The sequence below is a fragment of the Macaca fascicularis genome, chromosome 7 (genome assembly GCF_037993035.2).
Source record: "Macaca fascicularis isolate 582-1 chromosome 7, T2T-MFA8v1.1".
Classification (NCBI taxonomy): Eukaryota; Metazoa; Chordata; class Mammalia; order Primates; family Cercopithecidae; genus Macaca; species Macaca fascicularis.
In genome coordinates this window covers 49,414,609-49,700,203 of record NC_088381.1, presented here as the reverse complement: position 1 = coordinate 49,700,203, position 285,595 = coordinate 49,414,609, and the positions used below count along the sequence as shown (strand labels likewise).

The 285,595-nt window shown below is 45.7% G+C and overlaps 6 protein-coding genes, 2 long non-coding RNA genes and 3 pseudogenes across 92 annotated transcripts; 5 read left to right on the top strand and 6 right to left on the bottom strand.

The window, feature by feature from the left end:
• Positions 1–13,934: 13,934 nt before the first annotated feature.
• On the top strand, positions 13,935–50,402 carry ADPGK (ADP dependent glucokinase). 21 transcript variants are annotated; one of them, XM_073996260.1, is made up of 8 exons: positions 13,935–14,231; positions 23,194–23,419; positions 26,432–26,494; positions 42,191–42,311; positions 46,047–46,243; positions 46,898–46,996; positions 47,412–47,487; positions 48,836–50,402. In XM_073996260.1, the coding sequence occupies exons 1-7, from the start codon at positions 13,999–14,001 to the stop codon at positions 47,448–47,450; spliced, it is 978 nt and encodes a 325-aa protein (XP_073852361.1). In that variant the 5' UTR covers positions 13,935–13,998; the 3' UTR covers positions 47,451–47,487; positions 48,836–50,402. The 21 variants fall into 21 exon arrangements, with proteins under 21 accessions (XP_073852361.1, XP_073852359.1, XP_073852355.1 ...); XM_073996258.1 differs by lacking the exon at positions 47,412–47,487 and adding an exon at positions 15,175–15,296; XM_073996254.1 differs by lacking the exon at positions 47,412–47,487 and adding an exon at positions 15,175–15,296 and having other exon boundaries at positions 48,833–50,402.
• Positions 50,403–66,871: 16,469 nt separating this feature from the next.
• Positions 66,872–127,019, bottom strand: BBS4 (Bardet-Biedl syndrome 4). 4 transcript variants are annotated; one of them, XM_065548131.1, is made up of 16 exons: positions 126,666–127,019; positions 118,110–118,161; positions 102,602–102,681; positions 97,668–97,731; positions 94,605–94,716; positions 93,154–93,226; positions 81,674–81,727; positions 79,893–80,020; positions 76,448–76,502; positions 74,761–74,829; positions 73,315–73,467; positions 73,047–73,218; positions 70,139–70,208; positions 69,361–69,502; positions 68,362–68,563; positions 66,872–67,848 (listed from the first exon to the last, which is right to left on the bottom strand). In XM_065548131.1, exons 1-16 carry the CDS (start codon positions 126,789–126,791, stop codon positions 67,739–67,741), a joined length of 1,662 nt encoding a protein of 553 aa, XP_065404203.1. In that variant the 5' UTR covers positions 126,792–127,019; the 3' UTR covers positions 66,872–67,738. The 4 variants fall into 4 exon arrangements, with proteins under 4 accessions (XP_065404203.1, XP_065404204.1, XP_065404205.1 ...); XM_065548132.1 differs by lacking the exon at positions 126,666–127,019 and adding an exon at positions 125,872–126,227; XM_065548133.1 differs by lacking the exon at positions 126,666–127,019 and adding an exon at positions 126,183–126,227.
• Positions 98,105–99,521, top strand: LOC102126427 (histone-binding protein RBBP4 pseudogene; annotated as a pseudogene).
• A 9,459-nt stretch (positions 127,020–136,478) lies between the features above and the next one.
• On the top strand, positions 136,479–136,884 carry LOC135971839 (putative HIG1 domain family member 2B; annotated as a pseudogene).
• Positions 136,885–139,741: 2,857 nt separating this feature from the next.
• Positions 139,742–164,654, bottom strand: LOC102141881 (golgin subfamily A member 6C-like). 11 transcript variants are annotated; one of them, XM_073996181.1, is made up of 23 exons: positions 163,145–164,113; positions 162,139–162,384; positions 159,172–159,374; positions 158,239–158,339; positions 157,007–157,183; positions 154,009–154,145; positions 149,915–150,034; positions 147,929–148,009; positions 146,725–146,763; positions 146,409–146,459; positions 146,227–146,308; positions 146,024–146,130; positions 144,875–144,961; positions 144,660–144,767; positions 144,380–144,467; positions 143,439–143,971; positions 143,084–143,164; positions 141,724–141,799; positions 141,202–141,293; positions 140,861–140,963; positions 140,678–140,778; positions 140,433–140,586; positions 139,742–140,346 (listed from the first exon to the last, which is right to left on the bottom strand). In XM_073996181.1, exons 6-23 carry the CDS (start codon positions 154,012–154,014, stop codon positions 140,132–140,134), a joined length of 2,124 nt encoding a protein of 707 aa, XP_073852282.1. In that variant the 5' UTR covers positions 154,015–154,145; positions 157,007–157,183; positions 158,239–158,339; positions 159,172–159,374; positions 162,139–162,384; positions 163,145–164,113; the 3' UTR covers positions 139,742–140,131. The 11 variants fall into 11 exon arrangements, 9 of the variants coding, with proteins under 9 accessions (XP_073852282.1, XP_065403431.1, XP_065403430.1 ...); XM_065547359.2 differs by lacking the exons at positions 154,009–154,145; positions 163,145–164,113 and having other exon boundaries at positions 143,096–143,164; positions 162,139–162,824; XM_065547358.2 differs by lacking the exons at positions 154,009–154,145; positions 163,145–164,113 and having other exon boundaries at positions 157,013–157,183; positions 162,139–162,824.
• On the bottom strand, positions 160,762–207,965 carry LOC135971594 (uncharacterized). 27 transcript variants are annotated; one of them, XR_012415137.1, is made up of 9 exons: positions 207,612–207,965; positions 196,001–196,117; positions 194,404–194,466; positions 193,228–193,311; positions 191,327–191,418; positions 173,881–174,894; positions 170,797–170,965; positions 168,034–168,258; positions 167,466–167,721 (listed from the first exon to the last, which is right to left on the bottom strand). XR_012415137.1 is itself a non-coding variant. In XM_065547418.2 (6 exons), exons 1-6 carry the CDS (start codon positions 207,735–207,737, stop codon positions 164,603–164,605), a joined length of 534 nt encoding a protein of 177 aa, XP_065403490.1. In that variant the 5' UTR covers positions 207,738–207,965; the 3' UTR covers positions 160,762–164,602. The 27 variants fall into 27 exon arrangements, 22 of the variants coding, with proteins under 22 accessions (XP_065403490.1, XP_065403491.1, XP_065403474.1 ...); XR_012415138.1 differs by having other exon boundaries at positions 193,240–193,311; XR_012415139.1 differs by lacking the exon at positions 207,612–207,965 and adding an exon at positions 207,129–207,173.
• On the top strand, positions 207,221–207,833 carry LOC135971597 (uncharacterized). Its single transcript, XR_010587822.2, has 2 exons — positions 207,221–207,561; positions 207,643–207,833. It is a non-coding gene; the product is annotated as an uncharacterized lncRNA (long non-coding RNA).
• Positions 207,966–216,277: 8,312 nt separating the features above from the next.
• Positions 216,278–216,720, top strand: LOC135971596 (HIG1 domain family member 2A pseudogene; annotated as a pseudogene).
• A 2,745-nt stretch (positions 216,721–219,465) lies between these two features.
• Positions 219,466–231,657, bottom strand: LOC107128922 (golgin subfamily A member 6C). The gene is made up of 18 exons (XM_065547382.2): positions 231,438–231,657; positions 229,637–229,756; positions 227,652–227,732; positions 226,450–226,488; positions 226,134–226,184; positions 225,952–226,033; positions 225,749–225,855; positions 224,631–224,717; positions 224,416–224,523; positions 224,136–224,223; positions 223,192–223,724; positions 222,849–222,917; positions 221,449–221,524; positions 220,927–221,018; positions 220,584–220,686; positions 220,401–220,501; positions 220,156–220,309; positions 219,466–220,069 (listed from the first exon to the last, which is right to left on the bottom strand). The coding sequence occupies exons 1-18, from the start codon at positions 231,519–231,521 to the stop codon at positions 219,855–219,857; spliced, it is 2,190 nt and encodes a 729-aa protein (XP_065403454.1). The 5' UTR covers positions 231,522–231,657; the 3' UTR covers positions 219,466–219,854.
• Positions 231,658–233,134: 1,477 nt separating this feature from the next.
• Positions 233,135–248,683, bottom strand: LOC141407214 (uncharacterized). Of its 26 annotated transcripts, none has more exons than XM_073996244.1 (9): positions 247,904–248,683; positions 246,732–246,803; positions 246,176–246,290; positions 245,756–245,884; positions 245,358–245,653; positions 238,109–238,279; positions 237,494–237,594; positions 236,311–236,481; positions 233,135–234,928 (listed from the first exon to the last, which is right to left on the bottom strand). In XM_073996244.1, exons 6-9 carry the CDS (start codon positions 238,155–238,157, stop codon positions 234,908–234,910), a joined length of 342 nt encoding a protein of 113 aa, XP_073852345.1. In that variant the 5' UTR covers positions 238,158–238,279; positions 245,358–245,653; positions 245,756–245,884; positions 246,176–246,290; positions 246,732–246,803; positions 247,904–248,683; the 3' UTR covers positions 233,135–234,907. The 26 variants fall into 26 exon arrangements, with proteins under 26 accessions (XP_073852345.1, XP_073852346.1, XP_073852348.1 ...); XM_073996245.1 differs by having other exon boundaries at positions 245,358–245,597; XM_073996247.1 differs by having other exon boundaries at positions 245,756–245,823; positions 246,176–246,220.
• Positions 248,684–249,633: 950 nt separating this feature from the next.
• On the bottom strand, positions 249,634–252,360 carry LOC141407215 (uncharacterized). Its single transcript, XR_012415144.1, has 2 exons — positions 252,188–252,360; positions 249,634–249,942 (listed from the first exon to the last, which is right to left on the bottom strand). It is a non-coding gene; the product is annotated as an uncharacterized lncRNA (long non-coding RNA).
• Positions 252,361–285,595: the final 33,235 nt, after the last annotated feature.

The window sequence follows — 285,595 nt, the reverse complement described above, 5'->3', positions numbered from 1 at the left end:
ACTTACACATGCACAAACACAAACACCTGCGGCCATCCACAGGCCCCCCCCGCTGACACGCTGCACAAACTCCCACGCAGATCCAGAGCTCCCCTCCCCGCCACTGGGACAGCCGCCCTCCCTGCGCCAAGCCTGCTCTTGGTTCCTTCATCTCAGCGGAGCTTAAGATTGGGGATGAAGCAAGGTCCCTTCCTGCGGACCCTCGCCTGTGCCACGCAGGGAGAAGAGGTGGCTCCCTCACTTCTAATATTGGCCAGGGGTCAGAGTGGCTCTGGGGTGCGACGTTGAGGGATTCAAGGGGATGGAGGCCAAGCCCCATCCTCAAAGACTGCCCATCGTGGAAGAGGCCCGCACACGGGCGGAACCAAGCCAGCCGGGGAGCCACGCCCCCGAGTCCTGGGGTAGTCCGGGAAGGCTGCCCGGAGGCGGTCACCTCAGCGCTGAGGTTTGAAAGCGTGGGGGAAAGACTGGGAGCCTGGGAGCCTCACAGCCGCGGCTGGGCCGAGGTGTTTGGGTGGAAGCACTGAGCCAGGGCTCCTAGCACGGATCTGTTAAGTGGATGGCGTTTTTGATTTTGCGGAAAAAGAAATCCCGCGGAATCCAAAGACCTCCCGGGCGCCAGACTTCACTCTCCGGTCGAGAGTAGAGCGGCTCGCACCCCGCTCCGGGGTAGCCCATGAGGCCCCGCCCCGCGCCGCGGCCGCTCTCGCGGTGGGCTCGCTGCGCCCCCTGCAGGCTCCGACCCACTCTCCCCGCACTGCTACCACGGGGAGGCGCCCGCGGGAAGAGGCGGGCCGGCTGCGGCTGCGCCCAGCCTGCGGACCAGGAGGTCCCGTCTTCCGTCCCCACCAGCCCCCGAGTTCGCTCCTGCAGGCCGGCCTTGGTTCTGTGCACCCCCGAGGGCGCCGCGTCCACACATCCCCATTACCGTGAGATCCCATCCCCATTGCGCAGATGGGGAAACCGAGGTTCAGAGTCGGAGCCTGATGCATCCACGGCACGAAGAGGAGTCTCTGGGATTCCGAGGCCCACCCTCACCCGTGCTTGTCTCTCTCCGCCTAGGTGTGGCCACAGACTCAATGGCTTGCGGTGCACCCCACGCACCCTCTCCTCTGGTTCTCTCTGGGCCACAGCATCGCCTGGTTTGGCCTTTCAAGAGCTGTGTGGACAGGAGTGCGTGTGGGGTGGGGTTACTCATCCACTTTACAGGAGGGAAATCTGACAACCACAGGGGAGCGCCTTGGGACCTGATAGTTTCACTTGCGTGGTCTATACTAAGGAGACAATTCAGAAACTCAGCAAATTTTGCTGTGTGAGTGCTTCTCCCTAGTTGTTCATAATAGCAAAATTTGTGAATAGTCTAACTCTCTACTGCTTGGTTAAATAAATGGTATTCTACGCAGCTATGAAAAATCATTCTGGGTAAAAAGTTTGCATATATTAAAGATGCCATTCTATTGTTAAGCAAATAAGCAGGTTACAATGCAGAATATATAATAACAAAGTTCCATTTCTGTGAAGATGCATGCGTGGGCACACATTTTTTTAAAACTCTGCAAAGGTATACACCAACAACTTGAATATGAAGATTAAAGGTGATTCTAAAATAAGTATTTGTACCTTTCTGTATTTTCTAAATAATATTATACAGTGAATATGTATGTTTTGTATTTGTTTCGTTTTGTTTTGACAAGGCCTCACTCTTGTCACCCAGGCTGATGAAGTGCAGTGGTGTGATCAAGCTCACTGCAGCCTTGACCTCCCTCACTCAAATGATCCTCCCACCTCAGCCTCCTAAGTAGCTGGGACAGCTAATTTTTGTATTTTTGTAGAAATGAGGTTTTGCCATGTTGCCCAGTTTGGTCTCGAACTCCTGAGTTTAAGCAATCCTCCCATTTTGGGATTAGAAAGGTGGAAGGGATTAAAAGTGCTGGGATTACAGGCGTGAGCCACAATGCCCAGCCAGTTTTTTGGTTTTGTTTTCATTTTTTCCTTACACAGAAAAGCTCCAATATTCACTTACATACTGCAGAAGGAAAAGAGAGGCTGAAATGATTGGATCAAGGAAGTAGGAAAGGGAATTTCTGGGGCATTTCCTTTCCCCCAATCCCAGAATAGCCAGAGAAATCATGGTCATCAAGAGCTGCTGCTTCTGAATAACATGACAGTGACGGTAAATTTTCCAAAAGGTTGATTGTAACAGAGTTTGCAACATGACCAAACTGGTGGATCACAGAGTGGACAGACATCAGGAGCTCTGGAAGAAAAATTGCTACTCGGTATCTACTCAAGTTGTAATGGAGAGAGAAATGGACTGATATGCCGGGATTTTTGTTGCAGAGAGCTGGCAAATTTGCAGTAACTAGCTCCATTCAAACTGACGGAAGCACATAGATGGAGCCCTGAAATCCATAGCTCCATTGAAGAGGCAGCAGAATTTATCTACTCTGACTCAGGTTTGCGGAATTTATCTACTTCGATCCAGGTGCTAGGCCGCTTGTGGTAGGGAGTGAAGCCATCATGCTGATGGATTCGGTGGTGGCAAAGCAGGCTGTCAAGAAGGAGTAGGTCCCCCAGATTCTCCCAGGCAAGGGGACAACACTGGAAACTACATGTTAGGCTTTTCCTTCTGAAACTTGGCAAAGTAGAATTTGCTGAAAAGTAAGTAGTACCGCTTGTTTTTAATTTCGTTTCTCAAGAAAACCCAGCTCTCATCATGACTGTTTACTCTTGTTTCTTTTGGGAAATTAAGTTCTTAATATAACTTTGACTAAAGATATGTAGATTTGTGGTATGAAAAGAAAATCTATTTGTTGGATGATGTTCCCAGTGAAGTACTATCCGTTTGTTATTTTAAAAGTTATTCTCTATTGTTCTAAACAGTAAATAGTGCCAAAACTAAGAAAAACATGTATTATAGTTTCAATGTCAGGCTGACTTGCTTGCAGATCTGTTCACAATAAACTGTAATGCCTCTTTAAAGAAAGATTTAGAAATACATTATTAAAAGTATTAATTCATTTAAAAAAATGTTAAGCATGAATGGGGACAAGGTGGGGAGAATGATTTGTCTGCTCTTTCTGGGAGGCCGGGGAGAAACATCCACGAGAAACCTGCAGGCCCTGCCACTGCTGCTGAGAGCCAGTGACCCCAAGGGCTGACCACTTGGGATGTTAGCTGCCCCTAGCCCAGGCACTGTGGTCTGGGTCTGTGGTATAAAGAAGGGCTATTGCCATAAAAGGAGATAGACACAACCAGCTTCAGTCTATCCTGCTTCCTGTCTCAGAATTATTATTATTATTATTATTATTATTATTATTATTATTATTTTGAGATGGAGTTTTGCTCATTGCCTAGGCTGGAGTGCAATGGCGCGATTTCGGCTCACTGCAACCTCCACCTCCCAGGTTCAAGCAATTCTCCTGCCTCAACCTCCCAAGTAGCTGGGATTACAGGCACCTGCCACCACGCCTGGCTAATTTTTCTATTTTTAGTAGAGACGGGGTTTCACCATGTTGGCCAGGCTGGTCTCAAACTCCTGACCTCGTGATCCGCCCACCTTGGCCTCCCAACAAAATTTTTTTAAAAAGAAAGTATGGTATGTCTTTGGAAATCTGAGATTCAAATCTTAGCACCCTATATCCCCACCACCACTACCATTAACAGTGCAGTTTGGAGCAAGTCACTTAATCTTTTCCAGTCCAGTTCCCATTTGTAGAATGGAAAGAATGACATCCATATAATGTGGTTGCTGAAAGATTCATTATTTTATTATTCAACAATTATTTATTGAGTGCCAGGCATTAATCTAGTCACTAAGACAGACAAGGTCCATGTTCTCATGGAATTCATATTCTAACAGGGTAAGGTCACAACAAATAAATAATAAATGAAAAATATCAGATATTGATAAGTTTTAGACAGAAAATAAAATAGGGAGCTGGGAATGGTGGCTCACACCTGTAATCCCAGCTACCCAGGAGGCTGAGGTAGGAGATTGCTTGAGGCCAGGGGTTCAAGACTAGTGTGGACAACATAGTGAAACCCCCTTCTCTAAAAACAAATTAAAAAAAAAATTAGCCAGTGAAGGTGGCATGCACCTGTAGTCTCAACTACTCAGGAGTCTGAGGAGGGAGGATTGCTTGAGCCCAAGTGTTTGGAGTTTGAGGCTGCAGTGAGCTATGATCATGCCACTGCACTCCAGCCTGGAGTTTATTTTTAGAGATGAGTGAGACCTCATCTCTAAAAATAAACAAATAAATAGGAAGAAGCAATAGAGACCTACAGGCTTATTATATTGATTGGTCAGTATAGCCCTTTTTGAGGAAATTGTATTTGAGCAGAGATATGAATGACATAAAGCGGCCAGGCATGCACAGATCAAGTCACAGAGTATTCCAGATGAAAGTAAGAGCCAGAGCAAAGACTCTTAGGAAGGGTAGGCCGGGCACGGTGGCTTACGCCTGTAATCCCAACACTTTGGGAGGCTGAGGCAGGCAGATCACGAGGTCAGGAGTTCAAGACCAGTCTAGTCAACATAGTGAAACCCCGTCTCTACTGAAAATACAAAAAATTAGCCAGTGTGGTGGTACGCATCTGTAATCTCAGCTACTCAGGAGGCTGAGGCAGGAGAATCGCGTGAACCCAGGAGGCGGAGGGTGCAGTGAGGCAAGATCACGCCATTGCACTCCAGCCTGGGCAACAGTGCGAGACTCCATCTCAAAAAAAAAAAAAAGATGTCAGGTAGCTTTTATTCAATAATAAACCACTTCAAAATTCAGTGACATAAAAATAATAACCATTTATTTATTATTTTGTGGGTCAGTAATTTGGGCTGAGCTCAGCTGGGCTGTCTTCTGGTCTCAGATGATCTTACTTTTGTGTCAGTGGTCAGCTACTAATCAGCTAGGTGACTTTGCTTCTTAGAGTTGGCTGGCTATCAGCTGGAGTGATGGGAGCAAGCGGGCCATATATCTTTCATCTAGTAGGCTATCCCAGGCTTGTTGATAAGTCTTGTTGATATGTGGCAGTGCAGGGTTGCGAGAGAGAGTGGAAACATGCAAGGCCTCCTCAGGCTTTGACTCAGAACCGGAACAATGTCACTTCTGCCATATTCTATTGGCAAGGCCAGCCCACATTCAAATGGAGAAAGAGACATCACTCCTTGATGGGAGACTGAGAGACATGGTCACAGAGAAAAGAATTATGATATTTGTAACACACCCTGAGCAAGAATGAAAAATTCCAGCATGTCCAGAGCAATTGTTGGGGAGTGTTATGGGCTGAAGTCCTAATCCCTAGTACCTTGAATGTTACTGTATAGTATTTGAAGATAGGGTCTTTAAAAAGGTAACTAAGGTTAAATGAGGTCAGTAGGGTGGCCTCTAATCCAATATGACAGGTAAGGGAATGGAAAGACAGACAAGAAAATATTTCCAAATCACATGTCTAATAAAGGACTTGCATCTAGAGTACTTTTTTAATTCGGTAATAAGAAAAAATCAATCTAATAAAAATAGGCAAAAGATATGAACAGATACTTGACCAATGAAGATATGAAAAGATGCTCAACATCATTAATCATTAGGAAAATAAAAATTAAGACAATAGATATATCTACATATTTATTATAATGACTAAATTTAAAAGACTTACCATACCAAGTCTTGGCAAGCACATAGAAGAACTAGAACTCTAATAGAATGCTGGTAGGTATATAAAATGGTACAACCACTTTGGAAAACAATTTGGTAGTTTGATAAAAAGTGAAACATACATCTATTACATGATTTGGGTATTCCATTCCTAGATATTTCCCAAGAGAAATTAAAGCCTACAAAAAGACCTGTACACAAATGCTCATAGCAACTTTATTTGTAATAGTCAAAAACTAGACAGAACCCAATGTCTATCAACAAATGATTAGATAAATAACGCTATATCCATACAGTGGAATACTATTCAGCAACAAAAAGCAATAAACTAGCACAATCTATAGAAGAAAAAATAACACATTTAAAAACTTTTATTCTGTGAAAGACTCCATTAAGAGGATGAAAAGACTGGAAGAAAATATTTGCATACCATGTATCTGGCAAAGGACTTTTATCTAGAATATATGATATATATTCTCAAAATTCAATAACAAAAAACAAACCATTCAATTAGAAAATGAGCAAAAGGCTCAAAGAGACGGCCAGCAGTAGTAGCTCATGCCTATAATCCCAGCACTTTGGGAGGCTGAGGCAGGCGGATCACTTGAGGTCAGAAGTTTGAGACCAGACTGGCCAACATGATGAAACCCCATTTCTACTTAAAAATATAAAAATTAGCTGGGTGTGGTGGTGCGCACAGGTAGTCCCAGCTACTTGGAAGGCTGAGGCTGGGGAATCACTTGAACCCAGGAGGCAGAGGTTGCAGTGAGCCAAGATCGTGCCACCACACTCCAGCCTGGGCAACAGGGCAAGACTTTGTCTCAAAAAAGAAAAAAAAAACCTGAAAAGACATTTCACTGAGGAAGATGTATGGATAACAAATAAATACATGAAGAGATGCTCAACACTACTGGCCATTAGGGCAATGCAAACTAAGACCACAAACAGATGTCACTATCCACCCATTAGAACAAAACCTAAATTAGTGACAATATCAAGTGCTGGTGAGGATGTGAAGAAACTGGATCTCTCATATGCTGCCTATGGGGATGCAAAAAAAAAAAAAAAAACTAAAAAACTAAACATACGACCCAGCAATTGTATTCCTGGGTGTTTATCTCAGAGATATGAAATATGTGCACCCAATACTCTGTACACGATTGTTTATTGCAGCTTTATTTGCAACTGCCCAAAACTGGAAACAACCAAAATGTCCTTCAATGAGTGAATGACTGAGCTAACTGTGACACTTCCATACTACAGAATATTACTCAGTCAAAAAATAAAAATAAATAACAAAAATGAACTATTGACACAGGCAGCAGCGTGGATGCATCTCAAGGGTATTATGCTGTCAAAAGATCACATACTGTATGCTTCCATTTATAACATTCTCAGAATGACAAAATTAGAGTGATGCAAAGCAGATTGGTGGATGCCAGGGTCTAGAAATGGTAGAGGATGGGGATTGGGTGTGACTCTAAAGGGATAGCATGAGGGAGATCTTCGTGGTGATGGAACAGTTCTTGCACCTTGATTGAGTGGTGATTACCCAAATCTCCATATATAATAAAACGGCACAAAACTATACACATACCTTGCAGCAATGCCTGTTTACTGGTTTTGATGCTGCACTATAATTATGTAAGATATATCCATTGAGAGAAACTGGGTGAAGGGTACACAGACCCTACCATTTTGGCAACTTCCTGTGAGTATATAACTGTTTTGAAATTAAAAGTTTTTTAAAGAGCAATTAACAATTGATATTCGCGCCGGGCGCGGTGGCTCAAGCCTGTAATCCCAGCACTTTGGGAGGCCGAGGCGGGTGGATCACGAGGTCAGGAGATCGAGACTATCCTGGCTAACACGGTGAAACCCCGTCTCTACTAAAAATACAAAAAAAAAAAAAAAAAATTAGCCGGGCGTGGTAGCGGGCGCCTGTAGTCCCAGCTACTTGGGAGGCTGAGTCGGGAGAATGGCGTGAACCCAGGGGGCGGAGCTTGCAGTGAGCCGAGATCGCGCCACTGCACTCCAGCCTGGGAGACACAGCGAGACTCCGTCTCAAAAAAAAAAAAAAAAAATTGATATTCGCTACAACCTAGATAAATCTCAAAATAATTATGCTGTATGAAAAAAGCCACATCAAAAAGATTATGTACTGTATGATCCCAGTTATATAAAATTCTGCAAAGTATAAACTGAACTATAGTGACAGAAAGCAGATTGCCTAGGTACAGGGAGTGGGGGGATGTACGGGCAGGAAGGAGTAAGAGGGAAGGGTTACAAAGGGCCATGAGGAAACATTTGGGGTGATGGATATGCTTACTATATTACTATATTACCTTGATTGTAGTGATGGTTTTGTCAGAGGCATTCGAACCAGAGAGACTCCATTTTGAGTGAGGGCTAGGAAAATGAGGCTGAGAGTTGCTGGACTGAATTCCCAGAAAGTTAGGCATTCCTAGCCTCTAGATGTTTACTGTTAAGGGAACAAATTATTAATGTTTACTAAAACGGACCCAGACTTGGGAGTGTCCAGATATCTCAATATCTGGGGAACAAAGGCATTCCTAATTTTGCTTTAAAGATAATAATATTGATTCTTGCCAAATATCATAATTAAGAAAATTAATAGTTTATCACAAACCCTTGTAGCAGAGCGCATCTCTCCATATATACAAGCATTGTACCTAGGGTGGATGCGTTCCTCCTCTTAGTTTCGGGAACGTCCTGCTCTGTCTATGGAGTAGCCGTCCTTTCACCACTTTGCTTTCTTAATAAACTAGCTTTCGCTTTGCACTACAGACTCGCTCTGAATCCTTTTTTGCACGAGATCCAAGAACCCTCTCTTGGGGTCTGGATCGGGATCCCTTTCCTGTAACAGTTTCAGGGTGTATACATATGTTAAACTTATTAATTTGTATACTTTAAATATTATGCACTTAATGCATATCAATTTCACTTCAATAAGCATACCAAAGATATTAAGTGCCTAGTAATAAAACTTACTAAAGACGTACAAATCCTCCACAAAAAGTCTAATATGCCATTGGGAGATATTTAGGGTAGATCTAAATAAATGAAGGGATCTACCATAGTCCTAGAATGATAAAAATCCTAATTGGGTTTTTTTGGGAGGGAGGGCAACAAGTTGATTCAAAAATGTATATGGGAATTTTATTTTAGTTTAGTTTAGTTTAGTTTAGTTTAGTATATGGGAATTTTAAAAGGCCAAAGATAGCCAAGACAGAAGAGTAAGGCAAAAGAATTTACATTAACAGATATCAAGACAGTGAGATGCTGATAAACAAATAGACCAATGGAACAGATTGAAGAGCCCCAAAACAGATCCACAGATACATAGACACGCGGTATTGGACAGAGGTGGGAATGCAGAGTCATTGAGAAATGACCAGTAAAAGGCACTGGGTAAACTGGGTATCTATAAGCATTCTTCTCACAACACACAAAAATCAATTCCAAGGTAGATTAAATACCTAAACATGAAATGTGAAAGCTTATAGCTCTTAGAAGGTTGTACAGGAAAATACCAGCATGATCCTGAGTACAGGAAGATTTTTTAAATAAGTAACAAAAAGCACCAATGATAAGGGGAAAATAGTAATAAAAAAAGAACAAAATGTTAACTATATAAAAAACTAAGAACTTTAAGGCTGCGCATGGTAGCTCACAATCATAATCCCAGCACTTTGGGAGGCCAAGGCAGGAGGATCTCTCGAGGCCAGGAGTTCAAAACCACCCTGGGCAACATAGAGAGATCCTATCTCTACAAAAATACATAAATAAGAATAATTTTTCATAGAACTCTACTCACTAAAGACATTATAAAGAGAATGAATGGTGACTGGGAGGGAGGCAATATACTTGCAACTAACCAACAAATAGAAACGTCAAAACCACAGTAAGATACCACTACACACCCTACAAAATGACAAAGCTTTAAGAATCTGTTGGAGTGTATGTAGCTGGAGCAACAGAAATTCTCATATGCTGCCAGTGAGAAGATAAACTGGCATACTGCTTTGGAAAGATGTCAAACATTATATAGTAAAGTTGAAGACAGGCATATCATTGACCCAGAAATGTTATTTGGTTTCTACCCTGAAGAAATGGCTATACACATGTAACACAGCATGTACACAGCAACACTGTAATAGTAAAAAACTGGGAAAACTCCAAATGGTCTATTCATAGTACAATAGATAAATTTTAGTATTTTCATTCAGTGGGATATTATATAGATGCTGAGCAGCCAAAAAATAGAAAAGGCTACCACATAGTGACCTATGCAGAAATGGCTGTCTTCCTTATAGTAAGAGAGTGACAGACCAGCAAGAAAGACTAAGAAGAAAATTAAATATAGCTCTCAGAACCAACCATAGCAACAGCAGGGAGTGTTTTGAATTCCAACATGTAGCAGACACTGTGCTAGACTGTCTTAAGATAACTCTACCTCCCACAACCATTCTGCAAAGTAGGAATTATTTTGCAGATAAGGAAACTGAAGAACAGAAAAGTTAAGTGACTCACCTGAGGACACACAGATAGCAGGTGACAGAGTGAAGATTTGCGACAAGGAATCAAATCCCACCTTCTTTCCATTGAAGTATGAACTGTTGATTGCTTGCAACAACCATTCACCACCTCTCCCTTCTTCCAGAACCCGATTTTGTTAAGATGTACTGCCTCTTCTGTGCTGTCCTAGGGATGGCAGAGCAAAAGACAGAACAAGCCTGGGTCCCTGAGGACTCTCTGGCAATGCTGCCAGGCCATACCAGTTAGGTGTTTTTGCTACCTTTTATTTATTTTTCCTTTATTTTAGCTTTAGGCCCAGTGGTTGTAGAACTGCTAGAGTTCTTGAATCAAAAAGAAAATGTAGTTAGAAGGCAAACTTCCCATTTCCTTCCAAACCATTGCAAGTAATACCAAAACCCAAACCAGATCACTGTAGCAGATGCTACAAGGTCTACAACAGGACTGGTTTATGCAGCCTGCAGAAGAGAACGCAAGCAGGAAGGCCTGTGAGTGTAAAGGGCTCCAGCAAGCAGCCTGGTAGCAGTGTTCCGGGAAGCCTGAGATGGCTAAGAGAGCACTGTAAGGGTGGAGGCCTATGCTTTATCCTGCCCCCTGATTCATTTCCCTATGAAGCTCATAGGTCCTGGCCAGACAGAAGCCCACACAGTCCTGTGCCTCCTGCCTTTCTAGGCTCAGCGCTTCTTCCTGGTCCAAAGCAGTTAATTCCAAAGTGAAAATTCCAGGCCACTACGTTGTCACATCCTCTCAAGCTACAACCCAGTTCCCAGTCTGTGTAGGAAGTTCTATTACTGTCAAGAAACTCTCATGTTCTTCTTACTGCTTTGCTGTTGACGTTCCTCTCATCTGGCTCCTGTGCCTCAACACCCCGCCTCTCCCCTGCACTGGCCAGAGGCAGTCCATCCTCTGAGCACTTCTAGTCCCCTCCTGACCTCACATGAGTGAGGAGGATGTCTGATTGCCAAGGGCTATGATTACAGACACAAAGCTTTCTCTTTTCGGGTGCTGGGATCCTTTATTCCATCTCTTTAATTTCTTTGGAGTTTTCTGTAACCTTCAAAATTGTGCTCTGACTCTGGCCTTTGGGTATGGCCTGTGGTGGGCTGTGTCCCTGGCATCAACAAAGGCTTTGACACAGCGTGGCCTTCAAAGAGCAGCCTGGATGAAACCGCAGGGGCCTGGAGCTGCAAGGAAAGTGGGTTAGCCCAGCTTTCACAGGGACTGTTTGGGCCCACTTTAGTTTTTGCTACATGTGGGAACAAATGTGCCCCTTCAGGCCTTTCAGATCATGGGGGTGGGTATTTTTGTTAAAGCCAAAACCTTCAGCTAATTTGGAAGCTGACAGGATTCTGCTAAGTCTTTGTGTTAACACAGTATCTGCTCCCTGGCCTTCCAGGTCAGGATCTTGGGTGGGACACCTGGAGCCTCCATTTGCCTCTGAATTTTCTAGAACAAAATTGCTTTTCGTCTCTCATTTCAAGGTCCTAGGAGAGAGAACCAATAGCAAAGGCCATGTCTGGAAGCCATTTGGGTGGGGGCAGGGGGTGTCTTGAGGTCTGCCCAGCCCAGCCCTTTCCTCTTTGTTCAGCCTAGGCAATGAAGCCACAGCTGCCACTCAGAGCTGTTTTAATTGTCCCCAGAAACCTAACTTCTAGAAAAACAATTGGCTTGCAAAGGATTCCAGACTCTCTGAACAGACAGATGATCAGAATCTTTTCTGATTTTCATTAAGGAATATTTCAAGAGGGACTGTGGCACCAAGACAGTCAATGCCTGCCCCTGAGCCCCTGATGAGAAGGAATTAAGGGCCCTGTGACTATGTATGTGACCAGAAGCCACATCAGGCTCCACCAGGCCTGGCAACTGTCCCTGATGGTCTGTTCTTCACCTCCTGTGGCTCCTGACTCTTCAGTTCTCAGTTGGAATTGAGGTCAGCCCTCTCGTTTCCTTGTCTGGCCCCTTCACCACCCACAATGCAAACCCATACTGAGGGACCAACCAGCAAGAGGCCCAGAGCAGCCCCCATAGCAACCAGAGGGGGCCAAGCTTGCTGCCACAGCCCACAACATGCCAACACCCCATTTAGACTTTTACATGAGAAATAAACATCCACTTGGTTCAACTGCTATTGTTTCGTCTCTGTGACTAAATCAAAAGTCCTCCTAGAGGACTAGAACTAGATCTACTGTCTGTTCTATGGCCTTCCCACAGTTCAGCTTCCTGTGCTCCCCAAAACTTCACCTTGGAAACATATTTAACTGGTTCTGACCTTCAGCCTTGTGTGACTATGGGTCCACAGCCAATATCAAATAACTGCAGACACCAGACACTTGGTTAAAATTCTCAATAGAGGAAAATGGTCGCTGGACAGTCAGCAGACTTGCTGTTTTCAGGTCAGCTGCTGGCTCAGTCCCCTCTGGGTGCCAGGGAAACCTGACAGCTGAGGGTTGTGATAAGGAGCAGTTTCTCTAGGAACTGACTGACATGTCTCCCTGAGGAGAGAGAAGTGACAGGCAACTCTAGGGAAGATGGCTTTCATGGCTTCATAAATATCTCACTGGCTCTTTGGCTTCTTCTCCAAGGTAGCCCAGATCTCCTCCTGTGTGAATATCTTTGTCGAAAGGGATGCATTGGTCAGGTAGGCCAGGTAGGATCAACTGAGGGAAGGTAGATGACCAGGATGGAGAAAAGCTGATGAGGCGGGGCTGAGGAGAATGAAGACTAATGCCCACTATCAAAGTTAGGGAAATAAAGTGTCGCTGCCAAGTCCAAACGTCAGGGTCACACTGGAAAACTGGACACAAAGCCAACGTCAGGAGCCAACAGAGCTGGAAAAGTGGAAACAGGCCAGGGAACAAGACTAGGCCGGGCATGATGGCTGCTGAGAATGAGCTGGTACCAAGCCTAGCTTCATTGTCTCTCAACCTAGCCTCATGCACAGAAAAGTCGTATCAACGAAGAGAGAGCTGGGTTTAATGATGTCACCAAGGGGGGAACAAAAGAAAACAACGTTCCTTAACCCAGGTCCGTAACTCTCGTGTTGTGCACAAGATTGTGTACATTTTCCAAAGTTTGTCAAAGGGAACAGCGCCCCCAAAAGGGTTATTTTAAGGTTTGATTGTGGACTCTGGTTATCCAGAAGAGGACGATCTCTGCCGATCTCTGCGGGCTCTCCTGTCTCGACGAAGTCCTTTAGTGCCTGAGGGTCTGGGCCACCTTCCAAAGGGGCGGAATCCCCCTGCCTCGCGTACCCCAGGGGTCTCTGTAGCGCTGCTGTTCTGTGAGCCTACTCCTCTCAGAAGCGCCGAGCACCAGGCCTGGAAGAGGACGAGTGTAGTAAATGAAGGGACACGGGGCGGACGGAGGGATTAAAAGATGGGGGTGTGATCTGTGCCAATGGGGACACTGACTGGTTCGAATATTAACGCGAGGTTTGTCCGCTTCTTCACAATCTGTCCGTTTCGTTTTACTGGGAAAGCAAATGTGTTCCCATCCCTCTATCTGGGGATACGGTTAGAGTTCCGGGAATGGGGTGCAGCGCCCGGACTGGCACAACCGCCGTTGTCCCACCTCCTCCAGAGCCGCAACACCGCAGTGCCGGGACTCGGACTGAGGCGAGGGCTCCCCACCCGCTACGTCGTGGCACCGCCCGTCGCCCCGCCCCTTGGGGAGCCCGTGGCGCGCCCTTTTGACGTAGTGCTTGTGTCAACATCAGCGCGCGCCGAGCCCGGAAGAGGCGCGGACTAGGAAAGGATTCGGTTCGCGCAGCTGCGGCGCCTCGGTCCCCATGGCGCTGTGGCGCGGCTCCGCGTACGCGGGCTTCCTGGCGCTGGCCGTGGGCTGCGTCTTCCTGCTGGAGCCAGAGCTGCCAGGCTCGGCGCTGCGCTCTCTGTGGAGCTCGCTGTGTCTGGGGCCCGCGCCTGCGCCCCCAGGACCTGTCTCCCCTGAGGGCCGGTTGGCGGCAGCCTGGGACGCGCTTATCGTGCGGCCAGTCCGGCGCTGGCGCCGCGTGGCAGTGGGGTGAGTGCCAGCGGGGCCTGGGTCTCTGAACCTCCGAGGTCCGCCTTGGAGGTCGGGCGGAGCCGGCCAGAAACAGGGCTTCCCAGAGGTCCCCGGGAGGCGCTGCTGTCCGCGCTGGCCCCTTGGCGAGAAGCGTCGGACGTCTGAGTGGAACCCGGTTCGTCACCGCTGCTCTTTCCACTCGGCTGGCCTCTGCACCTTTCTCTGATCCCGGTAGGACCAGCCCTAACAGCTTCTTGCTAATCCCTCTTTGTCTGACACCTTTCTCCGAGCCTTGTTCCTCGTTCCAACTTTTAGCCCCTTCTCTTCTGGCGACTGTTGTTTTGCAGTCAAAGATACTTGACCTTACCCACTTTGACAACACTCGTCTTCCTCTTTCTTCTGAACTTCTTGAAGACGAGTGATTTCTGCCTTTACCCACTTGCTTTCGTAACGCCGTGTAGTCTAGAAACCACACGACTGTACTGCAGCTCCTCTCTGATTTGCCTTTTTGAGTCTTCATTATCTGCTCTCTGCAGCCTTTCATGCATTGAACACGTCCTTCTTCGTGAAACTCTTTTCTTCCCCTGACTTCAGTGACATTGCATATTTAAGGTTCTTCCAAATCACAGTGCCTCCTTTCTTTGTACTTTTCCTTGGGAATGTAATTATTCCCTTTATAGTGTTGATATTGTAAACACTTAACTTTAGTCTCTGTCTCAGTTCAATTTGACTTTCTTGCCATGACCTCAGAGTTATGTATAACCACCACATAAAAGCAGGCCCTCTACCATGTAGACTACTACTTTCTGTGGAGTGTTGGGACTGGGAGGGGTAAAGTAGAGCAAACTTGTCCTGAAGATTAAATGACATAATTCATGTAATCTCTCTAGCATGGTGCTTGCTTTAAAAAGCATTCGATATTAGCTATAATTTTTTTTTGTTTTTTTGTTTTTGGACACAGGGTCTCTCTCTCTCTGTCGCCTAGGCTGGAGTGCAGTGGGGCAATCACTGCTCACTGCAGCCTCGACCTCCCAAGCTCAAGAGATCCTTCTGCCTCAGCCTCTGGAGTAGCTGGGACAACAGGCAAGCACCACCACGCCCAACCAATTTTTTATTTATTTATTTTTTTTAGTAGAGTCGAGGTCTTGCTATATTGCCTAGGCTGGTCTCGAACTCCTGAGCTCAAGCGAACCTCCCACCTTGGCCTCCCAAAGTGCTGGGATTAAATTGTCCTTCCTTGCTTTATGTGTGTTCATTCAGCAGATATTCACCAGCTACATGGTTAGTGTCAGGTCTGTTCTAGGTTCTTAAGATACAGAGATGGGTGAAGCAAGGTCCCCGCCTCACTTATTGGAAAAACACATATTATTGTATCAGTCTACTTGGACTGCTAGAACAGAATACCACAAATTAGATGGATTAAACAACAGAAATCTGTTTTATCACGGATCTGGAGGCTGATAGTCCGAGATCAAGGTACTGGCAGGATTGGTTTTTGATGTTGCCTCCCTTCCTAGCTTGCAGCCAGCTGACTTTTCACTGTTAGCCTGCGCATGCACGCTCCTGGTGCCTCTCACTCCTCTTATATGGACACTAGGTCCTTTTGGAACAGGGCTCACCCTTGTGACCTTATTTAACCTTAATTACTTCCTTAAAGGCCCCATGTCCAAATATAGTCACATTGGGAATTAGGGTTTCAGCATATGAATTGGTGGGGGGTGGACAGTTCAGTCTATAACAATTATGGTTAGAAGAGGAACATCCCACGAGGACCAGGCAGACGCCTTAATGCCTTTTACGACCTAATCTTAGAAGCACATAGGAACTCTTCTACCAGAGTCACAGGTCCACCTGGTTTTAAGGGAGGGGACATAGAACAAACCTTGATGGAAGGAGCATCCGTGTCACGTTGTGAAAAGAACATGTGGAATGGGACATCTTATTGCGACCATCTTGGAAAATATATTTTACTACGGTGACTTTCATAGGACAGACACTAAAGAAGAAATGAGATTTCTCCAAGCCAAAGTGGGAACAGTTCCACCTAGGCAAGAGAACCAAATGTGAAAAAGTACATGGTTGGTTTGGGAACAGGTCAACCTTGTTTTCGAGCAAGAATCTTACGGTAGAGGGTTGTAAAGAGATGATGCTGAGAACGAAGGGTTGGACCAGATTGTGAAGGGCTTTTTATGGGGAAGCCATAAAGGCTTATAAGCAGTTAACTGATGACAAGTTCTTTGTTGAGAATTGGTGGGAATGTGAAGGGTGGATTTTGAGCAGTGGTTCTAACCTGTTTCACTGCTTCTCATCATTTATTTCCCAAAGAGGATTTTTTTTTTTTTTTTTTTGAGATGGAGTCTGGCTGTGTCGCCCAGGCTGGAGTGCAGTGGCGCGATCTCGGCTCACTACAAGCTCTGCCTCCCGGGTTCACGCCATTCTCCTGCCTCAGCCTCCCGAGTAGCTGGGACTGCAGGTGCCCGCCACCATGCCCAGCTGATTTTTTGTATTTTTAGTAGAGACGGGGTTTCACCGTGTTAGCCAGGATGGTCTCGATCTCCTGACCTCGTGATCTGCCCGCCTCGGCCTCCCAAAGTGCTGGGATTACAGGTGTGAGCCACTGCGGCCGGCCCCAAAGAGGATTTTTAGCCCAAAGTTAGGGGGATTTAGGAGGGACGAGGGGAAGCAGGTGCAGTACTTGTATTCTTGTATCAGAATCGCATTTTGAGGTTGTAGTTTGACTTCTCTAGAGACGTATTCACACTCTCACACAGACGCACTCAAAATGCAATTTAATGTGATTCATAAGGAGGAATATCTTGAGACTCTGACACTGGTATAAGAGGCCGTTGTAGGGTTTGTGTAAAGGGAGAAAGGAGCCTGAACCAGACTTGGCAATGATGTAGAAGAGGTGAGATTTGAGAGATAACCTGAATAATAGGTTGGATGTGGTGGAGTAAAGAAAGGCAGTCAAAAACGACAGGTTTTTAGTATTGGATATCTTGTTTAGTTTTTGTTTTCTGTTTGAGACAGCATCTCGCTCTGTCACCCAGGCTGGAGTGTGCAGTTTCATGATCCAGCTCACTATGGCCTTGACCTGTCATGCTCAGTGTACCAAGTAGCTGGAACTACAGGCATGTACCACCACGCGCGGCTAATTTTTATATTTTTGGTAGGGACAGGATTTGCCAAGTTGCTCAGGCTGGTCTTGAACTACTGAGTTCAGGCCTTGCCTCCCATCTTGGCCTCTGAAAGTGCTGGAATTACAGCTGTAAACCACCTCACCCAGCCCAGTATTAAATATAACAACTAATATGATTAGGCTTTGTGTCCCCACCCAAATCTCATCTTGAATTGTAATCCCCATAAGCTAATCAAAGGAGAGACCAGGTGGAGGTAATTGAATCACGGGGGCGGTTCCCCCGTTCTGTTCTGATACTGAGTGAGTTCTCGTGAGATCCTTTGGTTTTATAAGGGGTTCTTCCCTGCTATTCGCTCGGCACGTCTCCTTCCTGACACCTGAAGAATAGGGTGCCTTGTTTCCCCTTCCCCTTCTACCATGAGTAAGCTTCCTGAGGCCTCCCCAGCCATGCTGAACTGTGAGTCAATTAAACCTCTGGCCTTTATACATTACTCAGTCCCGGGCAATCATTATACCATTATGAAAATTGACCAGTGCAACAACTTTATGAGGCAGGCAGATAACAGACATTATCACCAAGTCTTCACACATTGATTTATTTGCCCAAGATCTTGCAGCTATCAAGTGCCAGAGGAGCAATTGAAGCCTGGTCTTTCCCATTTCTGGTTCCTGGTTGATGCCATGTTATTGCCATTAAGAGAGGATTTAAGAAAAACAAGTTTAAAAAGATAAATTGGATTTCAGAGGAGAAATATACATACATTGTTATGGGATTTCAGATGAAGCTTCTCTGTCAGCTACTGAAAATGAGAAGCTGGTTTTTAGGAATATATTGAGAAACAGGATTGCAAATTTTGGAGACACTGGTACTTAGGTTGAAGCCAGAGACTGTATAGGATCACCCAGGAAGAGAAGAGAAGGTAAAAATGGTAAAGGTGGAATTCTGGGAGGCACTTAAGGGGCTGGTGGAAAGGGGTCAAAGAAGTAAAGGATAGGAGTTTTAAGGTGTTTAAGGTGTTTCTAGGAAACTTCCCCTGCTTCTAAATCAGACTCTGGTACCTGTTGTTCATTGGTTTAAAAATGATGAAACCCAGCGGGCATGGTGGCTCACGCCTGTAATCCCAGCACTTTGGGAGGCTGAGGTGGGCGGATCACCTGAGGTCAGGAGTTCGAGACCAGCCTGACCAACATGGAGAAACCCCCATCTCTACTAAAAATACAAAATTAGCCGGGCGTGATGGTGCATGCCTGTGATCCCAGCTACTCGGGAGGCTGAGGCAGGACAATCGCTTGAACCTGGGAGATGGAGGCTGTGGTGAGCCGAGATCGTGTCATTGTACTCCATCCAGCCTGGGCAACAAGAGTGAAACTCCGTCTCAAACAACAAAACACCCTTATGCTAATATTTATTGCCTCTGGAACTGGCTTCACCCCTACCCTTGAAACATATCTTGGTCTTCTCCCCTGTATGAATTCTCCATTGTAGCTAGATCATTCTTTATTGTATCCAAACACAAGGTTAATCCCTTCGTGTACAATTTTGCTTGTGTGTAATTCCTACGTGGGCTTCAGTATCAGATAAATCTGGGTTTGAATTTCAGATCCGCCTGTCTGTGGCTTTTGAAATGTTAGTTAATCCACAGCTTCACTTTTCTTAGCTAAAAGCAGTGATGACTACTTAGCAGTCTTACAGCATTTTGCAAATAGGTTTAATCTATCTGAAAATGCCTGCCTAGCATGGAGTGCTTCTTAAAGATCAGCCGCCTTTCTCTGTCTAGATGCAGGAGCTAGGGTTCAGCCCAGGGACCACTGCCTTTTTTTCCCGTCTCTTTACAGTTCTGTGTCTTAACGATTATGATTAGCTCTTATAACAGCTGATGCACGTAATGTAAAACTAGCGAAAACCTTAGAAAAGTCTCCGGACACGGTGGCTCACGCCTGTAATCCCAGCACTTTGGGAGGCCAAGGCAGGTGAATCACGAGGTCAGGAGATCGAGATCATCCTGGCTAACATGGTGAAACCCTGTCTCTACAAAAAATACAAAAAATTAGCCGGGTGTGGTGGCGGGCGTCTGTAGTTCCAGCTACTTGGGAGGCTGAGGCAGGAGAAAGGTGTGAACTCAGGAGGCAGAGCTTGCAGTGAGCCGAGATCGCGCCACTGCACTTCAGCCTGGGCGATAGAGCGAGACTCCGTCTCAAAAAAAAGAAAACCTTAGAAAACATTTTACAGGTGATGAAACAGAAGGGAGGAGATAGGAAACATCATCTTTACCTTAAAGGCACTTAAGGTCTAGATGGGAGAACTGTGCCCTCTTTCCCAGCCCCCCCAGCCCATTTTGACATTCAGCATCTATTGTCTTGACCTATTTTCCAGTTGTTTCGTCTGTGTTTTCTCCAAAATCACACTGTCATCTAATACACATTTTTTACTGATGTGTGAGATTCTGCTTGCATGTCAGATGAGCATAATTTTGTTTTCTGATTCTTTAACTGTGTCTCCCTTTATTTCCCCTTGATAATACAACATCTTAGGTAATAATGCTTTTTACATTTTGGGATGCTATTGAGTTGAGAAAGTGCAGAGAAAGATTCTTATTCTGGTTAAAGTATTATAAAACAGAACAAGAAAGTACATGTAAAGTACTCGTTTGGCATCTAGCGTGTAGTAGATGTTCAGTGTTTTTTTGAGAAAGGGTCCTGCTCTCTCGCCCAGGCTGAAGAGCAGTGGTGCCATCTTGGTTCACTGCAACCTCTGCCTCCCAGGCTCAGGTGATCCTCCTGCCTCAGCTTCCTGAGTAGCTGGGGCTGCAGGTGTGCACCACCACACCTGGGTAATTTTTGTATTTTTTGTAGAGATGGGGTCTTGCTATATTGCTCAGGCTGGTCTGGAACTCCTAGGCTCAGGTGATCTACCCGCCTTGGCCTCCCAAAGTGCTGGGGTTACAAGTGTGAGCCACTGTGCTCAGCCTGGTTTTTTTAATTATAAAAAGTTATCAAGTAAACCATTAACCAGTCTGAGAAACTGGTTATTTTCCCTCAGTATTCCTGATGTGATTAGGTGCGGGATGGAAAATGTTCCATGATAGTGATATTTTGTAACTCAAAATTAGTTCTGTTGGGTTTTGCCTTGTGTCACAAAATATACTGAACAGCTTTCCCCATTCTCATCTTTGAGGAGTCAGACTGTTTAAAATCTCAGCAGTACTAGATATGGAGAGTGGGGTGTTTATAGTTTTTGTTTGTTTGTTTGTTTTTTGAGACAGAGTCTCACTCTGTCACCCAGGCTGGAGTACCGTGGCACAGTCTCAGCCCACTGCAACCTCCACCTTCCGGGTTCAAGCGATTCTCCTGCATCAGCCTCCCAAGTAGCTGGGATTACAGATGCCCACCACCATGCCCAGCTAATTTTTGTATTTTCAGTAGAGACGGGGTTTCACCATCTTGGCCGGGCTGGTCTCGAACTCCTGACCTCATGATCCACCCACCTCAGCCTCCCAAAGTGCTGGGATTACAGGCTTGAGGGTGTTTATAGTTTTTGAAGTAGTTATTTTCAAAGGCAGATTTCCCTCCGTTTCTGAACCTTCACTCTTCAGACTCGGGACCCAAATCCATTTGGATACAATTTTTAGACTGGGCTGTCTGGAGGAAATGGTATCCCTCCTTACTCAAGCCCTCATTGTCTGAAACTTAGGAACCTACTGGCATCTGAAAGCCAGAGATACTTGTATTCCTATTGATTCTACCTACCAATCTAATGCTGCATTCATTAGAAATAAAGGGCACCATGTCTGAGGTAAAATTGAGACAGTTTGCAAGGTGTGTTTGGTTTCTTTACATTGAAGGCTGTGAAAGGAAAGATTTTAAACATATTTTTAAGCAACTGCCACGTGCGTGTCCAGAATAGCCCCTTCTGTATGTGTCATGGAGAAGGTCTGTCTTATATTTTCAGTGTTTCTTTGCTATAAATCATCCCTCTTTTAAAGAGAAGAGCCAAATAATTAGAGTAGCTAGATGTTTTATGCACTGAAAGGCGTAGTAACTCTTAGGTTATGCTTCTTCAGTTGACCAGTCATTATGTATGTCGAACAAGAAACTGTGAGTATTTAAATGCTATTTGATAGGCAAAACTCCTTTCAAAACATGAATCCCTAGGGGAAGAATTAATAAAAAGGACCCTTATAATGAAGATGCAGTCTGGTTGTGTCTTGGGGGAGGATTTCTCTTCCTTGCCCTTGTAAATCTTCCTTAAGTGATGTAAATAATATCTAGTCTGCATACAAACCTTTTTAAAATTATATCATTTTAAAAATTATAAAAGGAACACATGCATGTTAAAAGTAGGAATATACCTGGTAAAATTCCTCTTCATCCCAGTCTCATTCCTCTTCATTTTTGAAAGAGACTAAAAGGGAAATGTAACTATGCATTTTACACCAAAATTTCATCCATTGGGACATTTTTATTAATGAGTTTACCTTGTGGTTTCAGAGCTGGTCAGAATTAACTCTGAAGCCCAGTCACCCGTATCATTAGGGGCCGTCTCAGTTGGCCGGCTGGAAGCTGTCTGTATGGTAATCCAACCTCACTGGCCAGAATGACATCCCAATAGGCAGAGGCAGGAATAAAGATTACCATGATAGGGGTGGGGCAGGAAGACCTCATCTAACTACCTTAATTATTTAAACGTTCTCTTTAAAAGAGGGATGACTTAGCAAAGAAACCCTGAAAATATAAGACAGACCTTCTCCATACACACATAGGAGAGGCCATGCCAGACAACCTTAGTACAAGTTGAGCATCCAAAATGCTCTGAAATCCAAAACTTTGGGGCACTGACATGATGCTGCTGATGTATATTAAATATTTATATGTGAAAATTCCACCCACACATAAGGAATACAAACTTTATTTCATGGACAAAAGTATTTAAAACACTGTATAAAGTTACCTTCAGGCTGTATGTATGAAGTATATGTGAAATGGATTTGTGTTTGGACGTGAGTCGCATTCCCAGGATATCTCATGTATATGTAAATATTCCAAAATCAGAAACACTTCTGATCTCAAGCTCTTCAGATAAGGGATTCAACCTGTACTTTATAATTTCCACCGAGACAACCAAGAGTGGCAGGTCTTTAACGTTCATGGGTCAGTCCTGTGAACACTGGCCAAAGGGTGAGTTCTTACAATGCCGCAGGTGTGCCTAAGTCTGTAAACCACCACTAAAGTCTAAGAGGCAGGGTTTCAGCTGGGAGTACTCGGCATTTAGTAATTTATTGTATCTTGTCACCATCCTCATTTGTCTTTGGAGGGAAGATGCCTGATACTTAGCCTTTGACTGAAACACGTATTTTGCTTACTCTGCCAATTGCTGTTCCTAAGTATACATTCACATATTTAATCTTAACCATAGTTCTATGAGTTAAATGCTCATATTATTGCCATTTTGTGGATGAGGAAACCAAGGCACAGAGAAATTAGTGACTTGCCCAAGTCACACAGCCAGCATGAATCCAGTTTGGCTCTGCCAGCGTTTTCTCAGAAATGTTACATTTTTGTTACAGTAGCTTTGTTCTGAAATGCTAAGCACCTGTCTTCTCACTGTGTAACTAGTGTAAATGTTTGCCAAACTATTGAGGAGTCCTGTGTTCTGATCCTAATACATACATCCAGTTAATGTAATTTTTCTCCTGCCATGTGCTATTTCCTCTCCCAGGTTTCAGATCTACTTCCCCTGTTTTTCTGTTGAATAAGGTTCTGAGAAACATTTTCCTTTTGTTAAATGCAAAACGGTTACTTGGTGCTTCTGCTGCTTTCACACAGTTTTTTTCCTCCTTCCAGAGTCAATGCATGTGTTGATGTGGTGCTCTCAGGGGTGAAGCTCTTGCAGGCACTTGGCCTTAGTCCTGGGAATGGGAAAGATCACAGCGTTCTGCATTCAAGGAATGATCTGGAAGAAGCCTTCATTCACTTCATGGGGAAGGGAGCAGCTGCTGAGCGCTTCTTCAGTGATAAGGAAACTTTTCACGACATTGCCCAGGTTGCATCAGAGTTCCCAGGAGCCCAGGTCTGTTTGGTTCAGCAGTAGTAAATTAAGGGTGGGAAAAGATGCCTTCTTCATATGGTTCCTAGAAGCAAGCAAGCAACTTTTCATTCCAGTTTGAAGAGGAGGGGAGCAAAATCACCCCTGGTTGAAAACTGTGGGTCTAGGTTGATGGTTCTCAGACTTGAGCCTGTGTCAGAATCATTTGGAGAGGCTGTTGAAACACAGATTTCTGGACCTACTACCAGAGTTCTGATTCAGTAGATGTGGGATGAGACCCAATAATTTACCTTTCCAATGAGTTTCGTGGTTGATCATGTAGGTCTGAGAATCTCATTTTGAGAACCACTGGTCTGCAGGGTAGAACCTGTCAGAGTTACAACCTTAGTGGTTTCCAAGCTCACCTGGTGAATATATACAAAGCCCTGCATGGTCCAGGCACTTCCTGGAGGTTCACGTGGAATAAGAGGCAGTGCTGAGGCTGGAGACCGAACCATGGCTCTTCCTACCTCACCCCAGTATGCCTGCTCCTACATGTACCCTCATGCCTCTTGAGGCTAAGTTTTGGTTGTTTGGTTATCTCCCGTGTCTTGCCCTCAACCCATTCTTCCTCCTCATTTAAACCTTCTTTTGGCTGGGCACCCAGTCTAGGTTGGTAGTTCTAGCCAGGGACGCTCTTAATGCCATTTTCAATTGGCACCTTTCACAGACAAACCTTTGTGACTGCTTTTTTTGATGACTTAAGATTTTAGGCCGGGCATAGTGGCTCATGCCTGTAATCCCAGCACTTGGGAGGCTGAGGCAGGTGGATTGCTTGAGCCCAGGAGTTTGAGACCAGCCTGGGCAACATGGTGAAACCCTGTCTCTACAAAAAATAGAAAAACTTAGCTGGGCATGGTGACATGTGCCTGTGGGAGGATCATCTGAGCCCAGGAGGTCAAGGCTGCAGTGAACCATGATCATGCCACTGCACTCCAGTCTGGGCAAGAGGGTGCAACCCTATCTCAAAAAGTTTTAGAAAATAATAAGTTTTTTGTCTTTGAAGCTGCCTGTTTGAACATTAGAAATGGACATAGGCATTACCCAGCTGAGTTTCTAAAGGAGACAGCAAGTTAAGATTTCAGTTATTATCATTTTGACAGCTGAGATCAGTAGTGAGATTCTTATCTCTTATGAGAGAATCTTGATAGTTCTAACATGAGGAGTCCACTGCTCAAAAGTCTTTATGATTATGGAATTTAAACCACCAGTTTGATTTCTCTTCTCTCTTGATTCTGCCTTTATTTCTTGATGAAAAATTTTTTTACAGCAACTTTATCTAGCTTTGTGATGGTCCAAGTTATTTCATAACATTATAAAACCCCCTTTCACTAGGGGAGTGCCTTTTTAAGGCAGGTTGATAAACATTATATGAAAATTCTGAAATCTACTTTGTAGATATCTTACTATTTTCCCAAGATTTTTTTTTAGTAAATTCTAGCCATCGTGGTTAAATAAAACATTAAGGCTGACATGTTAAAGGGCCAAATTTCAGCCTACATATCACAGAAAGTTTCAAATTTATCTCTAAAAAGCTATTACTGTCCCATCTGAATTCAGAGGTTAGTCAGCACAAAATTGGCGTAAGAGTGATGTCTACCATCTAGAATTGTTTACTCCAAACTTGTCCAGTCTGCAGCCCAGGACGGCTTCGAATGTGGCCTAACACAAATCATAAACTTTCTTAAAATATTATGAGATTTAACCCCCTGCCCCCTCTTCTTTTTAACAGCTCATCAGCTGCTGTTATTGTTAGTGTATTTTATATGTGACCCAAGACAGTTCTTCCAGTGTGACCCAGGGCAGCCAAAAGATTGGACACCCCTGGTTTAGTCTATGCCTCTGTGTGGGCTGAGGACTAGAAAGCTGGGATTGTAGCATTCCACCCAGGTAACACTATTAGGCTTTTCACCTTTTATAATAGAACAGCAACCTTAGCTGTTATGTGTCAGATTTCCAAGGCGCATGGATCCATCCTTAGCATCATGCAACACCAACCTTGAATTATTTGTTCTCTGGGTCCTCAGCTGAGAGGTGTGGTGTTTAAGGGAAAGTACTGTCCTATATTAGGGGCCTATTATCTTTAGAATTTACTCCCAGGAAAACCTTTATATTTCCCAACACATCAGTGTGTTTCTTCATTTCTCAAAATTTAGCAACAAACATTTACTGAACACTTATAAGAAGAAGACAGTCCCTGCCCCGAAGGACCTAGTTGTGTACCCAGATGATAGCAGCCCAAGTGGACAAGAGCCGCATTAGAGGTTTGTTCAGGTTATAGGGGTAGGAAGAGATCTGTAATCCTATCTGGTGAGGGTGGTTGTGAAGGCTGAAATGTCATTGAGGTAAGGGGAACAGAGAAGGCATTACAGAAAAGGTGACACTGCAGCTGATTCTTAGAAAGTGATCAGGGTTTTGCCTAGTATATGAGAAGGGGAGGGTGTCCTAATGGAAGGAAACAGCATGTGCCAAAGGCACAGAGACAGAGGAAGGCTGACTTGGAGAGCTGTAAGCAGGGTGTGGAAGGGAAGGGCAGGAGATGAAGGTGGTAAGGAAAGCATGGGTTAAATAAAGGTCATATGTGCCTCACTCAAGAGTTAGATTTTAGTTCATTATAGTATCTACTCAATGATTTTCCACAGGATAGTGAAGTTTTTCATTTTAGAAGGACTACAGTGTAGAAGATAAGCCCTGTCCACACTTTTTCTCTTTCCTGTTGTCTCTTCTGGCTGGCTGTAAGCTCAGAGCTGAATTTGATCAACAGTTAAAAGCAATCAGACTCATTTTCATGGTTGTCCTATTTATTTTCTTCACCTTATTACTCACTTTCTGTTTCTCTGTTGCATTAACTTCATCTGTGTGTCCTTTGATGTAAAATCACCTCAAAATGTCTTTGGGAAAATGGACTATAAATTAATTTTTAAAATAAAAAATGATTAAACTTGGGTGATACAGTTGTATTAAAATACAGTCTAAAAGCCTTGAACTCTCTTACAGCACTATGTAGGAGGAAATGCAGCTTTAATTGGACAGAAATTTGCAGCCAACTCAGATTTAAAGGTAGGTCAAAATTTTAGATTAAAACCTGTGCCTTTCACTAGTGTTTCAATAATTTTAGGAGCAAGAATGAGTATCTATTCCTTGATTCAACTTATGGATCACCTAGTATGTAGCAGACCCTGGGTCTTTTGTTATGAAGCAGTAATAGTAGGAGATCAGTAGTAACTAATACTTTCTGAGTGTTTATTCTGTGCCTGACATTGTCTTTAGTGCTTTGCATAGATTATCTAATCCTTGCAATGACCCTGTAAGGCTAGTCAGTACTGCCATTGTTCTTCCTTTCTACATGAGGAAACTTGAGGCAGACAGAGGTTCACAACTGATAGGTAATGGAATGAGGAATTTAACCCAGGCAGTCTGACCCAATAACCCATGTTCTTAGGCACCATATCATGTAATAGGAGCATGTGGGCCTTGAGACTGAGGATTATACAAGTAATGAGAGAAAACACAGGTGGCCATGTTGGTGAGCCTGGATCCAGAGTGCCAAAAAAATAAAAGCCACTAGACGAGAGTCAGTAGGGGAGTGTCTTCAAGACTTAAATTGTTTGGTTTAAGTAGAATTAAAAATTGTTGCCATGTTCACAATAACACCTGAGTAAGAAGTTTCTGTTGCTATGAGTAGAATAGGCGTGAAGGGGGAGGCCAGCAAGAAAGTTATCACTGTTGTCCTGTAAACTGATTAAGGTTTGGATTAGGGCAGCCAGAGAGGAGAAACATATATCTAAAACCTACTACAATACATGGGGAACAAAGAAGAGATTTAACAAAGATGATTCTGGAGTAAATAACCTTGATCAGTGCAGAATGGTTGTGGCTGCTAACACTAGAGAACAGATAGTGAACAGTCTTCTAGTTTTGGGGGACCAGCCTAAAAATAGAAATATGGGTCAGAGTGGTGAAACCAGAAGCCAGAGATGAACTCAGAAATACGGATAGGTCATCAGCAGTTTCAGGGAAAAATTCATATGGAGCCACATTGTACACCGGGAGGTAGGGGTAGATGTGCTTTCAATTTAGAGAGGATATTAAAATGTGAACATTCATATTTTAATAGGAATCAAAGTTCTCATGAAATATTAGGGTAGAAAATACTTTTCAGAAAGAAAATAAAAAGAAAATATAGACTTTTGCAGTCATTATGTTTATAAATTGTAATTAACTCCCAAATAGAGAAGATTAGAAATTCCAGGGCTGACCTTTGGAAATATTACCAGCTAATGGGTAGAAGAAAAGGAGATTGATCATAAGCCCTTTAGAGAGATCCCAGGCCATTCCCATCAGACCTTTGGAAATATTACCAGCTAATGGGTAGAAGAAAAGGAGATTGATCATAAGCCCTTTAGAGAGATCCCAGGCCATTCCCATCAGAATCCCAGGAGTTTTCATGGATTCCTAAGAGGCCACCCTCCTGATACTGACAAATAATTCTGGCCTCTGGGAAGACAATACCCTGGATGGTCATGGGCTGAGTACAAGATTGACCTTTCAGTATTGACCTCCCCTGGGACCAGCATTTGCTCCTGGTCTCTGGAGTAGCTGGTCCTGGGACCAGTCTGATTGGAAGGCATTCTAGTAAAACAAGTCTGGTTTTGGTAGGAGATTGAGGAAAGAAAAGCAATCTGTTACTCAATCCTAACAACAATCTTAGGATTTCAAAGATAGAGGTCTAGAGAGGCTAAGTAAGGTGCCCAGGGCCACTTGGCTAGTAAATGATGCAGCCAGGATTCAAGTGTCAGGCTCTGCCTTTACTTCACCCTGTATGTACTCTCAAAGAGATTCAGTTTAACTTGCCGAAATGCTTCTCAACGTGGACTGAGAGATCATCTGAGAACTACAGAGATTAAGAACTAGGTATTTTCCAGAGGTGGTAATCATAGCTAGCATTTCCTTCTATAGTTTTTTACCATACACCAGGCACTGTTTTAAGTTAGGTGCTTTAAATGTGTATGAACCTATTTAAATCTTATAGGGCCACCACACCTAGCTTCTCTTCAATTTTTTTTTCTTTTTTTTTTTTTTTTTAAGATGGGGTCGGCCGGGCGCGGTGGCTCAAGCCTGTAATCCCAGCACTTTGGGAGGCCGAGACGGGCGGATCACGAGGTCAGGAGATCGAGACCATCCTGGCTAACACGGTGAAACCCCGTCTCTACTAAAAAGTACAAAAAACTAGCCGGGCGAGGTGGCGAGCGCCTGTAGTCCCAGCTACTCGGGAGGCTGAGCCAGGAGAATGGCGTAAACCCGGGAGGCGGAGCTTGCAGTGAGCAGAGATCCGGCCACCGCACTCCAGCCTGGGTGACAGAGCGAGACTCCGTCTCAAAAAAAAAAAAAAAAAAAAGATGGGGTCTCACTCTGCCCAGACTGGAGTGCAGTGGTGCGATCTCAGCTCACTGCAATGTCCGTCTCTCAGGTTCAAGTGATACTTGTGCCTCAGCCTCCCAAGTAGCTGAGACTACAGGTGTGTGCCACCATGCCCAGCTAATTTTTGTATTTTTTAGTAGAGAGGGAGTTTTACTGTGCTGGCCAGGCTGGTCTCCAACTTCTGATCTCAAGTAATCCACCCGCCTCAGCCTTCCATAGTGCTGGGATTCATCCACCACACCTGGCCCTTTCTTCAATTTTTAAAACAGAGTTTGTGTCGAATTGGTATTGTACCTTCCTTAAATGTTTATAGAATTTAAGCCTTCTAGTGAAGCCTTCTAGGCCCAGGGTTTTCTACGTAGGAAGGTTTTAAATAACTGATTTCTTTAATAGATATAGGGAAATCTAGATTTTCCTTTTTTTTTTTTTTTAATGAACTTTAGTAGTTTGTATCTTTCAAGGAATTTGTCTGTTTGATCTGAGTTGTTGGATTTATTTGCATAAAGTTAATTATGGTATTCTATTATTCCTTTAAGATCTCTACAATTTGTAATGATGTTTTCCTTCTCATTCCTGATATTGGTCATTTGTATCTTCTTTTTTTTTTTTTAATTATACTTTAAGTTCTAGGGTACATGTGCACAACATGCAAGTTTGTTACATATGTATACATGTGCCATGTTGGTGTGCTGCACCCATTAACTCATCATTTACATTAGGTATATCTCCTAATGCTATCCTTCCCCCCTCCCCCCTCCCCACAGTAGGCCCCGGTGTGTGATGTTCCACTTCCTGTGTCCAAGTGATCTCATTGTTCAGTTCCCACCTATGAGTGAGAACATGCGGTGTTTGGTTTTCTGTTCTTGTGATAGTTTGCTGAGAATGATGGTTTCCAGCTGCATCCATGTCCCTACAAAGGACACGAACTCATCGTTTTTTATGGCTGCATAGTATTCCATGGTGTGTATGTGCCACATTTTCTTAATCCAGTCTGTCACTGATGGACATTTGGGTTGATTCCAAATCTTTGCTATTGTGGATAGTGCTGCAATAAACATACGTGTGCATGTGTCTTTATACCAGCATGATTTATAATCCTTTGGGTATATCCCCAGTAATGGGATGGCTGGGTCAAATGGTATTTCTAGTTCTGGATCCATGAGGAATCACCACACTGTTTTCCACAATGGTTGAACTAGTTTATAGTCCCACTAACAGTGTAAAAGTGTTCCTCTTTCTCCACATCCTCTCCGGCACCTGTTGTTTCCTGATTTTTTAATGATTGCCATTCTAACTGGTGTGAGATGGTATCTCATTGTGGTTTTGATTTGCATTTCTCTGATGGCGAGTGATGATGAGCATTTTTTCATGTATCTGTTGGGTGTATGAATGTCTTCTTTCGAGAAGTGTCTGTTCATATCCTTTGCCCACTTTTTGATGGGGTGGTTTTTTTCTTGTAAATTTGATTGAGTTCTTTATAGGTTCTGGATATTAGCCCTTTGTCAGATGAGTAGATTGCAAAAATTTTCTCCCATTCTGTAGGTTGCCTGTTCACTCTGATGTAGTTTCTTTTGCTGTGCAGAAGCTCTTTAGTTTAATTAGATCCCATTTGTCAATTTTGGCTTTTGTTGCCATTGCTTTTGGTGTTTTAGACATGAAGTCCTTGCCCATTCCTATGTCCTGAATGGTATTACCTAGGTTTTCTTCTAGGGTTTTTATGGTTTTAGGTCTAACATTTAAGTCTCTAATCCATCTTGAATTAATTTTCATATAAGGAGTAAGGAAAGGATCCAGTTTCAGCTTTCTACTCATGGCTAGCCAATTTTCCCAGCACCATTTATTAAATAGGGAATCCTTTCCCCATTTCTTGTTTTTGTCAGGTTTGTCAAAGTTCAGATGGCTGTAGATGTGTGGTATTATTTCTGAGGGCTCTGTTCTGTTCCATTGGTCTGTATCTCTGTTTTGGTACCAGTACCATGCTGTTTTGGTTACTGTAGCCTTGTAGTATAGTTTGAAGTCAGGTAGCGTGATGCCTCCAGCTTTGTTCTTTTGGCTTAGGATTGTCTTGGCAATGCAGGGTCTTTTTGGTTCCATATGAACTTTAAATCAGTTTTTTCCAATTCTGTGAAGAAAGTCATTGGTAGCTTAATGGGGATGGCATTGAATCTATAAATTACCTTGGGCAGTATGGCCATTTTCACAATATTGATTCTTTCTATCCATGAGCATGGCATGTTCTTCCATTTGTTTGTGTCCTCTTTTATTTCACTGAGCAGTGGTTTGTAGTTCTCCTTGAAGAGGTCCTTTACACCCCTTGTAAGTTGGATTCCTAGGTATTTTATTCTCTTTGAAGCTATTGTGAATGGGAGTTCATTTATGATTTGGCTCTCTGTTTGTCTGTTACTGGTGTATAAGAATGCTTGTGATTTTTGCACATTGATTTTGTATCCTGAGACTTTGCTGAAGTTGCTTATCAGCTTAAGGAGATTTTCGGCTGAGACGATTGGGTTTTCTAAATATATAATCATGTCATCTGCAAACAGGGACAATTTGACTTCTTCTTTTCCTAACTGAATACCCTTTATTTCTTTCTCTTGCCTGATTGCCCCAGCCAGAACTTCCAACACTATGTTGAATAGGAGTGGTGAGAGAGGGCATTCCTGTCTTGTGCCAGTTTTCAAAGGGAATGCTTCCAGTTTTTGCCCATTCAGTATGATATTGGCTGTGGGTTTGTCATAAATAGCTCTTACTATTTTGAGATACGTTCCATCAATACTGAATTTATTGAGAGTTTTTAGCATGAAGGGCTGTTGAATTTTGTCAAAGGCCTTTTCTGCATCTATTGAGATAATCATGTGGTTTTTGTCTTTGGTTCTGTTTATATGTTGGTGATTGATTTGCCTATGTTGAACCAGCCTTGCATCCCAGGGATGAAGCCCACTTGATCAGGGTGGATAAGCTTTTTGATGTGCTGCTGGATTGGGTTTGCCAGTATTTTATTGCGGATTTTTGCATTGATGTTCATCAGGGATATTGGTCTAAAATTCTCTTTTTTTGTTGTGTCTCTGTCAGGCTTTGCTATCAGGATGATGTTGGCCTCATAAAATGACTTAGGGAGGATTCCCTCTTTTTCTATTGATTGGAATGGTTTCAGAAGGAATGGTACCAGCTCCTCCTTGTACCTCTGGTAGAATTTGGCTGTGAATTTGTCTGGTCCTGGACTTTTTTTGGTTGGTAGACTATTAATTATTGCCTCAATTTCAGAGCCTGCTATTGGTCTATTCAGGGATTCAACTTCTTGGTTTAGTCTTGGGAGAGTGTAAGTGTCCAGAAAAGTATCCATTTCTTCTAGGTTTTCTAGTTTATTTGTGTAGAGGTGTTTATAGTATTCTCTGATGATAGTTTGTATTTTTGTGGGGTCGGTGGTGTGATATCCCCTTTATCGTTTTTTATTGCGTCTATTTGATTCTTCTCTCTTTTCTTATTTATTAGTCTTGCTAGCGGTCTATCAATTTTGTTGATCTTTTCAAAAAACGAGCTCCTGGATTCATTGATTTTTTTTGGAGGGTTTTTTGTGTCTCTATCTCCTTCAATTCTGCTCTGATCTTAGTTATTTCTTGCCTTCTGCTAGCTTTTGAATGTGTTTGCTCTTGCTTCTCTAGTTCTTTTCATTGTGATGTTAGGGTGTCAATTTTAGATCTTTCCAGCTTTCTCTTGTGGGCATTTAGTGCTATAAGTTTCCCTCTACACACTGCTTTAAATGTGTCCCAGAGATTCTGGTATGTTGTATCTTTGTTCTCATTGGTTTCAAAGAACATCTTTATTTCTGCCTTCATTTCGTTATGTACCCAGCAGTCATTCAGGAGCAGGTTGTTCAGTTTCCATGTAGTTGAGCAATTTTGACTGAGTTTCTTAGTCCTGAGTTCTAGTTTGATTGCACTGTGGTCTGAGAGACAGTTTGTTATAATTTCTGTTCTTTTACATTTGCTGAGGAGTGCTTTACTTCCAACTATGTGGTCAGTTTTGGAATAAGTGTGATGTGGTGCTGAGAAGAACGTATATTCTGTTGATTTGAGGTGGAGAGTTCTGTAGATGTCTATTAGGTCCGCTTGGTGCAGAGTTGAGTTCAATTCCTGGATATCCTTGTTAACTTTTTGTCTCGTTGATCTGTCTAATGTTGACAGTGGGGTGTTAAAGTCTCCCATTATTATTATATGGGAGTCTAAGTCTCTTTGTAAGTCTCTAAGGACTTGCTTTATGAATCTGGGTGCTCCTGTATTGGGTGCATATATATTTAGGATAGTTAGTTGTTCCTGATGAATTGATCCCTTTACCATTATGTAATGGCCTTCTTTGTCTCTTTTGATCTTTGATGGTTTAAAGTCTGTTTTATCAGAGACTAGGATTGCAACTCCTGCTTTTTTTTGTTTTCCATTTGCTTGGTAGATCTTCCTCCATCCCTTTATTTTGAGCCTGTGTGTGTCTCTGCATGTGAGATGGGTCTCCTGAATACAGCAAACTGATGGGTCATGACTCTGTATCCAATTTGCCAGTCTGTGTCTTTTAATTGGACCATTTAGTCCATTTACATTTAAGGTTAATATTGTTAATGTGTGAACTTGATCTTGTCATTATGATATTAGCTGGTTGTTTTGCTCGTTAGTTGATGCATTTTCTTCCTAAAGTCCGATGGACTTTACATTTTGGCATGTTTTTGCAATGGCTGGTACCACTTGTTCCTTTCCATGTTTAGTGCTTCCTTCAGGATATCTTGTAGGGCAGGTCCGGTGGTGACAAAATCTCTGAGCATTTGCTTGTCTGTAAAGGATTTTATTTCTCTTTCACTTATGAAACTTAGTTTGACTGGATGTGAAATTCCAGGTTGAAAATTCTTTTCTTTTATAATGTTGAATGTTGTCTCCCACTCTCTTCTGGCTTGTAGAGTTTCTGCCGAGAGATCTGCTGTTAGTCTGAAGGGCTTCCCTTTGTGGGTAACCCGACCTTTCTCTCTGGCTGCCTTTAACATTTCTTCCTTCATTTCAACTTTGGTGAATCTGACAATTATGTATCTTGGAGTTGCTCCTCTCGAGGAGTATCTTTGTGGCGTTCTCTGTATATCCTGAATTTGAATGTTGGCCTGCCTTACTGGGTTGGGGAAGTTCTCCTGGATGATATCCTGTAGAGTGTTTTCCAAGTTGGTTCCATTTTCCCTGTCACTTTCAGGCACACAATCAGACATAGATTTGGTCTTTTCACATAATCCCATATTTCTTGGAGGCTTTGTTCATTTCTTTTTACTCTTTTTTCTCTACACTTCTCTTCTCGCTTCATTTCATTCATTTGATCTTCAATCACTGATAGTCTTTCTTCTAGTTGATCGAGTCGGTTACTGAAGCTTGTGCATTTGTCACGTAGTTCTCATGTTATGATTTTCATCTCTATCAGTTCTTTTATGGTCTTCTCTGCACTGATTATTCTAGTTATCCATTCATCCATTCTTTTTTCAAGGTTTTTAGTTTCTTTGCACTGGGTACGTAGTTCCTCCTTTAGCTCTGAGAAGTTCGATCGACTGAAGCCTTCTTCTCTCAACTCGTCAAAGTCATTTTCCATCCAGCTTTGTTCCGTTGCTGGCGATGAGCTGCGTTCCTTTGGAGCGGGAGATGTTCTCTGATATTTTGAATTTCCAGCTTTTCTGCACTGCTTTTTCCCCATCTTTGTGGATTTATCTGCCTTTGGTCTTTGATGATGGTGACGTACTGATGTGGTTTTGGTGTGGGTGTCCTTTCTGTTAGTTAGTTTTCCTTCTGACAGTCAGGACCCTCAGCTGCAGGTCTGTTGGAGTTTGCTTGAGGTCCACTCCAGGCCCTGTTTGCCTGGGTATCAGCAGCGGAGGCTGCAGAAGATAGAATATTGCTGAACATCGAGTGTTGCTGTCTGATTCTTGCTCTGGAAGCTTCGTGTCAGAGGTGTGCCCAGCTGTGTGAGGTGTGAGGTTCTGCACCTAGTGGGAGATGTCTCCCAGTTAGGCTACTCAGGGGTCAGGGACCCACTTGAGCAGGCAGTCTGTCCGTTCTCAGATCTCAACCTCCGTGCTGGGAGAACCACTGCTCTCTTCAAAGCTGTCCGACCTGTATCTTCTTTTTTTTCTGATCAGTTTGGCTAGAGGTTTATAAATTTTATTGCTCTTATTAATAAGTAATTAGCTTTTGGTTAATTGATTTTTCTCTATTTTTCTATTTCCCTTGGATTTTGCTTGCTTCAGATTTAACTTGCTCTTCTTTTTCTAGTTTCCTAATGTGAGAAGCTACAGTCATTGATTTGAGACCTTTCCTGTTTTCTCATATAGGGGTTTAGTGATATAAATATCCCCTAAGTACTGCTTTAGCTGCATCCCAAAGATTGGGATATGTTATTTTTATTTTCATTCAATTCAAAATACTAATAACCCTTTGATTTATTGAGATGTGCCATTTAATAGCCCATTCATGGACTACTTAGAGGTATGTTATTTAGTTTCTAAATATTTGGGAATTTTCCAGATGTCTTTCTGTTATTGATTTCTATTTCAATTTCAGTATGGTCAGAAAATATGCTTTCTATGACCTGAATCCTACTAAGTTTTAGATACATTTTTATGGCACAGAATATGGTCTATCTTGGTGAGGTTCTGTGTGTACTTGAAAGTTTCAAGAATGTACATAAGCCTTTCTGTTGTTGGGTCGAGTGTTCTGTAAATGTCAATTAGGTGAGGTTGATTGATAGTGTTCAAGTCTTTTATATTCTTACCTTTTTTTTTTTTTTTTGGTCTATTTGATCTATCAATTATTAAGAGGGATGTTGACATCTCCAACTGTAATTTTGGATACTTGTCTATTTCCTTTATAGTTCTGTGACATTTTACTTTATGTATTTTGAAACTCTTATTAGGTATATAAATGTTTAGGATTGTTACATCCCTTTCATGAATTAATTCCTTTATTATTACTAGGGATAAATAAAATCATTTCATAATTTTCTTTGCTCTGAAATCTATTTTGATTGAAATAGCCATTCCAGCTTTCATTTGATTAGTATTGGCATGGTATATCTTTTTCCGTCCTTGTGCTTTTAATCTAGTTGCATCTTTTTACTTTAAAGTGTATTTTTTAATAGACAGCATAGTTGGGACTTGCTTTTTAACCCGCTTTGACAGTCTCTGCCTTTTAATCGGAGTGTTTAGACTGTTTACATCTAATGTGATTATTGATATATCAGGTTAGGTTTAAATCTGGCATCTTGCTATTTGTTTGCTGTTTGTCCCATCTCTATCTTTTTCCCTCTTTTTCTGTACTCTTTTGGATTATTTTCTATGATTTCATTTTATCTTCTTTACTAGGTATAATTCTTTTTTTCTTAGTGGTTGCATTAGAGTTTATACTGTACATTTTTAGCCTATCACAGTCTACTTTCAAGTGATAACAGGCATACCTCAGGATACTGCATGTTTGATTCTAGACCACTGCAATAAAACAAATACTGCAATAGAATGAATCGCATGAATTTTGTTTCACAGTGCATTAAAAGTTATGTTTATACTGTACTGTAGTCAAGTAAGTGTGCAGTACCATTATGTCTAAAAAAAAAAGTGTACACAATTTTAGAGTACTTTGTTACCCATAAATGTTAACAATTATCTGAGCTTTCAGACAGTCATAATCTTTTTGCTGGCAGCACTTTGCCTTGATATTGATGGCTGCTTGCTGATCAGGGTGGTGGCTGCAGGTTGGGGTGGCTGTGGCAATTTCTTAAAATAAAACAATGACATTTGCCACATCAGTTAACTCTTCCTTTCGCAAAAGATTTCTCTGTAGCATGTGATGCTGTTTGATAGCACTTTACCCACAGTGGAACTTCATTCAAAATTGGAATCAGGCGAGGTACAATGGCTCACACCTGTAATCCCAGCACTTTGGGAGAATAAGGCGGGAGGATCACTTGAGCCTGGGCAACATAGCGAGACCCCATCTCTTAAAAAAAAGTTTTTTAATTAGCTGGGCATGGTGGCACGTGCTTATCATCTCAGCTACTTGGGAAGCTGAGGCAGGAAGATCTCGTAAGCCTAGGAGTTTGAGGCTACTGTGAGCTATGATTGTGCCACTGCACTCTAGGTTGGGTGATAGAGCAAATTCCTGTCTCTAAAAATGAAAAATTAAAAAACTTTTAAAAATTGGAGGCAGTCCTCTCAAACCTTCCTGCTATTTGCCATTATCAACTAAGTGTATGTAATACTCTAAATCTTTTGTTGTCATTTCAACAATATTCACAGCATCTTTACTAGGAGTAGATTCCATCTCAAAAAACCACTGTCTTTGCTCATCCATAAGAAGCAACTCTATCTGTTCAAGTTTTATCATGAAGAATACAGTAATTCAGTCACATCTTCAGGCCCCACTGCTCATTCTAGTTCTCTTGCTATTTTCACCTCATCTGCAGTTACTTCCTTTACTGAAGTCTTGAATCTCAAAGGTGTCCAAGAGGGTTAGAATCAACTTCTTTGAAACTCCTGTTAATGTCGATATGCTGCCTTCCTCCTATAAATCATAAATGTTCTTAATGGTATTTAGAATGGTAAATTCTTTCCAGAGGTTTTCAGTTTATTTGCCCAGATCCATCAGAGGAGTTATTATCCATGGCAGCTATAGCCTTATGAAATGTATTTCTTAAATAATAGACTTGAAAGTCAAAATTCTAGCCAGGTGCAGTGGCTCATGCCTGTAATCCTAGCACTTTGAGAGGCTAAGGTGGGCAGATCACTTGAGGCCGGGAGTTTGAGACCAGTCTGGCCAACATGGTGAAACCCCATCTCTACTAAAAATACAAAAACTAGCCAGGTGTGGTAGTGCACGCCTGCAGTCCCAGCTACTCGGAGGCTCAGGCACAAGAATCACTTGAAGGAGATTGCAGTGGACTGAGATCAGGCTACTATACTCCAGCCTGGGTGACAGATCCAGACTCTGTCTCAAGAAAAAAAGTCAAAATAACTTCTTAATTTATGGGTTGCAGAATGGATGTTGCGTTAGTGGGCATGAAAACATCATCCTTCTCCCTATACATTTCCAGCAGAGCTCTTGGGTGACTAGGTATACTGTCAATGAGTGATACTTTAAACAAATTTTTTTTTTTTTTTTTTTTTGTGAGCAGTAGTTCTGAACAGTGGGCTTAAAATGCCTATTAAACTGTAAACAGGTATGCTGTCATTCAGGCTTTATTGTTCCATTTATAGAACACAGGCAGAGTAGATTTAGCATCATACTTAGGGATCCTAGAATTTTTCAGAATGGTCAGTGAGCATTGGCTTCAATTTAGTCACCAGCTGTGTTAGCCGCAACAAGAGAGTCAGTTTGTTCTTTGAAGCTTTGAAGGTAGGCACTGACTTCTGCTCTCCAGCTCTGAAAGTCCTAGATGGCACCTTCTTAAAATTATCTTATGTACTTATCCAGCATTACCCTACAACAGAAGGCTGTTTTGTGTACATCAAACCTGTTGTTTAGTGCAGCCATGTTCATCAGTGATCTTAGCTAGATCTTTTGGATAAGTTGCTGCAGCTTCTACATCAGCACTTGCTGCTTCACCTTGCATTTTTATGTTGTGGAGACAGCTTCTTTCCTTAAACCTCATGAACCAACCTCTGCTAGCTTCCAACTTTTCTTTTGCAGCTTCCTCACCTCTCTCAGCCTTCATAGAATTGGAGAGAGTAGGGCATTGCTCTGGATTAGGCTTTGGCTTAAGGGAATGTTGTAGCTTGTTTGATCTGCTATCCAGACCATTCAAACTTTCTCATATCAGCAATAGGGCTGTTTTGCTTTCTTTTTGTTGTTGTTTTTTGTTTTTGTTTTGTTTTGTTTTCTTATATTCGTATGTTCACTAGAGTAGCACTTTTAATTTCCTTCAAGGACTTTTTGCATTCACAACTTGGCTAACAGCATAAAAGGCTTTTCTCAGCTTTCTACATGCCTTCTTTGCTAAGTTTAATCATTTCTAGCTTTTGATTTAAAGTTAGAGATGTGCAATTCTTCCATTCACTTGAACACACAGAGGCCATTGTAGGGTTATTAACTGGCCTAATTTCAATATTGTTATGTCTCAGGAAATTTTAGTGAGGCCCAAGGAGAGGGCGAGAGATGGGAACAGCCGGTCCATGGAGTGGTCAGAACACATAAATTATTTATCGATTAAGTTCACTGTCTTATGTGGGAATGATCTGTGGTGTCCCAAAACAGTTATAATAGTAGCATCCATCAAAGATCACTGATCACCATAACAGACATAATAATGAAAACCTTCGAAATGTGAGAACAACCAGAATGTGACAGAGACACGAAGTGATTACATGCTGTTGGAAAAGTGGTGCCCAGAGGGGACCACAGGGTTGCCACAAACTGTCAATTTGTAAAAACTGCAGTATCTGCAGAGCACAGTAAAGTGAAGCACAATAAAATGAGGTATGCCTGTACTTCTCTCCCTCCAATGTTTATACGATCATTGTGAAACACTTGACTTCTGCATGTTACAAACCTCACACTACATTTGTTAGTACTTTTCTTCAGTTATCTCTTAAAGAGATTTAAATAATAAGAAAAATAATCTTATGTACTTATCTAGCATTACCATTTCTGTTGTTCTTCATTTCTTTGTTTAGATCCGTATTTCTGGCTGGGCACGGTGGCTCATGCCTGTAATTGCAGCACTTTGGAAGGCCAAGATGGGCAGATCACTTGAGGTCAGGAGTTCAAGACCAGCCTGACACGGTCAGGTTGTTTCACCCAACATGGTGAAACCCCATCTCTACTAAAAATACAAAAAAAAAAAAAAATTAGCCAAGCGTGGTGGTGCGTGTCCATAATCCCAGTTACTTGGGAGGCTGAGGCAGGAGAATCACTTAAACGCAAGAGGTGGAGGTTACAGTGAGCCGAGATCACACCACTATACTCCAGCCTGAGCGACTCCGTCTCAAAAAAATACAAAAACATATTTCCATCTCGTGTCATTCTCCCTTCTGCCAGAAGGACTTCTTTTAACATTGCTTGTAGTGGGAGTCTGCTAGTGATAAATTCTTTCAGGTTCCGTATACCTGGAAATTCTTTTACAGTAATATGCTGAGATGTTTGTAGGGCTTACTAAATTTATTCCTGTTTCTTTTTTTTTTTTTTTTTTTTTTGGAGACAAGAGTGTTGCTTTGTCGCCCATGCTAAAGTGCAGTGGCATGATCTTGGCTCTCTACCTCCCAGGTTCAAGTGATTCTTCTGCCTCAGCCTCCTGAGTAGCTGGGATTACAGGTGTACGCCACCACGCCTAGCTAAATTTTTTGTATTTTTGGTAGAGATAGGGTTTCACCATGTTGGCCAGGCTGGTCTTGAACTCCTGACCTCAAGTGATCTGCCTGTCTCAGCCTCCCAAAGTGCTGGGCTTACAGGCATGAGCCACCGTGCCTGGCCAGTTTATTCCTGTTTTTTAGGGATCGTCCTTTATTGTCTGATGTTCACACAATGTTTTGAAAACCATTGTTTCATACATTTTGTCTTTTTTGTTGTTTCAGGCAGGAGGGTAAATATGGCCTGTGGCCCTCGTTGTCTCATCTTGGAAGTGGAGCACTAGCCAAGAATTAGAGAAAGGAAGTAAAGTGGTTGGGGCAAAACTTTCAGAATTGGCAAGTAAAGGGCATGTGTCAAGGCAGAAAAGGGAGAGGAGTATATTTTTATCCAGAAGCCGGGATTTCTTAGATAACACAAAAGTACCTCTGTACAAAGCAGTCTATATAAGCAGTTAATTAGCAAGTTAATGCCTTTTGAAGCTTCTGGGTGGGACATATTAAATCTGAAATGGGCCGAGTATGTTGGCTTATGCCTGTAATCCTAGCAATTTGGGAGGCTGAGATCTCTTGAGCTCAGGAGTTCGAGACTAGCCTGGGCAACATAGTGAGGCCTTGTCTCTATTAAAAATAAAAATAAAAAATTAGCCAGGCCCGGTGACTCATGCCTATAGTCCCAGCTACTCTGGAGGCTGAGGCAGGAGGATCGCTTGAGCCTGGGAGGTCAAGGCTGTGGTGAGCTATGGTTGTACCACTGCACTCCAGCCCGGGCAACAGAGCAAAACTCTTGTCTCAAAAAAAAAAAAGAAAAAAAAAATGTGAAGCAGTGTTGACAGTCTCTGGGGACTTTCCTTTAAATCTCAGTGCAGTCTTCATTGTTCAGTGGTTTTGAGTCTGCTAGCCTGGCCTTGAATGGTGTGGCAAAAACAATGGCTTATTGGAGTTGAGGAACAAGAACAGATAAGAAATGGCTTCTAGAAAGAATAGCCAGAGGGAGGCCCTGGTTGGAGTTGAAGAAAAAGGTTTTGGAAAAGCTGCAGAGCCCCTTCCCCTGAAGTCTCTCAGTTGGGATGCTCTTTAATTCTCATATTGAAAAGGCTGTCCTATTCACGTAACAGTTCAGTAATGGGAGAGAATTTTATTCCACAAATGAGGTCACCCGGTTGAGGATATGGTGATCCAGAAACTGTTTTTATACCGTGTAAAAACTCAAACAGTTTTCATTGGCAGCTTTGTTGCAGACAACATCCCATGTCTCTTTGCGTGCACAAGGTGTGAGTGCGTAAAGAAAGTGGGGGTAGGGTCTTCTTTGGCTGTCATAGTAGCAAAATACCATAAACTTAGGGTCTCAAGCAACAGAAGTTTATTTTCTCACAGTGGAGACTGGAAAGCCCCAGATCAAGGTTCCAGCAAGGTGTGGCTTCTGGTGAGAAGTCTCTTCTTGGCTTGCAGGTGGCCACCTTCTCAGTGTGTTCCCACATGTCCTGTCCTTGGTGCACGCGGTCGCGGGAGAGAGATTGATCTCTCTCTCTTTTCTTATCAGGCCACCAGTTCTATCTGATTAGGACCTCAACTCACCATTATGACCTCATTTCATATTAATTACCTTCCAAAAGCCCTATCTCCAAATAAGCCACATGGGGGTTTGGGCTTCACCATCTAAATTTGGGGAGGTGACACAAACATGCAGTCCTCAGCAGAGGGAATGAGATGCAGCAGCTGCATAGGTGCCTGATGGCTGTGACACAGTTCTTTTGTCAGCCTCTCAGTTCTGGGCACATTATGGTCATACCCTCCAGAGGCCTTAGCCCTGGTGACATGCCTTCTGCTGCACACCTCCAAACCAACAGCTTTCAAAATTAGATTTGGATTCCAATATTTTGTTGAAATGATTAGAATCAGCCTGAATGTACTGTCCTGGGGTACTGTTGAGGTTCTGTGGGGCAAGGAACGGGGCTCCTGATGGACTTCGTGTTGCTTGTCTCCAGGTTCTTCTTTGCGGTCCAGTTGGTCCAAAGCTACATGAGCTTCTTGATGACAATGTCTTTGTTCCACCAGAGTCATTGCAGGAAGTGGATGAGTTCCACCTCATTTTAGAGTATCAAGCAGGTAAGGAAATGAGTAAGTAATGGTGGCAAGACCAGTCAGGGGACTGTGTATTGTCAGATGGGGGTGTGACTGTGCCAGAAATTTATCTTGGTAAATCAGCAGGATCCTGTTTTTGCCATACTGAACGTTTCCTGACCTATTGGTTCTACTGAGCTGATACTGGCCATTGTCTCAAGGGAGACTGATAGAGTATTACAACATGGAAGAAAATTTCCAGGTCTACAAACAGAATTGCTCTGAAGCCAAGATAAATCAGACTGTAGGAAAGCAGGCATCTCAAATAAAAATGAAAATGTGTTAAACACACATATATAAAGTTTTCCTTTATGACTAAGAGAAGAGAAAGGCAGGTAGCATCCATTCAGCTCTGTGCTGGATTCTGCCCTAGGCCTGTCTGACTGACTCTTCCTAGCTGCTTGGGGTTGATTCCAAGCTACTGGCAAGTTTCTCTGGAGCATTTTATTTTTCCTTGGGTGTGTGAGTGGAAGTGTTTTGTATTTAACATCACTATATTGTTTCCCATCAGATGTTCTAATGTTAATAAATCCACATCCACTGCATCCCATCCCCTCTTCCCTGCAGATTTTATGTGTTACATAGATTAGGCATCTGGTTTCTGAGAAAATCTTAAATACTTGGACATACTTTGATCCTGTGTATTTCCTGCTGTATTTTTCCCTCTGCTCAGAACTCAGACTCTTGAGTTTCTGATTCAACACATTGTTAATTCATATTTAAGACTCAAGCATCTAAACAGACTAATTGGTACCTTGAAACAGCACTTAATACTCTTTAGTGAACTACTTCCAAGTCAATTAAGAGAATCTTCTCTACTAGAGTAATTAACTTTAACACAAGATATGAACTATGTTGTTTCTTGAAAATTATGCCTTTCTCCAGGTAGAAAAAGAGTTGTAACATGTTCTGGTTCTCTTTCGGGTCTTTACTAGAATCAGCTGGGAAGTAAGGAAGGATAGGGTCTGAAAATTAGGGAAACACTGTTGACGTAGGCAGTTCATACTTAATGCTACACGAGTTTTTGAGTTTCTCAGCTTTAGTTTTCCCAAGTGGGAAGTAAGAGTGATAGTTTTTGCTGCCTGATCATTGTGGTAAGGATTAAGAGATTGGTTGGTGTGTGGAAACACTGTGAGCAGCCTGGATGAAAAGATGACCTGGCTGCGCACCGTGGCTCACACCTGTAATGCCAGCACTTTGTGAGGCTGCAGCAGGTAGATCACAAGGTCAGGAGTTCAAGATCAGCTTGGCCAAGATGGTGAAACCCCTTCTCTACTAAAAATACAAAAATTAGCCAGGTGTGGTAGCGGGCATCTGTAATCCCAGCTACTCGGTAGGCTGAGGCAGAGAATTGCTTGAGCCTGGGAGGTGGAGGTTGCAGTGAACCGAGATTGCACCACTGCACTCCAGCTTGGGCGACAGAGCAAGACTCCGTCTCAAAAAAAAAAAAAAGAAAAGAAAAAAAAGAATGCCCTGACTGTGGACTGGAAGGGTCTGGAATTGCTAAAGATGAGCCTCTGAGGTATTGCTGCCATGAGTTCCAGATTCATGTCACTTTTTTTTTTGGCACCCACAGCATGAACTGGGGAGCTTTGTGATTCCTGGTTTGTCATTTTCCCTGGTGACTACAGAGTGGAGAGTCTTATGTCTTCAGCAAGACTTTGATGATGTATTGGACAGCTGTGCCTTGTATGTAGTTAAGGAGACAGCACAGCTCACCTCACAAAGAGTGTCTCCATCCTTGGGTTTATAAGCGTCACACTTCAGTTTTTCTTTCCTATGCCTTTTCTGCGTACAAAGCAGTGGACTTCCATTAAACTTTGTGAGGTGACATTTTCCTAGGTCCAAGGAGGGAGCCTAGACTGGTGGCAGCAGTCCTGGGCTCAGCTCTCTCAACAGAAATCCATCCCCAGTTTCTCTCTGACATCAATAGGGATATTCCAAGGGATGTGTCCACTTTTTTTCACATTCTTTCTTACCAAACCTCCCCAGAGAAGCCATCGTCAGGCTTGGGCTGGGAATCCAGTGAGTCACTATGTAGAGGTTTTGCTGACTTACTAGCTGAGGGCAGGATGATACATTGAGAAGAGATTGCTTGCAGAAATGAATACAACACTTTGTGAAGAAAGAGAGGCGCTAACTACCATTACAGGCAGAATTCGATCCATTTGCTTCTCGGGCCACCCCTCTGCCCTGTGTCCTGTGGAAACAGCAGGCAGCTCTGCATGGTTCTTCTCGTCCTTGCCTTGCAGAAGCCTGTTTGTTTTTGCCTCTGTCACTTCCTGAAGCAGTGTATTTTGAATACAGTGTGGCTCCTTTTTCCTAGATTCAATCAGGTCGTGTTTCCTGGCAGTGTCACTATTCAAGGGTTGAGTTCATGTCTTGCTCTCTGGAGAATATCAATGTAATGTATTTTTCTCATTGTACAGAGTCTTTGTTGATTTGCAATATGTTGGATTTGGAGTTCATAACCATATTTTTTGTTGTCATGGGCATTTAGGTCATCAATCTGTTCTCTTATTTGCTTGTTCTTTTAATTCATTCCCATGGCTATATGCCAGACACAGCGTGACGCAGAAGGAATATGATAGAGGATGACACAGGCCCTGCCCTCAGCTCACAGTTTACAGCCAGAGATAGACACTTGGAAAAAGTAATTACAGGCTGGGTGTGGTGGCTCAGACGCCTGTAATCCCAGCACTTTGGAAGGCCGAGGCAGGCAGATCACCTGAGGTCAGGAGTTTTAAGACCAGTCTGGCCAACATGGTGAAATTCCATCTCTACTAAAAATACAGAAATTAGCCGGGTGTGGTGGTGGGTACCTGTAATCCCAGCTACTTGGGAGGCTGAGGCAGGAGAATCACTTGAACCTGGGAGGCAGTGGTTGCAGTGAGCCGAGATCGCACCATTGCACTTCAACCTCGGCAACAGAGCAAAACTCCATCTCAAAAAAAAAGAAAGAAAAAAAGAAAAAGTAATTGCAAAATCATGTGCCTCAGTCCTGTATTAGGGTACAGTGGTGGCTCCGGAATGGAGGTAATCAAGTCTGCTTAGGGGTGGTAGAGTTAGGAAAGGCTTCATATTAAGGGAGGAACTAGCACTTAAACTTTGTCTTAAACAGTCATTCCTCCAAGCAACTCACATAGAAGCAACTGGAGCAGCCAGATAGTCTGACCCTTTGGATCAGGTGCCCAGAAACCACTGATGGGCAGCAGGGACGAGGAGATGCAGTGAGCTTGGCTGTTGGGAAGGAATTCAGCCTGCTTAAGTTCCAACTGAATGAAAGATGCTCAGGGCAATGCTGTGAGGAAGAATGTGCTTTAAACAATGACAGCCGGTACTGTCTGCAGGGCGTGCGTTCTGCGCACTGTATGCTGGTATTTGGAAGTCATGCTGCTGTTCTGTACTGTCTCTCCTGTGTTTGAGAGCTCAGTGGACGGTAGGGCTCTCCTGGGACTCGGGGAGCTAATTACCCTGAAAAAGGCATATAGCACCCATACTATGTTTCTGTTTCTTGGTTGGGTTTGGGTTTAGGTGTTTGGTTTGTTTCTTGCAGTGCCATGCTGACCTCAGACCATTGTTGCCAGGGTCTCCTCAGCCAGAAACCAGCCTGCTTGGAGCCAAGGCTCCAAGCCTGTGAGGTGGCTGAAAGTGCCCCCACAGCTAGGAGACCTAAAGCCTCTTCCTTTTCTTCCCATTGTGTTGACTGGGTTTTTCCAGGGGAGGAGTGGGGCCAGTTAAAAGCTCCCCATGCCAACCGATTCATCTTCTCTCACGACCTCTCCAACGGGGCCATGAATATGCTGGAGGTGTTTGTGTCTAGCCTGGAGGAGTTTCAGCCAGACCTGGTGGTCCTCTCTGGATTGCACATGATGGAGGGACAAAGCAAGGAGCTCCAGAGGAAGAGACTCTTGGAGGTAATGGCACTGTTACAGAATTTCACAGATCTCAGCTGGTGGTTTTCTTCAGGTTCCAGCCTCTCTTGGCATCTGCTGCCTTGTCTTAGGTCCTGGCCTCGCAGGGACATAATCTTGGCAGCTGGCTGTAGAGCTTGCCTCCTGCTGCAGTGAGGCACCTCACTGTATCCCTACAGACGTGGGCAGCAGCTTGAGTAGGACAGGTCAGAACATCTTCTTGCCTGAGCCTCTGCATCCTGTGCTAAACTGACCGTGGTTGCAAGCTTCAGGGTTTGTAGTTTGTGTCCTTTGTGTTATTTGTATCATCTCACTTCACATCAGCTATGCTGCAACTCCTACAGATTCGTACAGCAGTCGAAGTGAACTGCTCCATTTAGGTCCCAGGAATAGGCTGGCCACGTGAATATACAGGGACACTTCTTTGTCATCTCTGATTCTGTATCCCTGATGGCTCTGCACAGCCTAGTCTTCCCTGGTGGGAAAAGTGTCCCTTGTCCACAGAGGCGGTGGGGGACCCACATTGCTTGTAGCTCTCGTGAGCATGCAAAGAAGGCCATTACCAGGAGGAACCGCCTCTCAGGATCTGATCTATTTTCCCCCTTTCTTTACTTCCTTCTATTTCTAATGGCAGTGCTTATCTTCTTCTCTTTGCAGGTTGTAACCTCCATTTCTGACATCCCCACTGGTATTCCAGTTCACCTAGAGCTGGCCAGTATGACCAACAGGGAGCTCATGAGCAGCATTGTGCATCAGGTAACCACATGGGACCATTGTTTGGCCCTGATCCTCATAGAGCCTTGCAGAGAAGCTTTTTTGTGCAGTGGGACCATCTGTTTGGGCTCAGGGACTGGCTCACTGACATGTAGGTTTGTGTCACTCAGAATCAAGTCCATGGAGATCCAAATAAGGATCCAGGACTGTTCTGAAACAGTAGTGTCTCCTACTAGGTTAAAGTTACGTAACTGACAGATTTGTCGATATTTCTCCTCTGGAATGGGAAAGTTGAAAGTGAGTGGAGAAAACTGAAAGCCCAGCTCAGCTGTTTTCAGTTGAATTTCAAGAAGCTCAAAGCAAAGAAACTTTGGGGGAACCTCCCTCCTTCCTCAGGCATCTGGGTGTTTGGCGCCTGCCTCTGGGCAGCAGCAGTGATTAGTATAAATCCAAGCAGGTGAGGCTTCAGAACACAAGCTTTGGAGACCTGGGTTAGCATGCCAGCCTTGCACTCCCCGGCTTTATGAACTCAGGCAAGTATCTCACTGGCAATCTATTGTTACCTAATCTTCTTAATTGGTTATATATTCATTTGGTTAAAAAATACTCCAAAACTATGAAAAGATATGCAGTGAAGTCTCCCTCCTACTTCCTCCCCTTCCCTACTTGTAACCTTCATCAGTTTATTTCCAGAGTTCTTTTGTACAAGTATAAGAAAATACGGAAATATATCCTGATTTTCCTTTTCCATCCGCTTTTCCCCAAAAAGATAGCATAGCCTACTGAATACACTGTTCTTCACTTTGCTCTTTTTTTCACTAAATATATCTTGGAGATCTTCCTGCATCACTAACATGGAGAGTATCCTCTGTCTTTTCACAGCCACATGGTTAAAATGAATGTGTAGATGTACCTCTGTTTACTTAACCTGAACCTTCTTGATGGACATACTGGTTATTTACTGCCCTTTGCTGTTACACACAGTGCTGCAGTGAACGACTTTATACATGATTTTATTTTGCGTGTGAGCAAGTCCATATGTATGAGAAATTTTCAGAAGAAGAACAGCTGGATTGGAGCATAAGAAAGCATTTGTAATTTTGAGATTGCCAGCTTGCCCTCCATGAGAATTATACCAGTTTACTTCCCACTGGCATTCTTTACAAATGCTTGTTCCCTCATATCCTTGCTACCAGAATGTTAAAATTTGCATTTATATCAGTCTGACAGATGAAAAAATGGTATTTCAGTATACAGTCATCCCTCGTCATCAGCAGTGTGTGGGCCGGGGGTGGGGAGTGTATTCCAGAACCCTTCCCAGATACCAGAATCTGCAGATGTTTACATCCTGCAGTTGGCCCCATGGAATCTGTGGATTAGACAAGTTGGCCCTCCCTATCTGCAGGTTCCACATCCTCGAATACTCTGTTTTCCATTTGAAGTTGGTTGAACCCACGGATATGGAGGGCTGACTGGTGTTCTTTTTTTTTTTTTTTTTTTTTAATAGACTTCATTTTTTTTTTACGGTAATAATTAGGTGCACAGCAAAATACAGCAGAATCCAAGAGAGTTCCCATATATTCCCAGTCCCCTCACACACACAGCCTCCCGCACTACCAGCAGCCTGCACCAGAGTGGCACATTTATCGTAACTAGGGAGCCTACACAGGCACATCATCAGCACCCAAAGTCCATAGTTTACAGTTGGGCTCACTCTTGGTGTTTCTCAGTATAGCTTTTGTTTGGGTTTTTCTTCTCACCTTTAAAAAAAAATGAGCCATTTCTATTTCATTTTCATTTAGTAACTGGCTATGTCATGGGACATCTTAGGAGCCAGGTTATCTCCATCAGAAAGAGACCTGTCATTGTTTTTGTTAGCAGGTCTTTCCTGCGGTGACTTCTCTTGGGCTGAATGAACAGGAGCTGTTATTTCTCACCCAGTCAGCATCTGGACCTCACTCTTCTCTCTCTTCGTGGAACGGTGTTCCTGATGTGGGCATGGTCAGTGACATCCTCTTCTGGATCTTGAAAGAACACGGGAGGAGTAAAAGCAGAGCCTCGGATCTCACCAGGATCCATTTCCACACACTGGTCTACCACATCCTGGCAACTGTGGATGGACACTGGGCCAACCAGCTGGCAGCCGTGGCTGCAGGAGCTCGTGTGGCTGGGACACAGGCCTGCGCCACAGAAACCATAGACACTAGCCGAGTGTCTCTGAGGGCACCCCAAGAGTTCATGACTTCCCATTCGGAGGCAGGCTCCAGGATTGTATTAAACCCAAACAAGCCAGTAGTAGAATGGCACAGGGAGGGAATATCCTTCCACTTCACACCAGTGTTGGTGTGTAAAGACCCCATTCGAACTGTAGGCCTTGGAGATGCCATTTCAGCCGAAGGACTCTTCTATTCAGAAGTACACCCTCACTATTAGGAAGATTGTTAGGGGTAATTTTTCTGAGGAAGGAGAACTAGCCAACTTAAGAATTACAGGAAGAAAGTGGTTTGGAAAATAGGATTGAGAGGGTCAGAACTGTTCATAAATCTAGTTGGAAGACAGCCAAAGAAATAAAAGCAGATTAAACTGTATCAGATACATTCCAGCCTGTTGGCAACTCCATAAAAACATTTCAGGTTTTAATCAGAATTTAGCTAATGAGACTGGATTTTTGTTTTTTATGTTGTGTGTCACAGAGCTAAAAACTCAGTTCCTAAATCCTCAGTTTATGCGGCGCCATCTAGTATTTTAAGCCAAACTTCTTCACCCCTGAGAGCATGTCAGCTGGAGAAAAGCACTCCTTCCTTGCCCACTTGAGAAGTGCACGCCCACTCACCCAACATCCTGGTCTCTAGGAAAGCCTCATGTGAGGTTCCTCTCTCTCTCAGCTCAGTGCCCATGGGCAAGGATCATCATTTCCATTCAGTGTTACAATGACAATATTTAATGAGCATAACCTTCTCAGTCTCCTGCTCTCAAATTTAGGACAGAGCCGCTAAGGACAAAACAATCCCTCCTGTGCTTTATGATGGCAGCAGGGGCTGGGGAGCCTCTGAGGGACTCGTTCATTCTGCAGTTGTCTAGAAGCCTGGGTGGCGTCGTGAGCTGAAGGATCGTGCTTTCCTGTCCTGGCTCCATAGGTTATAGGCTGGCTGGTGAAAGGTTCACGTGGCCCGAGCTGAACTTCATTGCCTAGCTTTGGATGTGCTTTCTGCCATGAAGACTGATTTTTGTTCGTTCTGAGCCTTCAAGGAATTTGCTTTTTACAACTGGAATATGCTCCTGTGTGTATAACAGATCATGTATGTTTTATGTTTTCATTGATCATTAAAGAGTTTGACCTCAGAGCTCCAGGATCATCAATAAATTTGTCATGTTATATATTTATTTTTTTATAAATCAAGACTTCTGTGTGCTCTTAAATATATTAAAAACAATTTACATTTCAGGATTTCTGTCTGTAATTGATTTTTGTTTCCATCACCACTCTGAAACCAGATAAGATAAAAATTATTCTGGTGTTCATTTATGATGTACGTGTTACTTTGCTCTTGAGGTACTTGCAGTCCCTCATGCTGAGCCTGAGCTATAGGCCTGTCCTGTGGGGTTGAAACTGACACAAAGTACTAGTATGAAGTAGCCCAGTTAAAGCTGAATTAGAGCATAGCAGTTTGAGAGCATGGTGAGCCTTTTCAGCTTGTTCGGAGGGCAGTATGAACATGGCAGTTGGTGGTGGGCCTGCCTAGTTCATCGGGTTTTCATTTCCCCCGGGCCCACAACAGCTTCTAGAATCTCAAAGCTACCTCAAGCTCTTCATTTGTGACCTCCCTTTCCCTGCTTTGGGTAAGAAAGCTTGATTACTCCTTCAAAGAAAATTTAAGCCTAGAATGCAGCTTGTAACTCAAAGCTGCATAGGCTTAAATTAACGAAATATCTGGCTGCTGTCTCATCCTTCTGTTTCCCAGATAAGTTAAAAATAACCAACCTTCTAGCCTATTTTTATTAGAAAGGCTTACATGAGATTTTTATTTTCTCAAGAATTGAAATATTTATATTCTAAACCTAAGAAGACTTTATTAGGAGTTGTGAAGTGTTCTCCACATGATCTTTTCTAAGTTGACTGAGCCCCCGGTCCTGAGTGTATATTCTTAACAGGTTCTCCATTTTTTGATTGGTGCTGCCAATAAAGACTAGTTCAGGGAGTATAGACTGCACGTACCCTATAGCAGTGTTTTTCAAATAATGGATCTTGAACTAATAGCCACTAAATCCATTTGGTTATCACAAAAAGTATAAAAACACATCATACATTATAAGGGTAAGTATAAGTAAGCATTGTTTTGTAAAGTGTCAGTGACTGTCTGAATGTATATAGATTTGAACATACATTGCCCTGCAGAATGTCCCATCTTTTTTGTGAAGTAGCTAAGCAATAGAAGTGATGGGTATTTATCACACAGGACAGATTATGCAGAGGTGAGCTGGAAGGGTAGGATAAGCTGAACAGGTAGGGGCTTCAAGTTTCTCAACCCTTTGCTTTGGTGTTTTACAAAGGTATTTTACATATGATTTTATATGAAGAAATGTTTGAAAATCCATTGGCCTAAAAAGGATGCCCAATGAAGAGTGAGTCTTCCTGAAAACTGTTGGTACACTCTGGCTTTCATCTGAAACTGATTTAAAATGCAGGGAAAAGAAAAGCTGCAGCATACAAAGCACTACGAAGAAGTAAGAGTACAGCCAAGAATCTGTCATCCTTATCATGCAGGTACAGTTTGCATTGTATTGTCTCCTAACAAGTTTGAGAAGAAATCCACATTCTACACAAGGTTTTGAGATGGTGAGTACTGAATGATGTTGGACAAGTTACCCTTACTGAGCCTTACTTTGCTCATCTGTAAAATGGGGTTAATGATGGTACCTACCTTCATAGGGCTGTTGATTAAAGGAGACTGCCATGTGGAATATTTAGCACAGTATGGGGCACATATTTAAGAGTTAAATAATTGTCAGTTATAACTAAGCTGAACAGACAATTTCCTGGGTCTCTTTAGAACTATTTTAAATCACTGAAAAGCTACTTGTAATAATTTAACATTTTGTTTTCTGGTCTTTTAAGGTAAAAATGTTTATATAGTGAAACTGCACAAATTTTAAGTGTGCCATTTGGTAAGTTTGTTTTTTTTTGTTTTTGTTTTTGTTTTTGAGACAGTCTTACTCTATCACCCAGGCTGGAGTGCAGTGGTGCAATCCCAGCTCATTGCAACCTCCGCGTCCTGGATTCAAGTGATTCTGCTGCCTCAGCTTCCCAATTAGCAGGGATTACAGGCACCCACCACCACGCCCAGCTAAGTTTTTTGTATTTTTAATAGAGACGGGTTACCCAGGCTGGTCTCGAACTCCTGACCTCAGGTGATCCACCCACCTCGGCCTCCCGAAGTGCTGGGATTACAGGCATGAGCCACCATGCCTGGCCTTTGTTTTTGTTTTTGAGACAGTGTCGCTCTGTCGCCCAGGCTGGAGTGCAGTGGCTCAGTCTCAGCTCACTGTAACTTCCACCTCCCGGGTTCAAGCGATTCTCCTGCTTCAGCTGCCCAAGTAGCTGGGATTACGGTGCCTGCCACCACACTAGGCTTTTTTTTGTATTTTTAGTAGAGATAGGGCTTCACCATGTTGGCCAGGCTGGTCTTGAACTCCTGACCTCAGGTGATCTGACCACCTTGACCTCCCCAAGTGTTGGGATTACAGGTGTGAGCCACCACACCCAGCCAGGTAAGTTTTGACAAATGCATATACTCACCTAACCCAAGTGGCTATCAAGATTCAGAATGGGCCAGGTGCGGTCTCTACTAAAAATACAAAAATTAGCAGGGTGTGGTGGTGGGCGCCTGTAATCCCAGCTACTGGGGAGGCTGAGACAACAGAACTGCTTGAGCCCTTGGGGCGGAGGTTGGAGTGAGCCAAGATCATGCCGCTGCACTCCTGCCTGGGCAACACGGCAAACTCTGTCTCAAAAAAAGATTCAGATGGACAGCCCCAAGCACATTGCCTGAGTTAGTCTTGATTTACAAGGAGCAGCAAAAATAAAAAGTCCCCATCACCCTAGATAGTTCCTTCACGCCACTTCCAAGTCATCCCCACCCCATATCTCAAGCCCCAGAACAACCAGTTACTTTTTTTCCCCATAAATTAGTTTTGCCTGTTTTCAGAATGCAACTTAAAAATGGAGTCATTCAGTATTTAGTCCTTTGTATAAAGCTGCTTGCATTTAGCATAGTATTTTTTAGAATAATCCATGTTGCATGTAGTTGGTTGCTTTTTATAGCTAGATAGTATTCCACTGTGAGTACACAGCATTGTGTATAATGGCCTTCTGTTTCACACAAGTGCTTTTGCCGTTTTCAGAGTAGAGGTCTTAACGTTTAGTCAGTTAAATTCCTAAGTATTTCATATCAATAGCATTTGACACTTTTGTGATTTTTTTAAAATTTTATTTTCAAAATTGTTCCTTGCTTGTATATAAAAATACAATTGATTTTTGTACATTGACATTGTATCTTGTGACCTTGCCAAATCCACTTAGGTGTAGTCACTGTATTTTCATAATTTATTTTTAGGATTCCTTAGGATCTTCTACATAATCATGTCATCTCTAAAGAGTTTTATTTCTTCCTTTCTAATCTTTATGCCTTTTTATTTCTTGCCTTATTGCACTGGCCAGAACTCTAGTCCAGTATAATGCTGAATAGAAGTGGTAAGAGTAAACATCTTTGCCTTGGTCCTAATCTTAGGGACAAAGTAGTCAATATTTCACTAAATATGATGATATCCATTGCATTTTTTTTCTCATGGATGCCCTTCATCAGGTTGAAGATGTTCCCATCTATTCTCGATTTGCTGAGAATTTTTATGATTTTGTTTTGTTTTGTTTTTTACTTTCTCGGGGGCTGAAAAGGGTATTGAAGTTTTAGGTTCATAGCAAACGAGAGAAAATACAGACACTTGCCATATATCAGCTGCCCCAACACATGCATAGCCTCCTCCCTCCCTGTCAACATCTCCCATGAGAGTGGTACATTGGTTACAACTGATGAATGTATACGGACACATCTTTATCACCCAAAGTCCATAATTTACTTTAGGCTTCAGTCTTGTACATTCTGTGGCTTTGGATAGAGTCTCACTCACTTTGTCACCCAGACTGCAGCGCGGTGTTGCGATCTTGACTCACTGCAACCTCCACCTCCCGGGTTCAAGCCATTCTCCTGCCTCAGCCCCTTGAGTAACTGGGATTACAGGCATGCGCCACTATGCCTGGCTAATTTTTGTACTTTTAGTAGAAATAGGGTTTTGCCATATTGGCCAGGCTGGTCTCAAACTCCTGACCTCAGGTGATCTGCCCACCTCAGCCTCCCAAAGTGTTGGGATTACAGGAGTGAGACACCACACCTGGCCTGGACAAATATATTAATATAACAACATGCATCCACCACTATGGTATACAGGGTATTTTCACTGCCCTAACAGCCCTCTGTGCTCTGTTAATCCTTCCCTCCCCACTAACCTCTGGCAACCACTGATCTGTTTGCTGTCTCTCTAGTTTTGCCTTTTCCAGAAGGCTGTATTGTTGGAATCATGTGGGATGCAGCCATTTCAAATTGATTCCTTTCTATAGTAAGATACGCTTCAGTTTCTTATATGTCTTTTCATGGCTCATTTCTTTTTTTTTTTTTTTAATTATACTTTACGTTCTAGGGTACATGTGCACAACATGCAGGTTTGTTACATATGTATACATGTGGCATGTTGGTGTGCTGCACCCATTAACTTGTCATTTACATTAGGTATATCTCCTAATGCTATCCTTCCCCCCTCCCCCCTCCCCACAATAGGCCCTGGTGTGTGATATTCCCCTTCCTGTGTCCAAGTGATCTCATTGTTCAGTTCCCACCTATGAGTGAGAACATGCGGTGTTTGGTTTTCTATTCTTGTGATAGTTTGCTGAGAATGATGGTTTCCAGCTGCATCCGTGTCCCTACAAAGGACATGAATTCTTCCTTTTTTATGGCTGCATAGTATTCCATGGTATATATGTGCCACATTTTCATAATCTAGTCTGTCACTGATGGACATTTGGGTTGATTCCAAGTCTTTGCTATTGTGGATAGTGCTGCAATAAACATATGTGTGCATGTGTCTTTATAGCAGCATTATTTATAATCCTTTGGGTATATCCCCCGTAATGGGATGGCTGGGTCAAATGGTATTTCTAGTTATAGATCCTTGAGGAATCGCCACACTGTTTTCCACAATGGTTGAACTAGTTTACAGTCCCACCAACAGTGTAAAAGTGTTCCTATTTCTCCACATCCTCTCCAGCACCTGTTGTTTCCTGATTTTTTAATGATTGCCATTCTAACTGGTGTGAGATGGTATCTCATTGTGGTTTTGATTTGCATTTCTCTGATGGTGAGTGATGATGAGCATTTTTTCATGTGTCTGTTGGCTGTATGAATGTCTTCTTTTGAGAAGTGTCTGTTCATATCCTTTGCCCACTTTTTGATGGGGTGGTTTTTTTCTTGTAAATTTGATTGAGTTATTTATAGGTTCTGGATATTAGCCCTTTGTCAGATGAGTAGATTGCAAAAATTTTCTCCCATTCTGTAGGTTGCCTGTTCACTCTGATGGTAGTTTCTTTTGCTGTGCAGAAGCTCTTTAGTTTAATTAGATCCCGTTTGTCAATTTTGGCTTTTGTTGCCATTACTTTTGGTGTTTTAGACATGAAGTCCTTGCCCATGCCTATGTCCTGAATGGTATTGCCTAGGTTTTCTTCTAGAGTTTTTATGGTTGTAGGTCTAACATTTAAGTCTCTAATCCATCTTGAATTAATTTTCATATAAGGGAGTAAGGAAAGGATCCAGTTTCAGCTTTCTACTTATGGCTAGCCAATTTTCCCAGCACCATTTATTAAATAGGGAATCCTTTCCCCATTTCTTGTTTTTGTCAGGTTTGTCAAAGATCAGATGGCTGTAGATGTGTGGTATTATTTCTGAGGACTCTGTTCTGTTCCATTGGTCTATATCACTGTTTTGGTACCAGTACCATGCTGTTTTGGTTACTGTAGCCTTGTAGTATAGTTTGAAGTCAGGTAGCGTGATGCCTCCAGCTTTGTTCTTTTGGCTTAGGATTGTCTTGGCAATGTGGGGTCTTTTTTGGTTCCATATGAACTTTAAAGCAGTTTTTTCCAATTCTGTGAAGAAAGTCATTGGTAGCTTAATGGGGATGGCATTGAATCTATAAATTACCTTGGGCAGTATAGCCATTTTCACAATATTGATTCTTCCTATCCATGAGCATGGTATGTTCTTCCATTTGTTTGTGTCCTCTTTTATTTCACTGAGCAGTGGTTTGTAGTTCTCCTTTCTCCTTGAAGAGGTCCTTTACACCCCTTGTAAGTTGGAGTCCTAGGTATTTTATTCTCTTTGAAGCTATTTTGAATGGGAGTTCATTCATGATTTGGCTCTCTGTCTGTTACTGGTGTATAAGAATGCTTGTGATTTTTGCACATTGATTTTGTATCCTGAGACTTTGCTGAAGTTGCTTATCAGCTTAAGGAGATTTTGGGCAGAGACAATGGGGTTTTCTAAATAGACAATCATGTCATCTGCAAACAGGAACATTTGACTTCTTCTTTTCCTAACTGAATACCCTTTATTTCTTTCTCTTGCCTGATTGCCCCAGCCAGAACTTCCAACACTATGTTGAATAGGAGTGGTGAGAGAGGGCATTCCTGTCTTGTGCCACATTTCAAAGGGAATACTTCCAGGTTTTGCCCATTCAGTTTGATATTGGCTGTGGGTTTGTCATAAATAGCTCTTATTATTTTGAGGTACCATCAATTCGGTATTCCATCAATACCGAATTTATTGAGAGTTTCCTGGATATCCTTGTTAACTTTCTGTCTCATTGATCTGTCTAATGTTGACAGTGGGGTGTTAAAGTCTCCCATTATTATTATATGGGAGTCTAAGTCTCTTTGTAAGTCTCTAAGGACTTGCTTTATGAATCTGGGTGCTCCTGTATTGGGTGCATATATATTTAGGATAGTTAGCTCTTCCTGATGAATTGATCCCTTTACCATTATGTAATGGCCTTCTTTGTCTCTTTTGATCTTTGATGGTTTAAAGTCTGTTTTATCAGAGACTAGGATTGCAACTCCTGCTTTTTTTTGTTTTCCATTTGCTTGGTAGATCTTCCTCCATCCCTTTATTTTGAGCCTGTGTGTGTCTCTGCATGTGAGATGGGTCTCCTGAATACAGCAAACTGATGGGTCATGACTCTGTATCCAATTTGCCAGTCTGTGTCTTTTAATTGGACCATTTAGTCCATTTACATTTAAGGTTAATATTGTTAATGTGTGAACTTGATCTTGTCATTATGATATTAGCTGGTTGTTTTGCTCGTTAGTTGATGCATTTTCTTCCTAAAGTCCGATGGACTTTACATTTTGGCATGTTTTTGCAATGGCTGGTACCACTTGTTCCTTTCCATGTTTAGTGCTTCCTTCAGGATATCTTGTAGGGCAGGCCTGGTGGTGACAAAATCTCTCAGCATTTGCTTGTCTGTAAAGGATTTTATTTCTCTTTCACTTATGAAACTTAGTTTGACTGGATGTGAAATTCCAGGTTGAAAATTCTTTTCTTTAATAATGTTGAATGTTGTCTCCCACTCTCTTCTGGCTTGTAGAGTTTCTGCCGAGAGATCTGCTGTTAGTCTGAAGGGCTTCCCTTTGTGGGTAACCCGACCTTTCTCTCTGGCTGCCTTTAACATTTCTTCCTTCATTTCAACTTTGGTGAATCTGACAATTATGTGTCTTGGAGTTGCTCCTCTCGAGGAGTATCTTTGTGGTGTTCTCTGTATTTCCTGAATTTGAATGTTGGCCTGCCTTACTAGGTTAGGGAAGTTCTCCTGGATGATATCCTGCAAAGTGTTTTCCAAGTTGGTTCCATTTTCCTTGTCACTTTCAGGCACACCAATCAGACATAGATTTGGTCTTTTCACATAATCCCATATTTCTTGGAGGCTTTGTTCATTTCTTTTTACTCTTTTTTCTCTAACTTCTCTTCTCAATTCATTTCATTCATTTGATCTTCAATCGCTGATACTCTTTCTTCCAGTTGATCGAGTTGGTTACTGAAGCTTGTGCATTTGTCACGTAGTTCTCATGTTATGGTTTTCATCTCTATCAGTTATTTTAAGGACTTCTCTACATTGGTTATTCTAGTTAGCCATTCTTCCATTCTTTTTTCAAGGTGTTTAGTTTCTTTGCGCTGGGTACATAGTTCCTCCTTTAGCTCTGAGAAGTTTGATCGACTGAAGCCTTCTTCTCTCAGCTCGTCAAAGTCATTCTCCGTCCAGCTTTGTTCTGTTGCTGGCGATGAGCTGTGTTCCTTTGGAGGGGCAGATGTTCTCTGATGTTTTGAATTTCCAGCTTTTCTGCACTGCTTTTTCCCCATCTTTGTGGATTTATCTGCCTTTGGTCTTTGATGATGGTGACATACTGATGTGGTTTTGGTGTGGGTGTCCTTTCTGTTTGTTAGTTTTCCTTCTAACAGTCAGGACCCTCAGCTGTAGGTCTGTTGGAGTTTGCTTGAGGTCCACTCCAGGCCCTGTTTGCCTGGGTATCAGCAGCGGAGGCTGCAGAAGATAGAATATTGCTGAACATCGAGTGTTGCTGTCTGAATCTTGCTCTGGATGCTTCGTCTCAGAGGTGTGCCCAGCCGTGTGAGGTGTGAGGTGTCAGTCTGCACCTAGTGGGGGATGTCTCCCAGTTAGGCTACTCAGGGGTCAGGGACCCACTTGAGCAGGCAGTCTGTCCGTTCTCAGATCTCAACCTCCGTACTGGGTGAACCACTGCTCTCTTCAAAGCTGTCGGGAAGCAACATTTACATCTGCAGAGGTTTCTGCTGCTTTTTGTTTAGCTATGCCCTGTCCCCAGAGGTGGAGTCTACAGAGGCAGGCAGGCCTCCTTGAGCTGCAGTGGGGTCCACCCAGTTCAAGCTTCCTGGTGGCTTTGTTTACCTACTTAAGCCTCAGCAATGGCAGGTGCCCCTCCCCCAGCTTTGCTGCCTCCTTGCAGTTAGATCTCAGACTGCTGTGCTAGCAATGAGGGAGGCTCTGTGGGTGTGGGACCCTTCAGGCCAGGTGTGGGATATAATCTCCTGGTGTGCTGTTTGCTAAGACCCTTGGTAGAGCACAGTATTAGGGTGGGAGTTACCTGATTTTCCAGGTGTTGTGTGTCTCAGTTTCCCTTGGCTAGGAAAAGGAATTGCCTTCACCCTCGCGCTTCCCAGGTGAGGCGATGCCTCACCCTGCTTCAGCTCTTGCTGGTCGGGCTGCACCCGCTGACCAGCACCAACTGTCCGACATGCCCCAGTAAGATGAACCTGGTACCTCAGTTGAAAATGCAGAAATCACCCATCTTCTGTGTCACTCATGCTGGGAGCTGGATGCTGGAGCTGTTCCTATTCGGCCATCTTGGGTGCCCCCCCATCTTGTTTCTTTTTAGAATTGAGTAGTAGTCTTTTGTCTGGATGTACCACAGTTTATTCATTTATTCACCTTGAAGGACATTTTGGTTGCCTCCAGGTTTTGGCAACTGTAAATAAAGCTGCTGTCAACATCCATGTGCAGGTTTTTGTGTGTACATACATTTCTAACTCCTTTGGGTAAATAGGAGTGTGACTGCTGAGTTCTAACATTAAAAGTATGTTTAGTTTTGTAAGAAGCTGCCAAACTGTCTTCCAAAGTGGTTTTACTATTTTGCATTCGCAACATCAATGAATAACAGTTCATTGCTCAGTATCCTCACCAGCATCTGGTGGTGTCAGTGTTCTGGATTTGGACATTCTAATAGGTATGTAGTGGTATCTCTTTTTAATTTGCATTTCTCTGATGACATATGGAGCACTTTAAAATATGTTTATTTGCCATCTGTGTGTATTTTTGGTGAGGTGAGGGGTTTTGGCCCATTTTCTAATCAGGTGGTTGTTTTGCTTTTGAGTCAGTTTTGCTGTTGCCCAGACTAGAGTGTAGTGGTGCGATCTCCGCTCACTGCAACCTCTGCCTCCCAGGTTCCAGCGATTCTTCTGCCTCAGCCTCCCAAGTAGCTGGGATTACAGGCACACACCACCATGCCTGGCTAGTTTTTGTATTTTTAGTAGAGATGTGGTTTCACCATGTTGGCCAGGCTGGTCTCCAACTCCTGACCTCAAGTGATCCGCCCGCCTCAGCCTCCCAAAGTGCTGGACTGCAGATGTGAGCCATTGCATCCAGCCTCAGGTTGTATTCTTAATGTAGAGTTTTTGAAGTTATTTGTATATTTTATGTAACAGTCCTTTATCAGTTAAGTCACATGATGGGTTTTGTATGTGTGTGTTTTAAGACAGGCTCTTGTTCCATCATCCAGGCTAGAGTGCAGTGACATGATCACAGATCATGACTCAGTGCAGCCTCAAATTCTTAGGCTCAAGTGATCATCCTGCCTTAGCCTCTCAAGTAACTAGGACCACAGGATGCACCACCACACCCAGCTAATTTTTCTTTTAAAGTTTTTTTGTAGGGATGGGGTCTCACCATGTTGCCTGGGCTGGTTTTGAACTCCTGGCTTCAAGTGATTCTTCTGCCTCCACCCCTCAAAGTGCTGGGAATACAGGTGTGAGCCACCAGGCCTGGCTATGCTGGCTTTTTAAAAATTTATTTTTTCCTAGCTTGAGCAACAAAGTGAGACCCTCATCTCTTAAACAGAATTAGCTGGGTATGGTGGCACATGCCTGTGGTCCCAGCTACTTGGGAGTCTGAGGCAGGAGGAACACTTGAGCCCAGGAGTTCGAGGGTGCAGTGAGCTGTTTGAACCACTGCACTCCAGCCTGGGCAATAGTGAGACCTTATCTAAAAAAAGAAAAATAAAAAAAAATGCTTATCAGCTGTGGTGGCTCATGCCTGTAATCCCAGCACTTTGGGAGGCCAAGGTGGGTGGATCACTTGAAGCCAGGAATTCGAGACCAGCCTAGCAAACATGGCAAACATGGCAACCACCCCCCCACCCCCGCCTCCCCAGAAAAAATACAGAAATTAGCTAGGCCTGGTGGCTCACACCTGTAGTCCCAGCTACTCAGGACGCTGAGGTGGGAGACTCACTTGAACCCAGAAGGCAAAACAAAGGTTGCAGTGAGCTGAGGTTGTGCCACTGCACCCTGGCCTGGGCAACAGAGCAAGATTCTATCTCAAAAAAAAATTTTGCTTTTTTTCTGTATCTACTAAAATCATATGACTTTTTCTCTTTTGTTAATGCATGTGAGTACTTTGGTTTTCAATAGTGAACCAAGCTTAGGGTCCTGGGATAACTCCAACTTGGTCATGATTTACATATTCGCCTTTTTATGTATTGCTGGATTGCTTTCCTAATATTTTGTTGAGGATTTTTGTACCTATGTTCATACAGGGTAATAGTCTATAGTTTTGTTGTTCTGTAATGTCTTTGGTCCAGTTTTGACATCATACAAACAAGTTCTTGCTCCTATTTTCTGAAAATTTTTGTAAGATTGAATTTATTTTGCCCCATAAATGTTTGACAGAATTTACCAGTATAATCATCTGAGCCAGGAGTTTGCTTTCAAGGATAACTTTTGAGTTACAAAATCGGTTTCTTTAGTAGGACTTAAGATTTTACATTGCATCTTGTTTCATGTCTGCAGAATCTGTAATGTTATACCCGCTTTCATTCCTGATACTGGTAATTTGTCTTTTTCTTGATCAATTTAGCTGGGGATTTTTTTTTCTTTTTTTTTTTTTTTTTTCAAGTGAGAGGGTCTCGCTCCATCACCCAGGCTGGAGTGCAATGGCACAATCGTGGCTCATTGCAGCCTCAATCTCCAGGGCTCAAGCAATCCTCCCACCTCAGTCTCCCAACTAGCTGGGACCACAGGTATGTGACACTGTGCCCTGCTAATTTATTCTTTATTTTTTAAATTATTTTGTAGAGATGTAGGTCTCACTATGTTACCCAGGCTGGTCTCAAACTCTTGGGCTCAAGCAGTACTCCCCTTCTCAAAGTGCTGGGATTACAGGCATGAGCTACCCACTGCACTCAGCCCTTGGTGGGTATTTATCATACATTTTTTTCCCATAGAATTTGGGGCTTCTCAAATTTTTAATACTTGTTTGTTTGTTCCTTCTACTTACTTTGGGTTTTTCTCTGCTTTTTCTAGCTTAAGGTGGAAACTGATTTTCTCCTGTCTTCTGATAGAAGCATTTACAATTCTAAGTTTTCCTCTAAGCATTGCTTTTAGCTGAATCCTACACATTTTGTTTTCATTATCATTTAGTTCAAAGTATTTTTTCTTTTTTTCCCTTGATTTATGAGCTGCTGTGTGTATGTGTGTTATGTGTGTAAGAGACAAGGCCTCCCTCTGTTGTTCAGGTTGGAGTGCAGTGGTACCATCATAGCTCACTGCAGCCTCAAACTCCTGGGCTCAAGCAATCCTGTTGCCTCAGCCTCCTGACTTGCTGGGGCTACAGGCATGTGTCTGGCTAATTTTTGTATTTTTAGTAGAGATAGGGTTTCACCATGTTTGCCAGGGTGGTCTCAAACTCCTGGCCTCAAGTGATCTGCCTGTCTTGGCCTCCCAAAGTGCTGGGACTGCAGGAATGAGCCACAATTTCTTTTACCCACTCGTCAATTGATGGGCACTTGGGATGGTTCCATATTTTTGCAATTGCAAATTGTGCTGCTATAAACAAGTATGTGCAAGTATCTTTTTCGTATAATGACTTCTTTTCCTCTGGGTAAGATATCCAGGAGTGGTATCGCTGAATCAAGTGATAGAACTACTTTTAGTTCTTTAAGGAATCTCCACACTGTTTTCCATAGTGGTTATACTAGTTTACTTTCCCACCAACAGTATAAAAGTGTTTTTTTTTTTCACCACATCCATGCCAACATCTATATTTTGATTTTTTGACTATGGCCACTCTTGTGGCAGTAAGGTAGTATCACACTGTGGTTATGATTTGCATTTCCCTGATCTTTAAGCAATGTTGAACATTTTTTCACATTTGCTGGCCATTTGTATATCTTGTTTTGAGAACTGTCTGTTCATGTCCTTAGCCCGCTTTCTGATGGGATTTTTTTTTTCTTGCTGATTTGAGTTCCTTGTAGATTCTGGATATTAGTCCTTCATCAGATGTATGGATTGCAGAAATTTTCTCCTACTCTGTGGGTTGTCTGTTTACTCTGCTGATTATTTCTTTTGTTGTACAGAAGCTTTTAAGTCCCACCTATTTGTTTCATTTCCTTTTGGGTTGTTTAGTCATGAAGTCTTTTCCTAAGCCAATGTCGAGAAGTATTTTTTTCAATGTTCTAGAATTTTATGGCTTCAGGTCTTAGATTTAAGTCTTTGATCCATCTTGAGTTGATTTTTGTATAAGATGAGAGATGAGGATCCAGTTTCATTCTTCTACTTGTGGCTTGCCAATTATCCCAGCACCACTTGTTGAATAGGGTGTCTTTTCCCCACTTTTTTGTTTGCTTGCCGAAGATCAGTTGACTGTAAGTATTGGTTTTATTTATGGGTTCTCTCTTCTGTTCCATTGGTCTGTATGCCTGATTTTATACCAGCACCACACTGTTTTGGTGACTATGGCCTTGTAGTATAGTTCGAAGTCAGATAATGTGATGCCTCCAGATTTGTTCTTTTTACTTAGTCTTGCTTTGGCTATGTGAGTCCTTTTTTGGTTTCATATGAATTTTAAGATTGTTTTTTCTAATTCTGTGAAGAATGATTTTGGTATTTTGATGGGAACTGCACTGAATCTGTAGATTGCTTTTGGCAGTATGGTCATTTTCACAATATTGATTTTACCCATATGTGAGCATGGGATGTATTTTCCATTTGTTTGTGTCATCTACGATTTCTTTAGGCAATGTTTTGTAGTTTTCCTTGTAGAGCTCTTTTACCTCCTTGGTTCAGTATATTCCTAAGTTTTTGTTTTTGTTTTGTTTTTTTGCAGCTATTGTAAAAGGGGTTAGGTTCTTGATTTCTCAGCTTGGTTGCTGTTGGTGTATAGCAGGGCTACTGATTTATGTACTTTAATTTTGTATCCTGAAACTTTGCTGAATTGATTTACCATTCTAGGAGCTTTTTGGATGAGTCTTTAAGGTTTTCTAGGTATACGATCATGTCATCAGCAAACAATGACAGTTTGACTTCCTTTTTACCGATCTGGATGCCCTTTATTTCTCTCTCTTGTCTGACTGCTCTGGCAAGGACCATGTTCAACTTTTCACAAACTATTTAGGATTCATTTTGTGTCCCACTACATAAAATATTAAAACCTTGCAACCATATATGCTTTATAGTTGTCATGTTATTTATGTATGTGCAGCCTCAGAATACACTGTAATATTTTTTCTTTGAACAGTCATATGTATTTTTTAAAAGTTAAACCAAGAGAATATATTTACCCACTTGTTTACATTTGTTGTTTGTGGAAGGACTGGTCCAACATGAGGTACTCAGCCATTATAATAATGATTTTTCCTTGAAAACAAAATAATCATTGTAGTGACACACTCCAAAGTTGTTTGCTGTCTTTGGAATGCACAGTTTTGCCCAATATTATTCAGTAAGAAGGGTACTTTTTTCTCATTGCTAGTTCATACTTCTGCTTTCTTGCCTCTCTTTTTCAGTTATCTAAAACCACATCCGTAGCTGTGATTATGTTCTTGGTTTCATTTTCCTAATTCTGTTAAAAATTCTGATGACATGAGCACCCAACCCCCATACTAGAAGTTAGAATAGTTCCTATCTCACCAGTGAATGAAAAATTGCACATTCACATGCCCAAAAGACTGACCCTGCACACCCTAGTAGAGTTTATTTTTAAAAGAAAATCTAAGCCAAATTAATGTGGAAAGCATTGCTTCTTAACTGCTATCCCTGGAAGCAAAGCACCATCTTGCCTCCAAAGAATATGGAAAAACTCAAAAGCCCTGCTCTTGCATTCTGTTTCCACCATGCTATACTTTACTTTAAAAAGACCACCTTTTTACCCTTCTCTCCCCAAATATTAAAAGTTTCTCAGATCAGAGTAATGAATACAGTTCTGTCCTCTGAAAACCTCTTCCCTCTACATCAAAGCTTTCTGAAATAAAAGTAGTCCAATATCTACTCATTCAGTCTTCGAGTCCTTAAGTTTCTATTGCCACTACTGCTTCATCAAAGATACATCACTGCTTGATTACTGATGATTAAGAGCAAGAGCTCTGCATCGAGTCCTGGATTTAAATCCTGGTCCTGCCACTTAGCTTGGAAAATTTGGTTTGTCTCTCCCAACCTCAGCTTTCTCTTCTGTAAAATGGGGATAACAGTACCTCTCTGTTGGAAGGGTTCAATGAGGCTGACCATTCCCTTCCCAAACCTTTCTTTGTTGGCTTCCCATAATACCACTACTCTCCTGGGTTTTCTCTTGTATCATATGCTGCTTTTTTGTGGGCTCTTCTGCTTTGCCCTTTAAATACTTATTTTCCTTCTTTGGTTGCCTGTCATCTTATTCCTAGCTTTCCGTGGATGACTCCTTTCAAATCTATGGTTTTGATGATCCCCCAAATCTAAATTACTCCTGAATCTTAAAGAAATATTTTTCTTTTTTTGAGATGGGGTCTTACTTTGTTTCTCAGGCTAGAGGGCAGTGGCATGATCATAGCTTACTGCCACCTCAAATTCCTAGGCTCAAGTGATCCTCTTGCCTCAGTCTCCCAAATAGCTGAAACTACAGGTGCGCACCACCACGCCTGGCTAACTTTTTAATTTTTTGTAGATATGAGATCTGAGCCATCTTGCCCAGGCTGTTCTCCAACTCCTGGGTTCAAGTGATCCTCTGGCTTTGGACTCCCAAAGTGCTAGGATTACATGTATGTGCCACCATACCTGGCCTACTCCTGAATCTTTATCTTCAAACCAGGTTTCATTCCTGAAATCCAGCTATTCAGGTGTCTGATGGATATCATCATTTGGATATCTTAAACATCTAAAACTAGGCCGGGCACGGTGGCTCACGCCTGTAATCCCAGCACTTTGGGAGGCTGAGGTGGATGGATCACGAGGTCAGGAGATCGAGACCATCCTGGCTAACACAGTGAAACCCTGTCTCCACTGAAAATACAAAAAAGCTGAGATCGCGCCACTGCACTCCAACCTGGGCGACAGAGCGAGACTCAGTCTCAAAACAAACAAAAAATCTAAAACTAGATTCCACAACCAACCCTTGACCCTAGTCCAGTATTCCTTTAGTCTCCCTGGTTATCTAAGCCCCGAAATGGGTACCCAATTCTTAACCTGCCACATCCAATCAATCCCTAATTTCTGTTGATATTAGCTCCTAAATCTCTCATATTTCTCTCCTCCTCTCCATCTCATTTTTCACTAAGACCTTTCCAGTTTCAGAAAGTAACTAGACCATTTCATTCTAATATACTAGACTCCATGCTGATGTAGAAGTGTTCTCAATTGTTCAGGGTACAAATTCAGCTTTGCCACATACTACCAGCTGAATGACAAGGGCATCACTTCTGATACTTTTTGAGATACAAGAAATGAAGGGGCTCTGGCTCAGTTAGCTGTTGCTTCAATGTTAAAACAGACCCTGTAATAAAATAACTCCAGACAGTTTGGTTTGGTAGTAGGTAAGTTTTCTATCTTTAAATTATGGTGATTAAAGGGCACTTTCAGTGCAAAATGGGGACTGGCCCTCAGTAAGCAAATTGCTGGCTTACCATGCCCGTACCAAGCAGGAACTTGGCCTTGAGGTTCCTCCTCCAATTTCAAAATAGGTTTAGACACAGATAAGGGAAGACTGTGATCACAGGTTCAAGTTTTTATTGTGATCTCGTTTTTATACCTGAATAACAATTTTCTCCAAAGGAATGATGATACATAATATTTATTCTAAAAAGGACACATAGTGTATTGATAGCATGTGGTCAGTGGTTATCACTGACTGTCTTCAGTAACAATTACTCATCTAAGAAACTCTTCCTTTTTAAAAAAAAATCCTTGGTGCTGAGCCAGACAACCCTGGGCTGCTGCTGCTCATACTGATAGGATCTGGCTTCTAGACTGACCCCTCTCAAGAACAAAATACAGGGAGGGACTTGTTCTGGATTCCCTTTGGGCAAATGCAGCTGCAGTACTCACCAGGCTGGGCCTCAACTTACAGGACTTTTATTTTTTTTCTTTTAAATGTATACTATTAAAGTTGGATTATTCATCTAATATTTATGTTTGCCTTGAGGACTAATAAACCTCACAACCTGAGGATCACCCCAGTTAAACCAAGGCTTTGTCATCACAGGGCTACTCAACAGATGTCTTAGTTTCTTGTAAGGAAGAGGTCAGTCAGCTAGGAGAGAAAAGTCCTTTTGAAAGACAGCATCATGTACCTTGCTGACTCTGCTGCATACATACAGCCTCCAGCCTTGTTGCCGGTTCTTAAAGGAACTGTGCTGTCTTTTCACTTTTCCTGGTTTGTGGGGCAGTAGAGGGTTTCCTACCTCAAATGCCAATACCAGGTAGGTAGAAGGATCTTAGGCCCAACTGCTGGCTCCTCGTAATCATAACACACACTCTGTTCTGTGGTGGGTGCCACTCTGCCTGTGCCATGTCACCTTTCCTAATCCAGCACATCCTCACCCAAGAAAACCCTACTTTGGGGTCATTCATTCTATTCTTATTTCTCTCTTATTTGTTCTGATGTTTCAGTTGGACTTGATTCCATGGCAGGCTCTGGCTCCAGAGGAAGAGATGGGGGCTTTGTGAACTGGGATGTTCCTCCAGCACCTAGTAACAAAATAAAAACTTGAATCCTTATGTTCCACAATTTCAGAAGAAATCATTCTTTTTTGCTATTAGAGTTCAAGAGGAAACCCCATATTTTCTGGAACCAGTGGGACTGACCCATTAGCTATGAGGGAAGACTATAACTGAGAAAGCAACAGTCAAGTTTGCCTTCAATGAGTCACTGAAAAATATTTAATTACATGTCAACTTCTGATAAAGCAGTAAAACTTAAACATTGCATAACAGGATATACTTAATAACGTATTGCTAAAATTGGAAAGACCAGTGTATTGACCATCCAACTAACGCTGAGTAGCTGTTACCTACTACATGGCTTGCCTTAGGGAAACAAGTGCCAATTTAGCCACCCTGTGGTTTTTTTCTCCCCTTGTGGCCAATACTACATTGGACATGTTACGAGTCTGAAGAGAACCTCACTGAAAGCTATAATCTCTTTGCTGACACATGTGGCTTGTACCTGCTAGGTCTTCGTAGAGCTCTGTATGGTCCTACCTGAGGGGAGTGTCCTGTATGCAGCTGCTGAAGACATTGCCTGTCCTAGAGCTTGATTAGAGCCCAGAGGCTGCTGGAAACTGGCAGGTTTGCTGGTTGAAGTGGTCCGGTGCTTTGATTTGGGATCTTTAACTGGTTTAGTCCAGACCAGTGCCTCCCCAACCTGGAGAGCAGCTCCCAACTTCTGAGCCATCTCCACCATCTTGTGTCCACAAAGGAAGTAAAAGAACGAAAAGCATGACTGTCAGAGACAACCCAACCCACTTCTTTGGTCTTCCAGCTGGGGTTTTAGCTGAAATAGTGTCTAGTTGTACTAGCACCTGAGGCAGGAAGTACTTACAAAACAGCAAAGAATACAGATTGCCTTTAATGGATGGCACAGTGGTTCACACAGGATCTCAAAACCCAAAAATTCAAGCCTAGTGCATTACTGGGCTAAACTGTGCATTTCCTACAAGAAGCGAAATAGGGCTGGGCACATGGATCACAAGGTCAAGAGATTGAGACCATCCTGGCCAACATGGTAAAACCCCGTCTCTACTAAAAATAGAAAAATTAGCTGGGCCTGGTGGCACACGCCTGTAGTCCCAGCTACATGGGAGGCTGAGGCAGAAGAATTGCTTGAACCCGGGAGACGGAGGTTGTAGTGAACAGAGATTGCGCCACTGCACTCCAGCCTGGGCAACAGAGCAAGATTCGATCTCAAAAAAAAAAAAAAAAAAAAAAGGTGAAATAGAAGGAAGCTACAGACAGACACAGACCTCAACTTTGATGAGCTGAATTAGCAATAACAACTCAGTAAGCCTGAATTTCCTTTTATTATTATTCTAGGAAAGTTCTTCTCAGGCTGTTATTAATTGATGAACTCATGCTGCTGGGAACATCAAAGCCAGAAGAGCCATGAATGCGTAATACCTTGGATTTGGATTATTTGGGCTTGATTTTTGAAAGTCTCCTGAGAGCTTACTTATGACTCTTGGGAGCTAATAAAAGACATACCTCAGAGTCAAATTCCACAGAGCTATTGTCCTTGAGTAGGTTGACTTTCTTCTCCATCTCCTGATATTGGGCCAGGGCGTTCTTCTTCTCGCCCTGGTTGTACAGCAGCACAGCATAGTTCAGGTTTACTAAAGGGTTACACCTATGGCAGACAGACAGGGATTCGATGGAGCTGGGGGCTCTGCAACCAATGGTCATTTAGAGATCCTTCTCATTACACAAAAACAAAACAAAACTGGTTAAGTAGAGATTTCTCCATTATGCAGCAAGGTAGGAACATATATGCTAAGCAGACCTGTTGAGAAGAATCAAGAAATCAATCAATGGCCTAACGAGCAAAGCTGGTATTGGGACCAAGTCTGGCATGTCAGCCCTCAACAGCGACTACCTAGGCCAGGGTTGAAAAAGGGATCTCTACCCTGCTGTCTGGAAGATGCCAGTGGAGTAAATCCTGGAAGAGTCAAGTTTATCTTCAATTAAACAGCCCAGAGTCCCATCTGATATTCCAGCTAGCCCAAAGCTATCAGCAACCCAAGCCCACGGCTGGTTCGGACTTTCTCTAGCCTCCTGATTACTCAGTTTGGGGCTGGAAACAATTTCTCAATTCCTGCTGAGCCAATACATACTTAGGAGACACATCCCTCCACACTAAGGTCTGCTGTGTACTAATGCCATAGAGGAACAGCTGGGCTGACTCAGGCAGCACCGATGCTATGGTACCACCTCATGGCTTTGGAGAGTCCGACACCCCCAGTACCATTCTCAACAAAGCGCATACTTATCCAGGTGGACTGCTTCTGCGTAGGCTCTCTTGGCATTCTCTATATCTTCCAGATTGGTCAGAGCCACTGCAACAAAGAAAGCATTGCAGCTGGAGAGCTCAGCTTAGAAGACAAAAGGAATATTAAAGACTGCCCCCAAATTAAACTTCACCCACTCAGCTCACGGCACCGGAGTTTACTAAGTCAGCTTCGATACCTGGTGCTATCTTCAACAATCCCTTCTACAGTCAATCGGTTGCCAGGTTCTGTGCATCCTTTTTTGCAGTTTCTTTTCTGACACTGCCCTTATTCAGGCCCAAGTAGTTTCAGGCTTTCCATTTATCCCCCAGTGTCAATGTCCCCACCTGCCTCCAGTCCACTTTCCACAGTTCTGCCAGGTATCTCACTGACTTATAAATCTGACCACATTACCATCCTACTTAGGAATCCTCACTGGCTCCCTACATCTACAACTATGATCTTTACCCTTTCATTTAGCAATAAAACACTCCTCCGACTTTTTAAAATCAGTATTTCCTTGACACCTCATATGTAAAACAAAAACAGCTGCTCTGGAAGCCCTGCCCATTCCACCTCCCCACCAGCTATGCATTCACTCCTACCAAGCACCTAAAAGGAGATCTAGGAATACAGCTGGACAAACATGGCCTCTAAGATAAAGTCCTTGCACTGTATGCATGACTTCCATAATCTGACCCCAGAATATCTTTCCTGACTCATCTCCTATCATATTCTCTAACACGACCACCCACTAACAGCAAGGGACACTGCCATGGCTGCATGCCTTTGTTCACGTGGCTCCTCAGCCATTCTGTGCTATTCCATTCTAGCTTGTTGTTCAGGATCCAGTTTGAATGCCATCTCTACTTTGTAAAGTTAGCATTGCTGCTGTGCCTTACATCATGGCTGTTTACATTTCTATGTCCCATTAGAACCCAGCTATCTAAAAGAAACTATCAACACAGTAAACAGACAACCTACAAAGTGGGAGAAAATATTTGCAAACCATGCAGGCCTGATATCCAGGATCTATAAGGAACTTAAGCAAATTTACAAGAAAAACACAATCCCATTAAAGTGGGCAAAGGACATAAACAGACACTGTTCAAAAGAAGACATACATGCAGCCAACAAGCATATGAAAAAAAGCTCAGTATCACTGATTAGAGAAATGCAAATCAAAACCACAATGAGATAACCATTTCACACCAGTCAGAATGGCTATTATTAAAAACTCAAAAGGTAACATCCTGGTGAGGCTGCAGAGAAAAGGGAATGCTTATACACTGTTGATGGGAGTGTAATTAGTTCAACCATTGTGGAAAGCAGTGTGGCAATTCCCCCAAGAGCTAAAAACAGATCTACCATTCAACCCAGCAATCCCATTACTGGGTATATGCCCAAAGAAATATAAATCATTCTGCTGTAAAGACACATGCATTTGTGTGTTCAATGCAGCACTATTCACAATAGCAAAGATGTAAAATCAACCTAAATGCCCATTCTGGATAAACAAAATGTAAATGTACACCATGGAATACTACACAGTCATACAAAAGAACAAGATCATGTCCTTTGCAGCAACATAGATGGAGCTGGAGGCCATCATCCTTAGCTTAACTAATGCAGGACAGAAAACCAAATCCTGTTCTCACTGTAAGAGCTAAATGATGAGAACACATGGAAACAGAGAGGGAAACAGACACCGGAGCTTATTGGAGGAGCAGGGAGGGCCAGAAAAAAAATAACTATTGGGTATGGGGATTTCTACCCATGAAAACTATAATAAAGAATCGTGCCCACATTTACCCCTTGCTCCCTCCACCTTCTGATTGACCTGGTGCTTCCCCATGTGGCCCTGCATGGTGTGGCATGCCCTCCTTCTCAGGAATTGTAACAGACTATCTTTCCAGTGGCAGATGTCTTCTGATCTGTTGCCCATACCATATCTGAATAATAATAATAATAAAACCTATGTTGTTGTTTTTTTAAAGCAGTTATCTTTGTATTCAGGCAACCCTCAAATAACCATGACTCAATTGCTTTTGCAAGCTTTCTGAGTAAGAACCCCACAATAATAAACAAAAAGCCACTGGAAGACCACTGCCAAATGAGGACATAGAAATCTGCTTTGGGTCTTATATTTAGTAAGTAAATGTATATGGAGAAAAAATTTCCTAGGAAGACTATTTAGTCAGTACTTTAAAATTAAAATGGTTGTGCATAATTTTTAGTGTTTGATTAATTTTAACTTATTTTTATGATAATTTTAGTATTTGCATGGCATAAAATGAGTTTCAGGAAGAGAACAGCATTCTATATAACATGCTTAGAAGAGATAAGGGTTTAAACATAAGGTAGCTTGACTTAGAAGTACCACCTAGGGGCCAATTATAGTAACAACAATATTGATAATAATAGACCAATTATATAACCACAGTAAAACCAAGTTTTCAAAAATCAGTATTTCAACAAAACCAGTATTATTAATTGAGTGCTTAATCATGCAATCCTCACATCAGCCCTAGGTACATATAATAAGTAGTAGAGGCAGGACCCCACCTAGACCCCAAGCTCTTAACACTTCCTATCTGGAACTTAGTTGGACTCAATATATATAAAAATGAATTGTCAAGGCAAGAGGAAAAAATTGGTAAAAGGTGAACTAGGGATGATCTTTATTTAACCTGTTGGTCTCTGAGTGAAACTCCCCCAAGTGAGAAACAACCAAGTTCTTTTGTCATCTTTTATCTATTTCTTCAAGCTCCAGGACAGTAATCCAGATTCCTATAGGATCTCTAAGGGAATGGCTCCTATGAGACAGCCACTGATCTTCCATGATTCTAATCCATTTTTCCCTCATTACAGATGGCAGAGAGAGTTTTCCACATAAATGTTTCTTACCTGCCAAGAGCATGTAGAGCTCCCCCATCTTTGGCTGGAAGTTGATGGCTGCACTGAGAAAATGAAAAGCTGATGCATACTGCTGCATAGTCAGATGGACAAGGCCCAAATTATACAGAATCTTCCAATCAAAGGGTGCCAAGTAGTTGGCTCGTTTCAGGCAGCTGATGGCCTATGAGAGAGAAGGGGCACTCAATGAGTGGGGCAAGCTAAACAGACCAATAACCACATATATGAATGCGAACAAAGAACATGAGGGGACACTCACCGCCACATATTTCTTCTTGCCAAAGAAACACATTCCAATGTTATTCCAGAGTGGAGGACTTTCTGGAACAGCACAAGCCACAACTCTGTATTTGGTGAGGGCAACATCAAAGTCCCCGTGGGTCTGCATCATGCTGCCTGCTGCCAAGATGGCCTGAAAACATGGCACATAGAAAGTAATTCAGTCATTCCCAAAAGGCTGTAGCAGTGAGGCAGCCTTCCTGAGTCTATACTCAGCAGGCCCATCAGCACAGATGGGACTGAAAAATTTCTTCCAGGGACATAAATAATATATCCAAGCTATTGGGACAAATGTTCCTGAGGAATGCCCTTGCACCCTACACTGTGGCTCTCTCTGGCACAGCACAAAAAAAAAAAAAGAAAAAAAAAAGATAAAATTTTACTTGCTTTACCCATCTGTTTCCTACTTCTAGCCAGGAAAGTCAGTATTTCAGAATGAATACCAGAACCCTTTGATTAATTTTAACTTCCTTTAATCTGTTCTCTGCAGCCCGGTACACCAAGTGTTCTAGACACCTGAAATACACCTGTACGTGGCTACTTAAGGTATATTTCTTTCTACCATAGAACAGAGGGTGAGTCAGCTTTAGGCTTCGTCGGCCCAGCCCTTTCATTTCTCTAAGGAAAGGTATCAAGGTGGGAGCTGAGAGGCTAATATTACTTCCTAAATCAGAACTCTGTTTGTATCCTTCTATAAACAGCTTGTCTTGCTGCATCTCCTCAATGATACTCATCCATTTGATGCTATTCCTTCTCATTCCCCAAGTCACATCTAGACAAAAGTTGTAATATCAAATCATTAAGATTCTAGAAGTCATTTCAACATGATTATTGTTGCCTTTTAGAGACAGGGTCTCACTCTGTCACGCAGGCTGGAGTACAGTGATGCCATCATAGCCTACTGTAGCCTCAAACTCCTGGGCTCAAGTGATCTTCCCTCTTCCAACTTCTGAGTATCTAGGACTACAGGTGTGTGCCACCATGCCTGAATAATAATTTTTTTTTGTAGAGATGGGGGTCTCACTACGTTGCCCAGTCTGGTCTTGAACTCCTGGCCTCAAGCGATCCTCCTGCCTCAGCATTCCAAAGTGCTGGGATTACAGGCATAAGCCACCATGCCCAGCAGATTTATTTTTGACAATAGTTGTGGAGGCATTGCTAATTTCCTAACACACAAGCTTTACTAGCACTATGATTCTGCTTTCTGCAGGGGTTACACGTCTATTGTAACAAATGTGCACTTTTAGAAGATAAGTGCATACTTGACAATACTTTCAAATAAGAAGAACCACCTTATATTTATATTTTTTCTGTTTCTCAGGTATCCAAATTTAAGAAGCTATTCCTTTGCTTTCCAGGGTCAGATCACCTCTAGGAGCAGTGGGACCATCTATCTGAAGGCCAGAGCCTTCACAGTCTGTAGTACCTTGTAGTTGGTAGGGTCATAAGTCAGTGCATTGCCAAGATGTTCAAATGCCTTCTGGTAAATGCCGAGCTTGGAAAAAAAAGCAAACAAGACAATTTACATCAGCAAGGAGATGGCAGTTAAGAGTCTGGCCAGACCAGGCGTGGTGGCTCAAGCCTATAATCCCAGCACTTTGGGAGGCTGAGGTGGGTGGATCACTTGAGGTCAGGAGTTCGAGACCAGCCTGACCAACGTGGAGAAACCCCATCTCTATTAAAAATACAAAATTACCCGGGCATGGTGACACATGCCTGTAATCCCAGCTACTCAGGAGGCTGAGGCAGGAGAATCGCTTGAACCCAGGAGGCAGAGGTTGCAGTGAGCTGAAATCATGCCATTGTACTCCAGCCTAGGCAAAAAGAGTGAAACTCCATCTCAAACAAAACAAAACAAAACAAAAAAAACAAAAAAAAACAAAACCCGGTGGCCAACCTCACCCAGAACAGAAATGCTCTGGCTTCTTTTTTGAGTTCTCCTGACAAAAAAGAAAAAAAAAAAAAAAGCAGCTACAGTTACCAGATAATAAAGAAAGAAAACTAAAATCCCCACAGTCTTGGTTTTCCTTCTATTTGTGTTCATCTGTCTCCTGATAAGGTCAAAGTATCTACTTGATAAGAACCATTTCTGCCACACTAGTACTGTTCCACATTAATGCCTCTTGGTAGGAAATGAGCTGGGTATCCTCATCTCCTGTGAAGCCTACCTCCCAAGCCAAAGCCCAGGAAGACCCAGGGTTAAGCTCCTGATTCCTTTTAGAGAAAAATGAAATAGACATAAAGGCCACCATAGAGGCAGGGCTGGAGGTAGAATCAGCTGAACAAAGAACTTGGCAAATGTGTGTATTGGGGAAGGGGGAAAAGCCCTTTGGATACCTGGGCCCTGGGTCCTCAGTCAGAGAATCAATGGAGCTAAAAGAATCCCATTCACATTCAGGAATGTGGAGGGGACAGAAAACTTCTTATTCTAGATAAAGTATACTTTGCCTTCTCTCTTTCCAGTAAGACCCTGGCTGGGAAGAAAGATCAAAAGAAATGGCTTTGCCCCAAAGCCCTAAGAAGTGCTCACTTGTATCCGTTTCTCTCCTCACAACAAAATAACAGCCTCCAAGACCAGAGTTATTTCTCATATATGCTCTTTCCTGGATGGCATAAGAATTTGAGACAGGATCTGGCTCTGTCACCCAGGCTGGAGTGCAGTGGCTCAATCTCAGCTCACTGCAACCTCTGCCTTCTGAGTTCAAGCAATCTTTCCATCGCAGCCTCCCAAGTAGCTGGGACTAGAGACGCATGCCACCATGCCTGGCTAATTTTTGTATTTTTTGTAGAGACAGGGTCTCACTGGCTGGTCTCCAACTCCTGGGCTCAATTGATCCACCAGCCTCAGCCTCCCAAAGTGCTGGTATTACAGGCATGAGACCACACCCAGCCTATATAAGAATTGTAATTGAACTAGGCTAAAATAGAATTGCTTCCAATTTAAATGCAGAAAATTAATTCCTTTAGCAAAGAGTACCAAATAGAGAGTGTGGTTCATGAACTTTATATGACCTTTAGTAAAATAAATATCAGAATGCAGGAAAACCACCATACAAACAAACCCAAAAGCATTTCTAATATCAATGCATGAATGAGTAAAGAGTTTTCATTACCTGTAAGTAGAGTAATCCTAAAGTTGTAAGAAGCTCTGTATTTTCTGGTGAGAACCTGCAACATAGAGATGCTCAGAGGGAAACAAGATGTAGATGAGAAACATGGAGACACATGCATGGTAATATGCCCTCGTGCAATACTTAACAGACCCCACTGAGCTTCTTCCTCCCCAAGGAAATACCTGAAGGCAGTTTGGGAACTGCCATCAAAAGTAGGTCATCTCAACCCTGGTGATAGGGAGAACTGCTCAGCAAGAAAAATGGGGCTTAGAATTCAGATTCCTTTCTTAGGGTAAAAGTCCTAAGAAAGAACCTATGGAATGTTCTGCATGACTGTCTCGGTCACACTGATAAAATTAAAGAACAATGCTTTATAAACCAAGTCAGTCTAGAACACACATAGTTTCACCAGTCCTTTCTTGTGGGATTTTTTTTTTTCTATTCTCATTGTGCTCACAATGCCAGGCAGCATACTTTTCTATGTAATTTAGGATCCCAAGGCCCCTAATGCTGTTCTCTCCACTTAAACAAAGAGATATACCAAGTAGCCAAACTAAACCAAAGAAGGACGATACATACCAATCCTAGGAAAGAAGGTGCTACTGACCTTTGGGAGTAAACACTGATGTACGTAAAGTATTATCTGTCTGCTCAATCCCTCACTAATATTTGTCTCTGTCACAAAACCAAGGCAACACTGAGTTGAGATGATCTGACTAAAGGATCATCAGACAGTTTCAAGAGTAAAACACCAAAGGGCTATGAACAATGTCTTCTGCTTCTAAGGAATGACATAGGGCACTGGTTACCTATAGGAAGACCTGAACCAGAAGATGCAAAGCCCCAGCCAGGGGAGGCCTGAGCTGACCAAACAGAGCTTTCTCAATTCAACTGGGAATCTGCCTTTCACTTTCTGCCATAATAAACATTCGTTTTGATCACTTCCCTCCCCAAAGCCAGGTAGCTTCTGTAATTTTAGCAATATCGGCTTTCCCACTACAACATGACTACTCTCTCTTCAAAGCTGTAGGTCATGAACTATGGTCTCTATCTTCTCAGTAAGGCTTCAAATTTTAGCTGTCCATATTTCTCCCTTGGGAAATTTAGTGACTGAAGTCCTTGATCGGTTACTGGAAGAACGTTCCCCTTGGGATTTATGTATGCTAATCTCAAAGAGCCAACCCCTAGAAGGCAGGAGTCAGGGATCAGTGCTACTACCTAGCACCACAGAGGCACTTAACATGTTACATGGCTCCTTACTATTTGCCCATATATATAACCTCTTGATGACAAAAGTCTCTTCTGTAGCTTAACAAACCAAGTGATTTTTCTGTTTTAGACACAAAATATGGTCAAAGAAAATTCAGAAAGCAGTGTTGTGACTCACATAATCAGGAAATTTACTACCATGGTAGAAGATAAAGATGATTAATAAATTAACAGAAATCTAAGTTTAGTTCAGAATCTAATTATTAGGAATAATAAGCCTTGAACCACAGACCAGACATTCTATTAAGTGACCAAACAAATGAGACAAAGCATTTTGCTACAGCTATTCCATTTAAAGAAACAACACAAGGCCGGGCACAGTGGCTCATGCCTGCAATCCCAGCACTATGGGAGGCCAAGGTAGGCAGATCACTTGAGGCCAGGAGTTCAAGACCAGCCCAACCAACATGGTGAAACCCTGTCTCTGCTAAAAATGCAAAAATTAGCTGGGCGTGGTGATGCGCTCCTGTAGTCCCAGCTACTCAGGAGGCTGAGGCATGAGAATCGCTTGAACCCAGGAGGCAGAGGTTGCAGTGAGCCAAGATCGCACCATTGCACTCAAGCCTGGGTGACAGAGTGAAACTGTGTTGAAATAGAGAGGAGGGCAGGGGAGGAGAGAGGAGGGGAGGGGAGGGGAGGGGAGGAGAGAGGAGGGGAGGGGAGGAGAGAGGAGAGAGGAGGGGAGGGGAGGAGAGAGGAGAGAGGAGGGGAGGGGAGGGGAGGGGAGGAGAGGAGAGAGGAGGGGAGGGGAGGAGAGAGGAGGGGAGGGGAAGAGAGAGGAGGGGAGGGGAGGAGAGAGGAGGGGAGGGGAGGGGAGGGAAGGGGGAAAGAAAAAGAAAAAAGAAAGAAACAAAGAAAGAAGAGGAAAGGGAAGGAGGGAAAGGAAGAAAAGAAAAAAGAAAAGAAAAGAGAAAAGTAGGGAGGGAGGGAGAAAAAGGGGGAAGGGAAAAGGGAGAAGAGAAAAAAGGGGGAAGGGAAAAAAGGGGGAAGGGAAAAAAGGGAGAAGGGGAAGGGAAAAGGGGGAAGGGAAAAGGGGGAAGGGGAAGAGAAAAGGGGGAAGGGGAAGGGAAAAGGGCGAAGGGGAAGGGAAAAGGGCGAAGGGGAAGGGAAAAGGGCGAAGGGGAAGGGAAAAGGGGAAAGGGGGAAGGGGAAAGGGAAAAGGGGGAAGGGAACAGGGGGAAGGGAACAGGGGGAAGGGGGGAAAAGATACCGGTCTCATGCTAATAAGGCTAAATGTTTCTTTTCTTCTTCTTTTTTTAAATCAATCAGGAGATTTCTGTCCCTAATAATATCTCTGAAAACAGAAGACCTGTTGTTAACATATGATACCAAAATGGCAGACTGTCAGCCAACTCCTAAATCTGTTATTTCCTTCTTCTTGAGTGCATGTCTGCCCACTTCCCTTGCAAATATCTCCTAGTTTTGAACCATGGAATGTAAGCAGGAACGATGTGTGCAATTTCTGGGTCATTTAAAACTTATTACCAAGGACAGGTGCAGTGGCTCACACCTGTAATCCCAGCACTTTGGAAAAGGCTGAGGCAAGAGGAGCGCTCGATCCCAGAAGTTTAAGACCAGCCTGGGCAACTTAGCGAGACCTTGTCAACACAAAAAAAGTTTTTTAAAAATTAGCTGGGCATGGTGGCACATGCCTGTAGTCCCAACTACTTGGGAGGCTGAGGTAGGAAGATCACTTGAGCCCAAGAGGTTGAGGCTGCAGTGAGCTGTATTCTCCACTGCACTCCAGCCTGAGTGACGGAGTAAGATCCTGTCTCAAAATATATATATATTGCCAGATGCTTATTCCATACTTAGCTTCCCATACCATCTCCTTCCACCACGGCCTGGATGTGGATGTTACATTCAGCAACAACCATGCAGGTAAAGACAACAATCTAAGGAATGGTGAGTTAATAAGGAAGAAACCTGGATCCCTGGCTGACCTTATAGAACAGAGCTGCCCAGCTAACCTAAAGCAGCAGCCATCCTTAAAGGTAAGAAAGAAACAGTCTACCTTATTGAAGCCATTGGGAGCTCTTAAACTTCAGCTTAACCTTTAACTCATACAGTAAGTAATTAATCAAACACATTCACTCTTTTAGGCTTGGGAGTTCACATATCCACTCAATTTTTTTTTTTTTAGCTTCTCATTTCTAAAGGAAACAGATACACTTACTCCACTGCTTTCTTGTAGATTTCAATGGCCTTGTCCAAGTCTCCCTCCAGCAAGTGGATCTTCCCCAGCATTATATAAGTCAGATCATGCCTATTAAGATTCAGGGCATTGTGCAACTGGTCTTGTGCCTGACAAGTTTGACAAAGTAAAGAAACCAAATCACTACCACTGAATGAACTCTACCTTTATATGGTTAATGTAAAGATAGTTTCTGCTGCATTGACATAGGAACATCACATTTCAGCAAACAGCCCCCACTACCCAAAGACCAAAACATACCGAAACTGTCCTTATTGAAAAGACAGCTGGCAACATGGGATATCTGCTTCTGGAGCCACTTGGAAGAATTTATACAAGATGATTAACCTTTCTGAATGTTTTCTGCCTGATATTCACACCTATGACTCATACTTCATAAGTCAAAAGGGCCATCATAGTACAGTGTAGAGTACTACACTAAACTAAATCCCAGCTGTAACACTGACCAAGTGCACAACCTTCCCTATGGTGGGCCCCGATTTCCCCACTAATGTGATGATAAGTGAATAAATAGATTGTTCTCATTTATTCACCCAACTGCTTGCTGTTCTAGATACTAGATATATTTGAGTTAATAAAACCAACTCCTTGCTCTGGAGGAGCTTACCTTCTCCTAGTAAACAAAAGGGCTTTGTTTAGTCATTCACTGATTCAACAAGTATTTATATAAATGCCAGGTACTGTATTTGCCTAGCCTGTTAGCTGTACAGTAAAATCTAAATATATTTCTTCTCAGCACAGATCCAACGAAAGACTAATCCTTCTTCTCCCCTGACCCTGTGAATAGAAATGTGCCTGTTTGAAATCGTCTCTGAAGAGAAAAATCTCCTAACCAAGTATATAAAACTATAGATCCATCTACAAAACCTAAGGGCCCACTAAATGTATTTTATGTACATATATTATCATCTCAGGAGAAAAGTTACAAATGCTAATATGCATATTTTTTTTCACACCAGTGTGGGATACAGGTTACACCAGTCTGCAAATTGACACAAACTAAACATTGTCAAATGGGTACTAACCAATTCAGATTCTCAGTCGTGGTGGCATTGAAGAAAAGAGAATAAAACTTCACAATCACTAACTGTGAGCTCTATGAAGGAAACTACCCAAAGCTCTCATCACTAAGTTTTAGAGCTCTCAATAGTTTTGTCTACTCCTAATGATATATACTTTTTCTTACCTGAGTATCAAATTTGAGGTAAGCTCAAATTGTCTTCTCTGATATAGGAGCCTATAGCTTAATCACAGTGAAATATAAATTCTCATCATGGAAAATAACTAAAAAAACCCTGAAAACTCAGAAATCAGATCCACTTAAAATTTAAAATTTATTTTCAATGACCCTAAAAACTAAGTTGCTGTCAGGGCATGGAGATAGCTCACATGGTCATGATTACACCTTTAAGACTTAAGGGTCCATTTTTTGATATTTATGTTTTATTAAGCATCTGTTTCTAAACTGGGAAATTTAACTGGAGGTAGAGAAAAAGAAGAAAGGAGAAAAACTGTCTTTCCCTCACATTTCTAGAACTTTCCATGTTCTTATTAAAAGCAGAAAACAACAGATGAATAAGGACAAGTGAGAATTAAAACAGAAAAAAATGTATAAAGGTACTTTCAATTTTCAGTTCCAAAAACCTCTGCAAGCACTAGGGATAATACAAATGAGCAAGGTAACAACTTCTGCAACAACAAGTGCACCCTCAGTGAAATCCATCACCACTTCTGTAAATTACCTTGTTGAACTGCTTCAGGTAAATGTAGCAAACTCCTAGGTTATGGCTGATCTCCTAGGCACATTAAAAAAAAGGAAAACAACTCAGGTGCAATTCCACAGTAAGTATTAGAGTGAAACAACAGACATCTAGAGATTGTTATTGCTTGACAAGGTTTAAACTTTAAACCATGCATTACAGTCAGCTTTTTATTAGAGTTCATACTCAAATATATTTAATTGTCAAAAATGAGTTCCTTAATATAAAAAAATATAGATTATAAGAAATAAAAGCAGAATAAACAGGTGATCTTCCTGGATCTATGGGGCACCCTGGGGCACATACCGAGGCCATCCCCATACCTTTTATCTCTAAGAGTTGCCCATCACCCATACCCTTGGCTCCTCCTTCTCCGAAGAGACTACCCACAGCCCCTGCTGAGAGGGCTGCTAGCCACACATTTCCACCCTTAAGTCAGCACCGGTGGATAGTGACACCTGACTCAATTGAAGTCCTTTCCCCTAGGAATCTGGAATTGGAAGAGAGCTAGTTAGTTACAAGTACTAAATTTACCAGGTGATGTGGACTTGAGGACTGAGCGCCACCTGGAGTCTGCTATAATGGAATACATGTAATTGGAGCCATCTGCAGAAGTCTAGAGCTGACATGGGAAAACTATGGTCCATGGGCCAAATGCATTCCCTGCCCTTTCTTATAAAGTACAGATTCATTGGAACACAGTCACAACTATTGTTTTTGTATGGCTCTTTTGCATTAGAACTGCAGAGTTAAGTCGTTGCAACAGAGTCTGTATGAAGCTATACAAATTAAAATATTTATTAGCTGGCCCTTTACAAAAAGTTTGCCAACCTTTGATCTACAGAAAGAGAAGATGAAGCAGAAAAGGCAGAGTAGCCACCTTGGTTGTTGAAGCATTCCAGTTCTGCTTCACTAAAAGACCAACCTACATCTCTTGATACTGTTTTATGGACTCTCAAATTCCTTTATAATAAATCTCCCCTTATTTAAGGTAGCTTTGGAGAAGGAGAAAGCAAGGGTAAGGAAAATGCTCTTGGGAAACATAGTAAGAACTACCCTATTAGTAGTGGAGATGTGTCCCTGTCTGAGGAAACATGGACCCCAGGCTCAGAGATAACAACTGATTTAATGTTTTCCAAGTCTCCTAAAACAGTAACAGCAACAAAACAGCAACCATTGGTTGAGCACCTACTAAAGTCAGGCTTTATGCCAGATATTTTCATATATGTTACTTTAATTTTCAGCAAGCCTGCAACATAGTTATAATTTTTCCAATTTTACAGATAAGGAAATTGAAGCTCAGAAAGGTTGAGTAGATTACCTAACAACACAGATAGTACCAACAGTGGGATTTTTTTTCTTGTTTAGTTCTATATACTAGGGAGAATTTCAATCATATATAAGTGCAGACAGAATCACATACTCATCATCCTGTCCCAACAACCACCCAATCCACACTCCATCTACTCCCACAACTTTTGTAAGCAAATAACACATAGCCCAACGTTTTATCCACAAATGTTTCCGTATGTATTTCTAAAAGATAAGGCCTTTTTATAAACCTACCCACATCATCATACTCAAAAAAAATTACTGACTGCTTGATATTAGATATTCAATTAGGTTAAAATTTCAAATTATCTCACAAACGCCTCACATTTAAAAAAATTTTTTTATTCAATCACAAATCATGTCCATATTATAGAACATTAGGATTTGAACTCAGGCCTGCCTCCAAAACTTGTATACTTCCATCTTTGTCATGCTATAAGAATGCATACATGGAGAGAGACAAGGCAGAAATAAAGCCTTTCTTGTCCTTTAAATGTCCTGCTCTGCAGTAGGAATTGTCAAGGCAAGTAAGTAAATAAGTAGATGTCCTGAAGGCTAACCTCTGACCTTTTAAAATCTTTGACATAGATAGTTGAGAAGGCAGCAATATACTTTTAACAAACTGCAAAAGAAATTTGGAAAGGGCAACAGAACAAATCAGAGTCAAATCCTATCTTTCAGGAGGTGAGGGAATCCAGCAGACATCCTGCAAAGGCAGTTGGTACACTGGAAAGATCACAGTCTTAAGACGAAGAATCTTACATCATCCTAGATACAGGTCTGAATTCCAGTTCTGGCTTAGCAACTACCTCACTGTAGCAACTTCCTACCCTTCAGCAAGACATTCCATCTTCCAAAGCCTTAGCTTCCTCACTTGTCAATGGGGGAAATTCTCCCTACTTAACAGAGCTGTTCCAAAAGTCAAATAAGATAATGGCAGAAAGAATTACTGTTCCCCTGTTGCAGCAAGACTGTGGAACACCCTGATGAGTCCAAGAAAGTAGGGCTACAAGGTTTTTTTGTTTTGTTTTGTTTTGTTTTTTGAGACAGGGTCTTGCTCTGCTTCCCATGCTGAAGTGCAGTGATACAATCACAGTTCACTGCATCACTGCAGCCTCAATCTCCTGGGCTAACATGATCCTACTACCTCAGCCTCTAGAATAGCCAGGACTACAGGTGCACACGACCACTCATTTTTATTTTATTTTATTATTTTTTTTTTCTAGAGACTGGGTCTTTATGTTGCCCAGACTGGTCTCAGACTCCTGGGCTCAAGTGATCCTCCCCGCTCAGCATCCCAAAGTGCTGTTATTACAGGTATGAGCCACCATGTTCCAGCTACTATAAGGTTTTCTACAGGTATTTATGAAATATGTAGGGTAGAGAAGGGCTGTTAATAAAAATAAAATTAAAAATCATTAAAATATTCTAAAAAGAAAAGAAAAAGGCCATGATGGGGAAAATTTTAAACAAAAATTTAAAATTGTCAAAAAAAAAAAAAAAAAAGAGGCAGTGGCTCACACCTGTAATCCCAGCATTTAGGGAGGCTGAGGTGGGCAGATCATGATGTCAGGAGTTCAAGACCAGCCTGACCAACATGGTGAAACCCCATCTCTACTAAAAATCCAAAATTAGCTGGGCATGGTGGTGGGTGCCTATAAATCCCAGCTACTCAGGAGGCTGAGGGAAGAGAATCACTTGAACCCAGGGGGCAGTGGTTGCAATGAGCCAAGATTGAGCCACTGCACTCTAGTCTGGGTGACAGAATGAGACTCCATCTCAAAAAAAAAAAGATAGCTAAACAGAAAGCAGCAGAAACCTTGGCAGAGGTAAATGCCCCCATCTGACAGCTTTGAAGAGAGCAGTGGATCTCCAGGCACAGAGGTTGAGATCTGAGAATGGACAGACTGCCTGCTCAAGTGGGTCACTGACCCCTGAGTAGCCTAACTGGGAGACATCCCCCACTAGGTGCAGACTGACACCTCACACCTCACAAGGCAGGGTACACCCCTGTGACGAACTTCCAGAGCAAGAATCAGACAGCAACACTCGATGTTCAGCAATATTCTATCTTCTGCAGCCTCCGCTGCTGATACCCAGGCAAACAGGGTCTGGAGTGGACCTCAAGCAAACTCCAACAGACCTGCAGCTGAGGATCCTGACTGTTAGAAGGAAAACTAACAAACAGAAAGGACACCCACACCAAAACCCCATCAGTATGTCACCATCATCAAAGACCAAAGGCAGATAAAACCACAAAGATGGAGAAAAGCAGTGCAGAAAAGCTGGAAATTCAAAAAATCAGAGCGCATCTCCGCCTCCAAAGGAACGCAGCTCATCGCCAGCAACGGAATAAAGCTGGACAGAGAATGACTTTGACATGTTGAGAGAAGAAGGCTTCAGTCGATCAAACTTCTCAGAGATAAAGGAGGAACTACGAACCCAGCGCAAAGAAACTAAAAACCTTGAAAAAAGATTTGATGAATGGCTAACTAGAATAACCAATGTAGAGAAGTCCTTAAAATAACTGATAGAGATGAAAACCATAACATGAGAACTACGTGACAAATGCATAAGCTTCAGTAACCAACTCGATCAACTGGAAGAAAGAGTATCAGCGATTGAAGATCAAATGAATGAAACGAAGCAAGAAGAGAAGTGTAGAGAAAAAAGACTAAAAAGAAATGAACAAAGCCTCCAAGAAATATGGGATTATGTGAAAAGATCAAATCTATGTCTGATTGGTGTGCCTGAAAGTGACAGGGAAAATGGAACCAACTTGGAAAACACTTTGCAGGATATCATCCAGGAGAACTTCTCAACCTAGTAAGGCAGGCCAACATTCAAATTCAGGAAATACAAGAATGCCACAAAGATACTCCTCAAGAAGAGCAACTCCAAGACACATAATTGTCAGATTCACCAAAGTTGAAATGAAGGAAAAAATGTTAAGGGCAGCCAGAGAGAAAGGTCGGGTTACCCACAAAGGGAAGCCCATCAGACTAACAGATCTCTTGGCAGAAACTCTACAAGCCAGAAGAGAGTGGGGGCCAATATTCAACATTCTTAAAGAAAAGAATTTTAAACCCAGAATTTCATATCCAGCTTAACTAAGTTTCATAAGTGAAGGAGAAATAAAATTCTTTACAGACAAGCAAATGCTCAGAGATCTTCTCACCACTGGGCCTGCCCTTCAAGAGATCCTGAAGGAAGCACTGAACATGGAAAGGAACAACCGGTACCAGCCATTGCAAAAACAGGCCAAAATGTAAAGTCCATCGATGCTAGGAAGAAACTGCATCAACTAACGAGCAAAATAACCAACTAATATCATAATGACAAGATCAAGTTCACACATAACAATATTACCCTTAAATGTAAATGGACTAAATGGTCCAATTAAAAGACACAGACTGGCAAATTGGATAAAGAGTCAAGACCCATCAGTTTGCTGTATTCAGGAGACCCACCTCACATGCAGAGACATACATAGGCTCAAAATAAAGGGATGGAGGAAGATCTACCAAGCAAATGGAAAACAAAAAAAAGCAGGGGTTGCAATCCTAGTCTCTGATAAAAGACTTTAAACCATCAAAGATCAAAAGAGACAAAGAAGGCCATTACGTAATGGTAAAGGGATCAATTCATCAGGAAGAGCTAACTATCCTAAATATATATGCACCCAATACAGAAGCACCCAGATTCATAAAGCAAGTCCTTAGAGACTTACAAAGAGACTTAGACTCCCATACAATAATAATGGGAGACTTTAACACCCCACAGTCAACATTAGACAGATCAACGAGACAGAAAGTTAACAAGGATATCCAGGAATTGAACTCAACTCTGCACCAAGCGGACCTGATAGACATCTACAGAACTCTCCACCCCAAATCAACAGAATATACATTCTTCTCAGCACCACATCGCACTTATTCCAAAACTGACCACATAGTTGGAAGTAAAGCACTCCTCAGCAAATGTACAAGAACAGAAATTATAACAAACTGTCTCTCAGACCACAGTGCAATCAAACTAGAACTCAGGACTAAGAAACTCAGTCAAAATCGTTCAACTACATGGAAACTGAACAACCTGCTCATGAATGACTACTGGGTACATAACGAAATGAAGGCAGAAATAAAGATGTTCTTTGAAACCAACAAGAACAAAGATACAACATACCAGAATCTCTGGGACACATTTAAAGAGTGTGTAGAGGGAAATTTATAGCACTAAATGCCTACAAGAGAAAGCAGGAAAGATCTAAAATTGAAGCCCTAACATTACAATTAAAAGAACTAGAGAAGCAAGAGCAAACACATTCAAAAACTAGCAGAAGGCAAGAAATAACTAAGATCAGAGCAGAACTGAAGGAGATACAGACACAAAAAACCCTCCAAAAAATCAATGAATACAGGAGCTAGTTTTTTGAAAAGATCAACAAAATTGATAGACTGCTAGCAAGACTAATAAAGAAGAAAAGAGAGAAGAATCAAATAGACACAATAAAAAATGATAAAGGGGACATCACCACCAACCCCACAGAAACACAAACTACCATCAGAGAATACTATAAACACCTCTACGCAAATAAACTAGAAAACCTAGAAGAAATGGATACTTTCCTGGACACTTACACTCTCCCAAGACTAAAACAGGAAGAAGCTGAATCCTTGAATAGACCAATAGCAGGCTCTGAAATTAAGGCAATAATTAATAGCCTACCAACCAAAAAAAGTCCAGGACCAGACGGATTCACAGCCGAATTCTACCAGAGGTACAAGGAGGAGTTGGTACCATTCCTTCTGAAACTATTCCAATCAATAGAAAAAGAGGGAATCCTCCCTAACTCATTTTACGAGGCCAACATCATCCTGATACCAAAGCTTGACACAGATACAACAAAAAAAGAGAATTTTAGACCAATATCCCTGATGAACATCGATGCAAAAATCCTCAATAAAATACTGGCAAACCGAATCCAGCAGCAGGTCAAAAAGCTTATTCACCATGATCAAGTGAGCTTCATCCCTGGGATGCAAGGCTGGTTCAACATAGGCAAATCAATAAACATAATCCAGCATATAAACAGAACCAAAGACAAAAACCACATGATTATCTCAATAGATGCAGAAGAGGACTTTGACAAAATTCAACAGCCCTTCATGCTAAAAACTCTCAATAAGTTCGGTATTGATGGAATGTACCTCAAAATAATAAGAGCTATTTATGACAAACCCACAGCCAATATCATACTGAATGGGCAAAACCTGAAAGCATTCCCTTTGAAATGTGGCACAAGACAGGGATGCCCTCTCTCACCACTCCTATTCAACATAGTGTTGGAAGTTCTGGCTGGGGCAATCAGGCAAGAGAAAGAAATAAAGGGTATTCAGTTAGGAAAAGAAGAAGTCAAAGTGTCCCTGTTTGCAGATGACATGATTGTATATATAGAAAACCCCACTGTCTCAGCCCAAAATCTCCTTAAGCTGATAAGCAACTTCAGCAAAGTCTCAGGATACAAAATCAACGTGCAAAAATCACAAGCATTCTTATACACCAGTAACAGACAAACAGAGAGCCAAATCATGAATGAACTCCCATTCACAATAGCTTCAAAGAGAATAAAATACCTAGGAATCCAACTTACAAGGGATGTAAAGGACCTCTTCAAGGAGAACTACAAACCACTGCTCAGTGAAATAAAAGAGGACACAAACAAATGGAAGAACATATCATGCTCATGGATAGGAAGAATCAATATTGTGAAAATGGCCATACTGCCCAAGGTAATTTATAGATTCAATGCCATCCCCATTAAGCTACCAATGACTTTCTTTATAGAATTGGAAAAAACTGCTTTAAAGTTCATATGGAACCAAAAAAGATCCCACATTGCCAAGACAATCCTAAGCCAAAAGAACAAAGCTGGAGGCATCACGCTACTTGACTTCAAACTATACTACAAGGCTACAGTAACCAAAACAGCATGGTACTGGTACCAAAACAGAGATACAGACCAATGGAACAGAACAGAGCCCTCAGAAATAATACCACACATCTACAGCCATCTGATCTTTGACAAACCTGACAAAAACAAGAAATGGGGAAAGGATTCCCTATTTAATAAATGGTGCTGGGAAAATTGGCTAGCCATGAGTAGAAAGCTGAAACTGGATCCTTTCCTTACTCCTTATATGAAAATTAATTCAAGATGGATTAGAGACTTAAATGTTAGACCTACAACCATAAAAACTCTAGAAGAAAACCTAGGCAATACCATTCGGGACATAGGCATGGGCAAGGACTTCATGTCTAAAACATCAAAAGCAACAGCAACAAAAGCCAAAATTGACAAATGGGATCTAATTAAACTAAAGAGCTTCTGCACAGCAAAAGAAACTACCATCAGAGTGAACAGGCAACCTTCAGAATGGGAGAAAATTTTTGCAAACTACTCATCTGACAAAGGGCTAATATCCAGAACCTATAAAGAACTCAATCAAATTTACAAGAAAAAAACAACCCCATCAAAAAGTGGGCAAAGGATATGAACAGACACTTCTCAAAAGAAGACATTCATAGAGCCAACAGACACATGAAAACAACGCTCATCATCACTCGCCATCAGAGAAATGCAAATCAAAACCACAATGAGATACCATCTCACACCAGTTAGAATGGCAATCATTAAAAAATCAGGAAACAACAGGTGCTGGAGAGGATGTGGAGAAATAGGAACACTTTTACGCTCTTGGTGGGACTGTAAACTAGTTCAACTATTGAGGAAAACAGTGTGGCAATTCCTCAAGGATCTAGAACTAGAAATACCATTCGACCCAGCCATCCCATTACTGGGGATATACCCAAAGGATTATAAATCATGCTGCTATAAAGACACATGCACACGTATGTTTATTGCGGCACTATTCACAATAGCAAAGACTTGGAATCAACCTAAATGTCCAACAGTGACAGACTGGATTAAGAAAATGTGGCACATATACACCATGGAATACTATGCAGCCATAAAAAACGATGAGTTCATGTCCTTTGTAGGGACATGGATGCAGCTGGAAACCATCATTCTCAGCAAACTATCACAAGAATAGAAAACCAAACACCGCATGTTCTCACTCATAGGTGGGAACTGAACAATGAGATCACTTGGACACAGGAAGTGGAACATCACACACCGGGGCCTATTGTGGGGAGGGGGGAGAGGAGAAGGATAGCATTAGGAGATATACCTAATGTAAATGACAAGTTAATGGGTGCAGCACACCAATATGGCACATGTATACATATGTAAGAAAACTGCACGTTGTGCACATGTACCCTAGAACTCAAAGTATAATTTAAAAAATTTTAAAAAGAATGGCTGTTTTGTGAACAACCACATCTACTAGTAACAATAGTATGGTTATCCCAAGTGAGTCAGTAATACCAAATGAGCTCTTTCAACCAACTGGACAGATTAAGAAACACATTCCATTCCCCCTGTGACCCTGAGCTCTCCTGTTTTACCTCTTCCGTATCTCCCTCTATGGGTTCTCTTCTTCTGCTCAGTCCTTCAAAATTGCTTTTTCATGGCTCACACCTGTAATCCCAGCACTCTGGGAAGCTGAAGCAGGAGGGTCACTTGAGGCCAGGAGCTTGAGACCACCCTGGGCAACATAATGAGACTTAATTTCCACAAAATAAATTTAGCCAGGCATGGTGGCATGCACCTGTAGTCCCAGCTACTCAGGAGGCAGAGGCAGGAGGATCACTTGAGTCCAGAAGTTGGAGGTTACAGTAAGATATAATCACCCCACTGTACTCCAGCCTAGGCAACCTTGTCTCTTTAAAAAAAAAAAAAAAAAAGTAAAAAACTCTTTTTTCCAGGATTCCATCCTCAGCTCATTGCAGGGTAATGTCAACCAATCTAATGGCTTCAATTACCACCTTTATGTTGTTGACGCCAGAATGTACATCTCTACTCCAAAACACTTGAGTTTCAGATTTCTATATCCAACCACACTGGACACATCTCAATTTAGATATCCCCTCAGAACGTAAAACTTATCATATCCAAAATCCTCTGAAAGACAGGATTTAACTCTGATTTCTCACCATCACCTTCTTCCAAAACTTGCTCCTCTTCCTTCCTGTATTTCCTATTCTAGTTGATTATCTTATAATCCACCAGTCCATTGTTGCATCTCCAGGGCATAGACCAGTGCTTGGCATATAGCAGATATATTCATTTTTTGAAAAACCAACTGAATGAAAAAGTACATGAATTTTTCTTTATCTGCAGCTTCACTCTGGCTGTTAGCTATTACAAACTCCACAGCATAAAGACTCAACTCAATTCTCTGACGTACAGAAGAAAAGCGACTGACAAATTGAACACACTTCAAAAATAATAGTGCCCCGTAAGAACTGCAAAGGAAATCCATGCTAATTCTCTGTACTAATAAATCTAGTCCTTCACTCATAGATATGAACGTCTCCCCGAGAATCATCAAATACTTGAAAAATACCAACAGCATAAAATAGAAGAACCAAAATGCAGAGAGTTAGAAAAATATAATTCTGAGAAGCAGAACAGAACTTTAAGAATCAGAGACACTGAAGACAAGATTTATGGAAATTAAAAATACAATAAAAGGAAATGAAATTTAAAAATTAGATGGATATGGTATATAACAGAATACAAATAGCTAAAAACAAAAATGATGATACAGAAGATAAGACTGAATACGTGTCCTGAACATACAATAAAAGGACAAGGAGGGTCAGGTGTTGTGGCTCACACCTATAATCCCAACACTTTGGGAGGCCAAGGCAGGTGAATCACCTGAGGTCAGGAGCTGCAGACCAGACTGGCCAACACGGTAAAACCCCGTCTCTACTAAAAATACAAAAATTAGCCGGCATAGTGGCAGGCGCTTGTAATCCCAGCTACTCGGGAGGCTGAGGCAGGAGAATCACTAGAACCTGGGAGAGAGAGGTTGCAGTGAGCCAAGATCACGCCACTGCACTCCAGCCTGGGCGACACAGTAAGCCTCTGTCCCAAAAAAAAAAAAAAAAGGACACGGAGGTAGAAAATGAGAGGCAAGTTAAGAGTTGTTGTAGAGAATAGTTAGAGAACATGTCTCATAGAGAATGGAAAACAGTGTGGCAGATGCTGCTAGTTATCTGTCTGCCAACCTGCTACCTACTCTTCTCTTTTTCCTTACTAATAGAACCCTATTTTTGTTTAGAGTGGCAATGTGACCAGATTAAAAACTACATTTAGCCAGCCTTCCTTCTAGAAGGAGAGCTGACATGACGTAAGTGGAAGTCTGTGGGGGCTTTTGGGAAAGTTGTGCTTTCCCAATATAGGCTCTGTCCTTTTCTCCTTGTTGCTTTCTCTTTCTCCCTCCCTAGAATGCAGATGTGATGTCAGATGCAGCAGTCTTCTTGTAACCATGAGGAAAAACTCTCGGCCTTGACATCCGAGGACTGCCAAATCAATGCCAGCAACTACTTACGTGATTTCTTTTGGGAAAACATAAAGCTGCCATTGAAGTATATAATGAAGCAGCTAAACTCAACCAGAAAGATTGGGTGGACATCTTGTTTCAAGAGAATTAAAAAAATAACCCCCTAATTTGTAAAGCCAATATTTAGTTGCATTTACACACAATCCCCAATTGACACAAAGAGAAGGGGAGGGGAAAAATAAAGAACTACTCCAAGGCCCTGAGCCAAAGAAAGGCAAGGGTCTTCAGAATGAGTCAACTGAGTGTCACACCGATAGGGATGGGAAAAAGACATGAAACACAACTAGATGCCTATTGCTGATATTGTGGAATTCCAATGATGAAAAAAATACCCAAAGCTTCTAGGGGTCATCAACAAGAATCAGACTGGTAAGAGATTGCTGGTCAGCAAACTGTTAGAAAATCATGCAGCAACGCCTGCAAAGTTATGAGGAAACATGGGTTTTTGATCCTATACTTAGACAAATCATGAATTCAGTATAAGGATAAAATCAAGATATTTTTGGAATGTAAGAATTCATAAATAAGACAGCCATATGATAAATGGAACCATTAGCATGTTTACTAATAAGGAACTGAAAGTTCTCTACTTACCCAATCTTTCTGGTTGAGTTTAGCTGCTTCATTATATACTTCAATGGCAGCTTTATGTTTTCCCAAAAGAAATCTGTAAAAGATACATTTTCCATAATTATTACCTGAAAATTCTTAGAAGACTAACCCTACTAGTCCCACATTTTACTCATATTTCATCCAGCAGAGAATTCTAGAAGCCTTTTCTCTATGAGCTGGTTGTGCTGGTTTGGTCAGTGAAGCTGCTATACACTAACAGCAGAAGCTCTCTTAGTAGGGATTGCATTGGCAGCTGTTCCAAGGCCTTGGTCTCATTCTATACCAATTTTAGTGAGAGTCTTGTGGAATTTTTCTCCTACAATGTACTATAAATGCAGACCAAAAAAGAAATAAGCCAAATGATATGCCATGTTAAGCAGTAACTATCATTATTTATCATCACCCATTAGGGACATGTCCTTTCCTTCCAAGACTAAGTCTCTTTCCTTGATATTGGATCCTGAGTTTAGAGAGAAACAGGGAAAACCAAGCTTTATGCAAAAACAATGCAGGTATGAATGGCAACGTGGCTAAGAAAGGGGAGATGGGAACTCCATGGAACAAAGGACTGAAAAGGGAATACCTAGTAGTTTATAAAGACCTTTGAGATTCTTTCCATCTAGGAATCTTTAGGACATTCACTCAACAAATACAGATGCTCCTCAACTTATGATGGGGTTACATCCCAATAAACCCACTGTAAATTGAAAATACTGTAATTCAAAAATGCACATAATACATCTACTCTACCAAACATCATAGACAGCCTAGCCTATCTTAAGCATGCTCAGAACACTTACTCTGTTCCACGGAGTTCCTATCTCCACTTTCTTAACTACGTTTGCTGACAGTTGGGCAAAATCATCTAACACAATGCCACTTTTATAATAAAATGCTGAATATCTCATGTAATTTACTGAATACTATACTGAAAATGAAAAACAGAATGGCTGTATGGATACTTGAAGTACAGTTTCTACTGAATACATAACAATTTTACATCATTATAAAGTTGAAAAATTATATAAGTTGAACCATCAGAAGTCAGGAACTCTCTGTCCTTACTCAAAACTTACTGTGTGATAGATATTAAGTGTTAGAAGAGTAGACGAGAAAAATTCCAAGGATTGCCAATAAGTTTAGAAGACTTTAGGGTACAAGGTGTCTCTATTTACATGATAAACAATATCAGTTCCCCCATCAAACTAGAATGCACAGTGTTTAAAACACTTAGTTCCTTAACACTAGTTATCTCATTTTCTCAAATTTCAAACTTAATCCATGCTCTTTAGAGTGAATCCCATTATACCTATTAAACCATTCCCCACTTGTGTATCAGGCTAATGTGGCTGCCAGCAGCAAGCTGTACCTAAGAATGCATTTTACACTGTTCTCTGTGAGTGCCCTAGGGCCTCCAGGTTGCCAATACTCACAAAGATCTCGCCACCTGCTTGAGGTTATCAGCACTCTGAGGGCTTAGAACTGCACATGTCTGGAAGAGTTCTAGGGATTCTTGGATATTTCCTTCCAGGCGAAATATCAATGCTGCCAAGAAACAGAAAATACAAAAAAAAGTAAAACCATGTTCTGGGAAGAATGGAGCCTGGTGTCAGAAAAATTGGAGAAAAGAAAACTGGGAAACCACATCAAGTAAATCCTTTGGACAACTGTATCCTTAATACAATCAGATATGACTTCAGACAGGCTGAAACAATGACCAAAACTGTTGACAAGCTAAACTCTCTTTTAATAAGGTAACTCAACCCTACCTACTTCTCTCTCTACTCCCACGATCCATCACACAGATAATCAGTTCCTCTGCAAATTATCACACAAACTCTTCACATTAAGAGCATTTTGGGGCTTCCCCATCAGATGCTTCATTTATCATAATTGACTTCCAACTGATAGTTTTCAGACTGAACCCCCAAATGGGGCAAATGGAATCAATACCTCAAATTCAGCACGGAGATTCTGACAAAGAATACAGTAACACTTCAGACTTCGGTTCTCAGTATAACAACCAGTTAGAACCAGAGGTTTTTCCTAGGCCTATGTTTTCAGAAGAATTTATCAGACACTGAAAGTCTGATACTTGTGACACTGGGAATAAGAGCATTTTTTGCCATGATGTCCTAAATTTGTCAATATCTTACCAATTATGTCAGAAAATTATAGGTTAATCTGAAGACTACACATGCAATGAATGGTAAACAAAACCATTCATTCACACCCAAGAGCCAAAAAGAAAGTTCCTGGAAAAACTAAGAATGCTACTTATGCCACTAAAGAGGAAAATTTAAGTCAGTGGGATGGGTGCAGTGGTTCATGCCTGTAATCCCAGCACTTCGGGAGGCCAAGGCAGGCAGATCACCTGAGGTCAGGCATTTGAGACCAGCTTGGCCAACATGGCAAAATCTTGTCTCTACTAAAAATGCAAAAACTAGCCAGACGTGGTGGCATGTGCCTGTAATCCTAGCTACTAGTAGGGCTGAGGCAGGAGGATTGCTTGAACCTGGGAGGCAGAGGTTGCAGTGAGCTGAGATCAGGCCACTGCACTCCAGCCTGGGCAACAGAGCAAGACTCCGTCTTTAAAAAAAAAAAAAAAAAAAAAAGTTAAGTGAGTGGTCCTTAGGTTTCTGATGAGCTGAATTTACACTCTGCTTTATCTTGTTTATTTCTAGGCTTCTTCCCCTCATCCTGATTAACCTTACAAAAATCCTCAAGCTCTTCTTCATCTCTTTTAGCATGATTACAAGGAATCCTTCCAAAAGCATCTTCTGGCCCTGAAATCACTGTATCAGGCAGGAATCCTAAGCATCCATTCCAAAAAACACTAGCCAGAAACTAAAACATGGGTGACGATAGCAATTTTTTAACATTACTAGTCATTTCCGAAGTCAAATCCAACACAGTAATTATATTCAGATTCCATAAAAAGATTAATACGGAATAAAACCTTTCTGGAACATTTACGCTCATGCACCTGTAATGACATTTTGGTCGACAGCTGTATAAATGACGATGATCCCTTAAGATTATCTTGAAGAGGAAAAATTCCTATTGCCCAGTGATGTCATAGCAATCAAAACAGTGCAATGCATTACTCACCTACCTGTGGTGATGCTGGTATAAACAAACCTACTGTGCTGCCAGTCACATAAAAGTACAGCACATACAATTATGTATATATAGAACTTAATACTTTATGATAATAAATGACTACATTACTGGTTTATGTATTTACTACGCCATACATTTTAACCTTTATATTAGAGTGTACTCCTTCCACTTACTAAAAAAAAAAGTCTAACTGCCTCAGGCAGGTCCTTCAGGAGGTATTCCAGAAGGTATTCCTATTGCTATAGGAGATGATAGCTCCATGCATGTTACTGCCACTGAAGACCTTCCATAAGGAGGTGGAAGACAGTGATGTTTATAATCTTGACTCTGTGTAGGCCTAGATAAGTGTGTGCGCGCACTGGCACGCGTCTGTGGGTGTGTTGCAAAGACCTTAGATGGGTCACAAAGCACTGAATGCCAAAAAAGACAACAAGGATACATCTGCATGTTAGTACTACCATTATAGTAGTGTGTCTGTCTTAGTTTTTAACAAAAAAGTTTAAAAGTAAAAAAAAATAAAAATACAAAGTTTTAAGAATAGCATAAAGAGCCGGGTGTCGTGGCTCATGCCTACAATCCCAGCACTTTGAGAGGCTGAGGCAGGAGGACTGCTTGAGCCCAGGAGTTCAAGACCAGCTTGGGCAACATAGTGAGACTCTGTCTCTACCAAAAAAAAAAAAAGAAAAAAAGAAAAATTAAAAGCCTTATAGAATAAGGACATAAAGAAACTACTTTTGTACAGATCTACAATGTTGTTGTGTATTTTAAGTATCACCCCAAAAGAGCCAAAAAGTTTTAAAGTTTATAAAGTAAAAAGTTATAGCAAGTGAGTTTATCATTGTAGAAAAAATATTTTTAAATAAATTTAGTGTAAGCTAAGTGTACAGTGTTTATGAAGTCTATAGTAGTATATAATAATGTCCTAGGCATTCACATTCACTCACCACTAACTCACCCAGAGCAACTTCCAGTCCATCCACAGTAAGTACTCTATACAGGTGTACTAGCACTATTTTTTATCTTTTATACCGTATTTTTACAGTACCTTTTCTATGTTTAGATATACTTACTACTGTTTTACAACTGCCTACAGTATTCAGTGCACCTGCTCATACAGGTTTGTAGCCTGGGAGCAACAGACTACATCATATAGCCTATGTGTGTAGTATACTATATCATCCATCTATGTTTGTGTAAGTACACTCTATGTAATGGTCACACAATGACAAAACTGCCTAACAACACATTTCTTAGAACATATCTCCATTGTTAAGCGGTGCATGACTGTACTTGAACTTGTTTCTTAAACTGCCTGCTCTTTTTCAAGAACCTAGGAAAAGTGTATTTCTCTAGCAAGAAGACAAGTGTCTTACCTTGGACATAGATAGCATATTCACACAATCCCTGAGTCTCCTGAAGCTGTTCTTTGATAATAGCCTGAAAGAGGAAGAAAAATGCTTCTGAGCAGTGGTTAAGTTTCTTCAGGTGTCTTTAAGAAAAAGTAGACATGGACAGGCCAGGTGCAGTGGCTCATGCCTGTAATCCCAGAACTTTGGGAGACCAAGGAGGGCAGATTACAAGGTCAGGAGTTCAAGATCAGCCTAACCAATATGGTGAAACCCCGTCTCTACTAAAAATACAAAAGGTCAGGCGCAGTGGCTCACGCCTGTAATCCCAGCACTTTGGGAGGCTGAGACGGACGGATCATGAGGTCAGGAGATTGAGACCATCCTGGCTAACATGGTGAAATCCCGTCTCTACTAAAAATACAAAAATTGCTCCCGCAACGCTCGACCCCAGGATTCCCCCGGCTTGTCTGCCCACCATGGCCGACAAGGAAGCAGCATTCGACAACGCAGTGGAAGAATGAGTGATCGACAAGGAATACAAAATATGGAAAAAGAACACCCGTTTTCTTTATGATTTGGTGATGACCCATGCTCTGGAGTGGCCCAGCCTAACTGCCCAGTGGCTTCCAGATGTAACCAGACCAGAAGGGAAAGATTTCAGCATTCATCGACTTGTCCTGGGGATACACACATCGGATGAACAAAACCATCTTGTTATAGCCAGTGTGCAACTCCCTAGTGATGATGCTCAGTTTGATGCGTCACACAACGACAGTGAGAAAGGAGAATTTGGAGGTTTTGGTTCAGTTAGTGGAAAAATTGAAATAGAAATCAAGATCAACCGTGAAGGAGAAGTAAACAGGGCCCGTTATATGCCCCAGAACCCTTGTATCATCGCAACAAAGACTGCTTCCAGTGATGTTCTTGTCTTCAACTATACAAAACATCCTTCTAAACCAGATCCTTCTGGAGAGTGCAACCCAGACTTGCATCTCCGTGGACATCAAAAGGAGGCTATGGACTTTCTTGGAACCCAAATCTCAGTGGGCACTTACTTAGTGCTTCAGATGACCACACCATCTGCCTGTGGGACATCAGTGCCGTTCCAAAGGAGGGAAAAGCGGTGGATGCGAAGACCGTCTTTACAGGGCATACGGCAGTAGTAGAAGATGTTTCCTGGCATCTGCTCCATGAGTCTCTGTTTGAGTCAGTTGCTGATGATCAGAAACTTATGATTTGGGATACTCATTCAAACAATACTTCCAAACCAAGCCACTCAGTTGACGCTCACACTGCTGAAGTGAACTGCCTTTCTTTCAATCCTTACAGTGAGTTCATTCTTGCCACAGGATCAGCTGACAAGACTGCTGCCTTGTGGGATCTGAGAAATCTGAAACTTAAGTTGCATTCCTTTGAGTCACATAAGGATGAAATATTCCAGGTTCAGTGGTCACTTCACAATGAGACTATTTTGGCTTCCAGTGGTACTGATCGCAGACTGAATATCTGGGATTTAAGTAAAATTGGAGAGGAACAATCCCCAGAAGATGCAGAAGATGGGCCACCAGAGCTGCTGTTTATTCATGGTGGTCACACTGCCAAGATATCTGATTTCTCCTGGAATCCCAATGAACCTTGGGTGATTTGTTCTGTATCAGAAGACAATATCATGCAAGTGTGGCAAATGGCAGAGAACATTTATAATGATGAAGACCCTGAAGGAAGCGTGGATCCAGAAGGACAAGGGTCCTAGATATGTCTTTACTTCTTGTGATTTTAGACTCCCCTTTTTTCTTCTCAACCCTGAGAGTGATTTAACACTGGTTTTGAGACAGACTTTGTTCAGCTATCCCTCTATATAATAGGTACCACCAATAATGCTATTAGCCCAAACAGTAGGTGTTTTCTAAATAATAATGGGGGGCTTGATTCAGCAAAGCCACAGACTTACGTTGAAATTTTCTTCAGGAATTTTCTAGTAACCCAGGTCTAAAGTAGCTACAGAAGGGGGAATATTACATGTGATTATTTTTCTTCTTATGCTATATATCCCCAGGTTTTTCAGACTCATTTAAGTAAAGGCTAGAGTGAGTAAGGAAGAGAGCCAAATGAGGTAGGTGTCTGAGCCATGAAGTGTAAATACTAAAAGATGTCACTTTTATTCAGGAAATAGGGGAGATTCAAATCATATAGATTCCTACTCCAAAATCTTGACACTTGACTTTCCAGGATGCACATTTTCATATGTAGACCAGTTTCCTCTTAGTTTCCTCAGTTAAGTCAAAAGTACATGTTCCTGTTTCCCCATATATTCATATATTTTTGCTCGTTAAGTGTATTTCTTGAGCTGTTTTCATGTTGTTTCTTTCCTGTCTGTGAAATGGTGTGGTTTTTTTTGTTGTTGTTGTTGTTTTTAACTTGGGACCACCAAGTTGTAAAGATGTATGTTTTTACCTGACAGTTACATCACAGGCAGACTGTCAAGTTGAGAAGAGTGAATCAATAACTTGTATTTGTTTTAAAAATTAAATTAATCCTTGATAAGAGTTGCTTTTTTTTTTTTTTTTTAGGAGTTAGTCCTTGACCACTAGTTTGATGCCATCTCCATTTTGGGTGACCTGTTTCACCAGCAGGCCTGTTACTCTCCATGACTAACTGCGTAAGTGCTTAAAATGGAATAAATTGCTTTTCTACATTAAAAAAAAAAAAAGATACAAAAATTAGCCAGGTGCGGTGGCGGGCACCTGTACTCCAAGCTACATGGGAGACTGAGGCAGGAGAATGGCGTGAACCTGGGAGGCGGAGCTTGCAGTGAGTGGAGATCGCGCCACTGCGCTCCAGCCTGGGCAACAGAGCAAGACTCCGTCTCAAAAAAAAAAAAAATTAGCAGAGCAGTAGTAGTGCATGCCTGTAATCCCAGCTACTCAGGAGGCTGAGGCAGGAGAATCACTTGAACCCAGGAGGCTTCAATAAGTATGATTACTTATTCTAGAACAGGGATTTGCAAACTATGGGGCTTACAGGCCCTGTATATTTTTGTACAGCTCTCAAGCTAAGAGTGGTTTTTATATTTCTAAAGGGTTATAAAAAATAAGATAACAAACATGATGTAGAGACGTATGTGACCTACAAACCCTAAAATATTGTTGGCCCATTACAGAAAGTTTACCAACCCCTGCCTAAAATCTAACTAGGCAAGCTAAGAAAAGTATGAAAAAATTTCCAAGTATTATCACAGATGAAAAAGAAAAAGAACATTTCAAGATTCATACTGGTGGCCAGGTGCAGTGGCTCATGCATGTAATCCCAGCACTTTGGGTGGCCAAGGCGGGCAGATCACCTGAGGTCAGGAATTCGAGACCAGCCTGACCAACATGGAAAAACCCCATCTCTACTAAAAACACAAAAAATTAGCCAGGTGTGGTGGCACATGCCTGTAATCCCAGCTACTCAGGAGGCTGAGGCAGGAGAATCGCTTGAACCCAGGAGGCGGAGGTTGTGGTGAGCCGAGGTCACGGCATTGCACTCTAGCCTGGGTGACAAGAGCAAAACTTCACCTCAAAAAAAAAAAAAAAGATTCATACTAGTATCTGCCTTCGGGTCAGTGGTGTCAAAAAATACTGGTATGGGCCAGGTGTGGTGGCTCACGCCTGTAATCCCAGCACTTTGGGAGGCCAAGGCGGGTGGATCATGAGGTCAGCAGTTCCAGACCAGCCTGACCAATATGGTGAAACCCCATCTCTACTGAAAATACAGAAAAAAAATTAGCTGGGAGTGGTGGTGGGCGCCTGTCATCCCAGCGACTTGAGAGGCTGAGGCAGGAGAATTGCTTGAAACCAGAAGGCGGAAGTTGCACTGAGCCAAGATTGCACCACTGTGCTCTAGCCTGGGCAATAAGAGCACAACTCCATCTAAAAAAAAAAAACAAAAAACTAAAAAAAATGGTATGAATCTTTGTCATACCAGTATGAATTAGTTCTGTGCGTTGCCATAGGTATAAACGCCATAGGTATAAACCGAAAACCTTAGATGGATTACAAACCTCTGGATGCCAAAAAAGATGACACCAAGGATACAGTCTGCATGTCAGTACTACCACTGTCTGCCTGCAAGTTTGTAACACATATGGTATGTCACCAAAGATATAGAGAAAGAGAAATACAAATGGTTTTTAAATATACACATGATGATCAACCTTGCAATAAGAGGAAAATTAAAAAAATAAAACTCAGGGCCAGATGCAGTGGCTCACGCCTGTAATCCCAGCACTGTGGGAGGCCAAGGCGGACAGATCACGAGGTCAAGAGTTCGAGTCCAGCCTGGCAATATGGTGAAACCCCATCTCTACTAAAAATACAAAAAATTAGTCAGGCGTGGTGACGCTCATCTGTAGTCCCACCTACTCGGGAGGCTGAGGCAGAAGAATCGCTTGAACCCGGGAGGCAGAGGCTGCAATGAGCCAAGATCATGCCACTGCACTCCAGCCTAGGTGACAGAGTGAGACTCCACCTCAAAAAAAAAAAAAAAAAAAAAAAAGAACTGGACAAAATACCATTTTTCATCTATCCAAAGATTAAAAAGTTAATATGTTGAGTTGAACACCTGCCTCCACCAGAAGACCAACATGTCCCCAGAGACTTGCTCTTGACATAAGAAGACACATGGAACACACCTGAACCTGACCCACAGCCTGCAGTCAAACCCAGCCACCCATAGCTGATCTGAAAGCCCATGAGCACTTAATAAATATCTGTTTGTTGGGGGCCACTGAAATTTTGAGGTTGTATGTTAAACATCACTATCATAGCAAAAGATAACCAGTGTATGAAGTGTGGGGAAAAAGGAATTCATATTTTATCACTGAGATATAAACTGCCACACTTTGTTTAGTAGGCACTGTTAGTTGCCTACCCAACATCCCCCTGCCTCTCATTTTTATTATCATGGCAATCTCTTACCTTGCAGGCTTCATAATCTTTCCGGATATAATGAAGATGAATCAACCAGTTCTGCTTCTCCAAAATAGGAAACTCTGGAGCTAGGTAGCATATTTTGACAAAACAAACAACACAGTCATTAGATTTTCTCCTTTAGCACTGTCCTCATGTCTAACCATAAACGTACTGCAATATCTCATTAAAATTTTCATGCTACTGTCTACAAGAATATATTATAATGCATCAAAAACATATAGACTATTAAACTGAGAGATACTTGTCCTACTACATGTTGAATACATATCTTGAGTTTTTGAAGCTTGTATATCAGTTTCTCATCAAATAATGACTTGGACTGAAAAACATAAAATCATCCTTTGTCTCTTCTCCTCAATCTCTCCTTCCCTGGTTATAGAAAGTGAATAGAAAGACTTTCTAAAGGAGATTGCAGGAATATCACTAAGGAAATATATCAGGGGAACTCACCCCCAATATTTCAACATAGGTTCTATTTTCCATAAGTGTCAGCCAGTTGAGAAATAAAGAGAGAGTACAAAGAGAGGAATTTTACAGCTGGGCCTCTGGGGGTGACATCACATATCGGTAGGACTGTGATGCCCACATGAGCTGCAAAACCAGCAAGTTTGTATTAAGGATTTCAAAAGGGGAGGGGGTGTAAGAACAGGGAGTAGGTCATAAAGATCACATGCTTCAAAGGGCAAAAAGGAGAACAAAGATCACATGCTTCTGAGGAAAGAGGACAAGGGCAGAAAGAGGACAAAATCAGAACTTTTGATAAGGGTCCAACAAAGATCACAAGGCAAAGGGCAAAAGCAAAATTACTGATAAGGGTCTATGATCAGTGGTGCAGGTACTGTCTTGATAAACATCTTAAACAACAGAAAACAGGGTTCGAGAGCAGAGAACTGGTCTGACCTCAAATTTACCAGGGTGGGGTTTTTTCCCCACCCAAATAAGCCTGAGGGTACAGCACGAGACCAGGGCATATTTCAGTCCTTATCTCAGCCGCCTAAGACAGACACTTCAAGAGCAGCCGTTTATAGACCTCCCTCCAGGAATGCATTCCTTCCCCAGGGTATTAATTATTAATATTCCTTGCTAGGAAAAGAATTTAGCAATATCTTCCCTACTTGCACATCTGTTTATAGGCTCTCTGCAAGAGAAAAATATGGCTCTATTTTGCCTGACCCCACAGGCAGTCAAACCTTATGGCTGTCTTCCCTTGCTCCCTAAAATCGCTGTTACTCTGTTCTTTTTCAAGGTGCGCTGATTTCATATTGTTCAAACACACATGTTTTACAATCAATTTGTACAGTTAACACAATTATCATAGTGGCCTTGAGGTGATGTACATCCTCAGCTTACAAAGATAACCAGATTAAGAGATTAAAGTAAGAGAGGCGTAAGAAATTATAAGAGTATTATTTGGGAACTGATAAATGTCCAAGAAAACTTCACAATTTATGTTCCTCTGCCGCAGCTCCAGCCATCCCTCTGTTTAGGGTCCCTGACTTCCTGCAACAGAAATATATATATAAGATACTGAATATCATATCTGGCCAGGTACAGTGGTTCACACCTGTAATCCCAGCACTTTGGGAGGCCAAGGTGGGTGGATCACAAAGTCAGGAGATAGAGACCATCCTGGCTAACATGGTGAAACCCCGTCTCTACTAAAAATACAAAAAATTAGCTGGGCATGGTGGCACGCATCTGTAGTCCCAGCTACTCAGGTGGCTGAGGCAGGAGAATTGATTGAAACTGGGAGAAGGAGGTTACAGTGAGCCGAGGTCACACTGCACTCCAGCCTGGTGACAGAGTGAGACTCCATTTCAAAAAAAAAAAAAAAAAATCACATCTGATGATGAGACTACCAAAAATATTTTAAATAGTTAAACACAATCTTCAGAAATGGCTCAAACGAGAACATTATGCTGTTGCCCAGAAATGAGGAGTCAACAATGAAAACAATCTAGTTGAGCCATTGAAAATTGCTCACGATACAGAAACTATAAAATGAGTTACCTGCCCACTGAAATCAGAAGTTTAAAATATGGTCAAATTCATTAAGAAATTACTCTTCTGTGGTAACAAGGAGTAGAAAGATCCAAATTAACCTCAGAATAGTGAAGATCTCAAGGAAGGAAGAGGGAAGAACAGAATTATGAAAAGATAGAAAGGAGACTTCAATCTTTAATGCTTATTTCTCAAAAAAAAAAAAAAGCTTTAAAGTAAACATGACTAAATGTTTCTTATTAAGTCTAGCCAGTGAGTACATGTGTGTTTATATTATTTTTTGTTAACTTTAATATGTTGGAGACAGTCCTTGATTTTTAAAAATGGAAAAGAGGCCTGACATGGTGGCTCACGCCTATAATCCCAGCACTTTGGGAGACCGATGAGGTGTAGATCATTTGAGTCCAGGAGTTTGAGGTCAGCCTGGGCAACATGGTAAAACCCCATCTCTACAAAAAAATACAAAAATTATCAGGGTGTGGTGGCGCATGCCTGTCATCCCAGCTACTAGGGAGGCTGAGGCACCAGAGTCACGTGAACCTGGGGGGTGGAGGTTGCAGTGAGCTGAGATCATGACACTGTACTCCAGCCTGGGCCACGGAGCAACGTTCTGTCTCCAAAAAAAAAAAAAAAAGAAAAGAAAAGAAAAGGCCGGGCGCGGTGGCTCACGCCTGTAATCCCAGCACTTTGGGAGGCCGAGACGGGCGGATCACGAGGTCAGGAGATCCAGACCATCCTGGCTAACACGGTGAAATCCCGTCTCTACTAAAAATACGAAAATTAACCGGGCGCGGTGGCGGGTGCCTGTAGTCCCAGCTACATGGGAGGCTGAGGCAGGAGAATGGCGTGAACCCGGGAGGTGGAGCTTGCAGTGAGTGGAGATCGCGCCACTGCACTCCAACCTGGGCGACAGAGAGAGACTTCGTCTTAAAAAAAAAAAAAAAGGAGGCCAAGGCGGGTGGATCACGAGGTCAGGAGATCGAGACCATACTGGCTAACATGGTGAAACCCCGTCTCTACTAAAAATACAAAAAAAATTAGCCCGGCGTGGTGGCAGGCGCCTGTAGTCCCAGCTACTCGGGAGGCTGAGGCAGGAGAATGGTGTGAACCCGGGAGGGGGAGCTTGCAGTGAGCTGAGATGCGCCACTGCACTCCAGTCTGGGCAACAGAGTGAGACTCCATCTCAAAATAAATAAATAAATAAAATAAAATAAAATAAAGGAAAAGAAAGGGAAGAGCATGGGGAAGACAGGAAAATGACTGTAACCCATTTCTTCATGTTCTGGAACCTAAGGAGAAACAACCTAAAGAAAAATCAAAAAACTTCTACGTCCATAATATGACAGGCAGGGAAAAAAAGCTTACTGTGACTCAGAGTTAATGTTGACTGAACACAAAAATTAAAAGGTATAACCAGGCACGTTGGCTCACAACTGTAATCCCAGCACTTTGGGAGGCTGAGGCAGGAGGGTCAGTTGAGCCCAGAAATTTGATACCAGCCTGGGCTATATAATATAGCAGGACCCCCATTTCAATAAAAAATTTAAATTAAAAAAAAATAAAAAAGAAGTAATGCTGCTCATTGCTATCCAAGAATAGGGATTATCAATGGAATTTGTAAGAAGAAATTATAACACAAAGTATGGATATGACCTTACAGGCCAGGAACAAGAAAAAAAGTAAAATTTTAAGCAACTGACTCTTCACTTTCTGACTACACACATTCTCTTAGTAGAACCGTCCTTCTAGTCATCAGGGCCTATTTGAAATTCTAAGACTTTTGTTTCCTTTCTTCTCTTCCCCTAGGCCTCACCAATAACCAGACCTCGGCCATTCACATTCTACTTAACCACTTCCAGAATCAAATTTACTTTGAAAAAGCCACACGAGTCACCAAGCTTAAAGACGTGTGAGTGTGTTAAGTGCATAAAGCGTACTGTCATAAACAGTTCTAGGGTCCAGGCGCGGTGACTCACACCTGTAATCCTAGCGTTTTGGGAGGTCCAGGAAGGTGGATCATGAGGTCAGGAAATCGAGACAATCCTGGCTAACACAATGAAACCAAGTCTCTACTAAAAATACAAAAAATTAGCCAGGCGTGGTGGCATGCACCTATAATCCCAGCTACTCGACAGGCTAAGGCAGGAGAATCGCTTGAACCCAGGAGGCGGGGGTTGCAGTGAGCCGAGATCATGCCACTGCAGTCCAACCTGGGCGACAGAGCAAGACTCCTCAAAAATAAGTAAATAAATAAATATTCTGGGACAAGTGGTTTACTGAGTAATCTTGGACCAAGTCTCAACTGCATGACCTAGTCCTCTGTCACCTACCTACTAAAGGGAAAGAGTAAAAGAGAATGAGGCACTGAACCCTTTTGAGTTTATACTAAGTATTGCAAACCTCAGATACTTAGTATAATATCACTTAGTAGTCTAAAAGAAAATTTATAAAATGTTAATTTTCAAGTCTTAGCTGTTATTAAAATTTCACAATAAAAGACAAGTCAGGGCTAGCCACAGTGGCTCATGCCTGTAACTCCAGCACATTGGGAGGCCCGGGTAGACGGATCACTTGAGTCCAGGAGTTCGAGGCCAGCCTGGACAAACCCCATTTCTACAAAAAATACAAAAAAATTAGCCAGGAGTAGTGGCACAACCTTGTATTCCCAGCTACTCGGGAGGCCGAGTTGGGAGGATTGCTTGAGCCTAGAAGGCAGAGGTTGCAATGAACCATGATCGTGCACTTGCACTCCAACCTGGGTGACAGAGTGAGACCCAGTCTCAAAAAAACAAACAACAAAAAAGGACAAGCCACATTTTGTGTTTCCTGAATGAAAGCTGGAGAAAAAAGTGTTCAATTTGGAAGGCAGCTCAAGAGCCCAAAGGCTCATTAAATGGAACTCTAGGGATTAGAAAAAGGAAAATCCACCAAATCCAGTGCTGAAGGTCATTTCACGCTCCTGGAGATGTAGCTGTCCAAAAGCTAAAAGAATTTTAGTCCCATCAAAGATTTTAGAGAACATTTCAGTGTATATAACTGTCCTATTACCAAATGTATGACCTGGGAAATTTATAGTTTCCTCATCTGTAAAACCAAGATGCATTCATTCAACCAATATTCACTAGGTACCTACCACATTCCAGGCACTGTTCTAGGCACTGGGAATACAGCAGTGAACAAAACTGACTCCCTGATTTCATGGAGCTTATAATTGAGAGAAGGGGCTGCTACCACACAGGATAGATAATAAAGTATGTTATACTTATGAGTGATATTTTTCTATAAAGAAACATAAAGGAGGAAAGAGAAACAGTGCCGGGTGGGGGGGTTTTACTTTTAAATACAAGGGTCAGGAAATAAAATACTGATCTTATAGAGTTGTGAGGATCGAATTATCTAATATATAAAGAAGTTCAAATACTGCCTGGTACATAGTAAGCCTTAAAGAAATGTTACCTATTATTGTTGCTGGGTTTTTTGCGTGTTTTTTTGTTTTTTGTGTGTGTTTTTTTTTTTTTAGATGCAGTTCTGTCATAAAGGTCAGAGTGCAGGGGCGCGATCTTAGCTCACTGCAATCCCCACCTCCCAGATTCAAATGATTCTTATGATTCAGCCTACTGAGTAGCTGGGATTACAGGCACACGCCACAGTACTCAGCTAATTTTTGTATTTTTTATAGAAATGGGGTTTTCCCATGTTGGCCAGCCTGGTCTTGAACTCCTGACCTCAAGTGATCCAGCTGCCTCAGTCTCCCAAAGTGCTGGGATTACAGATGTGGGCCACTGTGCTGGGCCTGTTGCTGTTATTTTTATTACCATTATTATCTACTTATTGTCAAAGATGAAGGAATTCTGGATACCTCAGAAATTCCTAGAGTCTATGAATCCTGAATTTACAATTAGAATTTTACCTGCAAATGTATAAGTTGAATTTCTGGTATTCCAAATCATTGCTCACTCCAACTCCCCCTAAAAATGGGAATACTGGTTCTTATATGCTTTCGCAGGTATTATAAGAACTACTAGTTGAAAGATCCTCCAAAAAATATAAGTATGTAAATGCAGAGCAGAATCTCCCCTATTTTGCAATAAAGCAGAGTGATCATCTCCAATGCTACATTTCAGGAGCCTATGTTACCACAAGGTCAGGTAACAGCTGACAGGTGCCAGCTGATGAGATGAAGACAAGGTAATGGCTTTTAGTGAGTTATAAAAAAGACCTCATTCATATCCCAGCTCCCACACTACCCCTCCACCATCACCAAGACAGTGGGGGCAGAAGGCTGGCAACCTAGCAACAATACTTTCTTGCCACTTCTCTTGCCCCATTCTACTCTTTTGTAACATCTCTTCCCCTTCTTTCTCCCTTTAAGGATGCACCTGACATATTTTAAACAATTCCAGAAGTGAATAAACATGACACCTAAAGAATTCTCCCCTATAATTTGCCCTAGGTGCTAAATTCTCTTTGAAGAATTTCAAATTCTGCTTAGGCTCAAAAATCAAACCTTTACATGACACTTTGATTAACGCTAGGGGTAGTATGCTAGCTATGTAAGTGCTAAGCAGAAAACTATTATGGTTCAGACTTTTACTTGAAAAATTTACTAAATAACTAAGGCTTTTGTAAATACATTGTAAGTAACGCCTTCTTTAAAGAATAATACTCATCAAAGAAAGGATTTCTTCCAGGACTAGCAGACATGTAGCACATAAAAGTTTTCACATGTAGAATTTCAATCTCGATTCAATACCAGCCTTCTATGGGACCTAGGGCAAGTTATTTCACTTCTCTGGGCCTCCATTTATCCCCGCTATAATTTTCACCCAAAAATCCAAAGAATCTGAAAATGGTCATTCAATAAATGTTCATTTCCTCATGCCAAACAGGAATTATAACACTTTTCTACCTCAATAGGATATCTGGGGCATCAAAAGAGAGAACAAATCTTGAAAAGAATATAAATGTAAGACATTTTCATTACTATCATTTTGAGCCCTGTATCAGTCAGAGCCTAAGAAAAAAACACTTGAGGACTTGAAACACAAGGACTTTAATGCAGAGAACAGGCAATGGAAGAAACGAGAGGCCCAACAGGGAATGGTGAGACAAATCAGAAGTCTGCATGAGCAAAAAGCCACTACTACTCTGAGGCCTGAAGGTCAGGGAGGGAAGCCCTGGCTTCTCCTTCCTCTTGCCTTCTAATCTCCTGCCAGTTCCTCCACTTGCTAATCCTGCCAGAAACTGCTGACACAGAAGCCTAGGAAGAAAAGGAGCCTGCAAGAGTCAGTTCCTCACTATACCAAAAAGAGAAGAGAAGGCAAGGAATGCATCTGAGGGCAAACAGGACCAGGATCAAGAGGAACATCTACTCTGTTCAGGGACATAAATGATTAAGGAAGAGGAAGAGACTGGGCTGAATCAGTATTGACTCAACAGTATATGCTAGAAGCTGCCCTTTAAGTTTTAAATTTTATTGCTGCTATCCAGTTTGTTTGCTTCTCATTAGCTTAACAGGAAATGAGGAAGAAAAAAAGTCATATAAAAGATTAGCTAATTCTGGTTTTATGTTATAGCTTAGATTATTTAAAATTATTTTACTTCCTCAAAACTTAACAATTATTTCCTTGTTAAGGGGGTGTATGTGCGTATATGTATCTCAAAGTGTTTTCTCTCCTATTATTCCAATGAATATTCATATAAGGCCAGTGAGTTATGCAATTCAGAGAATATTCCCACCTTACAAAAGAGGAAATTAAGGCCCTAAAGGTTAAGTAAATTGTCCACATTCAACAAGTAGTTAAGGGAAGAGGCAGGACTATAACCCAGGTCTCCAAGGTTACCCATTAAACTACAACAAGTTTCTGCCCAAGCATAAAGGATTTTCTAATATTAAAATGTAAATGTTTGGGCTGTCAATTAGACATAACTGAGCAACACAACATTAATGATTTTAAAGCGGCCAGACGCGGTGGCTCATGCCTGTCATCCCAGCACTTTGGGAGGCCTAGGCGGGCAGATCACGAGGTCAGGAGATCGAGACCATCCTAGCCAACATGGTGAAACCCCATCTCTACTAAAAATACAAAAAAAAAAAAAAAAAAAAAAATTAGCTGGGCCTGGCAGCACACACCTGTAGTCCCAGCTACCTGGGAGGCTGAGACAGGTGAATTGCTTGAATCCAGGAGGCAGACGTTGAGATAAGCGGAGATTGTGCCACTGGGCTCCAGCCTGGTGACAGAGCAAGACTCCATCTCAGAAAAATAACAATGATTTAAAAATGATTTTAAAGCTTTTCTATTTTTTTTTTAAAAGCAGTGCTTCAATTTTTTTTTTTTTTTTTTTTTTTTTTTTTTGAGAGGGAGTCTCGCTGTGACGCCCAGGCTGGACTGCTGTGGCCCAATCTCCGCTCACTGCAAGCTCCGCCTCCCGGGTTCACGCCATTTCTTGACTCAGCCTCCTGAGTAGCTGGACTACAGGCGCCCGCCACCACGCCCAGCTAATTTTTTGTATTTTTAGTGGAGACGGGGTTTCACTGTTAGCCAGGATGGTTCCGATCTCCTGACCTCATGATCCACCCGCCTCGGCCTCCCAAAGTGCTGGGATTACAGGCGTGAGCCACCGCGCACGGCCAGTAGTACTTTCAATATACCAAAGTAGGAAGACTTTCAAATGATTTTTAAAAATAACTAGTTGGTCGGCGGGGCGCGGTGGCTCACGCTTGTAATCCTGGCACTTTGGGAGGCCAAGGTGGGCGGATCACGAGGTCAGGAGATCGAGACCATCCTGGCTAACACGGAGAAACCCCATCTCTACTAAAAATACAAAAAAAAAAATTAGCTGGTCGTGGTGGCAGGGGCCTGTAGTCCCAGCTATACTCGGGAGGCTGAGGCAGGAGAATGGCGTGAACCCAGGAGGCGGAGCTTGCAGTGAGCCGAGATCGCGCCACAGCACTCCAGCCTGGGCGACAGAGCGAGACTCTGCCTCAAAAAAATAAAAATTTAAAAAAAAATTAAAATAAAATAAACTAGTTGGTTTTCTTAAAAATACATACTTACAGGAAAACAAAATTCAAAGGGCACATAGGATACTAAACAAAAGACCCACTCCATTCCTATCCCTCACCAGAGGGGAAGAATTTCTTGAGTATTTTCAAGGAATTTCTATGCGCATATAAGCATATGAGCAAGTGTGTGTGTGTGTTCGTACACCTTTATTTTACACATGGGGATTCTATTAACCACATTTCGAAAACTGCTTGCTAATATTTACTGAACCTAAATATATCCTTGGTGACCCTGAAAATCCTACTCCTAAGTATGTATGTGTACACGACTCTTCATGGTGGCATTATTCATAATACATCAAAATAAAAATATCTCAAATGTTCATCAAGTATAAAATGAATAGACTTAGGTAGAGCCCCATAATGGAATATACACAACAAGGAAGAAAACAACCAACCACTACCACATGCAACAACATAGATGAATCTCACAAACGTAATTCTGAACAAAGAAGCCAGACATTAAAAAGTACATACTGCATGATTCCATTTACATTAAATTCAAAAGCAGGCAAAACTGATCTAGAAGACAGAAGTTAAATACAAGTTACTACCTTTGGGAGGGGTGGTTAATGACTGGGAGGGAATAAGGAGGCAGCCTGGAGGGCACTGATAATATTCTATACCTTAATCTAGATGGAGATTACATGCATATGTTTACTTTGTAAAAATTCACTGCACAGTACAATTATGATTTATGTATGTACTTTTCTGCATATGTATTTCAATAGAAAGGTATCCAAAATTACTGATTGAGCCAAATTAGACATTTTCTAAAACCAAAAAATTAGTTTCTGTGATATTAATGCAGAAGAGGGAGGGGACACACAACTCAGCCTGGGGTAAGGATCAAGATTTCCCAGACAAGACACAGAAGGCATTCATCACAAAATAAAAATAATAGTAAATCGGCCTTCATCAAAATTAAAACTTCTGATCATCGAAAGACACCTTAACAAAATGAAGGTAGGCTGGGGGGAAATATTGACCACACATATAACAGACAAAGGACTTACATTCAGCGTATATAAAGAAGTCTCACAAATCAATAAGGAAAAAAGAAATTTAAAAATAGGCAAAAAACTTGAGCAGGCACTACACAAAAGATATGACCAATAAGTATATGAAAAGGTGTTCAACATCACTAGTCATTAGGGTAATGCAAATTAATATCACAATAAAACACAATACAAACCACCAGCAAGTCTAATATGAAAAAGACTGATAGTAATAAACGTTGGCAAGAAAGTAGGCAAATAGAATCCTCACACGTTGCTGGTGGTACGATAAAATTGTACAACCACTTTGAAAAATACTTTGGCAATTTATTAACTTAAAACGAACAGTTCACATATGACCCAGCAATTCCACTCCCTAGGCACTTATTCAAGTGAAAACACATGCCACATACACATACAAAAAAAGACCAGTAAATAAATGTTCAGGCCGGGCGCGGTGGCTCATGCCTGTAATCCCAGCACTTTGGGAGGCCGAGGCGGGCGGATCATGAGGTCAGGAATTCGAGACCAGCCTGGCCAATGTGGTGAAACCCTGTCTCTACGAAAAATACAAAAATTAGCCGGGCATGGTGGCACATGCCTGTAGTCGCAGCTACTCAGGAGGTTGAAGCTGAAGAATCGATTGAACCCGGGAGACGGAGGTTGCAGTGAGCTAAGATTGCACCACTGCACTCCAGCCTGGGCAACAAAGCAAGACTCCATCAATAAATAAATAAATAAATAAATACTCATAGAAACTTTCACAGTACTCAAAAACTAGAAACGCTGCAAATGTTCATTAACAGGAGAATGGACAAACAGTGGTATATGCATGCAACTGAATATTAGACAGCATTTTTAAATAAAAGAACTACTGATACATATAACGACATGGATGAGTCTCCAAAACAACATGTTGTATAAAAGTTGCCAAAAGCTAAACAGTAGATACTGTATGGCTCCCTTTGTGTGAAGTTCAAGCACCACTTATAGGACAGTTCAAAATCAATTTATAGGGGCAGAAATCAGAATGATGGTTGCATCTGGGGAAGTGAAGCAGAAGACTTACTGGAAAAAGCCATGAGGAAACTTTCCAGGTGATAAAAATGTTTAATTTGATCTCATGATTACAGGAATATAAATATGTACATGAGTATACATATCTGTCAAAATCCAAGTGTGTACTTCAGATTTAAAGATTTACTAGCATTGAAATAGGGAAAAATTAGATATATACTACCTTCCATTTAAATTAGAAGTTAACATTGTTCCTCAAAAATTAAACAGAATTGGGCTAGGCGAGGTGGCTCACACCTGTAATGCCAGCACTTTGGGAGGCTGAGGCTAGTGGATCATGAGGTCAGGAGTTCGAGACCAGTCTGACCAACACAGTGAGACCCCGTCTCTACTAAAAATACAAAAAATTAGCCAGGTGTGGTGGTGAGTGCCTGTAATACCAGCTACTCGGGAAGCTGAGGCAAGAGAATCACTTGAACTCGGGAGGCAGAGGTTGCAGTGAGAGAAAAAAAAAACAATGCCTAGCTCATCAATTTAATCAGTAGAGTGGTAGAGCAAAAGCCAGATTACAATAGACAAATAGACTCAGAGGTGAGGATACCAAGACAAGTAAGATAAACTATTCTTTCAGAAAGCTAATCAATGAAAGTCATTCACTATCACAGTAGAAATAGTGAGATTCGGTAACTACTTATCAAAGACTCTGTGACAGTGGTTTCAGGTAGACTTCAGGGTAAATTAGATAACAACTAAATTACCTTGTAACTCTACAATTCTGTATACACAAGGACCAAAATTAGCAAAAGGAAAAGATTAATGAACTCAAGAGCATGTATAGCATCTACAAAATCACTTATGAGAACCAAATATATACACAGTAATTAGTCTGTAGAATACATTATTATATAGAGTACAGGAAATGACATATTTCTAGAACATCTACAAAGTTCCTACTTTCTACAACCTTTAAATTCGTTAGGAATTACTGACATATAAAGACTCTAAGGAAAACAAACCCAATGCCCATCAACAGACAGATAAACAAAATGGGATATATACATACACTAGAATATTATTCAGCCTTAAAAAGGAATGAAATTCTGATACATGCTACAACATGAATGAACCCTGAAAATGCTGAGTCAAATTAGCCAGACAGAAAAGGGCAAATATTGTATGATTCACCTTATATGAAAAACCTAGAATAGTCAAATTCATAGATACAGAAAATAGAATGGAGATTACCAGGATCTGGGGAGGCAAGAGGATGTGGAGATTTATTGCTTACTGGGTACAGTGCTTCTCTTTGGAATGATGAAACACTTCTAGAAATGGACAGTGGTGACGGTTACACAACTTTGTAAATGTACTTAATGCCACTGACTTACACACTTAAAAATGGTAAATTTCATGTATATTTTACCATAATAAATTATTCTATTAAAAATTACTCTAAAACCAGATGTCAAACTGAGATCAAGCTTCTCACATAGTGAGTGTATCATCTCAGGTTGTTGACAAAACTCATCCTCAGCTATGGCCACCCCAAAATGGGTAGAGTTTTCAATGAAGACTCCTTTAAGGAAGGAAATAGACTTAAGCAGTAAATCAGTTCACTCATCTCAGTGATGGCTAAGATCTTCAACTGAAAGCCAGAAAAAAGTCACCTAAGGTCACATCATGGAGCAAAAGGAAGAGGACTTCAGTAGCCTCATGTAGGATATTATTATCTCAGACCATCAAGTCGTTCTGATCAACAATTTCATTGCCTGTTCTTGAAAAAGTCCTGATATATTTGGACAAAAATACCAAATAGAAATCTGTTTACCCCTTCCACAGTTGGCAGTCATCACCCTCAAAACTAAAGAGTCAAACTAGGATATGGACCTCTCAAGCTGAGGAGGAAAGGGGGAGGGGGAGGGACAACATCCATTCTCAGTCAAAATGCCTCCAGTTGCTACTTGTTCAAATCAAGTCTCTCAGCTTGCTAACCCAACTGCTGTGTGAATTCTTTACACACTTACCAACTACCTGCCTTCTATTTCCAAGTATTATACTACTCAACCAGAGCAGTGGTTCTCAAGTGGAAACAATTTTGCCCCAGAAGGAATAACTGGCAACATCTGGAGACACTTTTGGTTGTTACAATTAACTGCTACTGTCATCCACTAGGTAGAAGCCAGGGATGTTGTTAACCATCCTACAATATACAGGACAACTCTCCCAACAAAGATTGATCTTGCTCAAAATATCATTCATGCCAAAGCTGAAAAAACCCGAACTAGAGGTTTAAAAAAATCTAAGGATTTCACAGTAAAATGTGACAGCTTTTTATTCAAAGTACTACTTTGATGTTTAATTTGTTAATTAAAGTCCATTAATCCTTAAGGATGACATTTCTCCTGTTTTTGTAATACTTCCCTATATTGTGCTGGATGCAGTGGCTTACGCCTGTAATCCCAGTACTTTGGGGGGCCAAAACAGGTGGATCACTTGAGGTCAGGAGTTCAAGACCAGCCTGGCCAACATGGTGAAACCCCATCTATACTAAAAATTTAAAAATGAGCCAGACATGGTAGTGCATGCTTGTAATCCCAGCTACTTGGGAGGCTGAGACAGTAGAATCGCTTGAACCTAGGAGGTAGAGGTTGCAGTGAGCCGAGATTGCACCACCGCACTCCAGCCTGGGCGACACAGCAAGTCTCCAGTCTCCGTCTCAAAAACAAACAAACAAACATTGTATGAGGTTTAAAAAGCCACTGAAAAGTTTACATAACCCAGGTGCAATAGCTCATGCCTGTAATTCCAGTACCTCAGGAGGCAGAAGATGCACTATCACTTGAAGCCAGGAGTTCAAAACCAGCCTGGGCAACAGAGCCAGGCCCCTGTGTTTCTAGAAAAAATTTTAAAAATTAGCCAGGCATGGTGGCATGCACCTATAGACCCAGGTACCAGGGAAGACCGCTTGAACCCAGGAGTTTGAGGCTGCAGTGAGCTATAATCACACCACTGTACTCTAGCTTGGGTGACAGAGCAAGATCCTCTCTCTCAAAATAATAATGTATGAGTCCATTTATTTGGCATTCTGAGAAAGGCAAAACTAGGAAGAAAGAAACAGATTAATGGCTCCCAGCAATTGGGAATGGAAGAAGTGGTTTACTACAAAGTAAAGGTGAATTTTGGGGGAGTAATTAAACTTTTATAACTTGATTATGGTGCCAGTAGTGATAACACGGCTAGTTTCATTTGTCGAAACTCAGAATTTGTACTAAAAAAAGGGAATTTTACTCTACGAAAATTATACGTTGATACCATTCAAAGACTGGCCACAACAAAACTAAAATAGCTAAATAAATAACTAAAACTAAATTATTATCAAAGTAGACTTCAAACAAGGAATATTATCAGAAATTGAAGAGGAATATTACATAATGACAAATGCGTCAACTTACCAAGAAATCAGACAATCCTAAATGTATATGCATCCAACAACAGATCTTTAAAATACACAAATCAAAAATTGATAGAACTGAAAGTAGAAACAAATCCACAAGTACATTTGCACACTTCAACACTCTTCTATCACCCTTCCAATCAGTAACTACATCAGTAGGAATATGAATATCTGTAAGCGTATACAGAACACTATCAACCACCTTGACCTAATGACATTTACAGAATGCTACCTCCAACAAGAGCAGAATACATATTCTTTCCAAGTGCACGTGGAACATTCACCAACAAAGGCCACGCTGTGGGCCATAAAACAAACCATATAAAGAATGTTCTCTATCCACAATAAAATTAAACTAGAAACCGATAAAGCAAAAAGATATCTGGAACTTCACAGAGTGGTTTTTCCAGAAGCAGAAAATTAGTACACACTTACTTAATAATCAAACCCCATTTAAATAATTTCCAAGTCAAACCAACCTCCTAATATCTAATAACTCTATTAAATAAAAGCTAGATGTGACAGAACATTTAGACTATTACTTCTTTTCCCAACACTCATTTTGAAATCATATAGAATAGAAAAGAGAATCAACAAGAGAGAGAAACCTGGCCGGGCGCGGTGGCTCACACCTGTAATCCCAACGCTTTGGGAGCCGAGGTGGGTGGATTACCTGAGGTCAGGAGTTCAAGACTGGCCTGGCAAACACGGTGAAACCTCATCTCTACTAAAACACAAAAGTTAGCCAGGTGTGGTGGCGTATGCCTGTAATCCCAGCTACTCAAGAGGCTGAGGCAGGAGAACTGCTTGAGCCCCAGAGGCAAAGGTTGTAGTGAGTTGAGACTGTGCCACTGCACTCCAGCCTGGGCGACAGTGAGACTCTGTCTCCACAAAAAAGATAGAAAGAGAGAGAGAAACCTGTGCAAATATACACATACAATGAAATTGCATACAGACCTTTTTTCTGCTGGGGTTTTTGAGACTCAGTAGATGCAGGAAATTGAGTTCTCTGAAATGAAATAAGTAGTCTATATTGAAGGACCACAATATAAAGTTGCTAACATAAAGAAGCATCCAAATAACAAGAATAATCAGTAGCTCACCAATGATGCAATTTAATACATTAAATCCATATTCTGATACAAAGAGTTATTTTGAATATGGTTTAAAAAACAAATGTCAAGTCATACTTTTGGTATCCAAACAATTAACAATGTATTATGCATATTTATATTTACAATGTGTATTTTTAATGTATAATTATAGTATATAGTAAAATGTGCATAAGAAATATACTAAGTTCTTAAACACCTCATATTAGTATTATACTTGACGCCATACTTCTCAGCAGCCAAACCAAAAAAGTGATCACTGTTTGATAAAAGGAAGCTTATGAGGTCATCTACACAGAAACTGTCTAGCACTCAATTCTAAAACGGAGATAGTTATTTTACACTATAACCTCGTAGAAAACCATCAAATTAATTTTTCTTTTATCATCTTCCTATGACATACCACAATATAAGCAAAAATAATGGCTGAAATTTTTCCAGATGTAATGAGAAACACCAATCCTTAGTTTCTGGATACTCAACAAATCCTGACCAGGTTAAATGAAAATAAATACATACTTAGATACATCATAATGAACAGCACCAGAGACAAGACGCAGCTCTTAAAAGCAGCCAAACAATAAAATATATCACAAGATTACCAACAAAGAAAGGACAGTTATTTGGGAGGCCGAGGGGAGAGGATCACTTGAGGTCAGGAGTTCAAGACCAGCCTGGCCAACATGGTGAAACCCCATCTCTACTAAAAATACAAAAATTAGCCAGGCATGGTGGCACGTGCCTATAGTCCCAGCTACTTGGAAGGCTGAGGCAGGAGAATGGCTTGAACTTGGGGGCAGAGGTTACAGTGAGCCAAGATCATGCCATTGCCCCCAAGTCTGGGGGACAGAGGGAGACTCCGTCTTAAAAAAAATAATAAAGGCCAGACGCCGTGCCTCGCACCTGTAACCGCAGCACTTTGGGAGGCCGAGGCAGGTGGATCACCTGAGGTCAGGAGTTTAACACCAGCCTGGCCAATATGGTGAAACCCCATCTCTACTAAAAATACAAAAATTATCTGGGTATGGTGGCGGGCACCTGTAATCCCAGCTACTTGGGAGGCCAAGGCAGGAAAATCACTTGAACCCAGGAGACAGAGGCTGCAGTGGGCCAAGATCACGCTACTGCACTCAGCCTGGGTGATAAGAGCAAATCTCCATTTCAAAAAAAAAAAGAGGAAAAGAAAAACAAAAAAGACAGACTGACAGTTGGCTCTTCAACAATTAAAAATCGAAGACAATATCACAAGAAGACATCATCAGAAGAATTACTCCAGTGTCAGGTACTAAGTAAAATGGATGTTAATTTAGACCAGAGGTCAGCTAAGTATGGCCCACAGGTCAAATCCATCCTGTTTTTTATTTGGTCCACAAGCTAAGAATGATTTTTACATTTTTAAATGGTTGAAAAAATTCAAAAAATATTTTAACACATGAAAATTCTGAGTCAAATTTCAGTGTCTATAAACAAAATTTTGTTGGAACATACCCACATTCATGTTTATAGAATGTCTATGGTCGCTTTTGTCCTACAACACCATTGTTGAGTAGTTATCACAGAGACTACATGGCCCACAAAGCCCACGATATTTACTATCTGGCTCTTTACCAAAAAAAAGTTTGCCAACACCTGATCTAGATTCTCACATCCATCAAAACTAATTTTCAACAACAAAGGCAAATTTTTAAAACTTTCAGAATTTGAGAGTTTTTAGATTCTCACCAAATAAACTTTTAATGAAAATATATTAAGAAAAAGAAAAATAATCCTAGGATGAAGGAGTTGAATGAGCAAAGGAATTGGTAAGATAAGTCAGTATTCTAAGCATCTACTGACTGAATAAAACCAAAAAAAAAAGCATAATTTGTGGTGTTTAATTAAAATACATTAGGAATTACAAAACTAAACAACAATGGCATACATTTGCAGATAGCAATAGATGGTAGTAAAGCATTTGATAGTCCCTGTGTTAGCAACATTTAAGCTTGGACTTACAGTAAACACATATTTTTTAATTTCTTTGGTACTCATTAAAGGAAGGCAAAATATAACTTCCAAGGAATGAAGAGGAGCAGAAAGGGAGGGGGAACAGATGGAAATTCAGTTTTTTAAAAAAAAAGCAAGAAAGGAGGTAGAAAAAAATGAAATTCTCTAGTTTAAGACAGGTAGATCAGCCAGGTGTGGTGGCTCAGGCCTATAATTCCAGCACTTTGGGAGGCTGAGGCAGGAGGATCACATGAGCCTAGAAATTTGAGACCAGCCTGGGCAAAATAGCGAGACCCTGCCTCTATTAAAAAAACTTTAGGAATTAGTCAGGCATAGTGGCACGTGCCCGTAGTCCTAGCTACTCAGGAGGCTGAGGTGGGAGGATCTCTTAAGCCCAGGAGGCCAAGTTGCAGCAAGCCATGATCGGAGCACTGCACTCCAGCCTGAGGAACAGGCTCAAAACAAACAGCCAGGTGTGGTGGCTCACGCCTGTAATCCCAGTATTTCGGTATGCCAAGGCAGGCTGTTGAGTTCAGGACTTTAAGACCAGCCTGGGCAACATGGCAAAACTCTGTCTCTACAAAATATACAAAAATTAGCCAAGCGTGGCCTGCACCTGTGGTCCCAGCTACTCGGGAGGCTGAGATGGAAGGATAACTTGAGCCCAGGAGGCAGAGGTTGCAGTGAGCCAAGATCACGCCACTGCACTCCAGCCTGGGTGATAGAGCAAGACTCTGTCTCAAAAAACCAAAAAACAGGGCAATGTAAATTATCACATTAAGACATAATTTCATATCCACCATAATGACTGATGGTAGAAGCATAAATTGTTACAATCACCATATAGTTTCCTGTAAGTAATACTCTATTACCTAGCAATCTATTTCTAGGTATACCTTAGAGAAACTTAGATATTACATCAGAAGACCTACATAATAATGCTCAGGGCTAGGACGAAAGTGAGGCATGTGAGGTACCCAGGGTACAAACCTTGAGGGGGTACTTACTCCATAAAATGTGAACCCTAAGCACCTCACTTACCTTTCCTTAGTCCTGGCCCTATTTTTAACAGCTTTTTTTTTTTTTTTTTTTTTTTTTCCGAGACGAAGTCTCGCTCTGCAAAGCTGAAGTGCAGCAGCACGATCTCAGCTCACTGCAACCTCCGCCTCCTGGGTTCAAGCAATTCTCCTGCCTCAGCCTCCCGAGTAGCAGGGACTACAGACGCGCACCACCATATCCAGCTAATTCTTGTATCTTTAGTAGAGACGGGGTTTCACCAAGTTGGCCAGGATGGTCTCCATCTCTTGACCTCGTGATCCACTGCCTCGGCCTCCCAAAGTGCTGGCATTACAGGTGTGAGCCACCGCACCCAGCAGCAGCATTGTTTTTAATAACTAAAAACCAGAAATAATCCCAATCTCCATCTAGAGGAATGGATAAGTTAACTGACATACTTTACTACAATAGGATACTACACAGTGTTGAAAAAATGAATAAACTGAAGGTTAATAACAAATTTTTAAAACTAATATATTGTTTAAGGATATATATAAAATATATATGGTAAAACTATAAAAATACAAAACATTAATAGAAAATTGAAGAAACACTACATCTGATGTGGAGGAAGGAAAACACAGGAGAGAGGCATTTAGGAGGTTTCAAAGTTATTAATGACCCATTTCCTAACCTGCGCAGTAGCAACACAAGTTTCCACTATATTATCCTTTAAAGCATACATACAACATTTTAACCACTCTTTTACAGGTATATTAGGTGTATATTTCACAACAACAAAAATTAATCCTCAAAATAAAAGAGAATACTTATTTGTTGTTTTGGTTAATGATCTTGATTTTAAAATGCACAAAAATGTATAGAGACATTTCACCAAAGAGATATGCGTAGAAAATAAACATATACAAATTCTTCAATATCATTATTCATGAAGGAAATACAAATTAAAACCACCATATGCCATCACTACCCATCCACTAGAATGGCTACATAAAAACAAACTGACAAACCAAGTGTTGACAGGGATGGGGAAAAATCACAACCCTCATGCATTGTTCATGGAAATGTTAACTGGTACATAGTCTGCAGAAGTTAGGCAGATTTGCTTCTCTTTTCAAATACTTAAACAATACAACCCAGCAATTCCACTGACACAAGGAACCCTTTTGGAATGACGGACATGTTCTAAAAGTAGCCTCTGATGACAGCTGTGCAACTATATAAATTTACTAAAACTGATCAAACGATGTACTTAAATTGGGTAAATTTTATGGTATGTGTACTATACCTCAACAAAACTGTTTTTTCAATGTTAAAGAACTATTTTTTAAAATCTAACTAGAATTTTTTAACTTTGGGGAATACATTAGTAAAGAATGTTAAAGACTCAAAAAGCACCTTCAAAAGTCAGCAATCCTTCTTTCGGCACAAAGTAGAATTATTTTAAGTCTTTTACTCAAGACTTTCCAGAACATTCTGAGATGGAAAGGATTCTATTAACCCACTCAATCTCATTCATGGGATGTATATAGAACAAATTATTTTTTTTCTGTTATTTCTTCATTTTTATATAGTTTTATGATCATTTATTCATCCAACAAATATTCATGGAGCACCTGATACACAGGCACTATATCTCAGCTAGATCAACTAGTGTGCTAATTTCTGTTTTCTGCTCTTATCAGTTTAATAAGCAGAGGCAGGATCATGGCTCACTGGAGCCTCAACTTCCCCCGGGCTCAGATGATCCACCCCAGCAGCTGGGACTACAGGTACATGCCGCCACGTCTGGATAATTTTTGTGTTTTTTGTAGAAATGCGGCTCCAACATGTTGCCAAGGCTGGTCTCCAATCTCTGGACTCAAGCTATCCTCCCACCTCGGTTTCCCCAAGTGCTAGCATTACAGGCATAAGCCACCAAGTACAGCCCATCTGTTCATTTTTTAACAATTCTAAACTATTATATACACTGAAAATGCAAATATCAGTCCTCCGTTTTCCCTTCTAGGAACTGGTAGCAATCCATAAGTAATTTGGGTAGCATATTAGAATTTCTGTGTCCCACACTGAGCTAGTTTTACTCAGATTTGATGGGATGTCTTCTGGCCTCAAGTCCTTGACTGTAGCCTTCTTAGATTTTTACCTATACATTTCCTCAAAAATTCTCTGTGAGTTTTGAGTCTTTTCCTTTTCTCTACTCCATATCCATATATCCTTATCTACAGATCTATATATGTTTTCCTTTGTGTTATGAAATTAAGATCACATAATATATCCCACTTCAAAACTACCTTTTATTGAAATGTACACCATGGAAGTTCCTCCAAGTCAAGAGTGTAACATTCTTTATTTATTTTTTTTTTCTGAGTTTAGAAGCTGAGGTTTAATAGGCAGAAGAAAGGAAAGAGAACAGCTTTCTCTAGTAAGAGAGAGGGGCTTCTGAGAGGAAAAGCAATTAGTTATAACATTCTTTTTAATGACTGCATAATATTCCACAGTATGGAAATATCTGAAGTCATCAATTACCCTATTAATGGGCATTTAATTTGCTTCCAGCGTTTTGACACTACAGACAGTACTACAGTGAATGCCCTAGTACTACACGCTCATGTTTAACTGTTTTTCCTATGCGACACAGGTCTAGGAGTAGGATTACTGGGTTCTTTTAATTGTATTAAAAGATAAGGCCGGGGGCAATGGCTCACGCCTGGAATCCCAACACTTTGGGAGGCCGAGGCGGGCAGATCACGAGGTCGGGAGTTCCAGACCAGCCTGGCCAACATGGTGAAACCCCGTCTCTGCACAAATACAAAAATTAGCTGGGCGTGCTGGTGAGGGCCTGTAATCCCAGCTACTCGGGAGGCTGAGGCAGAAAAATCGCTTGAACCCCGGAGGCGGAAGTTCCACTGAGCCGAGATCCCACGACTGCACTCCAGCCAGGGCGACAGATTGAGACTCCGTCTCCAAAAAAAATAAATAAATAAAAATATAAATAAAAGACCACTTTTCCAAAAAGGGCAGAAATTCAAATTTCCATGCATTGCTAACTTGAAAAGATGAAAATTACTATAAACATAACACTAGCAATAAATCTGACAACAATGAAAATAGTTAACTTCAGGCTTAATTGCTAAAGTCACATCAAAACAAAAACTATTCTCTTTAAAACAGTATTAGACATTCAAATGTACAGGACAATTCTGCCCTCACAGACTCAAGTTCATATTCTGTTACACAAACACCTGTGATGAGCACTAAAGGATAAGCTGTACTTGTAGCAATGTTATGTTACCCGTTATCTTTTACACTTTAAGATTGTGGAGAAGTATTTTCTTTCCTATGTTTTTAATATTTAAAACCCAGTAACATTAACCATGCTATTTTTTATTTTTTTTCAGACGGAGTCTCGCTCTTGTTGCCCAGGCTGCAGTGAAATGGCACGATCTCGGCTCACTGCAACCTCTGCCCCCTGGGTTCAAGCGATTCTCCTGCCTCAGCCTCCCTACCAGCTGGGATTACGAGCGCCTGCCACCATTTCCAGCTAATTTTTTGTATTTTTTTAGTAGAGACGGGGTTTCACTACGTTGCCCAGGCGGGTCTCCAACTCCTGACCTCAGGCGATCCACCCACCTCAGCCTCCCAAGGTGCTGGAATTGCAGGCATGAGCCACCACGCCTGGTCTATTTAATTATTTTAAAATCTTTGGGTTTTTTGGGGTGGGGGGGGACGAAGTCTGTCTGTGTCGCCCAGGCTAGAGTGCAGTGGCGTGGTCTCGGCTCACTGCAACCTCCGCCTCCGGGGTTAAAGTGATCCTCCTGCCTCAGCCTTCCGGGTACCTGGGATTACAGGCGTGATGCACCGCGTCCGGCCCAGTTATTTTAAATTTCTTAGCTTAATAAAAATGTTTCGGCCGAGCGTGGTGGCAGGCGCCTGTATTCTCAGCTAATCGGGAGGCGGAGGTTGCAGTGAGCCGAGATAGCGCCATTGCACTCCAGCCCGGGACCACAACAGCGACACTCCGTCTCAAAAAAAAAAAAAGTTTGTCTTCAGAGTTTTCTAATTAGACTAGAATAATATGACAACTCTGCAAATGAGAGTAGAAAACAAACAAAAGGCCCTCTAGCAATAACACTAACCTTGCTGCTTAGCCAAAACTAAGTTGTAAAACAGTCAAAGGCTGCTATCGTACTGTTTTCCAAGGGGTTTTTCGACAGACAATAAATTCCGAATACCTAAAATCATTCTAACAAATGCACAGAACAGGCTTTCAAACCCAACACTAAAGCAAGGTAAACAAATCTTCATACTTGGCACTTCACCGAAATTAGATCCAATTATGGATATATGCCTCAAAAAAACAGCGACTAGCTCATCCTGAATTCATCGGGTTCCTCTCTATTAGCAGTTCTGTGGAGTTAACGCCCAACTCAGCCTTCAGCTGAATTCCAAAACCGTACTTTCCTAAACTTAATCACCACAGAAAAAACATAGCCCTGCTCCACTGGCAGGAGGCAGTGACGCTGCAAGCTTCCAGGCTGTCGTTCATGTTAAATTCCCAATTCACGGGATTAACAGAAACTGTCTACACAACTGCTAGTTATTACCTTCCAAACCCCGAGAGAAAAAAAAGATGGGACTAGGGTAAGAGCCATTACAGGTAAGAAGTCTCCCTTCTCCGTCCAGGGCACGCCAAGAGGGACCACAGTCCTAGAACAGGACCTGTGCTGCTAAGTATCCAGACTTGCCCCAGGCGACCAGTTCCCGGGACAGTAGGAAGGGAACCGTGTCGCCCCGCCCACCCCGAGCCGCTCGGCACCCAGCTCCGCCTCTCTCCAGGAACCGCTGCATGGGACAGAGGCCACCCGCCAGCCTGCCTTGCCCTGGCCGGGCAACTAAAGAGAATCTCGGCGCTCACCGTCGCAACTCTCTCCTCAGCCATCTTGGCTCAGCCCACCACTGCGCGACCGGAAGTCGGCGGTTTCCCAGACAACGAGGCAAGCGGAAGTTGTAGGACTGTGGAGGACGCTGAGGAGCAGGGGAAGGAAGTAAATAGCCGAGTGACCTAAGGAATCGGGGGAGAGTTAGGGTCTGCTCCACAGAAGGCTTACCGCTGAAAGAGTAGGGGAGGGAATGCGCAGCCACTCGCTGCCTTTATCCCGAGAAGCCCCTAACCCCTCTTGTCGTGGTCTGTACATGGTGTGTACCTCCGGCAGCGCTGGCTGGATAGGCCAGCCACCTGGGATGTCAGCCTGTTTCCCCCGCCACCTGGCCGTGCCCTGACTCTAATCTGCATTTAATTCAGTCCTCCTTCCGGGACCCTAGGGCGGAGAATCTCATTCTTGCCTTTGGTACGAAACTCCCCGTTTCTTGGCTATCCCTATGGAATTGAGGTACTCACCTTATCAGCTTCCCACTCTTGTTTACTCCAGAATTTGCAAACACGCTCCCGGTGGGCTCCGTTTGAGCAGCAGTCTTTTGATCGGAAATACTTAAAAGTTAGGAGATTTCGCAAGAAATCGGCCATGGGATAAAGAGACGACAGTCGGCCTGCGTTTCTGCAAGGCAGTGAAATCGATCTGAATGGCGGCTGCGACTGTAGATAAACATTTCTTGGCCTTTTTACCACAGTCTTCCCTTCCTAGCATACTTCAGGCGTTTTCCAGTGCCTGTCTGGCCCCAGGTGCGGTGAATTAAATGTTTAGTGTTTCTAAACCAGGAAAACGTGTGGGCTTTGGAATCAAACATGAGTTCTGGATTTGATTACTGCATGACCTAAGCCCGTCGTTTCTTTGAGCCTCATTTATTAAAGTGCCGGGAGCTGTGTGATGAACAAAACAGAGGATCGCTGCACCTGAGCACTGACTTTAGTCCCAATTCATACTTTTAAGTATCGCCCTTGTAATGTAGACATAAAATCTGCGTCTCCCAATTCGTGAATTGGGAAAGCATTTAAGACAAGTTTCTCCAGGCCTTTAAGAGAAGGAGAGCCCCACTGACTAATAATTACAGTTACGTAGAAGAAACAAGTACGGTAATCTATCCAAACACAAGGGGGAAAGACAGCAATAAAATGACAGCTCTTCTAAGTATTTCAGTAACACTCTCTTAATCTTTATAACAATCCCATGAGACTCTTAGTCTCCCACTTTTTTCAGATAAATACTCTGCTTTTCATTTATTTAAAAAATTTTTTTTGCAGTTTGGCCAGCATGGCGAAACCCCGTCTCTACTAAAAATACAAAAAATTAGTCGGGCATGGTAGTGGGCACCTGTAATCACAGCTACTCGGGAGGAGGCTGAGTCAGGAGAATCACTTGAACCCAGGAGGCAGAGGTTGCAGTGAGCCGAGATCGCACTACAGCTCTCCAGCCTGAGCTATAGAAGGAGACTACGTCTAAAAAAAAATAAAAATAAGAAAAATAAATTGCTGGGCTCAGTGGCTCACGCCTGTAATCCCAGGACTTTGGAAGGCTGAGGTGAGCACATCACCTGAGGTCAGGAGTTCGAGACCAGCCTGGCCAACATGGTGTAACCCCGTCTGTACTAAAAATACAAAAAATTAGCCAGGCGTGGTGGCTGGCTCCTGTAATCCCAGCTACTCGGGAGGCTGAGGCAGGAGAAGTGCTTGAATCCAAGAGGCAGAGGTTGCGGTGAGCCGAGATCGTGCCATTGTACTCCAGCCTGGGCAACAAGAGAAAAACTCTGTCTCAAAAATTTTTTTTCAGAGACAGGGTTCTCACTATGATGTCCAGACTGGACTTGAACTCCTAGGCTCAAGCAATCCTCCTGAGGCAGAAAAATAGGGTCTGGAGGCAGGGAACATAAGGCTGATTCACACTTCAGCTGTTACAGGAAATATTGTGTCCATAGGGCATTGGTCGTAAATGTCTTTGTAACTTTGCTTCATCTCCATTAACATAAGGCATACCCGAAGTAACCGTGGAATCCTCTGGGGGTATTTAAACTCCCCAAAATTCTGTAACAGAGCCCTTGAACTTCCAAGCTCAGGCCCACTGCCACACTGTGGAGTGTACTTTCTTTTTTTTTTTTTTTTTTTTTTTTTTTTTGAGACGGAGTCTCGCTGTGTCACCCAGGCTGGAGTGCAGTGGCCCGATCTCGGCTCACTGCAAGCTCCGCCTCCCGGGTTTACGCCATTCTCCTGCCTCAGCCTCGGAGTAGCTGGGACTACAGGCGCCCCCCACCACGCCCGGCTAGTTTTTTGTATTTTTAGTAGAGACGGGGTTTCACCATGTTAGCCAGGATGGTCTCAATCTCCTGACTTCGTGATCCACCCGCCTCGGCCTCCCAAAGTACTGGGATTACAGGCTTGAGCCACCGCGCCCGGCCTAGTACTTTCATGTTTAATAAATTCCTTTGTCCCTTCCTTGCTTTGTTTGTGCATTTTGTCCAACTCTTTTTTCAAGACACCAATAATCTGGACACTCTCCACCTTTAACACTTCCATCTCATCCTCTCAAGTAGGTAGGATTACAGGCACCAGTCACCATGCCTGGTGCTAAATTCTCCACTTTTCAGAGATTAAACACTTTGCCTAAGTGAGCCGAGATCTTGACACTGCACTCCAGCCTGGGAGACAGAGCAAGACTCTGTCTCTAAATAAATAAATAAATAAATAAATATTCATTTCTAATCCCCAGTGCTTAGTTTTTTTGTTTTTGGGAGAGGATCTTGCTCTGTTGCCCAGGCGGAAGTTCAGTGGGACAATCACGGCTCACTGCAGTCTCTACCTCCCAGGCTCAAGTGATCCTCCCACCTCAGCCTCCCAAGTAGCTGGGACTACAACTTCATGCCACCACACCCAGCTAATTTTTGTATCTTTTGTACAGATAGGGTTTCATCTTGTTACCTAGGCTAGTCTCAAGCTCCTAAGCTCAAGCAATCCAGCCACCTTGGCCTCCCAAAGTGCTGGAATTACAGGCGTGAGCCACCCTGCCCAACCCACAGTGCTTAGTTTCATGCAGTTTTTCAGTATTGCAGTCCTCTTCATGGGTGGGGTTAGTATACAACACTGGCAGTCTAGGAAGAAATCATTCCCAAGGAATCAAAAAAATGAAATAAAAAGAGGAATTGAATCTAATGTCTTCTACCCTATTCTTTTTATCTTCTACCCTATTCTTTTTATCTTCTACCCTATTCTTTTTACACATAGTCTTTTGCCACTTTCAAAAGACTGATTCTCAATCTGATATGTCACTCCCTGTTCTCTTCAGTTACCCGTTAGTTCCACCGATTTGGGGAATTCCCAGCACTCCTCTACAGAGAATACACAACATCTAGAACAAAATTTTCCAAAGGCCTCTTCACTAAAGTGTAAGAAACTACTTTCACCTTTTCCTTCAAAGATGCAACCATTTATTTCAGGGCCTAAATATCCAAGGTCCCTTTAACCACCAGATCCAAAACCATTCTAGAAAAACTCCTCTATTATTTCCACAAAACGAGAACTAGAAAGTAGAAGCCATTATGTCTGTTTTTTCAGAGGAAAGAACTACAGACTCAGGCCTAGTCCATTTGCATGACTGTCTGGGGGTACCTGCTACAGTCAGGAGGACCGGGGAGCAGTTTAGTCATCGGTGAATAGTGAATACACTGCAGCATTCTCCTTATAAAGGATTTACCTCTCAATTCCAAACCTTTCCTCAAGGGATTCACTGAAAAGCCAGTAAACGGTGAAACTTAAGTGGAGAATGGATTACAAAGGTTAACTGGTATCTGTACATGGCTATATGAACATGTAACTTGCAAATACAGAAGAATACATAAAGTGTTGTCTAGATGTCTGGATGAAGTTTTCATTTTGTTTCATTTTATCTCATTTTGAGACAGAGTCTGGCTCTATCACCCAGGCTGGAGTGCAGTGGTGCGATCTCGGCTCACTGCAGCCTACGGGTTCAAGCGATTCTCATACCTCGGCCTCCAGAGTAGCTGGGATTACAAGCGCCAGCCGCCACGCCTGGCTAATTGTTGTGTCTTTAGTAGAGACAGGATTTCACCATGTTGGCCAGGCTGGTCTCAAACTCCTGACCTCAAGTGATCTGCCTGCCTTGGCCTCCCAAAATGCCAGGATTATAGACGTGAGCCACCACGCCCAATGTGGATGAAGTTTTAATAAGACATAATAATGTCCTTTATATCAGAGGTGTGGAAGAAGGGGAAGAGGATGGGGAAATGAGAGAAGAGCATCTTTCCTGGGGGATTTTTAAAATATATATTTCTACACAATAAAGATTTGTTTTTCAAATAAATAAATTACTTTATAGCACCCTTATATACTGTCAGTTCAATAAGTTGTTAACATCTTTTGGAAGGCATCTGGCATTATAAATCCTTAAAAATGTGCATACCCTTTGATCGGTTCTATTTCTGAAATTATATGCTAAGGAAGCAATCAAGAAAACAAAGATTTATAAAAAGAGTATTTACTACACATTTATTTTGGATAATTAAAAATAATACTTTGAAACTGGAAAAAAAAGCTGGGCCCAGTGACTCGCATCTATAATCCCAAGGCCCAGTGACTTACGTCTATAATCAAGGTGGTGCCACTACACTCCTGCCTGGGCAACAGAGGGAAACTCTGTCTCAATAATAATAATAATAATAATAATAATAATAATAATTTTAAAGGAGGCCAAGCGCGGTGGCTCATGCCTGTAATCCCAGCACTTTAGGAGGCCGAGGCAGATGGATGGATCTCTTGAGGTCCAGAGTTTGAGACCAGCCTGGCCAACATGGCAAAACCTCATCTCCACTAAAAATACAAAAATTGGCGAGGCGTGGTGGCAGGCACCTGTAATCCCAGCTACTCAGGAGACTGAGGCAGGATAATCACTTAAACCCGGGAGGTGGAGGTTGCAGCGAGATGAGATTGTGCCACTACACTCCAGCCTGGGTGACAGAGCAAGACTCTGTCTTAAAAAGAAAAAAAAAACAAAACCATTTTGGTTCAATGTAACACAGGAAAACAAGATTTTCTATTCACTGGGGAGAATGTTTTACTTGGAGAAAAAAGTTCACATTTATTTAGCTTATATGCTCCCTCTGGATAATAAGGAGTCACTGAGGGTTTTTAGGAAAGGAACAAATATCATAAAACCTAAGTTTTAATTATGTTTAGCTGTGCGGTCATCTTGTGGGATCTAATACTCACTGAAGAAAGCAAGATGTGGCCACCTCCATGGATCCTACCATGCCTACAAGAGAGTTCTGACTCTAAGCCTCCAAAGGAGGAAGACCAATACTGGATTTTCTGGAAAAGCAGCCTCTTATTTATTCTCCTGAGCTATAGAATTTATAAGCAGCCATATACTGGAAATTATACCTGAAGGCCAGTCACAGGGAAGAAGAGCTAAGAAGTCTACACTTCTGCTTGGAGGGTACAGGGCCACTGAGACTACTGGTCCGCACTCCCTGGCAACTTCTCCTTTTCAGAAGAATGCTGTCTGTGTGGTTTAGGTGTATCTCCCCCTGAGCATCAACAGCAGAAGCTAAGTACTATCAAAGTCACATAAACAAGGCAGTAACAAGTGAACCAGACAGCCACCCCCACCTCAGACAGTCCCTTAGCTCTTCCCATCCTGTCAGTCCACAGTGTGACTCAAGTTGTACATCGCTGTCTCTCACTATCTCAGGTCTCAGTCCTCAATATAGCACTTTTTTTTTTTTTTTTTTGAGACAGAGTTTCACTCTGTCATCCAGGCTGGAGTGCACGATCTCACTGCAGCCTCCACCACCTGAGTTCAAGTGAGTCTCGTGCCTCAGGCTCACCCTCCTGAGTAGCTGGAATTACAGGCACCTGCAACCACACCCAGCTAAGTTTTCGTATTTTTAGTAGAGATGGGTTTTCACCATGTTTCCCTGGCTGATCTTGAACTCCTGAGCTCAGGTGATCTGCCCGCCTCAGCCTACCCTTCCTGCTGGAATTACAGGCGTGAGCCACCGTGCCCAGCCCTGCATCTTTATATCTTGTGTGCATCCGGGTATCTCCTTTTTTTTGACCTCATTTGTCATAGTGCACATCAGATTATATTTATTGATTGGTAAATACATAGATGAATTAGTACATGAATAAATGATTATACATACACAGATATTAGATTGAATGAAAAGTTATGAAAGATAAATTTTTTTAATGTTCAGTTTATTCATGATCTCATTTTTCCTTCGAGTTTTATTAGCAGAACTTTTCTAAGAGGCATATATGTATGCTGATGTGTGATATGTGTAGGATATCTGTTGAGATGAGAAGTCAGAATAATTTTCAATCCATAAAGCTTACTGTAGATAAGAACTTAAGTGTGTTATTTTTAAAGGTAAATCAGCTTCTAACTTCTTTGTTTAACCATTTCTAACTTCTTTATTTTGTTTAACCACATTTCCTCTAGCTACTGAGGTCAAACCTGAATTAGGCTGTAGACTCCCCCGGCTGGGTAAGAATGGGAAGAAGAGCAGAAAACCTAAACTTTGGTTGATGGACTATTTTGCCCAGGCAAAAGCAGGGAATCTATGAGGCATATGAAGACATTCTCCGGGAGAACTCTGTTGGCACTTTCCACTGTTCCATGTAAGTAGGAAAAGTGTGGGCCAGCAGCTGGTTACCTGGATGCTTCTGGCGGGCTCTGGCAACAGCTCCTTCCACCCTTCACTTGCTTAACAGAGACCCTTCCTTGTGTTAGCCAACATCACTCCCACATAAATGATGGTTTCTCGCATACAGAAGGAGGTGCTTTCTGCTTTGGTGCTTCTTACCAACATCCTATGTTCTGAAATTTCTGAAGGTCTTTGGTACCAACAGGATAACCCTGTTGGACATGTTTTTTGATATTTTCCCAAAATGCAAGTGTTTTTTTAAAAGGTAGGCTCAAAATAGTCTACTCCCTATTCCTGTTCTCAGCGTGAGCGCTGGTCTGTTCATTTGGGCAGTTTCTCCCCATAGCATTTATGGTATAACATTACATCCTGAGGAGGGGTATCGGGTGCATTTAAAATAATCCATAGTTAGTAAGAGAGAAGAGTTGCCTCTTAGGAATTTAACCTCTTGAGATTTTCATTCTACCCAAATTCCATCACAAAACCATCTGGCTAGTTTATAACTCTGGCTCATAATTACTTAATAACTATATCTTTCCCTCCCTCCCTTCTTTCCTCTTCCTCCCTCCCTCTTTCCTTCTTCTTTCTCCCTCTCTTTTTTTTTTTTTTTTTTTTGAGATGGAGTTTTGCTCTTGTTGCCCAGGCTGGAATGCAATGGCATAATCTCAGCTCACTGCAACCTCTGCCTCCTTGGTTCAAATGATTCTCCTGCCTCAGCCTCCCTAGTAGCTGGGACTACAGGCGTGTGCCACCACGCCCGGTTAATTTTCTGTATTTTTAGTAAAGACGAGGTTTCACCATGTTAGCGAGGCTGCTCTCAAACTCCTGATCTTAGGTGATCTGCCCACCTCGGCCTCCCAAAGTGCTGGGATTACAGGCATGAGCCACTGCGCCCAGCTGCCCTCTTTCTTTCCTTCTTTCTCTTTTCTTTTTCTTTTTTTCTCTTCCTTTCTTTCTTTTCTTTTTCTTTTTCTTTCTTTTCTTTCTGTTTTTGAGACAGAGTCTCTTGCTCTGTCACCCAGGCTGAAATGCAGTGGCACAATCATGGCTCATTGCAGCCTCAAATTCCTAGGCTCAACAGAGCCTCCTACCTCAGCCTCCTGAGTAGCTGGGACTACAGGCATGCAACACCATGCTCAGCTAATTTTTTATTTTTTGTAGAGATGGAGTTTTGCCATATTGCCCAGGCGGGTCTCAAACTCCGAGGCTCAAGTGATCCTCCTGCCTTGACCTCCCCAAGTGTTAGGATTACAGGCGCAAACCACTGCACCTGGTTAGATTATTTCTCTTACCATGTTGCTCTAATTTCTCTATGTTTTAATTGATTGCCCCCAGGAACCTCTTTCTCTCCAACTAGTGAGCTCTGTCTATTGAAAATTACAGAAACTAGGGCTAGGCGCAATGGCTCACACCTCTAATCCCAGCACTTTGGGAGCACAAGGTAGGAGGACCACTTGAGTCCAGGAGTTTGAGACCAGATGGGGAACATATCCAGACCCCATCTCTACAAAATGAAAATACAAAAAAAATTAGCCAGGCATGGTGGCACACTCCTGCAGTCCTAGCTATGCGGGAGGCTAGGGCAGGAGGATCACTTGAGCATGGGATGTCAAGACCACTGTGAGTTTTGATCATGCCACCAAACTCCAGCCTGGTGACGAGTGAGAACCTGTCTAAAAAAAAAAAAAAAAAATTAGGGAAGCTGTCCTAGCGGGTCCCAGGTTCATATTCCAACTTTACCAAAAATTCCCTCTGTGTGTAACACAGTTATTTCCCTTCCCAGCACTTCGGTTTTCCTCTGTATAATATGTGACTATTGGACTCTGATATTCACCTACGTTTGTAGCTTAAGTGTTTCAGAAATCCAGGATTCTGTGAGTACCTCTTCCCCCTTGTAAATCCTGTCCAGTGTAGTCAGTGTGCTCTGAATAAGATGCAGGGATAGAGTCTTTTAGCAAAGCAAAGAGGGAAAATCATGAGACAGGGAAAGTCAGAGAGAAGAGGCACTTGAGAAGGAAGTCAATCAGAGCAAGAATGCAAATGAAAATAAGAGGAGAAAAAGGGGACACAGACCACATATCAACAAGGGAAAGTATTCTCCCATACAGCTCTGTTTCTTCCCTACCAGCTCCAGACCCCTATTTTTAATTTTCGTTTACTTTTATACATTCTATTTTTTCTTTACTTTTTTTAATTTTTAGCGACAGAGTCTTGCCCTATTGCCCAGGCTGGAGTGCAGTGGCATGATTATGGCTCGCTGTAGCCTCAACTTCTGGATGCTCAATTGATCCTCTTGCCTCAGCCTCTTGAGTACTTGAGACCGCAGGCATGCATTACCGTGCCCAGCTAATTTTTTTCATTTTTTATAGATACAGAATCTCGCTATATTGCCCAAGCTGGTTTCAAACTCCTAGGTTCAAGTGATCCTCTTGCCTCAGTTTTCCAAGGTGTTGGGATTATAGGTGTGAGCTACCATACCCAGCTACCAGACCCCCTATTTACATCCAATCTCTTTCCCAAACAGAACATTATTCCCTTGCAGTCTTGTTGTTGTTGTTGAGACAGAGTCTCACTCCATCACCCAGGCTGGAGTGCAGTGGTGTGATCTTGGCTCACTGCAACCTCCGCCTCCTGGGTTCAAGCGATTCTCTTGCCTCAGCCTCCTGAGTAGTTCCTGAGTAGTGTGCCACCACACCTGGCTAATTTTTGTATTTTTAGTAGAGATGGGCTTTCACCATGTTGGCCAGGCTGGTCTCAAACTCCTGGCCTCAAGTGATCTGCTTGCCTCGGCCTCCTAAAGTGCTGGGATTACAGGTGTGAGCCACCACACCCTTTATCTTATGAGATAATTGTAGATTCACCTACAGTCATAAGAAATAATAGACAGATCACATGTACCCTTTCTACAGTTATCCCATGGTAACATCTTCCAAAACTATTGTGTAATAGCACAGCCAGAATGTTAACATTGATACAGTCAACCAATCTGATTTAGACTCCCCCACTTGTCCTTCATTTGTGTGTATTTAGTTCTGTGCAGTTTTGTCACACGTGTAGGTTTTGTGTATCTGTCATCATAGTCAAGATATAAAGAGTTCCATCACCACAAGCCTCCCTCTCGTTACCCTTTAATAAACATATACCTCCTTCCCACCACCTCCCCATTCCTAACCCCTGCAGCCACTAATCTATTCTCCATTTCTATAATTTTGTCCTTTCCAAGTTGTTATATCAAATAACATTATATAAAACATGTAGGCTGGGCGCGGTGGCTCACGCCTGTAATCCCAGCACTTTGGCAGGCCGAGGTGGGCGGTTCATCAGGTCAGGAGTTCGAGACCAGCCTGGCCAACATGGTGAAACCCCGTCTCTAGTAAAAATACAAATACAAAAATTAGCCTGGCATGGTGGCACGTTCCTATAATCCCAGCTACTCAGGAGGCTGAAGCAGGAGAGTTGCTTGAACTGGGACCAGGGAGGCAGAGGTTTCAGTAAGCTAAGGTTGCACCACTGCACTCCAGCCTGGGCTACAGAGCGTGACTCAGTCTCAAAAATAAAAAAAATGAGAAAAAGGATTTTCTCCTGCAACTGTGGCCCGGGCATGGCGACTTCAGGCTCTGTGACTCTGGAGGCCCCGTTTGAATCATCGAAGCCTCCCGTCATTGAGGGGTTTAGCCCACTGTTTACAGCAATCCAGAGGGTTTCAAGGAAAGGTTCCTTCGCAAGGCGTGCGAGAACATGGTGGTACCCATAGGTTGCCTGGGCACGGTGGCCGCCCTCACCAAAGGCCTCTACTGCTTCCACCAGGGCAACAGCCAGTGCTTACAGCTCAAGATGCATGCCTGGATCGCCGCCCAGAGCTTCACCGTCGCAGCCATCTTGCTGGGTCTAGCTGCCCCACTATGAAGTCTCGACCCTGAGCCCAGGGTCTTGAAACCTCTGCAGAAATCATTCCGAAATCCAGGAGCAACCAGTGGCCCTACCATGGGACTTACTCCCTCCTCTCCTTTGAGAGGTCCCTGTGTCGTTGGGGGAGGAAGTGACCCTTTGTGTAACCGTAACTGAAAGATTTTTTCAAAAATCCCAGATTTTGTTGTTTGAATGTTACATACTTCTATTTGTGCCACATCTCCCCTCCACTCCCCTGCTTATTAAACTCTAAAAAAAAAAAAAAAAAAAAAAAAAAGTAAAAAATTACATACATACTGTATGTAATCTTTTAGGATTGCTTTTATTAACTAGGCATATTCGTATGGGAAGGGGGATTTTTTTTTTCTTCTTTGAGATGGAGTCTCCCCCTGTCACCCAGGCTGAAGTGCAATGGCAAAATGTAGGCTCACTGCAACCTCTGCCTCCTGGATTCAAGCAATTCTCCTCCCTCAGTCTCCCAAGAAGCTGGGATTACAGACACGCAGCATCACCTCCGGCTAATTTTTTGTATCTTTAGTAGAGATGGGGTTTCACCACGTTGGCCAGGCTGGTCTCGAACTCCTGACCTCATGATCCACCCACCTCGGCCTGCCAAAGTGCTGGGATTACAGGCATGAGCCACCGCGCCTGGCCAGGAAGGTTTTTAAGATACAGAAAAGTACAGAGCATGATATTGCAAACAAATATGTTCCTACCACAGAATCAACGCTGACTGTTGTTAATATTTTGTTATATTTGCTTCACTTTTTTTTTAAAGAGAGACAAGGTCTCACTCTGTCACCCAGGCTGGAGTGCAGGTGCAGTGGCACTGTCATAGCTCACTGCAGCCTCGACCTCCTGGGCTCACATGATTTTCTTGCCTTAGCCTCCCTAGTAACTGGGACTAGAGGCACAGGCTACCATACCTGGCTAATTGTTTTAAAATTTTTGTAGAGATGGAGTCTTGCTCTGTGGCCCAGGCTGGTCTTGAATTCCTGGGCTCAAATGATCCTCCCACCTCAGCCTCCCAAAGCACTAGGTTTACAGGCATGAGATACTGTGCCTGGCTGTCTTTATTATTATTATTATTATTATATAAAAGAAAGAATGTATTATACAGTTGGAATCCCTTCTAACCCTCGTCCTTGTATTAGTCATAAGCAGCTACTAGTATGAATATGGTCTCCCTTCCTTCCTTCCTTCCTTCCTTCCTTCCTTCCTTCCCTCTTTCTTTCTCCTCCTTCCTTCCTTCCCTCCCTCCCTCTTTCTTTTCCTTCCTTCCTTCCTTCCTTCCTTCCTTCCTTCCTTCCTTCCTTCCTTCCTTCCTCTTTTCTTTTTTTGACAGAGTTTTGTTCTTGTCCCCCAGGCTGGAGTGCAATGGCATGATCTCAGCTCACTGCAATCTCCACCTCCCAGGTTCAAGCTATTCTCCTGCCTCAGCCTCCCAAGTAGCTGTGATTACAGTCACCCACCACCATGCCCAGCTAATTTTTGTATTTTTAGTAGAGACAGGGTTTCACCATGTTGACCAGACTGATCTCGAACTCCTGACCTCAGGTGATCCACCTGCCTCGGCCTCCCAAAGTGCTGGGATTACAGGCATGAGCCACTGCGTCCCGCCTGTCTGTGGTACATTATAATCTATGCACTTTGATTTCTATTATTATTATAGGTTTTTTGTTTTTTTTTTTTTGAGATGGAGTTTACTTTTTTTGCCCAGCCTGGAGTGCAGTGGTATGATCTCGGCTCATCGCAACCACTAAGTTATGATTTAGGCAATGTATGACTGAAAGAATTCATTCATCATGTACGACACATTAACATAAATAGGACACAAAATACGCCTCTAACTGAAACCGAGAGGTATAAAAACATATTTCACTCTTCGTAAAGAACTTTGTGAGGAGACATAACTCTGTGATGGTATAGACACTTTTCCTCATAATACTTTGAGCTTCACAAACAGTAGATTGCACAGCAGCTTGTAAACATTTTAAGTTGCATAAACTTCCCCTTGATTTTCAAATGTAGTGTAATACTGTCTACTAAATCTCTTTTTTGTTTCAACTAAGTACTCTCACATATATTGGTTTTAATAATGGTTGTTATTGTTTTTACAATGTTTTCCATTCAAGGAAAATAAGTAAATTCCTATGTCAGAGTAATCAATAAAGAATAGGTGTTAGCCAGAGAGGTCTAGATGGTAAAATCAATCTTCTAGCCTCAAAGAAGCTCCATGAACATAGAGGAATGCCAGGTGTCACACAGCTTTCCTTCACTCGAATTCATTCTTGACTAGAGCCTGTATGCCTGTTCCAGGGACATTTAAACTCTGAAAGGATTTCTTACGATCTTTACTGAATACATTAAGAAGAATGCCAACCAGTGCCCTTTTGCGTACTGGGACTTGTAGTCATGTGATTAAAACAGGTAATATGAACTCTGACTTTAAAGTATTGTAGATATAAAGGCTCTAAGCTAGAAAAGATTTTCCACATCCATAGTCAATGATGGGAGCCTTTCATTCCTCAGAAATAATCCCTTTTAGGTCACTGAGAAAGAGTCCAACTGCTGCAGCTCATGCTGCGATATCTTCAGGAGCCCAGAGCACGTACAAATCCTAAGGGAACTACCATAGTACCGCGCTCATTCCTGGCACCAGAACAAATGAAACACACTCTATCCTGCACACACCTGCCAGAGCAGGCCACTTTCCTTTTCTGTGAGATTTAAAAAGCTCCCCAAAATGTTACCACTCCCATCCCCAATACACAGAAAATAGGGGAAAGGCTGTTTCCAGTTCTCGGCCTTTAAACAACTCTAAATGTCACTACTCACAGGGGCATATTACAAAGTAAGAAACAGTGCGCACTTGAGGGCAAACCACATATTGAGCTAATGAAGAGCTCACTGTGATTAGGATTCCATCAAACATAATAGCAGAACACAAGCGAATTTTATCTGAATTCTGTAATGAATATACATGCTGCAATAACAGTAAAAAAAAGCACGGCAGCCTATTCCAAACCAGCAAGAATAGTTTTGTGCAAACAGTGGGTCTTTGTGTGTTTGAACTCCCACCACCTGAGGGCAAACTCGATATGCACGCTCAAGACCTACAATTATCAAAGTAAAAACAAAAATGCTAAAGGATGCCACAGTGAACATTAGGGAAAGAGCCACTCTCCCTTAACTTTTTATAAATAAATTTAAACTGTAAATTAGAAACACAAATAAACATGAGGGGCTGTAACATTCAAATGAGGTAAATGAATTGTGCAGGGGATTAACCCCATAACTTTTCGTTGTTGTTGTTGTTGTTGTTTTCAATTTCTTGACCAGCTCTCAGATGATGACGATGTTGATCTCCCTGTTCTCCGCTGCCCGGTAAAAGAAAGGGACGCAGGGTTTGCTGGCCAAGCCTGGGTGCTCCTGGGTGTCCTGCATTACAGGAAGCAGCTGCACGATCTTCTCTGCGGTGGGGTTGCCACGGGGAGAACCCTCCCTGGCCTCTCCCGCTGCAGGCTCCACGCTGTGGGCCAGGCTCACCTCACAAAGATCTTCGGAGAGAGGGAGGCGGGGGTCTGAGCACAGTGCGAGCCTCCCCTGCTCCTGCCTGCCCACCCCGCCTGAGGGCGCTACTCACCACCCTGCTCCTCCGCAGCCCCAAGCTCTTGGGGGGCTGGGGACCCTGGAGCGGGCTCATCACCACGGTTCTGGGCAGCGGGGGGGAATTTGTCATGCCCCTCGTGGTTGCACACAAGCGGCAACACCAGCTTCTGCAGCTCCAGCAGCTTCACCTGCAAGGAGGGGTGCTCAGCTGCCACGCCTGAGCTGGCTTCACATCCCACGCCCACCCCCACCCCTGCAGAGACGTTGCACGCCCTCTACCTTCATCTCCTCGTTCTGAGCCAGACCCATGATGTCCTCCTTCTCCTGGTGCCGAGTGTTTGGCACTGCCCCCTGGCTCTCATATTCGCTGATGTAGTCTCCTGCGAGAGGACAGGGCTCAGACACTGGGGCCCCTCCGACGGCCCTGCAGCTCCCCCTGCCATGCCCTGGCCTCCTGCTCACTCATGCCCTCTGTCGCTCCAGAGAGCTGGATGAATCCAAGCTCTAGTCTTTCCACCTGCTCCTTCCTGTCCGCCTTCTCCTTCGGGAGGTCCATAAAGCTGCTCTGGAGCCAAAATAATGGGGTCACACCTCGGGAGTGACCTATCCTGCCCCGCCCCCACTTTTCTTGGCCCACGCCAGGAGGCACTCATCTTCAGCTTCTCCATGGCCCCCTGCAGGGCCCGGTAGCTCTCCCCACACACAGACTCATCCCCAGTCCCTGGGGCGGGGCCCATGCCTCTGGCTCCTTCCAGGGACCACAGAGGAAGGTGGCAAAGTGGAGCAGGGACAGTCAGACTCACCATGGCCTCCTGGCACTCCAGGTCCTCTGGGATGTGTGGCATGGGCCGAGGTGCCTCCTCCTCCTCGCTGTCTAGATGTCCTCCTTCATCTCCTGTGGGGAGGTGGCCAGAGGGGTCCTCAGACAACCCAACAAGGGAGGTACTGTGGGCCCACCTCTCCCCACCCTCACTGTGTAACCCTGAGACAGCCCCTCCCCAGAGGGGAAGGAGCTGCTGTTCTTTATTTTTCCTTTTAAGAACCAAGATCTTGCTATATTGCCCAGGCACAGTCCTGCTACCAGTCGGTGCCGGAGTTCTGAACTGCTCCCTTTCTGATCTGGGCCAGTTCACTCATCCTTAGGCAACCTGGTGGCCCCCTGCTCCCAGGAGGTCACCATATTCATGCCGAGCTTAGTGCAGACACCCGGTCGGCATAATGACCAGCTGTTCTAAAGGTCTCTTCCAACCCCTCAATCCTGTGCTGCTGACAGTGCCCCCTTCCTCCTGGGGCTCTCTCCTCTTCCCCTGAGTGGTCTCCTGTACCTTCTCCAGGGAGAGCCATGAGGCTCAAGTGGGCCTCTAGCTGTTGGTTCCACTGGCTGGCAGCTTCTAGGTGCTCCTAAGGGGACGGGAAACAGAGTGAGAAGGCACGGAGGTTGCCAGGTTGTCCCCCTCGGGGCCCTGTCCTCAGCGACTCCCTCCCCTGGGTCTCCTGCAGGTTTGGCAGGCCATCTCAGCCACCGCTTTGCCCCGAGGTGGGTCTGCAGCAGTAACTCCCTGTGCAGCGCCTCCTTCTCGGAGGTCAGCTGCTGATAGGTGGCCACGTACTGCTGCGGGTGACCCAGGTATTAGTCTCGCTGCTGCTGCAGACTCTGAGACTCTTGGCTCTTCAGCTCCAGCTGCAGGAAGACCCTGGGCATGAGGGCACGTGGTGGCTGGCTTCCAGATTCTGGGACCATTAATAGGGTAGTGAGAGCACTGTGGGGCTCTGTCACCTGCCTGGGCCCCTGGCCCCTGGCTCCAGGCCTAAGAAACTTCCTCCCTTGCCTAGAACCCCATGCCTCCTTCCCCAGTCTCAAATCACATGTCCTCCTTCCCACCATTTAAACTGCAGGCCACAGACTGGTGGAAAAGCAGAGGGAGCCAACCACCATCTGCTAAGTGTGCTACAAGCCTAATGCTTTCCATGTATTCTCTCATTTAATCCTCAGCACCTCTGCAAGCAAAATGCTAACTTCCTTTTCAAGTTAAACAAACAGAGACTCAGAGATGAAAAATAGCTGAACGGTGACCAGTGGAACTGAGGCCAGAATCCAGGTTGAATCTAAGGAGGCTTTTTTGTTTTGTTTTGGGACAGAGTGTCATTCTGTGGCCAAGGCTGGAGTGCAGTGGTGCAATTTCAGCTCACTGCAACCTCCACCTCCCGTGCTCAAGTGATTCTCATGCCTCAGCCTCCTGAGTAGCTGGGATTACAAGCATGCGCCACCATGCGTAGCTAACTTTTTTTGTTGTAATTTTAGTAGAGATGAGGTTTCGCCATGTTGGCCAGGCTGTTCTCAAACTCCTGACCTCAAGTGTTTCTCCTGCCTCAGCCTCCCAAAGTGCTGGGATTACAGGCGTGAGCTACTGCCCCTGGCATAAGGAACCTCTTATACCAGTCTCTTCCCCTATGATTGGGGGAATCCATGCCTCTAGCTGGGATTATAATGTCCAGACCTGGGAGGAGCCCAGGGCTACCCACCTCTAAAAGTCAGAGGGCAGGAAGCAAGAAACAGTTATAGGGCTGCTCTGGAGGGGGCTGGGGTCACCTTCCCTCCAGCTAGAGCTGCCTTTGGCCTGGCACCTCCCCTCCCCAGAGGCTGGTGCCCGCCTCCCAGCCCTTCTTGGATGGGGCAAAGGTTACCATCTCCTTCACCTCACTCAGCTTCTCCTGCAGCTCCTTTACTCGCTGCTCCAACTGCAGAGCGCTCTTGTCCTCGTTGTTCTGGACAGAGAGAAGCAATCAGTGGCCATCCACTGCAGCTGGAGAACCCTGAACTTGGTGTCTGTCTCCCATGTCACGGGGAAGGGTGGAGGCAGGTTAGAAAAATCATCCCCTCCCCCACAGCCATCAGAGCAGGGCCTGATGAGCTCTGGCTCACAGGTGCCTTTAGAAGTACCATCTCATGTGAGGGCTACACTGCCCCATTTTACAGGTGGGGAAACAAAGGCCTGGAGGGCTAGGGATGAGGGCAGCCTCCCCAGGTGGGGCAACCCACCAGATCCTCGAAGCCGCACTGTGGCTCGGCCAGCTGCTTGTCGAGCTTGTGGTTCTGGGAAAGCGTGAGCCTCTCCTCCTGCTTTCGTAGCCTCTCCTCCTGCTTTCGCAGCCTCTCTTCCTGCTTTTGAAGCCTCTCCTCCTGCTTTTGTAGCCTCTCCTCCTGCTTTCGCAGTCTCTCTTCCTGCTTTCGCAGTCTCTCTTCCTGCTTTCGCAGCCTCTCAGCCTGATCCCTAAGCCTCTCCTTTTGCTCACGCAGACTCTCCTGCTCCTGCAGCGTCCACTCCTCCTGCTCCCGAAGCCTCTCATTTTGCTCCCACAGCCTCCTCTCCTCCTGCTCCCGGAGCCTCTCCTCCTGCTCCTGAAGCCTCTCCTTTTGCTCCTTGCTCAGGAGACTCAAGGCCTGGTTGTTTTCCACCTGGAATTGCAGTTTTTCCACCAAACTCTCCACCTCCTTCCTCAGGTGTTTGGCCTCATCTTGTAGCTGCTCCACCTCAGAGGGCCCTGCTGGGGGCGCCAAGGATGAGGGCTGAGCTGAGAAAGGAAGCAGACAATAAGGGCCTCTGGATTCCTCTTCCCACCCCCTCCCCCCTGAAAAAAAAAAAGGAAAAAAAAAGAAACAACCCTCCTCTTGATTCACAGCTCCTCTCAGGCTTCCCAAGCTTGGCCTCACTGCTAATGATTCCTCGCACCCGATGGTGCCCATTTCCAAGCCACTTTCAGATAGAGAGCACTGTGGGTGGCTGACAATGGGCACTCCTCCCTCTTTGCTGATGGGGACCCTGAGCTCATGGAGATGACAAGACTTGCTGACTCCTGGCACAGACCACTTTCCCACTGCCTCAAAGCCTTTCCATTCACCCACCTCCCTGGGGCATCCTAAGCCACCCCACAGCCCTCTGATGCCAGTCCTGCTCCCAGGTCACACCAGCCCCACCTTACCTATCTGGTGTTTGAGTTCGGACAAGGTCCTCTCCAGCTCCTGTATCCGATATGTGTCACGCATCTTCTCCTCCTTCAATGTGCGAGCCTGCCCAAAGCACAGGGGGAAAGGGCCCTGGAGAGGGGGCTGGTGGCTGCACAGGCTACCATCTTCCTCTCTGCCCCCACCTCCACAAAGCCCAGACCCATGACCACCTCTGGCTGTACTAGTCCCATGTTACAGATGCCCAGAAAGACCCAGTGACCCATCTAAGGTGGGGGCTGAAGGCTCAGGTCTCACCTCCACCGACATTTTCCGCATCCTCTCCTGCCACCGGGCCCTCTCTCCTTTTATATGTTGGGCATATTCGTCTCTCTGCAGCTGGACTTGTTTCAATGACTCTGTCACCTGCAAGAATGGGCACAGAAGTGAGGAAGGGCTGTCACTGGTCCTCACCTGCTCCTGGTCCCCTGGGGTCATCTTCCTTCCACATCCCTCCCTCTGCAAAGCCTCACCTGTGTCACGTGTGCGTTCAGCAGCGCCCGCTCCTTTAAGGTCTGCCGTAACTGCCGCTGGAGGACGGCTTCACTGCGGCTCGAGGACTGGATGGGGAAGAGTGAGAAGTTTTGATGTGGGGAGCCCGGGCAGTGCCCCTCAAAAGGGTTATCGCTAGGCTCAATATACAACTCAGTCAGTAAAGATCAAGGCATTTCCAAGCCCGTGGTCTGGTTTTTAGAAGAACTCAGTAAAGTTGGAAGGGACAGGGAAAGAGATCGAATTTACTGCTGGCTAACGGAGGCCCAGAGAGATCAGATCATATTACAATTGTTATTACTGTTATTACTACCACTGTTTGAACCTGAATGGAGTGCTTCACCAGGTACCATGCTAACAATCCCATTTAATCCTCACAACCACCATATGAGACATTTACTAGGGTAACCTCTATTGCGTAGATGAAAAACATGGAGTATTCGAGGTTAAGTGCTTGCCTAAGATCACTTAGACAGAGCTGGGATTTGAACACCCAGGTCTATCCGATTCTCTAAGCCCATTTTTTCTTGCTAGGTGTGGGGGCACAGATAGAGGGGGGAAAATTAATCTTTTGTTCACTTTTTGAAAGGATGATACATTCGCATCGTCCAAAACTCAGAAGGTACAGAAGGGAAGTGTCTCCCAGCCACCCTGTCACTCTCTCCTGAGTTTTTTATGAACACTTGCAGACATGTTTTATGTATAATAGTACGTACACACACACACAAACACACACACACACACACACACACACACACACACACACACACATCTTTCCTCTCTCTACAGAAATGGTGACATAGTAAAGGTACTCTTCTGTACCTTCACAGTACAAGTACCCGATACCCCACCTGGGACTTGGCCAAGGCCACAGCCAGGTAAGGGCAGGGCAGGCACTTTGCCTGGCCTCTGAGCTCTGTGTCCAGTGTTTGCTCCCCACAGTGCCCCCAACTCACCCACAGCAGCTGACTCAGCCCCAGGCTGCCTCTAACAACCACACACAAAAGCAGCGAGAAATGAGCACGCTGCCTTCTGGGCAGGACACTGCATCCTGCAGAAGGGACCTTTAGGCTCACTCCTGCATCTGGGAAGCCAGGCTGCCAGGGGACGGGGCAGCTGGTTGGACTCACCCTGTCCTCTTCCCGCTGCTGTGTACACACAGCAGAGAGAGCCCGCTCCAATTCTTGAATACGCTGTAAGGAGGATTGCAGGCGGCCGGCCAGATCCTTGGACTCTTCTGTAATGACAGAGGTTGAGATGGGGCCCAAAGGACTCCCCCTAAAGACCTGTCAAAGTGCCAGGTTGAAGGATGACGGGGTGCCCACGTTCTCACCTTCGAAGTGTCTGGCGGCACGTTTAGTATGGTAAAGGGTGGTCTTCAAGTCTGCCTTTTCCAATGTGAGGATGTGGATTGTCTGGAATTGAACGTTTGGGAGAAAAGCCAAGCAAGTGCTGAAAGAGACGGAAAGAAACATTCTCCGGAGGACAGGAGAAAACTCCCCACCCTCCACTCACCTCTAACTGCTCCGTCTGTGCTTTGTGTATGTCATTGCTTGCTTTCTTTTCCTGTAGGAAGAGGAAGACAGAGCTCTTACCCGGGGGAGGCAGAGATGGCACAGCCAGAGACATGCCCCCAGCATGCCACCAATGCCCCAGGACAGGCACACCCATGGGACCAGGTTTTCAGGGACCCTGTGGGTATGGGGTGGAATCTGAGGGGTGAGCCTTCTTCCCCAGGCTGGGAGTGGGTGAGACGAGACTGGCGCCTCTACATCTGAGTGCCCCTCAAACCCAGCAGTCATGTTGTGTGCAAACAAAGAAATCGCGTTACTTCTTCCAGCTGATGTTCCACTTGTTTCTTCTGTTGTTTCTGTGGGGAGAGTCAAATTCAGGTGACTGAGGGGGGGGGGGCCCTCAACTCTATTCCCCAGACCAGGAAGCAGTAGGCAGGGGCCAGGAATGGATTTTAAAGGCAAAGTTCTCAGACCCAGTGGCAACATGAACTGGTCAACTCTCCTCAAGTTCCCAAAGACAGAGGATTTGGGTCTTTGTTGGTTTTTGCCCACAGCCACAGAACTCAAAGTCTGAATCTGGATTCTCTCAAAAGGACAGTAACATAAACCTCTAGAGTCGGAGTCTGAGAAAGGCCCACCGTTCTGCCAGTTTGTGATTTAGAAAGATGTGTTCATTCAATGAACGTTTACTGAGCACATACGGACCAGGTACGGGTCTTCACAGCACAGATACAGGACAGAAAAGGACAGACGGGAGCCGTTGGCCCTGAGGTTTCCATTCTAGGGGCTTTTTTTTTTTTTTCTTTTTGAGACGGAGTCACGCTCTGTCGCCCAGGCTGGAGTGCAGTGGCGCTATCTCTGCTCACTGCATTTCCGCCTCCTGGGTTTACACCATTCTCCTGCCTCAGCCTCCCCAGTAGCTGGGACTACAGACGCCCACCACCTCGCCCGGCTAGTTTTTTGTATTTTTTAGTAGAGATGGGGTTTCACCGTGTTAGCCAGGATGGTCTCGATCTCCTGACCTCGTGATCCACCCGTCTCGGCCTCCCAAAGTGCTGGGATTACAGGCTTGAGCCACCGCACCTGGCCCATTCTAGGGGCCTTTAACTCTTGGACTCTCAGAGCTAACAGAGACCTTTGATACTCTACCTCCTCTGGAAACACAAGCCCAAGGAGGAGAGCTGGCTAGTCCAGACTCAAAGAACAAATTAGGGACTGAGTCAGGGCAGAAATACGGAGCCCCTAACAACCCTCACTTCTCTGAGAGGCGAGAACCCCAGGGTGTGTGTGGCAAGGACTGGAGCAGAGGTGTCTGAAGATGACAGTCAGCAAACAGGACAGTGACAGAAGAGCCATGCTGCATGCTCCTTGCTCTGGGGTCCCCCCAGGTGAAGCCCAGGCACTCCAGCTGCCCATTAACCCTTGGCACCAGGGGCCCTAGCCCCTTTCTTCAGGGCCCCAAGGGGAAACTGGAGTCCAGGATTGGCAGCATGGAATCAGGAGACCCCACTGGACTCTTACCAATGATTCTATGTTTTCATTGAGTTGATTGATTGTTGCGGAGCTTGAGTCCAGGGCTAATTCCAGTTCTTGGTACCGGCTCTGAGGCGCACGCAGAGAGGAGGAGTTGGAGGAGGGTTGCGGGGAGAGGTAGAGAGAACAATCATTAGGGCTGGGGTGTGTGTGGGCTGTCTCAGCTGGTAGAGGGGCACCCAGCTCCCACTGTGAGAGGAGGTTGGAGGGCTGGCATGAAAGGTCACTGCACTTCGGCCCAGGGCCTCTTACCTCTAGATCCTTCAGGGTGGCAGATGATGCAGGGGTAATAAAAATGAGAAATGAAAAAAAATGCTTTCATGGGAAACAGTTATGGATATAAAGTATAAAAACAGTAAGGGACTGGGTACAGTGGCTCACACATGTAATCCCAGAAATTTGGGAGGCTGAGGCGGGTGGATCACGTGAGGTCAGGAGTTTGAGACCAGCCTGGCCAACATGGTGAAACCCTGTCTCTACTAAAAATACAAAGATTAGCCGGGCACCCTGGCAGGTGCCTGTAATCCCAGCCACTCAGGAGGCTAAGGCAAGAGAATCGCTTGAACCCAGGAGGCAGAGGTTGTAGTGAGCCGAGATCGCACCACTGCACTCCAGTCTGGGTGACAGAGAGACTCTGTCTCAAAAAAAAAAAGCCCCAAATCCCACATGCCTGCTCTGTACATTATTCCCAAATTACTTTTAAACTTTAAGATATGTCTCACCATTTCCAAGATTATAAAAGATGTGGGGAAGGAAAAAACCCAATCAATCAAGCAGGTGAAGAAGCAGACATAAACAGGCTGAAGGTTAATGGCAGCAACATAAAAATAAGCCAGAGGCAAAGTATCCCCCAAACCAGAGAAGCCTCAGGGGCATGCACAGCTGCAGACAAAAAGCCAGAGAGGGGTCCTGGCACTGCCTCGCCTTCCACTTTCTCAATGGGGTAGCACTACCCCATTGGAGTGGTTAAGGTTGGACACCAGCATCTTCAGAATGTCCTGAATCTACAGGAGGTGACAAGGGAAAAAAACAAGGCAGGGGGAGAAAGACAGAAGTGGTTTAGAGAGAAGCAAGAAAGTCAGGGTAGGAGGAAGACGTGAGTTCAGGAAAACGAAATGCTGAGGAAGAGCAGAGGAGATTAAAACCATGGCCTATGCCGTTCTTCCAAATGGCCACCTGCGGCCTTTCCGGGGCAGGAACAAATAGATGGAAATGTTCCCTGAGCGATGCAGTCACAGGGTAGAGTCACCTGACCAATGCAGCTCTTAATATGCTCACTGGACCCCTCTCCTCAGGCCCAGGATGTGGGCGATGAATCTGGTAATGCTCCAGACCTCCACCTCCATTAATAAAACCAGACTTCTGAGTAAGGGTTCACTTGAACTAAGGGGGCTCCAGCTAAAAAACAAGTTTCAAAGACACTGATCTTGTCCAGTATCATCTTACAGAGGAGGAAACTGAGGCCCAGGAGAAGAAGTGATTTTTCTCTGGTCACCCAGCAAGCTGGTGGCAAGTTAGATCTTCTCTTACTCCTAGTGCCTGGGGCTTTCCTCACCACACGCTGGAGCCCCCTTCGGTGACTCCTAAAGGGACAGCCTGATGGCAAGTGACTGTACTCATTGGCCCAGGTTCCCCTTGAGACTGGGGATGAGGAAAATCAAACAGCAATGACCATTTCCTGGGTGTCCTGGGTGTTTACAGCAGGCCATGTACTAGGGATTAACATAAAAACAACAACAATATGAAATCTCATTTAAACTTCACAAATGGAAGTCAAACCACACTACCCCTATTTTACAGATGTGAAAAGAGAGGCCCAAGGAGCTCAAGCAACTGACACAAATCAGATCCCTAGCAGATGGAGAGGCAGGATTCAAACCGAGAATTCTTAACAAGTACCCAGCAATCTCAACAATTACCCTCTACTGCCCCTTGGGCCCCCTGTCCCCAGGAGACTGGCCAGCCAAGACTCACATCCCCAGGTGAGTGGCAACCACCAGAAGTGGTTGTCTCAGGGCTACTGCCAGTAGTTTTCTTTTTCGTCTTCGCTCCTGCCGGAACACCAGGCCTGCTCCTCTGCTGATATTCTTTTAGCTGTGGGAAAGAAGAGCAGTAATACTCATGAGAACTACCAGCCCCTACAGCCACATCCTCCTTTACAGTTTTTGCAAAATACTCTTATACACCATCTGATTTAATGCCACCAAGAACTGTACATGGTGTTGCCACGATCACTTAGTGACTGAGAGGGATTGATATTATGGCTAAAAATGAAAGGCGGGGGGGGGGGCAATAATGGAACTTAAACTCAGTCTTCTGACTCCAAGCTCTGGGGTTTTACCATGAATCAGCAGCTGCCAGGGACCAAAACCAGAGCCAGTGGTAGAAAAGTCAGCATTAAGTAGGCAGGAACTGTACGCTGTGTGGTTTAGAGTCATACATCCTCACACGTCTGGAAGTGTGAAGAAGTGCACCAGGACCTCTCAAACTTTTATATCAATGTGTCCTCATGGCAGAAGGCAGCTTTTTTGGTAAATCTGGGAACTTATCAGAAAGAGGACAACCAAGTCTCATTTCAGAGAGAAGTCTGGTATACTCTTAGAAACCTATGTGACTGTCATCCCTAAGTACATTAATGTTTTTCCTCTCTCAAGAGAATCAAGGGAAACTGATGCTTTAGAAAGATCTCCCACATTTATCCTGTGGCACTCAAAGTGCCCCAGGTTGAGATGATAGGAGGAAGATTCAAGGTGTCAAGTTCAGTTTCCGAAGATCTATTCCACAGAGGATGAGCAAATCTCACTTCAGAGACCAGTGATTGAAGCTCTGTCTGGTCCCAGAACTGTGGAGAATTAGAATGTGAGGTGGAGAACTCAGAAAAAAATGTTAAATTCTCTTTGGAGAGTAGAAGGCTGGGAGAAAACCAAACCAAACTCGTTCTCCCATTGCCACCCAGAGATACTGACAACATTTTGAGCTCACGGGTGAAGTGTAGGCTTTTCACACTGCCAATGTCTATGTGAAGGGAGTGAGGCAGCCTGAAACCTCTTGCCCCTAGGTCCCATAGTCCCCATTCCCCTTCCAGCTGGAAATTTGTGCTGTGACCCAAGGAACCAGAAATGGGGTGAGAATGCTTAGGGGACTGGGTCATAAGATCAATGGCTGGTCTTGCAGCAGTAATGACAGTTCGTAGGGGGACTGTGACATCACTACATTCCACTCCTCCTGGGGGTGGGGGAAACCACATCAGTGCGATGGCTGAGTCACCACCGATCCACGATGGTGGAGGGGGACATAGAGCTGGGATTCAGGTCCTTGGAGACACCAGTCCAAAGAGCCCAGGGAGGTCGGGCTTGGGTCAGCAGGAGGGGAGAGTCGAATCTGCAGCAGGGAACCCCAGGAATCACCAGTTCAAAGTCACCCAGGGATGAATGGCAATGGGGGGGCCTGGGGCTGGGAGACCCAGGTCCTTGGAGAGGTGAGCCCCGAGAACCCAGGGAGGTTGGGCTTGGGGTGGCAGGATGTGAGGGCTGAGTATGGAGTGCGGAGCCCCAGGAGTCACCCACCCAAAGTCACCCTGGAGTGATTGGTGAGGGCAGGGGCTGGGCTTCTTGCTGAAGGAGTGGGACTGACTGCCAGGACTTTGGTGGGGGGAGCCCAGAGGTGCCAGGGTTGGGGGCCCCAGCCCAGTGTGCCTCAGGAGTGGTATAGACTCTGGCAGTGGTCTTGCCATTGGAGGGGATCTCTGGCTGGATTGGGGGGCCACGACCTGGTGCTTTTTACCTTTTTCTTGGCTGCTGCCAATTTGCGCTCTCGAGTTTCTTCTAACATCGCGGGGTGGGGAGGGAGGCAGGGTTGGGGCCACATCAGGGAACACCTCCAGTCACCTACCAGTCAGCTGTGTGACTGAGCCAGAGGAGGCGTAACCAGGGCGCCAATAGAACACAGAAAAGGGGTGTGGCCTTAATGCTCCAAGCCCATTGGTCAGTGAGAAAGATGAAAGGGAAAGGAGGCGTGGCCAGGCAGCAGTGTGTCCAGAGGAACCTGTGGCATCACAAAGGAAGCTGCCCATGCAACTGCTGTCCCCGCCCACTTGGGGTGAGGGGCGGGGCCTGCTTACTCCGGGAGAGGGGAGGGGCCGGCTTTTGCTTTAAAACTTTAAAAATAAACTTTAAAATATATATGTGTTTATACTTTATATATATGTGTGTCAGTGTGTGTGTGTCTACATGTTCCTCCAGAGCTATCTTCATAATCCAGCTTCTATGTATGGTCTATGATTTTGGCCTACATTTTTCATCTTCAGATGGAGTACAAGAATTACCAGTATTACCTCAATTGAGACACAAATCCTATAAAAATGGAAAATCCATAGCATGTTTGATGATTAATGAAGCAGATTATATTATCCAACATTCCAATAAGGTAAAATAATCACAAGGATTTCTCTTGGAAAAACATTTCTCTTATTCTCCTACATTATTAAGACTTTTTAAAAACAAGAAACATGTCTAATATCTTTAAAATCACAAAGCTTTTGGGCCGGGTGCGGTGGCTCCCCTTAGGTCAGGAGTTCAAGACCAGCCTGGCCAACATGATGAAACCCCGTCTCTGCTAAAAGTACAAAAATATCCAGGTGTGGTGGCGCGTACCTGTAATCCCAGCTACTCAGGAGGCTGAGGCAGGAGAATCACTTGAATCCAGGAGGCAGAAGTTGCAGTGAGCCAACATCGAGCAACTGCACTCCAGACTGGGCAACAGAGCAAGACTCCATCTCGGCTGGGTGCGGTGGCTCAAGCCTGTAATCCCAGCACTTTGGGAGGCCGAGACGGGCGGATCACAAGATCAGGAGATCGAGACCATCCTGGCTAACACGGTGAAACCCCGTCTCTACTAAAAAATACAAAAACTAGCCGGGCGAGGTGGCGGACGCCTGTAGTCCCAGCTACTGGGAAGGCTGAGGCAGGAGAATGGCGTGAACCCGGGAGGCGGAGCTTGCAGTGAGCTGAGATCCGGCCACTGCACTCCAGTCTGGGCGACAAAGCGAGACTCTGTCTCAACAAAAAAAAAAAAAAAAAAAAAAAAAAGACTCCATCTCAAAATAAAATAAAATAAAATAATAAAATAAAATAAAGAAAATAAAGAAAAACACAAAACTTTAGATTTAATAAGCACTCAAAGCTCTTTACCAGTTTAAAGCAAATACAAGGCCTCTTTCTTTAGAATCACCTGGCCTGTCTAAGCCTTGCAAATGAAACTGATTTTCTCACTTGATCCTTGGCTATGACTTGCAATCATGAAAATCAAGACTTGTGTTATGTCACTGTGTATTGCTACCTGAATTCCACACTGTGCTGGGATCAGGGGTTGAATCTTTCATGATTCGCTCCATGATCTCTAAGCTTTTTCTCCCACACCAAACTAAGCTTCTTTCTAGAGTTCTACAATTGACAGTTAGTAGACAAGAGGGTTCTCAATAATGTAGTCTCTGGACTAGCAGCACCAGCAGAACCTGAGAACTTTTTATAAGTGCAAATTCTCAGGCCCCACCCTGGACCTGGTGAATCAGTAACTCTGGAGTAAGGCTCAGCCATCTGTGCTGCAGTAATCCCTCCAGGTGTTCAAGAACCTCTGGCATACAACAGGTAGAAAAATGTGTTTCCTTCTGTAGGTCCAAAGCCAGGGATACTATATGTTCTGTCTTGATATGAAAAAAAGACATGCAATTAAAAGACATAAATCTCCCTCCTGCTCCCACCCTGCATCCAATGTGTTCTATTTTTGAGTTAAATAAAAAAACAAGTGGCAATCAGAGATTCAGTCTAAAAAGTATATTTGCAATGTCAGTTCTCATCCAGCCTGATCTCATACAACACCATTTACACCCTCTTACCTCTCAAGTTTTAAAAACATATCTTCACAATGTAAGTCGCAGGCACACTAGCAGTTCTATAATAAAACACCAAGTAGATTGGAATGTCCAAACTTACCAAAGAAGAAAAGTGGAATCACTGGCTATATTTTCAAACTGTATTCAACAGGAAATATAAGTTTTGAATTTTTCTCACCTTCATACTTCCAAGTCAATAGAATTAAACCAGAATACTCCATTCTTTCAAGGCCTCTAGCCAGGCAAAATCTTCCTGTATTACTTCTCACTTTGAATGGATATAAAGCAGAGTCCTCCTAGGCACATTTTGTATACCTGCAAAGATGCAGAACTAAACACTTCCTTCTGTTCAATATTCAAACAAAAGACCTGTAACCCAGGATGGTGAGTGTAATACTTCAGCAGTAGCACCAAAGCCTCCAATATGAAAAGATACCAAGAACGCCACTAGCAAACCAAATGAGCTCATGGCTGGGAGCAGTTCATGCCTGTAATTCCAGCACTTTGACAAGCCAAGATGGGAGGATTACTTGAAGTCAGGTGTTCAAGATCAGCCTGGGCAGCATAGCAAATTCACATCTCCATAAAAATTTTTTTGAATTAGCTGGGCATGGTGGCACACACCTGTAGTCCTAGCTACTTGGGAGGCTGAGGTAGGAAAATTGCTTCAGTTCAGGAGTGCGAGGCTGCAGTAGCTATGATCATGCCACTGCACTCCAGCCTTGGTGACAGAGCAAGACCTAGATAATTACAGTCTGTCCTGCTCCTATTTACATTAAAATCACTAAGATAAATGCTTTCAATCAGCAGGATAAAAATTAAGTGAAATGTGACTTTGGAGGTTAGCCAGAAAATAGGAATGGAGAAATAGGCACTTCCCATAAGAATAAAAATGGCCAATAACCATATAGAAAAGATTAAAGGCAAGGCCTGGTGGCTCACACCTGTAATCCCAGCACTGTAGGAGGCCAAGTCAGGTGGATCATCTGAAGTCTGGAGTTTGAGACTGGCCTGACCAACATGGGGAAACTCCGTCGCTAGTAAAAAATAAAAAATTAGCCAGGCATGGAGGTGGGCACCTGTAATTTCATCTACTTGGGAGACTGAGACAGGAGAATCACTTGAACCCAAGAGGCAGAGGTTGCAGTGAACCGAGATCACACTGTAGCACTCCAGCCTGGGCGATAGAGCAAGATTCCATCTCAATAAAGAAAAAAAAAAAGAAAAAGAAAATATTAAAAAGCACTAGATACCAAGGAAATGTAATGAAAACAATGAGATTTTCTGCTTAAATACCAGCAAAGAGAACAAATAGAAGGGGGAAACTGGAGCTCCACCCCTGTTGGTGGGAGTATAAACTGAACCACTTTTTCTGCAGGATAATTTGAAAATTTCTATTAAAAATCCTCAAACTGTTTTATGTTATTTTCCTCCAGAGATTCTCCTTCTATGAATTCAGTCCAAAAATGGTTGCTCGAGTCCATTAAAAAAAAAAAAAAATATATATATATATATATATATATATATATATATATATATATATATATATATAAGAAAATTTAGTTCAGGGGTGGAAATTATTAGACTAACATACATCGAGCTTTTAAAAATGATGATGCCAAGGATATATTTACTGCCATAGAGATATGCCCAAAACATAGTGACAAAAGACTATATGTTATGATTCTACTTTTAAAAATGTTTATATGCATAAAAAAATATAAAAAGCAACAAACCAGAATGTTTGGATGGCAAAATTAAAGACTTTTCTTCATATTTTGTCTTCTGAATTATTATAAAAATAATGTGATTTTCTTTATAATCAGGGAGAAGTATTATTTTCATTTATTTATATTTAAGTTTCTTTTCTTTTCCTTATTTTTTCTCATAGATATATTACCTGTAGTCTAGAGAGCTTGAGTCGCTGCCTCTTGACGTAAATCAGCCCATTTCAGTCTCTATCAGTTTGCCTTTTTTGGACATTTCAAATCAATTGAGTTATGCAATATGTGGTCTCATGTCTGGCTTTTTTACTTAGCTAATGTTTTTGAGGTTGGTCCATGACATATAACTTTCTGGGCCCAGATTCTGCCTCCTCAGAAGTATGGGATCCAGGGCCCTGCCTGGCCATGGCTTTCTTGTTCTGCTCTAGGCAGTCCTAGCCCCAAAGCCTCCAGCCCTCTGGACACCTCCATCCCCAGCTATGCCAAGGCTCTCTTCATTCTGGGCCTTCTGCTCATCACATTCACCCTTGTCCTGGTGAGTATCTGGCTGGGCTCGGGCTCCTTCTTGAGGGGCAGGCTGAGCCTTTGACGCCTTGAGCCTTTGAGCCAAGCTGAGGGGTGAGCAGGCCCCTTTACACCCCTGTTTCCCCCACCCAAGCACAGCATCTCCTCAGCCCCCAGCTGGGGTTGCAGGATTTGGGGGTAGGGGGCTGGGCCTGATCTCGGTGTCCCTGCCCTTCTTGTCAAGGTGCTAAAGTGGAGGGCCTCCCTCAGGGTGTTCAGCCTGGGAGTGTAGACTTGCACAGTGCGGTACAGAGGACACTCCAGACAGGTAAGTGGAGGGTGGTTCTCCCTGACCCCACCCCAGGTGTTTGTTCTTGGTGGAGTCCGCCACCTCCACTGCCAAGGCCTTCTGCAAACACTCCCTGGGGGCTGTCATTGGCAGCGCCTGGGTGGTGCAGTCAGTGTGCCAGAAAAGCTCCCCACTACCATGGGCAGTGGCCCAAGCAGTCAAGCAGACTCCCCCAAGCAGGCTCCACCTACCCCTAGCCTGTTCCCAGCTGCCTCCCACCAACCCTAGAAATGATGCTGGGGCCCGACAGAGACGGAACTTAGGTGCACAGGGGGCCAGGAGACCTGGGACAGAGAACAGGAGGTGTGGGGAGGGAATCTTCCTTCTCCCACTTCTCACTGCATAATGGCCAGACAGTGGCACCTCCAGGTCCTGGAAGGACATGTGTGAACCCAACTCAGTTTCCCCTTTGTCTTGTGGTCTTTCTTCTCCCCTGACCAGGGCCAGGTGGATGTGGGAGGAGACGCAGCACCATCCTGGGTGCACTCAGACTCATTCCTCACTCCTGGCCTTCACTCCCTTTCCTCTACACACAGGCGACCCCTCATGCTGCTGATCCCTCTGCTGAAACCCAAACTCCAAGCCTCTCCTCTCCCCACCTTCACCTTGTCCCACGGCTTCCACAGACAGTGCCTCAACGCTGAGGAATGAATCCGGAGTTCCAACACCACTGACTTTCCCAGGAACTCAGAGCCAGAGAGGGCCAGGGTCCAGCCCGAGGCCTCACAGCCAGGGGCTTCTTCCCTCCTAGACCCCCAAGGATTGGACTTGCAGGTCTGGGACAGAGGTGGGGTGGGGGAAAGCAATGCCTTGTCAACCCATGCAGGGAGCCCCACTCCCATCCCCAAGGTGCATAAAGTCTAGGAACACCCCTGCTCCCATGTCCATGCTCACTCAGGGCCCTGCTCCAAGTGCTTGGCACTGACACTGGCCTCCCGCCCTCCATGCCACAGATATCCGTCTTGTTTACAGAGGGGGAAATGGTGGCCAGGAGCCTCCCCCAGCACACACAACTAGACCACACAGAGGACTTAGGCACAGCTCGGGGGTCCGCAGTCTCTGCTGCCCCTCCTGACACCAAAGTGTGGTCCTGCTGCCAGGTGGCAGGAAGGGGACAAAAGCTTGCCCCAAAGAGGGCTGGGGAAGGGATACCCTTATGCCTGCCTGGTCTGGTCCAGTAGGGCTGGAGAGACTGTCAATCCTAAGAGAAAGGCTGGCCCTTTGGGGGTATGAAAAAGTCAGGAAGCAATCCAAGGTCGGTGTTTAAAAAAACTGATTTCTAGATACTTAGACAGTCATCTGATATGAGGAGCTGGGAGGGCCCCAGGGTACAGCCCACAAGAGGAGGAAGACTGAAAAGGGGCCAGAGTGGGGATGGGGGCTGCTGAGGGCAAGGCCCACGTCCTTCCCTGATGCCCCAAACCCAATCACAGAGCCAGTCATCCTCAGGCCAGAGGGTGTGAGCAACGGGGCCCCTGGCTGCTCTACAGTGAATCAGAGCCAGTGGGTGTGGGGGGTCTTCCAGGGCAGGTGTGGGGCTGTCAGGGCAAGGTAAGGCAGGCTCGCAGGGCAGAGACTGAGGCTGACTCCTGCAGCCCCACTGCAGGGGGGAACACAGGGATAGGCAAGGGTATTAGTCTAGAAAGCCCCAGCAGCTCCTGTGCCCATCAGGACACCATTGAGGCCTGGTGGTGGTGGAACCCAGGAATGGTCTTTGAACCTATGACCTGGAAGGGGGAGCCAAGGATAGTCCTGGCCCGAAGACTCCCCTACCTGCAAGGAGTGGGCAGGGCCAGTGAGGGGACCCCAGGAGCCCAGACCATAAGCTTACCTGGCCAAGGACATCAGCCAGAATCAAGACATCAAAGAGGATGGGTAGAAAGATCATCACATCGGGGTTGACAGAGGCTGGCACCAGGTTCCTCTGTACTTCTGGAACACACAGGCCTCTCCTTCCTATCCCTGAAGCACCCCTGCCCCCACCCCAGCACCCCGAAGACCAGCCTAATAGATGCACTTGTGCTGGGTCAGCCCCACTGTCCAAGCAACTGCAAGTTCTCACTAGAGAGCCAGGGCGGGGCAGGGTGTAGGAGAGGTCCCTAGAAGATGCCCCCCGGGATGCCCTGAAGGAATGCCCTGAAGGCTAAAATGTTCCCCATTGGGCCTTCTCAGGGAGGGAGGGCTATGGCAGCCTGTTCTCTCCAGCCACCTCCATCACCACAGGAGCCCTTAAAGGCATCATGGGAGATAATTGGTTCACTGGAGCCAGGAACAGCACGGATGCAGCTCTGGGGCTGAGGCTAAGTGGACTCTGGGAGACCGTTACTCTCTCTTTGAGCTTTGGTCTCCTGGCCCTTTACAAGCCAGGCTGTTTCAGCCTTTGCATGAGGCCTTGCACAGAGACTGAGTTCAAACACAGCTGGTGAACACAGCAGGCTTTAGGGAGGTGGCACATACCTGGGGGTTGGGGCTGGGTAACAGGGAAAGGAGGCTCTGGGGGCTAGTATGGCATGTCTGGAGGTGGTGCAATGGGACCTGCACCACGTGAGGAGAGAGGGTCCACCTGGAAGAGTGGATCAGTCAGATGGCCACCAAGCTGGATGGCCACCGCCAGAGCTTGCAGGACAGCAGAGGGGTCTGGGAAGGGACAGAGGACAGCTGAGGGGCAGGGAACCTGTATTCCTCCATACAGACATGTGAGTCTTCCTTAAGTGGGTCTTCCCCGTGGGTGCGAGGGGGCATTCAATACACACCTCCAGCTCACCTCAAGCCATCTCAGGAGGCCACCACCAACTCACAGAGGCCAGTTCAATTGTCACAGCAAACCCAGAACAGCACAGCCCTATCCTTCAGATGAATAAACAGAGGGAGAGGCGCATCTCACAGCCAGGAGCAGGGACTCAGACCCAGGTCCAGCTGCAGTGTTGCTTCAATGACTCCACCTGCACCTCCTCTGGGACTCAGTTCCTGTTAACAAGTGAGCACTTGATTATGGGTGAAATAGATGCTATTATCCCCATCTGGCTGCTGGGGAAAGGGAAGCAAGGCACAGGTGACTTGCCCAAGGCCAAAGTGACAGGGCTGGTTAGCCAGTGATGGAGACCCAGGCTGGGACTAGGAGAGATAGGGCTCCAACCTTCGGCCTAGTGGCCCTGCCCAACCCCTTCGGGCCAAGATGACTTCCTAGGAAGCCAGGCATGGAGGACAGCATGCACCTGAACTGAGGACAGAAGACTCTGATGAGAGGGAGGGGGAGGCCTCTGACATAGTTTGGATACTTGTCCCATCCACATCTGGTGTTGAAATGTGATCCCCAATGCTGGAGGTGGGGCCTAGAGTGTGAGGTGCTTGGGTCATGGTGGGAGATCCCTCATGAATGGCTTAGTGGCCTCCCCACAGTAATGAGTGAGGTTTTTTTTTCTTTTTCTTTTTTCTTTTTGTTTTTGAGACAGAGTCTCCCTCACAGCTCAGGCTGGAGTGCAGTGGCACGATCTCGGCTCGCTGCATCCTCCACCTCCCTGGTTCGAGTGATTCAATGAGTGAGTTTTCTATGAGTTCGCCAGAGAGCTAGTTGTTTAAAAGAGCCTGATGCCTCCCCTCTCTTGCGTCCTCTCTCACCATGCAACACGCCTCCTCCCTCTTTGCCTCCCACCAGGAGTAAAAGCTTCCTGAGGCTTCACCAGAAGCCTAGCAGATGCTTGTACAGCCTGCAGAACTGTGAGGCAAAGAAACCTCTTTTATAAATTACCCTGTCTCAGGGCTGGGAGCAGTGGCTCGTGCCTGTAATCCCAGCGCTTTGGGAGGCCGAGGCGGGTGAATCATTTGAGGTCAAGGGTTCAAGACCAGCCAGGCCAACCTGGTGAAGCCCCGTCTCTACTAAAAATACAAAATTAGCCGGGCATGGTGGTGCATGCCTGTAATCCCAGCTACTTGGGCGGCTGAGGCATGAAAATTGCTTGAACCTGGGAGGCAGATGTTGCAGTGAGCCAAGATCACGCCATTGCACTCTAGCCTGGCCCAGAGTGAAACTCTGTCTCAAAACCCTGTCTCTACTAAAGATACAAAAAATTAGCCAGACATGGTGGTGCATGGCTGTAATTCCAGCTACTCAGGAGGCTGAGGCAGGGGAATAGCCTGAACCCAGGAGGCGGAGGTTGCAATGACCTGAGATTGTGTCACTGTACTCCAGCCTGGGCGACAGAGCTAGACTTTGTCTCAAAAATAAACAATCCAGTCTCGGGTAATCCTCTAGAGCAATGCAAAATGGACTAATACAGCCTCCACGCTTGGTGTCCACTGGACCTGACACTCAGGGAAGGGCTGGTCTTGACTCTGCCATTAACAGGCAGACTATGACAGAGTTGTTCCCCTGCTCTGCCTCAGTTTGTCCTCTCAGCTGAGCAGAGCAGGGATAATTGCTTCTCATGTGGGCCACAGGACAAAACAAAGCCCTGAGTCCCACAGGAAGGTAGGTGGGCTATGTCCAAGGAAAGACAGACCTGGGGCTGGGGCAGTATTTTATGTTCCTGGGGTGGCAGAGGGACATGAAGAAGATGCCTCCTTCATGGGCAAGGGAGAAGGGAAAATAAGCAGAGAGGCACCAGACACCTGCCTCACCCCCACCTCCCCCACCCCACACCAGGCCCATTCCCACTTAGCCCCCAACTCAGGCTGCACCATTCTTCTTACAGTCAGCGTGACTTCCCGGCAAACCTGACGGAAGCTGACAGCTTGGATTCATCAGGGACAGCATGTAGTGCAGGTGATGTGCAGGACGGAAGTGGAGAGGGGACACGGGAGCAGTGGTGTCAGGTCTGGGGCTGCAACATGGTACCTGCCCTGGCTGTGGACAGACCATGCTGGTCCACCCTGCCAGATGTGGCCTCTAATTCTAAGGTCTCCAAGTTCCAAGCCAGGACTGGAGCCAGACTCCCCTTGGGGACAGGGGACACAATCCACGTAGACATCACTTGTGATTTGGGCAAAGCCAGCTGGACAAGTGAATGGGAGGGGCCCCGCTGGAGGGTAAAACTGGGCCTGGACTACTCAGACCTGCCTCTGTGACAGGACGGTCCCGTCCTTCCAGTCAGACTCCTGAGCTGGAAGCCCACCCAGCCAGGGAGTGGGGAAGGGGTGGCCTGCAGTCTCCCTTGAGTCTATAGCCCTTCCCACTGAAGGGAGCTCCATAAAAAAAGATGCAGAAACACGAAGTGCCCCTCCCAGCTGCTGGCTGCGACCTGCAGTGGCCTCCAGGACCCTGGATGAGTCAAGATGGGACTGCCAGCAGCTGGGGGCAGGGGGAAAGCTGGGTCCCCAGGGTGGATGCCTAGCAAGAACACACAGGGATGGCGAGTGATTGGCTGTCAGGGCTAAGCCCCTTCTGCCAAGGGGGCCTTGGTGACACGCCTGCTGCTGAGCTCAGCGGAAGGAGTCAGGGCCTGGTGCCAAGTACCCTCTCTGCCTGTGAAGACAGTCCTGGGATTATTACCCCTCTGCCCAGGGCTCAAGTATCCAGGCTGTGGAAGGGCCAGCAGTCAGAAAGAAGGAGGCCATGGGTGTGGGTCCCCTAGCAGTCAGGGGCCTTAGTGGACAAAGCCCCTATGAGGGGGATGAGAAGGAAAGGAGACTGAGCTGTACCCCCCACCGTGAGATCTGTGGTAACAGGTTCCAGAAGGGGCCCTGGGGGAGACCAGCATGACGGGAATGGCTACAGATGCCTTTGGGCACCTACTCTGCAGGGCTGGGCCAGCCGGAGGTTTAGGGCCCACATCAGAGGGGTGGGCCGGGCGCCACAAGGAATGAGGCTTCGTCTGGTAGAGCTGTGACCCTCTTCATCCTCTCCTGACCCCCAGCTGACCCTTGTCCTCAGATCTCTGCAGAACTTTGACCAAGTGGTGCTGGATGAATTCCAGTGGGTCCAGGGTGGTCCTGGGTGACCCAGGACTCAGACCAGGGTTCTGGGGTTGAGGGCACGAGGCTGGAAGAGATGACCTACCCTAGTCCTCTAAGGCTGCCCAGGCCCCTGAAGTCTGTCATGATCGTCCCACTAGGCCGGACCCACTGACCACCAGATTGGTTGCCACCTTCTTCAGGGCAGCGCCAGCCCAGGCCCTCGTGTGAGACTGTGTGTGACAGGGTCTGCACACCGTGGGGGAGGCAGAGGGCCTCTTGGTAGACACGGTCATCCTAGACCTCGGTCAGTACCTCTTTCCCTCTGCAGGCCCCCTCCCTCTGTCCATCTGCCTCCTCCCTTGGACTTGCTGCCTCCGCATGCCCTGATCTGAAGCCTGCCTTCCCTCCTCGTGGAGCCCTCCAAGGTGCTTCCAGCCCCAGCTCTCTGTTCCCGCAGCACCTTCTGGGTGCAGATTCTGCCTTCTGAGAAGTCTGAGGCAGCGCCTTGCCTGGTCATAGCCTTCTTGCTCTGCTCTAGGCTCTCCTAGCCCCAAAGCCTCCAGCCCCCTGGACACCTTCACCTCCAGCTATGCCGTGGCTCTCCTTATCCTGGGCCTCCTGCTCATCACAGTTGCCCTTGTCCTGGTGAGTGTCTCGCTGGGCCCGGGCTGCTTCCTGAGGGGCAGGCTGAGCCTTTGATGCCTTGAGCCTTTGAGCCAAGCTGAGGGGTGAGCAGGCCCCTTTACACCCCTGATTCCCCCACCCAAGCCCAGCATCTCGTCATCCTCCAGCTGGGGCCAAGAGGTTTGGGACCAGAGGGGTGGACCTGATCCCAGTGTCCCCACCTTTCTTGTCAAGGTGCTAAACTGGAGGGCGTTCCTTGGGTGCTGACTTTCCCAGAAACTCAGAGCCAGAGAGGGCCAGGCACCAGCCTAAGGTCACACAGCCAGGGGCTTCTTCCCTCCTAGACCCCCAAGGATTGGACTTGCAGGGCTGGGACAGAGGTGGGGTGGGGAAAAGCAATGCCTTGTCAACCCATGCAGGGAGCCCCACTCCCACCCCCAAGGTGTATAAAGTCGAGGAACACCCCTGCTCCCACGTCCATGCTCACTCAGGGTCCTTCTCCTAGTGCTTGGCACTCACACCGGCCTTGGCACTCACACAGGTATCGGTCTCATTTACAGAGGGGGAAATGGTGGCCAAAAGCCTCCCCCAGCACACACAGCTAGACCACACAGAGGTCTTAGGTGCAGCTGAGGGGTCCACAGTCTCTGCTGCCCCTTCTCCCACTCATGCTGCCAGGGACCACCCTCTGCAGAGGGAGAAACGAGAGTGAGCTGGGTGCTCACACATGGGGCATGGGGGACTAGGAAAGGGTCAGCTAGGAGGAAAGGGTGAGGTCTGATCCTGTATGTACACATCGCACAGCCCGTGGAGTCAGGACACCCAGGGCCAGGTCCCAGCTCTGCAGCTGCTGGGCATGTGACCGTGGTTAAGTCGTCTCCCTGGACTCTCCATGCACTTTGCATGCTGCATGCACCTTCTAGAATGAGCGCGGACACTGGCTGGGCTCATACTTACTGCGTAGGTTGAAGGCCCCAAGTGCTTCTGCAAGGGGCTTTGCTTCTCCTCATAAGAGTGGCACAGGCTGGCCACGTGCTCAGGGGGTAGAACGGAGTAGCTCTAGAGGTAACAGGTGGGAGCTGGGCTTGGGTTCCTGGCCCAGACAGGGCAGGGTACACCATAGGGTCACAGGGCCTGGCCCCTTCTCTAGCAGCCGTTGGCCCACAGGCTGCCCAGCTGCCCACCCACAACCCGTACCTTTGGGCAGCCCCAGCTGTGCTGCAGTTCACTGGACAAGCATCCGCCATCGACACTGTGCTTGGCCACACTGGAGAGGACAAAACTCAGCACTGCCACTGTGGCCTTCACTTTGCCTGACTCTGAAGGACCCATGGGTGGGACAGGGGGTGTCACTATGGGCCCAGCCACCTCCCTGTTGCCCTCTTAACTTCAGCTCAAAGCTCCCAGGCCCCCTGAAGCCACAGGCACTACTACTGCTACACCAGGAGCTGGCAGAGAACAGGAAGGTGGGACTGTCAATGTCTTTCTTTCCCTCATGCTTCTCCACTAGGGAAGGCAGGTTAAGGATGCTGCTGGGAGGGGTGGTGGGGCCCCTCTGTACCAAGCACCAGGTGGAGGTCCCAAGGCTGCCTGGGGCCTGTGGACTCAGCGGGGTACTCACCAAACTTGGCATCAGCCTTGAGCTTCAGAATGTTTTCGTACCATGGGGAAAGGTGACCTTAAGAGGGTGCCATGCCCCTGTTCACCAGCCCCTCATCCACAGCCTGGGTCCTGCGATAAGGAACAGATAGGCTGGAAAGAAGTATGGGAGGTGCCCAGAGAGGCTGACAGACTGGGTTACCCATTTCCCTGGGCCTAGTGCAGAGTTTCAGGGCACTGGGGGTCATAAGGTCATGGGACAGTGGGGTGCTGGGTGTTGTAGTCACATCAATCCCCCGTCCCAGCAGCTCTTTAGTACCTGGCTGCAGAGCAGCCACAACTTCACAGAGGACTGCAAGAGAATTCCTTAAATCAGCCAGGCTGGTAAACCTCACGCCTCCTTCCTGGGGACTGGCTCAGAGCAGGCCAGCCACTGATCATGGTCACAAAGCATGGTAGCACAGGCTTAGAGCACTGAGGCCCTAACCCCAGAGAAACTTCACCATCCTCCACACCCACAATCCCCAGCCCAGCGCCCCTCCTCCACCCAGAGTAGACCCTGTGCACTCAACCATCTTGGCCAGTGTGTTGACCTCAGCCAGGACCCAGTCGGGACGGTCCAGATCACCAGAGGACCGGAACCTCTGCAAGGGAGGGAGGGCTGAGGTGTGGCCAGGATCCGTGTGTCTCCCACACTGCTGCCCAGTGGGGACCCCTGGTCCCCGTCATAGATGGATACCCTCTGGCCTCTTGTTCTCCCCTATCACCAGGCTGTTGAGTGAACTCTCTCCTGACCCACCCTGCCACCAAACCCTGCTCTGAGGTCTACTCCAGGCATTTGTCTGCTCAGCAAACATCAATTGAGTGCCTTCTCTGTGCCAGCTCCCACTCTAAGTGCTGGGGTACAGCAGGGGACAAAACAAAGTCCCGCGCCTCTCAGAGATGAGTGACCTCTCTCCCCTCTTCCCCATACCCACACAAGTCCAGCCACTCTGGCTTCCCTGCTGCTGCTCGGGGACACCGGCCTTGCTCCCTCCTCCATGCCTGCTGTACTCTGTACATGGCTTGCTATCCTTTATTTCATTCCACTCTCTGCTCAAGTGACACTTTATCAGACCAGCCCGCCCCCCCAACCCCGCCCCCGGATTTTTTGTTTGTTTTAAGACAGAGTCTCGCTCTATTGCCCAGGCTGGAGTGCAATGGTGCAATCTTGACTCACTGCAACCTCCACCTCCCAGGTTCAAGCAATTCTCCTGCCTCAGCCTCCCAAGTAGCTGGGACTACAAGCATGTGCCATCACCCCTGGCTTTTTAAAATTTTGAATAGAGACATGATTTCACCACGTTGGCCATGCTGATCTCAAACTCCTGACCTCAGGTCACCTGCACACCTCAGCCTCCCAAAATGCTAGGATTATAGGCGTGAGTCATTGCACCCTGGCAGGCTGGCCCTTCATGGTCATACTTCCTAAAATAGCCCCTGACATAAGGAAATTTTGGGGGCTGGTGGATGTGTTCATTATCTTGACTGTGGTGATCCAAAAGCCAGGAAGATTTGGTCTTTACTTGTCCAGCCTCATCTTTCTCTAACCTCCAGATGATACTCTCCCAGCTATGGGAAATGCATTCATTCCTGGGGAGCCATGCTCTCTCTCACCTGAAGTCTCTGCACATGCTGTTTCCTGTCTGAAGACACACACCTCCCACCCTTGCCTCCCAACCCCCGGTACACAGACTGTACTTCAGCCACCAGCTCCTGCCACCCGCCTTTAAGGTTGATGGCATCCTCATGGAGCCGCCTTAGCACTACACACAAGGCGCAGTTAGGTCTCTGCCCCTGGAACCTTAACTATGATTGCCAATTCAAGCCTCCGATTTCCCCTTCCCTGGAAGCTCGAGTCCTCCCAGTGCTTAGCACACTTCATAGTATAGACTAGGCGCTTAGAACGTGCAGATGGATGGATGCCTAAGTCTCAACCCCAAAACTACTACTTTCTGGGTCTGGAAAGGGACGAAGGGATTCCTAATAGTGTGCAAAAGTCAGCCTGATTCTAAGCACGTTCTTGTACAAGCCCCACAGCAGGGCTGGGGAAGGGGGTGTCCTTGGGAGGTCCTCTTGGGGCTGGGACCTGAAAGGACTCCCAGCTCCAGACAAGCCCCACTTCCTGCCCCGGGAGGCAGGGGCCCTTCCTTCCGCCACGCCAGGGAAGCACGGGGACTCTGAGCCGGCTGGCCTGCTCTGTCTTACCCGTCCCCTACCCATGCACCCCGTCTCAGGAGCGGGGTGGCGGTGGACTTTTCTCTACCAGACCCACAGCCCTCACGCCCGCACACACTATGTTTGCGGAGAGGCCAGGGCAGACAACCTCCACCCTTTTCCGGAGACACTGGCGCCCCCTCATTCCCGCTCCAGCATCCCATGCCTCGCTTCACCCCCGATGCCTCATCATCTTGCCAGGAAGCCAGGGCCCGGGAATTTCTTTTCCCGGTGGCGCCCCGGGTCAACTGAGTCGATTATCACGTGACTGGGACTAACGCCCTCTGGGAGAGAGGGGGCTGCTAGAATTGAGGTGGAGAGCGGACCGCAGCCCACCGGAAGTGTCAGGGAGGAAGTGCTAGCGTCCCCTCCTTCTCCCAGAATCCTTCCCTGGAAAAAAACCAGCGCCAACCGCCCGTTTACCTGACAGTGGAAGTTATTTGTTTAACTTAAGGGGGTAGGATCCCGGGAGCCAGGGAGATTCAGGTCATTGTCATGTTTTACACTGTTAAGTGAATGGCATTATACACAGCTGCGGACTGTGGCAAAAGACATTTTAAAAACTATTGAACTACACTACACATACAAAAAATTGTACCTATTATAAATATAAAGCTTAATAAGTTTTCATCAACTGTAGACCTCACATAACCAGCACCCAGATAAGGAAATAAACCAGATAACTTCTTTAAGTGTGTGGGTATTTTATTTCATTTTGATGAATCGTCTAGGTGCCTAGCAAAAAGGGCTGTCATAATTAACATGCTCAGGAAAACTCCCTACAGCTGTAACATCGATAGATGCTTATCTTAATTTTTGCCAATCAGATGGAGAAAAAAAATCGGTTGCTTAGATTGCAGTAGTAGTGTGCTTACTGGTAGCTTTGAGCTAATGTGTAGTCTAGAACAACAAAGTTTCTGACCTTGACTTGAAGAGGCAAAAACTGAAAAACAAAACAACAACAAAAATACATTACAGAATAGACTAATCACCAAAGAAGAAATTGAACACAGTCGTCCTTTAGTAACCTCAGGATATTGGTTCCAGGACCCAAGAGATACCAAAATTCACAGATGCTCAAGTCCCTGATATAATGTGGCATAGTATTTGCATATAACTTATGCACATCCTTCCGTATACTTTAAATCATCTCTAGATTACTATATTATTTATTATATGATATAGTTATATGATTTATTACTATAAATCATCTCTAGATTACTATAATATCTAATACAACATACTTTGTAAGTACCTGTGATAAAGTATTTATAAATTTTTGTTTTTGTTTTACTTTTTCCAAATATTTTTGATGCACAGTTGGTTAAATCCAAGGATCCAGAACCCGAGGATACAGAGGGCTGACCGTAGTTTGAACTCTCTCCTCAATTCCATGCCCATCCCATGCACCAGGTGCAGCTGGTTTGATTGTTGCAGGCTTTCAAGTTTTCAAGACAGAGCTCATGACAAGTTAACTGCTCTATAGAATAGAAAGAGATGGAAAGTGTCCCAATTCATGGTAAAATTGAGTTCATTTCTGAAGAGTTCTTTTACAAATCATAAGCGCTAGCCTGTTGAAAACAACAGTATGTTAAGTTACTAGGCTAACCTTCATCATGTCAAAGAAAAATTTTAAGAACGTAAGACCTGTAATCATAGCACTTTCGGAGGCCAAGGTCAGTGGCTCACTTGAGCCCAGCATTTCTGGACCAGCTTGGGCAACATAGGAAGACCCCAATCTCTACAAAAAATTAGCTGCTTGTGCTGGTACACACGTGTCATCCCAGCTACCTAAGAGGCTGAGGTCAGAGGATCTCTTGAGCCTGGGAGATGGAGGCTGCAGTGAGCCATGATGGCACCACTGTTCTCCATCCAGCCTGAGTAACAGAAGAGCATCTCAAAAAAAGAAAAAAAAAAAAAAAGCTTGGCACAGTGGCTCACGCCAGTAATCCTAGCACTTTGGGAGGCCGAGGCAGGCAGATCACCTGAGGTCAGGAATTGGAGACCAGCCTGGCCAACATGGCAAGACCTGTCTCTACTAAAAAAATAAAAAGAAAAAGCAGGGCATGGTACCAGGTGCCTGTAATCTCAGCTACTGGGGAGGCTGAGGCACAAGAATTGCTTGAACCTGGGAGGTGGAGGTTGCAGTGAGCTGAGATCACACCACTGCATTCCAGCCTGGGCAACAGAGTAGACTCCATCTCAAAAAAAAAAAAAGATGTAAGAATGGCTCAACTTTTGTTTCATCCTATCAATAGCTTAAAGAAAAGAAAAATGGATAGATTTGGAAAACCATTTTTTATTTAAAAAGAGCAAATCAGGAACAGATGAAAACTGTCTTAGAGGCCGGGCGCGGTGGCTCAAGCCTGTAATCCCAGCACTTTGGGAGGCCGAGACGGGCGGATCACGAGGTCAGGAGATCGAGACCATCCTGGCTAACACGGTGAAACCCCGTCTCTACTAAAAAATACAAAAAACTAGCTGGGCACGGTGGCGGGTGCCTGTAGTCCCAACTACTCGGGAGGCTGAGGCAGGAGAATGGCGTGAACCCGGGAGGCGGAGCTTGCAGTGAGCTGAGATCCGGCCACTGCACTCCAGCCTGGGCGGCAGAGCGAGACTCCGTCTCAAAAAAAAAAAAAAAAAAAAAGAGTATTTGAAAAACAAAACAGAAAATTTAACATCAGACACACAAAATATTTAAATTCAGAAATTAAGTTAAAATGTGGGTGGTGTGCCCTTTTAATGTCATACTGGAGCATTGTTTCATAGATACTTGTTTTACAAATAAAGATTATTTGACTATTTAGAGGAGTGACTATCACACATTAGAGTACATCATAATCACCTACACAGCTTGTGAAACCAGCTGCTGGGCCCTCTACCAGAGTTTCTAACTCAATAGGACTGAGGTGGGGCCTGAGCATTGCATGTCTATGTTCCCAGGTGACGCTGATGCTTCCAACTTGAGACCATGCTTCGAAAACCACTAATGTAGGGAAATATGCCAGAGAATGTGTTATGAATATACTTGAGAATATGTATATATGTTAACTTACAGATTTCTGTCCAGTAGAAAATATAACTCCCAAAGAGGACAGTTTTATTCCCTATACACCTTTTTTTTTTTTTTTTTTTTTTTGAGACAGAATCTTGCTCCGTTGCCCAGGCTGGAGTGCAGTGACATGATCTTGGCTCACTGAAGCCTCTGCCTCCCAGGTTCAAGCGATTCTACTGCCTCAGCCCCTTCAGTAGCTGGGACTACAGGTGCCCACCACCGCACCAAATGTTTGTGTTTTTAGTAGAGACAGAGTTTCACTATGTTGGTCAGGCTGATCTTGAACTCCTGACCTCTGGTGATCCGCCCACCTCGGTCTCCCAAAGTGCTGGGATTACAGGCATGAGCCACTATGCCCGGCCTCCCTTTAGGATATTAACAAGTTTTGTCTCTATCTCAGAATACATTTTGGAATGCCCTTCCTGGAGCACTACAGACACTGTCTCTCAAAACACTCCTTGAACTAGCTTCACCGTGTTGCTGACTCCCTTGTAAATTAAAGAAATATCTTATACATATTCCTTCATTATTTGTATGAAAGTCAAGCTTTTCATATTGTGAAAATTATACTTCAGGCTGGGGGCAGTTTCTCAAGCCTGTAATCCCAGCACTTCGGGAGGCCAAAGTGGCAGGATCACTTGAGGCCAGGAGTTTGACACCAGCCTGGCCAACATGTCGAACCCCATGTGTACTTAAAAAAAAACAAACTGAAATTAAAATTAGCTGGGCATGGTGGCACACACCTCTAGTTCCAGCTACTTGGGAGGCTGAGGCACAAGAATTGCTTGAACCTGGGAGGCAGAGGTTGCCATGAGCTGAGATCATGCCACTGCACTCCAGCCAGAGCCAGAGCAAGACTCTGTCTCAAGGAAAAAAAAAAGAAAAGAAAATTATACTTTGATACAGTATGCTAATATAAAGGATATGATATGGTTTGGCTGTATGTCCCCATCCAGATCTCACCTTGAATTGCAATAATCCCCACATGTCAAGGGTGGGACCAGGTGGAGGTAATTGAATCATGGGGGCAGTTTCTCCCATCCTCTTCTCATAATAGTGAGTGCTCACGAGATCTCACGGTTTTACAACAGGCTTTCCCCTTTGCTCGGCTCCCCTTCTCTCTCCTGCTGCCCTGTGAAGAGGTGTCTTCTGCCATAAATGTAAGTTTCTCAGGCCTCCCCAACCATACAGATCTGTGAGTGAACTTAAACATCTTTTCTTTATAAATTGCCCAGTTTTGGGTATTTCTTCATAGCAGCATGAGAATGGACTAATACAGTGTGCTGATCACAGCCCAGACAGTAGTATACAGGGACTACTATACTTTGATGCTAGAGGGATTCCCATTAAGCTCAGGAGCAATATGTGCTATCATTACCATCATTTAACATTGTTCCAGAGGTTTTTAGGTCAGCAGTTCTCAAGTGGAGGTGACTTTGCCTCCCTGGGGATATTTGACAATATCTGAAATCATTTTGGCTGTCACACTGAGGAGTGCTACTGGCATGTAGCAGGCGGAGTCTGGGGATGCTGCTAAACATCATGCGAGGCACAAACAGCTCCATAACAAAGAATTATCCAGCCCAAAACACCAAGTAGTGCTGCTGTTGAGAAACGCTAGTCTAGACAAATAAAACATGGGAAATCCATTAACATAAATATGGGAAAATAATAAACTAGCATTTGCCAATGGCAATCAAACTAGAAGGTCCAAAAGAAGCACCTGAAGAACAGTTAGATTTTGCAGGGGCTGCATGGCGGTTCATGCCTGTAACCCCAGTGCATTGTGAGGTCGCATTGGGAAGATCTCTTGAGGCCAGGAGCTCAAGACCAACCTGGGCAACGTAGTGAGACAGCATCTCTACCAAAAATTTAAAAATTAGCCAGGTGTGGTAGTGCGCTCTGAGAGTCCCAGCTGCTGAGGTGGGAGTATCACTTGAGCCCAGGAGTTGTAGGCTACGGTGAGCTGTGATCATGCCACTATAGTCAAAAAAATTTTTTGAGACAGGGCTTTTCTCTGTTGCATATGGGGTCTTGCTATGTTGCCCAGGCTGGTCTGGAACTCCTGGCCTCAAGCAGTCTTCCTGCCTCAGCCTCCGAAAGTGTTGAGATTACAGGTATGAGCCACTGCCCCTGGCCTTACAAAATAAAACTTAAAAAATAAATTACAAGGAGTTATGTGGCCAGTGGAAAGATGGTGGAAAACAGTTGTTCATGTGACCCAGTTGTAACCAGTTATAAAAGTATCAGGATTAAGAAATGTGCTGTGTCTGGCTTTCCCAAGTTTAGGTTCCTGCTGAAATAATGAGGTGGATCTTTTCTGCCTCTTCTCCTCACCTCCCTGCAAGAACTGTGCATTCTGACGGGCAGGCTCTTACCTCTGGCAGGCCACAGGGGGCATGCAGAGCCTTTCTGTGTGTGTTTTCTGGGTACTCGGGTAAAGACCCCCTGTTCAGGCATTTGTTTAGGATATTTGGCCCACAGAGGAAGGAGGGTGGAATCACCTGGGAGGGGCAAAGGTTTTGACTGGAAGGAGGAGTGACCTGAACTGCAGGTTCTGGGTCTGCACTTTGTTCCCATGCAGCACCCGATTAGTGGTGATTGCGGCCTGGAAGTCAGGGGCCTTGGTGGCCAAGTGTTGGGTTGACAGGAGGAGCTAAAGAAGGTAAGGGACATTTATCCAGCACTGCCCCCTGTCTCATCCCCAAATCAGTGTCCTCTGACGGCTCAGACACAGACCCGGCCAGCAGCAGTGCAGGTTAGGAAGGACGAATGCACTCAGCATGGATCTGCTCCACAGTCTCCGCCTCACTTCATCTCGGGTTGGAGGGAGTGAGTCTCCACAGCACTGATGATATGCTGTCAGCTGAGAACATTCAGCTTGATTAGAAAGATAAGGTGGGACATCTCTTGGGCATGGCATGTGGAGCAGTGCCATCCCTCTGTGGCAGCGAGCCTAGCAATAAACCAGAATGTGCAAAACCTGCGTCCCAGGATCACCATTCCTGGAGGGAAAGCCTATATTGTCAAGAATCCCACAACTAAATTAACCCAAACATTCCACCCAGCTTGGAAACACCAGTAGAACTTTGACATTAATACACTAACCCTCAGGTCTATACAGAAATGTGTAAGAATAGCCACATACTGTAACATGCGGTCATTGAGAGAGGAGCCCGTCAGAACAAATGGAACCAAGTTCAGAAATATGTGTCTAGGTGCAAGATGCCAGCATGTGTGCCAGCCAGGGAAGCAGACCAGGGGGAGATATTTATTAAGATTTAAAACCAGGCTCCATAGCTCAGGCCTGTAATTCCAGCTCTTTGGGAGGCTGAGGTGGGAGGATCACTTGAGCCCAGAGTTTGAGGCAGCAGTAAGCTATGATCATGCCACTGCATTCTAGCCTGGATGACAGAGCGCGACCCTGTCTCTTAAAAAAAAAAAAAGTGCTCAGATGCGCCCTTCCATGGAGCCACCTTTGACACAGCTTCCAAGACTGGCAAGGCCTCACTCAGGACCAGGGGGCCCAGCTGTACCTCAGTTTCCACCACCTGAGTGGCACAGTGTCCTCAGTCCAGTCTCTGTTGGGTCTCAGATCCCCCGATCATGCCCGTTCTGCCTCATTATGGCCTCCACTGACCATAGCCTCTTCCACCTCCCCAAAGGGACCCCTGCTCATGCTCCCCAGCCCACAGGAGTGCCTGTGTCTCCAGGATGCCCATCCTGCTGACTCTGGGCTCTATGTAGGAGAGCTGGGCAGGCTGGATCCCGCCACTGAGTTCAGTCTCGGGGATCTCCACCCACACAAGGCTTCCACTGATGGGACATAAGTGGCCAGGGGTCATTTACATCCACACAAGAGCCACATGGTGACCAGGAATGGGGTTCTGAGAGGTTTAATGACTTGCCCAGGGCCCCAGAGCTGACTAGAATTCCTGCACTGCCACATCCACGCTGTGTCTGGGCCTCCCACTCTGGGGCCCGGACACCCCTCTCCATCTACCAGGCTGGGAAACACATTGCCGCAGTTTCCTCCCAGTGACTTACAGCAGTTGCAGATTTCTGGGCGGTCTTCTACAGGGCCCACTACAGCAGGGAGCCGAGAACTCTTACAGAGCCCTGCGTTCTCTCTCCGCCCCCTTCAGCTCCGAACTCATGTACTAGCTGCTCTGGTGTAAGAACAGGCCTTGGTCAGAGTGTTGGGGCTCTAGTCAGTAGCCCAGGCCTTCAGGAATCAGGTGATGTCAATCTGGAGAGGAGGTGCCTGCTGGGGAAAGCAAGCATGGGCAGCCCCTTTTCCTTCTCGGGGTCCCCTGAGAATCTGAAGGCATCCAGGGTAAAGTGCAGGGTTCAGCTGTGTCCTGGGGTCCAGGAAAGCCAAGGAGAAGTTGCTCTACCTGCTGTCCACCAGGCACCCTGGGAGAGAACACCTCAGCCCACCCCAGCCCAACACCAGATCCCAGGGACAGATCCACCTGTAAGAGGGCAGCATGAGACTGCCCCCATTGTCCCCAGAGAGTCCCCTTAGTCATGGGCAATGGCCAGGGTGCAGGTGGGCCCAGCAAGTTGGCCCAGCATGGGTGTGGCTGCCCATTGGTCCTCTGAAAAGCCTCGGGCTTGTGGCAGCTGGTGTATGTCTGGGCTTGGAAGTAGAGGATGTCCTCCAGAGGGCAGGGGACACTTGTTTTGCATTCCGGTCCTCTCCAAGTACAGGGACCCCAGGCTCTGGGCACCCCACCTCTGCATGCCCTACCCACAGTCTACCACCGTTTGGCCCAGGCAAGTCGCCCCAGCTCCCACAGAGAGAGCCACCCTCCCCACCTCCTAATGCTTGCCCACACCAGTCAAGTTCCATTCTGGAAAAGCCCTCCATGACCTTGGGAAGGCACCTCCTCCTTGGCTCCTTTCCAGAGCTGTCGTCTCCACTTCCATTTTCTACCTATCATTCGATGCAAGACCAGCTTCTTCCCTGGGCCAGGGCTGCTCTGGAGGCAGGAAGGTTGTGGCCAGGCCGTGGGGTGTAGCAGAGCACCCGGTATAGGCCAGGCTCTCCAGGCACACCTGGGCAGAGAAGTCAGAGACACATAGGTGAATGCCCCTCCTTCCAGCCCCACCCACCTCACAGGCAGAAAGAGGGAGGCTTCACAAGGAGGTTGAGGTAAACAGGGGAGCTGGAGTCACCTCTGTCTGATCTCCTGCCCTCCTGGGGGAAAGCCAGATGTCGGAACTGTGAAGTGTCGAGAGCCCTTGCCCAGCCCTGGTTTCACCAATGAGGCTCAGGGAGGGGCTGGGTCAGCCCAAGTCACTGAGTCCATAAGGGAGGGTTCTGACCATAACCCAGGACTCTAGAGCTAGCAGAGGCCACATCCCTTTCCCACGTAGACCAAGGTAGGGCTTCTGGCTTCTAAGGCTGAGGCCCAGCACACCTCTCCCTCCCCTTGCCTGCAGCTGTTGTCACACATCAGAAGTGAGTTTTTCCCTGAGGAGCTGGAGGCGCAGCTCCTTGGGCTGGACCAGGTGGCCAATCCAAACAAGTCCCTGTGTGTCCCCACCAGCTGGGTCTTCTCACACCATGCAGCAGCTGGGGGCACCAGGATACCCTGTGGGATTCCAGGGATGAGCCCTCCCCAAGGTTCCCACAGCAGCACTGCCACCCCCAGACCTGCCACAAGCCCCGTGTCCATCCAGCCTTCGAGAACCTGGCCCCTCACACATACCTGCCCCACTCCTCACACCTGGCTTTGCTGTGAAAAGTGGTACTGGTTCCACCTGGGCCAGCTGGAGAAGGGCCTCTGGAAATCACCATTTTGGGGATTCATTCCAATCATTCATTTATTCACCAAATACCCACTGTCCACTTTTCTGTACCAGGCCAGGGGTGATGGTCAAGCGGAACACATGTTACAAGCTTTCCTCTCTTTAGAGACAGGCAGGTGGACTCTCACACCATAAGGTGCCCTCTGGGCCAGGGAGTGCCCAGGGTTGCATGCAGGGGAGGGCCTCGCCCACAGGAGGTGCTGGTGGGTACGGACGTGGAGGCCGCCAGGGAGTGACCGTGTCCAGACAGAGGACCTAACATGTGCACAGGCCCAGGGTGTGACCTGGGGCAGGTGCGGGGCTGCTCTATCTGGAAGGCTTCCTGACTCTGCCAACGATAGGCCGTGGCTGGATAAGGCTTCATGTCAATTTTTAACATTTAATACATTTTGATTATGTAACTAAACATTATTGTGATAAAAATTATGAAATATAGAAAAGTTAAAAACACAAAAGACCAGCAAACACCTTCTCTCCCTAAATAACCGCTTCAACAGTGTTTTCTGACTTTTTTCTCCATGTATCTGCAGCTATAAACATAAGCTGCACAAGATAGTATCCTTCCCCATATTCTGTTTTGGAGCTGGAGTTTTCACTCAGCAGTGAATAGAGGCAGGCTTTAAACAGGCCAGGCATTGTGAGGGCCCAGGGAAAGGAGACTGACCATGTTGCTGGGTGACCTTGGGCAAGTCTTACCCTCCTCAGTGCCTGGATTTTCTCAGTGTAATAAAGGGGAGGAAGTGCTGTAGTAGGACCCCATCAGCGCTTTCCAAACTCAGAACCGCCACGTGGAGCTGTGTGAGCTGTCACTGCACAGCCCCAGGGGCACAAGCATTCTTGTCATAGCCTCTGTGAGTGGGGCTCCTGCCCAAAAGTGTGGTGTGCGAGCCTGGGGCCCACAAGAGGATTTCAGGTGATATGCAGATGCATTTAGTTTTACCATTACCTTCTATTTGTAGTAAATGAGATCGATTCTCACCATGAGGGTTTGTTAAACCACAGATCACTGAACCCACTCCTTAGAGGTTCTGATTCAGGAGGTCTGGGGTGGCACCTGAGAATCTGCATTTCTAATGTTCTCAGGTGATGGTGATGCTGATGCTGCTGGCTCAGGGACCACAGTTTGAGAACCACTAACCACAGATTTCCTTTTATTCATTCATTTATTTAAGGCAGTTTTGCTCTGTCACCCAGGATGGAGTATAATGGAGCAATCACGGCTCACAGCAGCCTCAACCTCCCAGGCTCAAGCAATCCTCCTGCCTCACTTCCCGAGTTGCTGAAACCATAGACGCACACCACCATGCCCAGATATTTTTGTAATTTTTGTAGAGACAGAGTTTCACCATGTTGCTTAGGCTCGTCTCGAACTCCTGGGCTCAAGCAATTCACCTGTTTTGGCCTCCAAAAGCAAAAGTTTCCTTTTAAAATACATTTATTTAAGTTTTAAAAATGTGTTGACTTAAAGCACATGAATAGATCTTCAACACTACTGAAGAAATGCAAATTAAAACCATAGTAAGATATCATTATATATCTGTTAGAACAGCTCAAATCAAACAGTGACAATATCAAATATTGGCGAGGATGCAGACAAAACTCTCTCATATATTGCTAGTGGGAGTATAAAATGGCACAGACACTCTAGAAAATAGTTTGGCAGCTTCTTTAAACAGACACCTCAATATATGACCTTGCAATTGCTCCTGGGCATTTGTACCAGAAAATAAATAAACTGATGTCTGCACAAAAACTCACACATGATTGTTCATGGCAGATTTATTTGTCATAGCCCCAAACTGGAAACAGCCAAATACCCCTACTAGGTGAATTGTTAAGCAGACTGATACACCTATTTTATGAAATGTTATTCAACAATAAAAGGGGGGCCAGGCACAGTGGCTCACACCTATCAACTCCGCACTTGGGAGGCCGAGGCAGGCAGGTTGCCTGAGGTCAGGAGCTTGAGACCAGCCTGGCCAACATGGTGTAACCCCATCTTTACTAAAAATACAAAAAAATTAGCTGGACCTGGTGAGGGGCACCTATAATCCCAGCTGCTCAGGAGACTGTGGCAGGATAATTGCTAGAACTCGGGAGGCAGAGCTTACAGTGAGCTGAGATCGTGCCACTACATTCCAGCCTGGGTGACAGAGTGAGACACCATCTCAAACAGAAAAAAAAAAAAACAATAAAAAACAATAAAAAGGAACATGCACAACTTGGATGGATCTCAAAGGGCATTTGCTGAGTAGGAAAAAAAAAAAAAAAAAAAAAGCCAGTCTCAAAAGGCCACATACTGTGTGATTCCATTTATGTAATGTTCTTTTTTTCTTCGTTTGGTTTTGTTTTTGAGATGAACTCTTACTCTGTGGCCCAGACTGGAGTGCAGTGGCACCATTTTGGCTCATTTCAGCCTCTGCCTCCTGGGTTCAAGTGATTCTCATGCCTCAGTTTCCCCAGTAGCTGGGAGCACAGGTGTGCACCATCATTCCTGGCTAATTTTTGTATTTTTAGTAAAGACAGGGTTTTGTCATGTTGGCCAGGCTGGTCTCAAACTCAAGGCCTCAACGGTTCCACCTGCCTCAGCCTCCCAAAGCACTGGGATTATAGGTGTGAGCCACCGTGCCAGGCCTTCATTCACTCATTCATTGACAGAGTCTCACCCTATCTCTCAGGCTGGACTGCAATGGCAGGATCACTGTAGCCTCCACCTCCCAGGTTCAAGTGATTCTCCTGCTTCAGCCTCCCGTGTAGCTGGAACTACAAGCTGGTGCCACCATGCCTGGCTAATTTTTGCTTTTTATAATGTTCTTGAAGTGAGAAGATTATAAAGACAGAAAGTAGATTAGTGGTTGCAAGGAGTAGGAATAGTGGAGGGAAAGAGCCTGGAATGAGTGCAGAGGAATAGCAGGAGGGGAATTTTTGTGGTGGTGGAACAGTTCTGTATCTTGATTGTAGTGGTGGTTAAAAGAGTCTACATATGTGATAAAATGGCATAGACCTAAACACATGACATTGTTAGATATTGTTCTACATTTATACAAAATAGAACCTTTGGAGGAAACGGAGTGGAGAGTACATGAAGCCTTTCTGTACCATCTTTGAAATTTCCTCTGAATCTATATTTCCAAATAAAGGGCTAAAATTTTTAAAGTTGCTTTAGACAAAAATATTGAATAAAAATAATGTTCATTGTATGCAGATCTGGCAAACCTTTGACACATTGAATGACTGGCATCTCTAATCCATCCAATAGCCAATTGCCCCTGGCCAGGCCCTGTCCTAAGCTAGGTCACCTGCTGGAAGATAGGACTCTGGACTCTCTCCTACTTGATTTTGGGGTAGAGATGCCAGATAAAATATAGGATACCCAGTTAAATTTAGATTTCTGATAACAAATAAACTATTTTTAATACGTTTGTACCATGCATATTTAGGACATACTTACACTAAAACTTATTTCTCTAAATTCTTTTTTCACTGTCTTCACAGGTGTTGATATTTCTCTAAATTCTTTACGTATGTAGTTACTTTAAAGCTCTTGCTTGCTAATTCCGATGTGTGAGCCATTTATGGGTTTTGTTTGTTTATTTGTTTTGAGATGGAGTTTCACTCTTGTAGCCCAGGCCAGAGTGCAACGGCACCATCTCAGTGCACTGTAACCTCCACCTCACCTGGCTGGTCTTGAATTCCTGACCTCAGGTGATCTGCCTGCCTCAGCCTCCCAAAGTGCTGGGATTACAGGTGTGAGCCACCATGCCCGGCCCTTTTGTTTGTTTCTTTGAGATAAGATCTCACTCTGTTGTACAGGCTGGAGTGCAGTGGCATGATCTCAACTCACTGCACCTCCACCTCCCAGGCTCAAGCCGTCCTTTCACCTCAGCCTTCCAAGTAGCTGGGAACACAGGCACCTGCCACAAGCAGTCCTGACTGGTTTCATGAAAGGCAATTTTTCCACTGATGGGGTCAGGGGTGGTGGTTATGGTATGAAACTGTTCTACTTCAGATCATCAGGCATTAGGTTCTCATAAAGAGTGTGAAACCTAGAGCTCTCACATGTGCAGTTCACATTAGGGTTCACGCTCCTGTGAGAATCTAATGCCTGCTCATCTGACGAGGGGTGGAGCTCAGGCAGTAACGCTCACTGCCCACCACTCACCTCCTGCTGTGCAGCCTGGTTCCTAACAGGTCACCGACTGGTACAGTCCACAGCCTGGGGGTTACGGACCCCTGCACACCCCCACACCTGACTAATTTTTGAATTTTTAGTGGAGATGGGGTTTTGCCATGTTGCCCAGGCTGGTCTCAAAGTCTTGAGCTCAAGTGATCTACCTGCCTTGGCTTCCCAAAGTATTGGGATTACAGGCATGAGCCTCCATGCACAGTGGGTCTGTTTGTATTGACTGGTTTTCTCTTTAGGATATATTTTCTCACTTTTTCACACATCTAGTATGTCTTCAGCTGTCAAATGTTGTGAACATTCATTGTAGAGATGTGGATTATGTTATCCTGCTCTAGTGTTGAGTTTTGTTTTGGCAGGGAATTAAATTACTGATGGGTTAACTTGATCATGTGTGTCAGACTACATTTTAGGTTTTGTTAGGGTGAGCTGTTGTTCAGTTTTGCCCTTATTCCTGGGGTATCTTCCTTAATCCCAAGGCATGGCCTTCTAGGCCCTCCTGGGAGTATCTGGGATATTCATCGAGGCCTGAGATTCCAAGAGTGGACACTCTGGCTGAACCAGAATTCAGATGTGTCTCCAGCACTCTGTGACCACTGAAATTGCTGTTTAGCTTTCAGCTCCCCATTGGCTGTTCTGCGCTGGGCCTTGCAGAGTCTCAATCCACACATTCATAGTGTGAGATTTGGCCAAGGACTTGCAGCAAACTCTATAAGATTTCTGGGGCTCCTTCTCTGCAACTCCATCCTTTCTGATACTCTGCCACATACATTTTAGCAGCCCTGAGCAGCAGTCTCTGTTTCCTCCACCAAACAACACTGATCCCTTCGGGCTGGACTCTGTTTCCTCATGCTGTCCTTGAGGGTTTGGAAACTTTCTTCACCAGAAAAATGTAGCAGTCCCTTCATGTGATTCCCTTCTCACAGATTGTACCTGGAACTGCCTATTGCCCAATGCCTGAAGACAATTTCTTCATGTACTTTGCGCAGCTTTGTAGTTGTTTATGCTGGGAGACTATCATCAATACAGGTACTCCATCGTGGCCACAATTTGAAGTACTATTAATATCATATTCATTCTATTCTAAAAGTAGAGAAGATAAAGACCAACAATTCTAAGAAAAATGGAAAGTTCGAACAGGAAAAATAAAGTTCAAAGAAAAAGAAATGCAAATGCTGCTGACATACAGGATAAAATGTTTAACTTCCCTGTTAATAAGAAAGATACAATTTTAGGCTGGGCGCAGCGGCTTACACCTGTAATCCCAGCACTTTGGGAAGCTGAGGTGGAAGGATCTCTTCAGGCCATGAAGTGGAGGTGGCAGTGAGCTCAGATAGTGCCACTTGGGGTTACAGAGCGAGATCCTGTCTCAAAAAAAAAAAAAAAGATACAGATGTAAACAACATTCTGCAACCTCTACATGTGGCCCTGATTGTTAACAGGGACCAGATTTGCCTTCAACCTTTAATAACTAGAAAAATGGAACAAAATATATAAAACAATAGTTTTGAGACATTGGAGAACGGTCGAGCAGAAGTATAATCCCTAAAAGAAGGTGAACCCTACAGTGTTCACCCTCGGAAGCAATTACAGGCTCCAGCACAGGGAGGGGAATCCAAGGTCCAGTGGTCGTGGTGGATTGAGGAGACAGAGATCAGAGCTTGGGAAGGTCTTCAAGGCCGGTAGAATTTGTGAGGTAGAGTACCGGGGAGAAGGTGGGAGAAGAGAGCGCGTGTGCTCTGGAGACTTATGGAAGATGCCCTCAAGCCCTTGGCAAAGGGCTGATATGGACATATGTGAGAAGAAAGGACACAGGGAAAGAACCTCCAGAAAGCAGACCGAAGAATTCCCAGAGCTCACAACAGGCTAGAGATAACTCATATTTTCACTGGTCAGAATGAAAACACCTCATAACACTTAGGAAATGGAAGGGAAGCCTTAGAAAAGTATTGCCTTAATAGTGGGGCTAAATGAGCACTGGAGTAAAGGCTTCTCTGAAACTGTCCGAACAAAGATTGAAAGCAAATCTTGATAGATCCAACTTATTTCAAGTAACTAGTGCTGGAACAGAGTCCCACACTATTTAAAGGAAAACAAAATCTAACAATCACAACACAAAAACACAATGTCTACCAGTCAATAAAAAATCACCAGGCAATGGCCAGGCACAATGGCTCATGCCTGTAATCCCAGCACTTTGGAGGCCGAGGGGTGCAGATTGCCTGAGGCCAGGAGTTCAAAGCCAGCCTGGCCAACATGGCTAAATCCTGTCTCCACTAACAATACAAAAATTAGCTGGGAGTGGTGGTACCCAACTGTAGTCCCGGCTACTTGGGAGGCTGAGACATGAGAATCACTTGAATCCAAGGAGACAGAGATTGCAGCGAGGTGAGGTCACACCACTGCACTCCAGCCTGGGTGACAGAGTAAGACCCTATCAAAAAAAAAAAAAAAAAAAAAAAAAAAAAAGGCAAACTAGAGCCTAGAGCCAGGAGAGAAATCAATCAATGGAAATAGGCCCCAGAGATGATGTAATTAGTAGATACGGATGTTAAAAAATATATTATAAATATGTTCCGTATGTTCAAGAAGGCTAGAAAAATCTGAACATGATGAGAACAGAGAAATGGAAGATATATTAAAAAAAAAAGCAAAAACCTCACGGGCTGGGTGTGGTAGCTCACATCTGTAATCCCAGCACTTTGGGAGGCTTAGACATAAGGATTCCTTGAGCCCAGGAGTTCAAGACCAGCCTGGGCAATGTAAGGAGACCTATCTCTATAAGTAATTTAAAAATTAGCCAGGCATGCTGGCATGAACCTGTAGTACCAGTTACTCAGGAGGCTGAGGCAGGAGGATCACCTGAACACAGGAGGTCGAACTTTCAGTAAGCTGTGATTGCACCACTGTACTCCAGCCTGGGCAACACGGTGAGACCTTGTCTCAAAATAAAACAAAAAAGTATTACTAGAGATGAAAAAGTCAACTGTGCAGATATGGGATTAAAAGCAGTTAAAGTCAGTGAGGCCAAGTGTGGTGGCTCATGCCTGTAATCACCCCAGCACTTTGGGAGGCCGAGGCAGGAGGATTGTCTGAGGCCAGGAGTTTGAGACGAGCCTGGGCAATATAGTGAGGCCTCATCTCTAGACAAAAGAAAAAAAAAGAAAAGAAGAGAAAAGAAAAGAAAAAAAAGTTTTCAAAAACTTTAATGAAGAAAAGATAAAGACTTTTTCACACAAAAGCCAGGCTGATCACCAGCAGGCCTACACTCTGAGAAGTGTTAAAAGCAGCTCTTTGGTCAGAAGAAAAAGGATACTAGATAGAAATTTGGATCTACACAAAGGAATGGAGACCACTGACATCATAAATACATGGATACATTGAAAAGATCCTATTTTCTCATTTTTTGATGTCTAGAAATCATTGAGGCAAAACTAGTAACATACTGTGGGGTTTATAACATGTGGAAGTAAAATGAGGACAACAATAGCACAAGGGACAGGTGGGAAAATGTAAGAATACTACCATAAGGTGGCGGTCACAGTTGAGGGAGATGATAAATCTCTGTGATTCCACCTGGAATACTGCGTTGCTCCTGGAAGCGGGAAGAGGGAGTTTCAGAGACTTCCCCTGGGCTCTTCCTACTATAGAGGCTCATACCCACAGGTCAGGGAGTAAAGTGACAGCTCTGTTAGCTTCTAAGCATACTCATATCAGTTGCATATTTAGTGACAGAGAAATGACAACCGGATGGGGCTGCGGTCTCTTCATCCAGGGTTCCATTTATTACGGAGCCTTCATGTGTCCTCAGGCTTGTTGGGGAGGGGACATGGTGGCATTGTGGATCTTATGGTGTCAGGGTCAGCTCTAATACTACATAAATGACCCTCAGTCTGGGTGTTCCCTTTTCATCAGTTACTGTTACTCTTATCAATGACCCCAGATCCTTCTGGAGAATAATTAATGAATACCATGTGTTAATGTTGTAGGATTTTTTCCACGAATACCCAGCCTCCCCTACAATCCATGAGCTGTAGGTCTCAATTGTCTCAGTCTGAAAACTGGCTAGGAAATTGCGATTTTGTGTTACAGCCTTCTGCGGGCCAGATCTCGTTGTTGTTTCCTGCCACCACCTGGCATCTGCTGTTCTCGCTTTCCACCATTCTCACTGACACCATGAAGCCTGGTCTCATGGCAGCATCTCCTCTTGTCGATCCTGGCCTACAAAGGATAGTGCCACTGAGTCTCTGAAAGATTCAGGTGCCCTTCTCACTAGTGCCTTCCTTGTTAGCCTAGAGAGGGGAGTTCCTGTGAGGCCTCCAAGGGCGCATAGGCAAGTGGTGGATTCTGAATCTGCTGGCATATAACGAACCATTCCAACATTCCTACCTCCCTGTACTTTCCAGCTTCTCTGATGCTTTGCCAATGCAGTTCTATAATCTACACCTAATTCACTGCAGCAACTGTTCCATCCACATTTCAAGGAGCCACTCCAGCAGTGTGTTAGAGCCCGAGGTGTCCTTGCCAAGTCATTAAATCCTGAGAGTGCTCCCAGGTCAGTGTATTCTTGTGTATACAGCCTTTAGTCTCCCACCCATGTGGGACAGCCTAGAGTAAAGATCCTGCAAGTAGCAGAACAGCAATTGATCAAGTGAACCCAAGATATGACTAAAACTATCTCTGATGGCAAAGCCTTTGATGACAAGAGTCTGGCTCATAGAAAGATAGCCCTGAGCATGGCACCTCTGACCAAATCCCTCGCTCTGACCTACTGAGCTTATGAGTCCAGCCTTGCTCACAGTTGGGGTTGGAGGAAGACCTCATGGAGTCCACGCGATAACTGCACTTCCTGGTTGCCTGTCGCTGCTGATTCCACCCACACCGTCCTCTGCCCCAGCCAGCCCAGCCCTGCCATGCCCTGCCATTGCAGTCAGGCCTCTTTGGGGGTGAGTGACAGAAAATTCACTTGAGTTGGCTTAGGCAAGAGGGGAAGCTCATTGGTCAGTAAGTTAGCCACGGGCAGAACAGGGAACAGTTGGGTCTCAGGAATACCTGGACTCAGAGTCACCAGCACTGTTAGGATCTGCAGGCTCCTTCCCTTGTGTCCGTCTCCACCTCAGTCTGCAGATCAGTTTTGTGATCTCAGAGCAACTTTCCCCACAAGGTTGGAGTCAGACTGCTGGCAGTATGAGGCTTCCATCATCCTGGTTTTGACTCCAAGAAAAGACGGGACTCCCCTCCATTAGTTCCGATTCAGAAAATTCCAGAAAAAAGTTTCTGCTTGGTCTGGTCTGGGTTGGCTGGGTAGCTGGGACACCAACTGCCAAGCCTTCTAGTGTCATGTGTTTGAAGTAGGGTGGGGAGATGTATTAGTTCAGTGTGCCATGCCAAAATACCACACACTGGGTGGCTTAAACCACAAACATTTATTTCTCACAGCTCTGGAGGCTGGGGAATCCAAGAACAAAGTACCAGCAAGGTAGGTTTCATTCTGAGGCCTCTTCTCTTGTCCCGTAGGTGGCTGCCATATTGTGTGCTCACGTGACCTCTTCTTTGTATTTGTGCAGAGAGAGTGAGTGAGGGCACTCTCTGATGTCTCGACTTATAAGGACACTAATTCTACTGAATCAGAGCCCCACCCTTAGGACCTCATTTAACCTTAATGACTTCTTAGAGGCCTCATCTCCAAATACAGCCATGCAGAGGGTTAGAGCTTCAACATAGGAATTTGGAGGAGACAGAGACTTTCAGTCCATGATGGGAAGAAAAACTATTCATGAGAAAAGGGGTGCAGTGCCCAGAAAAGGGGGCAGACAAAATGTTCTCTCCATTTTCCCAATATGCATCACACACACACACAGACACACAGCCCTACCTTTGTCCCTTCCCCACAAGGCCACTCCACATCCCATGATTATTTATCTACCTCCTATCCTGCTCTCTGGAGCTGCCCCCTTCCCTAAGTTGTCCTGTGGCTCACTGAATGCTGCATACAGGTAGGTGCATGTAAATGTAACCCGGGGCCTCCTGGACCATGTGTGTCCTGAGCCCAACTATGGGACTGGGCAGGAAGTGGGCCTCACCCATGTCTATTATCCTCAGACAGAACCTAGCCCTGGGACATGAGCTCAGTGGGTGCTGCAGCTTTGTTGGATTCACCTCAGGCCCCCTTTCCCTACATCCACTTATAAGGTTCCCAGGGCCTTGATACCTCTGTCCTTGGAAGAAAAGAATGCAATTACCCAGCTTACATGAACCTGCTGGTGGCTTCCTGCAACAGAATCACATAATTTTCTAGTTCAAGAGTCTACCAAGTGACTAGCACAGTGAACGAAGAAAGACCTACAACAAGGCATATCATTGGGAAATTCCAAGAACCCAAAGAGAGAAAATCCTAAAATCTTCCAGAGAGAAAAGACACGTCATATGTAAAGAGCCAAGACTCTGCATGACACCAGCTTCTTCCCAACAACACTGGGAACTAGAAAGTAATAGAGCAATATTTCCCAATGTGAGGAGAAGTTACATTTAAATTACAGCATTACATCCAGTCAAACTACTAATCAGGAGTTGCGGTAGAACAATGACATCCTAAAATTCATGAGGGTCAGAAAGCTTGGCTTCCATTCATTCTTTCTCTGGAAGCCACTGGAAGCTGTGCTGCAACACAGCGAGAGGATAAACCAAGGAAAAAGATCTGGGGCCAGGGAACAAGAGATGCACACAGAAGTAAGCAGGTAGAGTTGATCTACTACCTGCTTGAAAAAACTATTTAAAAATCCCTAACCCAAAGAAGGCCAGAGCTCTCATGAATCTCACCCAACAGATTTCAAAGTCAAAGCTGAGGGCATTTGAAATCAAAGCCTGGCTAGACAGAGATGAGGCTCCTGGGAGGGAACAGGTGCAGTCCTGCTCAGGCTGCAGTGTCCTTGGGCTGCAGCTGGATAAGGGCTCCCTGTGGGCCACAGCTTCTAGGGACAGAGTTTGGGGTAGTTTGACTGTCTGATTTGTAGGACTCTGGTGATGAGCTCAGCTGGGAAACTGTGTGGTAATGGGAAGGGAATGGTTTTGCTTTTCCAAATCGTCTACCCACTGCATGCTTGGATCCACATTGGAACTCAGTGTGGAAACTGCTTTTGAACAGCCTACGCCTGAACTCTGGGCCATATGTCCAGTTTCCCGGCCTCCAGCTTTGTTTATTCTTTACCCCCAGCCATCACTGATGCCAGATCCATCCTCCCAAATATCCTTTCATCGTGTTACCCTCCCCACCACCTCATGGCACCTTCTACACAATAGGAAATGCCTTCCACCTCAGCCTGGCATTCAAGGTTCTTTTGATGTGGCTCACCTCTCACCAGCCCACCTCTCACCACTCCACCACATCTCCCTGTGGGCCCTGCTAAATTGGATCAATTTTTTCTATCCATGAGCTGAACTTTCCCACCTCCATACTGTTGCTTACACTGTGAACTTCCTGTTAATGTTCTCTCTCTCTCCCCCCACCAAGTCCAAATGCTATAAACTAAATTGTGTCTCCCCAAAATTCATACTTGGTGCCCTAACACCCTATGTGATTGTATTTGGAAACAGGCTCTTAGGAAGTAAAGTTAAGTGATGGAAGAGGGGCAGAGTAAGATGGCTCATAGTTGTCTCTACCAATCCTTCCCCCTGCAAGAACATCAAATGTAACAACAGTCTCCACCAGAAAACCATCTTCATAAGAACCAAAAATCAGGCAAGGACTCACAGGACGTGGGTGGTTTAACTTCATGTCGCTGAAGGAGGCACTGAGGAGGGTAGGAGAGACAGTCTTGAAACACCAATGTCACCCCTGCCCTTTCCCCTCCCCCAGCAGTCACCGCTGTGGGGCTGAGAGAGAATCTGTGCATCTAGGGGAGGGAGAATGCAGCAACTGTGGGACTTTGCCTTGGACTCAGTGCTGCCCTGTCACAGCAGAAAACAAAACCAGGTGGAACTCACGTGACACCTGCCCATGGAGGGAGCATTTAGGCCAGTCCTACCCAGAGGGCTTCACCCATCCCAGTAGTTACAAGGCTTGAGGCTTGGGTTTTCACAAGCCTTCGCATGGCAGGCTATTATGCTCTGGGGCCCTAAATAAACTTGAAAGGCAGTCTAGACCATAAGGACTTCAACTCCTAGGGAAGTCCTAATGCCATGCTGGGCTCAGAGCCAGTGGACTCAGGGGACACAAGACCTAGAGAGACACCAGCCAGGGCAGCCAAGGGAGTGTTTGCACAACCCCTCCCCCAACCCCAGGCAACGTAGCTTGCACTAACTCAAGTGACTCCCTTTTGCTTGAGGACAGGAAGGGGTAGAGTAAAGAGGACGTTATCTCACATCTTGGACAGCAGCTCAGCCACAGTAGGACAGAGCACCTGTCAGAGTTGAGAGGCCCCCATTCCAGGACCTAGCTCCTGAATTACCTTTCTAGATACACCCTGGGCCAGAAGGGTGCATCTTTTGCCTTAAAGGAAAGATTCTAGACCTGGCAGGATTTATCACCTGCTGACTCAAGAGCCCTTGGGCCCTGAATAGCCAACAGTGATACGCAGGTAGTATGCGATGGGCCTGGAGTAAGGCTCTGAGACATGCTGGCTTCAGGGGAGACCCAGCACATTCCCAGCTATGGTGGCTGTGGTGAGAGATTTCTTCTACTTAAGAAAAGTAGAGGGAAAGGTAAAAGGGACTTTGTCTTGCAACTTAGGTGCCTGCCTGGCCACAATGGGGTAGAGAGCACCAAATGGCCTCTTATGGTCACTGATTTTAGGCCTTGGCTCTTAAACAGCATTTCTGGGCCTGCCCTAGGCCAGAGGGGAGCCCACTGCACTGAAGGGTGAGGCCCAGGCCTGGAAGCATTCACCACAAGTGACTTACGAGCCCTTGGGCCTAAGTAAACATCAACAGTAGCCTGGCAGCACTCCCTGTGGGCCTGTGGTGGTGGCCACAGGGTGAGGCTCCTCTGCCTGTGGAAAGGGAAAGGCAGAGTGGGAAGGACTTTGTCTCACGGTTTCGGTGTCAGCTCAGCTGCCTTAGAATAAAGCACCAGGTAAATTTCTAAGGTTTTTTACTCCAGTCTCTGGCTCTCAGACAGCATCTCCGGACCCAGCAGGGCCTGAGGGAACTTGTTGCCCTGAAGGGAAAGACACCAGCCTGGCTGGCTTTGCCATCTGCTGACTGGAGGGCCCCAGGGCCTCGAGTGAACATAGGCAATAGCCAGGTAGTGTTGACAGGGCTTTGAGTGAGACCCAGTGCTTTGCTGGCTTTAGGTCTGACCCAGTGCAGTCCCAGTGGTGGTGGCCATAGGGATGTTGTGTCAGTCCACCCCCAGCTCCAAGTGGCTCAGCAGAGAGAGAGAGAGAGAGACTGTTTTTTTGGAGAGAAATTACAGTTATGGGTAGAGAATAAGGATCTCTACTGTCTGGTAGCCCAGAGAATTCTTCCAGATCTTATCCGAGACCACCAAGGCAGTTCCTCTATCAGTCTGCAAGAACTATAGCATAATTGGGCTTGGAGTATATCTAATAAAGATACACTTTAGATCACAACACCCACATCCTTTCAAATACTTGGGTAGGCTGAGAAGTTGGTGGCAGCTTGAAATCAGCCATGGAACATCTGCACCACCAAAAATGGCAAACACTACAGAACAGACTCTGTTCCTGCCCCGACAGAGAGCCCCTTGGGTAACAACAGCACACCACTGCCCCATCCCTGAGCGGAGCGCTGTGTGTTGCAGCAGAGTGGGGACGGGTGTCTTCTTCCTTGGGCTACAGAATACATATTTCTTTCCTCAGCATATGGATCATTCTCAAGGACAGACCATATCTTAGGTCAAACGACAAGTCTTCAAACATTTTTAAAAATTGAAATAATATCAAACATCTTCTCTGATCACAATGGAATAAAACTAGAAGTTAGTAACAAGACAAATGTTGGAAACTATACAAACACATGGAGATTAAATAATATGCTCTGGAATGACCAGTGGGGTCAATGAAGAAATTAAGAAGGAAACTGAAATCTTTCTTAGATGATAATGGAAACACAACATGTCAGAACCTACGGGATACGACAAAAGCAGTACTAAGAGGAATTTTATGGCTATAAACACCCACTTTTAAAAAGTAGAAAAGCATCAAATAAACAACATAACAATGCACCTTAAAGAAATAGAAAAGCAAGAGCAAAGCAAACCCAAAATTATTAGAAGAAAAGAAATAATACAGATCAGAACAGAAATAAATGAAATTGAAATGAAAAAAACAAAGCATCCATGAAAAGAATAGTTGGTTTTTGGAAAAGATAAACAACATTGACAAACTTTTAGCCTAACTAAGACTAAGACAAAAAGAAGACCCACATGAATAAAATCAAAGATGAAAAAGGAAACATTACAACTGATACCGCAAAAATTCACAGGATCACTAGTGGCTATTATAAGCAACTATATACAAAGAAATAAGAAAACCAACTAAAAATGGATCAATTTCTAGACACATCCAGCCTATCAAGATTGAACCATGATGAAATCCAAAACTTGAACAGTAACAAATAATGAGATCGAAATGGTAATAAAAAGTCTCCCAGCAAAGAAAATCTGGGACCTAGTGCTTCACTGCTGAATTTTACCAAACATTTAAAGAAAAACTCACACCAACCTTACCTAAACCAAAGATACATCCAAAACAGAGAACTACAGGTTAATATCACTGATGAATACTGATGCAAAAATCCTCCACTACATATTAGCAAATTGAATTCAAAAATACACTAAAGTTGGGGTGCAGTGTCCCAGGTTCACTCAACCCTTCCCCTTTTCCTGTGTGTGTCTACTTTGGCTGTGCTCCTCGGGGGCAGCAGTGGTGGCAATGTTGGTGTGTGGGCCTCCCAGGACAAGGGAAAAGTGAGTGTGCCCTTCTCGCCTCCTTCCAGGTGTCTGTAGCCTGGCACCAGCTCTGGCCAGGTCTTCAAGCAAGGGACCTGGAGATGTTCTTTTCCAATTTCTGGACTGGGAAATAGAGGCAAATTCTGGGTACTAGAGTCAGAACTAAGACGAGGCTGAATCGGGGGAGTCTGGGGTCCTGAGAGGCAGAGACCAGAAACCTTCTAGAGCGTGTGGGGAGCTGGGTGTGTGTTCTGGCCAGTTGCTTTTCCCTCTGCCTCAATGTTCCAGGTACCCTTGGAGGGGCTGAGATCCTGGGGATGTCTGGAACCTGGCTGCATGGACTGGCCACCCTGATGCCCTACTTGTAGGGACATTCACAGAACAAACGGGGCAGGGAGGTGGAGCGCAGCCCCTTCTCTTGGGACCTCAGAGAGTGCACCTCTTGGTCAGAGGTGAAATGGTGTCTGACCACTGGCTCCTGGAAGGGGTAAGAAATCAGAAGGTGGGGAAACCAAGAGCATAAGGGAGTCTGGGAGGGACCACAGAGGAAGGTGGCAAAGGAGGTGTAGGGGGAGTCAGCTCACCATGGCCTCCCGGCTCTCCAGGTCCTCCAGGATGCTTGACATGGGCTGAGGCACCTCCTCCTCCTCAGTGTCCAGATGTCCTCTTTCATCTCCTGCGGGGAGGTGGCCAGAGGGGTCCTCAGACAACCCAACTAGGGAGGTACTGTGGGCCCACCTCTCCCCACCCTCACTGTGTAACCCTGACCCAGCCCTTCCCCAGAGGGGAATGAGCTGCTGTTCTTTATTTTTCCTTTTAAGCACCAAGATCTTGCTATATTTCCCAGGCACAGTCCTGCTACCACTTGGTGTGGGAGTTCTGACCTGTTCCCTTTCTGATCTGGGCCAGTCCACCCATCCTTAGGCAACCTGGTGGCCCCTCAATCCCAGGAGGTCACCATATTCATGCCGAGCTTAGTGCAGACACCCGGTCGGCATAATGACCAGCTGTTCTAAAGGTCTCTTCCAGCTTCTCAATCCTATGCTGCTGACAGTCCCCCCTTCCTCCTGGGGCTGTCTCCTCCTTCTCTGAGTGGTCTCCTGTACCTTCTCCAGGGAGAGCCATGAGGCTCAACTGGGTCTCTAGCTGCTATTTCTGTTGGCTGGGAGCTTCTAGGCGCTCCTAAGGGGACGGGAAAGAGAGTGAGAAGGCACAGAAGATGCCAGGTCGTCCCTCTTGGGGCTCTGTCCTCAGCAAGTCCCTCCCCTGGGTCTCCTGCAGTTTTGGCAGGCCATCTCAGCCACCGGTTTTCCCCGAGCTTCCTGCTGCTGCAGCGGGTCCACAAGCTGGGTCTGCAGTAACTGTCTGTGAAGCGCCTCCTTCTCAGAGGTCAGCGGCTGATAGGTGGCCACGTACTGCTGCAGGTGACCCAGGTACTAGTCTCGCTGCTGCTCCACCACCAGGAAGACCCTGGGCATGAGGGCACGTGGTGACTCGCTTCCAGATTCTGGGCCCATTAATAGGGTAGCGAGAGCACTGTGGGGCTCTGTCACCTGCCCAGGTCCCTGGCCCCTTGCTCCAGGCCATAGAGAATTCCTCCCTTGCCTAGAACCCCATACTTCCTTCCCCAGCCTAAAATCTCACCTCCTTCCTACCATTTAAACTGTAGGCCACAGACTGGTGGAAAACCAGAGGGAGCCAACCACCATCTGCTAAGTGTGCTACAAGCCTAATGCTTTCCATGTATTCTCTCATTTAATCCTCAGCACCTCTGCAAGCAAAATGCTAACTTGCTTTTGAAGTTAACGAAACAGAGACTTAGAGATGCAAAGTAGTTGAAGGGTGACCAGTGGAACCCAGGCCGGAATCCAGTTTGAATCTCAGGAGGCTTTTTTGTTTTGTTTTGTTTTGAGACAAGAGTGTCACTCTGTGGCCCAGGCTGGAGTGCAGTGGTACAATCTCAGCTCACTGCAACCTCCACCTCCCAGGCTCAAGCGATTCTCGTGCCTCAGCCTCCTGAGTAGCTGTGATTAAAGGCATGTGCCACCATGCCTGGCTAATTTTTTTCTTTTTTTTTTTTTTTTTTGGTAATTTTAGTGGAGATGAGATTTCATGATGTTGGCCAGGCTGGTCTCAAACTCATGACCTCAAGGGATTCTCCTGCCTCAGCCTCCCAAAGTGCTGGGATTATAGGCGTGAGCCACCAGCCCCGGTATAAGGAGCCTCTTATACCACTGTCTCTTCCCCTCTGATTGGGAGGCTCCATGCCTCTAGCTGGGAGTATAATGTCCAGACATGGGAGGAACCCAGGGCTACCCACCTCTAAAAGTCAGAGGGCAGGAAGCAAGAAACAGTCACAGGACTGCCCTGAGGTAGGGTGCTGGCATCGCCTGCCCCCAGGCTGGAGCTGCCTTTGGCCTCACACCTCCCTTCCCCAGAGGCTGGTGCCCGCCTCCCAGCCCTTCTTGGATGGGGCAGAGGTTACCATCTCCTTCACCTCGCTCAGCTGCTTCTCCTGCAGCTCCTTTACTTGCTGCTCCAACTGCAGAGCGCTCTTGTTCTCACTGTTCTGGACAAAGAGAAGCAATCAGCAGCTACCCACTGCAGCTGGAGACCCCAGAACTTGATGTCTGCCTGCCATGTCACGGGGAAAGGTGGAGGCAGGTTAGAAAAATTATCCCCTCTCTCTCATAGTCATCAGAGCAGGGCTCTGGCTCACAGGTTCCTTTAGTAGTACCATTTCATGTGAGGGCTACATATGCCCATTTTACAGGTGGGGAAACAAAGGCATGGAGGGCCAGGGAGGAGGGCAGACTCCTGTGGTGGGGCAACCCACCAGCTCCTGGAAGTTGTACTGTGCCTCGCCCAGCTGCTCGCCAAGCTCGTGGTTCTGGGAGAGCACGTGGCTGATGGTGGTGCAGTCATTCTGCATGGTATGCATGTGTGTCTCTGCCTGCTCGTCGCAGAGCTTGCCTTTCTGCTCCAGTTCCAGCAGCCTCTTCTCGTGCTCCCTCAGCCTCTCCTCCTGCTCCCACAGCATCTCCTCCTGCTCCCACAGCCTCTCCTCCTGTTTCCTCAACCTCTCCTCCTGCTCCAGCAGCCTCTCCTTCTCCAGCAGCCTCTACCTCCTGCTTTCTCAGCCTTTCTCCCTGTTCCTGCAGCCCCTCCTGCTCCAGCAGCCTCTCCTCCCACTCCTGCAGCCTCTCCTCCCACTCCTGCAGCCTCTCCTCCCACTCCTGCAGCCTCTCCTGTTCCAGGACTGTGTGGAACAGTTCTTTTAAAAACTAGACCACAGGCATGGAAATGACTTGATCTTTACTGACCGAGTTGTATACTGAGCCTACCCCTTGCCCTTTTAAGGGGCACTGTGTGGAATGGCCTGGGCTCCCCACATCGAAACTTCTCATCTTCACCATCCAGTCCTCGAGCTGCAGTGTGGCTCCGAACTCTGCGTCCAGTGCTCGCTCCCCACGGTGCCCCCAACTCACCCACAGCAGCTGACTCACCCCATGCTGCCTCTAACAACCATACACAAAAGCAGCGAGAAATGAGCATGCTGCCTTCTGGGCAGGACACTGCATCCTGCAGAAGGGACCTTCAGGCTCACTCCTGCATCTGGGAAGCCAGGCTGCCAGGGGACGGGGCAGCTCATTGGACTCACCCTGTCCTCTTCCTGCTGCTGCATGGAGACAGCAGAGGGAGCCTGCTCCAACTCTCCAATACGCTGCAAGGAATATTGCAGGTGGCTGGTCAGATCCTTGGATTCTCCTGTACTGAAAGAGGTTGAGATGGGGCCCAAAGGACTCCCCCTAAAGACCTGTCAAAGTGCTAGGTTGAAGGATAACAGGGTGCCAGATTCCCACCCTCGAAGGGAGTGGCGGCACGTTTAGTATGGTAAACTGTGGTCTTCAAGTCTGCCTTTTCCAACATGAGGATGTTGATTGTCTGGAATTGAACCTTTGGGAGAAAAGCCAAGCAAGCACTGAAAGAGAAGGAAAGAAACATTCTTGGGAGGACAGGAGAAAACTCCACACCTTCCACTCACCCCTAACTGCTCTGTTTGTGCTTTGTGTATTTCCATAGTTTGCTTTCTTTTCCTATAGGAAGAGGAAGACAGAGCCCTTACCCGAAGGAGACAGAGATGGCACAGCAAGAGACATGCCACCAGCATGCCACCAATGCCCCAGGACAGGCCCACCCATGGGACCAGGTTACCGGGGGATAACCTGGAAGGATGGGGTAGAATCTGAGGGGTGAGCCTTCTTCCCCAGGCTGGGAGTGGGCGACATGAGACTGGCACCCCTACATTTGAGTGCCTCCCAAACGCAGCAGTCATGAATTCCCCCCAAACCCAGCATTTATATCGTGAACAAAAAAAAAAAAAGTTACTTCTTCCAGCTGATGTTCCACTTGTTTCTTCTGTTGTTTCTGTGGGGAGAGTCAAATTCAGGTGACTGACGGGGCTCTATTCCCCAGACCAGGATGTGGTAGGCGGGGGCCAGGAATGGATTTTAAAGGCAAAGTTCTCAGGCCAAGTGGCAACACAAACTGGTCAACTCTCCTCAAGCTCCCAAAGACAGAGGATTTGGGTCTTTGTTGGTTTTTGCCAATAGCCACAGAACTCAAAATCTGAATCTGGATTCTCTCGAAAGGACAGTAACATAAACCTCTAGAGATGGAGTCTGAGAAAGGCCCACCCTTCTGCCAGCTTGTGATTTAGAAAGGTGTGTTCATTCAGCAAACATTTACTGAGCACATACAAGCCAGGTACGGTTCTTCACAGCAGAGATACAGGACAGAAAAGGACAGACGAGAGCCCTTGGCCCTGAGGTTTCCATTCTAGGGTCCCAAATCTCCGACTCTCAGAGCTAACACAGACCTTTGATACTCTCTACCTCCTCTGGAAACATGAGCCCACGGAGGAGAGGTGGCTTGTCCAGAATCAAGGACAAATTAGAGACTGAGTCAGGGCAGAAATACAGGGCCCCTGACAACCAGTCAGACTAGTGCTTCCCTGAGAGGTGACAACCCCAGGGTGTGTGTGGCAAGGACTGGAGCAGGGGTGTCTGAAGAAGAGAGAGTTGGCAAAGAAGGGAGTGACAGAAGAGCCATGCTGCATCCTTCTTGCTCCGGGGTCCCCCAGGTGAGGCCTGGGTGCTTCAGCTCCCCATCTGCCCATTGGACCAGGTGCCCTCAGCCCCTTTCTTCAGAGCCCAAGATTGGCAGCGTGGAATCAGGAGACCCCACTGGACTCTTACCAATGATTCTACGTTTTCATTGAGTTGATTGATTGTTGCGGAGCTTGAGTCCAGGGCTACTTCCAGTTCTTGGTACCGGCTCTGAGGCGCATGCAGAGAGGAGGACTTGGAGGAGGACTGCCGGGAGAGGTAGAAAGAACAATCATTAGGGCTGGGGTGTGTGTGGACTGTCTCAGTTGGCAGAGGGGCACCCAGCTCCTGCTGCGAGAGGAGGTTGGAGGGCTGGCCTGCTGGCCTGCAGGGTCACTGCACCCTGGCCCAGGGCCTCTTACCTCCAGATCCTTCAGGGTAGCAGATGATGCAGGGGTAATAAAAATGAGAAATTCAAAGAAACAAAAACTTACATGCGAAACATCTCTATATGGATATAGAGAAAGTATAAAAACAGCAAGAGACCATGCACGGTGGCTCACGCATGTAATCCCAGCACTTTGGGAGGCTGAGGTGGGTGGATCACTTGAGATCAGGAGTTCAAGACCAGTCTGTCCAACATGGTGAAACTGCGTCTCTACTAAAGCTACAAAGATTAGCTGGGCGTGGTGGCAGGTGCCTGTAATCCCAGCTACTCAGGAGGCTAACGCAAGAGAATCGCTTGAACCCGGGAGGCAGAGGTTGCATTGAGCCAGGATTGCACCACACCACTGCACTCCACTCTGGGTGACAGAGTGAGACTCCGTCTCAAAAACAAAACAAAACAAAAGCCCCAAATCCAACATGCCTGCTCTGTACTAAGCCAGAGGAGGGATAACCAGGACCGCACTAGAACACAGAATAGGGGCATGGCCTCAATGCTCCCAAGCCCATTGGTTGATGAGAAAGATGAAAGGGAAAGGAGGTGTGGCCAGGCAGCAGCATGTCCAGAGGACCTGTGGCATCACAAGGAAAGCTGCCCATGCAACCGCTGGCCCCTCCCTTCTCCCAGAGTGGGAGGGGCCGGCTTTCGCTGGGTGTCTGCTTAGCTTTCTGCGAGACTATTCACACTGGTGGTCAGAGTTCCTTTCCAAGAAGACCTGAGAGGCCACTTTTCTGTCTCCTGCCCTGGACCCTCCTGTGCCACTGAACCCTCTTTCCTGAGGGTCTCAGACCCCAGGGTTCAGGAGGTGGGTGAGGAGTGGACTTCACAGTTTCTTTCCTGACTCCTCACAGCCCTGCCCCAGACTTCCCCTTCCCAGAAATCACCTCCAAGGACCCCTACACAGTGCTCCCCACAACCTCCCTCTCAGAACACCCCCTTCCTAGAGGATCCCTACCCTGATCCTGGGGACATATCTGCCCCCTTTCCAGTTGGATCCAGTCCCAGGCACTCCTACTTCCCAGCTGCTCTTCCTCCTGCACCCACACAATACCCCTTTCTCTCAGAGTGGGCCATGGGTCTAATCAGCCTTTCCCCTCGGATTCCTCTCCTTGACTGAACCAGGACTTACACAAAGTTGCCACGGGGCCTTCTGATCCCCTGCCAGTATGTCTTTCCCGCCCCCCATCCCCGCCCCCCCACCGCCCACTCCCCATCCCTGACCCTCCCTCCGTGTGAGTCATTGCCTCTCCTGGCCCTCCTCTCCATCCCAACAGCAGCTGATCCCCCCTCTTCCAGGTCTTCTCCCAGCTGACTGAGGACCTCCAGGTCATTTCTCAATCCCTCCCCTTCCTTTCCTCCTGCCCACCAGTCTTCAAATAAGTGCTGTCCTGTCCTGTCCTGTCCTAGGCCAACTCCTCTCCCTCCCCATCCTGTCTCCTGCCTCTACAGATGCCTTTCACTCCAGTCCTGCACTAGCCATCTCTCCTGCTCACTGGTTTCACCCCTTCCTCAGCCCTACCTTTAAACAAACCCACAGCTCCCCAGTCAGGAAAATGCTTGGTGTTTACCCTGGCCACTTCTTTAGCTGCTAATAGTCTCTCCTCTTCTTTTGCAAGCCACCCCCAAAACTCAGCCTCCACCTTCTCTCATCCCCCAGATGGAGTTGCCACTACCACTACCTCCACTCTCAAGTTACATTGTGAAAGACTTGGTATTTGTTCATTAATTTAGCAACTGCTGGGATGCAGGTTTGTGCCAGATGGCCCCTGCCCTCCAGGAGGCTCAGGCAAAAACCAGTTGCAGGACAAGTATGCACATGGTTCTGAGAGGGGGAGCCCAGGCTTGGGCTTGCAAAGAAGCCTCCCCAGAGATGGCAAGGTCAGAGGCAAGGCCAGAAGGGCAAGCCACAGTGAGCCCAGATGATGATGACAGGGAGGCAACCAGTTTGCCAAAAGCATTGGGCTGATTTTGCTTCGCTCTGAGAATGAGTTGGTATCTGCTAACTTTGACCATGGGTGGCTGACTGCAGATCATGCCTTTCTCATTCATGCTAATTCATTCCTTCCCTTTTATTTCTTTTTTTGGAGACAGGGTCTCACTCTGCCACCCAGGCTGGAGTGCAATGGCACAATCTGGGTTCACGGCAACCTCTGATTCCCAGGTTCAAGCCATCCTCCCACCGCAGCCTCCCCAGTAGCTGGGACCACAGGTGTGCGCCACCACACCTGGCTAATTTTTTCATAAAATTACCCTTGTACAGATGGGGTTTCGCTGTGTTGCCCAGGCCGGTCTCGAACTCGTGAGCTCAAAGCAATCTGCCTGCCTCAGCCTCCGAAACTGCTCGGATTACAAGCATAAGCCACTGTGCCCGGCCTGGAAAAAAAAAAAATCCACTTCTAATCTAGCAAATTTTGTGTTCTTGTTTACTATTTTAGCATTAATAACACCAAGTGACTTACATTCTCCTCATGAGCTGTATGCTAGGAATAAAAGCTTGCCACGGTGGAATTATCTAAACTAGAAGAAATCAATACCAGGGATCCCAACAAAAATCACCACAAGGGGCCACATATTCATTTCATTTGATATATTTCTGGAAAAAAATGTTTGCCGTAGCAAAGTGGAGAGAGGGGAGCCAAGCAGCAAAATACATCTGTAGTGAGGTAGAGAAAACAGTATCCACTAGAAATCTTTTCAGAAAGGTGCCATTTTGTGTTGGAGAAACTCCTTGAAAGTTAATTTGGGGGAGAAGGAGAGTCCTTGAGGGACCAGGGTAAAGTCAGAACGTTTCCTGGGAGAAAGGGGAACATTTCTCTGGCTAATAAGGGCACAGTGCTGGACAGGGTGAAGAAGAAAAAGTCAGTCAAGAGTGGTACATTTCAGAACATGAAAGGCCTCACACTGCTTAAAATGGACTACACCTTAAGACTTCCAATTTTCAGTAAGACTCTTAGGCCCATGTAAAATTCAGGGGCCTGTGGATTTTTTGGTGTGGACACCACTGAAGAGGAAGATTGTATGTCTAAATTGGAAGGGCGAGACTTCAGTATAAATTGGGAATTTAGAGTGTAGCAAATTAGTCAGACATTAGATAATAAGTAAGCAAAGTTTATGAACAGTTCACCAAGAAATACAAATGGCTCTTTAACATATGAAAATATAACTGTGCAAGGAAAAAAAACATGCAAATTAGTTTCCAAGAGATACTTTCCATTTCTTGCATTGGCAAAGAACAAAAATTTCACTGACGTAATTGTGAGGACAAATGCATTCACTAGTGGGAATTGGTAAAACTTCCATTGAGAGCACTTTGGCAGTAACTATCAAAATTAAAAATGCACATAATCTTTAACTTAATTATTTCAATTCTAGTAATTTATTCTATAGGCATAGACATGGGAAATGACTTTACATACAAAGATATTCAATGCAGCATTATTTGTAATAACCAATGCCTAAAACCAACCTAGAGAGAGGTTAAATAAAAGTCCATACTATATGGTGCATGAAAAAGAAAGAGGTAACTATTTACATAGTAATATAGAATAATTGCCAAGATACATTATTAACAGATAAAGTGCAGAAAATGCATATAGTATCTGTATTATGAAAGGCAAAAATGAAGAGGAATAATATATACATAATTGCTTGTATACTTAGAAAATATTTCGGGAAGGATATTCAAAATGCTAAAAGTGCTTCTAAAGAGGAGAACTGGGTAGCAGGGGGACAGGGAAGAGAAGACTTTTTACTCTATACCTTTAATACACTTTGAATTTTGTACTATATGGATGTCTTACCTACTCCAATAATAGAGACTGAGGAAATGAAAAGGACAACATATCAAGAATTGTGATAAATGCTAAGAAGGAGAAATATAGAACAGTTAGAACAAACAAAGGGGAATCTAGACTTGTTTGGACAGGGAAATTTTTCCTGGGTAAGAGATGTTTAAAATGAGACCTAAAGGGTAAAGCATTAGCTTAGGGAAAGGGGATGAAGAGGTGTGCAGGCCAGGAAAGAATTCTAAGGCAAAGGAAGAACTTGTGCAAAAGGCCCTGAGGATGGAAGAAACTCAGCCAGTTTGCAGCACAGAATGAAGACCAGTGTGAAAAGAGAAAAAGGTAACAGGGTTGGTTGCAATAGGAGAAGAGGTAGAGTGCAGATCCACAAAGGCCATATGAGGAATTTTACTGTAATAAAATTATTGGGAAGGCACTAGAGAAGTTTGAGCAAGGAATGGCATGGTCAGAATGAACACTTTATAGAGACTGAATTGGGAGGGGGACAAAAATTGATAATCTAACGTAAACTAAAGGATACTGCAAATGAGACGATGAAACGCTTCACTTGGACTAGTGTGATGGGAAAGGAGATGGAGATAAAGTAAATGGATTCTCAAGTTTAGAGGTGGGAAAACCTCCAATCCACAGAATTGGATATGGGGGAATGAGGGAAAGGGAAATGGATGTTAAAGGAAGATTGCCACATTTCTAACGTTGAAAGCTGCTGGATGAGTGGTACAGCCAATTGCTGAAATGGGAAGACTCAAGGACAAAGATGTTTGTAGAAAGCTCATGAGGCTGTTTCCCAATATGTAAAATCCCCCTGAAAGGGGTCCTGTGAGGAGCAAATGACATTCTTTATTCAGTAACTAGAAGCCATTGCTATAATGTTTCAAAATCTCTCCTTTGACCCCAGATCTTGTGAGGAAGATAGAGCACTTTCTGTACAAGGGCCTTTTTAATAAGAAAGGACATTGGTTTCTCAAATTGCAATCACTAAACTTAAGGTGTTGTAATTATATACATAATTAGAAAAATCTCTTTTTAAAAAACATAATAAGTTGGATACTGTGGTTCACACCTGTAATCCCAACACTTTGGGAGGCTGAGGCAGGAGGAGTTGAGCCCAGGAGTTCAATACCAGGAGTTCAATACCAGCCTCGGCAACATAGTGAGACCCGTCTCTACAAAAAATTTTAAAATGAGCCAGGCATGGTGGCATGTGCTTGTAGTCCTAGCTACTTGGGAGACTGAGGAGAGAGCATCTCCTGAGCCCAGGAGTTCAAGGTTACAGTGAGCTATGATTGCACTCCTGAACTCCAGCCTGTGTGACAGAGTGAGATCCACTGTAAAACAAACAAACAAACAAAAAGTATCTTCACAGGAAAATCCCAGAAATCACATAAAACATGTTTCTTGTGTCACAGATGGATCTTTATTTCCCTTAGCAAATCTCCTCAAATATGACCCTGCTCATCAACATCGTTCAAATCATAGAGCTGTGCTGGGCATACCAAAAAAAAAAAAAAAAAATGGCATTTATCTATTTTTATGATAGAGGCTGAGGACACAGAAGAGGAATCAGGCATCGGTAACTTTTCAGCATCCCCAATATATGCATAAATAAGGAGCTACAGTTGAGTTTTTACCTTTTTAATGTTTTATCATTTGTACTGACAAGGTCCGTAGCCAGCTTTGTTCTGATGCCACCTGCTGGGCAAGTCTGTAGCACCTTATGCCTCTTTGGAAGTGTCCAGTCCTCCTGAACCCTATACCACAAACTCTTGAGAGTTCAGCCAACACTTTGGGAAATATCACTTCAAAATAATATGAAGCTTCAGTGGACTTCATGAAGCATTTTCAGTATGCCCATTCTTGATACTACAGATATACTCAATAGCAATCAATGGTGAATGTGGGCAAAGGCATAATACTGCATTGTTTGTGAGAAAAAATACTGAGAACATGGAAATGTCCATAACCAGCAACTGTTTAAATAAACTAAGATACATCTATACTAAGACATACTATGCAGCCTCTAAAAGTCCTCAGGTTGTTAAAATATGTTACATGAAAAAAGTGTAGAAAATATAGTATGCTTCCATTCAGGTTTTAAAAAACAATAAGGGGAGGCCAGGTGCAGTAGCTCATGCCAGAACCGTGGGAAGCCAAGCTAGGAGGCCAGGAGTTTGAGACCAGTCTAGGCAACACAGTGAGACCCCCGTCTCTACAAAAAATAAAACAATAAGGGAAAAGATATTGACACATTTTAGAAATACAATTTGGAAAAGAAAACACAACAACCTGCTAAGATATTTGTCTCTGTGGAGGGAGAAGAGGCACTAGGGGAGTTAAGATGGGAAGGTGTTGCTTTTCTTTATGATTCTACAAAATTTATAGGTACTTTTAATTTTAAAAACATTTAATGAGGCCAGGCATGATGGCTCACACCTGTAATCCCAGCACTTTGGGAGGCTCAGGTGGCTGGATCAACTGAGGTCAGGAATTTGAGACCAGCCTGGCCAACATGGTGAAACGCTGTCTCTACTAAAAATACAAAAATTAGCTGGATGTGGTGGCAGGTGCCTGTAATCCCAGCTACTCAGGAGGCTGAGGCACGAGAATCACTTGAAGCCAAGAGGCAGAGGTTACAATGAGCCTAGATTGTGCCACTGCACTCCAACCTGGGGAACAGGGCCAGACTCTGTCTCAAAAAAGGAAAAAAATACTAGCTAATGAAATATGCAAATAAAACCATTGTTTAAACTTCCTTTCCTAACCGGGTGTGGTGGCTCATGCCTTTAATCCCAGCACTTCGGAAAACCAAGGCAGGAGGATCACAGGCAACATAGCGAGACCCCAACCCTACCAAAAAAAAAAAAAAAAAAAAATTAGCCAGGCATGGTGGCACATGCCTGTGGTCCCAGCTACTCAAGAGGCTGAGGCAGGAGGATCACTTGAGCCCAGAAGGTCAAGCCAGCAGTGAGCTATGATCATGTCATGGCACTCCAGCCAGGGTGGAGTCAGACCTGTTTCAAAAAAAAAATTTTTTTTTTTTTTTTTTGAGAGGGAGTATTGCTCTGTCACCCAGGTTGGAGTGCAGTGGCACAATCTCGGCTCACTGCAACCTCCGCCTCCCAGGTTCAAGCGATTCTCCTGACTCAGCCTCCCAAGTAGCTGGGATTACAGGTACCCACCACCACACCCAGCTAATTTTAGTATTTTTAATAGAGTTGGGGTTTCACTATGTTAGCCAGGCTGGTCTCAAACTCCTGATCTCAGGTGATCCACCTGCCTTGGCCTCCCAAAGTGCCTGGATTACAGGCGTGAGACACTACGCCCGACCTAAAAAATTTTTTTATTAAAAAAATTAACTATTTCTGAAATTCACTACTGAGATGAAGAAAGTCACAAGGGAATATACCTCCCACTCTAGCAAACAACAACAAAAGGCCAGATTAGCTAGAAAATAAAAAATATGTTTAACTCCTCAGAAAACTAAGGACAGAAAGAAATCTAAGTTGGGTGCAGTGGTTTATGCCTGTAACCCCTGGACTTGGGGCACCGAGGCAAGCAGATCGCTTGAGCTCAAAAGTTGGCGATCAGCCTGGGCAACATGGCAAAACCCTGTCTCGACAAAAAATACAAAAATTAGCCGAGTGTGGTGGTACACGCCTGTAGCCCCAGCTGCTCAGGAGGCTGAGGTGGGAGGATCCATTGAGCCAGGCAGGCAGAGGTTGTAGTGAGCTGAGATCACTACAGGCTGTACTCCAAGCTGGGTAAGAGTGAGACCCTGTCTCAGAACAAAAACAAAAACCAAAGAAACCTAAATGATCCAAACTCCAGAAAGTGCCAACTCCTTCATAGGAGAGAACAGACCCCCTAGCTGTTGTTCTTCCTAGTTCAACTACGGTAGGAAGAGGAATACTACAGGGGGAGAAAAGAGAAACATGTTGAAATTTAACAAAATTTTCACAACCCCTTGGAGGCTGGTTTGCCATGAGAACCTAGAGGACCCAAATCCACAGAGGAAGGCTTCCCACCAATCTTACCCCTTAGATGATAACCAGGTACAGGAGGGTGTAGTACACTAAAATTGTGGATAACAGAAGGAAAGCTGAGAGAGCTTGACTTCTCCCAAGGACAAAATACCCTTTAAAGATGAAAGGGGAGGCAGGATGGTTGTGAAATCCAACAGAGACACTTTTGGAGGCTAACTGGGGACAGAAATGCTAAGAAACCCGTCCCTAGGCATTGTGGACATTCCTCTACAAAAGGGCAGGGCACGCATGAGAGCTGAGAAAAATATCCTCCTGTCCCCAGCTCATTGATAAAAAAAAGTCCTGGCAGCAAGGTTGTAAAGCTGGGAAAGATCTCCCACATTGATAAAAGCTGGTGGCTTAGCTATGAAGCAAAGTAAGATCTCTGGAATCTTGCCAATGCCCAAAACTCAGATCCTGGTGATATGAGAGTTCTGATTCTACCTTCATTCAAAATATTTGAAGCTAGAGGTAAACTGAATCAAACTAAACTAAAACTGCAATGAAGCCCCAATCGAGAATTCATATACATCACATTGAGCCACCATTCAAGTGGCCTGAAAAAAAATACAAAGGGCATGCCCTGTTTTGGAAGTTAATATTTGCTTCAATTTCTCTCTTTTTTTTTTCACCATAAAACGTCCATCATCCAATCAAATATACAAGTCGTGTAAAAGCAAGAAAATAAGATTCACGGTAAGGGAGAGGAGGGGCCCAACAGAAGCAGAACTAGAAAAGACCCAGATGTTGAATTATCAGTTTGGATCTTTAAAATAACTGATACAAGGAAAAAAAACCAATAAAATAACTGATTAAAATGCTAAAAAGTAGAGTGGAAAATGTGGAAAACATGCATGAAGAAATAGGAAATTCCAGCAGAAAATGGTAATTATACAAATATAATGAAATGCTAGAAATAAAAATATTAGAAAAAAATTAAAAATAATTCAGTGCAACTATGTATTCATCAATAACTAAAACCAAAAAATTTTAAATGGAGAATTCAATAAACAAGTTTAACAGGTTAACATTGGAAAGCATCAAAAAACTTAAAGATGGTTAAATGGAAAGTATCCAAACTGAAAACAAAAAGAAAACAGGGCAGGGGAAAAATCATCTGAGATCTGTAGGTTTATATCAAATCATCTAATATACATGTAACTAGAATCTCCAAAGAGGAGAAGCAAGAAAGTATGAGACGAGAGAAAAATGTAAACAGATAATGGCCAAGAAAGAACCAGTATTAATGAAAGACATCAACACAGATCCAAGAAGTTCAGTAAACTCTATACAAAGAAAAACATACCTAGACATATCCTAGTCAATCTGCTGAAAAGTAAATATAATGCACAGATGCAGCCATTGAGAACAACCACACATTATGGAAAGGGAAATAAAAATTAAAATGATGAATGACTTCTCACCAGAAACAAATGAGGCCTGAGTACAATAAAATAACTTCTTTAAAGTACTGAAAGAAGAAATAAAAGGTCAACATAGAATCCTATATCCAACTAAAATACCCCTTAGAAATAAAAGGAAGGACATTGTCTAATAGACAAAAGCTGAGAGAACTCATCTCTAATAAAAACTGCAACAGGGCCAGGCACAATGGCTCACACCTGTAATCCCAGCACTTTGGGAGGCCAAGGTGGGCAGATCACCTGAGGTCAGGAGTTCAAGACCAGCCTGGCCAATATGGTGAAACGCTGTTTCTACTAAATATATAAAAGTTAGCTGGGCTTGGTGACATGTGCCTATAATCCCACCTACTTGGGAGGCTGAAGCAAGAGAATCGCTTAAACTTGGGAGGCAGAGGTTGCAGATCGCACCACTGCACCCTAGCCTGGGCGACAGAGCAAGACTCAGTCTCAAAAAAACAAAAACAAAGACAAAAAAACCAGAAAAAACAAAAAACACTGCAATAGGCTGGGCACTGTGTCTCATGCCTGTAATGCCAACACTTTGGGAGGGCAAGGCAGGAGGATCAAATGTTTCGGCCCGGCCTGGTGGCAGGCGCCTGTATTCTCAGCTAATCGGGAGACGGAGGTTGCAGTGAGCCCAGATAGCGCCATTGCACTCCAGCCTGGGACCACAACAGCGACACTCCGTCTCAAAAAAAAAAAAAAAGTTTGTCTTCAGAGTTTTCTAATTAGACTAGAATAATATGACAACTCTGCAAATGCGAGTAGAAAACAAACAAAAGGCCCTCTAGCAATAACACTAACCTTGCTGCTTAGCCAAAACTAAGTTGTAAAACAGTCAGAGGCTGCTATCGTACTGTTTTCCAAGGCGTTTTTCGACAGACAATAAATTCCGAATACCTAAAATCATTCTAACAAATGCACAGAACAGGCTTTCAAACCCAACACTAAAGCAAGGTAAACAAATCCTCATACTTGGCACTTCACCGAAATTAGATCCAATTATGGATATATGCCTCATAAAAACAGCGACTAGCTCATCCTGAATTCATCGGGTTCCTCTCTATTAGCAGTTCTGTGGAGTTAACGCCCAACTCAGCCTTCAGCTGAATTCCAAAACCGTACTTTCCTAAACTTAATCACCACAGAAAAAACATAGCCCTGCTCCACTGGCAGGAGGCAGTGACGCTGCAAGCTTCCAGGATGTCGTTCATGTTAAATTCCCAATTCACGGGATTAACAGAAACTGTCTACACAACTGCTAGTTATTACCTTCCAAACCCCCGAAAGAAAAAAAAGATGGGACTAGGGTAAGAGCCATTACAGGTGAGAAGTCTCCCTTCTCCGTCCATGGCACCCCAAGAGGGACCACAGTCCTAGAACAGGACCTGTGCTGCTAAGTATCCAGACTTGCCCCAGGCGACCAGTTCCCGGGACAGTAGGAAGGGAACCGTGTCGTCCCGCCCACCTTGAGCCGCTCGGCACCCAGCTCCGCCTCTCTCCAGGAACCGCTGCATGGGACAGGGGCCACCCGCCAGCCTGCCTTGCCCTGACCGGGCAACTAAAGAGAATCTCGGCGCTCACCATCGCAACTCTCTCCTCAGCCCTCTTGGCTCAGCCCACCACTGCGCGACCGGAAGTCGGCGGTTTCCCAGACAACGAGGCAAGCGGAAGTTGTAGGACTGTGGAGGACGCTGAGGAGCCGGGGAAGGAAGTAAATAGCCGAGTGACCTAAGGAATCGGGGGAGAGTTAGGGTCTGCTCCACAGAAGGCTTACCTCTGAAAGAGTAGGGGAGGGAATGCGCAGCCACTCGCTGCCTTTATCCCGAGAAGCCCCTAACCCCTCTCGTCGTGGTCTGTACATGGTGTGTACCTCCGGCCGCGCTGGCTGGATAGGCCAGCCACCTGGGATGTCAGCCTGTTTCTCCCGCCACCTGGCCGTGCCCTGACTCTAATCTGCATTTAATTCAGTCCTCCTTCCGGGACCCTCGGGCGGAGAATCTCATTCTTGCCTTTGGTACGAAACTCCCCGTTTCTTGGCTATCCCTATGGAATTGAGGTACTCACCTTATCAGCTTCCCACTCTTGTTTACTCCAGAATTTGCAAACACGCTCCCGGTGGGCTCCGTTTGAGCAGCAGTCTTTTGATCGGAAATATTTAAAAGTTAGGAGATTTCGCAAGAAATCGGCCATGGGATAAAGAGACGACAGTCGGCCTGCGTTTCTGCAAGACAGTGAAATCGATCTGAATGGCGGCTGCGACTGTAGATAAACATTTCTTGGCCTTTTTACCACAGTCTTCCCTTCCTAGCATACTTCAGGCGTTTTCCAGTGCCTGTCTGGCCCCAGGTGCGGTGAATTAAATGTTTAGTGTTTCTAAACCAGGGAAACGTGTGGGCTTTGGAATCAAACATGAGTTCTGGATTTGATGACTGCATGACCTAAGCCCGTCGTTTCTTTGAGCCTCATTTATTAAAGTGCCGGGAGCTGTGTGATGAACAAAACAGAGGATCGCTGCACCTGAGCACTGACTTTAGTCCCAATTCATACTTTTAAGTCTCGCTCTTGTAATGTAGACATAAAATCTGCGTCTCCCAATTCGTGAATTGGGACAGCATTTAAGACAAGTTTCTCCAGGCCTTTAAGAGAAGGAGAGCCCCACTGACTAATAATTACAGTTACGTAGTGAAACAAGTACGGTAATCTATCCAAACACAAGGGGAAAAGACAGCAATAAAATGACAGCTCTTCTAAGTATTTCAGTAACACTCTCTTAATCTTTAAAACAATCCCATGAGACTCTTAGTCTCCCACTTTTTTCAGATAAATACTCTGCTTTTCATTTATTAAAAAATTTTTTTTTGCAGTTTGGCCAGTATGGCGAAACCCCGTCTCTACTAAAAATACAAAAAATTAGTCGGGCATGGTAGTGGGCACCTGTAATCGCAGCTACTCGGGAGGAGGCTGAGTCAGGAGAATCACTTGAACCCAGGAGGCAGAGGTTGCAGTGAGCCGAGATCGCACTACAGCTCTCCAACCTGAGCTATAGAAGGAGACTACGTCTAAAAAAAAAAAAAAAAAAAAAAATTGCTGGGCTCAGTGGCTCACGCCTGTAATGCCAGGACTTTGTGAGGCTGAGGTGAGCACATCACCTGAGGTCAGGAGTTCGAGACCAGCCTGCCCAACATGGTGTAACCCCGTCTGTACTAAAAATACAAAAACTTAGCCGCGCGTGGTGGCTGGCTCCTGTAATCCCAGCTACTCGGGAGGCTGAGGCAGGAGAAGTGCTTGAATCCAAGAGGCAGAGGTTGCGGTGAGCCGAGATCGTGCCATTGTACTCCAGCCAGGGCAACAAGAGAAAAACTCTGTCTCAAAAAATTTTTTTCAGAGACAGAGGTCTCACTATGATGTCCAGACTGGACTTGAACTCCTAGGCTCAAGCAATCCTCCTGAGGCAGGAAAATAGGGTCTGGAGGCAGGGAACATAAGGCTGATTCACACTGCAGCTGTAACAGGAAATATTGTGTCCATAGGGCATAGGTCGTAAATGTCTTTGTAACTTTACTTCATCTTCTCCATTTACATAAGGCATACCCGAAGTAACCATGGAATCCTCTGGGGGTATTTAAACTCCCCAAAATTCTGTGACAGAGCGCTTGAACTTCTAAGCTCAGGCCCACTGCCACACTGTGGAGTGTACTTTCATGTTTAATAAATTCCTTTGTCCCTTCCTTGCTTTGTTTGTGCATTTTCTCCAATTCTTTTGTCAAGACACCAATAATCTGGACACTCTCCACCTTTAACACTTCCACCTCATCCTCTCAAGGAGCTAGGATTACAGGCACCAGTCACCATGCCTGCTGCTAAATTCTCCACTTTTCAGAGATTAAACACCTTGCCTAAGTGAGCCGAGATCTTGCCACTGCACTCCAGCCTGGGAGACAGAGCAAGACTCTGTCTCTAAATAAATAAATAAATAAATATTCATTTCTAATCCCCAGTGCTTAGTTTTTTTGTTTTTGGGACCGGATCTTGCTCTGTTGCCCAAGTTCAGTGGGACAATCACAGCTCACTGCAGTCTCTACCTCCCAGGCTCAAGTGATCCTCCCACCTCAGCCTCCCAAGTAGCTGGGACTACAACTTCATGCCACCACACCCAGCTAATTTTTGTATCTTTTGTACAGATAGGGTTTCATCTTGTTACCTAGGCTAGTCTCAAGCTCCTAAGCTCAAGCAATCCAGCCACCTTGGCCTCCCAAAGTGCTGGAATTACAGGCGTGAGCCACCCTGCCCAACCCACAGTGCTTAGTTTCATGCAGTTTTTCAGTATTGCAGTCCTCTTCATGGGTGGGGTTACTATACAGCACTGGCAGTCTAGGAAGAAATCATTCCCAAGGAATCAAAAAAATGAAATAAAAAGACGAATTGAATCTAATGTCTTCTACCCTATTCTTTTTATCTTCTACCCTATTCTTTTTACACATAGTCTTTTTGCCACTTTCAAAAGACTGATTCTCAATCTGACATGTCACTCCCTGTTCTCTTCAGTTACCCGTTAGTTCTACCGATTTGGGGAATTCCCAGCACTCCTCTACAGAGAATACACAACATCTAGAACAAAATTTTCCAAAGGCCTCTTCACTAAAGTGTAAGAAACTACTTTCACCTTTTCCTTCAAAGAAGCAACCATTTATTTCAGGGCCTAAATATCCAAGGTCCCTTTAACCAGCAGATCCAAAACCATTCTAGAGAAACTCCTCTATTATTTCCACAAAACGAGAACTAGAAAGTAGAAGCCATTATGTCTCTTTTTTCAGAGCAAAGAACTACAGACTCAGGCCTAGTCCATTTGCATGACTGTCTGGGGGTTCCTGCTACAGTCAGGAGGACCGGGGGCAGTTTAGTCATCGGTGAATAGTGAATAGACTGCAGCATTCTCCTTATAAAGGATTTACCTCTCACTTCCAAACCTTTCCTCAAGGGATTCACTGAAAAGCCAGTAAACGGTGAAACTTAAGTGGAGAATGGATTACAAAGGCTAACTGGTATCTGTAGATGGCTATATGAACATGTAACTTGCAAATACAGAAGAATACATAAAGTGTTGTCTATAATAATAATAATAATAATAATAATAATAATAATTTTAAAGGAGGCCAAGCGTGGTGGATCATGCCTGTAATCCCAGCACTTTAGGAGGCCGAGGCAGATGGATGGATCTCTTGAGGTCCAGAGTTTGAGACCAGCCTGGCCAACATGGCAAAACCTCATCTCTACTAAAACTACAAAAATTGGCCAGGCGTGGTGGCAGGCGCCTGTAATCCCAGCTACTCAGGAGACTGAGGCAGGAGAATCACTTGAACCCGGGAGGTGGAGGTTGCAGCAAGACGAGATTGTGCCACTGCACTCTAGCCTGGGTGACAGAGCAAGACTCTGTCTCAAAAAGAAAAAAAAAACCATTTTGGTTCAATGTAACACAGGAAAACAAGATTTTCTATTCACTGGGGAGAATGTTTTACTTGGAGAAAAAAGTTCACATTTATTTAGCTTATATGCTCCCTCTGGATAATAAGGAGTCACTGAGGGTTTTTAGGAAAGGAACAAATATCATAAAACCTAAGTTTTAATTATGTTTAGCTGTGCGGTCATCTTGTGGGATCTAATACTCACTGAAGAAAGCAAGATGTGGCCACCTCCATGGATCCTACCATGCCTACAAGAGAGTTCTGACTCTAAGCCTCCAAAGGAGGAAGACCAATACTGGATTTTCTGGAAAAGCAGCCTCTTATTTATTCTCCTGAGCTATAGAATTTATAAGCAGCCATATACTGGAAATTATACCTGAAGGCCAGTCACAGGGAAGAAGAGCTAAGAAGTCTACACTTCTGCTTGGAGGGTACAGGGCCACTGAGACTACTGGTCCGCACTCCCTGGCAACTTCTCCTTTTCAGAAGAATGCTGTCTGTGTGGTTTAGGTGTATCTCCCCCTGAGCATCAACAGCAGAAGCTAAGTACTATCAAAGTCACATAAACAAGGCAGCAACAAGTGAACCACACAGGCACCCCCACCTCAGACAGTCCCTTAGCTCTTCCCATCCTGTCAGTCCACAGTGTGACTCAAGTTGTACATCGCTGTCTCTCACTATCTCAGGTCTCAGTCCTCAATATAGCACTTTTTTTTTTTTTTTTTTTTTGAGACAGAGTTTCACTCTGTCATCCAGGCTGGAGTGCACGATCTCACTGCAGCCTCCACCACCTGAGTTCAAGTGAGTCTCGTGCCTCAGGCTCACCCTCCTGAGTAGCTGGAATTACAGGCACCTGCAACCACACCCAGTTAAGTTTTCGTATTTTTAGTAGAGATGGGTTTTCACCGTGTTTGCCTGCCTGATCTTGAACTCCTGAGCTCAGGTGATCTGCCCGCCTCAGCCTACCCTTCCTGCTGGAATTACAGGTGTGAGCCACCGTGCCCAGCCCTGCATCTTTATATCTTGTGTGCATCCGGGTATCTCCTTTTTTTTTGACCTCATTTGTCATAGTGCACATCAGATTATATTTATTGATTGGTAAATACATAGACGAATTAGTACATGAAAAAATAAATGATTATACATACACAGATATTAGATTGAATGAAAAGTTATGAAAGATAAATTTTTTTAATGTTCAGTTTATTCCTGATCTCATTTTTCCTTCGAGTTTTAATAGCAGAACTTTTCTAAGAGGCATATATGTATGCTGATGTGTGATATGTGTAGGATATCTGTTGAGATGAGAAGTCAGAATAATTTTCAATCCATAAAGCTTACTGTAGACAAGAACTTAAGTGTGTTATTTTTAAAGGTAAATCAGCTTCTAACTTCTTTGTTTAACCATTTCTAACTTCTTTATTTTGTTTCACCACGTTTCCTCTAGCTACTGAGGTCAAACCTGAATTAGGCTGTAGACTCCCCCGGCTGGGTAAGAATGGGAAGAAGAGCAGAAAACCTAAACTTTGGTTGATGGACTATTTTGCCCAGGCAAAAGCAGGGAATCTATGAGGCATATGAAGACATTCACCGGGAGAACTCTGTTGGCACTTTCCACTGTTCCATGTAAGTAGGGAAAGTGTGGGCCAGCAGCTGGTACCCGGATGCTTCTGGCGGGCTCTGGCAACAGCTCCTTCCACCCTTCACTTGCTTAACAGAGACCCTTCCTTGTGTTAGCCAACATCACTCCCACATAAATGATGGTTTCTCGCATACAGAAGGAGGTGCTTTCTGCTTTGGTGCTTCTTACCAACATCCTATGTTCTGAAATTTCTGAAGGTCTTTGGTACCAACAGGATAACCCTGTTGGACAAGTTTTTTGATATTTTTCCAAAATGCAAGTGTTTTTTTAAAAGGTAGGCTCAAAATAGTCTACTCCCTATTCCTGTTCTCAGCGTGAGCGCTGGTCTGTTCATTTGGGCAGTTTCTCCCCATAGCATTTATGGTATAACATTACATCTTGAGAAGGGGTATCTGGTGCATTTAAAATAATCCATAGTTAGTAAGAGAGAAGAGTTGCCTCTTAGGAATTTAACCTCTTGAGATTTTCATTCTACCCAAATTCCATCACAAAACCATCTGGCTAGTTTATAACTCTGGCTCATAATTACTTAATAACTATATCTTTCCCTCCCTTCCTTCTTTCCTCTTCCTCCCTCCCTCTTTCCTTCTTCTTTCTCCCTCTCTCTCATTTTTTTTTTTTTTTTTTGAGATGGAGTTTTGCTCTTGTTGCCCAGGCTGGAATGCAATGGCATAATCTCAGCTCACTGCAACCTCTGCCTCCTTGGTTCAAATGATTCTCCTGCCTGAGCCTCCCTAGTAGCTGGGACTACAGGCGTGTGCCACCACGCCCGGTTAATTTTCTGTATTTTTAGTAAAGACGAGGTTTCACCGTGTTAGCGAGACTGCTCTCAAACTCCTGATCTTAGCTGATCTGCCCTCCTCGGCCTCCCAAAGTGCTGGGATTACAGGCATGAGCCACTGAGCCCGGCTCCCCTCTTTCTTTCCTTCTCTTTTCTTTTTCTTTTTTTCTCTTCCTTTCTTTCTTTTCTTTTTCTTTTTCTTTCCTTTCTTTCTGTTTTTGAGACAGAGTCTCTTGCTCTGTCACCCAGGCTGAAATGCAGTGGCACAATCATGGCTCATTGCAGCCTCAAATTCCTAGGCTCAAGAGAGCCTCCTACTTCAGCCTCCTGAGTAGCTGGGACTACAGGCATGCACCACCATGCTCAGCAAATTTTTTATTTTTTGTAGAGATGGAGTTTTGCCATATTGCCCAGGCTGGTCTCAAACTCCGAGGCTCAAGTGATCCTCCTGCCTTGACCTCCCCAAGTGTTAGGATTACAGGCGCAAACCACTGCACCTGGTTAGATTATTTCTCTTACCATGTTGCTCTAATTTCTCTATGTTTTAATTGATTGCCCCCAGGAACCTCTTTCTCTCCAACTAGTGAGCTCCGTCTGTTGAAAATTACAGAAACTAGGGCTAGGCGCAATGGCTCACACCTCTAATCCCAGCACTTTGGGAGCACAAGGTAGGAGGACCACTTGAGTCCAGGAGTTTGAGACCAGATGGGGAACATATCCAGACCCCATCTCTACAAAATGAAAATACAAAAAAAATTAGCCAGGCATGGTGGCACACTCCTGCAGTCTTAGCTACGTGGGAGGCTAGGGCAGGAGGATCACTTGAGCCTGGGACGTCAAGACCACAGTGAGTTTTGATCATGCCACCAAACTCCAGCCTGGGTGACGAGTGAGAACCTTCTAAAAAAAAAAAAAAAATTTTGGGGAAGCTGTCCTAGCGGGTCCCAGGTTCATATTGCAACTTTACCAAAAATTCCCTCTGTGAGTGACACAAGTTATTTCCCTTCTCAGCACTTCGGTTTTCCTCTGTATAATATGTGACTATTGGACTCTGATATTCACCTACGTTTGTAGCTTAAGGGTTTCAGAAATCCAGGATTCTGTGAGTACCTCTTCCCTCTTGTAAATCCTGTCCAGTGTAGTCAGTGTGCTCTGAATAAGATGCAGGGATAGAGTCTTTTAGCAAAGCAAAGAGGGAAAATCATGAGACAGGGAAAGTCAGAGAGAAGAGGTACTTGAGAAGGAAGTCAATCAGAGCAAGAATGCAAATGAAAATAAGAGGAGAAAAGGGGGACACAGACCACATATCAACAAGGGAAAGTATTCTCCCATACAGCTCTGTTTCTTCCCTACCAGCTCCAGACCCCTATTTTTAATTTTCATTTACTTTTATATATTCTATTTTTTCTTTTCTTTTCTTTTTTTAATTTTTAGTGACACAGTCTTGCCTTATTGCCCAGGCTGGAGTGCAGTGGCATGATTATGGCTCGCTGTAGCCTCAACTTCTGGATGCTCAATTGATCCTCTTGCCTCAGCCTCTTGAGTACTTGAGACCGCAGGCATGCATTACCATGCCCAGCTAATTTTTTTCATTTTTTATAGATACAGAATCTCGCTATATTGCCCAAGCTGGTCTCGAACTCCTAGGTTCAAGTGATCCTCTTGCCTCAGTTTTCCAAGGTGTTGGGATTATAGGTGTGAGCTACCACACCCAGCTACCAGACCCCCTATTTACATCCAATCTCTTTCCCAAACAGAACATTATTCCCTTGCAGTCTTGTTGTTGTTGTTGAGACAGAGTCTCACTCCATCACCCAGGCTGGAGTGCAGTGGTGTGATCTTGGCTCACTGCAACCTCCGCCTCCTGGGTTCAAGCGATTCTCTTGCCTCAGCCCCCTGAGTAGTTCCTGAGTAGTTCCTGAGTAGTGTGCCACCACACCTGGCTAATTTTTGTATTTTTAGTAGAGATGGGCTTTCACCATGTTGGCCAGGCTGGTCTCAAACTCCTGGCCTCAAGTGATCTGCTTGCCTCGGCCTCCTAAAGTGCTGGGATTACAGGTGTGAGCCACCACACCCTTTATCTTATGAGATAATTGTAGATTCACCTGCAGTCGTAAGAAACAATAGATAGATCACATGTACCCTTTCTACAGTTATCCCATGGTAACATCTTCCAAAACTATTGTGTAATAGCACAGCCAGAATGTTAACATTGATACAGTCAACCAATCTGATTTAGACTTCCCCACTTGTACTTCATTTGTGTGTATTTAGTTCTGTGCAGTTTTGTCACACGGGTAGGTTTTGTGTATCTGTCACCATAGTCAAGATATAAAGAGTTCCATCACCACAAGCCTCCCTCTCGTTACCCTTTAATAAACATATACCTCCTTCCCACCACCTCCCCATTCCTAACCCCTGCAGGCACTAATCTATTCTCCATTTCTATAATTTTGTCCTTTCCCAGTTGTTACATCAAATAACATTATATAAAACATGTAGGCTGGGCGCGGTGGCTCACGCCTGTAATCCCAGCACTTTGGCAGGCCGAGGTGGGCGGATCATCAGGTCAGGAGTTCGAGACCAGCCTGGCCAACATGGTGAAACCCCATCTCTAGTAAAAATACAAATACAAAAATTAGCCTGGCATGGTGGCACGTTCCTATAATCCCAGCTACTCAGGAGGCTGAAGCAGGAGAGTTGCTTGAACTGGGACCAGGGAGGCAGAGGTTTCAGTAAGCTAAGGTTGCACCACTGCACTCCAGCCTGGGCTACAGAGCGAGACTCCATCTCAAAAAAGAAAAAAAAAAAAAAAAGGATATTCTCCTGCAGCTGTGGCCTGGGTATGGCGACTCCAGACTCTGTGACTCTGGAGTCCCCCTCTGAATCATCGAAGCCTCCCGTCATTGAGGGGTTTAGCCCACTGTTTACAGCAATCCAGAGGGTTTCAAGGAAAGGTTCCTTCGCAAGGCGCGCGAGAACACCGTGGTACCCATAGGTTGCCTGGGCACGGCGGCCGCCCTCACCAAAGGCCTCTACTGCTTCCACCAGGGCAACAGCCAGTGCTCACAGCTCAAGATGCGTGCCTGGATCACCGCCCAGGGCTTCACTGTCGCAGCCATCTTGCTGGGTCTAGCTACCCCACTATGAAGTCTCGACCCTGAGCCCAGGGTCTTGAAACCTCTGCAGAAATCATTCCGAAATCCAGGAGCAACCAGTGGCCCTACCATGGGACTTACTCCCTCCTCTCCTTTGAGAGGTCCCTGTGTCGTTGGGGGAGGAAGTGACCCTTTGTGTAACCGTAACTGAAAGATTTTTTCAAAAATCCCAGATTTTGTTGTTTGAATGTTACATACTTCTATTTGTGCCACATCTCCCCTCCGCTCCCCTGCTTCATAAACTCTAAAAAAAAAAAAAAAAAAGTAAAAAATTACATACATACTGTATGTAATCTTTTAGGATTGCTTTTATTAACTAGGCATATTCGTATGGGAAAGGGGAATTTTTTTTTCTTTTTTGAGATGGAGTCTCCCCCTGTCACCCAGGCTGAAGTGCAATGGCCAAATGTAGGCTCACTGCAACCTCTGCCTCCCGGATTCAAGCAATTCTCCTGCCTCAGTCTCCCAAGAAGCTGGGATTACAGACACGCAGCATCACCCCCGGCTAATTTTTTGTATCTTTAGTAGAGATGGGGTTTCACCACGTTGGCCAGGCTGGTCTCGAACTCCTGACCTCATGATCCACCCACCTCGGCCTGCCAAAGTGCTGGGATTACAGGCATGAGCCACCGTGCCTGGCCAGGAAGGTTTTTAAGATACAGAAAAGTACAGAGCATGATATTGCAAACAAATATGTTCCTACCACAGAATCAACACTGACTGTTGTTAATATTTTGTTATATTTGCTTCACTTTTTTTTTAAAGAGAGACAAGGTCTCACTCTGTCACCCAGGCTGGAGTGCAGGTGCAGTGGCACTGTCATAGCTCACTGCAGCCTCGACCTCCTGGGCTCACATGATTTTCTTGCCTTAGCCTCCCTAGTAACTGGGACTAGAGGCACAGGCTACCATACCTGGCTAATTGTTTTAAAGATTTTGTAGAGATGGAGTCTTGCTCTGTGGCGCAGGCTGGTCTCGAATTCCTGGGCCCAAATGATCCTCCCACCTCAGCCTCCCAAAGCACTAGGTTTACAGGCATGAGGCACTGTGCCTGGCTGTCTTTATTTTTATTATTATTATTATATAAAAGAAAGAATGTATTATAAAGTGGGAATCCCTTCTAATCCTCGTCCTTGTATTAGTCATAAGCAGCTACTAGTATGAATATGGTCTCCCTTCCTTCCTTCCTTCCCTCTTTCTTTCTCTTCCTTCCTTCCTTCCCTCCCTCCCTCTTTCTTTTCCTTCCTTCTTTCTTTTCTTTTTTTGACAGAGTTTTGTTCTTGTCCCCCAGGCTGGAGTGCAATGGCATGATCTCAGCTCACTGCAATCTCCACCTCCCAGGTTCAAGCTATTCTCCTGCCTCAGCCTCCCAAGTAGCTGGGATTACAGTCACCCACCACCATGCCCAGCTAATTTTTGTATTTTTAGTAGAGACAGGGTTTTACCATGTTGACCAGACTGATCTCGAACTCCTGACCTCAGGTGATCCACCTGCCTCGGCCTCCCAAAGTGCTGGGATTACAGGCATGAGCCACTGCGTCCCGCCTGTCTGTGGTACATTATAATCTATACACTTTGATTTCTATTATTATTATAGGTTTTTTTTTTTTTTTTGAGATGGAGTTTACTTTTTTTGCCCAGGCTGGAGTGCAGTGGTATGATCTCAGCTCATCGCAACCACTAAGTTATGATTTAGGCAATGTATGACTGAAAGAATTCATTCATCATGTACGACACATTAACATAAATAGGGCACAAAATATGCCTCTAACTGAAACCGAGAGGTATAAAAACATATTTCACTCTTCGTAAAGAACTTTGTGAGGAGACATAACTCTGTGATGGTATAGACACTTTTCCTCATAATACTTTGAGCTTCACAAACACTAGATTGCACAGCAGCTTGTAAACATTTTAAGTTGCATAAACTTCCCCTTGATTTTCAAATGTAGTGTAATACTGTCTACTAAATCTCTTTTTTGTTTCAACTAAGTACTCTCACATATATTGGTTTTAATAATGGTTGTTATTGTTTTTACAATGTTTTCCATTCAAGGAAAATAAGTAAATTCCTATGTCAGAGTAATCAGTAAAGAATAGGTGTTAGCCAGAGAGGTCTAGATGGTAAAATCAATCTTCTAGCCTCAAAGAAGCTCCATGAACATAGAGGAATGCCAGGTGTCACACAGCTTTCCTTCACTCGAATTCATTCTTGACTAGAGCCTGTATGCCTGTTCCAGGGACATTTAAACTCTGAAAGGATTTCTTATGATCTTTACTGAATACATTAAGAAGAATGCCAACCAGTGCCCTTTTGCATACTGGGACTTGTAGTCCTGTGATTAAAACAGGTAATATGAACTCTGACTTTAAAGTATTGTAGATATAAAGGCTCTAAGCTAGAAAAGATTTTCCACATCCATAGTCAATGATGGGAGCCTTTCATTCCTCAGAAATAATCCCTTTTAGGTCACTGAGAAAGAGTCCAACTGCTGCAGCTCATGCTGCGATATCTTCAGGAGCCCAGAGCACGTACAAATCCTAAGGGAACTACCATAATACCGCGCTCATTCCTGGCACCAGAACAAATGAAACACACTCTATCCTGCACACACCTGCCAGAGCAGGCCACTTTCCTCTTCTGTGAGACTTAAAAAGCTCCCCAAAATGTTACCACTCCCATCCCCAATACACAGAAAATAGGGGAAAGGCTGTTTCCAGTTCTCGGCCTTTAAACAACTCTAAATGTCACTACTCACAGGGGCATATTACAAAGTAAGAAACAGTGCGCACTTGAGGGCAAACCACATATTGAGCTAATGAAGAGCTCACTGTGATTAGGATTCCATCAAACATAATAGCAGAACACAAGCGAATTTTATCTGAATTCTGTAATGAATATACATGCTGCAATAACAGTAAAAAAAGCACGGCAGCCTATTCCAAACCAGCAAGAATAGTTTTGTGCAAACAGTGGGTCTTTGTGTGTTTGAACTCCCACCACCTGAGGGCAAACTCGATATGCACGCTCAAGACCTACAATTATCAAAGTAAAAACAAAAATGCTAAAGGATGCCACAGTGAACATTAGGGAAAGAGCCACTCTCCCTTAACTTTTTATAAATAAATTTAAACTGTAAATTAGAAACACAAATAAACATGAGGGGCTGTAACATTCAAATGAGGTAAATGAATTGTGCAGGGGATTAACCCCATAACTTTTCGTTGTTGTTGTTGTTGTTGTTTTCAATTTCTTGACCAGCTCTCAGATGATGACGATGTTGATCTCCCTGTTCTCCGCTGCCCGGTAAAAGAAAGGGACGCAGGGTTTGCTGGCCAAGCCTGGGTGCTCCTGGGTGTCCTGCATTACAGGAAGCAGCTGCACGATCTTCTCTGCGGTGGGGTTGCCACGGGGAGAACCCTCCCTGGCCTCTCCCGCTGCAGGCTCCACGCTGTGGGCCAGGCTCACCTCACAAAGATCTTCGGAGAGAGGGAGGCGGGGGTCTGAGCACAGTGCGAGCCTCCCCTGCTCCTGCCTGCCCACCCCGCCTGAGGGCGCTACTCACCACCCTGCTCCTCCGCAGCCCCAAGCTCCTGGGGGGCTGGGGCCCCTGGAGCGGGCTCATCACCACGGTTCTGGGCAGCGGGGGGGAATTTGTCATGCCCCTCGTGGTTGCACACAAGCGGCAACACCAGCTTCTGCAGCTCCAGCAGCTTCACCTGCAAGGAGGGGTGCTCAGCTGCCATGCCTGAGCTGGCTTCACATCCCACGCCCACCCCCACCCCTGCAGAGACGTTGCACGCCCTCTACCTTCATCTCCTCGTTCTGAGCCAGACCCATGACGTCCTCCTTCTCCTGGTGCCGAGTGTTTGGCACTGCCCCCTGGCTCTCATATTCGCTGATGTAGTCTCCTGCGAGAGGACAGGGCTCAGACACTGGGGCCCCTCCGACGGCCCTGCAGCTCCCCCTGCCATGCCCTGGCCTCCTGCTCACTCATGCCCTCTGTCGCTCCAGAGAGCTGGATGAATCCAAGCTCTAGTCTTTCCACCTGCTCCTTCCTGTCCGCCTTCTCCTTCGGGAGGTCCATAAAGCTGCTCTGGAGCCAAAATAATGGGGTCACACCTCGGGAGTGACCTATCCTGCCCCGCCCCCACTTTTCTTGGCCCACGCCAGGAGGCACTCATCTTCAGCTTCTCCATGGCCCCCTGCAGGGCCCGGTAGCTCTCCCCACACACACAGACTCATCCCCAGTCCCTGGGGCGGGGCCCATGCCTCTGGCTCCTTCCAGGGACCACAGAGGAAGGTGGCAAAGTGGAGCAGGGACAGTCAGACTCACCATGGCCTCCTGGCACTCCAGGTCCTCTGGGATGTGTGGCATGGGCCGAGGTGCCTCCTCCTCCTCGCTGTCTAGATGTCCTCCTTCATCTCCTGTGGGGAGGTGGCCAGAGGGGTCCTCAGACAACCCAACAAGGGAGGTACTGTGGGCCCACCTCTCCCCACCCTCACTGTGTAACCCTGAGACAGCCCCTCCCCAGAGGGGAAGGAGCTGCTGTTCTTTATTTTTCCTTTTAAGAACCAAGATCTTGCTATATTGCCCAGGCACAGTCCTGCTACCAGTCGGTGCCGGAGTTCTGAACTGCTCCCTTTCTGATCTGGGCCAGTTCACTCATCCTTAGGCAACCTGGTGGCCCCCTGCTCCCAGGAGGTCACCATATTCATGCCAAGCTTAGTGCAGACACCCGGTCGGCATAATGACCAGCTGTTCTAAAGGTCTCTTCCAACCCCTCAATCCTGTGCTGCTGACAGTGCCCCCTTCCTCCTGGGGCTCTCTCCTCTTCCCCTGAGTGGTCTCCTGTACCTTCTCCAGGGAGAGCCATGAGGCTCAAGTGGGCCTCTAGCTGTTGGTTCCACTGGCTGGCAGCTTCTAGGTGCTCCTAAGGGGATGGGAAACAGAGTGAGAAGGCACGGAGGTTGCCAGGTTGTCCCCCTCGGGGCCCTGTCCTCAGCGACTCCCTCCCCTGGGTCTCCTGCAGGTTTGGCAGGCCATCTCAGCCACCGCTTTGCCCCGAGCTTCCTGCTGCCGCAGCTGGTCCATGAGCTGGGTCTGCAGCAGTAACTCCCTGTGCAGCGCCTCCTTCTCGGAGGTCAGCTGCTGATAGGTGGCCACGTACTGCTGCGGGTGACCCAGGTATTAGTCTCGCTGCTGCTGCAGACTCTGAGACTCTTGGCTCTTCAGCTCCAGCTGCAGGAAGACCCTGGGCATGAGGGCACGTGGTGGCTGGCTTCCAGATTCTGGGACCATTAATAGGGTAGTGAGAGCACTGTGGGGCTCTGTCACCTGCCTGGGCCTCTGGCCCCTGGCTCCAGGCTTAAGAAACTTCCTCCCTTGCCTAGAACCCCATGCCTCCTTCCCCAGTCTCAAATCACATGTCCTCCTTCCCACCATTTAAACTGCAGGCCACAGACTGGTGGAAAAGCAGAGGGAGCCAACCACCATCTGCTAAGTGTGCTACAAGCCTAATGCTTTCCATGTATTCTCTCATTTAATCCTCAGCACCTCTGCAAGCAAAATGCTAACTTCCTTTTCAAGTTAAACAAACAGAGACTCAGAGATGAAAAATAGCTGAACGGTGACCAGTGGAACTGAGGCCAGAATCCAGGTTGAATCTAAGGAGGCTTTTTTGTTTTGTTTTGGGACAGAGTGTCATTCTGTGGCCAAGGCTGGAGTGCAGTGGTGCAATTTCAGCTCACTGCAACCTCCACCTCCCGTGCTCAAGTGATTCTCATGCCTCAGCCTCCTGAGTAGCTGGGATTACAAGCATGCGCCACCATGCATAGCTAACTTTTTTTGTTGTAATTTTAGTAGAGATGAGGTTTCGCCATGTTGGCCAGGCTGTTCTCAAACTCCTGACCTCAAGTGTTTCTCCTGCCTCAGCCTCCCAAAGTGCTGGGATTACAGGCGTGAGCTACTGCCCCTGGCATAAGGAACCTCTTATACCAGTCTCTTCCCCTATGATTGGGGGAATCCATGCCTCTAGCTGGGATTATAATGTCCAGACCTGGGAGGAGCCCAGGGCTACCCACCTCTAAAAGTCAGAGGGCAGGAAGCAAGAAACAGTTATAGGGCTGCTCTGGAGGGGGCTGGGGTCACCTTCCCTCCAGCTAGAGCTGCCTTTGGCCTGGCACCTCCCCTCCCCAGAGGCTGGTGCCCGCCTCCCAGCCCTTCTTGGATGGGGCAAAGGTTACCATCTCCTTCACCTCACTCAGCTTCTCCTGCAGCTCCTTTACTCGCTGCTCCAACTGCAGAGCGCTCTTGTCCTCGTTGTTCTGGACAGAGAGAAGCAATCAGTGGCCATCCACTGCAGCTGGAGAACCCTGAACTTGGTGTCTGTCTCCCATGTCACGGGGAAGGGTGGAGGCAGGTTAGAAAAATCATCCCCTCCCCCACAGCCATCAGAGCAGGGCCTGATGAGCTCTGGCTCACAGGTGCCTTTAGAAGTACCATCTCATGTGAGGGCTACACTGCCCCATTTTACAGGTGGGGAAACAAAGGCCTGGAGGGCTAGGGATGAGGGCAGCCTCCCCAGGTGGGGCAACCCACCAGATCCTCGAAGTCGCACTGTGGCTCGGCCAGCTGCTTGTCGAGCTTGTGGTTCTGGGAAAGCGTGAGCCTCTCCTCCTGCTTTCGTAGCCTCTCCTCCTGCTTTCGCAGCCTCTCTTCCTGCTTTTGAAGCCTCTCCTCCTGCTTTTGTAGCCTCTCCTCCTGCTTTCGCAGTCTCTCTTCCTGCTTTCGCAGTCTCTCTTCCTGCTTTCGCAGCCTCTCAGCCTGATCCCTAAGCCTCTCCTTTTGCTCACGCAGACTCTCCTGCTCCTGCAGCGTCCACTCCTCCTGCTCCCGAAGCCTCTCATTTTGCTCCCACAGCCTCCTCTCCTCCTGCTCCCGGAGCCTCTCCTCCTGCTCCTGAAGCCTCTCCTTTTGCTCCTTGCTCAGGAGACTCAAGGCCTGGTTGTTTTCCACCTGGAATTGCAGTTTTTCCACCAAACTCTCCACCTCCTTCCTCAGGTGTTTGGCCTCATCTTGTAGCTGCTCCACCTCAGAGGGCCCTGCTGGGGGCGCCGAGGATGAGGGCTCAGCTGAGAAAGGAAGCAGACAATAAGGGTCTCTGGATTCCTCTTCCCACCCCCTCCCTCCTGAAAAAATAAAAAAGGAAAAAAAAAAGAAACAACCCTCCTCTTGATTCACAGCTCCTCTCAGGCTTCCCAAGCTTGGCCTCGCTGCTAATGATTCCTCGCACCCGATGGTGCCCATTTCCAAGCCACTTTCAGATAGAGAGCACTGTGGGTGGCTGACAATGGGCACTCCTCCCTCTTTGCTGATGGGGACCCTGAGCTCATGGAGATGACAAGACTTGCTGACTCCTGGCACAGACCACTTTCCCACTGCCTCAAAGCCCTTCCATTCACCCACCTCCCTGGGGCATCCTAAGCCACCCCACAGCCCTCTGATGCCAGTCCTGCTCCCAGGTCACACCAGCCCCACCTTACCTATCTGGTGTTTGAGTTCGGACAAGGTCCTCTCCAGCTCCTGTATCCGATATGTGTCACGCATCTTCTCCTCCTTCAATGTGCGAGCCTGCCCAAAGCACAGGGGGAAAGGGCCCTGGAGAGGGGGCTGGTGGCTGGACAGGCTACCATCTTCCTCTCTGCCCCCACCTCCACAAAGCCCAGACCCATGACCACCTCTGGCTGTACTAGTCCCATTTTACAGATGCCCAGAAAGACCCAGTGACCCATCTAAGGTGGGGGCTGAAGGGTCAGGTCTCACCTCCACCGACATTTTCCGCATCCTCTCCTGCCACCGGGCCCTCTCTCCTTTTATATGTTGGGCATATTCGTCTCTCTGCAGCTGGACTTGTTTCAATGACTCTGTCACCTGCAGGAATGGACACAGAAGTGAGGAAGGGCTGTCACTGGTCCTCACCTGCTCCTGGTCCCCTGGGGTCATCTTCCTTCCACATCCCTCCCTCTGCAAAGCCTCACCTGTGTCACGTGTGCGTTCAGCAGCGCCCGCTCCTTTAAGGTCTGCCGTAACTGCCGCTGGAGGACGGCTTCACTGCGGCTCGAGGACTGGATGGTGAAGAGTGAGAAGTTTTGATGTGGGGAGCCCGGGCAGTGCCCCTCAAAAGGGTTATCGCTAGGCTCAATATACAACTCAGTCAGTAAAGATCAAGGCATTTCGAAGCCCGTGGTCTGGTTTTTAGAAGAACTCAGTAAAGTTGGAAGGGACAGGGAAAGAGATCGAATTTACTGCAGGCTAACGGAGGCCCAGAGAGATCAGATCATATTACAATTGTTATTACTGTTATTATTACCACTCTTTGAACCTTAATGGAGTGCTTCACCAGGTACCATGCTAACAATCCCATTTAATCCTCACAACCACCATATGAGACATTTACTAGGGTAACCTCTATTGCGTAGATGAAAAACATGGAGTATTCGAGGTTAAGTTCTTGCCTAAGATCACTTAGACAGAGCTGGGATTTGAACACCCAGGTCTATCCGATTCTCTAAGCCCATTTTCTCTTGCTAGGTGTGCGGGCACAGATAGAGGGGGGAAAATTAATCTTTTGTTCACTTTTTGAAAGGATGATACATTCGCATCGTCCAAAACTCAGAAGGTACAGAAGGGAAGTGTCTCCCAGCCACCCTGTTACTCTCTCCTGAGTTTTTTATGAACACTTGCAGACATGTTTTATGTATAATAGTACGTACACACACACACACACACACACACACACACATCTTTCCTCTCTCTACAGAAATGGTGACATAGTAAAGGTACTCTTCTGTACCTTCACAGTACAAGTATCCGATACCCCACCTGGGACTTGGCCAAGGCCACAGCCAGGTAAGGGCAGGGCAGGCACTTGGCCTCTGAGCTCTGTGTCCAGTGTTTGCTCCCCACAGTGCCCCCAACTCACCCACAGCAGCTGACTCAGCCCCAGGCTGCCTCTAACAACCACACACAAAAGCAGCGAGAAATGAGCACGCTGCCTTCTGGGCAGGACACTGCATCCTGCAGAAGGGACCTTTAGGCTCACTCCTGCATCTGGGAAGCCAGGCTACCAGGGGATGGGGCAGCTGGTTGGACTCACCCTGTCCTCTTCCCGCTGCTGTGTACACACAGCAGAGAGAGCCCGCTCCAATTCTTGAATACGCTGTAAGGAGGATTGCAGGCGGCCGGCCAGATCCTTGGACTCTTCTGTAATGACAGAGGTTGAGATGAAGCCCAAAGGACTCCCCCTAAAGACCTGTCAAAGTGCCAGGTTGAAGGATGACGGGGTGCCCACGTTCTCACCTTCGAAGTGTCTGGCGGCACGTTTAGTATGGTAAAGGGTGGTCTTCAAGTCTGCCTTTTCCAATGTGAGGATGTGGATTGTCTGGAATTGAACGTTTGGGAGAAAAGCCAAGCAAGTGCTGAAAGAGACGGAAAGAAACATTCTCCGGAGGACAGGAGAAAACTCCCCACCCTCCACTCACCTCTAGCTGCTCCGTCTGTGCTTTGTGTATGTCATTGCTTGCTTTCTTTTCCTGTAGGAAGAGGAAGACAGAGCTCTTACCCGGGGGAGGCAGAGATGGCACAGCCAGAGACATGCCCCCAGCATGCCACCAATGCCCCAGGACAGGCACACCCATGGGACCAGGTTTTCAGGGACCCTGTGGGTATGGGGTGGAATCTGAGGGGTGAGCCTTCTTCCCCAGGCTGGGAGTGGGTGAGACGAGACTGGCGCCTCTACATCTGAGTGCCCCTCAAACCCAGCAGTCATGTTGTGTGCAAACAAAGAAATCGCGTTACTTCTTCCAGCTGATGTTCCACTTGTTCCTTCTGTTGTTTCTGTGGGGAGAGTCAAATTCAGGTGACTGAGGGGGGGGCCCTCAACTTTATTCCCCAGACCAGGAAGCGGTAGGCAGGGGCCAGGAATGGATTTTAAAGGCAAAGTTCTCAGACCCAGTGGCAACATGAACTGGTCAACTCTCCTCAAGCTCCCAAAGACAGAGGATTTGGGTCTTTGTTGGTTTTTGCCCACAGCCACAGAACTCAAAGTCTGAATCTGGATTCTCTCAAAAGGACAGTAACATAAACCTCTAGAGTCGGAGTCTGAGAAAGGCCCACCGTTCTGCCAGTTTGTGATTTAGAAAGATGCGTTCATTCAACGAACGTTTACTGAGCACATACAGACCAGGCACGGGTCTTCACAGCACAGATACAGGACAGAAAAGGACAGACGGGAGCCGTTGGCCCTGAGGTTTCCATTCTAGGGGCTTTTTTTTTTTTTTTTTTTTGAGACGGAGTCTCGCTCTGTCGCCCAGGCTGGAGTGCAGTGGCGCTATCTCTGCTCACTGCAAGGTCCGCCTCCTGGGTGTACGCCATTTTCCTGTGTCAGCCTCCCCAGTAGCTGGGACTACAGACACCCGCCAACTCTCCTGGCTAGTTTTTTGTATTTTTTAGTAGAGACGGGGTTTCACCGTGTTAGCCAGGATGGTCTCGATCTCCTGACCTCGTGATCCACCCGTCTCGGCCTCCCAAAGTGCTGGGATTACAGGCTTGAGCCTCCGCACCTGGCCCATTCTAGGGGCCTTTAACTCTCGGGCTCTCAGAGCTAACAGAGACCTTTGATACTCTACCTCCTCTGGAAACACAAGCCCAAGGAGGAGAGCTGGCTAGTCCAGACTCAAAGAACAAATTAGGGACTGAGTCAGGGCAGAAATACGGAGCCCCTAACAACCCTCACTTCTCTGAGAGGCGAGAACCCCAGGGTGTGTGTGGCAAGGACTGGAGCAGAGGTGTCTGAAGACGAGAGTCAGCAAACAGGACAGCGACAGAAGAGCCATGCTGCATGCTCCTTGCTCTGGGGTCCCCCCAGGTGAAGCCCAGGCACTCCAGCTGCCCATTAACCCTTGGCACCAGGGGCCCTAGCCCCTTTCTTCAGGGCCCCAAGGGGAAACTGGAGTCCAGGATTGGCAGCATGGAATCAGGAGACCCCACTGGACTCTTACCAATGATTCTATGTTTTCATTGAGTTGATTGATTGTTGCGGAGCTTGAGTCCAGGGCTACTTCCAGTTCTTGGTACCGGCTCTGAGGCGCACGCAGAGAGGAGGAGTTGGAGGAGGGTTGCGGGGAGAGGTAGAGAGAACAATCATTAGGGCTGGGGTGTGTGTGGGCTGTCTCAGCTGGTAGAGGGGCACCCAGCTCCCACTGTGAGAGGAGGTTGGAGGGCTGGCATGAAAGGTCACTGCACTTTGGCCCAGGGCCTCTTACCTCTAGATCCTTCAGGGTGGCAGATGATGCAGACGTAAAATGAGAAATGAAAAAAAAAATGCTTTCATGGGAAACAGTTATGGATATAAAGTATAAAAACAGTAAGGGACAGGGCACAGTGGCTCACGCATGTAATCCCAGAAATTTGGGAGGCTGAGGCGGGTGGATCACGTGAGGTCAGGAGTTTGAGACCAGCCTGGCCAACATGGTGAAACCCTGTCTCTACTAAAAATACAAAGATTAGCCGGGCACCCTGGCAGGTGCCTGTAATCCCAGCTACTCAGGAGGCTAAGGCAAGAGAATCGCTTGAACCCAGGAGGCAGAGGTTGTAGTGAGCCGAGATCGCACCACTGCACTCCAGTCTGGGTGACAGAGAGACTCTGTCTCAAAAAAAAAAAAAGCCCCAAATCCCACATGCCTGCTCTGTACATTATTCCCAAATTACTTTTAAACTTTAAGATATGTCTCACCATTTCCAAGATTATAAAAGATGTGGGGAAGGAAAAAACCCAATCAATCAAGCAGGTGAAGAAGCAGACATAAACAGGCTGAAGGTTAATGGCAGCAACATAAAAATAAGCCAGAGGCAAAGTATCCCCCAAATGAGAGAAGCCTCAGGGGCATGCACAGCTGCAGACAAAAAGCCAGAGAGGGGTCCTGGCACTGCCTCGCCTTCCACTTTTTCAATGGGGTAGCACTACCCCATTGGAGTGGTTAAGGTTGGACGCCAGCACCTTCAGAATGTCCTGAATCTACAGGAGGTGACAAGGGAAAAAACAAGGCAGGGGGAGAAAGACAGAAGTGGTTTAGAGAGAAGCAAGAAAGTCAGGGTAGGAGGAAGACGTGGGTTCAGGAAAACGAAATGCTGAGGAAGAGCAGAGGAGATTAAAACCATGGCCTATGCCGTTCTTCCAAATGGCCACCTGCGGCCTTGCCGGGGCAGGAACAAATAGATGGAAATGTTCCCTGAGCGATACAGTCACAGGGTAGAGTCACCTGACCAATGCAGCTCTTAATATGCTCACTGGACCCCTCTCCTCAGGCCCAGGATGTGGGCGATGAATCTGGTAATGCTCCAGACCTCCACCTCCATTAATAAAACCAGACTTCTGAGTAAGGGTTCACTTGAACTAAGGGGGCTCCAGCTAAAAAACAAGTTTCAAAGACACTGATCTTGTCCAGTATCATCTTACAGAGGAGGAAACTGAGGCCCAGGAGAAGAAGTGACTTTTCTGTGGTCACCCAGCAAGCTGGTGGCAAGTTAGATCTTCTCTTACTCCTAGTGCCTGGGGCTTTCCTCACCACACGCTGGAGCCCCCTTCGGTGACTCCTAAAGGGACAGCCTGATGGCAAGTGACTGTACTCATTGGCCCAGGTTCCCCTTGAGACTGGGGATGAGGAAAATCAAACAGCAATGACCATTTCCTGGGTATCCTGGGTGTTTACAGCAGGCCATGTACTAGGGATTAACATAAAAACAACAACAATATGAAATCTCATTTAAACTTCACAAATGGAAGTCAAACCACACTACCCCTATTTTACAGATGTGAAAAGAGAGGCCCAAGGAGCTCAAGCAACTGACACAAATCAGATCCCTAGCAGATGGAGAGGCAGGATTCAAACCGAGAATTCTTAACAAGTACCCAGCAATCTCAACAATTACCCTCTACTGCCCCTTGGGCCCCCTGTCCCCAGGAGACTGGCCAGCCAAGACTCACATCCCCAGGTGAGTGGCAACCACCAGAAGTGGTTGTCTCAGGGCTACTGCCAGTAGTTTTCTTTTTTGTCTTCGCTCTTGCCGGAACACCAGGGCTGCTCCTCTGCTGATATTCTTTTAGCTGTGGGAAAGAAGAGCAGTAATACTCATAACTACCAGCCCCTACAGCCACATCCTCCTTTACAGTTTTTGCAAAATACTCTTATACACCATCTGATTTAATGCCACCAAGAACTGTACATGATGTTGCCACAATCACTTAGTGACTGAGAGGGATTGATATTATGGCTAAAAATGAAAGGCGGGGGGGGGCAATAATGGAACTTAAACTCAGTCTTCTGACTCCAAGCTCTGGGATTTTACCATGAATCAGCAGCTGCCAGGGACCAAAACCAGAGCCAGTGGTAGAAAAATCAGCATTAAGTAGGCAGGAACTGTACGCTGTGTGGTTTAGAGTCATACATCCTCACACGTCTGTAAGTGTGAAGAAGTGCACCAGGACCTCTCAAACTTTTATATCAATGTGTCCTCATGGCAGAAGGCAGCTTTTTTGGTAAATCTGGGAATTTATCAGAAAGAGGACAACCAAGTCTCATTTCAGAGAGAAGTCTGGTATACTCTTAGAAACCTATGTGACTGTCATCCCTAAGTACATTAATGTTTTTCCTCTCTCAAGAGAATCAAGGGAAACTGATGCTTTAGAAAGATCTCCCACATTTATCCTGTGGCACTCAAAGTGCCCCAGGTTGAGATGATAGGAGGAAGATTCAAGGTGTCAAGTTCAGTTTCCGAAGATCTATTCCACAGAGGATGAGCAAATCTCACTTCAGAGACCAGTGATTGAAGCTCTGTCTGGTCCCAGAACCGTGGAGAATTAGAATGTGAGGTGGAGAACTCAGAAAAAAATGTTAAATTCTCTTTGGAGAGTAGAAGGCTGGGAGAAAACCAAACCAAACTCGTTCTCCCATTGCCACCCAGAGATACTGTCAACATTTTGAGCTCACGGGTGAAGTGTAGGCTTTTCACACTGCCAATGTCTATGTGAAGGGAGTGAGGCAGCCTGAAACCTCTTGCCCCTAGGTCCCATAGTCCCCATTCCCCTTCCAGCTGGAAATTTGTGCTGTGACCCAAGGAACCAGAAATGGGGTGAGAATGCTTAGGGGACTGGGTCATAAGATCAATGGCTGGTCTTGCAGCAGTAATGACAGTTCGTAGGGGGGCTGTGACATCACTACATTCCACTCCTCCTGGGGGTGGGGGAAACCACATCAGTGCGATGGCTGAGTCACCGATCCACGATGGTGGAGGGGGACATAGAGCTGGGATTCAGGTCCTTGGAGACACCAGTCCAAAGAGCCCAGGGAGGTCGGGCTTGGGTCAGCAGGAGGGGAGAGTCGAATCCGCAGCAGGGAACCCCAGGAATCACCAGTTCAAAGTCACCCAGGGATGAATGGCAATGGGGGGGCCTGGGGCTGGGAGACCCAGGTCCTTGGAGAGGTGAGCCCCGAGAACCCAGGGAGGTTGGGCTTGGGGTGGCAGGATGTGAGGGCTGAGTATGGAGTGGGGAGCCCCAGGAGTCACCCACCCAAAGTCACCCTGGAGTGATTGGTGAGGGCAGGGGCTGGGCTTCTTGCTGAAGGAGTGGGACTGACTGCCAGGACTTTGGTGGGGGGAGCCCAGAGGTGCCAGGGTTGGGGGCCCCAGCCCAGTGTGCCTCAGGAGTGGTATAGACTCTGGCAGTGGTCTTGCCATTGGAGGGGATCTCTGGCTGGATTGGGGGGCCACGACCTGGTGCTTTTTACCTTTTTCTTGGCTGCTGCCAATTTGCGCTCTCGAGTTTCTTCTAACATCGCGGGGTGGGGAGGGAGGCAGGGTTGGGGCCACATCAGGGAACACCTCCAGTCACCTACCAGTCAGCTGTGTGACTGAGCCAGAGGAGGCGTAACCAGGGCGCCAATAGAACACAGAAAAGGGGTGTGGCCTTAATGCTCCAAGCCCATTGGTCAGTGAGAAAGATGAAAGGGAAAGGAGGCGTGGCCAGGCAGCAGTGTGTCCAGAGGAACCTGTGGCATCACAAAGGAAGCTGCCCATGCAACTGCTGTCCCCGCCCACTTGGGGTGAGGGGCGGGGCCTGCTTACTCCGGGAGAGGGGAGGGGCCGGCTTTTGCTTTAAAACTTTAAAAATAAACTTTAAAATATATATGTGTTTATACTTTATATATATGTGTGTCAGTGTGTGTGTGTGTCTACATGTTCCTCCAGAGCTATCTTCATAATCCAGCTTCAATGTACGGTCTATGATTTTGGCCTACATTTTTCATCTTCAGATGGAGTACAAGAATTACCAGTATTACCTCAATTGAGACACAAATCCTATAAAAATGGAAAATCCATAGCATGTTTGATGATTAATGAAGCAGACTATATTATCCAACATTCCAATAAGGTAAAATAATCACAAGGATTTCTCTTGGAAAAACATTTCTCTTATTTTCCTACATTATTAAGACTTTTTAAAAACAAGAAACATGTCTAATATCTTTAAAAACACAAAGCTTTTGGGCCGGGTGCGGTGGCTCCCCTTAGGTCAGGAGTTCAAGACCAGCCTGGCCAACATGATGAAACCCCGTCTCTGCTAAAAATACAAAAACTATCCAGGTGTGGTGGTGGGTACCTGTAATCCCAGTTATTCAGGAGGCTGAGGCGGGAGAATAACTTGAACCCAGGAGGCAGAAGTTGCAGTGAGCCAAGATCACATCACTGCACTCCAGCTTGGGTGACAGAGCGAGATTCCATCTCAAAAAATAAAATAAAATAAAATAAAGAAAAACACAAAACTTTCCATTTAATAAGCACTCAAACCTCTTTACTGGTTTAAAGCAATTACAAGGCCTATTTTTCTAGAATCATCTGGCCTCTCTAAGCCTTGCAAATGAAACTGAATTTCTCACTTGATACTTGGCTATCACTTGCAATCATGAAAATCAAGAATTGTGTTATGTCACTGAGTATTGCTTGTTACCTGAATTAGACACTAGACTGGGATCAAGAGTTGAATCTTTCATGATTTACTCCATAACCTGTGAGATTCTTATCCCACACCAAACTAAGCTTTTTTCTAGAGTTCCACAATTTACGGTTAGTAGACAAGAGGGTTCTCAGCAATGTAGTCTCTGGACTAGCAGCACCAGCAGAACCTGAGAACTTTTTATAAATGCAAATTCTCAGGCCCCACCCTGGACCTGGTGAATCAGAAACTCTGGAGTAAGGTTCAGAAATCTGTGCTGCAGTAACCCCTCCAGGTGTTCAAGAACCTCTGGCATACAACAGGTAGAAAAATGTGTTTCCTTCTGTAGGCCCAAAGCCAAGGACACCATATGTTCTTGATATAAAACAATGACATGCAATTAAAAGTCATAAATCTCCTTCCTCCTCCCACCCTTCATCCAACGTGTTCTATTTTTATGAGTTAAATAAGAAAACAAGTGGCAATCAGAGATTCAGTCTAAAAAGTATATTTACAAGTGTCAGTTCTCATCCAGCCTGATCTCATACAACACCATTTACACCCTCTTACCTCTCAAGTTTTAAAAACATATCTTCACAAGGTAAGTCGCAGGCACACTAGCAGTTCTATCATAAAACACCAAGTAGATGGGAATGTCCAAACTTACTAAAGAAAAGTGGAATCATTGGCTATATTTTCAAATTGCATTCAACAGGAAATGTAAGTTTTGAATTCTTTTCACTTTCATACATCCAAGTTAATAGAATTAAACCAGAAGACTCCATTCTTTCAAAGCCTCTACCCAGGCAAAGTTTTACTGTATTATTTCTTGCTTTCAATGGATATAAAGCAGAGTCCTGGTAGGCACATTCAGTATGCCTGCAAAGATGCAGAACTCAACAGTTCTATCTGTTCAATATCAAAACAAAAGTCCTGTAAACCCTGGATGGTGAATGTAATACTTCAGCGCTAGCACCAAAGCCTCAAATATGAAAAGATACCAACAAACAAAATGAGCTCTTGGCCGGGAGCAGAAGTTCACGCCTATAATCCCAGCACTTTGGCAAGTCAAGGTGGGACGATTACTTGAAGTCAGGTGTTCAAGACCAGCCTGGGCAGCATAGCGAATTCACATCTCTCTAAAAATTTTAAAAAATTAGCTGGGCATGGTGGCACACAACTGTAGTCCTAGCTACTTGGGAGGCTGAGGTAGGAAAATTGCTTCAGCTCAGGAGTATGAGGCTGCAGTAGCTATGATCATGCCACTGCACTCCAGCCTGGGTGACAGAGTAAGACCTAGATAATTACAGTCTGTCCTGCTCCTATGAACATTAAAATCACCAAGTTAAATTGCTTTCAATCAGCAGGATAAAAATTAAGTGAAATGTGACTTTGGAGGTTGGCCAGAAAATAGGCAATGGAGAAACAGGCACTTCCCACGAGAATTAAAATCACCAATAAACATATAAAAAGGATTCAAGGCAGGTCCGGTGGCTCACACCTGTAATCCCAGCACTTTAGGAGGCCAAGGCAGGTGGATCACCTGAGGTCAGGAGTTTGAGACCGGCCTGACCAACATGGTGAAACTCCGTCTCTACTAAAAAATACAAAAATTAGCCAGGCATGGAGGTGGACACCTGTAATTTCACCTACTCAGGAGGCTGAGGCAGGAGAATTGCTTGAACCCAGGAGGCGGAGGTTGCAGTGAGCCGAGATTGCACTGTTGCACACCAGCCTGGGTGATGGAGCAAAAAAATAACACTCAAAAGCACTAGAAACCAAAGAAATGTAATGAAAACCATGAGATTTTCTGCTTAAATACCAGCAAAGAGGGCAAATGGAAGGGGGAAACCGGAGCTCTGCCCCTGTTGGTGGGAATATAAACTGAACCAATTTTTCTGCAGAATAATTTGAAAATTTCTATTAAATATCCTCAAATTGTTTTATGCTATTGTCCTCCAGAAATTCTGCTTCTATGAATTCAGTCCAAAAATACTTGCTTGAGTCCATTAAAAAAAATATATAAGAACATTTACTTCAGGGGTGGGAATGATTAGCTTAATACACATCAAGCTTTTAAAAATGATGATGCCAAGGATATGTTTACTGCCATAGAAATATGCCCAAAACACAGTGACAAAAGACTATATATTATGATTCTACGTTTTAAAATATTTATATGCATACAAAAGTATAAAAAGCAGCAAACCAGAATGTTTTGAGTGGCAAAATTAAAGACTTCTTCATATTTTGTCTTCCGAATTATTACAAGAAGAATGTGATTTTCTGTATAACAAGGGAGAAGCATTATTTTCATTTATTTATATTTAAGTTTCCTTTCTTTTCCTTATTTTTTCTCATGGATGTATCACCTGTCATCTAGAGAGCTTGAGTCGCTGCCTCTTGAGGTAAATCAGCCCACTTCTGTCTCTATCAGTTTGCCTTTTTTGGACATTTCAAATCAATGGAATTATACAATATGTGGTCTCGTGTCTGGCTTTTTTACTTAGCTAGTATTTTTGAGGTAGGTCCATGACATATAACAGGTCCCACAGCACCTTCTGGGCCCAGATTATGCTATCTCAGAAGTCGGGGAGGCAGGGACCCACCTGGCCATAGCCTTCTTGCTCTGCTCTAGGCACTCCTAGCCCCAAAGCCCCCAGCCCGCTGGACACCTCCATCCCCGGCTATGCCATGGCTCTCTTCATTCTAGGCCTCCTGCTCGTCACATTCACCCTTGTCCTGGTGAGTATCTGGCTGGGTCCGGGCTCCTTTCTGAGGGGCAGGCTGAGCCTTTGACACCTTGAGACTTTGAGCCAAGCTGAGGGGTGAGCAGGCCCCTTTACACCCCTGATTCCCCAACCCAAGACCAGCACCTCCTCACCCTCCAGCTGGGGTTGCAGGTTTGGGGCCAGGGGGCTGGGCCTGATCCCGGTGTCCCTGCCCTTCTTGTCAAGGTGCTAAAGTGGAGGGCCTCCCTCAGTGTGTTCAGCCTCGGAGCTTAGACACACACAGTGTGGTACAGAGGACCCTCCAGACAGGTAAGTGGAGGGCTGTTCTCCCTGACACCAGCCCAGGTGTTTGTTCTGGGTGGGGTCCACCCCCACCGCCCACCAAGGCCTTCTGCAAACACTCCCTGGGGGCTGTTACTGGCAGCGCCTGGGTGGTGCAGTCAGTGTGCCAGAAAAGCTCCCCACTACTGTGGGCAGTGGCCCAAGCAGTCAAGCAGACTCCTCCAAACAGGCCCCACCTACCCCTAAACTGTTCCCAGCTGCCTCCCACCAACCCTAGAAATGATGCTGGGGGCCGACAGAGACTGAACTTAGGTGCACAGGGGGCCAGGAGACCTGGGACAGAGAACAGGTGGCGTGGGGAGGGAATCTCCCTTCCCCCACTTCCCACTGCATTATGGCCAGACAGTGGCACCTCCAGGTTCTGGAAGGACATGTATGGACCCAACTCAGTTTCCCCTTTGTCTCGTGGCCTTTCTTCTCCCTTCCCTGGGGCCAGGTGGATGTGGGAGGAGATGCAGCACCATCCTGGGTGCACTCAGACTCATTCCTCACTCCTGGCCTTCACTCCCTTTCCTCTACACACAGGTGACCCCTCACGCTGCTGATCCCTCTGCTGAAACCCAAACTCCAAGCCTCTCCTCTCCCCGCCTTCACCTTGTCCCACGGATTCCACAGACAGTGCCTCAACGCTGAGGTATGAATCCAGAGTTCCAACACCACCGACTTTCCCAGGAACTCAGAACCAGAGAGGGCCAGGGTCAATCTCGAGGACTCACAGCCAGGGGCTTCTTCCCTCCTACACCCCCAAGGACCGGACTTGCAGGTCTGGGACAGAGGTGGGGTGGGGAAAAGCAATGCCTTGTCAACCCACGCAGAGAGCCCCGCTCCCATCCCCAAGGTGCATAAATTCGAGAAACCCCCCTGCTCCCACGTCCATGCTCACTCAGGGCCCTGCTCCAAGTGGTTGGCACTCACACCAGCCTCCCACCCTCCATGCCACAGGTATGGGTCTCATTTACAGAGGAAATGGTGGCCAAGACCCCCCTCAGCACACACAGCTAGACCACACAGAGGACTTAGGCACAGCTGGGGCTGCCCCTCCTGCCACCGAAGCGTGGTCCTGCTGCCAGGTCACAGGAAGGTGATGGAAGCCCTCCTCAAAGAGGGCTGGGAAAGGGACACCCTTATGCCTGCCTCATCCAGCCTAATAGGGCTGGAGAGACTGTCAGTCCTAAGAGAAACGCTGGCCCTTTGGGGGTATGGAAAAGTCAGGAAGCAATCCAAAGTTGGTATTTAAAATATTGATTTCTAGATATTTAGACCGTCATCTGGTGTGAGGAGCTGGGAGGGTCCCAGGGTAGAGCCCAAAAGAGGAGGAAGACTGAAAAGGGGTCAGAGTGGGAATGGGGGCTGCTGAGAGCAAGGCCCACCCCCCTCCCTGACTCCCTGAACCCAGCCACAGAGCCAGTCATCCTCAGGCCAGAGGGTGTGAGCAACGGGGGCCCTGGCTGCTCTACAGTGGATCAGAGCCACTGGGTGTGGGGCAGCCAGGGCAAGGTAAGGCAGGCTTCCAGGGCAGAGACTGAGGCCGACTTCTGCAGACCCACTGTAATGGGGAACACAGAGATAGGCAAGGGTCTTAGTCTAGAAAGCCCCAGCAGCTCCTGCGCCCATCAGGACACCATTGAGGCCTGGTGGTGGTGGAACCCAGGAATGGTCTTTGAACCCATGATCTGGAAGGGGGAGCCAAGGATAGTCCCAGCCCAAAGGCTCCCCTACCTGCAAGGAGTGGGCAGGCCCAGTGAGGGGACCCCAGGAGCCCAGACCATGAGCTTACCTGGCCAAAGACAGCGGCCAGCTCCAAGACATCAAAGAGGGTGGGCAGAAAGATCATCACATCGGGGTTGACTGCGGCTGGCACCAGGTTCCTTTGCACTTCTGGAACACACAGGCCTCTCCTTCCTATCCCTGAAGCACCCCTGCCCCTACCCCAGCACCCTGAAGGCCAGCCTAAAATAGGCATTCGTCCTGGGTCAGTCCCACTCTCCAAGCAACTGCAATTTCTGACTAGAGAGCCAGGGCAGGGCAGGGTGTAGGAGGGGTCCCTGGAAGATGCCCCCCACAATGCCCTGTGCCTAAAACGCTCCCCGTTGGGCCTTCTCAGGGAGGGAGGGTTATGGCAGCCTTGTTCTCTCCAGCCACCTCCGTGACCACAGGAGCCCTTACAGGCGTCTCAGGAAACAACTGGCTCACTGGAGCCAGGACCAGCATGGACACAGTCCTGGGGCTGAGGCTGACCGAGTGGGCTCTGGGAGACCGTCACTCTCTTCAAGCTTTGGTCTCCTGGCCCTCTACGAGCCAGGCTGCTTCAGGCTTTGCATGAGGCCTTGCACAGAGACAGAGTTCAAACACAGTTGGTGAACACAGCGGGCTTTAGGGAGGTGGCACATACCTGGGGTTGGGGGATGAGTAGTAGGGAAGGGAGGCCCTGGGGCTAGCATGGCCTGTCTGGAGGTGGTGCAATGGGACCTGAACCACGTGAGGAGAGAGGGTCCACCTGGAAGAGTGGATCAGCCAGATGGCCACCAAGCTGGATGGGAGAGGGGTTCAGCCTCCGATGCACCTGCAGCAAGGTGAGACAGGCACAGGTGGGCACCCTGATTCCAACCAGCCTCAGGTTGGCAGGAAGCAGATCTCCTGCCTGACCTTCCTCTCCTGCCTCCCCCATGCAGAGAAGGGGCAGCCGCCCATCAGGCCATTGCCCAGATTGAAGCCGCTGAAGCTAGGTCCCAACAGGTAAGCGTGATCCCTGACTATCCCAGGCCCGGCCCAAGGCAGTCCTGTCTCTGGTGAGGACCTGGTAGACAGGAGATGTGACGTCTCCACGTGGCTCTATAAACCTCTAATTGAGGATAATCAAGGAAATGGGCAACACCATCACGCTCAGCCAAGAACACGAGAAGGACCAGGGGCAGGCAAAAGTCAGTTTGGGCCCAGGCCTGGCCCCTGGAAGGATGGTGGATGAGGGGCCAGCCACAGTGAAGGGGAATGGATGGCCACGGGCTGGGTGGTCAGGGCTGTCAGCTCCTGCAGCCCCTGTGGAACATCTGCCCAGGCCTGGCTCTGCACTCAGACTTCTGCCTGGAGCCACAGGTGCCTGGACACCAGCCTCCCGTAGGGATGAGGTAGGAAAGGCACTTGTGGCCACATGTGGGCGCCTAAGCATGGGACAGAGGGGTATCATGCCCCAAAGAGACCACAGAGGCCAAGAACTTAAGCAGATGTGACACCATCAATAAATCCCCTTGTCCTGGGTCACATCAATTAAGTCAGAGCCTACTCTGACCCTGAAGCTGCGGCTCAGTCTGGTTGAGACTCACAAAGAGATGTTAGTGCTGGGCAGGGGGCCTGGCCCAGCCTGTGATGTCCAGCAAAGCTGTGGGCTGGACAAGAATCTCTGAAGATTAGTCCAGGAAAAGGACAGCTGTGCCTGTGCAGGGAGTGGGGGCAATGCCCAAGGTGCAGGAGGCCTGAAGACCTTTAACTAGGTAGGGTGCCAGGTCAGGACGTGCAGAAGAAAAGGTGACATGGCAGCATCCTGCCCGAGACCAGACTATAAACCTAGGGGCCGCCTGGTCTAGCCTAAACCATGCTGCCGCCCAGATACTATCCTTCAAATGTGAGGCAGGGCTGGGAGAGTCCCCAGACCTCTCATCCCTCCCTCCCCAGCTGGTTCCCATTCCTCACCAGAAGGAAATAGAACTCTTCTATGGGGCACAGCCTGCCAGGTTCTCTATCACCTGGTGGAAGGGACAACAGGGAGGGGGAGCTGCAGCTGGGTGAGAAAGACCGCAGGTCCCACTCTGTCCCTACCAGACAGGTGACCTCAGGCAAGCTGCTTTCTTTGCCTAGGGCCAAGGATAGTCACAGGGGAAGGTCCACATTAAGACGGCTCCACCCTGGAGCCCAGAGCTACCCAGAGAGAAAACCCCCATCCTCCCGATTCTGCTCCCAGCTCATGCTGCTGGGATATCATCCTCCCCATCAGAGAGGCTGTGGGAGGCAGAGGCTGACCCTTGCTCCAGGCACCTCAGCGGGTTTCAGTCCGCCTTCATCATGATCAGGGAGTGGGTCCCTGGGATCACAAATGTGAGGGGCACCTTCTTGGGCTCCAGGTGCTCCAAGATAGACCCCGCAGGGCTCCAGAGCTAGAAGAGTGTTGGGGAGGCCAGGCACGGTGGCTCACACCTGTAATCTCAATATTTTGAAGGGCTGAGGTGGGCGGATCACGAGGTCAGATTGAGACCATCCTGGTTAACACGGTGAAACCCCAGCTCTACTAAAACTGCAAAAAATTACCTGGGCGTGGTGGCATGCACTTGTAGTCCCAGCTACTCAGGAGGCTGAGGCAGGAGAATCACTTGAACCTGGGAGGTGGAGGTTGAACAGGGCCAGGACCTGAGCTCTGCCTAGCCATGGTGACTCTGAGCCAGGTAACCCTACGTTAGTCTCAGTATGTAACTTTGTCTCATGGGGAATGTCAGCATTACTTCTGGAGCCAAAAGTAGGTAAGCCAGGGTAACCAGAGTTCCCAGTAGGGACCAAGATCAAAGGATGCAGGGGTCGGACCTGTACCAGACAGTCAGGCTGGATGAGGGGCTCTGGGAAGCTGGGGCAGCCAAGGGCCTACCCTTCAGGTTACAGGCATCTGGGTCCTGGTCTAGACCCTCATATGCCATCCAGAGACCCAATCCTAGGGACATTTCCTCCCAGGCTGGTAGCAGAGTTGATCCTTGTACTCATGCCACCAAAAGCTCTGAAATGAGCGGGCCTGTGGGTGGGGGGAAAGACTCTTCAGGAAAAGGTTCTCAGGGCCAGGGAAGGTTTGAGCTGGGCCTTAGGGCAGCCAGAGAGGTAGGTGACAGACCCCCTCACAAAGCCTGCCAGAGAATGCAGGAGGGTCACAGGTATAGTGGTGGGAATGCTCTGGAAGACAATAGGCAGTCTCCTACTCACCGATGGGGCCGACTGAGGTCAGGTCCACACACCAGGAGAAGCTGGTATCCACACGCTGGTACACTTTGTTTCTTGTTTTAGAGACAGGGTCTTGCTCTGTTGCTCAGGCTGTAGTGCGGTGGCACAATCATAGCTCACTGCAGCCTTGACCTCCTGGATTCATGCGATCTTCCCACCTCAGCCTCCTGAGTAGCTGGGACTACAGGTGCATGCCACCATGCCTAATTTTATTGTTTGTAGAGGCAGGGTCTGGCTATGTTGCCCAGGCTGGTCTCAAGCGATCTTTCTACCTCAGTCTCCCAAAACACTGGGATTACAGGGACAAGACAGCACTCCTGGCCATGCTGGTGCAATTTGGCTGCCATGGTACACAGGAGGTATGAGCTGGGGGGCAGAATCTGATCCTGGACCTCTACCCAGGCCTGCACCCAGACTGACCCCTGGGCTGCAGGGAGCAGGTGTAAAGAGAATGCAGTGAGCAGAGCTGGCTAGCCAGTGATGGAGACCCAGGCTGGGACTACGAGAGACAGGGTTCCAAACCTCGGCCTAGTGGCCCTGCCCAACCCCTTGGGGCCAAGATGACCTCCCAGGAAGCCAAGCATGGAGGACAGCATGCACCTGAACTGAGGACAGATGACTCTGATGAGAGGGAGGGGGAGGCCTCTGACATACTTTGGATACTTGTCCCATCCACCTCTCATGTTGAAATGTGATCCCCAATGCTGGAGGTGGGGCCTACAGTGTGAGGTGTTTGGGTCATGGTGGGGGATCCCTCATGAATGGATTAGTGCCCTCCCCATGGTAATGAGTGGATTTTCTTTCTTTTTTCTTTCTTTTTTTTTTTTTTGAGACAGTCTTGCTCACAGCCCAGGCTGGAGTGCAGTTGCGCGATCTTGGCTCACTACAACCTCCACCTCCCGGGTTCACGTGACTCAGTGAATGAGTTTTCTGTTAGCTCACAGGAGAGCTGGCTGTTTAAAAGAGCCTGATGCCTCCCGTCTCTTGCTTCTTCTCTCACCATGCAACACGTCTGCTCCCTCTTTGCCTCCTGCCAGGAGTAAAAGCTTCCTGAGACTTCACCAGAAGCCTAGCAGATGCTTGTACAGCCTGCAGAACTGTGAGGCAAAGAAACCTCTTTTATAAGTTAACCAGTCTCAGTGCCGGGAGCAGTGGCTCATGCCTGTAATCACAGCACTTTGGGAGGCTGAGGTGGGTGAATCACTTGAGGTCAGCAGTTTGAGACTAGCCTGGCCAACCTGGTGAAACCCTGTGTCTACTAAAAATACAAAATTAGCCACGCGTGGTGGTGCATGCCTGTAATTCCAGCTACTTGGGAGGCTCAGGCATGAAAATTGCTTGAACCTGGGAGGCAGAGGTTGCAGTGAGCTGAGATCACGCCATTACACTCTAGTCTGGGCCACAAGAGCGAAACTCAACCATCTTAAAACCCTATCTCTACTAAAGACACAAAAAATCAGTCAGACACGGTGGTGTATGGCTGTATTTGCAGCTACTCGGGAGGCTGAGGCAGGAGAATAGCCTGAATCCAGGAGGCAGAGGTTGCAGCGACCTGAGATCGTGTCACTGTACTCCAGCCTGGGCGACAGAGCTACACTTCATCTCAAAAATAAATGAATAACCCAGTCTCGGGTAATTCTCTAGAGCAACGCAAAACAGACTAATACAGCCTCCATGCTTGGTGTCTACTGGACCTGACACTCAGGGAAGGACTGGTCTTGACTCTGCCATTAACAGGCAGACTATGACAGAGTTGTTCCCCTGCTCTGCCTCAGTTTGTCCTCTCAGCTGAGCAGAGCAGGGATAATTGCTTCTCATGTGGGCCACAGGACAAAACAAAGTCCTGAGTCCCACAGGAAGGTAGGTGGGCTATGTCCAAGGAAAGACAGACCTGGGGCAGTATTTTATGTCTCCGCGGTGCCAGAGGTACATGGAGAAGATGCCTCCTTTGTGGGCAAGGGAGAAGGGAAGATAAGCAGAGAGGCGCCAGACACCTGCCTCACCCCCACCTTCCCCACCCGACACCAGGCCCATTCCCACTTAGCCCCCAACTCAGGCTGCACCGTTCTCCTTATGGTCAGCATGACTTCCCGGCCAAGCTGACGGAAGCTGACAGCTTGGATTCATTAGGGACAGCACGTAGTGTAGGTGATGTGCAGGACGGAAGTGGGAGAAGACACGGGAACCGTGGTGTCAGGTCTGGGCCTGCCCTGGCTGTGGGCAGACCATGCTGCTCCACCTTGCCAGATGTGGCCTCTAATTCTAAGGTCTCTGAGTTCCAGGCCAGGACTGGAGCCATACTCCCCTTGGGGACAGGGGACACCGTCCACATAGACGTCACTTGTGCTTTGGGCAAAGCCAGCTGGACAAGTGAATGGGAGGGGCCCCGCTGGAGGGTAAAACTGGGCCTGGACTACTCAGACCTGCCTCTGTGACAGGACGGTCCCATCCTTCCAGTCAGACTCCTGAGCTGGAAGCCCACCCAGCCAGGGAATGGGGAAGGGGTGGCCTGCAGTCTCCCTTGAGTCTATAGCCCTTCCCACCAAAAGAAGCTCCATAAAAAAAGATGCAGAAACACCAAGTGCTCCTCCCAGCTGCTGGCCGCTTCCTGGCATGGCCTCCAGGACCCTGGATGAGTCAAGATGGGGCTGCCAGCAGCTGGGTGCAGGGGGAAAGCTGGGTCCCCAGGGTAGAGGCCTAGCAGGAACATGCAGGCGTGGCGAGTGATGGGCCCTCAGGGCCGAGCCCCTTCTGCCCAGGGGGCCTTGGTCACACACCTGCTGCTGAGCTCAGCCCAAGGAGTCAGGGCCTGGTGCCAAGTACCCTCTCTGCTTGCAAAGACAGTCCTGGGATCATTACCCCTCTGCCCAGGGCTCAAGTATCCAGGCTGTGAAAGGGCCAGCAGTCAGAAAGAAGGAGGCCATGGGTGTGGGTCTCTGAGCCGTCAGGGGCCTTGGTGGACAAAACCCCTATGAGGCAGATGACAGGTAAGGGAGACTGAGCTGTACCCCCCCCTCCCCCACCGTGAGATCTGTGGTAACAGGTTCCAGAAGGGGCCCTGGAGGAGACCAGCATGACAGGAACCGCTACAGATGCCTTTGGGCTCCTACTCTGCAGGGCTGGGCCAGCCGGAGGTTTAGGGCCCCCATCAGGGAGGTGGGCGAGGTGCCACAAAGAATGAGGCTTCCTTTGGTAGAGCTGTGACCCTCTTCATCATCTCCTGACCCCCCAGCTGACCCTTGTCCTCAGACCTCTGTAGAACTTTGACTAAGTGGTGGTAGAGGAAGTCCAGCACGTCCAGGGTGGCCCTGGGTGACCCAGGGCTCAGATCACAGTTGTGGGGTTAGGGCAGGAGGCTGGAAGAGATGACCTACCCTAGTCCCCAAACGCTGCCCAGGCCCCTGAAATCTGTGATGAACCTCCCACCAGACCACACCCACTGACCACCAGAAAGGGTGCCACCTTCTTCAGGGCAGCACCAGCCCAGGCCCTCATGTGGGACTGTGCGTGCCAGGGTCTGCACACCCTGGGTGAGGCAGAGGGCCTCTTGGTAGACACAGTCATCCCAGACCTCGGTCAGTACCTCCTTCCCTCTGTAGGCCCCCTTCCTCTGTCCATCTGCTTCCTCCTTTGGGCTTGCTGCCTTCCCTCCTCGTGGAGCTCTCCAAGGTGCTCCTAGCCCCAGCTCTTTGTTTCCGCAGCACCTTCTGGGTGCAGATTCTGCCTTCTGAGAAGTCTGAGGAAGGGCCTTGCCTGGTCATAGCCTTCTTGCTCTGCTCTAGGCTCTCCTAGCCCCAAAGCCTCCAGCCCGCTGGATGCCTTCATCTCCAGCTATGCCATGGCTCTCCACATCCTGGGCCTCCTGCTCCTCACAGTCGCCCTTGTGCTGGTGAGTGTCTGGCTGGGCCCAGGCTCCTTCCTGAGGGGCAGGCTGAGCCTTTGATGCCTTGAGCCTTTAAGCCAAGCTGGGGGTGAGCAGGCCCCTTTACATTCCTGATTCCCCCACCCAAGCCCAGCATCTCCTCATCCTCCAGCTGGGGCCGTGGGGTTTGGACCAGAGGGGTGGGCCTGATCCCAGTGTCCCCACCCTTCTTGTCAAGGTGCTAAACTGGAGGGCGTGTCTTGAGTGCTGACTTTCCCAGGAACTCAGAGCCAGAGAGGGCCAGGCACCAGCCCAAAGTCACACAGCCAGGCGCTTCTTCCCTCCTAGACCCCCAAGGACTGACTTGCAGGGCTGGGACAGAGGTGGGGTGGGGAAAAGCAATGCCTTGTCAACCCACGCAGGGAGCCCCACTCCCATCCCCAAGGTGCATAAAGTCGAGGAACACCCCTGCTCCCACATCCATGCTCATTCAGGGCCCTGCTCCAAGTGCATGGAACTCACACTGGCCTCCCACCCTCCATGCCACATATATCGGTCTCATTTACAAAGGGGGAAATGGTGGCCAAAAGCCTCCCCCAGCACACACAGCTAGATCACACAGAGGTCTTAGGTGCAGCTGAGGGGTCCACAGTCTCTGCTGCCCCTTCGGCCACTCGTGCTGCAAGAGACCACACTTTGGAGAGGGAGGAACGAGAGTGAGCTAGGTGCTCACACATGGGACATGGGGGGCTAGGAAAGGGTCAGCTAGGAGGAAAGGGCAAGGTCTGATCCTGTACGTACATACCACAGAGTCCGTGGATTCAGGAGACCCAGGGCTAGGTCCCAGCTCTGCAGCTGCTCAGTATGTGACTGTGGTTAAGTCGTCTCCCTGGACTCTCCATGCACTTTGCATGCTGCGTGCACCTTCTAGAATGAGCCTGGACCCTGGCTGGCCTCATACTCGCTGCGTAGGTTGCAGACCCCAAGTGCTTCTACAATGTGCTTTGTTTCTTCTCATAACAGGGGCACAGGCTGGCCACGTGCTCTGGGGGTAGAATGGAGTAGCTCTGGAGGTAGCAGTTGGGAGCTGGCCTTGGGTTCCTGGTCGACAGGGCAGGGTACACCATAGGGTCACAGGGCCTGGCCCCCTCTCTAGCAGCCATTGGCCCACAGGCTGCCCAGCTGCCCACCCACAACCTGTACCTTTGGGCAGCCCCAGCTGCTGCACTTCACTGGACAAGCATCCGCCATCCACACTGTGCTTGGCCACACTGGAGAGGACGAAACTCAGCACTGCCACTGTGGCCTTCACATCGCCTGACTCCGAAGGACCTGTGGGTGGGACAGGGGGTGTCACTGTGGGCCCAGCCACCTCCCTGTTGCCCTCTTAACTTCAGCTCAAAGCTCCCATGCACCCTGGAGACACAGGCACTGCTACTGCTACACCAGGAGCTGGCAGAGAACAGGAAGGTGGGACTGTCAATGTCTTTCTTTCCCTCATGCTTCTCCACTAGGGAAGGTAAGTTAAGGATGCTGCTGGGAGCGGTGGGGGGGCCTCTGTACCAGGCACCAGGCCGAGGTCCCAGGGTTGCCTGGGGCCTGTGGACTCAGCAGAGTACTCACCAAACTTGGCATCAGCCGTGAGCTTCAGGATCTTTTCTTTTCACACTGTAGAGGAAGGAGACCTTTAGGGGGTGTCAGGCCCCTGTTCACCAGCCACTCATCCACAGCCTGGATCCTGTGATAAGGAACAGACAGGCTGGAAAGAAGTATGGGAGGTGCCCAGAGAGGTTGAGAGGCTGATTCACCCATCTCCCTGGGCCTAGTGCAGAGTTTCAGGGCACTGGGGGTCATAAGGTCATGGGACAATGGAGTGCTGGGTCTTGTACTCATATCAATCCCCCATTACAGCAGCTCCTTTAGTTCCTGGCTGCAGAGCAGCCACAACTTCACAGAGGACTGCAAGGGAAGTCCTTACATCAGCCAGGCTGGTGACCCTCACGCCTCCTTCCTGGGGACTGGCTCAGAGCAGGCCAGCCACTGATCAAGGTCACAAAGCATGGTAGCACAGGCTGAGAGCACTGAGGCCCTAACCCCAGAGAAACCTCACCATCATCTAAACCCACAATCCCCAGCCCAGCGCCCCTCCTCCACCCAGAGTAGACCCTGTGCACTCAACCATCTCGGCCAGCGTGCTGATCTCAGCCAGGACCCAGTCGCGATGGTCCAGATCACCACAGAGCTGGAACCTCTGCAAGGGAGGGAGGCAGGTAATGAGGTTGGAGGGAGGGCTGAGGTGTGGCCAGGATCCGTGTGTCTCCCACACTGCTGCCCAGCAGGGACCCCTGGTCCCCGTCATAGATGGATACCCTCTGGCCTCTTGTTCTCCCCTATCACCAGGCTGTTGAGTGAACTCTCTCCTGCCCCACCCTGCCACCAAACCCTGCTCTGAGGTCTACTCCAGGCATTCGTCTGCTCAGCAAACATCAATTGAGTGCCTTCTCTGTGCTAGTTCCCACTCTAAGTGCTGGGGGTACAGCAGGGGACAAAACAAAAGTCCTGGGCCTCACAGAGATAAGTGACCTCTCACCTCTTCCCCATACTCACACAACTCCAGCCACTCTGGCTTCCTTGCTGCTGCCCAAAGATGCCAGCCTTGCTCCTGCCTCCACGCCTGCTGCACTCTGTGTGGCTTGCTATCCTTTATTTCATTCCACTCTCTGCTCAAGTGACACCTCATCAGACCAGTCCCCACCCCCCACACTTTTTGTTTTTAAAGACAGAGTCTCCCTCTGTTGCACAGGCTGGAGTGCAATGGTGCAATCTTGACTCACTTCAACCTCCGCCTCCCAGGTTCAAGCAATTCTCCTGCCTCAGTCTCCCAAGTAGCTGGGACTACAGGCATGTGCCATCATTCCTGGCTTTTTTTATTTTTAGTACAGACACGGTTTCACCACGTTGGCCATGCTGATCTTGAACTCCTGACCTCAGGTCATCTGCACACCTCAGCCTCCCAAAGTGCTGGGATTACGGGCGTGAGCCTTTGCACCCTGGAAGGCCGGCCCTTCTTGATCATACTTCCTAAAATAGCCCCTCACACAAGAAAATTTTGGGGGCCAGTGGAATGCTCATTATCTTGATTGTGGTGATTCAAGAGCCAGGAAGATTTGGTCTTTACTTGTGCAGCTTCATCTTTCTCTAACCTCCAGATGATACTCTCCCAGCTATGGGAAATGCATTCATTCCTGGGGAGCCATGCTCTCTCACCTGAATTCTCTGCACATGCTGTTCCCTGTCTGAAGACACATGCCTCCCACCCTTGCCTCCCAACCCCCGGTACACAAACCGTACTTCAGCCAGCCAGCTTCTCCATCAGTCTTTAAGGTTGATGGCATCCTCAGGAAACCCCCTTAGCACTACACGCAAGGCGCAATTAGGTCTCTGCCCCTGGAGCCTTAACTATGACTGCCAATTCAGGCCTCCGATTTCCCCTTCCCTAGGCAGCTCAAGTCCTCCCAGTGCCTAGCACACTTCATGGTATAGACTTGGCGCTTACAACGTAAGGATGGATGGATTTGATGAATGGATAGGTAAGTCTCAACCCCAAAACTACTACTTTCTGGGTCTGGAAAAAGCGGAGGGTCTTCCTAACAGTGTGGAAGAGGGAGCCTGATGGTAAGCACGTTCTTGTACAAGCCCCACAGCAGGGCTGGGGAAGAGGGTGTCCTTGGGAGGTCCTCTTGGGGCTGGGGAAGCCCTGAAAGAACTCCCAGCTCCAGACAAGCCCCATTTCCTGCCCCGGGAGGCAGGGGCCCTTCCTTCCGCCAGGGAAGCACGGGGACTCTAAGCCGGCCGGCCTGCTCTGTCTTACTTGCCACCCACCCCCGCCTCCGCCTCGGGGGCCGGGTGGCAGTGGACTTTTCTCTACCAGACCCACAGCCCTCACGCCGGCACACACTGTGTTTGCGGAGAGGCCAGTGCAGACAACCTCCCCACCGTTTGCCGAGCCCCTCTCATTCCCGCACCAGCATCCCCCGCCTCGCTTCACTTGGGTGCCTCAACCTCGCGCTGGGGAGCCAGGGCCCGGGAATTTCTTTTTCCCGTTCGGCAGGGTCAGCTGAGTCCAGGATCACGTGACTGGGACTAACGGCCTCTGGGAGGGCGGGGCCTGCTCGAGTGAGGCTGGGAGCGACCGCAGCCCATGGGAAGTGCCGGGAAGGATATGCTGGCGTCCCCTCCTCCGTCTCCCAGAATCCGTCCCTGGAGAAAAACCAGCGCCAACCGCCCGTTTAACTGACAGTGGAAGTTACTTCATTTGTTTAAGCGGGTAGGATCCCGGGAGCCAGGGAGATTCAGGTCATTGCCATGTTTTCCACTGTTAAGCGAATAGCATTATACACAGCTGCGGACTGTGGCAAAAGACGTTTTTCAAACTATTGAACTATACTACACATGCAGAAAATTGTACCTATTAGAAATATAAAGCTTAATAAGCTTTCATCAACTGTGGACCTCACATAACCAGCACCCAGATAAGGAAATAAACCAGATAACTTCTTTAAGTGCGTGGGGATTTCATTTCATTTTGATGAATCATCTAGGTGCCTAGCAAAAAGGGCTGTCATAATTAACATGCTCAGGAAAACTCCCTACAGCTGTAACATCGATAGAGGCTTATCTTAATTCTTGCCAATCTGATGGGGAAAAAAAAATCGGTTGCTTAGATTGCAGTGGTAGTCTGCTTACTGGTAGCTTTGAGCTAATGGGTAGTTTAGAACAACTAAGTTTCCGACATTGATTTGAAGAGGCAAAAACAAAAAGACAAATCAACAACAAAAATACATTAGAGAATAGACTAATAACCAAAGAAGAGCTTGAATACAGTCGTCCCTTAGTAACCTCAGGATATTGGTTCCAGGACCCCAGAGATACCAAAATTCACAGACGCTCAAATCGCTGATAATAATATAGCATAGTATTTGCATATAACCTATGCACATCCTTCCGTATACTTTAAATCATCTCTAGATTACTATAACCTAATACAACGTAAATGCTTTGTAAATACCTGTTACAAAGTATTTGTAAATTTTTGTTTTTTATTGTTTTACTTTTTCCAAATATTTTTGATGCACAGTTGGTTAAATCTAAGGATCCAGAACCCGAGGATACAGAGGGCTGACCGTAGTTTGAGCTCTCTCCTCAATTCCATGCCCTTCCCATGCATCAGGTGCAGCTGGTTTGATTGTTGCAGGCTTTCAAGTTTTCAAAAGACAGAGCTCATGACAAGTAAACTGCTCTATAGAATAGAAAGAGATGGAAAGTGTCCCAATTCATGGTAAAATTGAGTTCATTTCTGAAGAGTTCTTTTACAAATCATAAGCGCTAGCCTGTTGAAAACAAAAGTATGTTAAGTTACTAGACTATCCTTCATCATATCAAAGAAAAATTTTAAGAACATAAGACTTTGGGAGGCCAAAGCCAGTGGCTCACTTGAGCCCAGCATTTCTGGACCAGCTTGGGCAACATAGGGAGACCCCAGTCTCTACAAAAAATTAGCCACTTGTGGCCGGGTGCGGTGGCTCACGCCTGTAATCCCAGCACTTTGGGAGGCTGAGGTGGGCGGATCACGAAGTCAGGAGATTGAGATCATCCTGGCTAACACGGTGAAACCCCGTCTCCACTAAAAATACAAAAAATTAGCCAGGCATGTGAACCTGGGAGGTGGAGCTTGCAGTGAGCCGAGATAATGAGATAACGCCACTGCAGTCCGGCCTGGGCAAAAGAGTGAGACTCCATCTCAGAAAAAAAAAAGAAATTAGCCACGTGTGCTGGTGCACATATGTCATCCCAGCTACCTAAGAAGCTGAGGTCAGAGGATCTCTTGAGCCTGGGAGGTGGAAGCTGCAGTGAGCCATGATGGCACCACTATACTCCATCCAGCCTGAGCAACAGAAGGAGACCATCTCAAAAAAAAAAGGAAAAAAAAAATGCTGGGTGCAGTGGCTCAAGCCAGTAATCCCAGCACTTTGTGAGGCCAAGGCAGGCAGATCACCTGAGGTCAGGTGTTGGAGACCAGCATGGCCAACATGGCAAAACCTGTCTCCACTAAAAAAAAAAAAAAAAAAAAAAATGTAGCAAGGCGTGGTGCTGGGTACCTGTAATCCCGGCTACTTGGGAGGCTGAGGCACAAGAATCGCTGGAACCTGGGAGGTGGAGGTTGCAGTGAGCCGAGATTCCACCACTGCATTCCAGCCTGGGTGACAGAGTGAGACTTTGTCTCAAAAAAAAAAAAAGACGTAAGAATGGCTCAACTTTTGTTCCATGCTATCAGTAGCTTAAAGAAGAGAAGAATGGATAGATTTGGAAAATCATTTTTTATTTAAAAAGAAAATTAGGAAGATGTATTTCAAGTGTATTTGAAAAACAAAACAGCAAATTTAACATCACACAGACAAAATATTTAAATTCAGAAATGATGTTAAAAGGTGGGTGGCGTGCTGGGCCCCACACCAGAGTTTCTAACTCAATAGGTCTGAGGTGGGGCCTGAGCCTTGCATGTCTGTGTTCCCAGATGATGCTGATGCTTCCAACTTGAGACTATGCTTTCAAAACCACTAATGTACGGAAATATACCAGAGAATATATTATGAATATACTTGAGAATATGTACATATGTTAACTTACAGATTTCTGTCCAGTAGAAAAGATAACTCCCAAAGAGGACAGTTTTATTCCCATACGACTTTTTTTTTTTTTTTTGAGTCAGAATCTTGCTCTGTCACCTAGGCTGGAGTGCAGTGGCATGATCTTGGCTCACTGTAGCCTCTGCCTCCCGGGTTCAAGCGATTCTACTGCCTCAGCCTCTTGAGTAGCTGGGACTACAGGCGCCCACCACCTTGCCCGGATAATTTTTGTATTTTTAGTAGAGACAGGGTTTCACCATATTGGTCAGGCTGATCTTGAACTGACCTCAGGTGATCCACCTGCCTCGGCCTCCCAAAGTTCTGGGATTACAGGTGTGAGCCACCACGCCCAGCCTCCCTTTAGGATATTAACAAGTTTTGTCTCTACCTCAGAACGTATTTTGGAATGCCCTTCCTGGAGCACTACAGACACTGTCTCTCAAAACACTCCTTGAACTAGCTTCACCGTGTTGCTGACTCCCTTGTAAATTAAAGAAAATATCTTATACATATTCCTTCATTATTTGTATGAAAGTCAAGCCTTTCACATTGTGAAAATTATACTTCAGGCTGGGTGCAGTGGCTCATGCATGTAATCCCAGCACTTTGGAAGGCTGAAGTGGTGGGATCACTTGAGGCCAGGAGTTTGACACCAGCCTGGCCAACATGTCGAACCCTATGTGTACTTTAAAAAAAAAAAAAAAAAAAAAAATTAAAATTAGCTGGGTGTAGTTCCAGCTACTTGGGAGGCTGAGGCACAAGAATTCCTTAAACCCAGGAGGTGGAGGTTGCCATGAGCTGAGATCATGCCACTGCACTCCAGCCAGAGCCAGAGCAAGACTCTGTCTCAAACAACAACAACAAAAGAACAAAGAAAATTATGCTTTGATACAGTATGCTAAAATAAAGGGTATGATATGGTTTAGATCTGTTCCCATCCAAATCTCACCTTGAGATGCAATAATCCCCACGTGTCAAGGGCAGGACCAGGTAGAGATAACTGATTCATGGGAGCAGTTTCTCCCATGCTGTTCTCGCGATAGGGAGTGAGTTCTCACGAGACCTGATGGTTTTACAACAGGCTTTCCCCTTTGCTCGGCTCCCCTTCTCTCTCCTGCTGCCCTGTGAAGAGGTGTCTTCTGCTATAATTGTAAGTTTCCTGAGGCATCCCCAACCATACAGAACTGAGTCATCTTAAACATTTTTTCTTTATAAATTACCCAGTTTTGGGTATTTCTTCATAGCAGCATGAGAATGGACTAATACAGTGTGCTGATCACAGCCCAGAGAGTAGTATACAGGGACTACTATACTTTGATGCTAGAGGTATTCCCATTAAGCTCAGGAGCAGTATGTGTTATCATTACCATGATCTAACATTGTTCCAGAGGTTTTTAGGTCAGCAGTTGTCAACTGGAGGTGACTTTGCCTCCCTGGGGATATTTGACAATATCTGAAATCATTTTGGCTGTCACACTGAGGAGTGCTACTGGCACGTAGCAGGCGGAGTCTGGGGATGCTGCTAAATATCCTGCGAGGCACAAACAGCTCCATAACAAAGAATTATCCAGCCCAAAACACCAATAGTGCTGCTGTTGAGAAACCCTAGTCTAGACAAATAAAACATGGGAAATCCATTAACATAAATGTGGGAAAATAATAAACTAGTATTTGCCAATGACAGTCTAGCTAGGAGGTCCAAAAGAAGCGCCTGAAGAACAGTTAGATTTTGCAGGGGCTGCATGGCGGTTCATGCCTGTAACCCCAGTGCATTGTGAGGTCGCATTGGGAGGATCTCTTGAGGCCAGGAGTTCAAGACCAGCCTGGGCAATGTAGTGAGACCGCATCTCTACCAAAAATTAAAACATCAGCCTGATGTGGTGGTGCACTCTTAGAGTCCCAGCTGCTATGGTGGGAGTATCACTTGAGCCCAGGAGTTGGAGGCCATGGTGAGCTGTGATCATGCCACTATACTCAAAAAAATTATTTTGAGACAGGGTTTTTCTCTGTTGCATATGGGGGTCTTGCTATGTTGCCCAGGCTGGTCTCAAACTCCTAGCCTCAAGCAGTCTTCCTGCCTCAGCCTCTGAAAGTGTTGAGATTACAGGCATGAGCCACTCCCTTGGGCTTAGAAAATAAAAATAAACAAATAAATTACAAGGTGTTATGTGGCCAGTTGAAAGATGTCAGAAAACAGTTGTGCATGTGACTCCACTGTAACCAGTTATAAAAGTATCAGGATTAAGAAATTTACTGTGTCTGACTTTTCCAAGTTTAGGTTCCTGACGAAAGAATGAGATGGACCTTTTCTTCCTCCACTCCTCACCTCATTGCAAGAACCAGGACTGTGCATTTCGATGGGCAGGCTCTTACCTCTGGCAGGCCATGGGGGGCATGCAGAGCCTTTCTGTGTGTGTTTTCTGGGCACTCGGATAAAGATCCCCTTTCCAGGCCGTTGTTTAGGATATTTGGCCCATGGAGGAATGAGGCTGGAATCATTTGGGAGGTATAGAGGCTTCGACTGGAAGGAGGCGTGACCTGAACTGCAGGTTCTGGGCCTGCACTTTGTTTCCATGCAGCACCCCGTTAGTGGTGACTAGGGCCTGAAAGTCAGGGGCCTTTGGTGGCCAAGTGTTGGCTGGACAGGAGGAGCCAAGGGAGGTGAGGGCCATCTCTCCAGCACTGCCCCCAGCTTGTCCCCAAATCAATGCCCTCTGACGGCTCAGACACAGACCCGGCCAGCAGCAGTACGGGTCAGGAAGGACGAATGCACTCAGCACGGATCTGCTCCACAGTCTCCGCCTCACTTCATCTCGGGTTGGAGGGAGTGAGTCCCCGCAGCACTGATGATATGCTGTCAGCTGAGAAAATTCAGCTTGATTAGAAAGATAAGGTGGGACATCTCTTGGGCATGGCACGTGGAGCAGTGCCATCCCTCTGTGGCAGCGAGCCGAGCAATAAACCAGAATGTGCAAAACCTGCATGGCAGAATCACCATTCCTAGAGAGAAAGCCTGTATTGTCAAGATGCCAACAACTAAATTAACCCAGACATTTCACCCAGCCTCGAAACACCAGTAGAACTTTGACATTAATACACTAACCCTCAGGTCTATATAGAAACGTGTAAGAATAGCAACATACTGTAACGCACGGTCATTGAGAAGGAGGAACCCATCAGAACAAATGGAACCAAGTCCAGAAACATGTCTGTCTGGGCACAAGATGCCAGCCTGTGTGTCAGTCACGGAAGCAGACCAGGGGGAGATATTTATTAAGATTTAAAAACGGGCTCCATAGCTCAGGCCTATAATTTCAGCACTTTGGGAGGCTGAGGTGGGAGGATCACTTGAGCCCAGGAGTTTGAGGCAGCAGTAAGCTATGATTGTGCCACTGCATTCCAGCCTGGATGACAGAGCGAGGCTCCATCTCAAACAGAAAATAATAATAATAATAAAAAGGAACATGCACAACTTGGATGGATCTCAAAGGGCATTTGCTGAGTAGAAAAAAAAAAAAAAGCCAGTCTCAAAAGGCCACCTACTGTGTATTCCATTTATTTAATGTTCTTTTTTTCTTTGTTTGGTTTTGTTTTATTTTGTTTTTCAGATGAACTCTCACTCTGTGGCCCAGATTGGAATGCAGTGACATGATCTTGGCTCACTGCAGCCTCCGCCTCCCAGGTTCAAGTGATTCTTGTGCCTCAGTCTCCCAAGTAGCTGGGAGTATAGGTGCACACCATCATGCCTGGCTAATTTTTGTATTTTTAGTAGAGACAGGGTTTTGTCATGTTGGCCAGGCTGGTCCCAAACTCCAGGCATCAACAGTTCCAACTGCTTCGGCCTCCCAAAGCACTGGGATTATAGGTGTGAGCCACCGTGCCAGGCCTTCATTCATTCATTCATTCATTGAGAGTCTCACCCTGTCTCTCAGGCTGGACTGCAATGGCAGGATCATTGTAGCCTCCACCTCCCAGGTTCAAGTGATTCTTCTGCCTTAGCCTCCCACGTAGCTGGAACTACAAGCTGGTGCCACCATGCCTGGATAATTTTTGCATTTTATAATGTTCTTGAAGTGGGAAGATTATAAAGACAGAAAGCAGATTCGTGGTTGCCAGGAGTAGGAATACTGGAGGGAAAGAGCCTGGAATGAGTGTAGAGGAATAGCAGGAGGGGAATTTTTGTGGTGGTGGAACAGTTCTGTATCTTGATTGCAGCAGTGGTTAAAGGAGTCTACATATGTGATAAAATGGCATAGACCTAGACACATGACATCGTTCGATACTGTCCTACATTTATACAAAATAGAACCTTTGGAGAAAACTGAGTGAGGAGTCCATGAAACCTCTTTGTACCATCTTTGACATTTCCTCTGAATCTGTATTTCCAAATAAAGGGTTAAAATTTTTAAAGTTGCTTTAGACAAAAATATTGAATAAAAATAATGTTGATTGTATGCAGATCTGGCAAACCTTTGGCACACTGAATGACTGGCATTTCTAACCCATCCAATGCCCAATTGCCCCCGGCAGGCCCTGGCCTAGGCTAGGTTGCCTGCTGGAAGATAGGACTCTGGACTCTCTCCTGTTTGCCTTTGGTATAGAGATGCCAGATAAAACATAGGATGCCCCGTTAAATTTAGATTTCTGATAAAAAATAAACTATTTTTTATTAAGTATGTACCATGCATATTTAGGACACATTTATACTGAAACTTATTTTCTCAATTCTTTTTTCACCATCTTCACAGGTGTTGATATTTCTCTAAATTTTTTTTTTTTTTTTTTTTTTTTTTGAGATGGAGTCTCACTCTGTCGCCCAGGCTGGAGTGCAGTGTGGCCGGATCTCAGCTCACTGCAAGCTCTGCCTCCCGGGTCTACGTCATTCTCCTGCCTCAGCCTCCCGAGTAGCTGGGACTACAGGAGCCCACCACCTCGCCTGGCTAGTTTTTTGTATTTCTTTTTTAGTAGAGACGGGGTTTCACGGTGTTAGCCAGGATGGTCTCGATCTCCTGACCTCGTGATCCACCCGACTCAGTCTCCCAAAGTGTTGGTATTACAGGCTTGAGCCACCACGCCCGGCCCTCTCTAAATTCTTAAATGTATGTATGTAGTTACTTTAAAGCTCTTGCCTGCTAATTTCAATATGTGAGCCATTCATGGCTTTTTTGTTTTGTTTTGTTTTGTTTTTTGAGATGGAGTTTCACTCTTGTAGCCCAGGCTGGAGTAAAATGGTGCCATCTTGGCTCACTGCAACCTCCACCTCATGTGGCTGGTCTTGAATTTCCGACCTCAGGTGATCTGCCTGCCTCAGCCTCCCAAAGTGCTGGGATTACAGGTGTGAGCCACCATGCCCGGCCCTTTTGTTTGTTTCTTTGAGATAAGATCTCACTCTGTTGTCCAGGCTGGAGTGCAGTGGCATGATCTCAACTCACTGCAACCTCCACCTCCCAGGCTCAAGCCATCCTTTCACCTCAGCCTTCCAACTACCTGGGACCACAGGGACAAGCCACCAGCAGTCCTGACTGGTTTTGTGGAAGACAATTTTTCCACAGACGGGGTTGGGGGCGGTGTTTATGGTATGAAACTGTTCCACTTCAGATCATCAGGCATTAGGTTCTCATAAAGAGTGTGAAACCTAGAGCCCTCGCATGTGCAGTTCACATTAGGGTTCACGTTCCTGTGAGAATCTAATGCCTGCTGATCTGACGGGGGGCGGAGCTCAGGCAGTAACGCTCACTACCCACCACTCACCTCCTGCTGTGCAGCCTGGTTCCTAACAGGTCACCGACTGGTACAGTCCACAGCCTGGGGGTTACGGACCCCTGCACACCCCCACACCCAACTCATTTTTGAAGTTTTAGTAGAGATGGGGTTTTGCCATGTTGCCCAGGCTGATCTCAAAGTCTTGAGCTCAAGTGATCTACCTGCCTTGGCCTCCCAAAGTGCTGGGATTACAGGCATGAGCCTCCATGCATGGTGGGTCTGTTTGTATTGACTGGTTTTCTCTTAATTTTAGGATACATTTTCTCTCTTTTTCACACATGTAGTCAGTATTTCTTGAGCTGTTGGATGTTGTGAACCTTCATTGTAGAGATGTGGATTATGTTATCCTGCTCTGGTGTTGAGTTTTGTTTTGGCAGGGAATTAAATTACTGATGGGTTAACTTGATCATGTGTGTCAGACTACATTTTAGGTTTTGTTAGGGTGAGCTGTTGTTCAGTTTTGCCCTTATTCCTGGGGTATCTTCCTTAATCCCAAGGCATGGCCTTCTAGGCCCTCCTGGGAGTATCTGGGATATTCATCGAGGCCTGAGATTCCAAGAGTGGACACTGGCTGAACCAGAATTCAGATGTGTCTCCAGCACTCTGTGACCACTGAAATTGCTGTTTAGCTTTCAGCTCCCCATTGGCTGTTCTGCGCTGGGCCTTGCAGAGTCTCAATCCACACATTCATAGTGTGAGATTTGGCCAAGGACTTGCAGCAAACTCTATAAGATTTCTGGGGCTCCTTCTCTGCAACTCCATCCTTTCTGATACTCTGCCACATACATTTTAGCAGCCCTGAGCAGCAGTCTCTGTTTCCTCCACCAAACAACACTGATCCTTTCGGCCTGGACTCTGTTTCCTCATGCTATCCTTGAGGGTTTGGAAACTTTCTCCACCAGAAAAATGTAGCAGTCCCTTCATGTGATTCCCTTCTCACAGATTGTACCTGGAACTGCCTATTGCCCAATGCCTGAAGACAATTTCTTGATGTACTTTGCACAGCTTTGTAGTTGTTTATGCTGGGAGACTATCATCAATACAGGTACTCCATCGTGGCCACAATTTGAAGTACTATTAATATCATATTCATTCTATTCTAAAAGTAGAGAAGACAAAGACCAACAATTCTAAGAAAAATGGAAAGTTCAAACGGGAAAAATAAAGTTCAAAGAAAAAGAAATGCAAATGCTGCTGACACACAGGATAAAATGTTTAACTTCCCTGTTAATAAGAAAGATACAATTTTAGGCTGGGTGCAGCGGCTCACACCTGTAATCCCAGCACTTTGGGAAGCTGAGGTGGAAGGATCTCTTCAGGCCATGAAGTGGAGGTGGCAGTGAGCTCAGATAGTGCCACTTGGGGTTACAGAACGAGATCCTGTCTCAAAAAAAAAAAAAAAAAAGATATGGATGTAAACAACATCCTGCAACCTCTACCTGTGGCCCTGATTGTTAACAGGGACCAGATTTGCCTCCAACCTTTAATAACTAGAAAAATGGAACAAAATATATAAAACAATAGTTTTCAGACATTGGAGAACGGTCGAGCAGAAGTATAATCCCTAAAAGAAGGTGAACCCTACAGTGTTCACCCTCGGAAGCAATTACAGGCTCCAGCACAGGGAGGGGAATCCAAAGTCCAGTGGTCGTGGTGGATTGAGGAGACAGAGATCAGAGCTTGGGAAGGTCTTCAAGGCCGGTAGAATTTGTGAGGTAGAGTACCACGGAGGAGGTGGGAGAAGAGAACGCGTGTGCTCTGGAGACCTATGGAAGATACCCTCAAGCCCTTGGCAAAGGGCTGATATGGACATGTGAGAAGAAAGGACCCAGGGAAAGAACCGCCAGAAAGCAGACTGAAGAATTCCCAGAGCTCACAACAGGCTAGAGATAACTCATATTTTCACTGGTCAGAATGAAAACACCTCATAACACTTAGGAAATGGAAAGGAAGCCTTAGAAAAGTATTGCCTTAATAGTGGGGCTAAATGAGCACTGGAGTAAAGGCTTCTCTGAAACTGTCCAAACAAAGATTGAAAGCAAATCTTGATAGATCCAACTTATTTCAAGTAACTAGTGCTGGAACAGAGTCCCACACTATTTAAAGGAAAACAAAATCCAACAATCACAACACAAAAGCACAATGTCTACCAGTCAATAAAAAAATCACCAGGCAATGGCCAGGCACAGTGGCTCATGCCTGTAATCCCAGCACTTTGGAGGCCGAGGGGTGCAGATTGCCTGAGGCCAGGAGTTCAAAGCCAGCCTGGCCAACATGGCTAAATCCTGTCTCCACTAACAATACAAAAATTAGCTGGGAGTGGTGGTACCCAACTGTAGTCCCGGCTACTTGGGAGGCTGAGACATAAGAATCACTTGAACCCAAGGAGACAGACTGCAGCGAGGTGAGGTCACACTACTGCACTCCAGCCGGGTTACAGAGTAAGACCCTATCAAAAAAAAAAAAAAAAAAAAAAAAAAAAAAAGGCAAACTAGAGCCTAGAGCCAGGCGAGAAATCAATCAATGGAAATAGGCCCCAGAGATGATGTAATTAGTAGATACGGATGTTAAAAAATATATTATAAATATGTTCCGTATGTTCAAGAAGGCTAGAAAAATCTGAACATGATGAGAACAGAGAAATGGAAGATATATTAAAAAAAAAAAAAAAAACTCACGGGCTGGGTGTGGTAGCTCACACCTGTAATCCCAGCACTTTGGGAGGCTTAGACATAAGGATTCCTTGAGCCCAGGAGTTCAAGACCAGCCTGGGCAATGTAAGGAGACCTATCTCTATAAGTAATTTAAAAATTAGCCAGGCATGGTGGCATGAACCTGTAGTCCCAGTTACTCAGGAGGCTGAGGCAGGAGGATCACCTGAACACAGGAGGTCAAGCTTTCAGTAAGCTGTGATTGCACCACTGTACTCCAGCCTGGGCAACACGGTGAGACCTTGTCTCAAAATAAAACAAAAAAGTATTACTAGAGATGAAAAAGTCAACTGTGCAGATACGGGATTAAAAGCAGTTAAAGTCAGTGAGGCCAAGTGTGGTGGCTCATGCCTGTAATCACCCCAGCACTTTGGGAGGCCGAGGCAGGAGGATTGTCTGAGGCCAGGAGTTTGAGACTAGCCTGGGCAATATAGTGAGGCCTCATCTCCAGACAAAAGAAAAGGAAAGAAAAGAAAAGAAAACAAAACAAAGGAAAAGAAAAGAAAAAAAAGTTTTCAAAAACTTTTATGAAGAAAAGATAAAGACTTTTTCACACAAAAGCCACGCTGATCACCGGCAGGCCTACACTCTGAGAAGTGTTAAAAGCAGCTCTTTGGTCAGAAGAAAAAGGACACTAGATAGAAATTTGGATCTACACAAAGGAATGGAGACCACTGACATCATAAATACATGGATAAATTGAAAAGATCCTATTTTCTCATTTTTTGATGTCTAGAAATCATTGAGGCAAAACTAGTAACATACTGTTGGGTTTATAACATGTGGAAGTAAAATGATGACAAGAATAGCACAAGGGACAGGTGGGAAAATGTAAGAATACTACCATAAGGTGGCGGTCACAGTTGAGGGAGGTGATAAATCTCTGTGATTCCACCTGGAATACTGCGTTGCTCCTGGAAGTGGGGAGAGGGAATTTCAGAGACTTCCCCTGGGCTCTCCATACTATAGGGGCTCATACCCACAGGTCAGGGAGTAAAGTGAGAGCTCTGTTAGCTTCTACGCATACTCATATCAGTTGCATATTTAGTGACAGAGAAATGACAACCGGATGGTTGCGATTTTGTGTTGCAGCCTTCTGCGGGCCAGATCTCGTTGTTGTTGTTTCCTGCCACCACCTGGCATCTGCTGTTCTTGCCTTCCACCATTCCCACTGACACCATGAAGCCTGGTCTCATGGCAGCATCTCCTCTTGTCGATCCTGGCCTACAAAGGATAGTGCCACTGAGTCTCTGAAAGATTCAGGTGCCCTTCTCACTAGTGCCTTCCTTGTTAGCCTAGAGAGGGGAGTTCCTGTGAGGCCACCAAGGGCACATAGGCAAGTGGTGGATTCTGAATCTGCTGGTATATAACGAACCATTTCAACATTCCTACCTCCCTGTACTTTCCAGCTTCTCTGATGCTTTGCCAATGCAGTTCTATAATCTACACCTAATTCACTGCAGCAACTGTTCCATCCACATTTCAAGGAGCCACTCCAGCAGTGTGTTAGAGCCCGAGGTGTCCTTGCCAAGTCATTAAATCCTGAGAGTGCTCCCAGATCAGTGTATTCTCGTGTATACAGCCTTTAGTCTCCCACCCATGTGGGACAGCCTAGAGTAAAGATCCTGCAAGTAGCAGAACAGCAATTGATCAAGTGAACCCAAGATATGACTAAAACTATCTCTGATGGCAAAGCCTTTGATGACAAGAGTCTGGCTCATAGAAAGATAGCCCCGAGCATGGCACCTCTGACCAAATCCCTCGCTCTGACCTACTGAGCTTATGAGTCCAGCCTTGCTCACAGTTGGGGTTGGAGGAAGACCTCATGGAGTCCACGCGATAACTGCACTTCCTGGTTGCCTGTCACTGCTGATTCCACCCACACCGTCCTCTGCCCCAGCCAGCCCAGCCCTGCCTTGCCCTGCCATTGCAGTCAGGCCTCTTTGGGGGTGAGTGACAGAAAATTCACTTGAGTTGGCTTAGGCAAGAGGGGAAGCTCATTGGTCAGTAAGTTAGCCATGGGCAGAACAGGGAACAGTTGGGTCTCAGGAATACCTGGACTCAGAGTCACCAGCACTGTTAGGATCTGCAGGCTCCTTCCCTTGTGTCCGTTTCCACCTCAGTCTGCAGATCAGTTTTGTGATCTCAGAGCAACTTTCCCCACAAGGTTGGAGTCAGACTGCTGGCAGTACGAGGCTTCCATCATCCTGGTTTTGACCCCAAGAAAGGACGGGACTCCCCTCCATTAGTTCCGATTCAGAAAATTCCAGAAAAAAGTTTCTGCTTGGTCTGGTCTGGGTTGGCTGGGTAGCTGGGACACAAACTGCCAAGCCCTCTAGTGTCATGTGTTTGAAGTAGGGTGGGGAGATGTATTACTTCAGTGTGCCATGCCAAAATACCACACACTGGGTGCCTTAAACCACAAACATTTATTTCTCACAGTTCTGGAGGCTGGGGAATCCAAGAACAAACTACCAGCAAGGTAGATTTCATTCTGAGACCTCTTCTCTTGTCCCGTAGGTGGCTGCCATATTGTGTGCTCACGTGACCTCTTCTTTGTATTTGTGCAGAGAGAGTGAGTGAGGGCACTCTCTGATGTCTCGACTTATAAGGACACTAATTCTACTGAATCAGAGCCCCACCCTTAGGACCTCATTTAACCTTAATGACTTCTTAGAGGCCTCATCTCCAAATACAGCCATGCAGAGGGTTAGGGCTTCAACATAGGAATTTGGAGGAGACAGAGACTTTCAGTCCATCATGGGAAGAAAAACTATTCATGAGAAAAGGGGTGCAGTGCCCAGAAAAGGGGGCAGACAAAATGTTCTCTCCATTTTCCCAATATGCATCTCACACACACACACACACACACACACACACACACACACACACAGCCCTACCTTTGCCCCTTCCCCACAAGGCCACTCCACATCCCATGATTATTTATCTACCTCCTATCCTGCTCTCTGGAGCTGCCCCCTTCCCTAAGTTGTCCTGTGGCTCACTGAATGCTGCATACAGGTAGGTGCATGTAAATGTAACCCGGGGCCTCCTGGACCATGTGTGTCCTGAGCCCAACTATGGGACTGGGCAGGAAGTGGGCCTCACCCATGTCTATTGTCCTCAGGCAGAACCTAGCCCTGGGACATGAGCTCAGTGGGTGCTGCAGCTTTGTTGGATTCACCTCAGGCCCCCTTTCCCTACATCCACTTATAAGGTTCCCAGGGCCTTGATACCTCTGTCCTTGGAAGAAAAGAATGCAATTACCCAGCTTACATGAACCTGCTGGTGGCTTCCTGCAATAGAAGCACATAATTTTCTAGTTCAAGAGTCTACCAAGTGAGTAGCACAGTGAACGAAGAAAGACCTACAACAAGGCATATCATTGGGAAATTCCAAGAACCCAAAGAGAGAAAATCCTAAAATCTTCCAGAGAGAAAAGTCACGTCATATGTAAAGAGCCAAGACTCTGCATGACACCAACTTCTTCCCAACAACACTGGGAACTAGAAAGTAATAGAGCAATATTTCCCAATGTGAGGAGAAGTTACATTTAAATTACAGCATTACATCCAGTCAAACTACTAATCAGGAGTTGCGGTAGAACAATGACATCCTAAAATTCATGAGGGTCAGAAAGCTTGGCTTCCATTCATTCTTTCTCTGGAAGCCACTGGAAGCTGTGCTGCAACACAATGAGAGGATAAACCAAGGAAAAAGATCTGGGGCCAGGGAACAAGAGATGCACACAGAAGTAAGCAGGTAGAGTTGATCTACTACCTGCTTGAAAAAACTATTTAAAAATCCCTAACCCAAAGAAGGCCAGAGCTCTCATGAATCTCACCCAACAGATTTCAAAGTCAAAGCTGAGGGCATTTGAAATCAAAGCCTGGCTAGACAGAGATGAGGCTCCTGGGAGGGAACAGGTGCAGTCCTGCTCAGGCTGCAGTGTCCTTGGGCTGTAGCTGGATAAGGGCTCCCTGTGGGCCACAGCTTCTAGGGACAGAGTTTGGGGTAGTTTGACTGTCTGATTTGTAGGACTGTGGTGATGAGCTCAGCTGGGAAACTGTGTGGTAATGGGAAGGGAATGGTTTTGCTTTTCCACATTGTCTACCCACTGCATGCTTGGATCCACATTGGAACTCAGTGTGGAAACTGCTTTTGAACAGCCTACACCTGAACTCTGGGCCATATGTCCAGTTTCCCGGCCTCCAGCTTTGTTTATTCTTTACCCCCAGCCATCACTGATGCCAGATCCATCCTCCCAAATATCCTTTCATCGTGTTGCCCTCCCCACCACCTCATGGCACCTTCTACACAACAGGAAATGCCTTCCACCTCAGCCTGGCATTCAAGGTTCTTTTGATGTGGCTCACCTCTCACCAGCCCACCTCTCACCACTCCACCACATCTCCCTGTGGGCCCTGCTAAATTGGATCAATTTTTACTATCCATGAGCTGAACTTTCCCACCTCCATACTGTTGCTTACACTGTGAACTTCCTGTTAATGTTCTCTCTCTCTCCCCCCACCAAGTCCAAATGCTATAAACTAAATTGTGTCTCCCCAAAATTCATACTTGGAGCCCTAACACCCTATGTGATTGTATTTGGAAACAGGCTCTTAGGAAGTAAAGTTAAGTGAGGGAAGAGGGGCAGAGTAAGATGGCTCATAGTTGTCTCTACCAATCCTTCCCCCTGCAAGAAAATCAAATGTAACAACTGTCTCCACCAGAAAACCATCTTCATAAGAAAGAAAAATCAGGCAAGGACTCACAGGACGTGGGTGGTTTAACTTCATGTCGCTGAAGGAGGCACTGAGGAGGGTAGGAGAGACAGTCTTGAAACACCAATGTCACCCCTGCCCTTTCCCCTCCCCCAGCAGTCACCGCTGTGGGGCTGAGAGAGAATCTGTGCATCTAGGGGAGGGAGAATGCAGCAACTGTGGGACTTTGCCTTGGACTCAGTGCTGCCCTGTCACAGCAGAAAACAAAACCAGGTGGAACTCACGTGACACCTGCCCATGGAGGGAGCATTTAGGCCAGTCCTACCCAGAGGGCTTCACCCATCCCAGTAGTTACAAGGCTTGAGGCTTGGGTTTTCACAAGCCTTGGCATGGCAGGCTATTATGCTCTGGGGCCCTAAATAAACTTGAAAGGCAGTCTAGACCATAAGGACTTCAACTCCTAGGGAAGTCCTAATGCCATGCTGGGCTCAGAGCCAGTGGACTCAGGGGACACAAGACCTAGAGAGACACCAGCCAGGGCAGCCAAGGGAGTGTTTGCACAACCCCTCCCCCAACCCCAGGCAACGCAGCTTGCACTAACTCAAGTGACTCCCTTTTGCTTGAGGACAGGAAGGGGTAGAGTAAAGAGGACGTTATCTCACATCTTGGACAGCAGCTCAGCCACAGTAGGACAGAGCACCTGTCAGAGTTGAGAGGCCCCCATTCCAGGACCTAGCTCCTGAATTACCTTTCTAGATACACCCTGGGCCAGAAGGGTGCATCTTTTGCCTTAAAGGAAAGATTCTAGACCTGGCAGGATTTATCACCTGCTGACTCAAGAGCCCTTGGGCCCTGAATAGCCAACAGTGATACCCAGGTAGTATGCGATGGGCCTGGAGTAAGGCTCTGAGACATGCTGGCTTCAGGGGAGACCCAGCACATTCCCAGCTATGGTGGCTGTGGTGAGAGATTTCTTCTACTTAAGAAAAGTAGAGGGAAAGGTAAAAGGGACTTTGTCTTGCAACTTAGGTGCCTGCCTGGCCACAATGGGGTAGAGAGCACCAAATGGCCTCTTATGGTCACTGATTTTAGGCCTTGGCTCTTAAACAGCATTTCTGGGCCTGCCCTAGGCCAGAGGGGAGCCCACTGCACTGAAGGGTGAGGCCCAGGCCTGGAAGCATTCACCACAAGTGACTTACGAGCCCTTGGGCCTAAGTAAACATCAACAGTAGCCTGGCAGCACTCCCTGTGGGCCTGTGGTGGTGGCCACAGGGTGAGGCTCCTCTGCCTGTGGAAAGGGAAAGGCAGAGTGGGAAGGACTTTGTCTCACGGTTTCAGTGTCAGCTCAGCTGCCTTAGAATAAAGCACCAGGTAAATTTCTAAGGTTTTTTACTCCAGTCTCTGGCTCTCAGACAGCATCTCCGGACCCAGCAGGGCCTGAGGGAACTTGTTGCCCTGAAGGGAAAGACACCAGCCTGGCTGGCTTTGCCATCTGCTGACTGGAGGGCCCCAGGGCCTCGAGTGAACATAGGCAATAGCCAGGTAGTGTTGACAGGGCTTTGAGTGAGACCCAGTGCTTTGCTGGCTTTAGGTCTGACCCAGTGCAGTCCCAGTGGTGGTGGCCATAGGGATGTTGTGTCAGTCCACCCCCAGCTCCAAGTGGCTCAGCAGAGAGAGAGAGAGAGAGAGACTGTTTTTTTGGAGAGAAATTACAGTTATGGGTAGAGAATAAGGATCTCTACTGTCTGGTAGCCCAGAGAATTCTTCCAGATCTTATCCGAGACCACCAAGGCAGTTCCTCTATCAGTCTGCAAGAACTATAGCATAATTGGGCTTGGAGTATATCTAATAAAGATACACTTTAGATCACAACACCCACATCCTTTCAAATACTTGGGTAGGCTGAGAAGTTGGTGGCAGCTTGAAATCAGCCATGGAACATCTGCACCACCAAAAATGGCAAACACTACAGAACAGACTCTGTTCCCTCCCCGACAGAGAGCCCCTTGGGTAACAACAGCACACCACTGCCCCATCCCTGAGCGGAGCGCTGTGTGTTGCAGCAGAGTGGGGACGGGTGTCTTCTTCCTTGGGCTACAGAATACATATTTCTTTCCTCAGCACATGGATCATTCTCAAGGACAGACCATATCTTAGGTCAAACGACAAGTCTTCAAACATTTTTAAAAATTGAAATAATATCAAACATCTTCTCTGATCACAATGGAATAAAACTAGAAGTTAGTAACAAGACAAATGTTGGAAACTATACAAACACATGGAGATTAAATAATATGCTCTGGAATGACCAGTGGGGTCAATGAAGAAATTAAGAAGGAAACTGAAATCTTTCTTAGATGATAATGGAAACACAACATGTCAGAACCTACGGGATACGACAAAAGCAGTACTAAGAGGAATTTTATGGCTATAAACACCCACTTTTAAAAAGTAGAAAAGCATCAAATAAACAACATAACAATGCACCTTAAAGAAATAGAAAAGCAAGAGCAAAGCAAACCCAAAATTATTAGAAGAAAAGAAATAATACAGATCAGAACAGAAATAAATGAAATTGAAATGAAAAAAACAAAGCATCCATGAAAAGAATAGTTGGTTTTTGGAAAAGATAAACAACATTGACAAACTTTTAGCCTAACTAAGACTAAGACAAAAAGAAGACCCACATGAATAAAATCAAAGATGAAAAAGGAAACATTACAACTGATACCGCAAAAATTCACAGGATCACTAGTGGCTATTATAAGCAACTATATACAAAGAAATAAGAAAACCAACTAAAAATGGATCAATTTCTAGACACATCCAGCCTATCAAGATTGAACCATGATGAAATCCAAAACTTGAACAGTAACAAATAATGAGATCGAAATGGTAATAAAAAGTCTCCCAGCAAAGAAAATCTGGGACCTAGTGCTTCACTGCTGAATTTTACCAAACATTTAAAGAAAAACTCACACCAACCTTACCTAAACCAAAGATACATCCAAAACAGAGAACTACAGGTTAATATCACTGATGAATACTGATGCAAAAATCCTCCACTACATATTAGCAAATTGAATTCAAAAATACACTAAAGTTGGGGTGCAGTGTCCCAGGTTCACTCAACCCTTCCCCTTTTCCTGTGTGTGTCTACTTTGGCTGTGCTCCTCGGGGGCAGCAGTGGTGGCAATGTTGGTGTGTGGGCCTCCCAGGACAAGGGAAAAGCGAGTGTGCCCTTCTCGCCTCCTTCCAGGTGTCTGTAGCCTGGCACCAGCTCTGGCCAGGTCTTCAAGCAAGGGACCTGGAGATGTTCTTTTCCAATTTCTGGACTGGGAAATAGCGGCAAATTCTGGGTACTAGAGTCAGAACTAAGACGAGGCTGAATTGGGGGAGTCTGGGGTCCTGAGAGGCAGAGACCTGAAACCTTCTAGAGCGTGTGGGGAGCTGGGTGTGTGTTCTGGCCAGTTGCTTTTCCCTCTGCCTCAATGTTCCAGGTACCCTTGGAGGGGCTGAGATCCTGGGGATGTCTGAAACCTGGCTGCATGGACTGGCCACCCTGATCCCCTTCTTGTAGGGACATTCACAGAACAAACGGGGCAGGGAGGTGGAGTGCAGCCCCTTCCCTTGGGACCTCAGAGAGTGCACCTCTTGGTCAGAGGTGAAATGGTGTCTGACCACTGGCTCCTGGAAGGGGTAAGAAATCAGAAGGTGGGGAAACCAAAAGCATAAAGGAGTCTGGGAGGGACCACAGAGGAAGGTGGCAAAGGACGTGCAGGGGGAGTCAGCTAACCTGGCCTCCCGGCTCTCCAGGTCCTCCAGGATGCTTGACATGGGCTGAGGCACCTCCTCCTCCTCAGTGTCCAGATGTCCTCCTTCATCTCCTGCGGGGAGGTGGCCAGAGGGGTCCTCAGACAACCCAACTAGGGAGGTACTGTGGGCCCACCTCTCCCCACCCTCACTGTGTAACCCTGATCCAGCCCTTCCCCAGAGGGGAATGAGCTGCTGTTCTTTATTTTTCCTTTTAAGCACCAAGATCTTGCTATATTTCCCAGGCACAGTCCTGCTATCACTTGGTGTGGGAGTTCTGACCTGTTCCCTTTCTGATCTGGGCCAGTCCACCCATCCTTAGGCAACCTGGTGGCCCCTCAATCCCAGGAGGTCACCATATTCATGCCGAGCTTAGTGCAGACACCCGGTCGGCATAATGACCAGCTGTTCTAAAGGTCTCTTCCAGCTTCTCAATCCTATGCTGCTGACAGTCCCCCCTTCCTCCTGGGGCTGTCTCCTCTTTCTGAGTGGTCTCCTGTACCTTCTCCAGGGAGAGCCATGAGGCTCAACTGGGTCTCTAGCTGCTATTTCTGCTGGCTGGCAGTTTCTAGGCGCTCCTAAGGGGCCGGGAAAGAGAGTGAGAAGGCACAGAAGATGCCAGGTCGTCCCTCTTGGGGCTCTGTCCTCAGCAAGTCCCTCCCCTGGGTCTCCTGCAGTTTTGGCAGGCCATCTCAGCCACCGGTTTTCCCCAAGCTTCCTGCTGCTGCAGCGGGTCCACAACAAGCTGGGTCTGCAGTAACTGCCTGTGCAGCGCCTCCTTCTCAGAGGTCAGCAGCTGATAGGTGGCCACATACTGCTGCAGGTGACCCAGGTACTAGTCTCGCTGCTGCTCCACCACCAGGAAGACCCTGGGCATGAGGGCACGTGGTGGCTGGCTTCCAGATTCTGGGCTCATTAATAGGGTAGCGAGAGCACTGTGGGGCTCTGTCACCTGCCCATGTCCCTGGCCCCATGCTCCAGGCCTTAGAGGCTTCCTCCCTTGCCTAGAACCCCATGCCTCCTTCCCCAGCCTCAAATCTCACCTCCTTCTTCCTACCATTTAAACTGTAGGCCACAGACTGGTGGAAAACCAGAGGGAGCCAACCACCATCTGCTAAGTGTGCTACAAGCCTAATGCTTTCCATGTATTCTCTCATGTAATCCTCAGCACCTCTGCAAGCAAAATGCTAACTTGCTTTTGAAGTTACCGAAACAGAGACTTAGAGATGCAAAGCAGTTGAATGGTGACCAGTGGAACCCAGGCCGGAATCCAGTTTGAATCTCAGGAGGCTTTTGTGTTTTGTTTTGTTTTGAGACAAGAGTGTCACTCTGTGGCCCAGGCTGGAGTGCAGTGGTACAATCTCAGCTCACTGCAACCTCCACCTCCCAGGCTCAAGCGATTCTCGTGCCTCAGCCTCCTGAGTAGCTGTGATTAAAGGCATGTGCCACCATGCCTGGATAATTTTTTTTTTTTTGTAATTTTAGTAGAGATGAGATTTCATGATGTTGGCCAGGCTGGTCTCAAACTTCTGACCTCAAGGGATTCTCCTGCCTCAGCCTCCCAAAGTGCTGGGATTATAGGCGTGAGCCACCAGCCCCGGTATAAGGAGCCTCTTATACCACTGTCTCTTCCCCTCTGATTGGGAGGCTCCATGCCTCTAGCTGGGAGTATAATGTCCAGACATGGGAGGAACCCAGGGCTACCCACCTCTAAAAGTCAGAGGGCAGGAAGCAAGAAACAGTCACAGGACTGCCCTGAGGTAGGGTGCTGGCATCGCCTGCCCCCAGGCTGGAGCTGCCTTTGGCCTCACACCTCCCTTCCCCAGAGGCTGGTGCCCGCCTCCCAGCCCTTCTTGGATGGGGCAGAGGTTACCATCTCCTTCACCTCGCTCAGCTGCTTCTCCTGCAGCTCCTTTACTTGCTGCTCCAACTGTAGTGCACTCTTGTTCTCACTGTTCTGGACAAAGAAAAGCAATCAGCAGCTACCCACTGCAGCTGGAGACCCCAGAACTTGATGTCTGCCTCCCATGTCACGGGGAAGGGTGGAGGCAGGTTAGAAAAATCATCCCCTCTCTCTCACAGTCATCAGAGCAGGGCTCTGGCTCACAGGTTCCTTTAGTAGTACCATTTCATGTGAGGGCTACATATGCCCATTTTACAGGTGGGGAAACAAAGGCATGGAGGGCCAGGAAGGAGGGCGGGCTCCCCCGGTGGGGCAACCCACCAGCTCCTGGAAGTCGTACTGTGCCTCGCCCAGCTGCTCATCAAGCTCGTGGTTCTGGGAGAGCGCGTGGCTGATGGTGGTGCAGTCATTCTGCATGGTATGCATGTGTGTCTCTGCCTGCGCGTCCCAGAGCTTGGCTTTCTGCTCCACTTCCAGCAACTTCTCCTCCTGCTCCCACAGCCTCTTCTCCTGCTCCCTCAGCCTCTCCTACTCCCACAGCCTCTCCTCCTGTTTCCTCAGCCTCTCCTCCTGCTCCAGCAGCCTCTCCTCCTGCTTTCTCAGCCTCTCTCCCTGTTCCCGCAGCCCCTCCTGCTCCAGCAGTCTCTCCTCCTGCTCCGAAAGCCTCTCCTGCTCCAGCAGCCTCTCCTCCCACCTCCGCAGCCTCTCCTCCCACTCCCCCAGCCTCTCCTCCCACTCCCCCAGCCTCTCCTCCCACTCCTGCAGCCTCTCCTCCCACTCCCCCAGCCTCTCCTCCCACTCCCCCAGCCTCTCCTCCCACCTCCGCAGCCTCTCCTCCCACTCCCCCAGCCTCTCCTCCCACTCCTGCAGCCTCTCCTCCCACTCCCCCAGCCTCTCCTCCCACTCCTGCAGCCTCTCCTCCCACTCCCCCAGCCTCTCCTCCCACTCCTGCAGCCTCTCCTCCCACTCCCCCAGCCTCTCCTCCCACTCCTGCAGCCTCTCCTCCCACTCCCCCAGCCTCTCCTCCCACTCCTGCAGCCTCTCCTCCCACTCCCCCAGCCTCTCCTCCCACTCCTGCAGCCTCTCCTCCCACTCCCCCAGCCTCTCCTCCCACTCCTGCAGCCTCTCCTCCCACTCCCCCAGCCTCTCCTCCCACTCCTGCAGCCTCTCCTCCCACTCCTGCAGCCTCTCCTCCCACCTCCGCAGCCTCTCCTCCCACTCCTGCAGCCTCTCCTCCCACTCCTGCAGCCTCTCCTCCCACTCCTGCAGCCTCTCCTCCCACTCCTGCAGCCTCTCCTCCCACTCCTGCAGCCTCTCCTCCCACTCCCACAACCTCTCCTGTTCCAGGACTATGTAGAACAGTTCTTTTAAAAACCAGACCACGGGCTTGGAAATGACTTGATCTTTACTGACCGAGTTGTATACTGAGCCTACCCCTTGCCCTTTTAAGGGGCACTGTGTGGAATGGCCTGGGCTCCCCACATCGAAACTTCTCATCTTCACCATCCAGTCCTCGAGCTGCTGTGTGGCCTCCGAGCTCTGCGTCCAGTGCTCGCTCCCCACGGTGCCCCCAACTCACCCACAGCAGCTGACTCACCCCATGCTGCCTCTAACAACCATACACAAAAGCAGCGAGAAATGAGCATGCTGCCTTCTGGGCAGGACACTGCATCCTGCAGAAGGGACCTTCAGGCTCACTCCTGCATCTGGGAAGCCAGGCTGCCAGGGGACGGGGCAGCTCATTGGACTCACCCTGTCCTCTTCCTGCTGCTGCATGGAGACAGCAGAGGGAGCCTGCTCCAACTCTCCAATACGCTGCAAGGAATATTGCAAGTGGCTGGTCAGATCCTTGGATTCTCCTGTACTGAAAGAGGTTGAGATGGGGCCCAATGGACTCCCCCTAAAGACCTGTCAAAGTGCTAGGTTGAAGGATAACAGGGTGCCAGATTCCCACCCTCGAAGGGAGTGGCGGCACGTTTAGTATGGTAAACTGTGGTCTTCAAGTCTGCCTATTCCAACACGAGGATGTTGATTGTCTGGAATTGAACTTTTGGGAGAAAAGCCAAGAAAGCGCTGAAAGAGAAGGAAAGAAATTCTTGGGAGGACAGGAGAAAACTCCACACCTTCCACTCACCCCTAACTGCTCTGTTTGTGCTTTGTGTATTTCCATAGTTTGCTTTCTTTTCCTATAGGAAGAGGAAGACAGAGCCCTTACCCGAAGGAGACAGAGATGGCACAGCAAGAGACATGCCACCAGCATGCCACCAATGCCCCAGGCCAGGCCCACCCATGGGACCAGGTTACCGGGGGATAACCTGGAAGGATGGGGTAGAATCTGAGGGGTGAGCCTTCTTCCCCAGGCTGGGAGTGGGCGACATGAGACTGGCACCTCTACATTTGAGTGCCTCCCAAACGCAGCAGTCATGAATTCCCCCCAAACCCAGCATTTATATCGTGAACAAAAAAAAAAAAAAAAAGTTACTTCTTCTAGCTGATGTTCCACTTGTTTCTTCTGTTGTTTCTGTTGGGAAAGTCAAATTCAAGTGACTGACGGGGCTCTATTCCCCAGACCAGGAAGTGGTAGGCGGGGGCCAGGAATGGATTTTAAAGGCAAAGTTCTCAGGCCCAGTGGCAACACGAACTGGTCAACTCTCCTCAAGCTCCCAAAGACAGAGGATTTGGGTCTTTGTTGGTTTTCGCCAATAGCCACAGAACTCAAAATCTGAATCTGGATTCTCTTGAAAGGACAGTAACATAAACCTCTAGAGACAGAGTCTGAGAAAGGCCCACCCTTCTGCCAGCTTGTGATTTAGAAAGGTGTGTTCATTCAACAAACATTTCTTGAGCACATACAAGCCAGGTACGGTTCTTCACAGCAGAGATACAGGACAGAAAAGGACAGGCGAGAGCCCTTGGCCCTGAGGTTTCCATTCTAGGGTCCCAAATCTCCGACTCTCAGAGCTAACAGAGACCTTTGATACTCTCTACCTCCTCTGGAAACATGAGCCCAAGGAGGAGAGGTGGCTTGTCCAGACTCAAGGGCAAATTAGAGACTGAGTCAGGGCAGAAATACGGGGCCCCTGACAACCAGTCAGACTAGTGCTTCCCTGAGAGGTGACAACCCCAGGGTGTGTGTGGCAAGGACTGGAGCAGGGGTGCCTGAAGAAGAGAGAGTTGGCAAAGAAGGGAGTGACAGAAGAGCCATGCTGCATGCTCCTTGCTCTGGGGTCCCTCCACGTGAGGCCTGGTTGCCCCAGCTCCCCATTTGCCCTTGGCACCAGGGTCCGTCAGCCCCTTTCTTCAGAGCCCCAAGGGGAAACTAAGGCCCAAGATTGGCAGCGTGGAATCAGGAGACCCCACTGGACTCTTACCAATGATTCTATGTTTTCATTGAGTTGATTGATTGTTGTGGAGCTTAAGTCCAGGGCTACTTCCAGTTCTTGGTACCGGCTCTGAGGCGCATGCAGAGAGGAGGAGTTGGAGGAGGACTGTGGGGAGAGGTAGAAAGAACAATCATTAGGGCTGGGGTGTGTGTGGACTGTCTCAGCTGGCAGAGGGGCACCCAGCTCCCACTGTGAGAGGAGGTTGGAGGGCTGGCCTGCTGGCCTGCAGGGTCACTGCACCCTGGCCCAGGGCCTCTTACCTCCAGATCCTTCAGGGTAGCAGATGATGCAGGGGTAATAAAAATGAGAAATTCAAAGAAACAAAAACTTACATGCGAAACATCTCTATATGGATATAGAGAAAGTATAAAAACAGCAAGAGACCATGCACGGTGGCTCACGCATGTAATCCCAGCACTTTGGGAGGCTGAGGTGGGTGGATCACTTGAGATCAGGAGTTCAAGACCAGTCTGTCCAACATGGTGAAACTGCGTCTCTACTAAAAATACAAAGATTAGCTGGGCGTGGTGGCAGGTGCCTGTAATCCCAGCTACTCAGGAGGCTAACGCAAGAGAATCGCTTGAACCCAGGAGGCAGAGGTTGCATTGAGCCAGGATTGCACCACACCACTGCACTCCAGTCTGGGTGACAGAGTGAGACTCTGTCTCAAAAACAAAACAAAACAAAACAAAAGCCCCAAATCCCACATACCTTCTCTGTGCATTATTCCCAAATTACTTTTAAATTTTAAGGTATGACTCACCATTTCCAAGATGATAAAAGATGCTGGGAAGGAAAAAACCCAATCAATCAAGCAGGTGAAGAAGCAGACATAAACAGGCTGAAGGTTAATGGCAGCAACATAAAAATAAGCCAGAGGCAAAGTATCCCCCAAACCAGAGAAGTCTCAGAAACATGCACGGCTGGAGACAGCAAGCCAGAGAGGGGTGCGGGCACTGCCTCACCTTCCACTGGTGCAATGGGGAGCACTACGCCACTGGAATGGTTAAGGTTGGACACAAGCCCTTTCAGAATGTCCTGAATCTACAGGAGGTGACAAGAGAAAAACAAGGGCAGGGGAAGAAAGACAGAAGTAGCTTAGAGAGAAGCAAGAAAGTCAGGATAGGAGGAAGATGTGGGTTCAGGAAAAAGAAATGCTGAAAAAGAGCAGAGGAGATTGAAACCATGGCCTGTGCCATTCTTCCAAATGGCCACCTGCTGCCTTGCCAGGGGCAAGAACAAATAGATATGTCACAGAGTGGAGTCACCTGACCAATGCAGCTCTTAATACGCTCACTGCACCCCTTTCCTCAGACCCAGGACATGGGTGATGAATCTGGTAGAGCTCCAGACCTCCACCTCCATTAAAAAAAACCCAGACTTCTGAGTAAGGGTTCACTTGAACTAAGGGGACTCCAGCTGAAAAACAAGTTTGAAAGACACTGATCTTATCCAGTATCATGTTATAGAGGAGAAAACTGAGACCCAGGGGAAATAGTGATTTTTCTGTGGTCACCCAGCAAGCTGGCGGCAAGTAAGATCTTTTACTCCTAGTGCCTGGGGCTCTCCTCACCACACGCTGGGGCCCTTTCAGTGACTCCTAAAGGGACAATTTGATGGCAAGTGGCTGTTCTCATTGGTCTGGCTTCCCTTTGAGACTGGGGATGAGGAAAATCAAAGAGCAATGACCACTTCCTGGGTGTCCTGTGTGTTTACAGCAGGCCATGTACTAGGGATTCACATAAAACAACAATAACAAATTTCATTTAACAACAATAACAAACTTCACAAATGGAAGTCAAAAAATACCACCTTTATTATACAGCTATGAAAAGAGAGGTCCAAAGAGCTCAAGTAACTTGCACTAAATCACATCCCTAGCAGACGGAGAGGCAGGATTCAAACCCAGAATTCTTTACCAGTATCCAGCAATCTTAACAATTGCCCTCTACTGCCCCTTGGTCCCCCTGTCCCCAGAAACATGGCCAGCCAAAACTCACATCCCCAGGTGAGTGGCAACCACCAGAAGTGGTTGTCTCAGTCCTTGGAGATGCAAGCCCAAAGAGCCCAGGGAGGTCAGGCTTGCAGGGGCAGGAGGTAAGGGCCGAACCTCGAGCAGGGAGCCCCAGGGGTCACCTACCCAAGGTTACCCTGGGGTGATTGTCAAGGATAGGGGCTGGGCTGCTGAGGGGAAAGGGCTGGCTAACAATATTTTGGTGGGGAGAGTGCAGAGGCACCAGGGGGGCCCAAGCTGGTGTGCCTCAGGAGTGGCAAGGACTCTGGCAGTAGTCCTGCTGTCAGAGGACGTCTTCAGGTGTGTTGGGGGCTACGACCTGGTGGTTTTTACCTTTTTCTTGGCCGCAGTCAATTTGCTCTGTCAAGTTTCTTCCTGCATGGTGGAGTGGGGAGGGAGGCAGGGTTGGGGCCACATCAGCGCAATCTAAACTGCTAAACACCTCCAGTCACCTACCAGGTAGCTGTGCGACTAAGCCAGAGGAGGGATAACCAGGACCCCACTAGAACACAGAATAGGGGCATGGCCTCAATCCTACCAAGTCCACTGGTTGATGAGAAAGATGAAAGGGAAAGGAGGTGTGGCCAGGCAGCAGCGTGTCCAGAGGACCTGTGGCATCACAAGGAAAGCTGCCCATGCAACCGCTGGCCCCTCCCCTCTCCCAGAGTGGGAGGGGCCGGCTTTCGCTGGGTGTCTGCTTAGCTTTCTGCGAGACTATTCACACTGGTGGTCAGAGTTCCTTTCCAAGAAGACCTGAGAGGCCACTTTTCTGTCTCCTGCCCTGGACCCTCCTGTGCCACTGAACCCTCTTTCCTGAGGGTCTCAGACCCCAGGGTTCAGGAGGTGGGTGAGGAGTGGACTTCACAGTTTCTTTCCTGACTCCTCACAGCCCTGCCCCAGACTTCCCCTTCCCAGAAATCACCTCCAAGGACCCCTACACAGTGCTCCCCACAACCTCCCTCTCAGAACACCCCCTTCCTAGAGGATCCCTACCCTGATCCTGGGGACATATCTGCCCCCTTTCCAGTTGGATCCAGTCCCAGGCACTCCTACTTCCCAGCTGCTCTTCCTCCTGCACCCACAAAATACCCCTTTCTCTCAGAGTGGGCCATGGGTCTAATCAGCCTTTCCCCTCGGATTCCTCTCCTTGACTGAACCAGGACTTACACAAAGTTGCCACGGGGCCTTCTGATCCCCTGCGAGTATGTCTTTCCCATCCCCCATCCTCGCCCCCACACCGCCCAGTCCCCATCCCCGACCCTCCCTCCCTGTGAGTCATTGCCTCTCCTGGCCCTCCTCTCCATCCCAACAGCAGCTGATCCCCCCTCTTCCAGGTCTTCTCCCAGCTGACTGAATGACCTCCAGGTCATTTCTCAATCCCTCCCCTTCCTTTCCTCCTGCCCACCAGTCTTCAAATAAGTGCTGTCCTGTCCTGTCCTAGGCCAACTCCTCTCCCTCCCCATCCTGTCTCCTGCCTCTACAGATGCCTTTCACTCCAGTCCTGCACTAGCCATCTCTCCTGCTCACTGGTTTCACCCCTTACTCAGCCCTACCTTTAAACAAACCCACAGCTCCCCAGTCAGGAAAATGCTTGGTGTTTACCCTGGCCACTTCTTTAGCTGCTAATAGTCTCTCCTCTTCTTTTGCAAGCCACCCCCAAAACTCAGCCTCCACCTTCTCTCATCCCCCAGATGGAGTTGCCACTACCACTACCTCCACTCTCAAGTTACATTGTGAAAGACTTGGTATTTGTTCATTAATTTAGCAACTGCTGGGATGCAGGTTTGTGCCAGATGGCCCCTGCCCTCCAGGAGGCTCAGGCAAAAAGCCAGTTCCAGGACAAGTATGCACATGGTTCTGAGAGGGGGAGCCCAGGCTTGGGCTTGCAAAGAAGCCTCCCCAGAGATGGCAAGGTCAGAGGCAAGGCCAGAAGGGCAAGCCACAGTGAGCCCAGATGATGACGACAGGGAGGCAACCAGTTTGCCAAAAGCATTGGGCTGATTTTGCTTCCCTCTGAGAATGAGTTGGTATCCGCTAACTTTGACCATGGGTGACTGACTGCAGATCATGCCTTTCTCATTCATGCTAATTCATTCCTTCCCTTTTTTTTTCTTTTTTTTCTTTTTGAGACAGGGTCTCATTCTGCCACCCAGGCTGGAGTGCAATGGCACAAACTGGGTTCATGGCAACCTCTGCCTCCCAGGTTCAAGCCATCCTCCCACCACAGCCTCCCCAGTAGCTGGGACCACAGGTGTGCGCCACCACACCTGGCTAATTTTTTCATAAAATTACCCTTGTACAGACAGGGTTTCGCTGTGTTGCCCAGGCTGGTCTCGAACTCGTGAGCTCAAAGCAATCTGCCTGCCTCAGCCTCTGAAACTGCTGGAATTACAAGCATAAGCCACTGTGCCCGGCCTGGAAAAAAAAAATCCACTTCTAATCTAGCAAATTTTGTGTTCTTGTTTACTATTTTAGCATTAATAACACCAAGTGGCTTACATTCTCCTCATGAGCTGTATGCTAGGAATAAAAGTTTGCCACGGTGGAATTATCTAAACTAGAAGAAATCAATACCAGGGATCCCAACAAAAATCACCAGAAGGGGCCACATGTTCATTTTATTTGATATATTTCTGGAAAAAAATGTTTGCCATAGCAAAGTGGAGAGAGGAGAGCCAAGCAGCAAAATACATCTGTAGTGAGGTAGAGAAAACAGTATCCACTAGAAATCTTTTCAGGAAGGTGCCATTTTGGGTTGGAGAAACTCCTTGAAAGTTAATTTGGGGGAGAAGGAGAGTCCTTGAGGGACCAGGGTAAGGTCAGAACGTTTCCTGGGAGAAAGGGGAACATTTATCTTGATAATAAGGGCACAGTGCTGGACAGGGTGAAGAAGAAAAAGTCAGTCAAGAGTGGTACATTTCAGAACATGAAAGGCCTCACACTGCATAAAATGGACTACACCTTAAGACTTCCAATTTTCAGTAAGACTCTTAGGCCCATATAAAATTCAGGAGCCTGTGGATTTTTTGGTGTGGAAACCACTGAAGAGGAAGATTGTACATCTAAATTGCAAGGGCGATACTTCAGTATGAATTGGGAATTTAGAGTGTAGCAAATTAGTCAGACATTAGATAATAACTAAGCAAAGTTTATGAACAGTTCACCAAGAAATACAAATGGCTCTTTAACATATGAAAATATAACTGTGCAAGGAAAAAAAAACATGCAAATTAGTTTCCAAGAGATACTTTCCATTTCTTGCATTGGCAAAGAACAAAAATTTCACTGACGTAATTGTGAGGACAAATGCATTCACTAGTGGGAATTGGTAAAACTTCCATTGAGAGCAGTTTGGCAGTAACTATCAAAATTAAAAATGCACATAATCTTTAACTTAATTATTTCAATTCTAGTAATTTATTCTATAGGCATAGACATGGGAAATGACTTTACATACAAAGATATTCAATGCAGCATTATTTGTAATAACCAATGCCTAAAACCAACCTAGAGAGAGGTTAAATAAAAGTCCATACTATATGGCGCATGAAAAAGAAAGAGGCAACTATTTACATATTAATATAGAATAATTGCCAAGATACATTATTAACAGACAAAGTGCAGAAAATGCATATAGTATCTGTATTAATAAAAGGCAAAAATAAAGAGGAATATTATATACATAATTGCTTGTATACTTAGAAAATATTTCGGGAAGGATATTCAAAATGCTAAAAGTGGTTCTAAAGAGGAGAACTGGGTAGCAGGGGGACAGGGAAGAGAAGACTTTTTACTCTATACCTTTAATACACTTTGAATTTTGTACTATATGGATGTATTACCTACTCCAATAATAGAGACTGAGAAAATGAAAAGGACAACATATCAAGAATTGTGATAAATGCTAAGAAGGAGAAATATAGAACAGTTAGAACAAACAAAGGGGAACCAATCTAGACTTGTTTGGACGGGGAAACTTTTCCTGGGTAAGAGATGTTTAAAATGAGACCTAAAGGGTAAGGCATTAGCTTAGGGAAAGGGGATGAAGAGGTGTGCAGGCCAGGAAAGAATTCTAAGGCAAAGGAAGAACTTGTGCAAAAGGCCCTGAGGATGGAAGAAACTCAGCCAGTTTGCAGCACAGAATGAAGACCAGTGTGAAAAGAGAAAAAGGTAACAGGGTTGGTTGCAATAGGAGAAGAGGTAGAGTGCAGATCCACAAAGGCCATATGAGGAATTTTATTGTAATAAAATTATTGGGAAGGCACTAGAGAAGTTTGAGCAAGGAATGGCATGGTCAGAATGAACACTTTATTGAGACTGAATTGGGAGGGGGACAAAAATTGATAATCTAACGTAAACTAAAGGATACTGCAAATGAGACGATGAAACCCTTCACTTGGACTAGTGTGATGGCAAAGGAGATGGAGAAAAAGTAAATGGATTCTCAAGTTTAGAGGTGGGAAAACCTCCAATACACAGAATTGGATATGGGGGAATGAGGGAAAGGGAAATGGATGTTAAAGGAAGATTGCCACGTTTCTAACTTTGAAAGCTGCTGGATGAGTGGTACAGCCAATTGCTGAAATGGGAAGACTCGAGGACAAAGATGTTTGTAGAAAGCTCATGAGGCTGTTTCCCAATATGTAAAATCCCCCTGAAAGGGGTCCTGTGAGGAGCAAATGACATTCTTTATTCAGTAACTAGAAGCCATTGCTATAATGTTTCAAAATCTCTCCTTTGACCCCAGATCTTGTGAGGAAGATAGAGCACTTTCTGTACAAGGGCCTTTTTAATAAGAAAGGACATTGGTTTCTCAAATTGCAATCACTAAACTAAAGGTGCTGTAATTATATACATAATTAGAAAAATCTCTTTTTAAAAAACATAATAGGTTGGATACTGTGGTTCACACCTGTAATCCCAACACTTTGGGAGGCTGAGGCAGGAGGAGTTGAGCCCAGGAGTTCAATACCAGGAGTTCAATACCAGCCTCGGCAATATAGTGAGACCCGTCTCTACAAAAAATTTTAAAATGAGCCAGGCATGGTGGCATGTGCTTATAGTCCTAGCTACTTGGGAGACTGAGGAGAGAGGATCTCCTGAGCCCAGGAGCTCAAGGTTACAGTGAGCTATGATTGCACTCCTGAACTCCAGCCTGTGTGACAGAGTGAGATCCACTGTAAAACAAACAAACAAACAAAAAGTATCTTCACAGGAAAATCCCAGAAATCACATAAAACATGTTTCTTGTGTCACAGATGGATCTTTATTTCCCTTAGCAAATCTCCTCAAATGTGACCCTGCTCATCAACATCGTTCAAATCATAGAGCTGTGCTGGGCATACAAAAAAAAAAATGGCATTTATCTATTTTTATGGTGAGGGCTGAGGACATAGAAGAGGAATCAGGCATCGGTAACTTTTCAGCATCCCCAATATATGCATAAATAAGGAGCTACAGTTCAGTTTTTACATTTTTAATGTTCTATCATTTGTACTGACAAGGTCCGTAGCCAGCTTTGATCTGATGCCACCTGCTGGGCAAGTCTGTAGCACCTTATGCCTCTTTGGAAGTGTCCAGTCCTCCCGAACCCTATACCACAAACTCTTGAGAGTTCAGCCAACACTTTGGGAAATATCACTTCAAAATAATATGAAGCTTCAGTGGACTTCATGAAGCATTTTCAGTATGCCCATTCTTGATACTACAGATATACTCAATAGCAATCAATGGTGAATGTGGGCAAAGGCATAATACTGCATTGTTTGTGAGAAAAAATACTGGAAATATGGGAATGTCCATAACCAGCAACTGTTTAAATAAACTAAGATACATCTATACTAAGACATACTATGCAGCCTCTAAAAGTCCTCAGGTTGTTAAAATAGTTACATGAAAGGAGTGTAGAAAATATAGTATGCTTCCATTCAGGTTTTAAAGAATAACAAGGAGGACACCAGGTGCAGTAGATCATGCCAGAACCGTGGGAAGCCAAGGTAGGAGGCCAGGAGTTTGAGACCAGTCTAGGCAACACAGTGAGAACCCCCTGTCTCTACAAAAAAATAAAAAAATAAGGGAAAAGATATTGACACATTTTAGAAATACAATTTGGAAAAGAAAACACAACAAACTGCTAACATATTTGTCTCTGTGGAGGGAGTAGAGGCACTAGGGGAGTTAAGATGGGAAGGTGTTGCTTTTCTTTATGATTCTACAAAAGTTATAGGTACTTTTAATTTTAAAAACTGTTAATGAGGCCAGGCGTGATGGGTCACACCTGTAATCCCAGCACTTTGGGAGGCTGAGGTGGCTGGATCAACTGAGGTCAGGAGTTTGAGACCAGCCTGGCCAACATGGTGAAACGCTGTCTCTACTAAAAATACAAAAATTAGCTGGGTGTGGTGGTGGGTGCCTGTAATCCCAGCTACTCGGGAGGCTGAGGCATGAGAATCACTTGAAGCCAAGAGGCAGAGGTTACAATGAGCCTAGATTGTGCCATTGTACTCCAGCCTGGGCAACAGGGCCAGACTCTGTCTCAAAAAAGGAAAAAAATACTAGCTAATGAAATGTGCAAATAAAACCATTGTTTAAACTCCCATTCCTAACCGGGTGTGGTGGCTCATGCCTTTAATCCCAGCACTTTGGAAAACCAAGGCAGGAGGATCACAGGCAACATAGCGAGACCTCAACCCTACCAATAAAAAAAAACAAAAAAATTAGCCAGGCATGGTGGCACATGCCTGTGGTCCCAGCTATTCAAGAGGCTGAGGCAGGAGGATCACTTGAGCCCAGAAGGTCAAGCCAGCAGTGACCTATGATCGTGTCATGGCACTCCAGCCAGGGTGGAGTGAGATCTGTTTCAAAAAAAAAAATTTTTTTTTTTTTGAGAGGGAGTCTTGCTCTGTCACCCAGGTTGGAGTGCAGTGGCACAATCTCAGCTCACTGCAACCTCCGCCTCCCAGGTTCAAGCGATTCTCCTGACTCAGCCTCCCAAGTAGCTGGGATTACAGGCACCCACCACCACACCCAGATAATTTTAGTATTTTTAATAGAGTTGGGGTTTCACTATGTTGGCCAGGCTGGTCTCAAATTCCTGATCTCAGGTGATCCACCTGCCTTGGCCCCCCAAAGTGCTGGGATTACAGGCGTGAGACACTGCGCCTGACCTAAAAAATTTTTTTTATTAAAAAAATTAACTTTCTGAAATCCACTACTGATATGAAGAAAGTCACAAGGGAATATACCTCCCACTCTAGCAAACAACAACAAAAGGCCAGATTAGCTAGAAAATAAAAAATATGTTTAACTCATCAGAAAGCTAAGGACACAAAGAAATCTAGGTTGGGTACAGTGGTTTATGCCTGTAACCCCAGGACTTTGGGGCACTGAGGCAGGCAGATCGCTTAAGCTCAGAGGTTGGCGATCAGCCTGGGCAACATGGCAAAACCCTGTCTCGACAAAAAATGCAAAAATTAGCCGAGTGTGGTGGTACACGCCTGTAGTCCCAGCTGCTCAGGAGGCTGAGGTGGGAGGATCCATTGAGCCAGGCAGGCAGAGGTTGTAGTGAGCTGAGATCACTACAGGCTGTACTCCAAGCTGGGTAAGAGTGAGACCCTGTCTCAAAACAAAAACAAAAACCAAAGAAACCTAAATGATCCAAACTCCAGAAAGTGCCAACTCCTTCATAGGAGAGAACAGACCCCCTAGCTGTTGTTCTTCCTAGTTCAACTACGGTAGGAAGAGGAATACTACAGGGGGAGAAAAGAAACCTCTTGGAATTTAACAAAATTTTCACAACCCCTTGGAGGCTGGTTTGACATTAGAACCTAGAGGACCCAAATCCACAGAGGAAGGCTTCCCACCAATCTTACCCCTTAGATGATAACCAGGTACAGGAGTGTGTAGTACACTGAAGTTGCAGATAACAGAAGGAAAGCTGAGAGAGCTTGACTTCTCCCAAGGGCAAAATACCCTTTAAAGATGAAAGGGGAGGCAGGATTGTTGTGAAATCCAACAGAGGTACTCTTGGAGGCTAAGTGGGGTCACAAATGCTAAGAAACCCATCCCTAGGCATTGTGGACATTCCTCTACAAAAGGGCAGGGCACGCATGAGAGCTGAGAAAAATATCCTCCTGTCCCCAGCTCATTGATAAAAAAAAAAGTCCTGGCAGCAAGGTTGTAAAGCAGGGAAAGATCCCCCACGTTAATAAAAGCTGGTGGCTTAGCTATGAAGCAAAGTAAGATCTCTGGAATCTTGCCAATGCCCAAAACTCAGACCCTGGTGATATGAGAGTTCTGATTCTACCTTCATTCAAAATATTTGAAGCTAGAGGTAAACTGAATCAAACTAAACTAAAACTGCAATGAAGCCCCAATCGAGAATTCATATACATCACATTGAGCCACCATTCAAGTGGCCTGAAAAAAAATACAAAGGGCATGCCCTGTTTTGGAAGTAAATATTTGCTTCAATTTCTCTCTCTCTCTTTTTTTTTTTCCAACATAAAACGTCCATCATCCAATCAAATATACAAGCCGTGTAAAAGCAAGAAAATAAGATTCACGGTAAGGGAGAGAAAGGGCCCAACAGAAGCAGAACTAGAAAAGACCCGGATGTTGAATTATCAGTTTGGATCTTTAAAATAACTGATACAAGGAAAAAAACCAACAAAATAACTGATTAAAATGCTAAAAAGTAGAGTGGAAAATGTGGAAAACATGCATGAAGAAATAGGAAATTTCAGCAGAAAATGGTAATTATACAAATATAATGAAATGCTAGAAATAAAAATATTAGAAAAAAATTAAAAATAATTCAGTGCAACTATGTATTCATCAATAAGTAAAACCAAAAAATTTTAAATGGAGAATTCAATAAACAAGTTTAACAGGTTAACATTGGAAAGCATCAAAAAACTTAAAGATGGTTAAACGGAAAGTATCCAAACTGAAAACAAAAAGAAAACAGGGCAGGGGAAAAATCATCTGAGATCTGTAGGTTTATATCAAATCATCTAATATACATGTAACTAGAATCTCCAAAGAGGAGAAGCAAGAAAGTATGAGACGAGAGAAAAATGTAAACAGATAATGGCCAAGAAAGAACCAATATTAATGAAAGACATCAACACAGATCCAAGAAGTTCAGTAAACTCTATACAAAGAAAAACACACCTAGACATATCCTAGTCAATCTGCTGAAAAGTAAATATAATGCACAGATGCAGCCATTGAGAACAACCACACATTATGGAAAGGGAAATAAAAATTAAAATGATGAATGACTTCTCACCAGAAACAAATGAGGCCTGAGTACAATAAAATAATTTCTTTAAAGTACTGAAAGAAGAAATAAAAGGTCAACATAGAATCCTATATCCAACTAAAATACCCCTTAGAAATAAAAGGAAGGACATTGTCTAATAGACAAAAGCTGAGAGAACTCATCTCTAATAAAAACTGCAACAGGACCAGGCACAATGGCTCACACCTGTAATCCCAGCACTTTGGGAGGCCAAGGTGGGCAGATCACCTGAGGTCAGGAGTTCAAGACCAGCCTGGCCAATATGGTGAAACCCTGTTTCTACTAAATATATAAAAGTTAGCTGGGCTTGGTGACATGTGCCTATAATCCCACCTACTTGGGAGGCTGAGGCAAGAGAATCGCTTAAACTTGGGAGGCAGAGGTTGCAGATCGCACCACTGCACCCTAGCCTGGGCGACAGAGCAAGACTCAGTCTCAAAAAAACAAAAACAAAGACAAAAAACCAGAAAAAACAAAAAACACTGCAATAGGCTGGGCACTGTGTCTCATGCCTGTAATGCCAACACTTTGGGAGGGCAAGGCAGGAGGATCACTTGAGCCTAGGAGTTCCAGATCAATCTGGGCAACATATCAAGACTCCATGTCTACAAAAAGTAAAAAGAAAAATTAGCCAGGTATGGTGGCGCACCTGTGGTCCCAGCTACTCAGGAGGCTGAGGCAGGATGATCGCTGGAGCCAGGAAAGTTGAGGCTGCAGTGAGCCACATTCATGCCACCACACT

Coding starts and splice junctions, on each gene's coding strand:
- LOC107128922 (XM_065547382.2), bottom strand. CDS start 231,521: ATGTGGCCCCAACCCTGCCTCCCTCCCCACCCCGCGATGTTAGAAGAA. Junction 225,856..225,951: donor TGCCGCCAGACACTTCGAAG/GTGAGAACGTGG, acceptor CTGTCATTACAG/AAGAGTCCAAGGATCTGGCC. Junction 220,310..220,400: donor CTCAGAACGAGGAGATGAAG/GTAGAGGGCGTG, acceptor CCCTCCTTGCAG/GTGAAGCTGCTGGAGCTGCA.
- LOC135971594 (XM_065547401.2), bottom strand. CDS start 207,737: ATGGCCGATTTCTTGCGAAATCTCCTAACTTTTAAATATTTCCGATCA. Junction 196,118..207,611: donor AAGAGTGGGAAGCTGATAAG/GTGAGTACCTCA, acceptor CTCTCCCGGCAG/TCCTCCTCCAAGTCCTCCTC. Junction 190,866..191,326: donor TGGAGAGCCGGGAGGCCATG/GTGAGCTGACTC, acceptor TCTATTTCCCAG/TCCAGAAATTGGAAAAGAAC.
- BBS4 (XM_065548131.1), bottom strand. CDS start 126,791: ATGGCCGATTTCTTGCGAAATCTCCTAACTTTTAAGTATTTCCGATCA. Junction 73,219..73,314: donor GCAAGAAGAAATATGTGGCG/GTGAGTGTCCCC, acceptor TCTCTCTCATAG/GCCATCAGCTGCCTGAAACG. Junction 69,503..70,138: donor GAAGCAGTCCACCTGGATAA/GTATGCGCTTTG, acceptor TGTCTGCCATAG/GTGTAACCCTTTAGTAAACC.
- ADPGK (XM_005559991.4), top strand. CDS start 13,999: ATGGCGCTGTGGCGCGGCTCCGCGTACGCGGGCTTCCTGGCGCTGGCC. Junction 14,232..23,193: donor TGGCGCCGCGTGGCAGTGGG/GTGAGTGCCAGC, acceptor TCCTCCTTCCAG/AGTCAATGCATGTGTTGATG. Junction 46,244..46,897: donor AGAGGAAGAGACTCTTGGAG/GTAATGGCACTG, acceptor TTCTCTTTGCAG/GTTGTAACCTCCATTTCTGA.
- LOC141407214 (XM_073996230.1), bottom strand. CDS start 238,157: ATGCTAGCCCCAGGGCCTCCCTTCCCTACTACTCATCCCCCAACCCCA. Junction 237,595..238,108: donor TACTCATCCCCCAACCCCAG/GTATGTGCCACC, acceptor TGTGTGTTCCAG/AAGTGCAAAGGAACCTGGTG. Junction 236,482..237,493: donor TGGCCGCTGTCTTTGGCCAG/GTAAGCTCATGG, acceptor CCTCTGTCCCAG/ACCTGCAAGTCCGGTCCTTG.
- LOC102141881 (XM_065547358.2), bottom strand. CDS start 158,295: ATGATCTTTCTACCCATCCTCTTTGATGTCTTGATTCTGGCTGATGTC. Junction 150,035..157,012: donor TGTGGAAGCCGTGGGACAAG/GTGAAGGTGGGG, acceptor TCTTTCCCACAG/CTAAAAGAATATCAGCAGAG. Junction 141,294..141,723: donor CATGGCTCTCCCTGGAGAAG/GTACAGGAGACC, acceptor ACCTCCCCACAG/GAGATGAAGGAGGACATCTA.